Raw genomic sequence first — 282372 nt, 5'->3', positions numbered from 1 at the left:
TTTATATTTATTGGTAAGCTTTGCTTGTTTGAAGTCTTTAATGAGTAAGTTTAAATAAATCTATTTTCCCTTACCTGAAATATTTTTCTGAGCTATCTATACAGGCTGCATTAACTCCCATGTAGTAAGTGATAGTGGTATCATTTTGAGTAGATTTTTTTAAGATAAGGATCTAAAGTAGCAGTTTTACATTTTAATTAGTACCACCATAAGGAACACAGGTAAGTACTCCTGAGCTGACATGCACGAAGTAGGTAAAACATGTGGTAACATGACAGAATCAGATGAAGATAATCCTACAGACATGCAGTTATGCTAAAATTTGAATACAGGGTTCTGCACCCAGAAGGCTGCACAAATGGTGGTTGATTTACATATTATCTTAGTATTGCCTCCTTGGTATGCTAATGTCCAGGAAAACATTTCTTTAAACTCTTGCAAGCTAAGATCCTTTCCTACTCAAAAGAATCAAATAGATACTTTGGTATGAGATGTACTTGACTATGGTGAAACAGATCACCAGCCCAGGTGGGACGCATGAGACAAGTGCTCGGGCCTGGTGCACTGGGAAGACCCAGAGGAATTGGGTGGAGAGGGAGGTGGGAGGGGGGATCGGGATGGGGAATACGTGTAAATCTATGGCTGATACATATCAATGTATGACAAAACCCACTGAAATGTTGTGAAGTAATTAGCCTCCAACTAATAAAAAAAAAAAAGAGATGTACTTGAGAATGTCAATTCTTCCCTTATTCAGAGAGACTCAAATCCCACTGCTGGAGATTCCTAACATTATTTTCCAGGCGCATCAGGGTGTCTTGCAAATAATGGGCCAGGCTAGTAGCTAGTACCCTGGTCAGGTGAAAGGTATTTTCTGGTTCATAGACAGTGATCAGTGGGACTACCTTCTATGTTATATCCCCATGCCAGAGTCTTGACATAGATCATTTGCATCCTCACTTTACTTTTATGGATGAAAAGACTGAGGCTCAGCAAGCTGAAGAAAGGGGGGGGTTTAACCCATATCGGTCTGACCTCATGGCCTAACCCCCCTGCCCTGGATGCCTCCTGAGCTCAAGTCTCTCGTGTACGGGTGTGAACATACCATCAGCCCCGATCTTCCCATCTCCGTCATTGTCTGCAGCTGCCATCAAGGACTTGGTTTCTGACTCGGTCAGTTCTCTAGCACCACTCTCAAACTTCTGGAGGAAAAACCTACAGGATAGTAAAGAGTGAGGGTAGTGTTTTTAAAACGCACATACATTTCTGTGTTCACCTCTTTCTTTTTCTCTTGAAGCAAAACATCTGTTCCCAGCAACCACAATAATCAGTCGAGATCTTAGCAAGCAAAAGTTTCCTTCATTGTTGAGACTAGTGGACCTTTTGTTTAAAAAAATTTTTTTCAGAAGTTTGCTGTAAGTTGGTTTGCCAAGGAATACCCCTAAGACTAAAGACTTTTTGTCCCCAAGGTCTTTGGTGCCCGTATTTAGTGTTCTGTGAGTCAGCGTGGCTGACTGACTCATGTTCTGCTCTTTCATGAGAATCTACTGAGTGACCAGCATCAGAGCTGGTCATTGAAAGATACTGGGGACACTGGCCTCCACTGCACCCCAGCCCCACCTAACAATGCTGGGGTGCTGGTTGGGCTTAGGACAAAGCTCACTTCAGCTCTTCTTCATCCAGGTACCCACTCTGGTCGTTGTCTATGAAACGAAAAACATCCTTCACCTGACTGGCCGACATCTTAGCGAGGCCCGATGTCTGGAAGAATTTTTGGGGTTCAAAGGTATCTGGATCTGAAAAACAGAGAATAGGTTATTCTGATGATCAGTGGTTTGTATTCTGTCTCTGGACCAGGATGTTAGAACTACTTTACATGATATCATTGAGCTACAGGGATGCTCTGTTTAAAAAAAAAAACTTTTTTTTTAAAGGCCAAGTAGGGCTGTTACTGGGTCTGGATTCTGAGGCAGCCAAGACCATACGCCTTCACACTCTCATCTCCTTCCCCCCCCCCCCCGCAGATCTCCCTCTCCACTTGACTTTGTCCATCTCCCCTTCTCCGGCCTCCCCTCCTCTGTGCCTCCCGGTGCCCTTTATTCAGGCTGTGTATCCAAGATGGCAGCCCCACTGGTCTAACTGGTGAGATAAATACAGTCATAGGATTCAAACAGGCTATGGGGATCCACTGATTCCTTTTTTTTCTTTTTCTTCATGTTTAATAAGATTCTTTCACCTTACAGAAAGTGATTCTACGCTCAGATCTCCTATTTCTATCATGAGGTTATCTAGTTAATAAGTTCTTCCTTTGATTCCCATGCACTTTCAGCCAATTTGCGCTTTAATTTTTGTAGCTTTTCAGGAGCTATCAATGTGTGCAAGAAACCCACCGCTGCCTCGCTTCCCCTTTACCTTGGCACTCTTGCAGGGCTGCTGCAATGTCGTCAGCGCTGAGGACATCTGTGATGCTCATTTTCCACCTGTTCTCACGGAATAATCGAGATGTGGTAAATGCCTAGCAGAAACATGCACCCCCTCAGGCCCACAGAAACTGCACATTTGTTGAGAAATTTTAAAATGTAATAAGCGTATGATCAGCTAAGACATAATGTCCAAATAACAACCAAATACTGAAAAGATTCCAGCCCCCTTCGTCTCAGTGTCCTCTCTTGAAAATACACCAAAGGTGAAATTAAAAAATACAAACTGAAGAAAGATCTGATGCTGCTTTCTTGTAAAAAAAAAAGAATTCTATTTATATCATTGACCGCTTACACAGACATCTACAAGCCATTCAGAAGTAGACCATGTTACAAATGCAATGGCATTTTAATACACCAGCCAGAGAAATGCAGCGTTACAAGTTTCACTTACAGAAGGACAGAGCTTGGGTTGCTTGCAGACCCTCTATGGAAGGGATGTCCCGAAGGATGGGAATCAGAGACATCAAAAAGCCGTTAACCAGAGATCAGAATCCACCCATGTATCAACTCCACGGGAAAAGAATCTGAGCACTGCATGCACCAGCCTAAAATGAATGCACAGTGGGAAAGAAGAGTCTGGGATCTGGGTGGTCCACCAGCTACTCACCGTTTTAGATTTTCCTCCAAGAAGAATCAGGGAAAAGAACTGAAGGAGCCAAAAAACAGACACACTTTTGCTACCTCACTGACGTACTTTATATAGGATTGAAAAAGCGATAGGAAGAACCTCTTAGATTTCCTTTTCAAGGATCAGGTGGACATAGCTCAGATGTCTTGCTTTACTAATTAAACCTTTTTTTTTTCTATTTATATCTCGAAGGAATGTGGGTAGGAACAGCCAGTTTTCAAAACCAAACCTCAACGAGCCTTAACTAAGGTTTCAATTTTGCAAACCAACCCTGCTGGCCAAGCGTCAAGACACCGGAGGCCTGGTAAAGGGGAGACAGTGGTTGAAGCGAGGCAAACACATCTGAGGGGGCTCTGTCAATTGAAAAGGGCTCCCCCCACAGATGTTAGTGGCTGCCATTGGAGGCAGGTCTGTTGTCAGCCTTTGAAACTTTAGATGTGTGAGGCCGACCTCAGTCCAGGGCTGACAGACTCAGGGTCAGTGTCAGATGGGTACAAAGACTTGTCCCGCCAAGGGGATAGCACTGGTTAGATGACTTTATAAAAAAAGTCTTGACTTTGGTATTTCTCAGCTGTACTTTTTTTGGATTGACGTATAGTTGATTTATAATGTTAATTTCTGCTGTGCAGCAAAGTGATTCAGTTATACCTGTATAATACATTCTTTTCTGATATCCTTTTCCATTATGGATATTAAATATGTGCTATACAGTAAGACCTTGTTTTTATCTATTCTGTATATAAAAGCTTACATCTCCTAACCCCAACCTCCCGCTGCATCCTTCCTCCAGCTCCTTCATCCTTGGCAACTACCAGTGTGTTCTCTATGAGCGTGATTCTGTTTCCGTTTCACAGATAGGCTCGTTTGTGTCACATTTTGTTAAAGATATTAATTCATCTTTTAGGCTGTGCCGTGTCTTCCTTGCTGGGAGCGGTTTTTCTCTGGTCGCAGTGATGAGCAGGGTCTGCTCTGGGTGGCGGTACACGGGCTTCTCATCCCGGCGGCTTCTCTCGCTGCAGGGCGCAGGTCTAGCGCGCGGGCTTCAGCAGTCGCGGCACACAGGCTTAGCAGCCCCACAGCCTGTGGGATCTTCCTCGGCCAGGGATTGAACCCGTGTCCCCTGCTCTGGCAGGTGGACTCGTAACCACTGGGACACCCAGGAAGTCCTCAGTTGTCTCATGTTTTAGAGTCCAGGTATAAGCAAGATCATATGGCATTTGTCTTTCTCTTTCTGACTCCACTTAGTATGACAATGTCTAGGTGCATCCGTGTTGCTCTCAGCTGTATTTTAAATTGCACATACTAAAAAGGCAAAAAAAAAGAGGAAAATAACTACCCATTTCCAACCCCATAGCTAAAATTTGCAGAAAATATATGAGGCCAGGACTTGGGACCTCATAACTTGTTTTTGTTTTGTTTTTGGGGGGTTTTTGGTTTTCTGCAAACCTTTTATTGAGTCTGTATATGGCCATCACTGTGCTATTTTCTAAAAAAAAAAAATTATGGTAGAAAACATAGAACATAAAATTTACCATCTTAACCATTTTTAAGTGTACACATAGTAGCGTTAACTATGTGCACATGGTTGGACAACAGATCTCTAGACCTTTTTTTCTTTTTCTTTTTCTTTTTTGCTGTTCTGCAGCACTTGGGATCTTACTTCCCAGACCAGGGATCAAACCGAGCCCCCTGAAGTGGAAGCGAGGAGTCTTAGCCACTGGACTGCCAGGGACATCTCTCTAGAACTTTTTCATCCTACAAAACTGAACTATACCCACTGATTAAGAACTCCCTATGCTCCTTCCCTCAGCCCCTGGCGACCGCTATACTGCTTTCTGTCTCTAAGAGTTAGACCACGTTAGATGCTCCTTATAACTGGAATCGTGCAGTATTTGTCTTTCTGTGACTAGGCTCTTTCACTTAGCAAAATGCCTTCAAGTTTCATCCATGTGGTAGCATATGACATTTCCTTCTTTTTTGAAGGCTGAATTCAAGTGTTTTAAAAGTCAAAACCGATCCTATGTTGCAATCATAATTATTCAGTGTTTTTTTAGAGAAGGATATCAGGACTCTTACCTGGGTGTGCAAGCTGGACAATCATCTCCAGTTTCCTCCCAGATATATTCCCCTGATTCTATGCCTCTACTTTTGCTAGTGTTATCAATGAAAAGTTTCTCTCAGGAACACTTACAGCATTTTTTTTTTTTGCATTGTATAAGATTTTTGTTTTTTATTGAAAGATAGTTGATTGACAATGTTGCATTAGTTTCAGGTGTACCGCAAAGTGATTCATATTTATATGCGCATGCATATATTGTTTCTCATGTTCTTTTCCCTTACAGATTATTACAAAATATTGAGTAGGGTTCCCTGTGCTGCAACAGGTGCTTGTTGTTTACCTGTTTTATATATAGTAATCCCAAACTCCTAATTCACCCCTCCCCGCTTTTCTCCTCTGGTAACCACAACTGTATTTTTTTATGTCCCTATAGCATCTCTTAAATTACCAAACCTGAGGCAGCGCCATTTCTGACTTGCCCATATGATGTTGCCCCAAATGCCTAGCACAGTGCCTGATCTAGTTAGGTGCTTGGAAATTGTATGATGAATAGATATATAAAAACAGCAAAAAGAACCTAAAAACAAGATTACCAGACAGCATCCACTTGCCCCAGTCTAAAAAAAAAAAACACAAACCACACACAGTTTCTGAAAATAAGTCTTAAGAAATTAGGTTGCTGACATTAAGTTGCCATAGAAACTGGCTGAGTTCTTTCTTCCTGTGGAAGGGTTTACAACTGTCCATAGAGAGAAAGACATTTTAAAAAATCTGCTCATTTAAATAAAAACAGCATATAGGTTAAACCAAGACACTTTAGATATTCATGCTGTTTTTCTGATAGAACCTAAAGATAAACAGATACCCAGTAAATGATGTCTGAATCAAGAATGTAACCAGGACTCTGACGTGAATTCCACTACGTGCAATCTGGGGATCAAATGTTGATTCACACAGAAGGACAAAGACTGTATGATTTCACTACTCTGCGGTGCCTCAGTTGGTGCTCAGCTGTGTCCGACTCTGCGACCATGTGGACTGTAACCTGCCAGGCTCCTCTGTCCATGGGATTCTACAGGCAAGAGTACTGGAGTGGTTTACCATTCCCTTCTACAGGGAATCTTCCTTACCCAGCAATTGAATATGCATCTCTTGCATCTCCTGCATTGGCAGGTAGATTCTTTACCACTAGTGCCACTTGGGAGTAGTCAGAATCCTGGAGACAGAAAATAGAAGGGAAACCACCAGGAGAGGGGAAAGGGGAAGTAGTGTTTAATGGGGACAGAGATTCAGTTTGGGAAGCTGAAAACATTCTGGAGATGGATGGTGGTTGGTGGTTGTAAAACAGCGTGGATGTACTTAAAACCACAGAACTGTACACTTAAAATAGTTAAAATGGTAAAGTTTATGTTATGTATATTTTGCCACAATAAAAATAGTTGATTCAGTAGTCTTCCTTATTTTGGTCACCAATTCCCATGAAAGAGAAGAAAGAAGCATTGGAAACAGACCTTAATTTGAGCCCAGATCTGTCCTTTATTAGCCATGTGACTCTGGACCCCAGTTTACCCTTTTGGGAAGTAGGAGTAATGCATATACCTGCTCCATCAACTTCTCAGAGTTCTTCCAAGGATTGCGGGGCCAAGCGCAGGTCTGCAAGTGTCCAGAGGAGTCTCAGTGTCCCCTGGTGAATCCCACCCCGTCCTGCAGCTGCAAGAGTATTTCATTTGTGTATCCGTTCCACTCGATTGGTAGGGACTTCCCAGAATGGAGGGAATGGATGCTGGGATCGACTAGCCCTGTCTGCAGTGGTAGGACCGGCAGCAGGGAGCAGAGTACTCGATGACTCCGTCCAGGCTGTGTGTTTGGGCTTTGCTTCTGCCACAGGCCCCGGACTGTCAGATCACACCTCTCTCTCAGATATGTGATGCCGTCCCCAGCCCCCGATTTCAATCCAAATCCCTGGTGGGGCTCTTAATCCCACAGACTTCCCCTGCTCTGAGCCCACACACCTGCTGATTTTGCAGCTCTGTAACGTTGTCTTTCCAGCCACACCGGCCTGACCCAGGTGTCATCACCGCCTATGCCCAACCCCAGCTGTCTCGCTGGTGACTAACTTCTCGGAAGTGTCTGAGGCCTTCTGTCCAGTGTCTGTGTCGCTGTAGATAGAAGCACAATTGACCTACTTCCATCCTCTCTCACTGGATGTCACCTCCTAACATTTCTCAGCTTCATCTTCTCTCCACGCCCCACTGTCACCACCCTCATCCTAGCCTCCATCATTTCCTTGGGGAACGGCTGCAGAGGACTCCTCACAGGCCAGCCCTCGTCCGCTTGGGCTTCCCTCCCAGCCTCGCTCAATGGATCTTTCCAAAAACCCAGCAGTGTTAGTTCCCTAGGGCTGCCCTAACAGACCGTGTGGCTTTAAAATCTGTTGTCTCAAGTTCTGGAGTCCAGAAGCCCAAACCACCGTGGCAGCAGAGCCCTGCTTCCCTTGAAGGCTCTGACGGAGGATCCCTGCCTGCCTCTTCCAGCCTCTGGTGTTTGCAGACAGTCCTCCGCACTCCTTGGCTCGCAGCTGCACCACTCGGGTCTCGGCCTCCGTCATCCCCTGGCTGTCTTCCCCCTTGTGTCCTCTTCTTACAGGGACACCAGTTGTCATAGATCAAATGCCCGCCTGACTGTAGTATGACCGCATCTTAGCTAATTACACACCTGCAGTGACCTTTTTTTCTAAATAAGTCACTGTATGAGGTATGCAGGTTAGGACTTCTGCATATTTTTTAGGGGGACACGATTCAACGTAAAAAAAGCATATGGCTCCCCTCTGCCCCTTCCCCCTGGCCTCTTTCACCAAACTACAGGCCCTTCTCTGGATTCCACTTGCTCTTGGAATAAAGACAAAAGTCCTCCCACCGCCTTGAAGACCCTTCCAGATCCGTTCCCTGCAGACTTCTCCAGCCTCATCTCACACTATCTCCCACATCAGACCCTCAAGTTACCCACCCTTCCACCAGCCATGGCCTTGTTTTACTCTTTTCTTTGCCTGAAACACTCTTCTCTTTCCTCTTGCCTTTAGGTGTCTCATACACACAGCCTTTACGGCCCTGCTCGAGCCTCACTTCTTCCAGGAAGCCATCCCAGACTCGCAGAGTAGGTCAGACCCGACTTCACAGGCCGTTGAACAACCGTGCTTCTTTCTCACTGTCCTTCTCTCAGCAGCAAAATCACAGCTGCTGGTCCTACTTGCTGTGGTTGCTTGAGTCTTGTCTCTTGCCCTCTGGGAAGTAAGATGCACTCGAGGAGGGTCAGAGTCTATGTTTGCTCAAGTCTGTTTCCCCATGTGGATATAAACAAAATGAGCACAGGATGTTCAGAGCATCCTGCAGCAAGGGAGGCACCATCTCTTGTGTTTGGCATAGCCCCAAAGGCAGGCAGAGGAGCAGGAAGGTTTGATAGTGGAAAAAGAGGAAGACTCAGGTATGCTCTGATAGGAGGCTGGCAGCCAGGAGCAGCCGGAGCCTGGCTGATAGAAACTGGACATCTTACGTGAGCCTGTCGGGAGCTTATTTGGCTTTCTCTGCTTGGTCCTAAGTTGGAAGCAAGGGCCAGAGTGAAGTAAGCTGTCAGTTATTAATCCAGTCTCCACTGTTTTGGGCCAGTTGTTACAGGCTTTTGTTTGGCTTCCTGGGTTACTTGCTGGTGATAGTGGTCTGATTTGCCACAAGTCTCACTTACAGGCTGACTTCCACTGGATGGTTACTGCAGATGGTGGGTCAGAGTTCTGAGTGCTTTTCTCATATGTGCTCTGCCCATTAAACTGTGAATCTAAGACTGAGCAAGGCCAAATACATAAATAATTTTTTTTAAAAGTAGCGTGCTGATGCAAAGAGGAGTCTGCATAAACAGACCTTTCTAAAAGAACCCTTATCGTCCATTAGTTCTCCATACATTTCCCAGTCACTTCCCCATGATCTATTACCCCAAGAAGCCTAAACCCCCTTTCCTTTGTCTAATCACTTCTCCAGAATTCAACATTCTTTGTTAAAATGGTATGTAATCCCCCAAGCTTAATTGCTTCTTTGAGTATCACTTCTTTCCTGTGAACTCCCATGCAGGTAAAATAAAGTTTTACCTTTTCTCCTGTTAACCTGTCTTTCGTCAGTTTAATTCACAGGTCCCATGAACTGAACCTAAGAAACTGGAGGAAAACATTTTTCCCCTCCATGACAGCCCCATTAATCGCATCACTTTGTGTATTGTTTCTTGAGAATGCTTACCATGGTCTGAATTTCTTTGGTGTATTTCTTTGTTTTCTTGGAATCTCCTGAGAAGTAGGGGCTGTGTGTGTGTCTGGTTCATCTTCAGCCCTCAGGGCCTGGCACTTACTAGCACCAGGGGCTCTAAGTGGAGAACAGAGGACCTGGCCTCATCTGGGTACCTGACTAGCTGTAAGGTGGGCCAGCTGGGAATCTGAAGTCTTAAGTTAAACAAAATCCAGAGACTTCCCTGGTGGTCCAGTGGCTAAGACTCTGTGCTCCCAGTGCAGAGGTCCTGGGTTCAATCCCTGGTCAGAGAACTAGATCCCACATGATGCAAATACCTCTGGGTCACCAGGGAAGCCCACCCACCTGTTCCCCTTGATAATTCACTTAAGATCCAGGGTTAGTATGGTCTGGACCTGTTTCCGTAGGGAGAATTTCTTTCTTTCTTTTTTAAATTGAAGTATAGTTGATTTACAGTGTTGTGTTAATTTCTGCTATATAGCAAAGTGATTCAGTTATACATATATGGATTCTTTTTAAAAAATGTTTTTTCCTTTATGGTTTATCATAGGATATAGAATATAATTCCCTGTGCTATATACAGTAAGACCTTTTTGTTTATCCACTCTATATATAATAGCTTACATCTGCTACCCCCAAACTCACAGTCCGTCCTTCCCCCACCCCTTCCCCCTTGGCAACCACAAATCTGTTCTCTAGGTTCAGGGTTCTGCTTCTGTTTCATAGATAAGTTAATCTGTGTCATATTTGAGGTTTCACATATAAGTGATATCATATGGTATTTGTCTTTCTCTCTCTGACTTACTTCCCTTAGTATGATAATCTCTAGTGGTATCCATGTTGTTTCCAATGGCATGGCTTGTTCTTTTTCATGACTGAGTAGTATTCCATTGTGGCTTTCCAGGTGGCTCAGTGGTAAAAAAAAAAACCACCTGTCAGTGCAGGAGATGCAGGTTCGATCCCTGGATTGGGAAGATCCCTGGAGAAGAAAATGGCAATCTGCTCCAATATTCCTGCCTGGGAAATCCCATGGACAGAGGAGCCTGAAGGGCTACTGTTCATGGGGTCACAAAAGAGTCAGATATGAGTGAGCAACTAAACAACAACAATTGTTCCACTGTATATGTGTACTTGGGGGATTTCTAAGGGCAAGACAGGATATAGTACTTTGAGACATGATCACATTAGGATAGCTTGACTTAGCATAACAAGTATCTGCACTACTGTTAGGATTGTTAGCCCTTAAGTGATACCTGGCAAGACTGTGGCACTTTGAGTAAATGAATGAACAAGTCACTAGCCTGGCTTGTGTGTGTGTGTGCGCGTGCGTGTGTGTGTGTGAAGGTTAAATACAGATAAAGAAGAAGAGGAGAAAGGAGAGGAGAAGAGAGGGTCACCCAGGCCCTCCTGTCATTTGAGCCCGGGTGACGTGTAACTGAGCATCCGGTTGCCTAGCTAACAGCTCAGGCCCCAGGGAAAAGCTTCTTCACGTCTCTTGCTCTGTGTCCTCAGAACAAGACAGCTGTGCCCGCAGATACGGAGTCTGTGTCACTCCTGATCCCAGAAACTGGGGGAGAGGGAGGCTTTGAGAGGCAGGAATCTTAGGAAAGAAACAAAAGACAAAATTAATAAAGTTGTCAAGTCGTCTTTCAGGTACATTGACTATGATGGGTTCTCATATAACAAAGTATTGTTTCCTGGTAGTGCTGAATGTCTTGTTTTTTTCCTTCTCTTGGGGTTTTAATCTGTAGTTCCAGAGGTGTTTACAAAGGAGCTTGCCATTTAAAACAATTCCACATGATGACTAAGGAAAATTTGCAGTATTAAACAACTCATACTATTTTTGATTTGTGTCCGTATAGGTCTAGATGTAACATGAGAGAAGTGTGATACCAATTTTTTACATTGACAGCTAGTTAGACATTGGATACTAGAATTGTGAACTATTTCCTGTTTAGAAGAATTTAGTAAGGTTTAATGAAATTCTGTGACTATTTTAAAACATTAAACACTTTGATTTTATTTAAATCATTTTGATTAAAATTTTGGTTTTTGTTAACGATAGTGTGTATTTTACCATTTATTTGTAGCTGACTTTGAATGCTTCAGAAGAAAACAATTTTGTGAAAACATACACAAATAATTTTGATTTTCAAATGTTTTACCTTTATTATGTGTTTCTTATGAAAATATATTCAAACATCATACTTTGAATATCAGTTCAGTTCAGTCTCTCAGTCGTGTCCGACTCTTTGCGACCCCATGAATCGCAGCACGCCAGGCCTGCCTGTCCATCACCAACTCCTGGAGTTTACCCAAACTCATGTCCAACGAGTCGGTGATGATCTCATCCTCTGTCGTCCCCTTCTCCTCCTGCCCTCAATCCCTCCCAGCATCAGGGTCTTTTCCAGTGAGCCAACTCTTCGCATGAGGTGGCCAAAGTATTGGAGTTTCAGCTTCAGCATCAGTCCTTCCAATGATCTCCTTTAGGATGGACTGGTTGGACCTCCTTGCAGTCCAAGTGACTCTCAAGAGTCTTCTCCAACACCACAGTTCAAAAGCATCAATTCTTCGGCGCTCAGCTTTCATCACAGTCCAACTCTCATGTCCATACATGACCATTGGAAAAACCATAGCCTTGACGAGACGGACCTTTGTTGGCAAAGTAATGTCTCTGCTTTTTAATACGCTATCTAGGTTGATCATAACTTTCCAAGGAGTAAGCGTCTTTTAATTTCATGGCTGGAATCACCATCTGCAGTGATTTTGGAGCCCAAAAAAATAAAGTCTGACACTGTTTCCACTGTTTCCCCATCTATTTGCCATGAAGTGATGGGACCAGATGCCATGATCTTAGTTTTCTGGATGTTAAGCTTTAAGCCAACTTTTTCACTCTCCTCTTTCACTTTCATCAAGGGGTTCTTTAGTTCCTCTTCACTTTCTGCCATAAGGGTGGTGTCATCTGCATATCTGAGGTTATTGATATTTCTCCTGGCAATCCTGATTCCAGCTTGTGCTTCTTCCAGCCCAGCATTACTCATGATGTACTCTGCATATAAGTTAAATAAGCAGGGTGACATACTTCCTTTCCTATTGGAACCAGTCTGTTGTTCTATGTCCAGTTTTGACTGTTGCTTCCTGACCTGCATACAGGTTTCTCAAGAGGCAGGTCAGGTGGTCTGGTATTCCCATCTCTTTCAGAATTTTCCACAGTTTATTGTGATCCACACAGTCAAAGGCTTTGGCATAGTCAATTGCATTTAAATTTTTAGTCCCTGAGCTTATTATTGACAGTAGAATATTGTGTGAAAATATTATTATAAAATTACAAAGTGTTTGCTAAAAAGAAAGGAAGAAAAACAAACTTTGTGGGTTTAAAATATAACAACTTATGAATTGCGTATGTCATTGTTTTGTTATTTATCCAAACACTATTGGGGCTTCCCAAGTGGCTCAGTGATAAAGAATCTACTTGCCAGTGCAGGAGATGCGGGCTTGACTCCTGGGTCGGGAACGTCCCGTGGAGAAGGAAATATGAACCCACTCCAGTATTCTTGCCTGGGAAATCTCATGGACAGAGGAGCCTGGTGGGCTACAGTCCATGGGGTCACAAAGCGTCGGACACGACTGAGCAACTAAACCGCAACATTGTTGACCCAGCAATACTGACGAGTAAAATAATATAAGCTAGTCATTTTTCATACTTTGCCTATTTTGCTCTTGCAAAAAGCCATACACAGCCTATCCACTTAAAATGTGTGCTAAACCCTTGTGTATCTCACAGCTGAGAATGTTCCCAAAGGTCAGGTATTCATGTTTCCTCACAGATGAGGAAACTGAGCTGAATTTCAGAGAATGTGCCAGCCCTTATCTTCCTACTGAAATCTCCCTGGCTCCCTGCTCTTTCCAAACTGACTGGACTACCTGCTGCTTTTGTAAGACACTGAGAGCAGAGTCGCAGTGAGATGATCATCGTTCAGAAGGGTCTGTCCTGGCTGCAGTCAATGGAGAGGCTGCTGTGAGGATGTGTAGAGATCTCTGCAGGTACTTCCCTCGTGGTCCAGGGGTTGAGAAGCTGCCTTCCAATGAAGGGGATGCAGGTTTGATCCCTGGTCAAAGACCAAGATCTCACTTGCCATGAAACAACAAAGCCCGCGTGCCCCAGTTAGAGAGTTCACGTGCGATGCTGAGCTTGAGAGCCCAGGGGCAGCAAGACAAGCCCGCATGTCACAGCGAAGGCCCGGCATAGCCGGGTAAACGAGTAAATGAAAAAGTTTTTTTTTCAAAAAGAGAACTCTGCAAATGTCAGTCTCCTCTGCCAAAAATGTTAAGAACAAACAAGAAGCCACAGCTATGGTTCAGTTGCTATGAAAAGGCATTTGTCTTCACCACTGGACTGCCAGGGAAGTCCCAGGAATTTTTTTTAAGATGCCAGATGCCAGTGGCCTTGCAGAAAGTGCAGGTTTGGGAGAGGGTTCCCACTTGTGAGAACATTGATGTTTCCTGGGTTTTAGTTCCTCTTACCTCTGGGTTCTTCCTCCAGCTTTCTGTTAGGACTGTATCCCGTGTTTGGAACATTGGATCCACCGCTCCAGGCTTCAGTAATGATCCAACTGGCATTCTGGGTGCCCTTAGACCCCTTGTTGCCTTCAGGGCCCCCTGTACCGCTCCCCCCAGCCTTCTCACTGGCTCTCAGAGGACAGTATAGGCCACAGCATTTTTCACCCAAATATTGCAGGAGAGAACAATTCCTCCTCTCTGCCTGCCCGTCTCATGCCTTAAATAGTCCCGAAGATGACAGCACTTCTTATGTCTTTCTTCTTCTTCTTTGAGAGTTGCTTTAATGACTCAGTGGAATGGATGGCAAACATCAATTATAGTTTATTTGCACATTAACCTTTGCCTGGTTTCCTCGGGCTTTGAGGACCATTGCAGGAAGAAAATGCTGCCGTTGAGGTGTGCTCCCATCTTGCCGGTCCACCTGTAGCTTCGGAGTCCGTGGACTGCACCCCCATCTTGAACAGCCTGCGATGACCGCCATGGCATCCTCCCCTGTGCGTCTCCTTAACGCTCGCCTTCCGACCCCGCTCGTATCACTTCTGACCGCAGACGTGTGTGCTGGGTTTTCTCCACCGTGAGCAGTTCTCTGCGCCACCAGCTGGGTGGGCTGCAATTTAACTCAATTCTGACACTGTCCGCCTGGAGTCTAGGCTGTCACCTGTGCTTCTGACTGACCAGCGGTAAGTCAGAGGTTCCCATGACCCCCTCTTGGGTTGGATTGATTTGCTAGAGCAGCTCAGAAGGCTCGGGAAAAGAGTTTTCTTACTATCTGCCGGTTTATTATAAACGGATATGATCAAGGGCACAGATGAACATCCCGAGGGGAGAGATGCGTAGGACAAGGTAGATGGGAAGTTGCCCAGAGCTTCGTGCCCCCTGCAGGCAAGCCGCTCCCCCGGCATCTTTGCATGTTCACCAGCTGAGGCTCCCCCAGCTCCACACTTTGGGGACTTTATGGAGGCTTCCTCATGTAGGCAGGGTCAATCATTAACTCGATTTCCAGCTCTTCTCCCCTCTCTGGAGGATGTGGGGTGGGGGTGAAGCTCCAAGTTTCTAATCCTGGCTTGGTCTTTCTGTTGACCAGCCCTTGTCCAGGAGCCCACCTTGTTATTACAAAAGAGATTCCTGTCACCTGGAAAATTCTTTTTTTTTTTTTAACCCGGAAAATTCTAAGGCACTGATGAGCTGGTGTTAAAGACCAAACATTAGCAACAAAGGATGCTCCCAGTGCTCTTATCACTTAGGAAATTACAGCTGTCCAGGAGCGCTGTGCCAGGAACCAGGGATAGGGAGCAACATGTATATATTTCCCTTGTCTCACACACACAGTGAGACCTCTGGGACTCTGTGATGTGCACACTCCTGTTTATTATTTCTATGTTAGTTAATAAGTCAACCAGCTGATCTTTTATTACTTGTGCTAGTGTAAATTTTACATCATAAAAATTTATAGCATAGAGGACAGACCACCAGTATTTTGATAACCTATATTGTAAGTTCTGTGACACAAGGCATCTCTTTTCTGTCTTAATACAGGCAGTTTATAAGGAATCTATGTAGATTGCATTTGAATGACTTGAATATCCTTTAGTTCCACTTTGACTTGACACAAAGAAGCACTAGTAGGTCTCAAGTATTGCCCGTTTTAGAAGCCTGAAGTCCCTAAGAGGAAACCCAATATCAAAAATTTGAAGCAAATTACCCTATGTGGAAGGAATCTAAAGAAAACAAACACCAGGTAGTTTGACTAGAGCATTATCAGAGCAACATGTTGAATTTTAATAAATTTTTTTGATGTGCCGTTTCAATTTTCAATAGCAAATCTATTTATGTACAGGGGGTCCTATTTTAAAAGTTTATTGTGTAAGCAGCCTGGCTAGCTCAGTCAGTAGAGCATGAGACTCTTAAAGAGTTTATTATGTAAATGTATAAGAAAAGTGATGTTCTAAGTGCTTGGGTGACTTTCCCGAGGTCAGACAGCTGCGAAAGTCAGGGTGAGGGTGTCCTACATCTTCTGCTCTTTTATCTGTTCAAGGTCATGTCTAGATAAGAACCTGAGGGGGCCCAGAGGCTCTAGAACAATCTCCTAGATTTGGACCCAGCCCTATGTCTGTGGTCTGCAGAACCTCTGATGGCAATGCTCTATGACATGAGATGACAGTTGTTATGACAAAGACAGTTTCCTTGAAGTTTCTCTTCGTGGATGGTTTTCCTGGGAATCTGATTCTTGGGGGGATGTCTGTTCAGTTCAAGGAGCTCCCCCTGCCCTAACATCTGCATGTTGGCAAAGAGCAGACAGATGAGAAGAGGGTGCCCTGGAGTAAGAGCTGTGCCCTCTCTCCTTATGCTGGGTTTCATGCGATTTCTGCTTAATTAACTCACTTAGTCTCCATTAAATGTTACCTCCAGCCCATCGGTAAGTTGAGATGGAGATGCTCACATTTCTCGTTCATGAAAAAATCAGCCATCTAAATAAAGCATTTTGTTTCTTTTCTCCTCTAAGATTTCATATGTGCCTGAGCAGTTTGGGGATCTCCTGATATTTTTTGCCCTTGGTAAAAAAGTGATACATTGATGAAATAAATCACAGGGTTCATCAGATTGCAAAAACTTCAGGGATAAGTTTTTACTGAAAAATCCCCAGAAACTTCTTGGCAAGAAGTCCTTGAACATGGGAGGCGGGGGCGGGCTCTGGGGACAGCCCTGCTGCAGACATGGGCTGTGTCGTAGCAGGTGGTGGTGGCTGTGATGGTTGTCACTGTGTTTTATAGGGTGGGAGGGAGGACGGGCCTTGGAAAGCCCGGTGCTTCAGTGGAGGAAGCTGGAGTGGAAAAGCTGGGTCCTGGAGTAGTTTTAGGACACTGCCAACCTGTTTTCCAAAGAATTTTAAATTCAGGAGAGAAAGCGTGTTGAAAAAAGCTGAAAGAACCCGAGAGATGTTAATGTGAACTCCGGTTCACACGGAGAAAGCGACTCCAGCAGCGAAGGGAGTTCCAGTCCCTCCATATCCTCGCCAACACTTGGTACGGCTGGTTTTTGTTTTTGTTTTAATTAAGACATTTTCATTGGTTTGCAGTGGCACCTTGGGGTTTTAATCGTCATTCTCCTAATGACTCTGATGCTCAGCATCTCTTCATGTCACTATGCTACGGTTATGCTCTGCTGTTAGGTTGAAACCTAATCCCATGTGATGATATTGGGAGGCGATTAGGTCATGAGGGTGGAGCCCTCATGAGTTTGATTAGTGCCCTTGTCAGAGAGACCCCTGGGAGCTCCCTTGCCCACTTCCGCCAGCTGAGGACACAGCTGGAAGGTGTCGGCTGTGAATCAGGAAGAGAGTTCTCACCAGACACCAAATCCGTCAGCACCTTGATCTTGGACTTCCCAGCCCTCATTTCCTTTGTTTAGGCCCCCCAGTCTGCAGTATTCTGTTCTAGCTGCCCAAATTAAAAGTAAGACAGTTTATTTGCCATCTGTATTGAGAATGACTGGCACATCTCATTCTATTGTGCTTACATATATTGCACATTTTACAAATTTAATGTTTGTGGCAGTCCTGAGTCGAGCAAGTCTATAGTGCTATTTTTTTTTCCCAACAGCATTTGCTCACATCGTGTCTCTGTGTCACATTTTGGTAATTCTTGTAATTTCCAAATTTTCTCATTGTTATTATATTTGTTATAGTGATCTGCGATCTTTGATGTCACCACTGTTACAACTTGCTGAAGGCTCAGATAATGGTTAGCCCTTTTTAGCAATAAAATATTTTAAAATTAATGTATGGACTTTTTTTTTTAAAGACGTAATGGTATTGCCCACTTAATAGGCTATGTATCGTGCAAACATACCGTTTATATGCCCTGGGAAACCGAATAGTCATAATGACTGGCTTTATTGCAAGATGTGCTTTATCTCGGTGATTTGGAACCAAACCTGCAATATTTCAGAGGTATTCCTGTAGTTTTAAAGACAGGATCAATAACAGCATATTTGTAGGCTGATGAGAAAGATTTCTTAGGTAATGAAAAATCCATGACTGAGGGGAGGGCAGAGTGAGTGGAGTGATGTCCTTGAGTGGGCAGGAGGGGGTGGCGTCCTTGAGTGGGCAGTAGGGGATGGGGTCCTTGAGTGGGCAGTAGGGGATGGGGTCCTTGAGTCTACTTGGAGGAGCTGACTTGAGTAGGACAGGGCTAGAGCATCTTATGCATAGAAGAAAAAGCAGAGTATGTGAGTTGCAGGTGCCGGTAATGACATATGGAATTGAGGAAGGGCAAAAAGCTCTCTCTTTTTAAAAAAAATTATTTTAGTTGCTCTGGATCGTAGTTTTGGCTCATGGGATCTTTGTCGAGGCATGGCAGCTTCTTAGTTTCCAAGTGTGGGGTCTAGTTTCCCCACCAGGGATCGAACCCAGGCCCCCTGCACTGGAAGCATGGTGTCTGACCCACTGGACCACCAGGGAAGTCCCCTAAAGCTCTCTTCTGACGATTTCTACTTTCTCAGTGAAGAAGCAAGTTCACCTGCTGGGGATGAAGATGTGTTGGGGTTTGAGGATTAAAAGAGTGTACTGGGGAAATAAGAGAGAGAGAAAGGACTAGAGATGTAGAGTGTGGTTTCCTGGCAGGAATTTTTACTTGATGAGACATTTCAGACTTCAATGAGCTGCAAAACATAGCAGGTAGTGCCTGTAGTTTGACACCTCTGGATCTGACCTGGGATTCCCATTAACCAAATTTGGTGTCATCATGACCCAGCCACCTGATCTAGTCACCTTGAGCCTCTCTGTAAGTGCGTACAGTCTTTTTTGGCCAGTGTCAGCATAACTGAGCAGTATGATTCGCCAGTGCCTGAATTATTCATGCTTTTGACCTATTCTAATGAGAACTTCACCCAAAAGGCTAAATTATTAAGCAGCTGGGTGCGATCTTAAAGGATGCTGTCTAGAAAACCGGGACACAATGAACTTTCTTGCTGGTTTTGCTTCTTACGGGAGTTGAGCCTTTACTAATGAGGCACAGTTAACTCCCCGAGTGAAAGATGGTGATGCCAAGCGGCATTAATGTCCCAGACACAGAGGAGAAAAGAGACGCCTGACTAATTAGAGGAGGAGAGATCCCTGACCTGGCCTGAAAGTCAGCGTTTTTTAGAGCATCACAAAGGCAGTGGATGAGGACCACACCATTCCCTTAGCTTGCAAGGCTGAGGCAATTTTTTTTTTTTTTTAAAGAAACATGAATCACTTCTAGCAACAGAAAAAAATGAATAAATTCTGGAAATAAGACATATTCAGCAGTGTCCTAGGGGATCCGTGAGGACTGTTTAGTGCTTGGGCAACACACCTGTGCATTTAGAGAAAGTGAGTTTAACTCTGCGTTTAAGTAAATAGATAATGCCAACACTGAAATCCTTAGTTCTTGAACCATTTCTGGAAAACAAAGAATGCACACATCTAGGTGTGACACAGATGTGCCAATTTTTAAATAATGGTGTGGTTGTCTGGGTTTCCCAGGTGGCACTAGTGGAAAGGCACCCGCCTGCCAGCGCAGGTGAGTTAAGCAACATGGGTTCGATCCCTGGGTCGGGAAGATGCCCCTGGAGGAGGCCCTGGCAACCCACTCCAGTGTGCGTGTGCAGATGGTGCTCAGCTGAGGACTCAAGCGGGCTCCTTTGCAAATCTCCTGAGCTGGCTTTCTGACCACCCTCTCCTCCCTGGCACTCTGCCCTTCCCAAACTCTCAACTCAGAGAGACTTGCAGGCTCTGCCCAGGCCCCCAGTCCTCGAAGAGCAGCCTGCGGACTCCCTGCCTCATCGCCTCCTCTGGCAGGGGTCGCTGTCCCGCGCTGCCTGCCAGCCGGGGTCTAACAGCTGCTCGGTTCTATGTTTTGTCCAGTTTTGTAGGTGCTTAAGGTAGGGAGGGTCATTCAGTCCCTACTGTTCCATCTTGGCCAGAAGTAGAAGAGATCTCCACAGTTTTTTAAAAATTGTAAGCTACTAGGAGAATTTTTGGTTAAAGATTATGTAAGGTATTAAGGTTTTTGATTAAAAAGTATGTACAGGGGGACTTCCCTGGCAGTCCAGTGCTTCCAACGCAGGGGGCATGGGTTCGATCCCTGGTCAGGGAACTAAGATCCCACATGCTGCAGGGCAGGCCAAAAAATAAATAGATAAGTAAATAAAATGACCTATTAAAAAATAAGTACACAGTTTAAAGAATTGTGAGTGTGCACCAGGGTATTTATTTCCAGTAGAACTCCAAGTTCTCCAGCGAAGTGAAAGTCGTTCAGTCGTGTCCAACTCTTTGCGATCCCATGGACTATACATTCCATGGAATTCTCCAGGCCAGAATACTGGAGTGGGTAGCCTTTCCATTCTCCAGGGGATCCTCCCAACCCAGGGATTGAACTGGGGTCTCCTGCATTGCAGGCGGATTCTTTACCAACTGAGCTATCAGGGAAGCCCCTCCTTTGTAATTCTGTTTGTGGTGTAAATTTTGCAGCTGCCTGTAGATGTCACCAGAGAAAGGCAAGGCAGAGGGCACAAAAATCCTGGAGATAAAACCAGAGCATCACTAGCAGAGGGTACAAAATGACTGGAAGAGGGTTATATTTTAAATCAAGAAAATCAATCCACAAAACCAAAATATGTTAACATGGATATAGTGAAAGCCTTCTGAAAACAAATATTATCATAAGCAACCCAATTAAACATTGCCCAAGTAGAAAGCAAACAAGGAAAGATTTGGTTGTATGTTCAGGGTGGTTGTTTTTGTTCAGTCGCTCAGTCATGTCCGACTCTTTGCGACCCCATGGGCTGCAGCACGCCAGTCTTCCCTGTCCTTCACCATTTCCCAGAGCTTGCTCAAACTCATGTCCATTGAGTTAGTGATGCCATCCAACCATCCCATCCTCTGTCGTCCCCTTCTCCTCCTGCTTTCAATCTTTCCCAGCATCAGGGTCTTCAGACCAGCTTAATCAAGTTCAGATTTGGTAAAATTCTTCCTTTTAAAAGCTTGGGTTTGGGCTGGAGCTTAAGCATGTGTCATGGAGTCATTTGTGTCTATTCTTGTGGGTGGGATATCATTCATTTAGTGCAATTTTGTTGTTCAAGATGCTGAAGATAGGGAAGCCTGGTTGTCCAGTGATTGAGACTCTTTGCTTCCACCGCAGTGGGCATGGGTTCGATCCCTGTTTGGGGAACTAAGATCCCACATGCCACAAAGTTAGGCCAAAAGAAAACCCCCCAAAACAAACAAACACTCTGAAGACAGAGTGTCAATCAAGCACAAGAACCCCACTGCCATGAAGCTAACCTTCCAGGGAAGGGGGACAATAAACAAACAAGAAAATAAACACTAATGTGCAAATAAGATGTGGAGCATCTCATTATTACTGCCTAACAAACCCATATTCTCACGTTGCTATATACCCATCACTAGGGAAACAGTTTGGAGGTTTATTAACATCTGCCTGAATCTCTTTTTGGCAAAGCATTTAGACATCTTTCTTGTTTCAGCAAATGAGTTGCTTTGCAATCTCCAGCAGACCATCTCCAGCAGAGGGAGACTTGGTGATGGCTGGGGCCCTGTTGGGGCTGGGGGGCTGCGGTTCCCACCCCCCACTCCAGCACATTCTGGGACTGGCACATGCACGTGAAAGACGTGCCAGGCAACCCTCAGAAGAGCTGGGATCCAGTTCAGAGGCTGCGTGATCTCAGACGAGCCCTGTCTGCTCTCTGAGTCTGTTTCTACAACTGTAATGGTCATAAATAAGAGCTGGACCATAAGGAGGGCTGAGCGCCGAAGGAATAATTGATGCTTCTGAACTGTGGTGCTGGAGAAGACTCTTGAGAGTCCTGCAGATTGCAGGGAGATCAAACCAGTCAATCCTAAAGGAAATCAAACCTGAATATTAATTAGAAGGACTAATGCTGAAGCTGAAGCTCCAATACTTTGGCCACCTGATGCGAAGAACTGACTCGTTGGAAAAGACCCTGATGCTGGGAAAGATTGAGGGCAAGAGAAGAAGGGGGTGACAGAGGATGAGATGGCTGGATGGCATCACTGACTCAGTAGACGTGAGTTTGAGCAAGCTCTGGGATAGAGTGGACAGAGGAGCCTGGCGTGCTGCAGTTCATGGTTGCACAGTCTGACGTGACTTAGCGACTGAACAACAACAAACGGTCACAGTGAGACCTGCCCCTCAGTGCAGCCCGAGGTGTTTATAAGGAACCTGCAGAATGAGGTGCCCGAGGCGTTTCTGTGCACGGTGTACATCTCCATATTTATTTATCTATTGTCTTGGGCAGGTCGGCTACCCTCTCCAAACCTCAGTCTTCTCAGCTTTTAAAGGAGGCTGTAAAAAGTCTTTCCATACGTTCTAGTTCTGTTCACCCTTTCGTCTCTAGTTAACAGTACTGTGTTGTTGTTCACTTGCAGATTTGTTCAGAGGGTAGATCTCATGTTAAGTGTCTTTAGCACAATAGTTTTTAAAGTGTTTTCATCCAGGAAGCACAATAAAGACACACAACCAATGGTGTCTGACAGACCAATGGGTGCTTGCAGAACCCCAGACCCTCCTGGTTCCTCCTGACGAGAACTGTTAGGCAAAACAGGTGTTGGGCTAGAGTATCTCTAAGCAGCAAATTATTTTGTCTGCCTTGAGCTTTCCCAGGCAGGACTTCAGGGCTCTGGGGCAGCTGGATCATTCCAGAGACACCAGGCAACTGTTTGCTCAAACCCCTTGGTATGGGGTGCAGCACTTTTCCAGTCCTGTGGTGAAAGTGCTGCCCTCAATATGCCAGCAAATTTGGAATATGCGGCAGTGGCCACAGGACTGGAAAAGGTCAGTTTTCATTCCAGTCTCAAGGAAAGGCAATGCCAAAGAATGCTCAAACTACCGCACAATTGCACTCATCTCACATGCTAGTAAAGTGATGCTCAAAATTCTCCAAGCCAGGCTTCAACAGTATGTGAACTGTGAACTTCCAGATGTTCAAGCTGGTTTTAGAAAAGGCAGAGGAACCAGAAAAATTGCCAACATCTATTGGATCATTGAAAAAGCAAGAGAGTTCCAGAAAAACATCTATTTCTGCTTTATTGACTATGCCAAAGCCTTTGTGTGGATCACCACAAACTGTGGAAAATTCTTAAAAAGATGGGAATACCAGACCACCTGACTAGCCTCTTGAGAAATCTGTATGCAGATCAGGAAGCAACAGTTAGGACTGGACATGGAACAACAGGCTGGTTCCAAATAGGAAAAGGAGTACATCAAGGCTGTATATTGCCACCCTGCTTATTTAATTTATATGCAGAGTATGTCATGAGAAATGCTGGGCTGGATGAAGCACAAGCTGGAATCAAGATTGCCGGGAGAAATATCAATAACCTCAGATATGCAGATGACACCACCCTTACGGTAGAAAGCGAAGAACTAAAGAGTCTCTTCATGAAACTGAAAGAGAAGAGTGAAAAAGTTAGGTTAAAGCTCAACATTCAGAAAACTAAGATCATGGCATCCGGTCCCATCACTTCATGGCAAATAGATGGGGTAACAGTGGAAACAGTGTCAGACTTTATTTTTTTGGGCTCCAAAATCACTGCAGAGGGTGACTGCAGCCGTGAAATTAAAAGATGTTTACTCCTTGGGAGAAAAGTTATGACCAACCTAGACACCATATTAAAAAGCAGAGACATTACTTTGCCAACAAAGGTCCATCTAGTCAAAGCTATGGTTTTTCCAGTGGTCATGTATGGATGTGAGAGTTGGACTATAAAGAAAGCTGAGCACTGAAGAATTGATGCTTTGAAACTGTGGTGTTGGAGAAGACTCTTGAGAGTCCCTTAGACTGCAAGGAGATCAAACCAGTCAATCCTAAAGGAAATCAGCCCTGAATATTCATTGAAAGGACTAATGCTGAAGCTGAAACTCCAGTACTCTGGCCACCTGATGCAGAGAACTGACTCATTGTAAAAGACCCTGATGCTGGCAAAGACTGAAGGCAGGAGGAGAAGGGGATGACAGAGGATGAGATGGTTGGATGGCATCACCGACTCGATGGACATGAGTTTGAGTAAACTCCGGGAGTTGGTGATGGACAGGGAGGCCTGGCGTGCTGCAGTCCATGGGTTCGCAAAGAGTCGGACACGACTGAGCAACTGAACTGAACTGAAGTTGGTATGGGGACTGGGGGACGAGGTATATAAGTGTTTGTGTCAGAAGTTTGCAGTTCTTGGATGCCTAGAGGAGAAGAGGGCTCAGAGGAGCATGACTAAAGTTCAGCCAAGGAGCGTCTTTGTCAGGATCCGGGGGCAGATGTGGCCCTCTCTTCAGGAGGGGCCGGAGAGCTGAGCCATCGGGTCGTGTGTGATGGAGCCCCAACAAAAGCCCTGGACTCCGGAGCTCGGGTGAGCCTCGCTGACTGTGTGATGGCACCCGTGTGACTCCTTCGGAGGGACCAGCAGAATCTCTGCACGTGGAACCCCCCTGGACCTGTCCGTGTGGCGGTTCCCTGGGCTGACTTTCTCCTGCATCCTTGATATAAACCACAGCTTGCGGTGAGTTCTGTGAATCCTTCCAGCAAATCACCAGACTCAGAGTGGTTTGAGGGACTCACAAACTGTTAACAGCAGTTGGTATCAGAAGTGGACACGTCCTCTGGAGGACTGTTCCCTTACTTCGTAGTTGGGTAACTCTCATAGTTGGAGTCCAGTCCTCGTGTCTCGATGGTCAGGTGCCCCATCTTGGCACGGTGTGCAGTGGGGCTGGGAGCACGGTCATTGCTGGGAGGTCCTGAAACTCGGGTCTGGTGACCACCTGACCACTCTGGACACGCACAGTGCTTCACGGTTTGAGGCATAGCTGCTGACCACCAGCCATGACTGGTGTCTGCTGATCCTTTCTGGGCTTCTTGCAGAAGGGACTGGGGAGTCATCCATCCTGCCCATCTCTGTCTTACCCACACTGGCTTCTCCTGAGGCCACCGCTTCTGTGATATCCACAGAGAAAATTCCAGATGCTCCAGGTCTGGACCACTCTGTGGGGTCAGAGACCCTTCTCTTCATATGGGGCTGCTCTGTCTCCAGGCAGTTTTTCCAGCTGAGCATCCTTGCTCCTCAACCTGAAATTCTTCTCCATTTTACACTTTTCGCTACTTTTTATTTACTTCTCCCACCAAATCTTATTTCCAATGCATAAGTCTGAATTAAAACCCCAATTTGGGGCTAAATATCATCGTTTTGGGAACCAGCTCATGCTAAATAGGGGTTCGTGAAAATAGAATGTGGGATTACAAGTAGCAGATTCACATAAATTTTTTAAAAATATCGCAGGGTCTTCCCTTCACGTGATGTCTTTGATCCACAGTCTTGACGATGTAGGCAAGTGGGCACAATGTCATCAATCTGTTAAAAAATCAAATGACATCATCCGAATTGCCAGATTTGATGAACATCCTGCGTGTTCTTTTATTTTCCCTTTAAAAAATTAACTTCCACAAGGAGAGTAAGGTATTTGCTTTTCTGTAATATACACATCGCTGTAATATACATTGAACACATATTCAGATGTCTCAGAATCATCCAGAAAAAAAAAATATTGACGCGATAACACAAGATTCAGCAGGCACACGAGGAAGTCTGTGGTTTCGGATCCAGGGAAAGAGAGTGAGCCGACCCTGAGGAAACACGCATCGGCGCGGCTGTGAGCACACTGCTGATTCCCAGTGCAGACAGTCATCAGTCTTGTTTACGCAGCCGCCATCTGTGAACTGCGAACCACTCGTAAAATGCTGCATCTGGTTGCAAATATGAATTATTAGTATCTGAGGTGAGTGGTGGTGATTAGCCACACCAGTAGTACACACATACACACATGCTTCTGAAAACAGGCTTCAGCAGAGTCCACCTTGAGTCCCAGAGAAGCCTCCACCAAGCCGGATAGCAGAAATGGCTCGGAGAGAGAGGGATGCCATAAAGGGTTTCCTAGGGACTCGATTCAGACCAAGGTCATGAAGAACCTACTTCATGGAACGTCCTACATGGGAATTCTGTGCAAGGAATTTGTTGTAAATCTGGCTGAGAAGGAACATGTTGAAGGCAAGAATATGAAAGACTGTAGTCCAAGCAGACAAGACCAAAAATATATTTTTTTAGAGACTGTGCAGAGAATTCTTGGATCAAGCCATCAACTCAGTGGCTGATTATAAGACAAACTGCGAGGAGTCTAATTCCTTTCAGCACAAAGGCACCTGGCACCCTGTTGCCCTGTGGAACTTCCAACCACAGTTCTCTAGGCTCAGAGGAGACCTCAAGCCCTAGGTCCACTCCTGGCCAAAAGGGCCTGGCTGCTCTCTGGAGAGCCAGGATGGAGGGGGAGGTGGTAAATGTGGAGAGGCTGTTCAGTTGGGGGTGACACTGGCTAGGGTTGACCACCAAGCCAGAGGAGAGGCCCCCCCCACCCCTGCCAAGCCTGAACTTCCCTGAGCCCCGAGCCTGCAGTGACGAGGTGGGTTCCTGCTCTGCTCTGGGTCGAGGAATGAGAGGGGTCTGCCCCCACCAGCCTCACCCGGAACAGGGCCCAGCAGCAGAATTCTCCCCTTCTGTGTATGTCGTGAGGCACGGGAGGCGCAGGGAGCACGAGAGGGAGAGTATCGGATCCTTGCTCCGTCGGGGGGGTATACAGGTCAGTGGCATTGAGTATATTCACATTGCAGCCCGTCCCTGACCTCCACAGAGTTTCATCTTTCTAAACTGAAACTCTGGCCCCACTAAACACGAACTCCCCACCCCCCGCCCCCAGCCTCTGGCACCCAGCATGCTATTCTCTGTCTAGGTGAATTCAGCAACTCTAGGGACCTCATCTCAGTGGAATCATACAGTGTTTGTCCTTCTGCGACTATCTCTTTTGGGATCCTTTCCTCACGGCTCATCCATGTTGCAGCTGGCGTTAGAACTTTCCTCCTTTTTAAGGCTGAATACTCTTCCCTCGTATGGATGGACCACCATTCATCCATCGATGGAAACTTCTTGTTCCTGTCCTTTTGGCTCTTGAAAATAATACTGCTATGACCAAGGGTGAGCAAAGATCTAGTCCTGCTTTCAGTTCTTTGGCACATATCCCCAGAAGTGGAATGGCTGGATCTGCTGCTGCTTTTTTTTTTTTTTTAATTAAAAAAAAATCATTTACTTATTTTAAATTATTTTTGGCTGCTCTGGGTCCTTGTCGAGGCACACAGGGCTCTTTGTTGCTCGCAGGCTTTCTCTAGTTGTGGCAAGTGGAGGCGACTCACTCGTTGGGATTTTCGTGGGCTTCTCGTTGTGGGGGCTTCTGGGTGGAACGCGGGCTCTAGGCACCCGAGCTGCAGTTGTGGTGGTGCACCAGCTTCGTTGCTCTGCAGCTAAGGGATCTTAGTTGAGATCTTCAAGCACCAGGAACTGAATCCCCTGTGCCCCGCTTTATAAGGCGGACTCCCAACCACTGGACCACCAAGGAAGCCCTGCCTAAGGTTTTTAAAGTGGGTCAGCCCTGGGTGGGGTAGCCAGGTCGCCTCTGCTCTAAATCCGCACAGCTATGGGAAAAAAGTTGACTTGATTCTCAGCCGTGGAAAGGAATAGTGATCACAGCAGTAATCACAGGGCTGTCGCGAGAGGTATTTAAAACCACGTGTTTTGTGCGTTGGCGGCTGCGCGGTGCCCACCCAGCTGTCTGTCGGTTTCACCGCGAAGGCTCAGGGAACTTGGGGAGCCTGCTCCACCATGTCCACCAGGGGTCGCTGTTGCCCGCGGGGCTGCGTCCTGGCCGCACCGCGCGACCTCTAGCCTCCCGCCTCCATCAACTCCCACCGTTTGGCTCCTAACTCCCTCCTCTCACCCACCCAGTTCCTTTGGACCCTACGGTTCATGGGCTTCCTATATCACTGTTTTAACCCGGGAACAAGAAGTCCCCAGTGATCCAAGCCAGGTCATCTTTTCTGATTACCCGGGCCGCTTCCTCCCGGTGGGGGGGTTCCTTCTGCAGGAATCTCAGGCCATTGCCTCCGCAGATTTATCTGGGCTGAATGATCTCCCCCTGCAGGTAATTACCATGTTTCTCATTTCCCTCTGGAGGGCTTTTATCAGAGTTAAGTGAGGCTATGTGTGGGAAAGTACCTCATAAACGTTTGGGAGGCTGTCCTGAGTCTCAGGCGTGGGCCCTGAGGAGTCCTTCCTGGTTGCAACCGCCTTTGGGAGTAATTGCGGGACCTGAGCAGGAATGGAGCCTGTGTGTACCCACAGGGTCTGGGCAGACGTGGCCCCTGGGAGAGAGGCCCTGGGCACCGTGACCAACTCTAAGGCCGGTAGCCACCCCTGAACCCCAGCCTTTTGATCACTTACCTGAATGTGGGCTCAGTGTGGCCAGAGATTCTGATTTTTCGAGAGAATCTGAAAATATAGGGCCCTTTTCCCCCCAAGTGAAATCTCCAACATTTTCAACATTGGCCGTTAGGGACAGTTTTTTTTCCAACTCTGTGTGGGTCAGCCAAAACACTCTGCAGGCTGGTCCGGTCCGCGGGCACCGCGGTGCAGCCTGTGATGGGGTCGTGTTGGAGACGTGGTCAGGGGCTGATGGTAAATACCGTTGACGACCTTGGGGATGACCTGGGTTTTTAGCTGCCCACATGTTCTCTGGTGCTCACCTCCTCGGGGACAGACCAGGACTCCCGGCTTCTCCTGTGGGGAGGTGGGAGGAGGTGACCTTTGGGTGTCTCCCCTGGATCCAAGCTGAGCCAGTAACCTAGAGGTTTAAAAAGCCCCCTTTCATGCCCCACTTGGCTGAGCTGCGCTGCATCACTGCTTCTCCCTCAAGACTTCTTGCCGAGGGAGCGAGAGGCACTTGATAGCCCACTTACAGCATCGCTCCAGGCTCTTACAGACAAGGAGTGTCATAGTCCCCTCTGCTGCAAGGGTGGCATTTCTGGGTGCACACACGCGGAGGGTGCTCTCAAATGACCCGAGAGACTGCTAATTGCACACTGATGGTTCAACCACCCCTTGACAGGTCCACCTCACAGAGCCGATGGACAGTGTGGCTGGTCCTCGGAACGGAGGGGCCCCATCGACAGGACTCAGAGGCAGGGGCTGGGAGGAAAGAGTGCCCTTGTGGGTGGGGTTGGAAATTCCCGATGTTCCGCTCTTCACGCCCGCCCAGAGAGTGTGATCGCAGCTGCGGAGTCCAAAATAGATGTGCTTGGCAGAGGGCCTCGCAAGGTGCTGAAATGGGATTGCGCATGTCAGGCTGCTATGGATGTGCAATAAGCAGCCAGACACCCTGCCATTCCCACCCCCACCACGTGCGTCCAGGAGAGCGGACTTCCAGTGGATCCCCGTTTGCCTTCACTTCGGACCCCAAGCCAGCAGCTGGGTCAAGCAGTCCCGAGGAGGTGACCCCATTTCCCTAAATTGGGAAATGCTGCCCAAAGCTCCCCCAGGCACATTTATCCTTCACTTCCTCCCCCAGGCTTCACTTCCGTGGAGTGAATGAGATCAGGTTTTAATAAGGATGATACTGCCAAGGGCAAAATAATTCTGGTTCTTTCTCTGTAGCTCCAAAGAGCTAACTACACACGACACACAGACACAGACACAGACACACACACACACACACACACCCCACACCTTTTAAATCACTGCAGTTGAATTTTAGAAACAGAATTGCCCAGAACAAATGAAGGCTGTCTCAGCAACATTTTCCATTGTTCAGAAATGTTGTATCCAATGGATGGAGACTCACGCCCCTTGCTTGTGCATGTTGGTGTTATACACCCATTTTACAGATAAAGAAACAAAGTCTCTGAGGGATTAAGTAACTTGCCCCAGAGTCTCAGAACTAGCTCTACAGGGTCCCAAGCCTTGTGTTTGGAGGCAGTATTGCTTGGGGAGCTTAATTCTCAACCCTCCTGTGCCCACCTCCATGGACCTGGCTCAGGTGTGCAAATGAAAGGGTCTTTCTGCAGGTTGCATCTGCTTATTAGTCCTTCCTTTTCCCTACTTTAAAAAATGTATTTTTCTGGATATTAAGGAAATATAGGCACATCAGGGTGAGATTATACAATAACTGATAAAGTTTATTCCATTTATATCCCATTCAGCTACTCTAATTTCCCCAGCTATTTGCTTTAATTGTGGTGTATAAATTCTGATGGATTTCTTTCATATACACACCACCAAGATCAAGACAGGGGACATTTCCATCACCCCGGAAAGTTCCTTGGGGGCCACCTTCCAGTCTTTTAAACAATCATTTTGGCAGTTTAAGCACCAACCCTTTATTCTAATGATAACTTTGCAATCGATAGATTCTTACCGAGTGAGAACTGAGATTCCGACGTCGTTGCGTCTCAGACAGAGGTCTGTGCGGCCTTAAGAGTCTGTAAATACATTCTCCTAGCCAAGACTCTTCCTCTGAGAAAGGGTCAAAAGTTACTCCGGATTGGGGGACCCAGGGTCTAGGTCTTCTCTCCCAACACACACAACCCACCACCCCACTGCAGGGCTTCTCACAGGATCATCCTTTACAGTGGCAGCTGTCCTGTGCACGGAGGATGTTTAACAGCATCCCTGGCCTCTATCCACCCGGCGCCCGTAGCAACCCTTCCCTCCGAGTTGTGACAACTACAGACATCTCCAGGTGGGGAGACATCACCCCTGGTTAAGAGTCACAGCCCTGCTTACAGGCTTAGGTCTGGAGAAATTAAAGATCTTGAAATATGTTAGACTGGGGCTTCTAGAAAAATAATGACAATGTTAATAACAAATGAGGGTCACGTTGGCAAATTCTAACCTAAGTGCTTTTCTCCAGTGAAGCTGCTCTTGTCCTGCCTCCCTGGCATCATCGGGGCTCTTACTGGTTAAGCCCTCCTGGTCAAAGAAGGCTTTGTGATTAAAGCTGCCAGATTCTGAAAAAAACTACAGAGACCCTTAAGGGTTATTTTTTCTTTAACTTGAGATGTGGCCCAACTTTAAATCAGTGCCCTCAGCCCCTATCTGCTGTTCCCGTGAAAAGTCCTTGTAGACAGGTAACGGGTGTGTGTATTGAGGTGAAATTCACACAACGTAATGTTAGTCATTTAAAAGTGAACAGTTCAGTGGAAGCAAGCATACTCACAATGTCGTACATCCACCGCTCTATTTCCAGGACATTTTCACCACCCCTAAAAAGGAAACCCCACACCAATAAGCTGTTGCTCCTCACTCTCCCACTTCTTCCCCCCCTGACAACCGCCAATCTATTTTCTCTTTATAGATTTGCCTGTTCTTAATATAGAATATACGTGGAGTTTTAGAATATTTGTCCTTTTGTGTCTGGCTTATTTCACTGAGCATAATGTTTTCAAGCTTCATCTATGTTGTAGCAGGTGTCAGGACTCCATCCCTTTTCAGGGTCAAGTAATATTCCATGGCACGTCCATTCATCCGGGCGAGGGGGGCACATTTAGTTATTTCTGCCTTCAAGTTATTGTAAATAATGCTGCTCTAACCGTACTAGTGGTTGTGAAGGGATTTGGTGTTTTTATAGAATGTATTTGGGCTTCCCAGGTGGTGCTAGTGGTAAAGAACTTGCCTGCCAAAGCAGGAGACATAAAAGACTTGGGTTCCATCCCTGGGTAGGGAAGATCCCCTGGAGGAGGGCGTGGCAACCCACTCTAGTATTCATGCCTGAAAGATCCCATGGATGGAGGAGCCTGGCAGTCCATGGCTCATAGGGTCACATGACTAAAGTCACTTGGCCCGCACACAGGTATTTGGTGTATAATCATTATGGAAAGTGAAAGTGAAAGCGTTAGTCTCTTGGTCCTGTGCAATTCTGTAGTCTCTCGGTCGTGTCCGACTCTTTGCAACCCCATGGACTATCGCCCATCAGGCTCCTCTGTCCACGGAATTCTCAAGGCAAGAATACTGGAGTGGGCAGCCATGCCCTTCTCCAGGGGATCCTCCCAATTCAGGGATCGAACCTGGGTCTCCTTAATTCAGGCAGATTCTATACCGTCTGAGGCACTCATATCAAATATCCTTTCTAGAGGAGCCAAGATATCCACGTCTAGAAGTAGTCATCAGAAATAGACTTTTTTATTTATAGACTATAGGTATGCTTGGTTGCTAATGGCAACTGAAGCAATACTTCAGATTTACAGACCTGGCCACAGATAGCAACAAAACAGTGTCATTTCCTTCCCCAGAATATAAACTTTCTCTGATTCACAAAGAGGCCTCAATGAAAGATGTCGAAAATTAATAGCAATAATATCCAGAAGTTATTGAGCGGTTAACCACATGTCAGATTGTGGGCTCTATTGTATGAAACAGCTTCTATTTTTATCTCTGTCTCACACACGAACTCCCTAAGGCTGAACGGCTATTAAGTGGGAAGTAAATGGCTGTTTGGTGTCCTGGGGTTCGTGAGTGGCCAAGCAGAGACTGAGGCTGGGCAGACTGAGCCCCGGACCTGTGCACTCACCTGTGACCCTGTGCCGTCATGGAGGTCATCCGCTGCCTTTGAATTCCAGATGCTGCAGGAGGACTTGTGGTCTCCGGGCCGGCAGCAGAGTCTGGAAGCCCTGCGATGGCCCTGGCAAAACCAGGCCCCCCGAGCCTCCGTTTCCTCACCTGAAAGCAAGAGGGCTGGACTGAGTGCTTAAGGCCCAGCTGCTCTGATACCCCAGGACTCCCCTCTTGGGGAAGAGAGCAGACCCCTCACCTTTGCCTGTGGAAAACAGCCTCCATGGCCTTTGGGAAGACAGTATCGGTCATCGGCATGGCTGGGCCAAGAAATAACCAGCAAGAGGGAGTCTCCTTGTTTTGTCCCCAGTCTGCCCCTGTTAACACTTGAAATCAAATTCAGGCCTGAGAGTTTGGAGTCTGGGGATGAGGGAGGTGTCCTCAGAAAAGAACCCCACATTTGGGGCCTGGCCCGGTGGGTGGGGACAGGACATGCCCTCCTGCCCCCCAGCCCCGGGGCTGACTGGCACTACCCGCCTGCCGGCGGGACCCCACAGACGCTGAGTCCGCCCAGCACCAAGCCTGGATCCAGATCTGCTGGTCGGCAGATGCCCTCTGTTTAATCAAGAAAAGTGGATCTCTGGACCCTGCAGCCACCACGCTGAGCTAATGCTTTGGAAAGAGGTGTAGGGTTTGCAGCCATGGAGGACGGTAAGGGGAGCCTTTCTGCTTTGTCATTATGACTCTTCCCTGAGGAAGCCAGAAATAGCCATGGTGGGGATGGGGTTCTGCCTGGGAAAGGTTCCCCCTCAGAGAGCAGGTGTCAGTGCGGCCTTTCTGTGGAACTCAAAAGCCCTTATCTAATTAACGGGTCAGAGAACCTATAAATCTCTTTTATGACTGGCCAAGGCAAGTCCTCTATCGTGAACTAACCCATCCCCCTGGGAGCAGGATGACGCAGGCAGGAATCAATAAAAATAGATGCCCAGGATGCGGGTGGGGTCCTGGATGAGTCCCAGCCCCTCTCTGGAGCTACTTCAGGCCAGCTGATATGTGATGTTTCAAATTTTCACATGGAGAGGGTATTATGTGTAAGCCGTGTATTTCTTGGGTAATTAAATCTTAATTTTTAAATCTTAAATTTTAAAAGACCACTCAATTGGAAACCGCCATGGTTTTTCTCTTACAGAACTTAGGAACATCCTGATCTGCATATACTTATTTTGCTCTCAAATTGAGGTCTGCTTTCCCTGTTTTGTTTTGTTTCTTTGTTCTTTGTTTCTCCCTGGTTTGTTTCTTCTTTTGTTATGTCCTTGAAATTACCTTAGGCATTGGTTTACTTTGAGGGGAGGGGGAGTCTGTCTCCACTTGTTAAAATGTAACAGTAATTAAAAAAATATAACAGTAATAACATCATATAGAGCTTATTCTGGTGCCAGACACTATTTAAAGTGCCTTGTATGTAAATTAATTCATTTAAACGTTACAACAGACCCTAGGAGAGTATCTTTTAATATCCCCATCTTATAGATGAGGACACTGAGGTCAGCGAGTTGAAAAGGTTTGCTCAAGTTTGCTGACTCTAGGATCTGGCTCTTAACCGTCAGCTGTGCCATCGCTGGGACCAGCTTGCTGGTCCTAAGGGCAAAGTTCGTGGCTGAGGGATCTTTCAGGGCGAATTTGCTGACGGCCCCATAGCACGTGGTACTGAGGGGGAAACTGTGGTCCACAGGTGCTGCTCCTGTCAGTTCATCCCTAGGGTCTGGCCTGAAAGAGGCTGCTGAGCCCACCAAGAAAAGGCCCCTCAGAGATGCTCAGCACCTGCCCGCCCCCAGCCTCAGCTCTCCAATTAGCCCCCACCCTCCAGGGACTTGACAGCAGAAATCACTCCCCCCATGTGTCTGGCAGCACAAACTTGGCCTCCAGGCTCCTCCTGGAGAAAGGTGGAGAGATTCTGCAGGCTCACCTTTGGGCGCTGCTGGATGGGGCGCTCTGGGTGACCAGGAAGCAGTGCCGCCTCCTGCAGGGTTTCCCACTGTCACGCACCCTCAGCTGAGCCGGCGCAGAGACCCCAGGCCTGGCATCCAGAGGGGCCCCGTGGCAGCTGGACCCGCCAAGTCATCACCTCTTGCTGTTTTTATCTTGAGGGAATGCACCTGATATTTGCAAACAAACCAGGAAAAGTGTCTAAATCTGGGGAAGGTGCTTGGCCAGATCGGATTTCTCATGATTTAAGCAGAAAGTTTAAACTTCTCCTTAAGCCCAGAGCCAAGGACAAAGGACAAAGTGCTGGGCTGTGCCCCAGGAGGCAGGCTGAGCCAAGAGACGAGCGGGCAGCAGGGTGAGCGGAGAGGCTCTGAAATGTGCTAACTTGCCTCCGCTGCAAGCAGACAGCCGGTGCCGGGACGGGACGGGCCCGCCTGCCAGCGTCGGCAGGACAAACAGGTCCTGTGCCGGCAGCTCAGGTTTTGTTTTGGGAGCAAAGGAACAGAAACACTGTAGACTCGGATGCTGAAAAGAGGAGCGAGAGTGGGATTCCCTGGGTTGTTCCCTCCCTGTCAGTGGAGGGGGTCTCGTCTCCTGGGCTCTTGGGGACCCTCACTGATGTTGGCGCCAAAGCTGCTGACTGACCCTCAGGGGGTTGGCAGATCTCCAGATTTTTCTCCCAAACTGATGAAAGGAAATCTTGTGCTTAATTTTTTTTTTTTTTTGAAGTTCAGTAGTGTTTCTGTATTTTAATTAAAATTTTTTCTTCATTGTGTTAAAATACGCATGCCATAAAATTGACCCTCCTAACCATTTTCACGTGTACCGTTCAGTTGCATGAAGTTCATTCACACGGTCGTGCAGTCATCACTACCATCCACTCCCATAACACTTGTACTATTACATCTGAGACTATCCCTGTTAAACACTAATTCCCTTCCCTCCCCTGCCGCCACCCTGCAACCATCATTCCACTTCCTGTCTCCATGAATTTGACGACTGCAGGTACCTCATCTTAAGTGGAATCACACAGAATTTGTCCTTTTGTGACTGGTTTCTTTCACTCTACATAATGTCCTCAAAGTTCATCCATGTTGTAGCAGGTGTAGCAGAATTCCTTGACCCAGGGATCGAACCTGTGTCTTTGCATCTCCTGGGTTGGAGGGGGGTTCTTTACCAGCCGAACCATTGGGGAAGCCCCAGCAGTTTTGGGGCTTCCCAGGTGGCTCAATGGTAGAGAATCTGTCTGCCAATGCAAGAGCTGCAGGAGGCATGGATTTGATCCCTGGATCTAGAAGATCCCCTGGAGGAGGGAATGGCAACCCACTCCAGTATTCTTGCTGGAAAATCCCATGGACAGAGGAGCCTGGAGGGCTACAGTCCACGGGGTTGGGAAGAGTTGGACAGCACACACACACTACTGCCATACTAGATGGCTCAGAGTTAGACCCTCAAAGCAAGCCTGTAAATATTGGTGTTATTCACCTGTTTTACAGATAAAGAAACAAAGTCTCTGAGGAATTAAGTCACTTGCCCCGGGGTCACTGAATATATTCCACTGTTACAGCATCTTACTTATTCATTCATCTGTCGACGAACACTCGGGTTGCTTTCCCATTTTAGCTGTTGTGAATAATGCTGCTATGAACATGGGTGGGAAAACTCTCTTCAGACCCTGCTTTCAGTTCTTTTGCATGTATACCCAGAAATGAAATTGCTGGATCATATGGTAATTCTATTTTTAGTTTTTTTTTTGCGGAAACATCCTCCTGTTTTCCACAGCAGCTTCATCACTTTACATTCCCAACACAGGGCACCAGGGTTCTGATTTTCCCACATACTCATCAACCTTTGTCACTGTCTTTTTTTTTTTTTTAATGTAGTAGACTTCTTCTGGGTGTGAAGTGGTATCTCATTGAGGTTTTTATTTGCATTTTTCTAATGATTAGACATATTAAACTTCTTTTCCTGTTGACCATTTGTATATCTTCTTTGGAAAAATGTTGACTTGAATCCTTTGCGCATTATTAATCATATCGTTATATGAAGGTCCTTGGGTCGGGAAGATCCCCTGGAGGAGGGCATGGCAACTCACTCCAGTATTCTTGCCTGGAGAGTCCCCCTGGACAGAGGAGCCTGGCCGGCTGCAGTCCATGGGGTCGCAAAGAGTCGGACACGACTGAGCGACTGCACATGGCACAACCATATTGTTTGGGGGATGGTTGAATTGTAGGAGTCCTTTATACGTGTTGGATATGAACCCCTATCAGACATAAGCCTTGCATCTAATATTCCCCTGCTTTCCATGGGTTGCTTTTTAACTCTGTTGACAGTGTCCTTAGGTGCACACAGGTTTTAAATTCGGAGGTATTCCAATTCATCTATTTTTTCCCTCTCTGCCTGTGGTGGTTTTGCTTAACGTTTAAAAAGCCATTTTCTGGAAAAAAAAAAAAAAGACATTTTCTTGGAAACCCCCATGGTTTTTCTCCTACTGTTCTTAGAAATGTCCTGACATGCATATCATTGTGTTTTTCTAGTAAGGTCTTCCTTCCAAGTGATTTGCACGGGTTCCTGGGAGATGGTGTCTGCATCCTGGCTGTCTGCACCCCCCCCCCCCCACCCCGCCAGGTGCCCACATCGATCTGGAAATAATCGCCCATTGACTCACAGTTTGGGGTTAAGCCCCCCTTGGAGAAAGGCAGGCTGTTCCTGGGGCCATGGCTCTCAGACCTCTTTTAGGCAGAGAGCCCTGGGCAGTGGGCTTCCCCAGGGCTGGGCCTGGTCTCAGCCCTGAGACCAGCCGAGGGGAGAGGTTCGGACCCAGTATCACCCCGCCCAGAGGCTCCTGTGCTTCCTCGAGGTCCCCCGAGGGCCAGGCCTGGTGACGTGGCCCAGGAGGAAGGCGGCACTGCCCACGTGGAGAGAGTGCTCCGGAGAGGTCCTCTGGGCCCCTGTCTGCTGGCTCTCGCCCCGGCCTCCCCGGCCTCCACGTGCGTGTCCCCTCAGGAGGCCTGGGAATGGCTCCTTCAGTCGGTCTTTTCCATTCTGGCGCTGAGTCATTCTCTGTCGTAGACAATCTATTTTGGATGGCCTTTTTTTTTGGGGGGTCTGCTGGCTTCATGCATGTGGGTCTCCTGTGGGCTCCACGTCAGAGATGCTTCATCCGCTGGCTGATTCTCGCAAACAGAGCCAGCCACGTGGGGCGAGCTGTTCTCAGGCACAGATGGCGCCGACGGGGGCCGGAGTGGGGAGGCAGGAGGTTGGCTCTGGTTCTCCACCTGGACCAGCCTTGGGGACGAGGCTGTCCTTCGAAATCAGAAGGAGAGGATCGCAAAGCTGCTTTGACAGCCACCCTCCCAGAGCCCTGGATCTCGTGAACACGCCCCACAGGTGCTTTCCATTCCCTGAGCTGAGGTCTGGCAGTTTGTAGACTGACATCTTTTAAATTCAGATGTCTACACATGGACACCCTCTACCGCATGTACGTTGGGACCACTTAGTGATGCCGATAAATGGCCCACTGATCTGGGTGGCGGGGTCTCAGGGGCACAGGAGGGTTCTCTCTCTGGGTCTGGTGCTGAGCAGCTGGGGAGGGGGTGGAGGTGGGGGTGAGGTGGGGGCAGGAGGGCGGGAGAGTCAGAGGGCCCAGGGGCTCTGCTCTAGTCCTCCACGGCCATCCCCCAGGGCCCATGGCGCTCCTGGGCGACTCTGCGGTCCCGTGACTGCCCTGCACTCTGCAGTAACTATTTCAGACTCCTCCTTCTCTCCTCCAACCTCAGATCCCTACCCCTTACCTCCTCCCCACACCCCCTCAGCCAGTGGCCTCACCTCCCACTTCATAAAGCTTAGATCTGATAAGGGGTTGTTAGCCAACATATATAAAGTTATACACATTTGATATTAACTGCCTCTGTGTGGAACCCGCCTGGACTCTGCTGCGTGAGTCTCTGCTCTTCGCTGACTGTAATATATATCCTTTTGCTGTAATAAACCATAACCGTGAGTGCAGTGGCTTCGCTGAGTTCTCTGAGTCCTTCTGGGAAATTATGGAACTTGAGGCGGGCTCTGGTCCCCCTGAACTTGCACTTATCCTTGCCTAAGTTTGGTGGCATCCTATATGGCTCATGTAGGCGGCGGTGTCACACAGTGTCTGCTCCCTTCTGGGGGTCCTCCTGGGGTCCCCTAATAGCTCGGGTCCTTCCCCAGCCTTGGCCCTTTGCGCACCTGCTTTAGCTCCTGGGGTTCTTGGAGACCGTCTGAGACGTGGTCAGCATGCGCCCTCTCATGCTGGTTTGAGACTCAAGGACAAAGTCTTTTTTTTTTTTTTTTGAAATTTATTTATTTATCTATTTTTGGCTGCACTGGCTCTTCATTGCTGACCGCGGGCTTTCTCTCGTTGCAGTGAGTGGGAGCTGCTCTCTATGTGGGCTCAGTAGCTGTGGCGCATGGACTTAGTTGCTCTGCGACATGTGGGACCTTCCAGGATCAGGGATCAAACCCATGTCCTCTGCGCCATTGGCAGGTGGATTCTTAACCATTGGAAGAAGCCCAAGGACGAAATCTTGATGCAGGAAAGTGCTCAGCTGGCCAGGCCACTCCTTAAAGGGTGAGAGATTAAAAACAGGCCACCCGTCCAAAAGTAGGAGAAGGGCAAAATAAATGATGGTACATAGACCAGATGGGATGTTAAAAACTCTTAAAAATAACTGCCACGGGGGCTGCAGCCGTGTATGCAGAATGTCCACAACATTAAAGTAAAACAGGCAGGATCCAGAAGTGTCTCCGTGCTGACTCCAACTGGGTAAAGATGTACCCGCAGGCGACCGAAGCCTGGACAGAAGGCCCCCAAGTGTAGATGCTGGAGTGGAGGATTTTTGTTTGTTTTTCCCTTTGGTGACAATGCAGCTGATGCAGCTTGCGAGGGAGAGTGCGGAAGGAGCCTCAGAGGGAGGGAGACAGGAGGTTCACCTCCTGCCACTGCTCTGAAGAGCTGCTTTTCCGAGGCACTCTGCACGCAAGGGTGCTGGGCTCCTTCGCGGGGGTTATACTGCCATGTTCCTGGGTCCAGGCTGCCATCTGCACCTGCCTTTCCCCGAAGCGTAAAATGGGTCCCACCTAATTTCAAGGGGAGTGGATTTTCTTTGGTGGTTGTTGGTGATGGTTTTTATTAAGGTAAAATATATCTAACAATATTTACCATCTTAGCCGTTTGTTAAGAGGACAGTTCAAGGCATTAAAGGCATTCACATGGCTGTGCAGCCATCACTGCCGATGTCTCCGGAACTTTTCCATCTTCCTAAATGGAAACTCTGCTTCCATTGAACAGCAACCCCCCATCATCCCTTCCTCCACCCCCTGGCAACTTCCTTCCTGCTTTCTGTCTCTTGAATGTGACTGTTCGAGAAACCTCATGTCCATGGAATCATATTAACACATCATTTGCCCTTTTGTGACTGGCCTGTTTCACTGAGCCCAAGGTCCTCAAGGCTCATCCATATTACAGCAGGTGTCAGAATTTTCTTCCTTTTGAGGCTGGGACTTCCCTAGCCATCCAATGGTTAGGACTCCACACTTCCTCTGCAGGAGGTGTGGGTTTGATTCCTGATTAGGGAACTGAGATATCACATGCAAGTGGCCAAAAAAAAGAAAGAAACAATTTTTTAAAAAAGGGAATTCCCTGGTGATCCAGTGGTTAGGACTCCATGCTTTCACTACTGAGGGCCTGGGTTCAATCTCTGGTTGGGGAACCAAGGTCCTGCAAGTTGAGCAGGAAAAAGAAGAGGAAGAATTGTCTTCCTTTGAGGCTGAATAACACCCCATGGCACGGATGGGCCCCGTTCTGCTTACCCCTTATTCTAGCCTTGAGCCTCCCTGAACTCCTGCACCTCATGGGTCTCAGCACCAGGAATGTCATTAAGCACGTGGGGTGACAAACCATCGTCGATGTGTTTACTTCAGGCATCTGCCCTGTTCACAGACCTGTTCCATTGTTCCATCTGACTCCAGCCAACAAACACAAGTACAAAGAGGAAACTACTCAGAATTTCAAGAGTGAGAGCAAAGCATGAAGCTGAATGTGGGGCTCCTCTGCGTCTGGGGTCCTGCCAGCTGCACGCGTCACTCGCCCAGGAAGCTGGTGCTGTCCTGCTGACTCTGCTGGCAGATTACGAACACAGTGAGGAAGGAGACGGGCTGGGAGGAAGGCGACAAGCAGAGGTGACAAGAAGTGTGGTCAGGGGCATTCATTCTGACGACCCTGTGGGCACTTGGAGAAAGCTGGTGGTACCCCGGGCGGCAGCCTGTCCTGCTCCCCACAGGTCTGTTCAAAAGGAGAAGATGCAAGATGTATTTTCAAATGTCCACCTAGGGATGCAGTTCAGAGGTCAGTCACAGTTAGCAATGAGCCACCTGTCACCTCCCAGAGGAGGAGGCAAGAAGGCATCAAACTGAAAATAAGGAAAGGGTAACAACACTAAGTCCTGACGCAGACATGGGGAAATGGGAACTCGCACCCTGCTGGTGGAAGTAGAGACTGCCTCACTCACTCACAATCAACAAGCCCTAGTGACTGGAGGCTGCCCATCCCTCACCACCCAGGACTTGTGTTTCTAGACATATTCCAGAGAGAATGTCTTGCATGGGCCACTGGGCACAGAGTGCAAGGATGCTCACTACAGAACTGTTTGTAATAGCCCCCAAATTGGAAGTAACAGAAATGACCATACTTAAGCAAAGCAAAAGTGGATGTGTTAAAATCAAGGACTTCCAGGCGGTTAAAATGAACACCTATCAAGAATAAATCTCAACATGCTGGGTGAAAAAGCAGATTGAAGACTGTTTAGTGTGAAAAGGTACATTTGGAAACACAAAAGACAATGCTATCCATTGTTCATGAATACTGCTGAGGTCGATCAAGCAGAAAAGCCAGGACAGGAAGGATACAGGTGACTTCAGGATAGGGCTGGCCTCCAAGCAGAGGAACATGAACTCCAGGAGGGAGGCAAAGGGGATTTCTTAAAAGTCGGAAACGATAACACATACTTATTCTGGGTGGGGGGTGCATGAGTGTTCGTTTCACTCCATGTAGTTGTCTGTATGTTTGAATAGTTCCATAATTAGTGATAAGAAGAAAAAAAGCAGCCCTAAAAATGTTTCCCTTTTTGTTTTTCACTCCTCCTCAGTCCCTGCCTTTTAAAAGACAGGGAATCCGAGGCCTGGGGGTGGGGCGACAGAACTGGGGGCGATGGGTGGGGATTTTAACAGGAGGGTGGCAGACAGTTGAGACTAGGCCGCTTCCTTCGCGCGGATCCAGTGTGGCTCCGCTCCCGCCCGGCTGTATCCATGGCAACCAGGGTCCTGCCGCGGCTTGGACCAGTCGGCGAGTCGGGCTCCCGCGCGCCACCTGGCGGCCCTTCTGGCGGCGCCCCCTGTGAGGGGTCCTCAGGTGTGAGTCAGAGGGGCCGCACTGAGGGCCTTTCCTTGAATACAGAGAGCAGCGTCCCTGTCGCCCCAGGTCCCTTGCCCTTAGGGCAGTGGCAGTGCATTTCAGAAATTGCTTTCAGGAGACTTCCACTACAGCCATTCACCATGAAGGGCTTTCCAGGCGTCTTCTGGGGCCCAGTGCTGCTCAGGGCATTTTTGGGTGTGTCTTTTCATGGGGATCCCCAGGGCCCATGGTTACAGGTTCCTAGGAGACCCCGAGAGAGGAAAAGTCTTTAGGACATGCCTGTGTGGACTTTTATATGGCACATGACTCTTCTTTTATATGGGTTTTATAAATTTGTTTTTCTTTAAATTTGTACAAAGTGTGGCAAGTCATCTCACCACCTACCCGTAACCAAGGGTGACATTTGAACCTTTATCCTCCCAGTTTCCCTCTGTTCCATTCATTTTTGAGGGGTCGGTTTCTTACAAAATTGAAAGTTCACAGCTGTCAAGAGAATTTTCGCCAGGGCTATGGAGATGGGGACACCTGGGTAACAAGGCCAGCTCCTTTGCTTAACTGCCACCTCAGGCAAAGGAATGAATTTCTCTATACCTCAGTCTTCTAACCTGTAAACTGGGAATATTAGCTGCGCCTATCTCATAGGGTCATTGGGGAAATTTCAATAACATAATGCATATGAAACACAGCACGGTGCTGAATACATAGTAAGCAGTGGAACCTCAGTCATCACCAAAATTACAGCGAAGTGTAGCATGGTATAATTGTAATATTTTGCTATCCACTTTTTTTCATTTAATACAGCATGACCATGTCCCTTAGTTTTTTCCTTTCCATGTAGGCCAAAATGTATTTTCTGTTATCTCATACCCTCTGTCCTTAAATATTATTTAAGAATGTGATTCTTAACCATCACATTGTATTTAAACATGTAGATATATCCAATAACTTTTTTTTTTGGCCTTGCCACCTGCCTTGTGGGATCTTAGTTCCCCAACCAGGGATCAGACCCATGCCCTCTGCAGTGGATGTGTGGAGTCCCAACCACTGGACCTCCAGGGAAATTCCTCCCATAACTTATTTAATCTCTTCTCAAGTAGATCCTGACTTTTCCTTTTTTACAAACAATGCCACAGAGTATGTTCCTTATTAGTTGCTTCCTTTATTGATAATTCGTTCCCTTTTATGCTCAGAAAGACCTTCCCCTCCCCAGGATCAGATAAACATTTTCTACTAAATGTCTTGTTTCTTTATGGCTTTGATTTAAACTCTTTAATCCATCTGGAATGTATTTGGATACCATAAAGTGGGAGCTAAGAAGTCTAATTTTATTCTCATTCACAATAACCTAACCAATTGTCCCAGCATCATTAATCAAAGCAGCCAACTCTTCCACATTAATTTGTGAGACCACCTTTAGATTCTGCTAAACTTAGTAGATTCTAAACTCATTTCCATGCTGGCTCTCTCTTGGGCTCATTGCTCTGGCTCCCACACACGTGGGCTGGATGATCACGGCTCTGTTGGTCACAGGGCATCACTTTGTTGAGTCCCATGGACTCCAATTCACAGAGCTAGCCACACGTGACAAACAGGAGTAGCCAAGCCTCGGGCCCTTCTCCAGGCTGCATTGACCACCTTCACTACCTTTTCCCCACTATCAACAATCCTATATTCCTGTTAAGCCCAGAACTCAGCTCCTCCATGTCCAGCCGCATCCCTCCACGGTCATATCCATACTTAGAAACGTCCCAGCACTTATGTATTCAGCCTCCTCATGCGCAACAGATTGTGTTTTCCGAAGATGGCCTCACCAATGTATTTATCCATCCTACGTGCTCTTCTTACAAAACTTGACTGACTTGCCTCCCCCTGAGAAGTGGAGTCAGTGTGCCCTCCCTGGGAGTCTGGTCCCAGCAGCTGCCTGGTTCAGTGGAAAAGGCAGAGTGAGGCTGTGTGACTTCTGGGACAAGGTCATAGAAAGGATACAGCTTCTCCATCATCTTTCTCTTCCTTTCTCTCTCCCCCTCTCTCCCTCCCCCCTCCTCTCTTTCTCCCTTTCTCTCAGCACTTGCCTTCAGAATCCACTCACTAGTTTTGCAGGAAGCCCAGGCCTCCTGAAGAGGCCATGTGTAGGTGTTCCAGTCCACAGCCCCACTCCCCTAAGAATCCAGCGGCCCCAGACAGTATCAGTGGCCTGACATGTGAGTGGATGAGATGATTTTGGTACCTGGCCTTCCAGAATTCCAGCTCAGGACCCAAATATTAAAAAGCAAAGACAATGCAAAGAACGGAGGTTGGGGAATTACTGATTAATAGGGGCAAAGTTTCTGTCTGGGATAATGAAAAAGTTCTAGAAATACTGGTGATGGTTGTAGAAACACTGTGAATGTACTTAAGGCCACTGAACTGTATTACTTACGATGGTCAAAATGATAAGTTTAAAAAAATGATAAGTTTTATGTTATTTATATTTTGCCACAATAAAAGTAGACACCATACTTATATCAACGGTGTGAAACTGGGTAAGTTATGTGATCTCTCTGGATCTCAGTTTCCCGAACCATAAACATGGGCATAACAGAAGTTATTTCAAGGATTTGTTGTGAGGATTTAACAAGATAAATGCATAATAAATCATGAGCAAAGGCTTGGCGCGTCTTTAGGGCTCAAGAAATATTGACTCATTCACTGCTCATGACAGCTCTATAAAGTAGGTGTGTAGTAACAGTCTTACACTCTCCATCTCACCAATGGAAAAAGTGAACCATGGGGAGATCAGGCAGACCTGCCCAGGAGTACACAGGTAGTGAAGGGTTGGCCACATCCACAGACCAGGCAGCTTAAACAACACAAGTTAATCTTCTCACAGTTCTGGGGGGGGAAGAAGTCCAAGATGAAGTGTCGACAGGGTGGGTTTCTTCCCAGGCTCCTTGGCTTAGAGACGGCCGTCTCCTCCCGTGTCTTCACCTGGTCTTCCCTCGGTGCTCCTCTGTCTTCTAATTATAAGGACATGAGTCATAAGAGTTTGGGACCCACCCATATGACCTCATTTAATTGAATCACCTCTTTAGAGGCCCCGTCTCCAACTCCAGTCGCGTTCTAAAGTCCCGAGGCTTGAGACTTCAGCCCATGAATTTGGAGGAGACTCTAGCATTCTTGCCTGTGGAATCCCACGGACAGAGGCGCCTCGCAGGGCTACAGTCCATGAGGTCCCAAAAGACTCGGACACCTCTGAGTGACTAAACAACAACAGTTGAGCCCAGAGCAGTCCCCTTCCTGTTGTCTTGGGGTTCTCATTCTGAACAAAGTAGAAGGGTAGGGACCTGGGCACCAGCATCTCCTGTTTCTAGGGCCCCGTGTTGAGACCAGGCGCCGTTGGGATGGTGCACTCGGGGAGAACAGTCTGTTTCAGGCGAGGTGAGGCCGACCTGCCTCCACAGCTGCCCTCATCGCCTTGGCAGGGCTAGAAAGTGCTAGAACTGTGCTGAGTGACGATCTTTCAGACAGGTTCAGGCCAGCAGCGTTCAGCTCCACACAAAGACCCGGGAGAAGGGAAAGAGTATCTGTTAGCTAAGTGGAAAAGAACAGACCTTCAATTAATGACTCCCTGGGGGGCTGCGGGGGTGAGGACTGCTAGGGAGGTGGCTAGACAGTAAAAATTTCCATCCTCAGTGGCTGTGAAATCCGCCAGGGTGTCCTAGCAGAGGAAAGACAGATGCCAAGTAAAAATAAACAAGCAAGATGATTTCAGACAATGACAGGGGTGGCCGTGAAGAGAGCGAAGCCGTGTGATGGAATCAGGGGGTGGCGGGAGGTTCCCCGTTTCCGTAGGATGGTCTGGAGGGCCTGTGAGAACAGGTGGCCTTTGAGCAGAGGCCCGAAAGAGGAGGCCTGAGTGGAGGAAAGGCCTGGATCTGAGTTTCTCTGCCTTGGCACTGTGGACATCGGGGCAGGATAACTCTTGGCCATGGGGGCGTCCTGTGCCCCGTGGGGTGATGGGGAGCCCCCACCTCCGGCCTCCACTCCCCCCTAACCAAGTCAAGGAAGCCAGAAATGTCGCTAGACATAGTCAAATACCCCCTGGGAGGCAAAATCACCCCTGTGGAGATCCACCGACCCGGAGGAAGGGTGTTCAGGAAGAGGGAACAATCAACACGAAGGTTCCCGAGGTGGGAACACACTCAGTTGGTTTTCTGGGAACAGAACTTTCCAGAAGTGGAAGTTTTCAAGGCAGTGACAGTTCAGGGGTGGAGTCCAGGGAGGGAGAGATGACTAGAGAGGCAGGCAGGGGCCTGATGCTGTGGGGCGGGGACCTCCGCAATCCCCCCAGGGCGAGGACGGGGAGCAGGTCAGAGGGCAAGCGTGTGAGTGTCCTGGCTCTGCTGCAATAGAGCACATGAACTTGGTGGCTAAGGCAATGGAAATACATTCTCTTACTCTGGAGTGCGTATGTACGCGCGCTGTCGCTTCCGTCATGTCCGACTCTCTGCGACAACACGGACTGGAGCCCGCCAGGCTCCTCTGTCCATGGGATTCTCCAGGCAGGAATGCTGGAGTGGGTTGCCATTTCCTCCTCCAGGGGATCTTCCCGACCCAGGGATTGAACCCAGGCCTCCTGCATTGCAGGCGGATTCGTTACCATCCAAGCCGCCAGGGATTGGCAGGCAGCTTCTTTACCGCCAGCGCCACCTGGGAAGCTGTATTCTGGAGGCCCAGAGTCCGACATCGAGGTGTCAGCGGGGCCAGGCCCCAGGCCTTCCTTAGCTGCGTTGTCATGTGACCTGCTTCGCTGGGGTGTCTGTGTCCTGACCGGTCAGTGGAGATAGGATCCACCCTCAACCCCGCGTGATTTCTGCCGGAGACGCCTAAGTGACGACACCCACAGAGACCCTGTGTCCAAGTCACGGTCTAACCTGAGGCTCCAGGTGGATGTGAATTTGGGGGGAACACTACTGAACCCACCCCAGCAGGCGAAGAGGAGGCAGAGGGGGCTGCTTCTGTCCCCCCAGGCAAGAAGTGGTGGGGCCTGGGCTGGGGGCACCAGGGAGACACAGCGCCTCGGTCAGACGGGGCTGCACCCACAGCGGACCCGCTGGCCGAGCCGTGTTGGGCTCCCAGGCCGGGCCTTGCCCCCAGCGTCTCCCCCATCACAGGGCGGATCCAGGCCACCCCAGCCTGGTGCTGTTTGGAGCTCCCCTGCTCTCTCTCCTGCAGCACTGCGGGTCCTCCTGGGCTCAGAAGTTTCTGAGAAAGCACCACTTACCCCTGGCTCCGGCCTTCCCCTTGAAGCGCTCACGTGAGCATTCTTCAGGAATGAGGTTAGGCGCCGTGATCTCCGAGATCTCCGAGCCCAGGGCTACACAGAAGAATGTTGCTGGTTTCGGGGCCTGCCCTCGGCAGCGCCGGGCTGGGCTTGTTTTTCAGGTTTAGGCCAATGGAGTGTTTTTGTTTTCTACAGAAACGAAACCCAGGGCGCTGGGTCTCATCCTACTGGGAGACATGGGGCATCCTGGCAAATGGGCCCAGGTGTTCTGGTCGTGTCCCCCCCCACCCCCCGCCCCGCACCTGGAGCCCCTGCCCTCCTGGGGGTTGGGCAGGACCCATCCAGGAAGGAATGCTCCACCTAGGGAAACCCAGCTCCCACTCCAGGGCCCCCCTGTGGAGGTGGGGAGTGGGGGCCGAGGGCGGGGAGGGGGGGAGTCTCAGGGTGAAAGCGAGGCATTGAGAGATGAGGGGCAGGGCGCAGAGGCGAACGGGCAGGGGCGGGAGGAGGTACGGTCCCTGGACTGGGGGTATACGCGCAGCTCAGCCCACAAATCGGAGCAGCCCCCAGGATTTGCCCGAGGCAAGCGGAAAGCCCAGGGCTCCGCCCGCATAGAGCTGCCACTCAGAGCCCGAATCCTGGATGCAGACAAAATTGACAGTAACTGACCTGCTCCCCCTGCCCCCCACCCCCCACCACCTCACCCTTCCATGGCACTCACTGCTCATGGGGACACAGGAGCGTTACTGCCCGCACCTTCCACTGAAACTCAGCACGCAAACCGGCAACAGGCAGACCTCAGGTGACAGGAGACCTCTGACCACCAGCCCTGCAGCCCCCAGCGCCAGCCAGTGGGGACTCAGCCGAGAACGGCCCCGTCCTGACTGTGTGTGCCCGCTTCTAACTTAGGACGGAGCGGGGCCACCACACAGCTGCCCTGGTGTCACACGGGATGGCCAGCTGCTCACCCCCCGGCCGACAGCCTCTGGTCAGGGCAGACCTGCAGCCTCTCCCTGCTCCCGCCGGGGAGAAGGAGGCGGCGTCTCCGGCATCTCGTGGTTGGTACCTCTTCCATGAGGCCCACGAAGTTTTTGTTTTTTCCTTTCTTGCCTTCTCTTTTTATGAAGTTGAAATTCATGTAACATGAAACTATTTTAAAGTGACCGATTTACAGTGTTGTGCAAATACCACCTCAGTCTAGTTTCAAAACATTTTCATGGCCCCCGAAGGCCCACCCATGCTCTCCCCCTAGCCCCTGGGGCTTGGTGGGCCAAGTTTACATGATGCTGACCAGATTATTTTTATTGATTTGGCTGGGCCAGGTCTCTGTCTCTGCATGCAGGATCTAGTTCCCTGACCAGGGATCGAACCCTGGCCCCCCTGCATTGGGAGTATGGAGTCTTAGCCACTGGACCACTAGGCAAGTCCCCTGCTCAGATTATTTTTAACACTCCCCTTCTCTATAAGACAAAATTGTTTTCAGTAATAATTATGAAAAGATGATTATTTTCTAGATTTGTTCCTTGATTTTCAAGCCATCAACAGTTTAGGAAAGAATTCATTTCTGTTTTTGAAAATGTGATCCCAAATCAGTAAACTATTTCACACGTGAACTAAATGTTAACACTTAATAAAAACATCACGCCTTGCAGTTCACACTTTGTTTCACGGTTCTAAACCGAAATGCAAATCCCCAAGTGGTCACATGAGAGGACAGAACTGAAGAAACTCAAGTTCTGGGCCTGGTCTTTATAATCTCTGTCCCTGGAAGATGAAGAACAACCACAGGGGTGAGAGACACAAACGGTACCAAAAGCCGGCTCTGACAGCTCTGCACCGTTCCAAAGTGGCCTGCGCCTGGTGGGGCCGGCTGCCTAACCGTGAGCTCTGCGTTAACCTCCATGGAGAATGCAGTGCTTGTAAATAAAGGTGTGGAGGACATCCCTGGTGGCCCAGTGGCTAAGACTCCGAGCTCCCAGCGCAGGGGGCCTGGGTTTGAATCCTGGTCAGGAAACTAGATCCCACAGGCTACAACTAAGAGTTCTCATGCAGAAACAAAGTTCGAAGATCCTGAGTGCCACAACTAAGACCCAACCTAGCCAAATAAATAAAAAAAAAATCTTTTTAAAAAAGTGAAATAAAGATATGCAAATTTGAATTTACATCTGTGTTTTTAAAACCCAACAGTAACTGCAGCAAACTGAATAAAAAGTAAACCAACCATAATCCTTTTTCTTCCCAAAGAGGAGTATTTTATCACTGACATTATTGAGAGTTGTTGGCACAAGGTGATCATAAAAATCAGATGAACATTGGATCAAGCTTATTATTATTAAATCCTCAGCAGATAATGCCCTTCCTCCTTGCCTGCTGTTGGGGTGGGTGGTCTGCTCCCCTGGCACCACTTTAGTTTCCCATTGGCTGGGGGCTCCCGGGAGAAAGATTGAAACAGCTTTCCAGTCCCTCCGTGGACATGGGGGCGGGGAGCCCACAGCCCTGGTAGTGGTTCATTGTCTCCGTGTATATCAAGGAGAGCCTACACTTTGCAAAAGAAAGGGAAGAGACAGAAGAAATCAACACTGAAACAGGCAGGGATCACCTCTGAATATATATACAGACCTGAATATACATACAGACCTGAGTATACATACAGATGCTGAAGCTGAAGCTCCAATACTTTGGCCACCTGATGGGAAGAGCCAACTCATTAGAAAAGACCCTGATGCTGGGAAAGATTGAAGGCAGGAGGAGAAGGGGACGAGAGAGGATGAGAGTTGGATGGCATCACTGACTCAATGGACATGAATTTGAGTGAGCTCTGGGAGCTGGTGAAGGACAGGGAATCCTGGTGTACTGCAGTCCATGGGGTTGCAGAGTCAGACACGCCTGAGCGACTGAATGACAAATACATACAGACCAACAATGGCCACACCATACAACAAGACAGAACTCTGACCCCCAGCCTCTGCAACACCCAGCCCAGAGCCATCAGGACTTGATCACCAGCTGCTGGTTTCTCGTGTTCACTCAGCGTATTGCGGTGTTCATTTTATGATGTGTGTGGGTCAAATCATCACGTCGAATACCTTAACCTTAGTGCGCTGTGTCAATTGTATCTCAGTAAAACTGGAAGGAAAAAGCACTTTGGGTGACTGAATGCATCGTGGTATCCTGGATTGGCCCCAGGAACAGAAAAAAGGACATCCGTGGGACAGTTGGTGAAATGTGAATAACGCCTGCGTTCTAGAAGCCAAGCTGATGCTGCATGGCCCCAAGGCCCTGCTGTTAGCCACATTCCTAGGCTGCCTGGTGTGGCCCAAGGCCTCCAGGTGAGTGAAGACACTCTTATCATCAGCACAGACATCCCACGGATTACAGGTCACTGCCAGGATCCAAGCGCAAAGGCCAGGCCTCTTTGTGGACAGTCCTTTACTGCCTATGAACTATTTAGCATAAAGCTGACTTTGGAGGCTTTGAAATCACCACTGCCTTTCAGCAAAGCCAAGAAGGGGCCAGGGAGGCAGGTCTGAAAGCCCCAATTGAATTCTCCAGAAACACTGGGGGACCCTGTTCATGGTCCTCCCATCAGCCTTCCTTGAACTTGCCCATCAGTTAGCTCCCTGGGCGTCTGGGAACCTTTCCAAGCAAGAATGTTTGGAAGGAGTGGGACTTCCCTGACAGTTCAGTGGTTAAGGCTCCATGTTGCCAATGCGGGGGGCATGAGTTTCATCCCTGGGTCACCGAAGCAGATCCCACGTGTGAAAGTGTCACTCAGTCGTGTCCGACTCTTTGCGATCCTGTGGATGGTAGCTCGCCAGGCTCCTCTGTCTGTGGAATTTTCGAGGCAAGGATACTGGAGTGGGTAGCCATCTCCTTCTCCAGGGGATCTTTCTACCTCACATCGTGGGGGGGACTGTACCCCCCAATGCCATTCACACCTGAGCCCTTGCATCGTCTCTGCAGCTCAGCCCATGTCCAGGCCAGGGCCAGCTCCCCACTGGAGGAACGTGCAGCCTCCCAGCTGATCCCCGCCTCCCTCCTCCCTGCTCATCCCCACTCCTCCCCCAGCTCTGTAAGATGTTGGTCAGACTGTGTTATCTGTTTCTCCATTCCCAACCTTCAGTGGAGGTTTGACGATATTAAGGAATAGTTTATTTTTGGTGATGGTGGTATTGTGGATAGTTTTTAAAATCAGACATGTTTACCTTGGTGAAACATTTGCCAGGTGAAACATTGGCAAATGAAAAAGGTAGGGTGTCTGGAATTTGCCAAGTAACAAGGGCAAGGGGCAGGAGGAGATGAGACGGGGCTGGGCTTGAGTTGAAGGTTCGCTAAAGCTGGTGACAAGTATGTGTGCTGGGGGGAGGGGATGGGGAGCTGTCCTTACACTTCATCATCTACGTTTGTATGTTTGACATGCCCCCAGCCAGAAGTTGAGTGAAAAACACCCTTGGGGGTCCCTCACAGTGAACTGGACAGAGTCCAAGCCCTGGACCCATCGTCCCCTCACCCCGTGGCCTGGCCTCTGCTCTCCCCACCCCCAGCCCCTCTGGGCACTAGCACACACCCCGCACCACGCCGCACACTGGCTCTAACCCTCGCCCCTGGTCTTCCCCCGTACAGAGAGCCCTGCTCTGTCCTCAGGTCACTCCAGAAGTCCGCTCTCCCCCCACCACCCCGTGTAGGACCCCCAGGCTGGCCGGGTGCCCCTGGGGCTCTCTGTGTATTTACAGCCCCAATCACGTCATATTTCTGACACCATTTCCTTATTGCTTGCATGCATTCATTCATTCTAGCAGTCAGTCAATCAGTCTCTATCCAGCATTTTTAGTGCGCATTGAATCCAGCTGTTGGTGATACGGTGGGAACCGTTTCAGTTTAACCCGGCCCGAGACCTGCCTCATTACCACCCAGGTGATGGAGTAGAAGGGCTGAGATGGGGAACGATCAATCCACCTGGAACTCCGACCCCAGCTCATAGAACCTGAACAGCAGGAAAAAGAGGCAATGTTGGGCGTTGCATGTCTGAGTAAACGAGCTCAGAGGTTCAAAGTGTCCCAGCGTCCTTTCAGACGGGCCAGAGACCACATGCTGGGCCTCACGGTGACTTGAGGGAAAGTCTCCTCTTTAAGAGTCTCAACAGGCTCCGCTGTTCCCCCCTCAGTGCCGCTCTGGCTGAGAGGTAGGACCCCCAGGCGGCAGCCAGTCTTAACAACAATAAAGAATTCTGCAGACACCGCATCGAGCCCTGGTGTTAAGGGACAGAAACCTTTGACTGCTGCCTGTCTCGGAGGCTCTACAACCCTAGACCTGTTTTTAAGATTTAGCAAAGTATATATATATTTTTGCACTGGGAGCAGCATGTGGAATCTTAGTTTTCTGACTGAGGATTGAACTTGTGCACCCTGCAGTGGATACACAGAATCTTAATCACTGGAAGGCTAGGGAAGTCCCAGACTTATCTTTTTTAAAGGAGGAACTCAAGTGAATTTCAAGGAAAGAAATACCGGCACATCATTAAATCCCACAATCTCTCTGAATGTTCTTTTAATCTTCCTTGAGGGCCTTGGGTTTGTACACAGTTGTAATCTGTAGGTACAGATATTTTGGGTTGCTTTCTCTTCTTCTTTTTCTTAGTCTGGTGTTTACTGCAGAGACTCCGTGTAGCGTGATGATTTAGCTTAAAGACCTTGTAACTAGCTGCCTGGGTATGAATCCCAGCTTGCTGTGTGCCTCTGGGCAAGTTCCTTAATCTCTCTGCCTCCATTTGCTTGTCTGTAAAATCAAGTTGGTGACAGTACCTCCCTCATTGGGTTGATGGCATGATTAAATTAGTTAATATGTGTGTGCACGGGGCTGGGTTGTGGCTAACGCAAGTGGGCAGCTGCCCAAGCCAGAAACTCAGAGCCACTCGCATGCCTCCCCTCCTCCCACATGCAACTGATGACCACGTTCTTTTTTTTAATATTTTATTTATTTGGCTACGCCAGATCGTAGTTGAGGCCCACGGGATCTTTGATCTTAGCTGTGGCATGTGGGATCTAGTTCCCTAACCAGGCCCCCTGCATTGGGAGCATGCAGTCTTAGCCAGTGGACCACCAGGGAAGTCCTGATGACTGTGTTCTGTGAGTTACATCTCGGGAGGCTTTCTCCAGTCCTCTCCTTTCTCTTCATCTCTACCCTCGCCACCTAGCCTATCACTTCCTGCTTGAATGATGCAAGTGTTCTCTCCTGAGTGGTCTGCCCTCTTCACTCCATCCTGGTAACTTTTCAAGATAGTGATTTTGTTTCCCTTAGATAAATGCCCAGCCGGGGGATTGCTGGATCATATGGAAGTTCTCTTTTTAACTTTTTCAGGACCCCCCCATACTCCTCTCCATAGTGGCTGCAGCAATTTACATCCCTGTCAACAGAGCACAAGTTTCCCTTTTCTCAACACTTGTCTCTTGCCGTTTTGATGACAGCCCTCCTAACAGGTGTAAGACAATAGCTCATTGTGGCTTTGCTTTGCATTTTCCTGGTGATCAGTGATACTGAGCACCTTTTCATGTACCTGTTGGCCACCTGTATGTTGTCTTTGAAAAAAAAATGTTCTGTTCCTCTGCCAATTTTTAATTGGATTATTTGTTTGATTTTGCTGTTGAGTCGTATGAGTTCTTTATATATTTGGGGCATAAACCATTTTATCAGATATACAACTTGCAAATATTTTCTCTCATTCTGAAGGGTGCCTTTTCATTTTGTTGATGGTTTTGTTTTCTGTGCGGAAGTGTTTTGGTTTGATGTAGGTCAGTGTTCTTTATAATTTCTCCCAATATTTGTCCACCCTCCTCTCCCCTTGCATATTCAGTCCCCACTCCCGCATGTCTCGGAGATGAACCTTTTCTCAGAAATGCCGAAAAATACGTGTGGGAAATGTTTCAAGAGATGGCCCTGGTACATTCGGTGAGCTGTCAGAATTATCTGCCTTTTGGAAAGATGTGTCACTCAAAAGATGCTGCCACTAAGACAGAACGGAATTCTGTGGAGCTGTGTCTGTGCTGTCCGGTAGGTAGCCTTTAGCCACAGGTGGCTGTTCACATTTAAATGTGACATTCAGTTCCTTTGTATGGTGATGTGGATTCCTTGAGGAGAGAGGCTGCATCTCACCTATTTTATTTTTTACATCCTGCTGCATCTATTATAAAGGCTGGCACAGATTAGCCATTTGATGTTATTTTTAATTTAAAAAACTCACATCTGTGCCAGGATTCCTGCCACAAAGTCTGAGAGGGCTTACGAAAGGAAATTGTGCAGCCAGATCATCACAACTCAGGAGGATGGAATCAGCGCCAATGAAATGGGGTGGGAAAGTGACAGCTAGGGGCCAAAGTCAAAGAGCAGTCAAAGGCTGACATAGTTGCTGTACACGATTCTCTTACTTGGCTCAGAGCTTCCTGGAGGTCAAAGTGAGAAGGGGAACACCATCAGTCATATGCTGACTGTCAGAGATGCCAGACATCTCCCCTCTATTGCATCAGATCTACTCTCTACCCTTCTCTGGGACATTCTCTGCCCTGGGAAGTAGAGCCACGTAGACTACACCAGCAGGTTCACTCCACCAGAGCTCTGGCACAAGATCAGAGGTGAGAGGAGAGTGAGGTAGGGCAGTCATCTCCCCCTCATCCTTCAAGGTCAAGTTGCCTTGAGTTGGCTGTCATCTCAAGTGAAGCTCATCCTTCCGTCCCTTGCTTTCTCCCTTCCTGGGTTCTGGTAACCCCCTCTTCCCTACTCCTTCCAGCAAGGGGTGATAACAACTCAACTGTTGTCTTCCACACCTTTGTAAACAGCTCCGTTGTAAATAAATTCTCCTAAAATGATTCTATTCTGAGGGTGCCATCTGGACGCTGAGGGACCTTGGCTGATAGAATATGCATTTCTCGGGGAAGCAAGCTTTTTTGGCCCTAAGTTTGAAAATAAATGTCTCATGTGGAATGTGATGTAGGAGACAGGGCATGAGGGTGGGTGGGTGGTGGTGAACCATGTCCCCTGAGCAAAGGCAAAATTGACAATGAATTTCAATGGACTGCTTCCTTCACAAGAGCCAGGAGCATCTCATTCATTCATTCAACAAGTAATTCTTGAGCACCTACAACATGCTAGGTACTGCTCTGGATGCTGGGAATTACACTCGAGGACAAGAGGCAACCCTGTGAAGACAGCTATGTGAGGGGCAGAGGTCCTGCGTCCTCGTATGTGACCTTGGGAGGGGTGGCTCTCAAACATCAGCGTCCAACCCCCCCGGAAGGCTGCTTAGGCACAGATCACACCCCCACCCCCAGTTTCTGTTGCTGGAGGTCCAGGCTGGGGCCTGAGAAGGTGCCTTTCCATCATGTTCCCAGGTGATGTCGATGTCTCTGGTCTGGGTACCACACTGACTTCTGACACCCAGATCTGAAAGGTGGCACATAGAAGGCCTCTCAGGATGGACATGTTCTTTTTCTTTTTAACATAAAATTTTTTGACTTGGCTGTGCTGAGTCTTAGTTGTGGCACACAGGATCTTCCGTCTTGGTTGCATCACGTGGGATCTTTAGTTGCAGCATGCGAACTCTTAGTTGTGGTATGTGGGATCTAGTTCCCTGACCAGGGATGGAACCCGGGACCCCCTGCATTGGGAGTGTGGGGTCTTAGCCACTGGACCACCAGGGAAGTCCTGGGATGAGCATATTCTTCATGCCCTCTATCAGCGAGGCATCTTCGCCTTGTCTTTTGTAGGCCACTTGCTAAAATTCCCTACTTAGTTGACTAGGGATTAGTCGTAAGAAACCAGGGGGATGTGTGTTTATGAAAACAGTGGCACTAATTCTCGGACTCTGGCTGGCATGGGAGTGCTGAAGGGTAAGGCCTAAACCTTCTAAGTGTTTGGAGACCCTCTACTGTGTCTCTTCACTCTGGTGGAGGCTGCCAGCTGTCCTCTGTATCTGCTGGTCCTTAATTCCCCGGTAAATGAAAGCCTTAAGTCTTAGCTGGTCACACAGCTACCTAGAAAAAAAGCCTACATTCCCCAGCTTCCTTGCAGCTAGGTATGGCCATGTGTCTAAGTTCTGACCAATGAATTTTGTTTTTAATTGAAATATAATTCGTGTATCATAAAATTCACACTTTTTAAAAAGGGAATTTCAGTGGTTTTCAGTGTCATTCACAAAGTTGTGCAGCCATTACCGCTATCAAATTCCAGAATGGCTAATGAGTTTTAAGTTTCCAAGAACCTTCCTTGAAAGATACTTTTTGCCCCTTCTTTGTCCTTACTTCCAGTTTGCAATCTGGAATGTGAATACGATGGCTGGAGGTCCGATTGCCACCTTGGACCATGAGGGTAGGACCAGACCCTAGGGATGGCAGAGTGGGACAAAAAGTATCCAGGACATCTGAGGCCTTTGTGCTGCCAAGACGGTTTGATCAGACTTTTAAATGAGAAAGGAATAAACCTTTGTCTTATTTAAAGCTCTCTTATTTGGGGGGGGGGGGGGTCACCCATATTCACAGCTGAACCTAATTTCTAACTGATAACCAGTAATCTGATGAATCAGCCTGGGTTCTTAGTTGTAACCACAGAGACTAATTCTAGCTGGTTTGAGCAGAACATGGATAAAGGGCATTCACAGAATCTCCAGGAAGGCTGGAGAATCTGGCTTGGAGTTTCCACCACCAGGAACAAGCCCCAAGCACACTTCAGAGCCAGTTTAGATTGGACACCCCCTTTAGAAGCAAGCAGCAACCCCTTTGCTTCCCCCCCATTTGGCACTAGATGTAGTTACAGACACCCCACTTCAAAGTGGATGTGCTGGCTACCCGCTTCTCTTTCTAGCCTCTGACTAGGCACCTGTGCATCCGATTGGTAGAATGCAGTCACGTGGCAGGACCCTAGCTTCACAGGAGGCTGGGAAATGCTCGGCAGCCTCTGCCTGCTGGCGCTGGGAGCCAGAAAGAATTATAAGAGGCCATGACACCCATCTCTGGCATTCCCCCACAGTGGTCGCCAAACCACAATCTCAGATAGCTTCTTGCTGCATGGAGCCTCTGGTTTATGTCTGTGTGGAGGGGAATCTCTGATGGACAGAGGCGCGTCTCCAGGGTTTAATCAGCTGCGCCTTTTAATGCTTTACATTGCCTGTCCCTCGGGACGTCACTGAACTCGTGTGGTTCCTTGTGAAGTTCACCTCCATCCCAAGCAGAAGCGTGTGCACGTGTGGCGAGCTGCTCAAAGGAATCAGGGAGCCCCGATCCAGCAGAAAATCCCCCTCTAGAGCTCCTGCTCTGGAGTTCTGGCCTTCTCTTCTTTATCCTCGAAAGGAGAAGAGCTCGGGCTTCACGACCGGCACAGAGGAACTGCCTCACGATGAGACCTGAACTCAGCGCAGATTCTTCATCCACAGAGAGCGCTGGGCTCCATGCCCCTTCCAGCTCTGCCCAATGTTCTGGGGCTCAGTGGCCCTGCGGTTCCTAAACCTCTGGGGTCCTTCCAGGATGCAAGTGTTGTTGACACCAAGGACCGGGAGCCAGAGGACTTCCCAAATGGCCTCATCTCCATTTCTTATTAATATTAAATAAAATGCCTGCTTGCTCTGCAGTTCCATTTCTGGGTGTATGTAAACCCCCAAAGAATTGATAGCAGGGACATATTTGCCATCCATGTCCTTAAGTAGCGTTATTCACAGCAGCTGAAGGGTGGAAACCACCTGTGTGTCCGTCAACAGATGGATGGATAAACACCGTGTGATCTGTCCTTACAATGGAGTATTATTCCACCTTAAAAAGGAAGGAAATTTTGGCACCTGCTACAACATGGGCCAACCTAGAAGACGTGTGCTCAGTGAAATAAACCAGTCAAAAAAGGACAAATATTATGTGATTCCACTTATATGAGGCACTTAGAGTCAGATTCATCGAGACAGAAGGCAGAATGGTGGGTGCCAGGTGGGGACTGGGGAGTGATTGTTTAATGGGGGTGCATTTCGATTTGGAAAGATAAAAAGGTTCTGAAGATGGATCGTGATGATGGCGCACAACGCCGTGAATGCCCTTGATGCCACCGACCTGCTCACCGAAAAATAAAGCAGCATGTTCTGTGTTTTTTTATATTTTACCATAATCATCATTTGAAAACGTCTGCTTGCTGAGAGCCCAGGGTCTTCAAAGACTCTCTTGGCTGGATCTATGTTAGCAGGACTAAAGCCAAGTAACCAACTGCCAAAACATCATCTCTCTCGGTCCACTGCTAATCGTAATCAATACAGAGAAGACTAACCAGCCAACCCTGCCCTGTTCTCGCATAAAGGAGGCAGCCCGTGTGGATGGCCTGGAGCCCCGACCCCCTGAGTCCTCACACTTGACTCATGGAGAGGTGCCGATCTCTGCTGTGATGTTTCAAAATCTGCACAGGATGTCTCGTCCTTCCCCACAGAAGCCAGCTAGTGGCTCCAGCCTCTCTCTGCATAGACACAGACACCCAGATTTGAATAAAGACACGACAAATACAATTCCGTCTCCGCGGCTCTAAACCATGCTCAGAAACAATGCAACAGGGCCAAAGTGAAAAGCTCCCCGCCACCACCAGACAACAGCAACCTCTCAAGTCAGATGTAAAGAGAATACGGGGAATGTGGCCAACCACCCCACCAAAAATAAAACACTCCACTGCCCTCAGCCGATTCAATTATCTCTCTAAAAAAAGGGCTTTTTTTTTTTTTTTTTTTTTTTAACACCTCGCAGCAGGCAGCAGATTTGGAGAGTTGGTGAGGATAACAGCTCATAATCAAGCGAGCGGAGCCCAAGGTGTACCATAAAACACGGACTGGCTAGGCCAGGAGCAGCGGCACCCTTGCACCATGAATACAAATGTTTAGAAATGGATGCTATTGTCCTAGGGCCACCTGGAAGATCTTCCATGACAGAAAGCCAGTTTTAAAAATTCTTCACGATTCTCTACTCGGGAGGCGATGCTGGTGACCAGGTCTCTGTCCCTGACTGGATGTTGCTGAGTGAGTCGAGTCTGTGAAAATCCCTTGGCTTAAAAACAAAAATAAACACACATAGAAAGCAAAGCTTCCCCTTTTCCCCTATGAAATACTTCAGGCTCATTACAGAAAAGTAAGAAAGTACCAAAAAAAAAAAAAGAAGGAAAGAAAGAAATGAATAAATTAAGGAAGGCAGGAAAAAAATGAAGAAGCATCCATAGTTCTGCACTTAGAGATAACCATGTTAGTATCCTAGTGTTTTGGTGACTTCCTCCCAGGCCTTATGAATATGAATGATTTGCATATGAATATGAACATGGTTCTACGCTGCCTCCTCTGACTTAATATGGCAACACAGCATTTCTGCTCGTTAACGTGGTCACTCCAGTCTGATCGCATCTACCTGATCCCTCTTCTTGCGTTTTAAGGCCTTCTGGCCTCTGGCCTCTGTCTCCTGCCTCGCACTTCCCTTTCTCATACACGACCTCACTGCGACTGTGCTTTTCTGGTTTTTATGCCTCCCCGTTCGCGTCTCTGCACTCAGGGCCTGTGCAAGGCCGTGAGACCCTTCTGGGTACCAAACAGCCCACCCTGTTAGACCCTGGTTCCCTGGCCAGGCCTCTCATCAGCCAGGGCAACCTCTGGGAACAGGGCCCCCTCCCCGCCTCCTCCAGCTCTCTCACCAGCCTGGATATAAATGGCTCAGGAGGCCTCGCGTCTTTTCCTTGCAATGCTTTCTGTTTTATTTTATTATTCATTTGTTTTCTTTGGCTGTGCTGGGTCTTCGTCGTTGCCTGGGCTCTTCTCTATTGCGGGGAGCTGGGGCTCCGTTCTAGTTTCACCGGCTTCTCAGTGCAGTGGCTTCTCTTGTTGCGGAACTTGGGCTCTTGAGGCGAAAGGGCTTCAGGAGTTGTGGCACATGGACTTAGCTGCCGCGAGGCATGTGGGATCTTCCTGGTTCAGGGATCGAACCCACGTCTTCTGCATTGGCAGGCAGATGATTCCTTACCCCTGAGCCACCAGGGAAGTCCCTGAAATGCTTTCTTGAAGGGTAAAGGAGTTCGTGCTTGGTTTTCTGCCCGGAATCGTTAGCTTACGTGGCTCCCATTCCTTACCCATCTTGATAAGAAGAAAGTCCCCGGTGCTTGTTCTGAAAGGAATCTGGGGTGTGGCTGAGGACGACCCACATAAACGCAGAGCGGGCAGAGGAGGACAAAGGTCAGTTTCGGGGGTGGCTGGAGGTGTTCACACACTCACGCCCGACATTCCCAGGTGCCAGAAATCTCCGTCTCCAGCTGAAGGGCTGCTGGAGGCGGTTCGTCTTCTCAGGTCCTAGGACAGATCTGCTGTCAGTCCCTGACGCTGGGGCCCCCTCTGCCCTGTCCTTCCTGGGGTCCCGCCAGGCCCTCTGGACTGAGACGAGCCTTACCTGTTCACCGGCGGCAGCCTTGCTGTCCCCGAGGAAAGGTGAACAGCTGGGACAAGGCCATTCTCCCCCAAGAAGAGACCAGGAGTGAGGAGGGAGACTGTGGCCCTGGACCCAAGTGAAGTTCGTGGAGGAAGGTCAGCCTCCCTGTGAGCCCTTCCTGCTGCTGTTCCAAAGCCGCTCAAGAACTTCCCCGGTGCTCCAGTCGTTAAGAATCCACCTTCCAATGCAGGGGAGACGGGTTTGATCCCTGGTTGGGAGGTTAAGATCCCACGAGCTGCGAGGCAGCTAAGCCCTCGAGCTGCTACTACTGTCCTCAACTAGAGAAGCCTGCGCTGCCTCCAAGACCCAGAACAGCCAGAAACAAACAGCTCCGCCCCCAAAAACATCCCACGGTCTCTTCATCCTCAGGGAAAACTAAGATGCCCCACTCTCTGAACCTGCAAAATGGGCACGGCTCCAGTCCTTCGGGACGCAGTGAAGTAACGCACAGGATGTGTCCATGTGTCACCCGGGACACAGCTCGTGACGGAGCATCCTCAGCGGTGTCTGGTTTGTCTGACCCTGGAATCGGAGAGAGGGACACACACTCACCCTCGAGGAAGAGCCGTGGTTCATGGTTACAACGGGTGTGTAGCAGCAAAAAGGCTGTTTCCAATCAAGCCTGGCAATTTTAAAAACGGCCACAGCTCCCTGTGATAAATTCACTGAACATCAGAGAAGGAACCACACCTGTCGGAGGATGTTGGAACTGCCCTAAACAGCCTCAGGCACGAGCAGGTGGGGCATAGGGAGGTGCAGGTCACCTGGGCCGCCCTGACTTGGGCCCTGGCAGGCAGCTGGGGCAGAGCCCAGGGCGCCCCTCCATGAACCGAGGCTTCCTGCTGGGCGAGGAACCCCAAAGAGCCCCAGGATCAGGCACCAGCAGCAAACAGTGGCCTGTGGTCTATCTGGGTGACTTCAGCCCCAGTTTTGGCCAGTTTGGTTCTGGGAGAGTTGATTCCGTACTTGTCGTTGTCTTTGGGGTCCCATGAAGGCTTTGTTTCCCCAGCCTTTAGGGTCAGACAAAAAAAATTAGGAAAGTTCCCCTTCCACTGCCCCCTCTCTGGAACACCCCGGGGACCCTGGACGGGACTGGGTGACATTACCGGAAACTAGGAGTCCCTCTGCCTCGAAGCGTCCACGCCTCGCCTCGTGAAATCCCCTTCTGGCCCACTGCCGAAGGAGGATGATGCTCACCAGCTGATGGGTCCGGGCGAGGCCCCAGCCAACCTGCCCAGCCACCCGGGGCGCACGTGCCAGCCCCGCCCTGGTGAAACTCCTCTGCACAGGCCGGCCTGGCGGGGCTGACGCACGTGGTCACCCCTGTCTGTCAGCCTCTGTTTTACCGGCTTGGGGCACGGGACGCTGAGCCAGGCGGGGTCTCCCAAAGCAGCCTGGTGCTCCTTGTCCTAGGACACTAACTCCTGACAGCAAAGGCCTTTTCTTTGTGTTCAGTCCGGTGCCTGGAACCCGGCCCAATGCATCACAGCCACCTCCTACGTTTGTTGACATCACCGGTGAGTGATGGGTGAGGAGCAGACATGAAGAGAGCACACGCCCTGCCCGAGAGAAGCCCTCAGTCCACAGACACGGGGAGGAATCTGAAGAGGCGTGTGGACCGCAGATGCAAGTTGCATCAACAGCAAGAAGGAAGGGCCTTCTAGGTGGAGGGAACACCTCCAAGGTGAGAGGCTCCATGTGAGTGGAAGAGAGGCAAGGAGGGCTGCTGGCCTGTCCAGTGGGAGGCCTTGGGTGGACAGGCGCTGCTGATGCTTTTAGGAAGAGTAGTGATGCTGCGGGAGGTGGACGGGGGCAGAAGGGAGGGGTGCAGAGGGACGCGGCGACCCCGTGGGCGGTGGTGGTCAGATGAGAGCGGAGTGTAGGTGACAGAGATGCAGGGTGTATGCTCAGTCACATCCGACTCCTTGAGACTCCATGGACTGTTGCCCGCCAGGCTGCTGTGTCCATGGGATTCTCCAGGCAAGAATACTGGAGCAACTAGCCATTTCCTCCTCCCGGGGATCTTCTCGATCCAGGGCTCGAACCTGCATTTCTTGTGTCTCCTGCATTTACTGGTGGATTCTTGGCCACTGTGCCACCTGGGAAGCCCAGAGAGAAGCAGAAGGCGTCACAGTAAAACCCTGTATCTGGCTGAACGAGGGTAAGAGGATTCAACCTGCACCAGATTTTCCGGAGAAGCTTCTGGGGTCGGGGGTGGGGTGGGTGCCCATCTAGCCCCGCCTCTAGATCAGCCTACAGACTGTGAGGTGGTACACCGGCTGGACACTCGGGCATCAGCCCGCCTGGGTCCCAACACGCCACTAACCCACAGCCACTCAACAGTGGTGGCCGGAGATCCACTGGTGACAGGTGCATTCCAGCAGTGAGGATGCAGCGGATAACTCCACAGAGAGGGGTCACCTCACAGGACTTCTGTTTCAATGGAGGCTGACCAGCAATGCGCCAATGAGCTCAGAGAGTGAAAACGCCTCTGCGGAATGATGGCATGGAGTCCAGGGGTCAGACAGTGACAGGGACAGGTCACCACGGGAGGCAGCAAGCCGAGATGTCCCAGCATGTTCTCTCACCACCAAGTGCAAGGACCAACTGTAGCTGATGCCCGATGAATTCCTGAGGGTCTGATCCAAGAGCAGTCCCGCGGCGCTGGCTGGACCCACAATGAGGAGCCGCCAGGGATCCTGGCAGAAGCTCGCAGAAGTAGCGGACACTTGGTTTCAAGGATCCTCTGATGCTCTGAGAGGCTGCACAGGGCCCAGAGGTGGCGGGAGAGCAGTGGACAGTCACCGAAGAGCCGGGCTTGGGCCCGGGACACAAGTAGCCATCAAGGGGGCCGGGCAGGAGGGATGCGTGAGCCAGGATGACGCAGCTGCTGACACCACCTTGGACCTGGAACCGTGCGCTGCGTCCTGGCTGCTGGGGCCCCAGATGGCCCACCTGGTCCCTAGACCTCATGGTGGCAGGTGACCTCCCGACTGCCAAGATTCCTATCAGTTGCTTTCTCAATATGGGTAGGAATTAGCTGCTCGGCAGACCAAAGAGAGAAGAAACCCAACCATTCATCGCTGGAGGAGTTTCTGTCTTTCGCAATGGACAAGTTTACTTTATTGAACAACTACTGCCTACAGGGTACTATTTATTTTCCCCACCCCTACTTCAGCCCCCACCAGAAAGCAGCCCCTAAGAGGGCCTGGGGGGCGCACATAGGGCAATTTGGCACACAGCCCTATTCACAAAAGGTCTTCAGTGTACGCTTTTGACGTTACTCAGTTTTTTAAAAAAATATATGTATTTGGCTTCGCCGGGTCTTTGTGGCAGCGTGCATGATCTTTTTTAGTTGCAGCACATGGGGTCTTTGATCTTCGTTGTGGCAGGCGGAATATTTAGTTGCGGCATGTGGGATCTAGTTCCCTGACCGGGAATCGAACCCCAGGCCCCCTGCGTTGGAAAGGTGGAGTGTTAGTCTTGGACCACCAGGGAAATCCCTGACATTATTCAGTTTTTTGATTTTGAAACTCAGCAAGGACTCTGGAGCCAGGCTGCCTGAGTTTGGATCTGCCACTTACTAGCTGCGTGACCGTCACTGAGGTGCTGTTTCCTTGTCTGTAAAAAGGGACTGTCAGTAGCTTACACTAGTCACAAGAAGCCACATATTGAATGATCCCATTTATAGGAAATGCCCAGAGTAGGTAAATCCATAGAGATAAAGGGCCTCCCAGAGAGCTCAGTGGTGAAGAATCCGCCTGCCAATGCAGGAGACACAGGAGACGGGTTTGATCTCTGGGTCGGGAAGATCCCCTGGAGGAGGAAATGGCAACCCACTCCAGTATTCTGGCCTGGAAGATCCCATGGACAGAGGAGTCCGGAGGGCCACAGCCCACGGGGTCACCAAGAATCAGACACGACTGAGCAGGCATGCTCGGCTCAGCACGGCACAGTCTAACGTGGTGGAAGGGCTGGGAGCTCCGCTGCACGAAGTCACTCAGAGACTCAGGATCCGTCTGTCTAACGTCTTCGTCCTTCTCTGGTGCCTTGGAGTCCTCTCATGGGTCCACTTCAGCCAGCCAGATTCTGAGCAGGCAGATATACAGACAAAAAGCAGATGCCTGGTTTCCAAGGACTAGGAGGAGGGACGCAAATGGGGAGTGACAGCAAATGTGTACAGAATTTCTTTTAGGGATGATGACAATATTCTAAAATTAGATAAAGTTTAAAGAGTTATTACTTGCACAATGCTTAGAGCAGAACCTGACACACAGAAAGTGATTCATAAGTCACTTTTTTTTTTTCCCCATAAGTCACTATTAAGTAAAACTCACTTCCACAAGAAGGCATTCACCCTGTTGAGCTTGGGGAAGCTATGCTTATAACGTGATTTTAAAGTGATATCCCCTTCTTGAACCTCACTGTCTGTTGAGTACTTTTTGTAAATCCTGTAACTTATCTTGTGGATAGCATCATTCATTCATTCATTTTACCATATTGGTGCCCTTCCCCCCTCCATAAATGGGTGGTGACTCTAGGCTCTGAATGGCCATCACTTCCGGTGAGCTGTCCCTGACTCAGCTGTAGACAAAGGATCTAAAAGGCAACAAAAGGTGAGACTGTCACACAAAGGCATTCAGAAGGAGAGTTGGGGATGAGGTGTGTGGCCTTTATTTCAGTGGTATAGGACTAGGAAGAGATGACTTCTAAGTTGTGTGGTCTCTTTATTTGCTCAGAGCTGAATTAAAGTAATGCAACCACAGAAAGGATTCAGGTCAGCAAGGAGCAGTCATAGGGACCTTATGGAGGGTGCCCGATGGCAAGACCAATAGTGCACATAACAAGTGGTTCTGTAGGGGGGAGAGAGCTCTGACTGGTACTGTTTGCCAATTTCCATGGTGTAAATACTCAAGCTATAGGCATGATAGCACAGGAGTTAGAGTTGGCAAGAGGACTTATATACCATTTCTACTGGACAGCTATGATAGATATAAATAACCCCAAAGCATAGATAACAGTAAATGTAGTAACATAATTGACTGTTTAGAATTTGGGACTTTTGCTTTTAATAACAACTTTGAGATATAATTCACAAACCACCAAATTCACTCCTTTAAAATGGATTTTAGTATATTCACAGAGTTGTGCAAAGATCACCATTATTTAATTTCAGAATATTTCAAACAGCCCCCAAAGAAACCCCATACCTATTAGCAGTCAATCCTCATTTCTTGCCTTGGCCTTAGACAACCACACACCTAATTTCTATCTCTTTGGATCTGCTTAACCTGAATACCTTATAAAAATAGAATCATAAAATATATAAACTTTTGTGACTGGCTCTTTTCACTAAGCATATGTTTTCAAGGTTCCTCTATGTTGTAACATGTATCAGTACTTCACTCCTTTTTATTGCTGTATAATATTCCACTACAAGGATATAACATTTTGTCGATTCATTCATCAGTTGATGGACATTTGTGTAGTTTCCATCTTTTAGTTATTATAAATAATGCTGCTATGAGTGTCAGTGGACAAGGTTTGATGTGGACATATGTCTTCATTTATAGTAGGTATATATCTAGGAGTAGATTTTTTGGGTCATGTGGTGACTGTATGTTTAATATTTTGAGGACCTGTCAGATTATTTTCCAAATCGGCTGTACCATTTTACATTCCCATCAGCAAAGAACAGGGGTTCAATTCCTAAACATTCTCACCAACACTGATGATTTTCTGTCTTTTAATATACCACTGACAGAACCCTCTGGATTCATGCATTCGATCCAGCTCAGCCCTGAAAACATTTAGGGTACCTGCTGAATGCCAGATCCCCAGAGATGCATGCTTATCCAGTACTAAACAAAATCTATATCCCTGTGACTCCAGCCCTCAGCCTGAGCTTGCTGGCAGGACAGACAATGCCTGTGTAGTGATGGCCTGGCTTAAAAGAGAAACTGGAAAAGCCTGAGCACAGGGGAGAACAGCCACAGGAATCCTGAAAGATGTGGCTTCTCATTTTAGGGATCTAATCCCAGGTTGTTCCAAAGGCTGTTTTGTGATTCCTAGAGGAAATGAAACAAAGCAAACAGGTTCTCATTTGCTTTGCAAATTCTCTAACTGGAAGTCTTCAAGACCTCAAGAGAAGTACTGGGCAAAGGTGTGAGCAGTGAGGTAGTTTGTCGGGTAAAGCTTTCCATTAGACACCGTCCAAGGAATGTGTACCTTAACCCCTCTTCTGTGAAGTGGAAAGGAGAAACGTTTTCTAAAAAACTTTTGGGCCACTTGAGTAATAACGAAACCTGCTTTGGGATTGTGATCTGACGTGTTGTGGTTGGAGCGCACTTTAATTATGATTAACAACCACGAGGATTACGAGGGCTTTGGCTGGGCCGGCACTGCTGTGGACACATCCAGGGACTCCTCCTGGGACACAGGAGGAGCATTCCCCGGCTCCCGGAAACTTGAAGTCCAGAGCTTCCTTGATCCCAGTAGAAAGTAGAAGCACAACAGGTGACTGTGTCTCTTTTCTCGACCTTTGCCTTCCTTTCCTTTTGCACACAGAGATCAGCAGACAGCCATGGATGCTTTAACCCAGCACTTCCACATTCCAGCTATTTGTTTACTTAGGTGTTTATTGTCTTGCCTTATATGTCCAACAAATACTCCCTGGGCATGGTCTGTGTGTCCTGAAGGGATCAGCACCGCAGAGAGCTGGCATTCGAGATGGACTTGAGGAGTCCAGAGAACTGGGGAGGCCCCCTGCCGCCAGCTGGTAGTGCCCCATCTGATAAGATTCAAGTCAGTCCCTCTCATGCACACACTGGACTATGAGTGCGCTCTCCGGAAGAGCCCAGCATTTCCCCAACTTCCAAGCTTCTGCTCATTGTTACTTCTACCTGGAAAATATTTTTTCTCTCGCCTCTCTGCAGTAGGATGGTCTCTCCTCAACTACTGGCTGGGCCTTTTCTCTTGGTGGGGAGAGGCGGGCACCCAGGCCAGGCGCTACTCCTGTAGAGAATCTCTCCTGGAGCCAGGCCTCCCGTTGGTGCCAGGCACCCACAGCTGACACATGCACCGTTCCTGTCCTCAGGGAGCTTACAGTCACAGGAACAATACAGCCTGGCAGCCAGGATAGCAGTGGGGCCAGGGCCACGGGTGCACTAGGAGATGACAGTCATTTCTCCTGGGGTTGGGAGAGGCCTCCTTGGATGACTGTATTCTTCAGGTGAGTCTCCACCATGGAAAGGGAGTGTGCCAAGTGGCAAAGAAAGGACAGGAAGGGCACCGTTGTCAAGGGGAACAGCTTGAGCTCAGGAGCCGAATTAGCGGGCGCGAGGGGAGACAGTATTCTATTCTTGTCAAACTGAAATAGAAAAGCCCAAAGCTCCTCGGTGGCTGAATAGGTCAACCTAAGAAGAGTCTAAAACGCCTATTACAAGTAAAAAAGGCTGAAGACAAAAGGGGCCTATTTTTACGCGTTTTTAAAATACTGAGAAAAAAATTCAGGACGGATTCTGGATGCTTTTCATCGTCTTCTTATACTTACCTTTTTTCCAAAAAAAAAAAAAAAAAAATTGCTGGCATCACCTGCTGCCCATGCACGCCTGTGTCTGCAGGAGGCGCACCGGCGGCCACCGTCCCTCCGCCAGGGCGGTGGGCGGGGCCTTCCGAGCCGGTGTGGAACTGACGACTGGCGGGACGGGCTGTCTATCACGGCGTCCCGCCCCTCCCGCCCTACGTCACATGACGCAGCCCATCATGGCGGTGGGAGCGCGGCCGCCGGGGCCCGCGGCTCCGCAGAGGGGTTGCCGTTGCTGCTGCTGAGAGGCGGCGGCGCGGGCAGGCGGGAGGGCGGGAAGGATGGTGTTTCCGAGGTCGGAGCGGTGGGCGCGGACCAGGAGCCGGGCTGAGGTGTGGCCGAAGCGACGCGTGCCCGAGAGCAGCCGGCGCGGGTGCCGCTGAGGCAGCGGAGGGAGGCAGGACCTACCGAGGGACAGACCGACGGACAGGAGGGAAGGCGACCGGAGAGCCGGCCCCCGGGGCCGCGCGGCGGGCGAGATGCCGGGGCCCCCGCCGCCGCCGCTGCTGCTGCTCCTGCTCCTGGCCGTGGGCCGCGCCGGGGCCGCGCCACTTCCGCAAACAGGTGCAGGTGAGCGGGCCCCGGGCGGGGACCCGGCGGCGGGGGGCGGCCGGGGTGGAGGCGGCGGGCCTGCCCGGGGCGGCAGGCCTGGTGGAGCCCGTGCTGAGGGAGGTTCTGCCGCAGGGGCGTGAGGTGGGGGCGGGCTGCCTCTTCAGGGCCGAAGCGGGGGCGAGGCTCTGCGGATGGGGCCCGGGGGGGGGGGGGGGGGGAAAGGCTGCGAGCCGGGCGGCAGCCCCCATCCCCTCCCCGGCGTAGGCTGCGGTCCCGGCTCTGGACCTGTTGCCCGAAGGTCCTCAGCCTACATCGCTTCCCGGCAGTTCTGCTTCCTTCCCCAGATGTCACCTGCCTCCTGTGCTTTTTTCCCCCCTCACATCTTATAATAAGAACCGTTTCTTAAGCCTTAATCGTACTTTTTAATGCAAATGACTTTGGAGAGCTGCGCAGAGTTTGTCTTCTCTCCCTGCAACTCTTTCCGAAGTTGTCAATTGATTTCAAAACGCTGTGCTTTTTATTCGAATTGGATCTCTGGGGATGAGAAGGAAGCAGCTCTATAAATGTCTTTATTTTAGGAAGCCAGTGATTAGAGTAGCAGCCTTTGAATAACTATTGACAAAATGGCCCAGGGGGTGATTGAAGTTTCTATTTTAGCTATGTCAGTGTGTGATTTTATTTTTCTCCCATCGTTTTCGTTTGTGGTTTATTTTCCCCGATAAAGCTTCAATCCAGGAAAGCATCTCAAGTTGGATAATTTTTTTTTTAAGGAAAAAAATAGGCTAATTTGATGTTACCTGCTGCTGCTGATCTTTGAATTGAGAGGAGACTGAAATTTCACAGAATCATGGAATTTTAGAGATGGAAGAGGCCTTAAAGAAAATTTAGTACAATTTTTATCGTTTTGCAGTTGAAGATAGTGAGGCCCTGGGGGTCCAATGATCTACCCAAGGTGACACAGCTAAATTGTAGGTGGAGCCACAAGTAAAACCCAGGTCTTAGATTCCCCTAGTTGTGTGATTTTTCTGCTTTACCGTATCAAGTCTCTTGGCTGTTTAGGATACTCTTGAGGTGAAGAGTTATTTTAGAATGATGTTAATTGGGTACAGAATGTGGAAGGTACTGTCTCTAGTAAAGACATATTTTTCAAGCATATCTACAGTGGAAGCTAAATATAATTGTTTCCAGAGACACACCAGGTTATGTCATTGAGTGCCCTTTAGTGGGGTATTAACTGTTATCATTGTAACATGTAGTGTATCACTAAATTTCTGCCATTGCCTTAAATCAAATATTTGTGAGGTGAATGTTTTCTGATCTGATAAGAAGAGTGAACATTATGAGGAGTGTGTAGGCAGCCCAGGTAAGAGTCCCAGAAAGTACCTGGGAAGTACCTCCCTATAGTCTAATACAGGGAGGAATGTCAGTGTTGATATTGAAAGATATTGATGGTGAAATGGAAAGTTAGCAGCAGAGTAGGATAGTGGATAAAGAATATGCAAGCAGAAGGGATTCAGGAAGTGTCCAGATGACTTTGCACTTCATTGAATTTGTACATATTTTGGAAAACAGATTCTATGTAGGAACCTTTGGAAATGTGTCTGCCTATAAATCTCTTAACATGTATTTTATTCCGTTCTTTTAAAATTTTATGGAGGTATGAGTCAAAAAATTGACGTTTTTGTTGGAGTGAGACAAAGCAATCAGGAAAATTAATCCATAAATAGAAATATCAAATCTTGGCATTAAAAAAGACATAAAGAGCTATTTGGTGACATAGAGCAGCTCCTGTAGATTTTCCCTTCGTGTTTGTTGCTTGGATGGCATTATGGCGAGACTTGCGACATGTGGATGACAAGTACCTGCCGGGGTTAAATTATTGGGAAGGACGCACAATCTCACATAGATCTGAGAGTCTGTATTTCCGTTCAAAAGAGATTTTTAATAGTGGTAATGGAGATGGATTGTTGACCAAGATGTATTAGATCAAGAGAAAGAAAGAAACCTTTGAGCTAGTCCTGATAAGTGAGCTCGATGATCAAGAAAGAGGAAGCCCTCTGGAACATACATGGGAGATAAAAGAACAGTTAAACATTGAAAACAGTAACTCTCAAGCTTTTGATTAACTGGGGCCTGTACTCCTTACACAGGGAAGTCTGGCCACTTTCAGATTCCGAGTAGATTCGTTGCGTTGGGTCTTTGCCCCCTTGGTCTTAATGCTGCTTGAAGTTCTAACTAGTTAATAGTGTCTTGGAGAAAGCATGGCTTATCAACAATAGGTTGGAAAAAATACTTGAAATTTAGCCTTTGCCATGGGGAAATGAGATGGTTAACTAAAATTTGGCTTTTAAATTAAAATTCATTTATCCAAAGATTTCTTTGTCATCCAAAATTGTTTCTAGATTCTGAAGTTGAAAAAAGATCATTTACCTGTCAGTCACGGGTGAGCTTTATGAATATGCAGATTGCCTTTGCCATCAGGTATGAAGGCATTTCTTGGTTGAATTTGGGGGGTACAGTGGATCTCTTTATCACTTACGTCCCTTATGTCCTCCCTGGGGTGGGGGCTCCTTTTCTGAGAATCTATTTCTGCAAGGACTGGTCCTCACTTAGGAACCTTTCATAAAGAGAGGAAGTCCACTGTTGTTTACACACACACACTTCAGTGCGGGGGGGGGGGGGGGGGGCTCCTTTTCTGAGAATATGTATTTCTGCAAGAGCTGGTCCTCACTTAGGAAGCTTACGTAAAGAGAGAAAGTCCACTGTTTTTTACACACACTCTTCAGTTAGCAAATGTTTTTTACACACACACGCGCACTTCAGTTACCAAACTAAGATTACAGTTAAGTCATTCCTAGCTTTCTTCTCTTGGAGAGTACTTAGGTGCCTTTTGCAAGACTCTGAATTCACATCATAAAGAAAGATCGGGTACACGTGAGGCATTCTTCTGAGTCCATCGCTCGTTATTAATATCAGGATAGTGGTGAGACTGGGACACCCACTTGCATTGTTCTGTGGCATGTTAGGTCACAGAACACAGAGGAAGCTTTTAGCAGCTCTAGATACAGGACCTCATGGAAGTCTGTGAACCCGGTGGGACTCAGTTATTGATTAAACATTAGCTCGTGAAACCTGGGCTTTTATTTTAAACAAACAAGCTTGTGTCTTGAATAAGATTTCTGAAGTAAAGGAAGTGCTCTCTAAAGTGTGAGTTTTTGTTTAACAGCTTCTGAGAAATAAAAATTATTTTCAACAGGTTTTTTCTTCAGATTCTTGTCAGGCTACATGACTGTGAAGCTTGAGATCTGATTTAGGCTGGAAACGCTGTTAATTGCTTTCAATTGGTGATACCTTGGGGTTAAATAAGTGCTCTTATTTGCCTAGTAATAGGAAATAGGGCCAGCAACTTTGTAGTATCAGCATTGACGTTATCACATCTCTGCAGTTTTGCTAACTGTTGATGCAGTTCTTTTGAAATTTAGAGAGTCCTTGGGCCCTCTGTGTCTCCTGTGGGCATAGACAGAGATAGCGGCTGTATAGATAATAATTTTTAAAAAACCACCCTGTAATGTAAACGTCACGTAGGGGATGGCCAAGGTTCTGAAATGGTTAAACAGACAAGTCCTCAAAAAAGTCCTTACACGCGGGCATGTAAAAAGAATCCCAACTTCTCAGCCCAGTTGGGAGTAAAATTCATGTACCCATCACAGGAGGAGCAGGTCCTGCAACCAGAACTTGGCCTTTGGAGTTGGTCTGGGTGTGAGACCTCCCTCTGCTGCTTCAGTAGCTTTTAAGACCTTGGCCCGTCACTTGGCCTTTCTGAGCTTCTTAGACTCACTCAGCTTTTAGAAAGGGACGGTGATGATATTTACCTAAGGGGTTGCTGTCACGTGCTAGCCACGTCTGTTACAGGTCAGACCCTTGACAACGTAGATTTCTTTGTAGATTCGGTGGGTCGTCATAGAGTTGACTAATGGTAGGTGCTATTGTCAAAGAAGGAACTCAGCATGGGAGCCGCTTAAACATGGAGTGCCTGAAACTTACAGATGTTAAGAAAAAAAAAAAGTCTCTGTTTCTCAAAATAACAAGTTGTGATGGGTGAAGATGAGACCCTTTAGAGAGAAATCTGGCTTACCGAAGTATGAGTGTTGTTGCTTCTTGAAATTCACAGCCTTGGGGAGTTATGCTAGAAATTTTTAAGATGATCTGGATCAGCATGCTTTTATATAATAAACCTGTTTTTGAATGTCAAGATGACTAAAGCTCTTGGATGTGAACGACTGCTGGTTTTAACTTACTTAAAGGAACCACAGGCTATCTAAGTTGGTTTGATCCCAAACAAAAATTGTACACTCGCAGAAGGCATCCGTGAAGGCAGCAGGTTCAGCTGGGCTGTGCTCGGACCAGCCCAGGGCTGAAGTTTCCCCTTAGAAAATGTCATTCGGAGAGATGAACGTGACAGACTTGCTTTCTCTCTCACTCACTCACTCTTAAAATCATGTGTTTTTGCAGGCTTCTAGTGTTGCTTCACTCTGAAATTTTTATGTATTACTCAGACACGGGGAAAGGGATATTATAGAAAGGAGAAGCTGGACAAGCGTTCCTGGTTGAAAACAGACTGCTGTATCTGAGGTGGTTTTTAGACTCAAATCTCTATTTTTCTGTGATTCCTGATATGAAGACGCTGTAAGAACCCTGAGGAAATGCGGTGAAAGCTGTGTCGGGGCAAAATATTGGAGTGAAGTATTTTTAAATTGTAGCGAATGACTAATTTGGAACCATGCCTTGGCATTACAGTTATTTGCCACAGAGAGAACAGGCATATCAGAAAAATAACCTCGATCTTTCACAAGAAGGTTCTGTGCAGAGGTTAGCTCAGTGCAGAGATTGCGAATTTCACTTGACTTTATTGTGATTCAAGTGGGGAAACATGAGAACAGCTGATGCCAGACGTCTCAGGTGCCTGAACCCACAGCCCAGCGCGTGCTTTTCCTCCTCTGAAAGCCCCTGCCGTTTCTCCCCTGGCTGCGGAAGAGCGGTTTGCCCCCCTTCTGCCTCCCTGGGGCTTCAGCCGGCTGGTGGTAAACCTTCCATTTTGTTTTTGGCAGCTTGGCACATTTTGCATTTTACTGTGTTTGTTTTAAAAGGCTGGAGTTACCATCAGATCAGATCCCAGATGCTGGGGTGGGGCTGGGGTAGCCCCCAGCCCCCGCTTGGGCAGCGTTGGGCAGGCAGGTCATTGCAGCTGGGTTTCTGCTGCCCTGGCCTCTGCTCACCCTGCTCCATCACACTTTTTTTTTTTTGCTGCACCAAGAGGCCTGTGGGATCTTAGTTCCTTGGCCAGGAGTGGAACCTGGGCCCTCTGCAGTGGAACGGACAGTCTTAACCTCTGGACTGCCAGGGAATTCCCCTCAAGGCACTTTCTTACCGGCTAAATTGATCTGCTCAGAGTTTGCAGAATATGCTGTTGTGATTCCCATCTTCTGCTTCACATTCTGTTCGCAGTTGCCTGAGTCTTACCCTTGTGTGTCTTAGGTGCTGTCATCTCTTTGTCTTGTCTTTTCTTTTAAACCTCTCTACAACCCCAGTTTCCCTACTAAGACCTTTTTCTTTGCCCGGGCTTAGTGATTGCTGGGCTTCCCTGGTGGCTCAGATGGTAAAGAACCCGCCTATAATGCAGGAGACCTGGCTGTGATTCCTGCGTCGGGAAGATCCCCTGGAGAAGGGAATGGCCACCCACTGCAGTGTTCTTGCCTGGAGAAGTCCTTGGACAGAGGAGTCTGGAGGGCTACAATCCATGGGGTCACAAAGAGTTGGACACGACTGAGCGACCAACACTTTAGTGTTTGCTACCCCTAATGAACTCCTAGGGTGTCCCCTTGTGGGGCAAGAGGTTCCAGGGGATGCAGGATGAAAACATGGGAACTGTTTTTTTTTTGACATTGGAACTTTTAAATTTATTTTCATTTCATCCTTAAAATATGTTGACTTTCTGAAGGTATAGAATACATTGGTACATTTGTATGATTTTGTAAACAAATTTACAAGAAATGGAAGAAATACAGAGAAAACTTACTGGTGAGCTGTGTCATCAAAAAAGGTTTTGGGTTTGTGTTACAAGCCTACCATGTGCATTTACCAAATACCACCTTTTTAAAAAAAAATTATATATTGGAGTGTAGTTGATTTACAATGTTATGTAGTTTCAGGTGTATAGCAAAGTGATTCAGTTATAGATATAGCTAGTCTTTTTCAAACTCTTTTCCCACTTAGCTTATTACAGTATATTGAGGAGGGTTCCCTGTGTTCCACAGTAGGTCCTTGTTCATTATCTGTTTTAAATATGTGTGAATGTGTTAATCCCAAATTCCTAATTTATCTCTCCCCCTGCCTTTCCTGGTGGCTCAAACGGTAGAGAATGCCTGCAATGCAAGAGACCAGAGTTCGATCCCTGGGTCAGGAAGATCGCCTGGAGGAGGAAATGGCAACCCACTCCAGTATCTTTGCCGGGAGAATTCCATGGACAGAGGAGCCTGGCCAGGCTACAGACCATGAGGTTGCAAAGAGTCAGACACGACTTTGAGTGACTGATACTGCCTTTTCCTACCACCTGTTTTAACTCCTGTCTCTTCGTCTGGATTGCAAGCCTTAGTATTGCTCATGTTTGCGTGGTATCCCACATTTAGTTGAAGTTTGTGGGTGATGCTGAAGTTTGATGAAGGTGGTGCTGGAGAACTGAGTTCCCCAGACCAGTACTCGAATGTCCATGCGTTGAGAGGGTGTCAGCTTAGAGCCTCTCATTCTCCTGCAAACTTTATCTTCAGCCAGCCCCGTCCCTCACCCGGAAGGAGGCCGTTTATAGTTGTTTTATTTTTAGTTGTAAATGTTTTCTTTTAGAACAATTCTAGATTTACAGGAAAGTTGCAAAGATGGTACAAAGAGTCCCTGTGTATCCTTTGTCCAGTTTTCCCTTTTGACACTTGTAACAACCAGGAACCGGTTCTAATGCATGATTATTAATCAGTGCCCAGACTTTATCAGGGTTCTTTCCTGTTTCCTCACGTCCTTTTTCTTGTTTCAGGGTCCCACGTGTGTCTGGCCGTCACATCTGCTGGGGCCCCTCCGGTCTGCTCCCTGTGTTGGTGATCTTGGCATTGTGAGGAGTACTGGTCGGGTGTTTTGTAGAGTTATCCCCCAGCTGGTGCGTGTTTGATGTTTTTCTCGGGATGAGGCTGGGATGCCGTGTTTGTGTGGGAGGAATCCCACGGAGTGACAGTGCCGTTCTCATCACGTCATGTCAGGGGTGTGTGCTCTCAGGACGACCGGGCCCTGGTCCCTTGGCTGAGGTGCTGTTTGTCAGCTGCCGCTTCTGCCAGTCACACACCCCCTTCTCTGTACCGCGCGTGTGCCCGGCCCCCACGAATAACCCGCCACCTCCTTGAGGGAGAAGTGTCTATAGAAGTTACCCAGGATTCTGTGTAGGAGATTTAACTGTTCTTCCCCGTGTGTTTCCTTATTCAATTATTTATATCAGTATGCACATGAGGATATTGATTTTTGCACTTTGGGTTATAATTCAATACTGTTATTTATTTTGCTGCTTAAATGGGCCACTGGGAGCTCTTTCAGTTGGCTCCTATGTCCTGCAGACACATATCCATCTTTTTTTTTCCCCAAGCACTTCCTTGTTTTCTGGCGCTGTGAGAAGCTGTGGGCTCCCCTGCTCCAGTCCATGTCTCCCAGGGCTTCCTTTTATTGGAGGGTGATATTAGAAACTGGGATCTGGGCCCCAGGTTTGCCCACCGCTGCTGCTGCGATGTTTATAACGGGGTTTTGATCCTCTGCTTCCTGTACCTAACGCCAGGTGCTGGGAAGAGAGCAGGCGAGGGATTTGGCGGGACCAAGGGCCTCTTAGGGAGGGACGGACGACTGGGACGGACGCTGTGCGTGTTGGACCCTATCACTTGGCCACCTTTTAACTTTTTCTTAACACCATCGTAAATACTACACATTCCGTGCTTGTGGTATAATGGTACTGGCAAGAAGTTATTTTTATTTTTAGAGCAAATATTGTTGGAAGCTTTTATTTACTCTCTCCAAGAGCAGCCTCATCTAGAAGAAGATGAGGGAAACCTGTTAAGCTTAAGGCTACAGTTAGAATTACTTCAGGGAGTCTTATCAGCTTTGGAAATTGCTGAACGGAATTACAGGCAACTCCTTTAATTGGTGAAAGTTCAGATGAAATGTCCAGTGGCAAGTCACTTGAAGAGCACAGAGGGCTGGAGCCTTGCTTTGATCTTTTTACAGAGCTTTTGGTTTCTTTTCATTTTTTTATTATGGAAAATTTCAAACATACACAGAAGTAGAATAATGAATATAACAAACCCTCATGTGCCTGTCACCGAGCATCAGCAGCTTTAAATTTATAATGTTGTTCACTTGTGCCTTTTTCACCTGCTTGGCGGCCCCCATTGGTTCAATATCAGTCCCGGCCACAGTATCAGTTCAGCTGAAAATGTTTCAGGAAAAAGTAAAGCTGTTTTTATAAAAGAGAATCACTTACATCAAGATCAGCTGGGTGCTTGTAGAAATGCAGATTTGGGGGGCCTCCAAACACACCAGCTGAATTGGAATTCTGGAGGTTGGCCCAGAAATCTGCATTTGTAATACTTTTCTGGTGATTTCTCCAACCCCACAACACGAAATGCTTGATCGTGCTGCATGCGCGTCCAGTCGTGAAGTCGTGTCCGACTCGCTGCGATCCCCTGTAATGTGGCCCGCCAGGCTCCTCCTCTCTGCATGGGGTTCCCCAGGCAAGAGCAGCGGAGTGGATGGCCCTTCCTTCCTCCAGGGGATCTTCCCACCAGGGATGGGGCCCACGTCTCCTGGGTGTCCTGATGTGGCAGGCAGGTTCCTTCTCGCTGAGGCCCTGGGAAGCCTGTCTTCCACTGGACACGAGATGATGTCAGTTATTTAATAGGAGCCTGTTGACTTGGGGCGCTTGTGAGACTCAAGGAAGGAAGAACAATTTAAAATTAAAAAAAATAAAACTAAAATAGTAATGTCAACGCCTAAGATCTGAAGCGATCTCTGCTCCTGATCACCGTACGTGAATATTGTTCTGAAGAATCTTCCTGTGAGGAGTTATGTGTGCTATAACCACAAAGGAATGTAAAAACTTCAGGGCAGAATACACACCACCTACCACCTCAAAGGCCTTTTTTTGTTTTCCCACCCCCCTGTAACTTTAACCCTTTCTCTGGGAGGCAGTGTAAATAATAACCTCTTTACATTTTATAAATACTCTGTATAAGTAATCAGGAAAAGAGCTGTGAGCTGGTGGCCTGACAATCAGCTGCCAGTGCTGTAGCCGAGTGCCTCGTGGTGCGGATGGGCCTGCCCCGGCCTGCCGGGTCCCAGCCCAGCAGGGAGACTCGAGCAGGTGGAACTCAGGACGCTCCCTGCTCCCAGGTGACAGGTGTGCTCGCCGTGTGACAGCCCCTGATTCTTGACCTGTAGGACGGCAGTGCAGTATGATAACCATGTCGTTAACATTTTGCTATATAAAAAAGTTAGTTTTTCTCAGCTGGTTTCTTTTGGAATAGCCTCATATTTGTAGCCCATTTTATATTTTTCAACAGGTAGCCTTTTTTTAAGCTTGTAGATGTATTTTAATATATTTGCTGTGAGTGTATTGATATGTACAATATATGATGAGCTAAAGAAAGCAAACTCTCTCTCAGAATGCTTCAGTGTGACAGCTGTGTAATGAGTTGGGTTTGATTAAGAACATCATTGACCCACACACTAGTTCAGATAATTCTGGACTTTTTTTTTTTTTTTTTGGCAACATGTATGCCTTACATAGGAGAAAAGAATTTCATTTTAAGCATCTAGGCTAGTGAATTTTGAGAGAGAAGTTGCTCTTATCCAAAAGTGAAACCACTGTGATGTCATTTTTAAAAACTCATAGTTTTTTTTTTTCCTCTTTGAGGTCCATGTTCAAAGTCCATCCTGATAATGTCTTTTTTTCCCCTTTTGCTACACTGGACAAGCGGCTTGCTTAACGTGCTGTAACTGCAGCCTTTAATTATGGTGAGTGAATCTCTAAGCCATTCTGGACTTAGAAGCCAGAGGTGGATGAGCTTGCAGTTATTCTGCACATTTAAAATATCTCCTCTGACCAACCAGTAATTGTAAAATTCTGTAGCTTCAGCTTCTTACTGTAGAACCGAAGGCTGTGATCTACTGGTTACCTCTCAGATTAGCCTCTGCATTTAAAGCATCTTTCACGCTGCAGATTCTTCCTCGGAACCCTCCATAAATTCAACCTGTGCTCCTTTCAGAAGGAAAAAAAATTCCTTTGCCCAGGGCTGCCTGGCAGCGTGCCTCCTTGGAGAAAGGTTCAGTGTCAGCAGCAAGTGTTACTTTCCAAGGATGTAGCTTGCCGGTTCTGGGCCCAGAGCCCCCCCGCGCCCCCTCCCCCCGACTCTGACTTCAGACCGTCATTAAAACGCAGCGCACCCGGATGCTGATTGTTGGTGAGGCACTGAAAAATAACACACGTAACGAAAATAGTGCCCTGGGAACACTCCCCCAGAGGCCTGCTGCCGGGGCACACGCCAGGAGTCTGTAGTTCTACTTGGTTTGCTTTTAAAAAAAAGAAATTAACTTCAATCAAAGATCTGATAACCAGTTCTCACCGGTTCTCACTCGCTGTTCAAGTGAGACACTTGGTGGGCTAGTCCAATTTTGGACTTTTTTTTTTTTTTAAATTGGAGGCTGATTACTTTACAATATTGTGGTGGTTTTTGCCATACATTCACATGAATCAGCCTTGGGTGTACATGAGTTCCCCATCCTGACCCTCCCTCCCCATCCCATCTCTCAGGGTCATCCCAGTGCACCAGCCCTGAGCACCCTGCCTCACGCGTGGAATAAAATCTTTGTGCGAGAACTTCAGAGCAGAAAGGCCAGTTCACAGGGGAGGGAGGTGGGGCCCGGGGAAGGGAAGCAGTGGGTCCAACGCAGTGGAGCTGTCACAGCCGGACTCCGCTGTGGGCTGAGGGGACCTGACGCCCGGCCCACCCGGTCCTCAGGCTCTCTGTCTGGTTCTTACAGGACACTTTGATTAGAGTGATGCGGTTGCATGGCTGCTCCCAGTTATTTTTCCTCTGGATATTTATTTACGTTTTTTTATCTGAAGGTCCTGGGTGAAATTCAAAGGTACCTATTGTTTAGTTGATCCTTGAAATGGTAAAGATAATTCCTTACCGAGTTAGAAAACTGACATGCTGACTTCCATAATAAGGCTCAGAAAAGCACATTCATATTTAATTTTTTTTTATTTTTGAGAACAACTACTGCCGCCTCTGAGTTGCAGTGTTTAATTAAAGGTGATAAAAAATATTTCTCACTTGAAAGAAATGTTAATCATAAACTTGTAAATATTCACTTGTGAACACAAAAAGTACTTCAAGTGCTGTGATTAAATCAGTGCTATTGTGGAGGCTTGGACCCTGTCAGGAGCCTGCTGGAGGCTGTGGATCCCAAGAAGAGTGCTGGTGAGCAGGTGGCTTGCGTACACAGTGAAGAGTCTCGGGCAGGGGTCAGGAAATGTGCCTGGTGTCCTGGACACACTCTCCTCAGCTCTGTGAGACCAGCGCCTTGATGGGCGCCCTCAGCCCTGTGCCTCCTCGGCTGTGCTTCCTCCCCGGGCTCAGGCAGTGCAGCAGCTTCTGGTTTCCCTCCTGGACCCTCTCCTGGTTTACTTATAATAGATGACTGTTTAACGTGTATGTTTGTCTGCATCATAGCTTTATTCTACTTTTGAATAACTTTGTTAGTATAAGTTGTTTTATTCATTAGTTCAGTTCAGTCCCTCAGTCGTGTCTGACTCTTTGCGACCCCATGGACCGCAGCACGCCAGGCCTCCCCGTCCGTCGACAAGTCCCGGAGCTTGCTCAAACTTATGTCCATTAAGTCGGTGATGCCATCCAACCATCTCATCCTCTGTCGTCCCCTTTTCCTCCCACCTTCAAACTTTCCCAGCTTCAGGGTCTTTTGAAATGAGTCAGCTCTTATCATCAGGTGGCCAAAGTATTGGAGTTTCAGCTTCAGCATTAGTCCTTCCAGTGAATATTCAAGACTGATTTCCTTTAGGATGGACTGGTTCAAATCTCCTTGCAGTCCAAGGGACTCAGGAGTAGTTTAAAAAAAACAAAGAAGCAAACCATTCTTTCGGTTCTTTTGCTACTGATCACCATTTTTCTTTCCAAGTCACTTTTTAAATGCCGTCCTCCTCTGCATTCTGTGCAGCTTGTGCCCGTGTCTCCATCTGCCTCCACAGCGTCGTCTTTCCTGTTTGACCCTGTTTCTTCATCCCATTCCTTAAATTTTGTCCCCCTGCCCCAGCCCCTCTGTTTTCTGTTTTCTTCCCCCTGTGCTCTCTCTTTGTATAAGTTAATGCATGTGGATGCTTTTTAAAGCGAAAGTGTTCCAGGGCTTATGATGAAAATAGCCCAGTGAGCCCCTGTCCTGTCCTGTCCTTCCTCATCCCCGCTCTCTGCTCCCCCGCATCTTGCTGAAGAACAAGCTTACACTACTGTTCCTTGGTTTAAGTAGATACTGAGTTTCTACCGTGGAAGAAGAGAATGTGTGTACTCATACACTCTCCCCCTTCTCAGCATCGTTATTTACACTTCTTGGTTAAGTCAGCACTCAGCGTTCATGTTTTTATGACTACAGATTATTCGCAGCTGGCCCTGTCGCGTTTCTGATGATTAAACTTCTCCGACATCTTTTGTGTTTCCTGGACATTGTTGTCATTTCCTGAGTTTTTTGTGAATGTGTCATTCGTGTGTCCCACCCTCCTCAGCAGGAGTTGACTCTCCTCTCGGCAGCTTTGGCCGGGCCGGGCCCAGGCGGTGGCTCTGCTGCCAGGCCCGTGGCCCCTGATTTCCTGCCTGCGTGTCCTTGGTTTCCCTCTTGGGATGGCAGCTTTGGGGACTTCCTCTCTCCGTTCCGGAAAGTGGCAAGGCGACGCCGTGGTGTGAGTCTTTGCCATTCCCCCCACCCAGACAGGTGCTCTGTGGGTCTCTTGAATCTGGAGAGTGGTGTAGTTCGAGAAGAATCTCATCACACATTTTTAAAAAATTCCTTTTCTTTTCTTTCTGGGACTTCTCCTAGTTCAGTGTTGAGCTCCTTGGAATGAGTCTCGACGCTCCTTTTTGTTCATGTTTCATCTCTTTGTGCTACTCTGTGGCTCTTTGTTTTTTTTTCTATTACATTTTATTTCCAGGAGTTTTTCCTCCCCATCCCCTTCTAAACAGCATCTTCTCATGAGTGTGGTATCTTTTCTTTTTTCTGAGGATATTAATTATAGTTTTGTAATAGTTTTTTTTTTTAACCCTTGTACCATCTGCCTCCTTCAAATCCCTTTTTCTCTCTTTGGGTCTGTCACTTGCTTTGACCTTTTTTCAGGATGGTTTTCTCAGACGTCATATCATCTTTGAGAGCCTGCCCGTGTGGAAGAGCGAGGGGCCCTGATGGGAGGTCCTCCACGACCCTTCCCCTCACACTCTGTCGCCCCTGCCCCCACGTCCTGGGCGTCCCCGCCCCACTGCCCTGGAGTGCGGTGTGCCTCCCGCGCCCCGCCCTCCCCCCCCCCCCCCCCCCCCCCCCCCCCGTGCCCCGGGCGTCACCCCCTGGGAGCTCTGTGACCTGGGAGAAGCAGCTCTGCCTCTCCGAGGCTCAGCTTCTTCTCTTTAGAGTGGGGCTTCAGGTAGACCCCGCGAAGGGTTGTTGTGGGGCTGGGTGAGGTTAAACAGTGCCTGGAACATAGTAAGCACTGCTAAGTGTTAGCTGTTTTCCTAACCACCGGGGGCTGAACCACCACCATCTCTCGTGTGAATTCCCTAATATCAGAATGTGTTCCCTGATTACGTGACAATCTCGCCTGCTTTATTTTTCCACATTGCTCATCCCCATCCCAGGTACTGTATACTTTTTATCTTGCTTGTGGCCCATCTCCCTGCACGAGAGCATACGCCGTGAGTGCAGGGGCTCTCTTCTCCCCACTTCCGTGCTTCTGCAGCCTGCAGCAGTGTCTGTCCTGCAGGGGATGCTTGGTGAACACTTGCTGAATGAGCCAACACCTTGGGGGTTGGGGCCGCTTCCTGATGGGTGAACTTCACAGTTGGTGATGGAATAGCCGTTTCCATGAGAGACGCTGTCCTCAGGACTCCTCTAATTATGTGTAGGTCTGTTGTCTTGGACTGGACACCTGAGTGTCTGGAAACACCTAGTTGTATTGGGTTAAATTGTGATTAGATTTATTTTTCTGTATAATATAAAGACAAAATCAGTGGGCATTATCAGATAGGAAATCCTCAGTACTCTTCCCTTGATGCTCTGCAGAACCTTGTCCAGTGGTGTGAGCAGTTTCTGGCTTAGTTATGAAGGTAGCACTTCATTTTGGAGAATTTTGAACATTTGTGAAAGTAGAAGAGTACAATGAATTTTCTGTACCCGTGTCCCAGTCCATCCGTCCCTTTGGCCGGTCCAGCAGCATCCAGACACCATCTGCTTCCTCTCTGAAGGGAGAAGTTTTAAGCACACTTTGCCTGAAAATGTGTTTTAACTATATTGGCAAGAATTTAAGTTAGACCTTAGGAAGTCAGAAAGGTTCTAAGACCATTGGCTCCATCAAGGTGTTGTAGGAAATTTTAGAGAAACAGATGGGCACATTTTTCTCAGATGTTAAGGGTCAGCCCTGCCTGGGAAGTAAGGAGCATCTAGGTCATTTCTCATTTCCTTTTTGGCCTTCTTGTGCAGAAAGTGTATTAGCTAAGTGTTGTGAACACAGTACTGCAGTGGGAAGGTGCATGGAGAGACGGAACGTCCTTTCCCCTTGACATTAGTGGTGCACTGAAGGGACGAGGCCCTGGGATGCGGGCTCTGCATTTCTGCTTCTCGGACCAGTGCTGCCTGGTGGTGAGCTGGTGTCCTGGGCCGCAGGGAGGTCCTGACTCAGAGTGTTACAAACATCTGACACCGTGGATGACTCCGCACGTCAACTATGCCGTCAACATAACTAAGATCCTGGTTCGTAAAGTGTGGTTCCTGCTGCCATTTTCCTGTGGTGTGGGGCCTCGGCAGCCTGGCCGGAGTCCCCGAAACCTGGCATTCCCTTGACCAAACCATGCCACCGTGCCATCGTAGCTCTTACGTGGCAGCCTCTGCCCTGGTCAGTGTTTTTAAAATTGGAGTGAAACGAGCCTCTGATAACAGATTTTATTGGAAATGGCCGAGAGAAACAGCAGCTTCATCTGAAATGATCTCATTCGCAGGTACTCAAAGCGCACCACCTCTCTGCAGGTGAGAGAACAGGGGGCCGGGCGGGCCTTGGAAATGGGTTTTGAACAAGGAGCGCACCTCACTAGTGAATACGCGGCGCGGTGTGTCCTTCTGGGCTGTTGATGTCCTGGCTTCGGGGTCTCTGTGGAACCTCTGGTCCATCTGCTTCATGTCAGCACGCTATTACTGTTCTGTGTGGTGGGTATATTTAGTGCTGGGCTTCACTTTCCCTTCCTCATATGAGAGGTCATCGGGGAGAATCTAGAGTGTTGAATGTTGTTATAAATAGGTGTATCGTTAGATTGAGAGGCCAGGAAAACCTTTAGTGACTGAAGATTCCATGTACAGGAAACCGTTAACGATAGATGGGTCTGTAATCTTGAGGCATTAAACAAAAATGTGTGATTTGCTCTGGTGGTCTGAATGTTTTTCCTCAAGTAGTATGATGATAATTCATTCGACTTGTCTCCAGGGAGGAGAGCTACTTGTCAGGATGTTGGAAAGGGAAGATGGACTGGATGTCAGGACCGGTTTGGAAGACTGCCGGTCCTTCGTTCCCCTGAGTTCTGCCTGGTCAGTCCGGTGGGCACCAGCTTTAATTGTCAAGTGGATACCTGAGTGTCTCACGCGTGTCTCCTGAGGGCGAGGGTGGAGAGCAGAAGGGTGATGCGTGTGTCTGACACGCACTCTAAGGGCCGTTTTCACACCACGGCGTCCTGGGAAGCCAGCGAGGAAGGGGGAAGGCAGCGGATACTTATCTCTGGTGCCAACACGGAGGGGTCCCCTGCCAGAGGGGACGGTGTTCCTAAATTTACCCGTTTATGGTGTTAGGGGCCAAACTGAGCCCCCTCCAACTTGGGAAGGTGACTGACTATCGGAGGACCAGGCCTTTGAAGAAGTGACTGTGTTAGAAACGAGGCTGTTAGCTGCTAACACAGTGTGCCTGGGCTCCTCCCACGAAGAGGAAATCTGAACACAAAGACCCATCGGGACGCTTGCTCCCAGGAAGGGCCGTGCGAGGACCCGGCGAGCAGACGGCCGTGGTCTGTAGGCCATGGGGGAGCTCAGGAGGAGGCAGCGCCGCCGACCCTGGGGCTTGGGCTTCCAGCCTGCAGGGTGTGTGGTGGTCGAGTTTTGTCGTGGAAGCTGCCTGGCCGTGGTGGTCCGTTACAGGGGCCCGGGCAGAGCTGGCGTCACATCTTCGAAGGCGGCCGTTAAGGTTCCCGTTACCAGTGTCAGTGGAGGCCCCGGGGGCTCCTTGTGTGCGGGGCCGTCCCTGTGTCCGGCGCCCCCAGGGCCCGTGCCGGAGAGGGCGTCTGAGCCCCCCGCTGTCGCTGGGCGGGACCGCTCTGGCGGCCTCGCGGGAGAGGAGACGTGCGGAGAGCGGGTCCTGTGGGACAGATACTCGTCATCACAGGAGAAGGTTGGTTCAGGAAACCCAGCTTTTAAGAAAACATGGAAGAATTTTGCGGCTAAACTCGCGTTGCAGAATGGACAGGTGAAGAGTGTGGGGGGAGTTGTGTGTGAGCTGAGGAGGGAGTGGGAAACTGACGGGGGAGCGGGGGGCGCCCCAGGCGGTGGACTGAGACTGTGGTGATGGGGAGAAAGAGCACAGGTCACTGAAGGAATGCTCCTTTTTGGTCCTGTTTGTTTGCCCCTGGAAGTCTGAATTTTTCCTGCTCACTGGTAGGTTTCTGATGAATTTCAGGGCGGAGGGGAGAAGGTGAACTTGAAGGCTGATGTGACAGAGGGTCCATCTGAAAGGACTGGGAGCATCGTTGCTCCGGGTGGAGAGCCTGGCCGGGGTCTGGAGGTCCCTGGAGGTCCAGGGACCCTGCAAGCCTCGTGAAGGATCTTGGACTTTAGGCCGATGACCCGGGGAACCCCTCTGCTGAGATGGGTGAGAACACAGAGCACCCCCCGGCGTCCTCCCTGGAGGCGCCCTCTCTGGTCCCCTGGTGACCTCGTGTGACACTGTCCTGACCTGTTCTCTTTCTGGTTTTTTTTCTTTTTTTGTTTTCATTTAAACATACGGCCTGCAGATGGGTTAAACCGAACACCCGTCCCGAATTCATGCACGGAAGCCCTAACCTCTGATAACTCAGAGTGTGACCTGATTTGCAGATGGGGTCTTACAGAGGTGACGAGGTGAAGATGAGGTTGTGAGGAGGGCTGTGATTCGGCATGACCGTGTCCTTGCTTGCAGGGGACATTTGGACACAGAGATAGGCGCCGGGGGAAGGCCATGTGAAGATGCTGGGGAGCCACAGGCCGCGTCCCACAGCCGCGCGGAACCAGCCCTGCCCACCCTTCATCTGGGACTTGCAGCCTCCAGAGCTGTCTGTGCCAGTTCACCCTCCGTGACAGCGTTTCTAAAAAACTTAACACATGCATTGTAAATAGGCATTTATTTAATAAATGAAAAACTTCAAACATACATAAGACCAGACAGGGCCTGCAGTGAGTTCCCATGTACGTACCTTTCACCCAGCTTGAATCCGCTGGAGGCCAGCTTGCTTCATGCTACCCCCATCACTTTCTCTACCCTCATACTATCTTGAAGCGAATTTCAGACATAGCTCAGTAGGTCACTATCTGTGAGAGGTTAAGACGACTCTTAAAAACAGAAGCAGTGTCAGTTTTTTCCTCAGAGAACTGAATCATGCTTCTCGAGTATGGTCACTTGTCAGTGCCCAGATTTCCAGCTGTCTCTGTTGTCAATTTTTTTTACGGTTTTGAATCGTGTTTCAGTAACACCTATACACTGCACTTGGTTGGTATGTCTTTCTTAAACTCTCTTCTAGTTCCTTTTTTATCTTTCTTTCTCTCTCCTTGTAATTCATCAGGTTTTTCTCCTTGAGTGTTTTTCATAGCCTGAATTTTGCTGGTTATGTTCTTGTTAGGCAATTCAATACATTCCAACATTCTCTTTATTTCCTGTTAATTGGTATTTAGACCTAGAGGCTTGGTCAGATACAAGTTTGATATTTTGTTACTGTTGGATTGTAGTGGGTGATGGTGTGTTTTTCCATCTGGAGGCACATACTGTTAGATTGTCTGTCTTTTTGCATCATTATTGTTCAGTCGCTAAGTTGTGTCCAGCTGTTCACGATCCTATGGATTGCAGCACACCAGGCTTCCCTGTCCTTCACTGTCTTCCTGTCTTCACTGTTTGCTCAGATTCATGTTCATTGAGTCAGTGATGCCATCCAACCACCTCATCCTCTGTCACCCCCTTCTCCTGCCCTCGATCTTTCCAGCATCAGGGTCTTTTCCAATGAGTCAGCTCTTCGCATCAGGTGGCCAGAGTATTGGAGCTTCAGCATCAGTCCTTCAAATGAATAGTCAGTGTTGATTTCCTTTAGGATTGACTGGTTTGATCACCTTGCAGTCCAAGGGACTCTCAAGAGTCTTCTCCAGCACAGTTCAAAAGCATTAATTTTTCAGCGCTCAGCCTTCTTTATGGTCCAACTCTCACATCTGTACATGACTACTGGAAAAACCATAGCTTTGACTATATGGACCTTTGTCAACAAAGTGATGTCTCTGCTTTTTAATATGCTGTCTAGGTTTGTCATAGCTTTCCTTCCAAGGAGCAAGCGTCTTTTAATTTCGTGTCTGCAGTCACCATCCACATTGCTTTTGGAGCCCAAGAAAATAAAGTCTCTCACTGTTTCCATTGTTTCCCCATCTATTTGCCATGAAGTGATAGGACCAGAGGCCATGATCTTCGTTTTCTGAATGTTGAGATTTAAGCCAACTTTTTCACTCTTCTCTTTCACTTTCATCAAGAGGCTCTTAGTTCCTCTTCGCTTTCTGCCATAAAGCTGCTGTCATCTGCGTATCTGAGTTTATTGATATTTCTCCCAGCAATCTTGATTCCAGCTTGTGCGAATGTTGGCAGGTCCCTAAGTAGCTTTGGGATAGGGACTGGTGGCTAGAGGAAGGAACCGTGTGATTAGAGAATTTGAAGCTTCAGTCTCACCCTTTATGACTTGAGCCACTGAGCAACCAAATAGTAAATAGGAGGCAGTTTTCTTTGTGAAAGCATATCAGCTGGTAACCAAGGAGAGAGTGACAAAACGAGAAGGTCAGCATGTCACCGTCCCCTGTGGGTCTTGACACTGATCATCGTTTCTTTTTTATCTGTGAACCTTGAAAATTTTTAATTTAATTTGAAAATGGATTCACAGGTGAATCTTCAGTTGATTATGCATATATTCAAGTTCTGATCGGGGTTCTAGGCAGGGCTTTAAAATGGTGGAATTAATGATTGCGTGGCACGCCTCACTTACTCTGAGTCATTGCTGAGAAATCATGCTCCCCAGATTACCTGTCTGTAAAACATGATACGCACCTAACCTCCTCGAGTCTCTGAAGTTCCCTAACTTACTAAATCAAGTGCTGGGTAGATGTCTATTAAAACGGTTTGGGAACTAAAATAAAAACTTATACTGGCTGCACCTTTGAGATGCTGTGTTTTTGCATTGGAGTCTTGGGGAGGCGTACGAAGCACCCCAAACCTCTCATTATCCTTGTTCCCAGTTTGTAATCAGCCAGGCAGCCTCAATGTGTGGAGGAGACACTCCTGTCATTATTGATGTTTTCCCTTAGGCAGTGATCGGTTTGACTTACACGTTTCTGAATGCTACAGCCTGAGAATGTCAAAGGAAAGCTGTCTTTCTTCACAGCTGCTTAACTTGCAACCAGGAACCTTGCAGGGGCCCGGGTTGCAGTCTGACCGTGGGGGCCACGGGGCTTTCCTTGCAGTTCCTCACGTCTAGAGACTGCTTCCTCTCTGTGGTTTGTGCAGACCCAGCTCACCTTGCCGCCCACGGGAGGCTGGTTTGTTTTCTTCATTTTATACAAGTTCTTTTTTGTATGGAAGTTTTCTTTGTTGATATACAGAGCTTTTTTTCTCTCTTTTTAAATCACAATACTTTGGGTCAGTCAGAAGAAAAATGCAGTCAACGAAGTAGTTTTTAGAAGTGGTAAAATTGTAAAAATTTCTGCTCGAGGCTATCTAGAAAATTTTTTAGGTTAGTGATTTAGCATCCTCTCAGTGGGCCTGGCTGACACTGAGGTGAAGTAGGCTTGTGTACATTGAAGAAATCTGAGTCCAGCAGAGCAGAGGCCCCTGCAGTGTCTTTTTAAAAAAATTTTATTTGCTTTTAATTGGAGGATAATTGCTTTACAATCTTGTGTTGGTTCTGCCACGTGTCAGCATGAATCAGCCCTAGGTCTGTGTGCGTCCCCTCTGTCTTGAGCCTCCCTCCCACCTCCCACCCCGTCCCACCCGTCTAGGTCGTCACAGAGCCCAGGGAGGATTTGAGCGCTCTCCCTGCGGAGTCAGAACAGAAATAAATACATTTTCATGGACGGGCAAAACTCAGCATGACTGTTTATTTTTAACATGGGTATGACTTCTCATGTCTACCTGATGACTCAGACGAGATAGTTTTATGAATCAGATCATTGAGCTGGCCCTCCGGCAGTTTTGATCAAATGTTATATGATAGGTGGTAATGATAAAAAGGATGAAACGAGGGGGAAAAGTTGTTTACTGTTCACTCCGTGGAGTTTGGAGGGGAGCCCCAAAATTGTGAACTGCCCTGATTACAGTGCGAGGCTTCCCTCTGAAGCACTTAGGCTAGGCTGTTTTTGAATGTTATAAACAACGAGACAGAATGATGTGATGTTGAGGGAATCGGGGCGGAGGAGAGGGCTTGAGTCCAGCGCCCTGGACTGTCTGGCCTGGCCACCCTCTCATCTCGTGTTCTTGGGCACGTCGGTGTCCTTGTTCCTGACATGGAGCTGGTATCCTGATGGTCGAGTGAAAATAGTGCTTATCATCTGTGAAATCTCAGATGTGACCAATTATGACATTCCCTTAATTCTCTGCCATTAAGAAAGAAGAGACGCTGCCAATGAAAACCGCTTCCTCTCAAGTGTAAAATACCCCTAACATGTGGTGCGGTGGGCAAACCGCGTCTTAAAGGTGAGTGAGATACAGCGTATATGAAAGTGCTTTGCCACGTAAGCCTCAGGAGTGGTCTTTGACCTTATCGTACGAACGAGTCAGGGCAGTGAAACGGTTCTGAGAACCAACATCAGTGGGCGGCACAGGCCAGGCTGCGTCTTGGTTCCTAGGAGGTCGGCCCTCCGGCTCGGGCTTCTCGCTTAGCTTAGTTTCCCAGATGGACGTCAGTGTCCCTAGTTGGTGAATTCTGCGGTCTTCCTTGTTCATGTGTGGATTTCCCTCTGTGTGCAGTTTTGTTGGTCTAGAACTTGCAGCTTCCCTTGGTTGCTGCTGCTGCTAAGTCACTTTAGTCGTGTCCGACTCTGTGTAACCCCACAGACGGCAGCCCACCAGGCTCCCCCATCCCTGGGATTCTCCAGGCAAGAACACTGGAGTGGGTTGCCATTTCCTTCTCCAATGCATGAAAGTGAAAAGTGAAAGTGAAGTCACTCAGTCATGTCCGATTCTTAGCGACCCCATAGACTGCAGCCTACCAGGCTCCTCCGTCCATGGGATTTTCCAGGCAAGAGTACTGGAGTGGGGTGCCAGTGCCTTCTCCAACACTTGGTTAACCGTGTTGTTTTTAGGAAGGAAGGCTGCAACGGAGTCCAAACCCCCTTGTAACACAGCAGGTTTCACAACGCTCTCTCTTTTGTTGTTGGAAGGGAATTGAGTCCTGCATCGACGTGCAGGCCTCGGTGCTCTTCAGTGAAGTCGTGTTATGTTCGAGAATGCGTTTCACTCACAGAGGAGTGTGCTCGATGTTTGTTTTCTTCTCCCGTGCTGCTGTCTCATTTAAGGAGACACTTCACTTGTCTCCAGGCTTCCTCCTCGGTGCCTTTGAACACATAATTAGCCGCAGGTGGAAAAGTTTGTTTCTGACTTTCCCCTGGCAATCATTTCACAGTATATATGTATATCAGATTATCATGTTGTACGCCTTAAACTTACACCGTGCTATATGTTATATCTCAAAGTGGGAGAAAAAGAAAGAGAAGTATGTTTCTTTGTAAAACACCAGTAGGTGAGACTGAACAATTTGCTGTTACAAAAACACAAAGGTTCAGAGTAAGCCTACCTGAATAAGATGATGTCTAGATAACTGAGTCTTTGCTGAAAGTGAGCTATCAGAGTCTTTGTGCTCCCGACAGGGGTTGCAGGCTTCTTATCAGTGGCTCACATGGAGTGTCTATTGCAGATTCTTTTTGAAACAGCCCTCTAAAGATGTGGAAGTTATTCTGAGTTGTCCCCTCACCCCCAAGCAAAAACCGGTCACAGGCTGTAGTCACAGGTGTGTCGTTTCCAGTTTCTCTATCATGACCGGGGCTCCCTAGAGAAGTGGCTGATTCTAAAGCCAGAAGGGGGAAAATATAAGGGGAACCTGGAGCCTCCTGTAGCTCCAGAGTGAGGAAGTGTTGGAGGAAAAAAAAAAAAAGAGGGGGGCATGTCCGAAGGACCCAGGCGTTAGCTTGAAAGAGCTCCCCACGGGGCCAAAGCTGGCACAATCTGAGCTGCAGAGTCATGAGAATAATGGAGTATCGCCCAAAGTATAGAATAGAGTAAATATCTGTGAGTTCATAACTTTATCAATGACTGAAAATGCAGGAATAGGGACAACTCTCCCTTACAGAAGAGTCCCAAGTAATACATGTTGAAGAACAAAGGCAAATAGAAAAATCACCAGTAGAGCATCACAGTGTATGTGTTTCCAGAGACCCAGTGTGTGGGCGGAGCCTCAGAGCGCGTCCCCCTGGTTATCAGTGACTGTAGTCATTTTAACCTACCCCTGCACATCAGTAACACTGCTCCCTCCAGAAGTACAGCTAAATTCCCCTCCCTGGGCGTGTGCCCTGGACTCTGTGACCGGCTTCTGAAGAGAGGAGTGTGCAAAGGGAAAAGGAGACTGTTAACTTTACTGGTCTTCCTGGCGGAGACCACCTGGGCCCTGGGACCCGGCTTCACATAGCCAGTAGTGAGTTGTGCCAACATCACGTGCCCCAGATACGATGTCACGCGAAGGATGTTTCACCCGGCCGTATTCTAGATTCTTCCCACATACTTGTAACCTCAGCCCAGTTCTGAGAAAACATCAGGCAACCCCAGTTGAGGGATAGTCTGCAAAGTCACTGACCAGTACTCTTCAGAAGCGTCACAGTTGTGAAGCACAGACAGAGACATCAGAGGTTGGATGAGATTAGGGCCATGATGAGTAAATGGAACATCGGTGGCCCTGGTTGAATCCTGGCAAAGAAAAGGGGCGTTGATGGAAAAGCTGGTAAAGTCCAGGTACAGTCGGGGCTTCAGCTGGTGGTGTCGTACATGTGTTGGTGTCTTAGCTCTGATAAACGTGCTGCGTAAGATGCTCAGGCTGGTGGAAGCTGGGGGAAGAGTGTACGGGCACGCTCTGCCTTGTCTCTGCAACTGCTGTAAATCTAAAATTGTTTCGAAATCAGAAGTTTAAAAAGAAAAAAAGACTCTCAACTTCTTATCCTAGGTTGGTCATCAGCTGTATCTTGAGCATTTGAGAATTATTTTATTAACTCTTGGTCCCATTTATATATGGCAGAAAATATATTGATTCGCTTATTAAAGTCGATTTTGGAATGCCTATGTTAACATTGTTTATTTCTCTTTCCAGGGGAGGCACCTGTTGCAGAAATTTCCACGTCTTTTGTGATCCTCTCTGTGGGCAGCTTAATGATATTAATAGTGTTAATTGCAAACTGTGTATCCTGCTGTAAGGACCCAGAAATAGACTTTAAGGTGAGCACAGATGGGAGGAACTTTTAAAGTCATCCTCTGGTACGTTTATCAACAGAATGGCTGTATATCATGGTCCCTGGGGAACAGGGGTGGCAATTTTTTTTTTTTCCCCCCTGAAGGGGCCAGATAGTAACCATTAAAGTGAAATAAAGAGCTGTTGTAAATAGTAACTACTGTGGGGCACGCGGTCTCTGTCAAGGCTGCTTAGCCTCACCTCTGTCGTTGTGGCCACGTGAGCCCCAGACAGCATGGAAGCAAGTGGTCCCCACTGTGTGTCGGTGAAGCTTCACGTACACAGTGCAGTAGGCTGTCTGTGTCTGGGCCCCCGGCCGCAGCTGCCAGCTTGGCCTCGGAGCCTCACGGACAGGAACCACTTGCCTGTCTTAATGGAAGTTTTGCTGAGTGAGGAATAAGGAACGGTGATTCAGTTCACTTGCTGTAAAGCCTGTAGGGAGAAGCAGGCTGGTTTTGATTCTTTTTCTAAACTTGCGAGTGCTGGTGAATTTGTGGTTGTTGAGTGACAGAAGCCAGGGGATCCCCCAGTGCCTTTTGTTTGTCAGGAGCAGCATCTGGTAATAAAGCTGGCCCGGGTGGGAGGTGAGGGGTGGGGTGTGTGTGTGATAACATAGAGGGGCTGGCCTGGTAGCTTCTGGGCGGAGTCTGCTGGAAACCACCTGGGGTGTCCTCTCTAGAACCTGCAGCTGGCATGCTTTAGGGCTCAGTGAAGACTTATTTAAAAGGAGTCCATGAAACAAGGGGGGGAAAGAAGGGGGTGTGTGCAGAGAAAATGGTCCTGCAGGTAGAGCTTTAGTGCCTGATGACAGTCGTGGGGCTGTCCCACAAGCCCTGAGGACTGAGGTTCAAGTCGGGGGGAGCCTTTTCTGTGGACACGTGGCCTCATTTCTCCAGCTTCACACCTGCTTCTGTTGTGTGTCCCCTCTGCCTTGGGTCTGGTGGCAGCTCTGAGAACGGAAGACCTGCTGTCCCTTTGGCTGGACGCCAGTGTTAACACATGTTAGGGGGAGAGGGGGGCTGAAGGGGGCTGGAGGAAGACTCCCTAGCACGGGTCATTGTCTCTAGAAGACTCCCCGCCCAGAGGACATGAGCCCTGAGGCCCTGGAATCGGTGCAGACCCTTCTGGGGGGCCCTGGTGACTGCACTGCCTGGGGGCGCAGCGGTGGGCAGACTCACAGTCTCGCTGATGGGCCGTGCAGACACCTGGCCCTCTGGGGACAGACGTAAAGGCCGACCAGTGTTTCTGAAACCAGTCTCACGTCACAAGACCTCACTCTTGCCTTGAATCGTTCTTATCCCCCTGACACTCAGTGTGGGCCCAGGGCGTCCGTGACGACGCAGACTCAGGGAGCGTGTGTGTTTCTCAGGCCTCCCCAGGTGACTGCTGCAGCCGCTCAGGGCCCACACTGCTCAGAAGAGCCTCACCAGCTCAGACTGTGTGACGGGAGGAGGAGTCACCGTCCGGCACTCGTGGTCTTCCTTTGGCCTTAGAGGGGTGTGGCGTTCCAGAACTGAATGGCCCCTGGGAAGTCATTTCCCGACCAGGAGGCTTAGCCTGGTCAAGTCAGTGGCCTGCGGGAGCGCGTCCAGGCAGTGGAGGGCGTAACTGAGAGTGACCCCGTCTCCCCCACGGCCCCGTCGTTGTCGCTGTTAGGCTGTGTTACCTTTCTCAGTCTTTAGAATTCCTACTGCCTAATGGGATATCACGCGCTGCCCAGGTTAGGAGTGACGGATGGAGTTGTTTTTTAAACGAGAACCTTGAAGAATGTCCGAAGGGGAAACCAGACGGAGCTCTTCTGTTTTGGGGTAACCTCACAGATTGTAGTGTCCTCCTCTCTCCTCCCCAGCAGATAGCGATAGTGTCCTGATGCGTTTGGCAACACCTGTGACGTGTATGAAAATACAAAATGCTACCTCAGCAACATCCATCCTTACACCCGGCAGCTTCTCCCATGCACGGGGTGGGGTCGAGGGAGGTGGTAGAAAAGAGTTTGGTCACATAGAGGGCTGGAAAACAGTCCCGTCCGGCTTCTGTCATGGCGCCTGGTGGGGTAATGCTCATTAGTCATCTCAGTGACCTTGACAGTCGTCTGTATCCATGTTAAAGTAACACAGGCACCAAGACAGGCCCAGCTCGCTGAATGATGATACAGGAGTCAGGATAGCTCTGCTGGACAGGGACACTTAAAAGGGTTCCGCAGCCCGGTTGGTGCAGCCTCCGTTTTAAAGTTGCCATCTTTAGAAAGCCAGATGTTCTTAATGTTTATTGCACTTATGTGCTGCAGAGTTTAATACTGACCTTCATGGTTCAGATCCTGATGGTTTTTCTACCTCCTTTAGTACGTTTATGCATTGTTACTCTTGCCAGAGAAATAGAACTCACTTAAAAATATCTTTTCTGAGTCTTTTAACTGTCTTTATTTTGATTTAAATCACAAGACACCAGAAATACATATACAATTCAAAAATAAATGTTTTAATTCAGTATGCAAAGAGATCTGTGAAAGTGAATAATAATAGTAAAAAGAATGCCTTAAACTGGCCCAGGTTCAATCCCTGGGTTGGGAAGATCCCTTGGAGAAGAATATGGCAAACCTACTCCAGTGTTCTTGTCCAGGAAATTCCACGAACAGAGAAGCCTGGCTAGCCCCAGTCCATGGGGTCATAAAGAGTTGGACATGGCTGGTGACTAACACTTTCACTTTCATAGTAACTTAAAAATAAAATTTTGAGCCTGTAAATTTTAAGTTCTAGGTGTCATTTTAGAAAACTTTGCATTTAACTTCAAGTTGATCGGTTTAAAAGTTACATACGATAATTGATTTTCAGATCTTATTCTGTTTAGGGTCACAGAACACAGTTACATATGTTTTTTACTTGAAGACAATATGAATTGGGAAAAAAAATTATGGCAGGGTGTTCCCAATGAGTGAATAAATGTTCATGCCTTACATGTTAGCAGATGTTTTTGGCACTTGCTCTCAAGCGGATTTATATTAGATACAGCATCGCTCTTCCTTCATTTTAGGAATTTGAAGATAATTTCGACGATGAGATCGATTTTACACCACCAGCAGAAGACACTCCCTCTGTCCAGTCTCCAGCAGAAGTTTTCACACTTTCAGTACCAACGGTCTCACTACCAGCTCCATCACAGTTCCAGCCTTCTGTAGGTAAGGCCTTCCATCCTGATGTCATGTTTCCATGAATAACTTCTGAGTTCTGAGAAAGGAAGCCTTGCTACTAATCATAAAATGATTGGACTGCGTGTCTCCTCCACTTGCTGATTTCTCTGCCTTCTGCTCTGTGGTGAAGCACCACTCTGGCGGTCAGACTTAAGTTCATTGATGTTTCCATTTGTTTCTTTCTTCCTCCTCCTCAGACTGGATAATCTCATTTGACCTGCCTTCAAGTTTACTGATTATCCAAAATCTGTTGTTGAACCCTTCTTGTGATTTTTTTTTTCCCCCAGTTCTTGCACTTTCAGCTCTAAAACTCTGGCTCCTTTTAATCATTTCTCTCACTTTATTGATCTTCTTTCAGTTTCCTGTGGTTCTTTGCCTGTGGTTTCCTTTAGCCCTTTCAGCGTATTTAAAACGCGTGATTTAGGCTCTTGTCCAGTAAGGCCAGTGTCTGTTTTCTCAGGGACACTTTCATTTAAATTTCCTTTGTACCAGTTCATGTACCATTATTTATTGTTCTCTACTTGTTTTGCAATTTTCTGTTGAAAACTGGATATTTTGAATAACATGATATTAAAAAAAAAAAAGAACAAGGAGCAGATGCCGTCTGGGTCCTGACAGCCTGACTCTGTGCCAGGGCAGGTGCCCAGCCTGGCCGCTGACAGCTCTGCCTCAGCCTTCAGTTCCTCAGAGGTGACGCCTCTGTTCTTGGGTCTCTTCTGAGCGGATGTCCTTCCCTGAGGATGCACATGGCTCCTAGGTTACCCCATATGTGTAATAATAGCTTTTTAAAAAGAGCTCCTTTCCCCCCACCCCAGATTTCACTGAGCTTTTCCGCTGAAGCTTCAGCCTGTTTATTATTGCCTCGGTTGTTGATTTCTGCCCCGGGTGGCAGCGCCTTGTCCACCTGGCTTTTGTTGTTTTGAGGCACATGAAGCCTCCACATCCTGATAGAGCCCAGTTCAGTGGAAGAAGGGGCACCCCTGCAGCAGGCCTTCCTTTCGGGAAGCCCCGGTCAGGTCAAGAGAGACACAGTTCCTGGGGAAGGAGGCCACTCTGCTCCCTCTGGGACCAGCACCCACTCTGGCACATGGGTTGTTTTTAAGATGTTTTTAAGAGGGAGGTGGGATGTGGGTGAATGAAAGGCCACAAAGAAATTCTCCCTTTTTCAGTGGCCTTTCTCCTAGTTCCCTTTGATTGCTCTAAACCTTCACCGTCTTCCAGAGTTCTGATGAGGTTGAGTTTGTGACAAGACTTTCAGTGTTTCCAGAGAGGAGCAGTCTAGAGATCCCTACTCCCCACCTCACCCCCAACCCCCGTAAAAGTAAAGACAGCAAAGGCCAGTGAGCGGTGGTGACTGGCGGTTACAGTAGGGCTGTTGATCAGAGTGTTTGGTGCCGGAGCTCAGAGTCAGACAGTATTCACAAATACTGTCAGTTTTAAAACTTTCTTTTTTTATAATTTTGTTTATTGATGTTTTGGCTCTGAGGGCCTTTGTTGCTGGGCGTGGGCTATTCTCTCGTTGCCGCGAGCAGGGCCTGCTCTCTGGTTGCAGCGCTGGGGCTTCTCGTTGCAGCGGCGTCTCTTGTTGCAGAGCACAGGCTCTGGGGTGTGCGGGCTTCAGCAGCTCTGCTGGGAGGGCTCAGCAGTTGCCGCTCCAGGGCTCTGGAGCACAGGCTCGATAGTTGTGGCTCATGGACTTAGTTGCTCCGCAGCATGTGGGATCTTTCCAGATCAGGGATTGAACCTGTGTCTCCTGCATTGGCAGGCAGACTCGTTACCGCTGAGCCATCAGAGAAGCCCTTAAGTATTTATTTCTATCTTTATTATCAGAAACATTAAGTTTATATTAGCACTTGTACTTTATAGGTTATATACTGATTATGTCTTCTCATTAAATACTTACCTTTACTTCTTAAATGTTCTTTTTCCTACAGAAGGTTTGAAGCCCCAAGTTGCCCGCCACAGTCTGAACTACATACAGGAAATTGGGAATGGCTGGTTTGGAAAGGTAAAGTCTGCTCACTTTCGTTTTTTCCCCTCTGTTACACTGTTAGAATGCAGAGGCGCCTAAGTCTTACTGTGCATGACATTGCACACCTCCCTACGCACTGTGGCGCCGATTGCATTTCTCCATGGGCCCCTGAAACCACGTGGGAGCGTGAGCGTCAGTGCTTCTGGGTGTGTGAGTTTCCCCAGGAAGGCCTTTTATTTCTTTATCAGAGCCTTTTCTAATTGTTGGCATAAGAGCGGTGAGAATGGAAAAGAGATGGGAATTTTAGAAGCTTTTCATCCTCCTCCAATTATTTGTTTCTCCTCCTTTCCCCACTTCCCCTTATGACACTTAAAGCACATTTTAATAGGTAGATAGCATGGTTATAATGAAAACCGTTGTGAAGAACTGTTCCGTTTCTCATCTTTGGTTTTAGGTGCTCCTTGGAGAGATCTACACAGGCACTAGCGTAGCAAGAGTAATCGTGAAGGAGTTAAAAGCAAGCGCAAGCCCAAAGGAACAAGACACTTTTTTGAAAAATGGAGAACCATACTAGTAAGTAAACCATAGCATATGTTTTTTAAATGTGGTCTGTTGAAGATCAGGTGTTTAAAACCAGTTTGAGATTTCTGGTTATAAAATACACAGTTTAAATAAGATCCAGAGTCTCACAGCACAAGACCCAATATGTCCAGGTTTCAATCGAAATCACTCATCTTTCCAAGAACCAAGAGAACTCAGCACAAGTAAGAAAAGGAAGCAGATGGTGGGAATGTAAATTAGTGCAGTCACTATGGAAAACAGTATGGAGATTCCTCAAAAAACTAAAAATAGAGCTACCATATGATCCAGCAATCTCACTCCTGGGCATATATCTGGACAAAGCTGTAATTCAGATAAAAGGTACAAGCACCCCAATATGTTCATAGCAGCACTGTGTGCGACAGCCAAGACACAGAAACAATCTGAGTGTTCATAGATGAATGGATAAAGGAGTATGTACAGTATATACAGTGAATACTACGCAGCCATAAACAAGAGTGAAATAATGCCATCTGCAGCAAGTCAGACAGAGAAAGACAAATAACCACATGATATCACTTACATGTGGAGTTTAAACTATGATAGAAATGAATGTATCTACAAAACACAAGGAGACTCTCAGACAGAATAGACGTGTGGTTGCCACGTGGGAGGGGGGCTGAGGGAAGGCTGGGTTGGGAGCTTGGGATTAGCAGATGCACGCTCTTGTATGGAGAATGGATAGCATCCAGGTCGCGCTGTTACAGCACAGGGACCTATGTTCAATATCCTGAGATAAATCATAATGGAAAAGAATATGAAAAAGCATTTATATCTGTAAGACGGAATCATTTTGACATATAGCAAAAATTAACACAACATCGAAAATCAACTATACTTCAATAAAATAAGTACACAGAAGACAACAAATACTAACACCAAGGTGAGAGAGATGTTTGGATTATCTGGCAAGGAGTTTAAAACAGCCATTGTAAAAATGCTTCAGTGAACAATTAAATTATAGTGCCCTTGAAACAAATGAAAACATGCAAAGCCTCAGCAAAGATATGGAGGACATCAAGAAGACCTGAATGGACACTTTAGAACTGAAAAAAATAGTAATCAAAATAAAATCTGAATAGATGAGTTCAGCAGCGGAATGGAGAGGACAAAGAAGGAGCATCAGTGAAGCTGAAGATAAATATCACCCAGTTCATGCAGCAAAAGAAAATAAGCTTAAAAAATGAAGAGTGCCCCAAGGACTCGGGGGACTTGAACAAAAGATCAGGATGTCCCAGATTGAAAGGAGATAGAAGGTGGCTAGAAAAGATGTTTGAAGAACTATTCACTGAAAATTATTCCACATTTTGCAAAGACAAACCTACAGATTCAAGACATGGAGAAAATCTCAAGCAGGATCAACCCAAAGAAATGTGTGCCAACACACATCATAGTCAGATGTCTGAAAACAACAGGCACAGTCTCAGGAGCAGGGAGAGGGAAGCTCCGTCTTACCTATGGGGCTGGGTTACCTTAGAAAAGGCGACTCTCAAATCAGAAATCTCAGTGCGTATGTCAAGGGACCAGAAAAAAAGAGCACAGTGAACTCAATGCAAGCAGGAGTAGATATTAAAGAAAAGAGCAGAAAACAAAAAGACAGTAGATAAAAATCAGTGAAACATAAAGCTGGCTCTTTGGAAAGACAATAAAATTGAAAAACCTCTAACAACACTTGACAGAGAACAGGAGAGAGAGATTCCTAATACCAGGAATGAAACAGACCCTACAGACATCAAGAGGATAGAATGGGACCAGCAGCTCTAGTATATATATTTGACAACTTAGATGAAATGCACCAGTCACTCAAAAAGCACAAACCACCACAGTTCACTCAATATGACATAGGTTATTTGAATAGATTTGTTAAAGAAATGGAGTTTGAAACCTAAAAACTCTCCAGAAGAATCTCTGGGGTTAGACAGTTTGTCCAGAGAATTCTTCAAAGTAGTTGAAGATGGTATAGTCACTGCAGGCTAGTGAGACACTTTGTTAAAAAACTAAACATACATGTAACCACCATATGTATTAGTCACAGTTCTCTGGAGAAACAGGACCAGTAGGATCTGTAGATAGAGAGATGGGCTGGCAGATAGATGGATGGATGAATAGGTAGGTGGGTAGGTAGATGGATAGGTAAATAGATGGATAGTTAGGTAGGTCGACAGATGAATGGATAGGTGGGTAGGTAGTTTATTTTAAGGAAATGGCTCATGCAGTTGCGGAGTCTGGCGAGTCTGCAGGTGGGGCCAGCAGGCTGGCGGCGCAGCAGCGCCACTGTCAGGTTCAGGTGTGGAGGCCGTCTGCTCACAGTTTTCCTTCTTCACTGGGGGAGGCTGGTCTTTGTGCTGTTAAGGTCTTCACCTGATTGGACGAGGCCCACCCACACTGTGGAGCATGATCTGCTTTTACTGAAAGTTAACTGATTTGATGATGGTCTCATCCCAAAACACCCTCACAGAAGTGGTCCAGAATAATGTTTGACCAAATATCTGTGGCACTATGGCCCAGCCAAGTTGACACAAAATTAACTATCACATCCTGTAATCAGTCTAGCTGTTGCACTCCTGGGCATTTATCTCAGAGAACTTATTTCCAGACAAAATCTCTTGCATGATTTTTTATAGCAGCTTTATTTATAATAGCCTCAAACTGGGAAAACTAAAATGCCATCCCTAGGTGACTGGTTTAGACAAACTGTGGTCCATCCAATCCGTGGAATTCTGCTTAGCAGTAAATGAGAAGGGACCCCCCCTGATGCAGGCAGCAACTTGGGTAATCCTAAAGGCATTATGTTGAGTGAAAAAATCAACCTCAGAAGGCCACACACTGTGTGATTTCATTTACATAATCTTCTCAAAATGAGACATGTGGGAAAGGAGACCAGATTAGTGGTTGCCAGGGCCGAGGGATGGTTGGTGGGGGTTGTCGGATGTGACCATGGAGGGTGGCACGGAGAGCTTCGTGGTGGGGGGCAGTTATGTATTTCCATTGTGTAGTGGTTGCATGAATCTGCACACTTGGCAACAGGGGCCAGGCGCACACAGACACTGCACCCTAGCGTCAGTGCCCTCGTTTCAGGATGGCATTGTGTTTGTCTCAGGTGTCACCAGGAAGGAAAACTGGGTGAAGGGAGCCTGGGACCTCTTTGTACTGTCTTTGCAACTTACTCTTATTTCATTATTGTCTTCAAAATAAAGATTAAAAAAAAAACAACAACATTTTGGCATATCTTTTTTTTTTAAAGCTTTGTTTTAGACAACATATTTTTCAAAAATGTTTGCATGTACAATGATTTATAAAAGCAGTATATAAAATAGATAGCCTAAGAAGTAACTGAGTTACTTAACATGTGGATTGAAATGCTTATTGAATATAGTCCGCCTTTTAAATGCTGCTTCAAAATGATTGCTATAAACTTAAACTGCCAGAGTTAAAAGGTTCTGATGATAGAAGTTGTTTTAATTTGTGAAAATGTTCACCTGCTTGCCTTTGAATTATTTAATCAATACATAGCTTAGAATGCATCTGTTAAATATAATCTTCTGGTGCACTTTTCAGTTGATCATATTTAAATCATTAAGAATGTTCAATTTGGGGTTACTGTTTGAACAGTTTTACTGGCCTGCTCCCTCATGAACACTGCTGTGACTTTTATTTTTTACCAGTATCCTTCAGCATCCAAATGTCCTCCAGTGTGTCGGACAATGTGTAGAAGCAATCCCCTATCTTCTGGTGTTCGAGTTCTGTGACCTGGTAAGTTTCTAGTACAAGTTCAAGGTCACGTATTCAGAAGTTTTTACCAAAGTGTTTCTGGCAGATGGAAATGCTGGGTGAGGGATGGCCTTCACTTCTGTTCCAAAGAAGTATGATTAACAAGCTGTATATATTTGCTTTCAGTGGGTTATGTTGTAGTAAACTCTTCCCCACCCTCGCCCCTAGCCTGTGACCGAGCACAGTGGTCCTCGTTGGCTTGGGGTCAGCTGCAGCTCTCTTCCCGGCTGCATTCATCTCCGCTCCAGGGTCAGTGTTTCATTTCATCGCAGCTGCTGCGGGAAATGTGTATTACAGTATGTCTGTGTGGATCTTTTGGGTCAAGTTTATGAGGCTGTTCACATGTCCTGTTTCCTCCTCATTTGTGGAGAGGGGGCAAGAACAGAGGGAACCTGGGTCAGTTTTCTGTTAGGTATTGAGAGGCATGTTAAAATCTTCTGATTATGTATTTTCCTTATTTTTTCCTTATGGTTCTAGTTATTCTGTTTCGTACATTTTGATACCTACTGTGTCAGGGATACAAATTTAGAATAGATACAACTTCCGGTAATTTGAAACTTTTGTTATTATGAAGGGACTCTCTTTAAGATTAAAAGCATTACTGAGGATAAAGTCTTTTTAACAATATTGATATAGCCATGCCAGCTTTCTTTTGGTTAGAATTTGCCTGATTTAGTTCTGCCAATCCTCTGGTTGACATCTCTTGTAAATAGCTTATTGTTAGAATTTTATTAATCTGTCAGTCTTGGTTACTTAAAGTGGAACAAGTTGTCCATTTGTATTTATTCTACCAGCTGTGATGTTTAGAATGTTACCTGCCTATTTTGTATTGTTTTTCCTACCTGTTTCAACTTTTATTATTTACAGTATTTCTAGCCTTGGTTTGGATTCTTGAATTTTTTTGTTTCAGTTTTCCCCATCTCCTGTTGTAGATACTGTTTCTAATTTAGTGTATGGTTACACCAGAAGTTGCAACATCCACCTTTAGGGTAACAAAGTTTAAAATTAATGGACTTAACTCTCCTCAGGAGACACCTCCTAGAGCTCTCTCTTTGTGTAAGGAAGCCAGAGTTAATTTCACTTCTCTCTGTGCCATCCCCACGGTTTCTCCTGTGGTGGAGGCTGCTTCCTGATGGAACACTTGCTGCAGAAAGGCAGTTCCCTGCTCTCACGGGACCCAAAGAGAAAACTGGTCATTGTCCTCTGGGTCTCCTGCCGAGAGGGAACAAACATGTGACAATTGCCATTTAGCCGGATTATTTCATAGAGGTGTGAGAACAAAGGGGAAGGAGTTCCCAGTTGTGTTTCTGATGGTTTTATTGCACAGTTGATGCTGGTTGTCTCAGTATTATCAGAGGTACAGTATGCATGATCCTTGGTTATTATTAAATAGAATATGAGAATAATCCTTTTAGCCTAGCTCTGAGTGACTACTATGACAGGTGACCCAGCCTGTGGAGAAGGAAGACCAAAGAAGTATTTTCATGTGATGAGACAGGTCCACTTGTCAAAGTTCTGCTTTTGTGAGACATTTAATGGTGTCTTTTTTTGGTCCCTAATTGGCTCCTGATACTGATTACAAACAGCAATGGGAGCACTCTTTGTGAGCAAGCATCAGAGAAATAAGTGGGAGTCACCATCTTCCTGAAATGGCACATTTGCAGGCTAATCGAGGTGGTTTATAAAAGCAGCCCATGTGCTTTGGCATTTTCTTATTCTTCACCCTGTCTGCATTCCTGAAAGTTTTACTGGGCGGTGTTGTTGTTTTTCCTGGAATAGTAAAAGCTTGATGTTTCCTTCTGAATGGGTTCAGGTGATGAGTTTAGTTTCACGTCTAGGTACATATTCAAATAGTTGAGCACAAAGTCTCATTTTCATGCTCGTGTTCATAGCACCATTATTCACAGGAGCCACGAGGCAGAAGCAGCCCAGGGATCCCTCAGTGGATGAACAGATAAGGAAAATTGGGTCTGTCCATGAACTGGAATATTACTCAGTCTTAGAAAGGAAGGAAATTTTGACATCTACTGCCATGTGAATGAACCTTGAGGACATTATGCTCAGTGAAATAACCTAGGTCACAATAACACAAATAGTGTAGGAATCCACTTGCATGAGGTTCCCAGAGCGGTCCTTCCGGGGTGAAGGTGGTAGGTTGGGTGCCAGGGGCAGGGGGAGTTGGTGTTTAGCAGGGAGCAGAGTCTGAGTTTGGGAAGATGAAGAGGGTCCTGAGGGCGGATGGGGGTGAGGGCTGCACGACAGTGTGGATGGACTTAATGCGTGCAAGTGGACACTTAGAAGTGGTTGGGAGGTAGCCTTACGTTAGGTGGTTTTTATCACACACAGAAGACATTGGTGATTACTGACTGTTAGGTCAGGGGCTCTACCAGCGTTACCTACGCCCAGCGGAGGCTGGTGTGCCCATGGAAAGTCTGTCGGTTGGCATCAGAATGACCAGTCTCGTGTTAAGGTAAGGCCGTTAACCTAGGGAGCCCCCCACCATGCCCCTGGTGAGGTCACATCTGCCTCTGAGGGCGGTTTCCTGCTCATCACCTCTGGACCCTAGTACATGTGGGAGAGACCAGCTCCCCAGCAGCAGGGCTGGGCCTCGCCGGGGGCGCGGTCAGGGTCAGGGTCTCGGGCTCAGTGTGCTCAGGGGCTGGTGACAGAAATGCTCAGCTCATGTCAGCCCGGCTTCCCCTGAACCCTGCTCCCAGCCTGGGTGCCCCAGGACCCCCCCAGAAAGAGGCCAGCCTGAGCAGAGGCACGTCATCTGAGGCAGAAGCACCCTCTGGCCAGGGTCCAGAGGACAAAGGCTGCCGGCCCAGGCTTGGGAACGAGTCGCCGCGGCCGCCGTGATAGGGGCCACTGTCCTCACAGGTTCTTAGCAGGTCAGGAGCTGGCACAGGCACGTTGGCCTCTTGCGTCATCACCAGGCAGAGAGCATGCTCAGAGATACCATCTCTTGAAGAGAAAGGAGAGTATGTTTTCATACGTACTTAAGTCATTCTTTGCGAGATGGAATTACTGGTCTCTTTTTGAAAAACACTTTATCTTAGAATTTTTATGAAAGCAAATAAAAAACTGCAGGGTTTGGTAGCTGGCCCGCAGTCACCGGTGTGTCCTGCCGAGAGTGCAGTGCTCGTGGGCGGAGAGCTCAGCGCAGAGCGCCGTGTGGAACGCGTGGCCGCGGGGGCTCTGGCGCGCCCCGTGTGTGTCTCTGGGCGGGCGATGAGACTGTTTGGGGTCAGGATCACTCAGCTAAAGTGTGTGAGCACCGTTGGGAACTGAGGGCTGTGCCCCGCACTGTGGGGAGCACAGCGAGTCACCCCCAATCCTGCCTTTTTCACCCGTGGGGCCAGGCGGGCCTGCCTGCACATGCTCGGCCTGCCACCTGCTTGTGTGTCTCCCTGCAAAGGCCCTAACCTCATGAAGTCTCAGTGTAGGCATCTGTAAAATGGGGATGATCCTGCCTCTCCTGTGGACTGCCTGACCATAAGCTGGTGAATGTGAATCGCTGGGCACGTACTAAGTGCTCAGGAAATGGTAGTTACATTTTTTCATTTTTCTTATTTTCTTAAGTTGATCGTAATTTAAGGATTTGGTGGTTCTGTGTAGCACTTCTAACTAGGCTCACTGGGGTAGGCTTCACAAAGAAGGTGGTGTTTGGTTTGAATGTGGACAGGTGGGTGGATGGACTTTGCTCAGCAAGAAAGGGTCTCAGGGACCCGTGAGCCAGGCAGGGGAGCTTGATGGTGTGCACGTGTGGGCTTGGGGGCGCCTGGGGACTGGTGGGCGAGAGCACCACGATCGGGGAGGCAGGTTGGCGTCTGCTGGGAGGGATCGGCTGGAAGGGAGTTGAGCAGAGACCAACCACTGGGAGGTCAGACTGCAGGCCAGGGTGACAGAGGAAGCAGGTTCCGCTCCACTCCGTCTTGTTTCGGATGAGGGTCAGCAGTTCTGCCTCCGTCCCCAGACTCTGAAGTGGAGATGTAGAGGTGAGAGTCTTTCCTTTGCCAGGGAGCGTTCTTGGTGTCTGTGTAGACCTCATGCCCCTCTGTGGCTGGCTGCCTCCAGCAGCTCAGGAGAGGCTCCGGGGCTGATGGAAGCATGGCCCCTGCCTGCACGGGCGTGGGGGGAGGAGACGGGGCCCTGACGGTGCCGGGCCTCCTGCTGGGCACCGAGTCTTCCGAGGAGGTGGCCGCAGCATCATTTTACAGATGAGAAGACCAGCTGCAAGGGAGGACCCAGGGCTCTGCCGGCCACACCCAGGACCATGCTTTCTCCTCGCCTCCTCCTCGTCTGAGTCACATGATTGCCGTGGAGAAGTGGGGATTTTAACTAATGGCTTAATTTTATTCTACATGCTTTTGTATCAGGTGGGGTTAACGCCTGCACATTTGTGCTCCGCCAGTGGGAAGCCTCCCTGAATTCACCTCTTGTACAGAAGTGCCACGTCTTGTTCATGAATGAACTTGTGAAGTAAGCCCGTGTGCGGGGATCCTTCTAGACACGGAGATGAGTGATGTGCCCCGTGCCTCAGGAGCGCAAGGAGAAGAGAGAGGGCATGGGCTTACGGCGGAGCAGAGGGGGCACGTGGATAGTGTCCCCAACTCCAAGCCCGCAGAGGGGACACGTGCCGAACAACAACACGGTGTGATCAGGCTTGGCGGTGGGGCGATGTGGGTGGCTGGTGGGGGGCGCTGCGTTCCCAGGGCCCAGCCAGCAGCCCAGCCAGCAGCACCGCACCCCCCCCCCCCCCCGCCCCCAGCACATGACTGCTGCCCTGGGCCCCGTGGCCCAGGCTCTCTCTAACTGTAGGTTCATGACTTGGTGATGGGTGGTGGTGGGCATCTCAGGCCAGAGCTGACTCCAGAATGAGAACTCTAGTTTTGGCTGGATGCCCTGGGAAAACAGAGATGTCAGTTCCTGAGATGGAGCAGATCTCGGAGCTTTGCACTATGTGCGTCGGATTGGAGGTGCCTCTGGGGCATCCCGGGAAGGGTGTCGAGTGAGCAGCTGACAGATGAGCCTGGGGCTCGGGGGTGGGGGATCTGAGCCAGAAAGGTGTGTGAGAGATGATGTTCAGTGCCCGTGGAGTGATATGCGCACCCAGGAATGAGTGTTGCGGTGAGGAGGGACGAGGACCATGGACAGAGCCCTGGGCGTGCCGGTCCCTGCTGACCAGAGAGAGGGAGAAGGTTCCACACAGGGGCCTGGAAAGGAGTGACCGGTGAGCTTGGAAGAAGGAGCCTGGTGGGGAAGGAGGGAGCGGGGCCCTCACTGGGTTCTGCTGGTGACCGCTGACCTTGCGTACGGCAGAGGCGGTGGGGGATAGCTGATGGGAGCAGCTGGAGCCCAGCCTGTTGTGGGGTGAGGGTTTCCGGGGGTGGGGGCAGGCCAGCCGGCAGGCCCAAAGCCCTGTGTCCATAAGAGGGAGGTGGGGTGGGTGCAGGAGCTGGGTATGGAGGGGCGGGTGCTGATTCTTTGAGCAGAGACAGGATGGGCTCGGGGAGGGGAATTCGTGAGGAGAGGAGGTGCTGTGCGGGTGTGGGCATGGACAGGTGAGGTGAGTGCCTGCGACCGCAGGAGGCCCAGCCCGCGTGAGGAGTGAGAACCCTCGGGCTGGCGGTTCCCGGGGCCTCCCGCCTGGCGCAGAGATTCATTTCCTCAGCACATGCTGAGCACGTGGCTGTCGGTCAAATTTTTGTTTAAAAACATAAAGTTTTCTCCCATATCCTTCTGTCAAACGTATGAGCAATTGTAATTTCTAATCTATTTGCTTGTTGGGTTTTTACGCTGTTGGAGTGAATTCCTGGTTCTCCGTGTCTGGCGGACAGCTGGACAGAGCACTCAGGGCAGCCAGTGTTGGGGTGTAAGAGGGCCCTCCCGAGGATGCATCCGAAGGTCCGCGTGCCTCAGTGCGGAAGGCCGCCGCTCTGGTGTCTGGGCTCAGTACCAGCGCTTTGCTGCCACCTAGCGTCCTACGGTTTCCTTGAGTTTTTTGGAGCAGGGCATTAGGGAGGATGTGAGAAATATTTAAAACTTGGATAAAAGGAACTTTGTTAGAGTACATGGCTGTTCTCAGTGCTCTTTTTAAGTCATAGACCAAAGTAATGACCCCAGTCTACTCACTAAGCGTCATTAAAACGTAACCCAGATACCTAAATTTTTACAGCTTTATCTGTTTTGGATAGAATGGATCAATTTTTGGTAGTTTTAGAAATGTCTTTGCTATAGTTGAATCTTAAGCTGATTTTTCTTTTGCGTGGTGGTGCCAGGAGAGCGCTGGGGTTCTTTCTAGAACATAGAAGTAGCCCTGGGCCCCTCCCAGCCCATCACAGGTCTCGTCCATGAGAAGCTGATCTGGCTCCTCAGGAACTGCTGACGTTCACTCCACAGGTTAGGGACGTGTTTGCCTGGGCCGTGCTCACCCTCCCGCCTCCCCCCCACCCCAGTGCAGATGCAGAGAGACTGAGTTTTTGCCAAGCTGGAAACCTTCAGAGCTGAAGCAAAATCTCCTTCTGTTTATTATACTTTATCTCCGGGTCAGATTTGGGGAGTGGCCTATTGTGGAGAGAAGACAACTTAAGAACAGTGAGTGGTAAGGAATATACTTTAGGTAACCTTGAAAAACAGCTACACCCACTCTGCTGTTCCTGCCTTCATGGCCAAAATCACTTGGGAAGTGTTTGCTGTTTGCCAGCAGCTCCTGTTTGCTTTGAGAATTGGCCAGACGCAGAACAGCATAGTCCTAGTTTTGTGTGAGGGTAGTTTTTTCCTTAGATGGACATTGAAGGAAGGGGGTTAGACAGATGCCTTTTAAGTTGTCGTTTCACTGGTAAGGTGAATAAACTTCAGCTCTCTGTTCTCATGTTTCATTTCCGTGTGGACTACCTTATGAAAATCCCATGAGCCTGTAGGCCCCATGCTTTCTGCTGGAGTTTTTCTGGGTTAATTTAATTGTCACCCAACACGGGGTTTATTCCCACCTCTTCTGCACTGGACAGAGCCTAGCCTGGGTGAAGGTGGGTTGGGGTGGTGAGGAGAATGTATTTTTAAAGGGGACAAAAGGTGTCTCGTCGGGAGCAGCTTGTAGCTGTGCAGGGGTGCAGAAGGGGAGAGGCAATGTGTGCACAGTGGTGGGGGTGAGCACCCGCCCTGGCCCGGGGCGGCAGCCCCCATGGCGGAGCAGCTCGCTGAGTGGGGGGAATTCTAGAAAGCTGTGTGGTTGACTTTCGCTGACTTGACGTTCATTCTTATAAAATAACTGATTTGATCTGCATACTAATTGGATTCACTCACCAAATAGGAGTTTCTTGGCAAGTAAACAGAAGAGTGGAAGTGCACTTGTTTGTTAGCTCTGTGACCTTGGGCAAAGTTCTCACCCTCCCTCAGCCTCGTCCGGAAAGTGGTTCAAACTGTGAGAGTTACTTGCGGTAACAGGTGCAGAAACTCCCAGCACAGTGGTCGGCTCTTGCTTGAAAGCTCAGATGGTGACAGTCATTGATACCAGCATTCTTGTTCCTGTTGTCCAGTCGCCACGTTGTGTCCGACTCTTTGCAGCCCCATGGACTGCAGCACGCCAGGCCCCCCGTCCCTCACCGTCTACCAGAGCTTGCCCACGTTCGTGTCCGTTGAATCGGTGATGCCCTCCAACCGCCTCATCCTCTGTCACCTCTTCTCCTTCTGCCTTCAGTCTTTCCCAGCCATGAGAACGCCATGATACCAATATTATCATTCACACAAAGGTCGTTGAAACTGCGAATGAAAACAAATTTAGGTTCTTGGTGTGGACTTAGACATTACCTTAGAATGCACTTAGTATTGAGTGTGGACAAATGCTAGTAGAGGAATACTGTGTTTTAAAGTTTAGTTTGGGAGGTTTGATCAGTTTGCTGTCTTCAGTAGCAGTCGTTAGAAAGGTATTAGATTCTTTTAATTGGTCAAGGAATTTTCTTCCTCAAGCATCTTTTTTGACTCACATGTAAAGAAAACTGAAAGCTTTTGACTTGCTTTTTCTAAATTTTATTAACTGATTATATAAAGCTTTACCTTGGAATTACATCACATCAATAAATACTTAATCATGTGGTAAGCAGAACATGGAAGATTGCCTCAAAGGTGTATTTCCCCAAAGAGTTACATGGTAAATCCCCCAGGACATACCACCCTTAGAGTCAGGAAACAAAAACCAAGAAAGGTTTGTGTGTGTTATGGGGGAAGGCGGGGGTGAGGGGTTCCTTCGAGAGTACCTGGGACATTGAAACACCTGTGTGACGGGGTCTAAGTGTGAATTTGTTCAATTTCCTGTCCTTTGAACAGACTTAATTATAGTCACATCATGAATATTTTGGAAGTGGCCCTAATGTTCTTTTTCACAGGGGCTGTGGGGGAGCTGGCAAAGAATTGAAGCAGTTACTGGCACTCGAAAATGCTTTTTCTTCCTCTCCCATCCATTTTTCTTTCCTTCCCTGCTTCTCTGTTGTTCCTGAGAGCTTTTGTGATGTGACGTCCCCTGGAATCCTTGAAGACGGTGTTACTCTCCATCTCGTCTCCCGGTGACCTGGGCATTTCTGTACTTGGCACTAAATGTAAATTGTGTGTCATTGTAAAAGTATCTTTTTTTGTTGTTGTTATTTTTTAGCTGCTGTTATCCATGTGTTTCTATGACAAAGGTAAACTAATATTGAATTTAGAATGATCCTAAAAGAAGAAGGACATTTTCTCGAGCTTTGAAGTATTTGGTTGGAATTGCTTTTTTAGTCATTTTAAATGTGTTCGGTAGGATTCTTCATTAAACTCAAATCTGAGTAATTTCCAAGAAGTCATGTCAGTATCTCTGTCAGCTGAGATGCCCGTCTGTCCCCCCGGTCCTCTCTGGAAACTGACCTGGGCTGGTTCCCGCAGGGCGACCTGAAGGCTTACCTGCGTGGCGGCGAGCCGGAGCCGGCGCGGGGGGACGCCCAGACCATGCTGCTGCAGAGGCTGGCGTGCGAGATCGCGGCGGCGCTGGCGGCCATGCACAAGCGGCACTTCCTGCACAGGTGGGTCCCTCCGCGCGCGCCTCCCCAACCCCGAACGTGGCACTGGCGCTGCTGGAAGCCCAAGGAGGACCGGCGGTGGGGGTGAACCTTCGATTTATAAACAAGCCGTCCCCTCCTGCCTAGGGTCAGAATAAGGGCCGACCTGGGCTCCAGGGAACAGTGCCTCAATACAGCCTAAGACCTAGAGGTTATTGCCAGAATCTCAAAGCATGCGAGAGGGTGTGATGCTCAGAGTTGAGGGAGCAGTTCTGATCTGCCTTCCGGACCCCTGCCCTGGCGTCCCCCTCACATCAGCCTCAGGCTCCACCTCTACCTGCTCGGCGTCATTGTCACCGTGTGGCCCTCTCCCGTCCTAGAGGCGGGAAGAGGAGGGCTCTGAGGGTCTGACGTCATCTTCTGATAGAAGGTCCCAGTGTTGGTCTCTGGTCGGCACTCCGAGAAGCCGCCCTAGCTGGACCGGGGATGCTGAGTTGTGTGTGAGCAGCTGTGGGGTCGGGGTAACGCGTCTTTCCAGACCTTTCTGGTCCCACTTGAACAGCCACAGCTCTTCAGAGCGCGTCGTATTTTGTTCCGATCATCCACATAATTGTTTTAATTAGGACAGCAAAGGGCTTTGAGTCCTGAGATGATGATTCTTTAAACTCAGAAGGAGACTCCTGCTTGTTCTCCTCCAGCCTTTTCAGCTCTGATTTGTGTCTGAAATGTTTTCTCAGGTCTCTGGACAAATTGGGGAGAGAGAGAGAGTGTGTGTGTGTGCGCGTGTGTGCGCATGCATGCTCAGTCATGTCTGACTCTTGGCGTGCTCAGTTTGTGTGCGTGTGCACATGGGTGTGTGTGTGTATGCACGTGTGCATGCATGCATGTGTGCGCAGTCGTGTTCAACTCTTTGCACCGCCCCCTGCCAGGCTCCTCCATCCGAATACTGAAGTGGGTTGCCATTTCCTCATCCAAGGGATTTTCTTGACCTAGGGATCGAACCCACATCTCCTGAGTCTCCTGCATTGTCAGGCGGGTTCTTTACCACTGAGCTGTCTCTAGTTGACTTTAATTAAATCATTTTACTCTTAACAATCCAAAGACCTGAAAAGGAACACCTGTGTGTACTGACATGGAGACACAGGTTGCACAGGTTGTGTATTTTATATATACACATATATATATAATGTATTTAAAATATGATGCCATTAAAAAAAGAAAATGCTTATATCTGTGGGGGTTTGTGTGAGTCTGTGTGTGTATGTGTGTGAACAGATATGGAAAAATTATACCTATCAGATTCTCAACATTACTTCAGGGTGGGAAGAAGGAAAATTAACACTCTTCTTACGTATCTATCTTGTTTGACTTGCACAGTGAGCAGATCATTCTGATAAGGTGCTTTATAGAGACTCAAAAAATTATGAATTTCTTCAGGCCCAAGGCAGAAACCCTTACACAAAATGTCAAAATATACAGATCTATTTGTTTTATAATGGAAAAATCTTATATTTTGTTTTTTTCCCTTGTAACAGATTAATACCCAGCATATTTGTATTGTTACTCTTTTATAAAACACAAGTAATTATTACCTAAATACTTGGTGTAGGAAGTTTTAGATTTTGGAGAATAGAGCATTTTCAGAGAAGATCACATCAGAATCAGCAACATAAAATTGTCAAAGACAACTGGAAATTGTTTCAAGCCCAAGTTGGTTTCTATGATTACATTTTAAAAATTGGCAGAGATGTCAGAGTAAATGTTACCTTCCTGTGAGTTTCTTGTGTGTGTGTGTGTGTGTGTGTGTGTTTCTTTAGGTTAAAGTTTTACTTACTTTAGGATCTTGTTTCAGACAAATAAATATGATAAATTAACTCACATGATTTGGATGTAATTCAGGTACATAAACTCAAGGTAAAGAAAATTCCTGAAACCATCGACAACGGTTTCATTTTCTTTTAAAAAGTAGCCGTATTTTATGTAGTTTTGTGTGCTTTGTTTTTGTGTTGGTAGCACACTGTAGCAGCGTTTTTTAAAATTGAAGTAGAGTTGATTTACAGTATTGTGCTCCAAGTGTATAGCAGAGTGACTCAGTTATATGTATGCTTTTCAGATTATTTGTCATTCTAGGTTGTTATAAGATACTGAGTGCACAACAGCATAGTTTTAAGTTGGACTTTAGAATATTTATTTGCTGACTCAAAGTCGAACTTTCTTTGTTGGTTGGAAATAGAACTTCCCACGCATCCAGCTGGAAGCTGGTCTAGCAGGGCACCCCCGGTTAATTTTTACTTTTACTTATTGTCTAAGAGGAGACTTCAGCCTGGGTCTTGGGTAGTCTGCGTTTCTGCAGCCAGACACGCGACGTCCGCGAAGGCCACGTAAACAGCGGGAGCTGCCAGCGTGCCGCGCTCCGCACCTTCCTGACCTGCTGGCCGAGCACCTAGGACTCCCTGTGCCCGGCCTGTCAGTCCTCCTGGAGGAGCAGGAAGGAGCCGCCAGGCCACTGCGATGAGTGGGAGCACGGCCTCCAGCGGGCGGTGTGGGCGTGGCCCCTGCAGCTGGAGGCCCAGGTGACCGTGGCCTTAAGGTTCGCCCAGGTAACACCGTGCGCGAGGGACCTCCCGAGGGACGGCCCTGGCGGCCCAGTGGGCAGGACTCGGCCTCCCACTGCAGGGGTGCAGGTGCGATTCCCAGCCGGGAACCGAGGATCCCACGTGCCGTGTGGTGTGGCCAAAACAGCACACAAGACCTCTTTAGGATTTTCCCAGTTTAAAGTTAAAAGTTACTATCTGCTGAGAAACACCGAGGTCATTAAGTACTCCAGCCCTCAGAGCATGGGTGTCCCAGTGTTACAGGAGCCCGGCATCCTTAGAACGCAGTTTATGGGGACGGTGTGTGTGAGAGGGCTAGGGAGGACCGGCCACAGGCCTGGGCTGTAGACCTTGTCTGTACTGTGATGTCGGGGAAGAGAAGCGTGATGCAGGCTGACCTGATGAGCAGGGACGAAGCTGTCCAGACGCTGAATGAGCCCAGTTGCCTCTTTGTGCTGCGTCTGAACCCTCTGGCCTTGCTCCTCGCAGCTGCAGCCACCTTCCAGTGGGTGGAAGTCTCTTCACAGCCCACGTGGGGATTAGTTTTTACACTGTGGTGGCTGCTGGCGGCAGGTGCTGTGAGCTGAAGCTGTTAAGTGGCCTCTCCTTCCTTAATCCTCTGAGCCTGTTTCTTCCCTGAAACAGGGTAATCTTGCCCTGAAGTGCTTTTCTCAGGATTACATAAGATAATGTGGGCCGTGCTTGCTCTTTTGATCAGGAATTCAGGTTCCTGGGAGAGCCTTGGTGGGTAGTATGTTAATTAAATAGAGGACAGAGTGGTTTTGAAAACGGCTGCAGCCCTGCTGAGCTGTTTCCACAAGAACGATCTCCTGGAAGTGGGCGAGCTCTCACGCCACTGGGAGCTGTATTCCTTGTGAATCAGGGCAGGAAGCTGTTTAGAGCATGTCCCCTGTGTACCCGCCGCTCTGCTTACCTGGCGGGGTCCCTGCAGCCACTGCCTAGGGCGGCAGAGCTCAAGCTCTGAGGGCCAGGTCAGTTGGCAGCTTTGCCACTAGACCTGTTTTTCAACTTGAAGGAAGAATATACTGGGTATGTTTGTATTTCCTGACCCAAACTGGCCATTGACGTCAAGAGTTACCTCTGCTGTTAAAAAGTTACACCTTTACATTTTCCTGTTCTTTAGCTTGGTACGTTATTGGGCCTCGGAGAGTATTTATGTGTTACTACTTTTGAATTGAATTTTATAATTTTGAATTTGGACAACAATTTGATGTTTTCAATGTTTCAATGTTTAAAATCTGTATTCTTATAAAAATCTTACGAGGTAACCCTTACAGGTTAGCGCACACCCTCTCTTTTGTTTGTTGTTGTTGCCAAGGAGAACTGAGGCTCTGGTGTGCTGACTGACTTGCCACAGTCACACAGTTAGGAGTGGTGGAGCCAAGACTCAGTCGCCGGTCTCTGACTTTGTCCAGTGCTTTTGCACTGTCCTCCGGTGACCAGGATGTTTTGGGGCGGAGTAGAGGGCGAGTTTAGAGGAAATTCCCTTGGTCACAGCATCATTTTCCTCCTCAGTACCCTTGGTGTTGTGGTAACAAGAGGCGTTTCCTCCTCTCTCTCTGAGACCATCAGTCAAATTGTAGGAGAGTTTCACAGTGACGTGTACAGAAAACCCCAGGCCCTTTGCACATATCTTTTCATCTTTTACCTGCTTTTCGTGTCTGTAGACCTGCAGGGACCACATGTGAGGAGAAAGGTGTGGAGGGAGGCCGCCCTGGTGTGGCTCGAGTGGGCGGAGTGCAAGGTGCCAGGGGCCGCCCTGCAGGTGCCCTCCCTGCCCCCTCCTCGGCTGCCACCCTGCCTCAGATGACCTGCACACTCCCGGGCAGGGGCCCTGCACCCAGATCTTCATTCTGGTCCCAGGACAGAGGTGTTGGAAAGGTTGAGGAGTGTCTGTCTGCAGGGGCCTTAGCAGTGCTGGCCAGCGGTGCCCGGAGCCTCTGGGGCAGGACCCGCGGTGCCACGCGTGTGCCGCTTGCAGTCCAGAGGGCCAGGTGGCCTGGAGCCCCGCATTCTGCTGCCCACACATGGCTGCCCGCCCTTCCTTCCGTCATTTCCAAAACCCGGGGGCCACCTCTCTCCTTGAGATCGGAGGTTTCTACGGCACACCTTGTTCTACCATGCTTTGCAGATACCGCGGGTTTGTTGGGCTCCCTCCCCCAAACACACACAGGTCAGAAGTCTGCAGCAGCCCTCGTCAAGCAGGTCTGGAGGCGCCTCTCTCCAGCGCGCGTGCTCGCTGCCCGTCCGTGCCACGTCGGGCTCTCACAGTATTTCACACCTTGTCATCGTCGTCTGTTACAATGATCTGTGATCAGCGATCTTCAGTGTTGCTATTGTAATTATTTTGACATTTTTTTAAGGGATAAAGTATTTTTAATTAAGGTTTATACGTAGCGTTTGTGTGTTGGTATGTTTTTGGACACGTAATAGACTACAGTGTAATGTAAACACCACTTTTCTCTGCATTGGGAAACCTGAACGTGCATGGACTCGCTTTATCATGAGAGGCGCTTTGTTGAGGTGGTCTGGGACACTGATCCCCCCGTGTGCTTGCATTTTGTCTGTAACATTAGAGGTGTCCTGAGTTTTTCCCCAGACATTCCAGAGGCCTGGTGGAGCGCCGTGAAAACACTGCTTGTAATCATAATGTAGAGAGGGATTGAACACATCTGACTGAACACAGTCTAACCAATTGAACTGATTGAACACAATCTAACTAATTGAACTGATTGAACACAATCTAACTAATTGAATACATCTAACTGCTTTCTTATCTTGGACTTAAAACTTTCATCGCTTAAAAAATGCCAAAAAATTACAGTAGTAACACTGAAGGTCACTGATCACAGATCGTCATAACAAACATGACAGTGACAAGGTGTGAAATACTGTGAGAGCCACCTCGATGTGACAGAGTCAGGAACGTTTACTGAGATCAACGTGAGATCATCGTGTTTATTGAGGACCAGTCGCATGTACGGCAGTGCGCTCTGACTGGCAGTGGGTTGTTGTTGATGGTTATTGATGGTGAGAGAAATACTGACCCTGGCAGAGTCGCTTCAGTTCCTTGCGCCTCAGTTTCCTTTTCTGTAAACGGGGAACATAATGGTACCCACCTGGGAGGCCTGTTGGGAAGATGAAATGAGTTAATACGTATCAGGCGCTTGGAGAAACACCTGTGTGTAAAGGGCTTTCTAAACATGAGCCCTGATGGTATGATGGGGTCAGTGGTGGTGTGCACCAGGCCGTCACTGGGTTCCGTCAGCATTAGCTCTTGTGTCCTTATCCACGTCATTGTTCTATTTCAGACACATGAGCTTTGGAAATTAAAATCACTGAAAATAAGAATTTGATAAAGTTTTTGATTTTTGGCCAAAGACAAACGTTTTAAATTTTTGGACTGTGGAAATTCAGTTTCTGAGAACTTTTATTTAGGATTTAAAACTGTAAGTTAGGTATTCAATTCTATTTTAGTTCAGTGGCTTTTTCATTCATATGCCAATTGATAATTAATAAAATTCCAAGGGTTAAAGCTGAAATCCAAAAAATGTAACCTGCTTTCTCTATGGGAAGTTTTTTTAGAAAAAGTTTTTTACTTTTCAAGTTAGGTAGTTTTTAAAACTAATTTGTTCTTAAATAAACTGAGTAAATCGTTTTAAGTCAGTCTTGAAAATATGCTCTTTGCCTCCCTCTTGGAGAGAAGTAGAGTTTGGAGTTAGAGAAGAGTGAATTGGAGGGGGCTAAATCACTTATAATGCTTGCATATCTTTGAAAAAGGAGTTAAAACAAACATTTTTAATAATGTAGATTATTTTAGCATGCTTGAAGTTGTAACTTTATTCTTTACTTGCAGTTAAGAGACTACTACTAGATTATTGCTTAGGTAATGTAAGCTATTTAAAATAAATTCAGACAAATTAGCCAGTTTAGAATTCTTCCTTGGTAACTCTAAAAATACCAGGAAATGAGCCGTAAGTCTGGTATCAATGCAGAACAAGGTACAAATATGTTTAGAATTTAACCTGTTAGCAGTCAGAGTGATTTACAAAAAAAAAAAAAAATCTGATCATCTCCATTCTTTAAGTAATTAGGAATATGGCATTGCCTTTTTCTCTGAAAAAGGATTTTAAAACATGAATTATTCATCAGGGGACTCAATACACTTACCACCCTGATTTCCCAAGAAAGCCTTTTTCCACGGCAGTTCCATGTCATGTCATCCTGGGTGTTGATTCTCCTTGTTCTCATGTTCACTTCACTCTTTCTGTTTTCAGTGACTTAGCCCTGCGAAACTGCTTTCTTACCTCGGACTTAAATGTGAAAGTGGGTGATTATGGAATAGGATTCAGCAGGTACAAGGTAAGCCAGAGGTTTAAGGGTTTTCTCCCTGATCTAATTTAATGCTCATGAAGTGGTCATATCACAGAATGCCATGCCTGTTTGGAAAGGGAGGGTAAATAATTATTGCTACCATATAATAAGATATGCACATCATATATAAATATTTCTCCATACATGTTTGATAAAATTTCAGCTCAGATCAGTAAGCTTGGGATTTGAGTTTTTCAACTCTGTCATAAATATATCCCCCAAAGAAAATAAATGAAGTACCTGGGAAATTTTTGTGTGTGTTTGCTTAGCCCAGCTGAGTAAGGTGGCTTACTGTGGGGTTAAAAAAAAAAAATTCATGCAAATGTAAGTCTGTTCTTAGTCTATGTAGTAGCTCTGGTATCTTGAGCACTGGCTGTATACCACCCAGGCACTGTGAAGTACTTGCCCACATGATCTCATGTCATCCTGACCACGAAGGGAAGGCCGGTGCATCTTCCTGATCTTACGGGTCAGGAAGAAGGCTCAGCATGTTTGCTGCTTGCTCAGAGTCACAGAGCTGGTAGCTGGTTGAACGTTGACTCAGCCAGCCTGTCCAGTTCGAAAGCCTGCGCTCTTACTCATTAACCACCCTGTTCTTCTGCTCAGGGATACAGCCCAGCATAGTTTACAAGATATTTTGCTCAGAGTCTGCGTTCTGTAACATCAGACATGGCGTACCTTCCTTTTCCAGGAAGGGTGACTGAGCAGGTTCAGAGACCAGCTCATGAGGCCCAGGAGGCTGATTCAGAGAAACCCTCAACCCACCCTCTGCCCGGAAACTCTGTCTCTGTGTCCATTTCTTTTTCTGACTTGTGTTTTTGGGTAGAGTATGTGTTTTCTGAGAATGACCTGGGATTAAGTTACTGAGCTCACATAGAGGTGTTAGAGAATTCAAAATTCTGTGTGATTTCTTACAAAACAGGAGGATTATATTGAGACGGATGATAAAAAACTTTTCCCTCTTCGGTGGACTGCTCCAGAGTTAGTAACCAGCTTTCAAGACAGACTGCTAACTGCAGATCAAACCAAATATAGTAATATCTGGTATGTATCAGTTTACCATTCGATTAGGCTTTTGTTACTAACAAAGTCCTAACTTCTTTCTTCTCAAGTACTTTCTTACGGGAAAGTATAATTGAATAAGACGTAGGAATACCAGTGACTGATGGTGTGAAAGACAGTTTATTGACATCATAGTAATGATTCCAGTTTTTGCAATGATGCAATAACTTCTACCCATTCAACAGTAATAATCTCCATAAAAGCAGGAACCAAAGCTATTTTCTTTGCCTACTATAGGACCTTGTTTATAGTAGATGTTTAATAAATATTAATTGAGTGAATGAAAAAACTGAAAGAGGTTTGGACCATTACATAGTACTGAGATATAGCTCAGTTTAATGGAAGTTGAAAAAAAATGTATGTAAGAAGTCTTTGACTAACAGTTTCTGTTATAGCTTTCTTAATTTATATCTACTTTTTTTTTGGGTGCTGTTGTCCTGCTTTTTCTTTTTTTTTTGCTTCTTACCTTCTTATGGATTGTTTTTTCTTTTCCTCGTAGTTTGGAAGCTGTGTACTCTATTGCTATGATTGTATTGGCTACTGTAGAAATAACATGTATACTTAACTTAGTCTAACAGTAGTTCTTACTTTGGCCCCTTTCTGAGAAATACAGGGACCCCAGGGTATTTTAACATGCTTTTACATCACACACACACATGCAATTATGTTCATCATTGTGAGGTATCATATTTTTTCTCTTAACACCACAAGATGTTGTTATTTTTCTTAACATCAGTGTTTGTTTAGGTTTATCCAACATAATCAGATCACTTTGCTTTTCTTTTTTTTTTCCCCCCAAATCTCAGACCTTCTGTCGGGGCTGAGTCCCCTTCTGTCTGAAGTATGTCCTTCAGAATTCCCTGTAGTGTAGTCTCACTGGTAACAGATTCTCAGGTCTTTTTCTGTAGGTCTGCGCATACCTCTGTTTTGTCCTCATTCTTGAAGTGTATTTTTTTACTTGATGACAGTTATTTTCTCTCCGTGTATTGAAGATCTCACTCCACTGTCTTCTGGCTTCCATTGTTGCTCTTGAGAAGTCAGCTGTAAGTCTCCCTAAGCTCTTTAAAGGTAACTTTTAAACTCTTCTCTCTTTCTTTGGTTTTCTGTAGTTTCACTGTGATAAGTATGAGTGTGGACTTTTTTGTTTTTCTGCTTGGCTTTTCATATCTTAGGTGGGTGTTCTCAGCCCTTACCCTCCCAATAACTGCCTCAGCCCCATTTTTCCTTCTTTTGGAAGTCTGATTGGACATGCGTCACAACCTCTTGCTTTGTCTTTTGTCTCTTATTCTCTCCTTTATGTGTTTCATCCCTTCAGCTCCCTTTCAGATCTGTGCTCTAGTAGCCAATTCTTGGTCTTGTTAAAATTCCTCTTCAGCTGTGTCTATTCCTCTGTTAAATCTCTCTACCGAATTTTATAGTTCAGTTAATTGGCTTTACTGTTTTAGGAGGTCTATTTGATTTTTTAAAAAACTGGCCCAGAGTTTTTTAAAATTTGGTTATGATCTACATCAGATAATTCCCAAATGTGAAGTCTTTGTGGATTTGACCTTCCTGGTTCTTGATGGTGCCTTGTTTCCTTGGGGCCTTCTTCTGGTGAGGATCCTGGAAGCCTGGACTTGAGAACATTCCTTCAGAGAGGGTGCATGCGTGCTTTTGTGAGGCTTCTGGGTGTCCTGGCTGGTCAGGGACGACAGCAGCCTGGGGCTTTCTGTATTTAGCCTGAGGTCTTGGGGGCACTTAGACGGTATGAGCTTGGGCTGTGAATCCCAGTAAGGCCGGCTCTGTGACCAGCTTCTTTGGGACCGTCCACCACCCCACTCCCCCTGCAGGCACACACACACCTGTGTACTCAACACACATATTCACACACACTCACAGTCACACACGTGCACTCACTCACAGGGCCTCAGTGCCAAGCCAGCTTGCCCCCCAGGCTTCTGAGGGGTGGGTTTATTCCCACTGTGATGAGGAGGTCTCTGCGAGGCCCCTTGTTGGGCAGGGCCAGGGCTTGGCCTGTCCACCATCAAGCCTTGTTCACCAAAGACACAGACGCCCAGGCTCCGTGCCCCAGCAGGGGCCACGGTCGGACGCGGTGTGGCGCTCTCCTTTGTTCTCTAAGCTCCAGATTTTGTCCAGTGAGTTCCCTGCTAGCTTACCTGTCGTTTGATGTGTTTCATAAGAAGTTGCTTTTCACTCATGATCCGTGCTGTCACTGCTCTCAGCTGGGTGACTGACCTGAAGACTTCGCCCGTGTTCCCAGAGGCAGCGCCGCCCCTTGGATCTGAGGGGGTGAGGAGTGTCTGGCGGCAGGACTGGCAGTGGTGTCAGCTTCTGCCCGAGGCAGGGGCCACGCTGCCCTGTGCCGGGGACGAGCCTGAGGCTCTTGGCCCCGTGAGTTTGGTGGAAGAGGGGAGAAGAGCTACGGGACATTTTTCCTCCCAGAAGACAGCAGGCCACTGGTCTTTAGAGAGACCGGGAATGATGGGCAGTGGCTGATACCGATTTTCCTGAGGAGACTGGGCAGAAAGACGAGGGAATAGGGAGCTGCAGGGGGGCCTTGGGGAGGGGGACACGTCTCGTCTTCCTCACTGGTCTGCGTGAGGAGACGCACGAGGGATGCTGGAGAAAGGTGTTAGGAGTCGGGGGCTGAGACAGCCCAGGCCTCATGTTCTCTGAAGAGCAGGGGAGGGGCTGAGGAGAGGGCTGGTTCAGGAACAGGCCTTATGAGGGGAGAGAAAGGGCATCAGGGATCTGGAGAAACTGAGGCGGGCAGAGGTACATGCCCAGGGTCAAACCAGACGTGGTGCCCATAGCACTCACTGTGTCCCAGTCAGAGGCTGCCTTTGTGGTCTTTAGCATTTCATGCAAACTTTTTATTTTCCTTAATCGAATAAGTTGTTAATTCCCTAAAGTCGCTGACAGTGTCTTAAACTTCTTTTTTAATCCAAGACAGCCCTCTGCTCCTAGCAGTTCTGTGCTAGGGGCACATCTCCCTTCTTGAACTGGACTAGAGATTCGGGTTCTTTTATTTCCTTGATAGAAATGCCCTCTCCACTTAGATACTGAATATGTTGATTTACTCACTGATTTGTGAGATGAGCATAAAGAGAATTTAACTCATAAGTTAACTCATAAGTACTGTGCAGTGTCAAATAATAGATTGATGTATTCAAATACAGGTTGTTATTCTGGTAGGTATCGGTCATCTTCATGCGAACCATCGACAGCTAAACCTGACAGGAGTCACAGTCACATGGGTTCTCTTTAAGCATGCAGCCACACCTGCATCTGCCAACCAAGTCCTCAGGGATGGGTGCTCAGTACCAGCGTCTGGGTGACACAGGTGATCTGCCAGGTCTAGGAGCCACTGCAGAAGACAGACTGTAACACAGGACCGAAGGGGAAGTGGTGGGAGGAACGTGGAGACCACGTGGAGCGTGGAGACCATGTAGAGGAAGCATCCACCCCGCCCCCGCCCCCCCCTCCAGCAAAGGCCGTTTCCGAGGGGATGGCACCGGGCGGGCACCGCACGGGCAGGCGGGGCAGGTACCGAGAAGGGGGTCCCTGCCTGTGGTGATGGCACCCGCAGGTGGTGAGTGACCCAGGCAGGCGGCCTCTTCCGCCGAGCAGTGAAGAGTCATCCTTCCTAATAGCAGAAAGCTCTGAATACTAAGAACAACTACGATAGGAAACACACAGGTCAACAGGAAAGACCTGTTCATATTGGAAGTTCCACTGCTTACTACTGTTGTGAATGGGATTTTTTTCCCCCCACCAGAACCCTCAGAAGTCCATGTGTTTACTCTGTATCTAGCCATGTTGCTGAACCCTTTCAAGGCCATTGTGATGATCTTTATAATTCCTTGAGTTTTAAAGTTGACAGTCATTTGAATGCCTCCCTGTGATTACTCCCTCTAGCTCCATCTCATTTTACTCCTAAAATAACATTCTGTTAGTCAGTCTGAGGAGGTGTTCTTGTTGTGGTCCGCATCTTAATAGAAGTGCTTGCTTTTTAAATCATGTTGAAGAGCTATCTTGAATAACCTCTTCCTCAGACCCTTGTGCTTGAAATGACTGATGACTGTACATGTAAAAATGTGGGTGTTAAAAATTCAGTATCTGAAGAAAGAAAGATGTGCTTTTTTATTCCCCTGCAGGTCCCTGGGTGTGACGCTGTGGGAGCTCTTTGAGAATGCTGCTCAGCCTTATTCCAGCCTCTCCAACTTAGATGTGCTCAACCAGGTCATTCGAGAGAGAGACACAAAACTCCCAAAGCCCCAGCTGGAGCAGCCCTACTCCGACAGATGGTGGGTAACTTCATGTCACATTCTCTCAGGAGGTGAAGAAATTCTGTCTCCACAGGTCTTAGTTATATATTCCCTGATTTTCAACAATAAATGTTATGAAAAGCAACCATTTATATACTATTCATGACTGATTTTGGAACTAACGTCCGGTTTTTGAGATGTAATGCTGTTTTTTTTTGTTTTTGATGTAGAACCAGCAGGAATTTATGTCTTACATGTGATAAGAAACCTGTTACGTCCGAGTTAATTCTAAGAATCAGTTTATGGGTGTGTGCTCTTGTGGAGTTGTTTTTGAATGAGGCTGTTTGTGTGATACCCCGGCGTGTGTGACCAGACAGGTAGCATAGACGTGATGGAGTTTGAATTGGCACCTGAGGCAGTTTGCATAATGTGTGTTGACATTTGCAAAACAAATTCACTTCTTCAGAGTCTCCAGACCCGTTCTTCACTCGGTTTCCAGTTAGAGCTGGGCTCACCCGTGCCGAGGCCCCTGTCCGCGTCACCCTGTGCTCGGCGGGCGTTGCCTCTGCACCTTGGTGCCCTTCTGTGTGGGCGCTGCTCAGCCCCTCACCCGACTTGCTAGAACTAACTCACCCAGAATAACTGAATGTTTATGCCGTAAATTTAATACCGTGACATTGTCATCCTGTCTTCCCTTCCACTCACGGCCGCAGTTTAAGGCGTTGGCCTTACTCAGCCAACCCTTTGAAGACCAGCCCCTGACTGCCACCTGCGCGGGGCTTCTGTCTCTGCTCTTGCCCTCCGCCCTCAGCTCCTCTGGTGGCCTGAGGGAAGCTGTGCTGCAGAAGGTTGCGCTGTTCCTTTCTGTCGGGGGAGTCATTGGAGAGTAGTCGCCATGGCGTGTGTCTGCGTGAGTCCTCGCAGAATAGAGGGAGTAAGTCTCACACGTCAGACACGTGCGTCCTTGACTAAGCAGGAGGCCGATGGCGGTCGTGTTCAGAGGAGAGCATTTTAGGGCTGCTTGTAAATTTAGTGGCTGAGCGCCTGGAAAACGCCAGAAGAACAAATGACAAGGCTAGAAGAATTGCAGTGACGCTGCATGGTGTCCTGAGGACGCAGAAAATCAGTGGCCAGATTGTCTCTCTCTCCACTTCCTCTTTCCCCCAGAGCTCACCGTGAACCAGACTCCTGCTGGTGGCCAGCAAAGTGATTCAAGTGTCGGGGCTTCTGGGGTGTTGAGCTGGCCTAGGGCGTCCTTGTGAGGTCATTGCTTGTTTTGAAACAATCTGTCATCTGTCCACTAATCTCCTGTCCGTCTTGCTCAGGTATGAAGTCTTGCAGTTCTGCTGGCTGTCACCAGACAAGCGGCCAGCGGCGGAGGACGTGCACAGGCTGCTCACCTACCTGCGGATGCAGAGCCAGAGGGACCCGGAAGTGGACTTTGAGCAGCAGTGGAACGCGCTCAAGCCCAATGCAAACAGCAGAGATGCTGCAAGTAACGCCGCCTTCCCCATCCTCGACCACTTCACCAGGGACCGGCTTGGCCGAGAGATGGAGGAGGTCCTCACCGTGACCGAGACTAGCCAAGGCCTGAGCTTCGAGTACGTCTGGGAGGCTGCCAAGCACGACCATTTCGACGAGCGCAGCCGAGGCCCCCCGGATGAAGCCTTGTCCTACACCAGCATCTTCTTCCCCACGGAAGCGTTCGAGAGCTCGCTTGCAGACCCCGGTCCTGGCAAGCAGAATGATAGTGGCCAGGACGTCCCCCTGCGGGCCCCCGGGGTGGTGCCCGTTTTCGACGCCCACAACCTTTCTGTCGGAAGCGACTACTACATCCAGTTAGAAGAAAAAAGCCGTAGCAACTTGGACCTAGATTACCCGCCCACTCTGCTCACGACGGAGATGGATAATCCTGAGAGGCTTGGGGACAGCGCGTCCCAGTGTCTGACGCTCAGGAGCCTGGAGCTTGAGGAGTCCAGTACGGAGGAGGATTTCTTCCAGAACAGTGCAGACCCCAAAGATGTCAGCAGACCCGAGGAGGCGCACAGCACCAAGGGTCCCGAGAGCCCTTTCAACAGTTTATTTAATGACCTTGACAAGTCAGAGGCTCTGCCCAGTCACCAAAAAATATTTGACTTGATGGAACTAAATGGAGTCCAAGCTGACTTTAAGCCGCCCACCCTGAGTTCAAATTTGGATGACCCTAAAGAGTCAGTAATTGCATGCCACTTGGAGAAGGAACAGCCCCGTAAGCTTTTTGACTGCGAGCCTCTTTACTCCACAGACAAGCTCGTACACCAAGATGGTTTTGATCAGCTGGACATTGAAGAGTTGTCAGAAAATTTTTTGTTTCTTCAAGAGAAGAACTTACTGAAAGACTCCTTGTCCAGCAAAGCGCATGTAAATGATCTGCAGACAGAACTCAGAAATGCTGGCTTTCCTGAATACATGTTAGAAACTCCCAGTAGAAAGTCTGTAAAGGCTGAGCCTAAGTTTGCTGAAAATAAACCAGACTCTTCGCTGCAGGAGAGCGTCAGCGTGCAGGGCAGGGAGTCAGGCGCAGCACCCAAGGGTGGCTCTGGGGTGGCAGCCTCGCCACGCTCCCCACAGCCGCAGGTACCTCCTACCTCGCTTGAAACCCAGGGGCCGCCTCACGAAGTCCCCCCGGGTGTAGCCCTGAAGCAGGGTGAAGACAGGCCCATGTGTCCAGAGGGCGGTGTCCGTGAAGACGGCGCCTGCCGAGAGGTAAACGCAGATTCCACGCCCGCCCCACCGGACACCCCCGCCCCCACCGGGGGCGACGGGTCCCCGGCCCTGACTCAGCAGGGGGAGGGGGCCGTGAGCCTGACCCAAAGCGACCCCAGCCTGGTCCAGGACACCTCCGCCAGCAAGGTGAGTATAGGGAACGGCCTTCCAGAATTGAGGCAGAACTTAAAACACCAGCTGCCTTTGGAAGAGCACAGCCCTCGAGGCCTGCGGGAGAGAGCCTGGGAGGCTGTGGAGGCGCTGGGGCAGTTGGGTCGTAAAGATGCTGCTGCAGAGGAGGGCGGCTTGGTGTCCGCCCTCTCCTCAGACTCAGCCAGTCAGGACAGCCTCCTGGAGGACAGCTTGTCGGCGCCCGTGCCCACCTCCGAGCCGTCCGTGGAGACCCCGGACTCCCTGGATTCGGTGGACGTCCACGAGGCTTTACTGGGCTCCTTAGGTGCTCACACGCCACAGAAACTCCTGACCCCTGACAAGCCAGCGGACAGCGGCTACGAGACAGAGAACCTGGAGTCGCCTGAGTGGACGCTGCACCCGGCCCCCGAGGGTGCCCCGGCGCCTGACACGGCCTCGGCGCGTGAGGGCACTCCCGACAGGCTGCCTCCCAAGCCCCTCATCGTCATCTCAGATGCCGCTGACGGCCACAGAGGCGCGGAGGCGACCTCACAGACCGCCGCGCCTGCATCCCAGGGCTCGCACCGAGACTCCGCGTACTTCTCGGACAACGACTCTGAGCCCGACAGGAGGTCGGAGGGGGCCCTGGGCACCTCGGTGTCGGCCCTAGGAGCCGACCAGCCCCTGCCCGAGAGTGTCCCGCCGCAGAGTCCCGGCCCCCTGGACAGCTGCCTGGACGCCAGCAGCAGCCCGCCTGACCCCAGCTGTCCTGATCTGCAGAACTCCCGTCACCTGGAATCCAGAGAAGCCGCAGAACCAGCTCCCACACACACACTTCCCCCTGACGACGAGGCTGGCAGCCCCTCGAGTCTGCAGAACTCGGAGCTCAGCAGCGGGGATGACCTCGAGGCCCCCGAGGAGCCCCCCTGCACGCTGACTTCCACTGGCACCAACACCGATGAACTCCTGGCGTTGACCCACGCCCCTCTCCGCTGCGGCGGCCCCGTGGCCCCGACAGCCGAGAAGCCCTTGTGCGGCCACTCCGAGGGCCCCAAGCTGAAGGAGCCGGACGTGGAGGGAAAGTACCTGGGGAAGCTCGGCGTGTCGGGGATGCTGGACCTCGCCGAGGATGGGATGGATGCCGACGAGGAGGATGAGAACAGCGAAGACTCGGACGAGGACCTGCGGGCCTTCACCCTGCACAGTCTGAGCTCCGAGTCCGAGGACGAGGCCGAGCACCCGGTGCCCGTCGTCCTCAGCCGTGAGGACGGCCGCTGCCTGCGGAGCCTGCTGAAGCCCGCGGACCCGCCGCCCGGCTGGAGGAGGGAGAGGAAGGCGGTGACCTTTTTTGATGACGTCACAGTCTATCTCTTTGACCAGGTATCTGTTCCCTGTCCCCTCTGGGTTGACACGTTGGAGATTCCAGCATGTGTCGGGGAAACGAGTGTGCTCGGGTTTTCTGACTGCCGTTCTGAGGACACCAATTGTTTTGTGATTTTCTCAGTAAAGGGAATTTGGGGGTGGTTACCATGTCAGTTTCAAGAACACGCAGAAGCGAGGTTTGCACTGGGAACTCCTATCGCGTGAAGGGGGCTGTGGGCTCCTCCCGGGTGTCCTGGCAGAGCCCTGCTGAATCACTCGTCCTTTCCCAAGCAGACGCGTGTCCGCGGGCGGTTGGCAGCGATGCCCAGCGCCCCGGGCCGTCTGGAACCTTCTGAGGCTCGCACGTAGCCCTGGGGACACCGACAGGCAGTGCCTGTGGAGCAGGGCCGGGCTGGCGAGACAGCGGGGCGGGCTGGGAGGGGCCTCCTGGTCCCCGGCTTTGTGTTTGTCAAAGGCTGTTCAAATTCACGCGTCCCTTCCTTCATCTCCTCAGCGCACCTGAACCGTGCCTTTCACAGGTCTGATGACCTGTAGGTGGAATAGAAAGAGTTAATGAACTTTGTGTTGTGAGCAGTGTGGGCAGGCGCTGGGGAAGATGTCTGGGGCTCTCTGGAGCATTGAAGTGGGCCCCGCCCCTGTGGAAGCCGCCACCTGGGCTACGGAAGGGCTGCACTTGTGTGGGGACTTGGTGGGGAGGGGGTGTTGTTCTGATAGGTTCAGAAGCCAGCAGGATTGCCTAAGAGCCAGACTCACGGCATGAGAACAAAGGCACGGAAATCAAGTGTACAGCATGCTTAACAGATGTGAGATTTGTCACGGTGAAAGTGGGAACGTGGGCGAAGTCCCGAACAAAGTCCTGAAAATCTTACTAGATGTGAGGTTTGTCACAGTGAAAGTGGGAACGTGGGCGAAGTCCCGAACAAAGTCCTGAAAAGCTCCTGCAGTGGCCGGTGGGTCCCATGCAGCTTCCGTGGAGTCATAGCAACCTGTGGCTTCAGACTGCTGGCCGGCAGGTTCCCTCCTGCTTCTGCTGTCCAGCTTCATGAGCCTGTTTTGAAGTGGTTTGGTTTTTAAGTGGTTTAAGTTCCTAAGCTCCAGAGTTTTCACTGAGCATCATGGGTTTTGGCAGCTCTGCCTTGGTTATTTCACCGTTGGTTCAGCAGGTGCTTGGTGAACGCTTACTCAACTTTCTTGTGAAGTCACAGCCCAGCAAGTGAGTGTCTGGGTGCCGCCCTTCCCAAGCAGGGTCTCCTTAGCTTCACTATGCAGCAGGGGTCTCCCCATGTTTCTCACAGGCCCTTCCATGAGCCTGGTGGGCATGTTTGACCCTCTGTTCTTGCACTGCGCACCGCCCCCCCCCGCCCCCGCTGCCCCGCACTCACAGTGTTCTCACGGCCATCACAGTGGGTGGTGATGCTTACTTGCAGGTAAGGTGACGTACGGTCACACCATTCAGCCTGTCACAGGACAGGTGAGCTCTGAGCTCAGTCCCATGTGTCCCAGCACTGGTCACTATGGCGACAGGGCCTGGCCCGACAGTGTGGGAGGTGGTGTCACAGCCCAGAGCCCATAGAGTCTGTGAGGTCCTGGGGCAGACGGGGAACTGAGGGTCTGTGTGCTGCGTTTCTTTAGCTCATTTGGTTTACAAGGACATGTTCCTTCAAAAAAAAAAATGCAGTGAGCATAAGGAAAAATACTTTCAATTTAAAGAAAAGAAAAACACTCAAGAAAACCAACTTCTCAGTAATTGCTACCACTTCACTTACATACACACACCAGAAATTACGTGGTGAAAAGCATTCAAGAAAACAAAACTTGTCTGTAATTCCTACCACTTCTCACACACACACAAAAGTAAGCGCTCTCCGTAACTGCCCCCTCCAGAATAGAACTCTTCCATCCCCACAAAATCCCCGCCACATCCCTCTCCTGGCAACCACTGACCTGCTTTTGTCACTGGAGTTCTGTCTTTTCTAGAATCGTGTATAAGTGGCAGGGGTGTTGTTTAGTCATAAAGTCAGGTCCAACTCTTTTATAGCATAGAGTGTAGCCCACCAGGCTCCTCTGTCGACGGGATTTCCCGGCAAGAATCCTGGAGTGGGTGGCCAGTTCCTTCTCCAGGGGATCTTCCCGACCCAGAGATGGAACCCATGTCGTGTGTGCTGGGAGGCGGGTTCGTTACGGCTGAGCCGCTGGGGAAGGCCAAGTGGCGGGATTAGACCGTGTGTGACCTTGTGTGTCCAGAGCCTCACTCTGTAAAGCGTCAGGGAGTCCTCCCGCTCTATACTCATCCCTGAGGAGCGTTCCTTTGTGTGGGTGTTATGTTTTGTTCGTTAATCTGCTGGCCAGTATTTACACCCAGTTATTTTTATTATCATTTTTTAATTGTTTATTTTTTTTAATTGTTTTTAATCTTTTTAAAAGTTAAACAGTAAAATGGCCCCTTTTGTGTGTGTGTACAATGCTGTAAACGTTAGCATTCATGTCACCCTCCGCAGAACCATGACAGACACAGCTCCCTCAGCGCAGAGAACACCCTCTATCATTTTACATTCCACCAGCAGCGTGTGTGACACGGCATGTAACCTTTGGAGGCTGACTGTTTTCACTCAAGAGTGTAATTCCTCTGAGAGCTGTAGAAGTTGTTGCTTGTTGCAGTAGTCCCTTCCTTTTAGACACATTCCATCTTGTAGACATATGATTGTTTTAACCATTTACCCGCTGAAGCACATTTTGGTGTTTCCGCTTTGGGGCTGTCACAGATAATGCTGCTTTGAACAACTGTTTGTAGGTTTTTGTGTGGACACAACTTTTAATTTTTCTGAAAAGGCCCATGACTGTGATTGTTGGGTTGTATGATAAGTGTGTGTGTTTAGGCGCCTTTTTTTTTTTAATTGAAATATAATGAGGGACAGGGAAGCCTGGTGTGCTGCAGTCCATGGGGTTGCAAAGAGTTGACCAACGACTTAGTGACTGAGCAGTAACAACAGTTGATTTATAGTGTATGTTTAGTTTTTAAAGAAAATGACAAACTGTCTTCCAGAGTGGCTGTATCATTCTGCATTCCAGACAGCATATGTGAGACCTAGTTTCTCCTGTTTTGTTTGTTTTGTTTTGGCTGCACCATGCGGCTTGTGGGATCTTAGTACCCCAAGCAAGGAACGAATGCAGGCCCGTGGCGGTGAAAGCACCGCGTCTCAACCACTATACTGCCAGGGAAGTCCCCATTATTTTTTATTTTAGCTTTTCCAACAGATGTGAAATAATACTTCATCATGGTCTTAAACTGGATTTCCCTGTTGGATCGGGATGTTGCCTGTCTGTTCATGTGCTTCTTTGCTATCCGTATGTCTTATTCAGTGAAGTGCCCCTTTTGCCCATTTTCTAGGTGAATTCTCTGTGTTCTTTGAGTTTTGGAAGTTCTTTATAAGTTCTAGATAAGAGTCCTTTGTCAGATATATGGCTTGGAAATACTTCTCCCAATCTATGGCTTATCTTTCACAGAGCAAGGTTTTTAAATTTTGATGGATTCCAGTTTATAATTTTTTTTTTTTCCGTTTATGGACCATGCTTTACGTGTCATGTCTAAGTTCTTCACCAAACCCTAACTCCTGAATATTTTCTCTAAAAGTTTTATACAGTTTTGCATTTTTCATTTAGATCTGTTACACGTTTTGAGATAGTTTTTGTATAACGTTTAGGTTGGGGTTCATTGTTTTGCCTCTGGATGGATGTCCAGTTGTTCTAGCACCATCTGTTGAAAAGATTATTCTCTATCCATTGAATTGCTTTTGCACCTTCATCAAAAGTTAAATGGCCATATTTTTAATGGATCTGTTTCTGGACTTTCTGCTCTCTTCCATTGATCTGTATATCTTCCCTTTTACCAAAATTTTGGTTTCCATTTGCTCCTTGCCAGTATACAGAAATGTGGTTGATTGTTATATGTTGACTTTCTATCCTGCTGTACTGATTTATCAGTTCTAGGAATTTTGTTTTCAAATTCCTTGTGGTTTTCTACACAATCAAGCGTGTTACCTGCAAATAGGGACAGGTTTGTTTATTCTTTTCCAAACTGTATCTCTTTCATTTCTTTTTCTTACCTTATTACACTAGTTAGGACTTCCAAGACAGTGTTCAATAGAGCGGTTACATAACACTGATTGATTTTTCAATATTTAATGAGCCTTGCATTCCTGGAAAGTAAAGCCCACTTGGTTGTAATGTTCTTGCTACATGTTGCTGGATTTGCTTTGCTGGTATATTGTTGAGGATTTCATGAGGTCTGCATATTGGCCTGTAATTTTGGGGGGTGTTTGACTACTTGGCTGACTTTTACTCTTGCTCTGCCTTTGGTTTGGTGTCAAGGTAATGCTGGTCTCATAAAGCGAGTTGGAAAGTCATAGTCGATTGAATAACACAGGTTTGAATGGTGTGGGTCCACTTATATGTGGGTTTTTTCACTAAACACCTACCAAATACTACACGATCCAAGATTGGTTGAATCTGTGAATGTGGAACCTTGGATATCAAGGGGCAACGGTACAGTTCCAGGGGGATCCTCAGCTGCGCAGGAATCAGGGCCCTCGCCCCGTGGGCATCAGTCAGGGGTCAGCTGCATCACCTCCTCTTCTGGGAAGAGATTGTGTGGATTTATTGATCTCTCTCTGAAGAACTGCTTTTGGTTTCATGGACTGTTTTCCTTTGTTTTCTTTTTAATTTTATCAATTTCTATTTTATCTTTTATTTCTTCTGCTTGCTTTGGATTTATTTTGCTCTTTTTCTAGACTCTTAAAGTATAAGCAAGGGATTTGAGACCTTTTTTTCATTCTACTATTAATATTTAATGCAATAAGTTGCATTTTTCATTCAGTTCAAAATATTTTCTGATTTTCCTTGAGACTTTCCCTTTGACCCAAGGATTACTTATTTAAAAAAAAAAAATACTGTTTAATTTCCAAGGGTTGGAGGTTTTGGTTTTTTTTTTTTAACCTTTCTGTTACTGATTTCTGGTGTAATCTGTTTTGGTCAGAGAATGTGTTTTGTAGGGTTTCAATTCCTTCATATGTGTTGTTTTGTTTGTAGAGCCAGAATATGGTCTATCTTGGTAAATGTTTGGTCCATGTGCACCTGAAAATGTGTATTTCACTTCTTGGTGGGTGGATTGTTCTATAAATGTCACATGCACTTGGTTCATTTCTTCTGTACTGTTGCTGATTTTTCTACTTGCTCTATGCCTGAGTGAGAAGTGTTCATTGAAGTCTTTGGCTGTATAAACAGATTTGTCTGTCTGTGTTTTCATTTCTGTCCATTTTTGCTTTGTCTGTTTCGTAGTTCTCTTGTTAGCTGCGTACACATTTACAGTTATTACATCTTCTTGGTGAATTGACCGTTTGTGTCATTCTGTAATGTCATTCTTTATTCCTTTGTCTGATATTCATAAAGCGGCTCCAGCTTTCTTTTGACTAGTAATTATGTGCTGTCGCTTTTTTCCATCTTTATACACATCTGCATCCTTGTAGTTAAACTCAGCAGTTTCTTCTGGATAGCACACAGTTAGGTGGTTTTTAAAATCTGTTCTGAAATTTTTTGTCTTTCTGTTCATTGTTTAGTCACTAAGTCATGTCAACTCTTCTGTGACCCCATGGACTGTAGCCTGACACGCTGCACTGTCCAGATTTCCCAGGCGAGAATACTGGAGTGGGTTACCATTTCCTTCTCCCTTTTGTGTTTTAATTGGTATTTTTAGGCCACTTACATTTAATAGAGTTATTCAAGTTTGGATATAGGTGCACCACTTTATTCAGTGTTTCTGTTTGTTCCACTAGTTCTTAATTATTTTCTTCCTCTTTTTGCTTTCCTTTTGGTAATTTGAACAGTTTTTAGTCTTATCTTTTATTTATTTTATTTTTTACTATATATCTTCTTTTCGTATAGTTTTTGGAGTATTCTTGGGGTTACAATGTACATACTTCCCACAGCCTCCTTAGAATCAGTGTTTTACCATTTCAAGTGGAATGTAGGAACCTCTGTGCTCTCTAGGTCCTTCATCCTCTCCTAGACCTTTTCTTCAAGTTGTCCGATGTGTCACATGTTTACTCATTGAACACCCCATCACACAGTGCTCTATGCTTTACTTCCAGTCATCAAACATATTTTAAGAAACTGAAGAGGATACTCTGGTTTCTCTTCAGATCGTATAAATCTTTCGCCTTTTACTAAAGAAACTGAAGAGGAATAGGATTATATTCACTCAGGTAGTTATCACTGTTCTTTTTCCATTTCTTATGTTCCAGGTTCCTTTCTGTTATCATTTCCCTTCTGTTTGCTTGGCTTTTTTTTTTTTTTTTTAAACAAATTCTCCTGGTGTTTCTTCATCTGAGAGTCTCTGTATTTCACACTCGTTTCTTAAGGATGTTTTTCCTGAGCATGGACTTCTCAGGCCACAGTGCTTTACTTTCAGCATTGTTTCTGACTGCCTGTTCCTGACTGCCCTCAGGAGTCCGTCTGTGTCTTTCAGTATGATTATTGGTTTCTGGATTACAGGCATAGATTTCTTTGTTTCATTTTAAGTTTGTAGAGCTTTCTGAACCCATAGTTTTGTATCTTTCAGCAGGTTTCAGAAGTTTCCAGGCATTATTTCTCACATATACTTACATATTTTATTCCACACTCTGTCTCTGCTTCTGGGACTCCAGTGTTATGCCTTTTGGTCTCTAGGATATAGGGGCTTCCCTGATGGCTCAGTGGTAAAGAACCCACCTGCCAATGCAGGAAATGCGGGTTCCATCCCTGGGTTGGGAATATCCCCTGGAGGAGGAAATTGTAAACCCACTCCAGTATTCTTGCCTGGGAAACCCCATGGACAGAGGAGCCTGGCAGGCTACAGGCCATGGGGTCGCAAAAGAGTTGGACACAACTTAGTGACCGAATAACTAGTCTGTAGGCCCTGAGGCTCCACCCCTGGCTTCCCCTCCAGTCTCTGCTCTCGCTGTTCAGGTGGGACCGTTTCTGATGATGTATGTCACGTGCACGTATCCTGTCCTCTCTCGCCTCCATCCTGCTGTTGAGTCCAGCCAGTGAGGTTTTAAATTCTGATTGTTGTATTTTCCTATTCCACAATGTGCGTTTTGTTGTTTTTATCCCCTCTTTTTGCTGAGACATGCCCATCTGTCTCCGGCGTGCTCTCCCTCACTGCGTGGGAGCGTGTGTGACGGTCTTCTGCAGGTGGCTCTCGTGTCTGAGGACGGCTTGGCTGAGGATGGCTTGGCGCTGGTATCTGCTGGTTGTCCTTTCTCCTGTGAATCCAGGTTTTCCTTATTTGTTTGCTGAGTGATTCTAGATTGTACCTTTGTTTTTTTATTTTCCGATTCTTTGTCTTGTTTATGGATTCTATGGAGAATGTAGATGTTTTGGTCTTAGAAGGCATTGACCCAGTTGGGTTCAAGTCGCAAGTTCCACCCAGCCTCCCCGGGCCTGGGGTCTCCTTTCAGAGCCTTTGCTGTGCTGTGTGAGCCTGTCCTGGGCATTTGCTGCCCCTTTGGCCAGACTGGGCCTTGGCAGTGGTCCCCCTGCAGTTCCTTCCCAAAGCCTGGTGAGCTGTTTGGGGTCAGGCCTGCCCCGCGCAGTGGGGCTGAGCCGGCGGCTCCCCATGGAGCCCTTGGGCCGTCCGGCGTCGTGGGCCTCCTCTGTCGTCCTCCTGCCAGAGGGCTGGGGTGTGGGTTACCACACTGCCCTGTGAGGCTGGGGGACCGGAGGATAGAGGGAAAAGGCGGTGGGGGTGGGGTTCCCCCGCTCCTCCAACTGGAGACAAGCTCACCGCTCCGGGGTAGCTGGCAGTGGGAGCGAGAACCGGGGAAAGAGAAAAGTCTGGAATTTCCTCTCCTCTTTTCTAAGCATCACAAGACCCCCTTCTGCGTCTAGAGCCAGAACCCAAGTGTTGGAGCGGGGGTGGGGGTGGCGGGCGGGCGGGCTGTGTGCACCACCGGCTTGGTGTCCTCACTCCAGCGTCCTACCCGCTGCCATCTCTTCCTCGGCCTCCGGGAGCCACTTGACGTGTCTGCGGGGGTTCAGAGCCTGTCCAGCGGGAGAGAAGGGGTGTGGGCTCCCCGCCCCAGGGTGGGAGGCACGGGTCACAGCTGCCCAGCCCGCCCCCGCTGATGGGACTTGTGTTGGGCTTTTCAGGAAACCCCGACCAAAGAGCTGGGCCACTGCGGGGGAGCCGCACGCAGCCCCGAGCCGAGCAGCCCTGCGCCAGCGGCGGGCTCCCCGCACCTGAGCCGGGGCCTGAACTCTGAGAGCTCCACCGACGAAGAAGGTACCACACTCGGGGGCAAGCTCAGAACGCAGCTAAAGATCCGCGGGGTGTGAACTGTTCTGAGGATGACCCCACATACCCCTTTCAGGGACCGCCCCCCTCACCCGGGGAGGGGGGGGGGGGCCGGGGCACAGGCCTGCGCGTGCGCACAGGGTGGTCTGTAGGCCCCGCCCCGTGCTGGAGCGGCGAGGAGAGGAGGGTGAGTTCCGGCTTACTTCCAGGCGGAGGCTTCGAGTGGGACGACGACTTCTCCCCAGACCCTTTCCTGTCAAGGACGACGAGTCACCTCCTCAGCTCCAAGCCGGCCCTTCAGAACTCCAAGTACTTCTCCCCGCCGCCGCCCCGCAGCGCGGAGCCCAGCTGGCCGCACGCGGCCCCCTACTCCAGGTTCTCCATCACGCCCGCCAGCATCGCCAGCTTCTCGCTCACGCACCTCACGGACTCGGACATGGAGCAGGGAGGTGAGGAGGCCGTGGTGCGGGAGCGCGGGGCGGGGGGCGCAGCTGAGCGGCTGTTCCCGAGAGCGTCGTGCAGATCCCTCTGAAGGGCTCACAGCTCGGTGCTCCGGGGCCTGTCGGCCTCCTCCTGCTGTCTCTGCCCCGCTGGGCCGGGGGACCAAGGCTGCTCCCCCTTTTCTTCTCCTTTTCCCTTTCTTGCTGTCAGCTCCCATCTTCCCTCCTCCCCCCCCCCCCACCCCCCACCCCTAGAGAGAAGGGCTCTGAAGAACACTTGGCCGTGATATTGGCCTTAAGCCCGAATTCTCTGGGGCCCTTCCCCGGGAATGTTGATTTTACCATTAAGTCCTGGTCTTCGCGTGACACCAGGAGGCCCAGGAGGCTCGGGGAGGGGCAGGGGGAATGGGCAGGGCCCGTGAAGTGGTCGCTGGACATATGGAGCCTTTTCTCCCCCACGGCTAGATCGGAAGATAATGGTTAGTAGGTGCACTTTCTGATGTGACGTTTGCAGATCAAACAATATCTCTGAAACATAAAGAGCGCTTGTTTGTGTTTGTCCCGGGCCTCGCTGTGCTGATTAGATAGCGGCCGTCACCCCCTCTCTGCTGGGGCAGATGTGCAGGGCCCTGAGCTCTGACACATAGCCGCGTGTGAGTGTGCACACGTGTCAGCCGGAGCGCTTGCAGGTGCCGCAGGCGGCTGGGCAGGTGGCCGAGAGCTGCCCTTCTGGCTTCAGTTCCTCTTTCTGCAGCGAAGATCAGACGCCATCCATGCTATTTTTACCTTTGACGATCCGTTTAAAAACCCAGCTTTGCTTGCTCTCTCCTAGGAAGCAGCGAAGACGGAGAGAAAGACTAGGCGATGCCGAGGCCTCGCGGGCCCAGGCTGCTCTGGTGGCGGTGTCCCCGGCCGGGAGGAGGCGCGGGTGCCCAGCCAGTCTTTCTGCGCCGGCTGCCGCCCAGGCCTCCCCTGCCCACCGGAAGGGCCGGCGTGGGGGCTGTGGGCTCCAGGCGGTTTCCGGTTCCCACGTGGAGTGTCCTCCGCGTCCACACCTGTGTGTCCCATCCGTGTGCAGGGCCCTGCAGACCACGAGGGGAATTGGCACCAGTGAGCCATATTTATTGTTTTTAAAAAAATCACTAATTGCTTTCTGTAATTGCACTGTGGATAAATGTCCTAAGAGTCCCTGATACTGTACAGAATCTTAAATTATTTGAGGAAAATAAGGCAGGTCAAGCTGGTGCTATCCACTAGTTTGATTTTTTTTTTTCTTCTGTTTTATAGTTTGTTTGCTCTGCATGGTACTCGTAAAGCTTAAGTATTTTGAGTGTTATGTTGTCTTTAGAAATTGTTGGAATTGTACATATGGTACTCTTTCGTAAATGATAAATGATTCTGAATGTTAGTGTTTTATGTTCTTATAGGAAATACTTTTGATGAGTCGAAAAGACTGCTCTGTTTCGTTGATTGAATGAAACACATCTGTCTGTTCTCTATAAGGTGGTCTGTCCCTGTTGCAGATGAGGCTTCTCCGAGGAGCTGACGGGTCTTGCAGCCCCTCTGTGTGATTCTCCCACTCGCCCCTCCCCCGACTTTCAGAAAACCTTCTTGGTACAAATCGACGAGTGGTTCCCAGAGCTGGTTGCAGTTGGCACGTCCAGGCCCCCACGCTCTCCCCGGGGCTACACAGCCCCCTCCCAGCTAGGGCCCCAGGCCCTGTGCTGGGTTCTAAGCAGCGCGGGTGGCGGTGGCCTGGGGCCCTTGTGCTCACGCCCGCCTTCAGGCGCACAGACGCTGCTCCGCCGAGGACCGTCTGGGCTCCTCCTGCCTGTGCACTCGAGTGTTGGCTGCTCACAGCCCTCAGAGCCAGTCCGGATCCCGTCTCGCCCGGGTGAGGCTGGTGTCTGGAACCATGGGTACTCACTACACCCCTCGACCGTGAGTGGGGACACGGGACACCGGAGAGCCGCCACAGGCAGCACGTCCTCCCTGTGGGGGCCTGGGGCAGCCCGAGTGGCCGTCATCCCGGGCTCACCTGCACTGGCCCCTCCCTTCTGCATTAAGCCCCCGTTCTCCGCTTGCTTTGAAAGGACCGAGCCCGTCCGGCGCAGTGTCGTGATGTAGGCTGCAGCCCAGTGTTCGTGATAAAAAGCGGACCTCACCCTGCCGTCCTTGAGTTCTGCTTTGCTCTCAGCATGGCAGCTGGCGTGGACGGTGGAGCCCTGGAGCATGGGCCCCGCACGCCGGCTGCTCCCCTGGGGTCTTCCGTGCTGACGTGCTTTCCTGCTGTTAGCAGGACGCTGGGACGACCCTCCAGGCCTCGGGCCGGGGGGCGGGACATCGGGCCTGATGCAGGTGTGTTCGCTGGCAAGAGTTTCTGTAGTACATTGTGATCTCTGTTATCAAGTTGGGCTTGCTCCGTTTTTATACAAGCAATAACTTTCCAGAGCAGGCCAACTCCGGGTGGCAGGAGCGCCCCTCCCCTCCCCCGCGTGAGCCCGCTGCACTGCCAGGCTGGACCCGGGAACGCGCGTGTCGAAAATACAGTTACCAGGGCATTAGGAGGTGATTTTGCCAAAACTGTTGTAACTCTCAATTTCTTGCTATGGAGACTTCCTGTGTGTTCTGAATTTTTACATCTACCGATCTTGGTTGAAAGAAAATGAGACACAATTATACTAGTTTTGTGTTTTGTTGTTTTTAAATTATAGGTTTAAGGAGTTCAGCTCTAATGACTAAAAATCAAGCAGATCCATAGTATATATAGTCTTATACAGTCAGCCCAGGGTAAATTTATTGATTCTTTGGGGCTGTACATTTTTCACTACGATTAAGGAGATTTTAACAACGTAATTCCCATTTTAATTTAATGTCTGTATCACTCATAAATTGCCAAAAACATTTTATATGGGGGGGTGGGGGCGGGGGTTGGAATAGTAGGTCTTAGTGTGGTGTTGCATGGTTGGGAAGATTTTATATTTATAATAAACACGTGAGTTAACATGTTCTTTTGAAAATCTCAAGCAATACACAGGAAATGATGTACAGGAAATTATGTAGATTAAAAATTTCAGCCCGTTTTTGAAAGGTCAGCACACGCTTTGTCGTTTGATTCAGTTTCGTTTCACTCAGTTGGTTATCAGTAGTGGGTTTCTAAACCAATCTTGTTCTCAGTTACGCAGTGAAATAACATCGGTGGAATTCTCTAGATGATGTCAGTGAGGTTCATCATACCTGGTTCACAACGGTATTTCCTGGCTTCCTTTGGGATCTGTCTTACTTTGGTGGAGTTCACCTATCCTACCATAATCCCTCCTTCATCGCCTTCCTAGCTAGGAGTTAACTTGTGTTATCCAGTGACTCAGTCACAAGCCAGAAAGAGAAGAGTAGGAAAAGTGCTCCCCTCCCCCCAAATCCTCCTGAAACTTGGGCTGTATGTCTGGATGAGAACCCATTCATCTTAAGGCTGAAGAAGCTCCAGGAAGCTGAATGGAGAACAGAACCCATCTGTTCTATTTTTAAATGTGCAGGCGATTGTTTCTATGAAAATGGATTTATCTCAGAAAAGTTTTTTTCTCTGTCTTGCTGCCATAAAACACCTTTCAAAACCTCTTCCTTTTATCACCACCTCCCATGGGGTGTCTGGGGTTAATGACTTACTGCATGTTTGTCCTGAGGGCCTGGGAGCAAGGGAGGCAGCTCCTGGTTTTCTGAAAGTTCCAGAAGTGAACCAAGTGTGAGGCTGCAGATGGGGGGGCTTCAGAGGATTAGCCTTCTGAGAGGTAGCCTTAAAACAAGAGTGGGTGCACACAGTTACTTCCGATTTAAACCCTCAGAGACAATGTTCCTAAGTTGGGGGTGGGGGGCGGGTTTGGCTCAAGTTTTGGCTCTGGAAAAGGAAAGCTCTCTTTAGTTATATAAGTGAGTTCTCAAAAGAGGTGTTGATAGTATTGAATCACCAACAACCTGTTATGTGAATGGCTGGAACACGGTTAAGTTCAGGCTAGCACAGGCACAGACATGGCAATCACAGCCTGCTGTGAGTAGCCACTGCTATATCCCAGCCGCCAACGACCCCGGGACTGTCCCACCTCCTCCGAGGTTTCACTGTTGTGCTTAGACTCGGTTGTAAGAGGTTCACGGCAATATAACAAGTTAATGAACTTGGCGTTTAAATTGTGTACATTTTTAAATTGTAAGATTTTTACTGTATATTGATGCATAGTGTGATTCAAATAAATTGCTTGTAATTTAAAAACTATTTAATATTCAAAATAAATATAGTTATATATTTATAAACTCTGTTGCCACACCGATTCTGTGTGTTCGACTGTGTGAGGCCCGAGGTGGGTGGCCTGGCGCTGCCCTGGAGGATGCCGGGAGCCTGAAGCCCTGGGTCCTGCTGCCCTAAGTCCCTAGAGACTGTATGCCCTCTGCTGTGCCAGGCCTAAACCTGGCCCCTTCCAGCCTCCCAAGAACAAGGATTTGTATAGTCACCGGGGGACTGGCGGGTAGTGTTTGCATCGCTGTAAAGTGCATCTGTAATTCAAAGTGTTTGCACTTATGAATGAACTTCAGAAGCATTTTAATTTCAGAGAGCCAGCCTCTATGGAGCTCTAATAAGCCCAGGGGCTAATCAGCTCAAAACCAGCCTTTCTGTGCCCTGAGTGTCTCCTCCTTAATGGCCTGGTCCGAGCTGCCACCAGCAGGGAAGTCAGCCTCCTTGTACCAAAACGGGGGGTCTGGCCCTGGTTCAGGTTACACCAACTGCGGGTGTGGCTCTCGGGGTGGGGTGGGGTGGGGTGGGGTAGATGGAAGAGACCTGTGAACCCCCATTCGGAGAGCCCAAGAGGGGCAGCGAGAGACCGTGTCCCCGAAGTGTGGAGACAGCGCCGACCCCCGGCCGGCAGGGCCCGAGTCCGGGAGGGGGTGGTAGCCCGCGCCCGTGCGCCACCGTGGGTACCACCTGCGCTCTGCGAGCTTCCCTTCAGCCCCCAGGAACCCCTGACCAGTTGCTGCCGGTAACACCTTTTAGTGCGCCAGTCAGAGGTGAGGAAGCTGAGGCCAGGGGCGAGTAAGCAGAGCAGGTAGGTGGCAGATCGTTTTGAGCTCAAGCGGCCGCGCCCCCGGAGACCTGCAAAGGAAAACCTCTGACCGGTGATCCGCCCACGGGGCGGCGGAGCAGGTGCCCCGGGACAGCCTCCGCCCCCTCGCACCTGGGCCGGCGCCGCGGGCCTGGCGAGGGGCGGGTCCGCAGCCCCGGGTGCCGCGGGGGTCCTTCCGAAACGCGGGGTGAGGGCGCGGGGGCTGTGGCCAGCTGGGGACCCTCGCATTACTGCCAAACGGCTGCTCCACGAGTCTGACTTTGGCTCACAGCCCCACGGCCGGGAGCTCCCCCTCCGGGCCGGCGGGCTCGCGGCGAGGCCTCGGGCTCCCATCCGACCCGCGGGCCGGGCTGCGGGGGCCAGAGCTCCTCGGGGCCGGGCCGGGCCGGGAGGCGGCCACGGGTCCCCCGCCCGCAGGTGCGCCCCCGCCCCCTCAGCCGGGCGGGACTCGCGAACTCCGGCCCCGCCCCGCGCCCGCCCCGCGGGCTCATTTACATGCGGCCGCGCCCCGCCCGAGGCGCCTAAAGCGACGTGTCCTTGTCCCCCGTGGGCAGCCCCAGCGCGTGCGGCCGCGGATCCCCAGGTAACGGGGGGGTGGGGGTGCGGGTGGGGCGGCGGGGAGAGGGCCCTGGGGCAGGACCCGGGGTGGCGACTGGCGGGGAAAACCTGGGTCGGGAGTCCGGGTCTGCAGCCCCCCTCCGGGGCCGCGGCCGTCCATCCCCGCGGTGGGCCTGGGGACTGCTGTGGGCTCTGGCCACTGCCCACTGCTGACCTCCCGACAGCCGCCCAGGTCCACAGCCCTTCTGGCACTAGTGTCCCTGCGTGTGTGACGTCTTGGGGGCAGGACGGCCAGCATGGTGGCCGAGTAACTGCCTGGCCATCCGGGCAAGCCGGAGGCAGCTTAGCTTCTGGCGGAGGGGCCGCACCTCTGAGTGGTCTCAGCAGAGTGCCAACTGGCCACCTAAGCTCAGGAGGCCCTCAGGCGACAGTGAGGGGCATGGGGCCAGAGAAAGGCCCAGGGGCAAAGCATGCCACCCACCAGATCCGGGAAACGTCTGAGGGGTCAGTGTGAGGTCCAGCGGGGCCGCGGGGGTGGGGGTGGGGTCAGCTCAGCACCACGAGGTGAATGGGAAGGACTCAGGGGTCACTGTGCAATGAGTGGTCGGTCAGCTGCCGTTGGGGACAGCTGCCCTGAGTGTCCCCTGGCCTGCTGAGTGAGTGCGGGGTGGCCTGTGTTCTGGATTTCAGCTCCAAAGGCCCACCCCCTCTGAGAGCCACCACCTGCAGGACAACGAGTCTGGAGCCATGAAGACCAAGAGCCGGCCACCCCGGCGCCGGGCACCTCCGCAAGACCCTGAAGCCACCCCAGCAGAGCGGACGCCTGACAGGCCACCGCCGGGCTCGGGGGGACCGGACGCGGCCAAGGCTCTGCGGAGCCGGACGGCGCGGGCGCAGGGGGCGCGGGCGGAGGGCGGGCGCCGGCGGCCGGTGCCGGGGGGCCGGCGGGAAAGCAGCGTACAGCGGCGGCTAGAGAGCAATGAGCGGGAGCGACAGCGCATGCACAAGCTGAACAACGCCTTCCAAGCGCTGCGCGAGGTCATCCCACACGTGCGCGCCGACAAGAAGCTCTCCAAGATCGAGACCCTCACACTGGCCAAGAACTACATCAAGTCGCTGACCGCCACCATCCTGACCATGTCCAGCGGCCGCCTCCCGGGCCTGGACGGGCCGGGCCCCAAGCTCTACCAGCACTATCAACAGCAGCAGCAGGCGTCTGGGGGTGCACTTGGGGTGCCCGAGGCCCCGCCCGAGGGCCACCTGCAGAAATACTCCACCCAGATCCACAGCTTCCGCGAGGGCTCCTAGCACACTGCCCGGGCCTGGGCCCTCCACGCCGGGGGCTCAGGGTCCCGGATGCTCAGTGCCTCCCCTGGCCCGCGCCGGCCCCCTGGGGACAAGGCCGGGTGAATCGTGGCCTGGTCGAGGCCGCGGCTTCTGGCCATCAGGAGGCCCGAAGTTCCTCCAGGTCCTGGGACCTGCTTTTTCATCGCATAGGCAGGAGCCGCCGGCCTTGGTCCCTGAGCCCTCGTTACTCCTGCTCTCTCCCGAGGCGAGGGGAGATTCCATGTAGAGGGTGGCTTGGGTAAGTTCCCCAGTTAACTGCTGAGACCCGGGGCCCAGGGAGGGGTTTCCCCTGACCCACACCGCAGCCTCCTCGTTCTGGGTAAACTGAGGCATGGGGCAAACAAAGCGCACGACCTGGAGGAGAGTGGGGCTGAGCGGGGGTGCTCGGAACCTCCAGTTCAGCATCTGTCAGGTGGAAGCCCTTCAGGTTCTTTCCCGCTGATTCTGAAGGGATCTTGTCCAGTGAGAGGGCTGGGGGGTTCTCTACTCCCTCCTCCCGGGTGGGGGCTCCTGACTATGGAGGGTCTGCGGCCAGCGGGGTGCTGAGACAGGACCGGGTGGGTGGGTGGGCGAGACAGAGGTTGCTCGGGCCTGGTTTCCTGGAGCGGTCGGGGGTCTCCCCCTGCAGGCAGAGGGTCTGTCCCCCCTGCCTCCCTCTGGGTCCCCTCCAGGTCTGCCTCGCGTTGTTGAATCTATGGTCCTGTCTGTGGCAGACAGGGGTCTGGGCGGACGGTGGTCTGACAGACGTCAGGATGTTCCTGGGTCCTGGCTGCGCTCAGGGGCCCGTGCAGGGTGGCAGGGGCTCCCCTCCCCCACCGGGTGCTCCTCAAAGGCAGGACTGGGCAGCCTGGCAGGTCTCGGCCGCCTCGGGCCACGCTTCCTCCTGGGGTGTTCCTGCCCCGCCAGCCCTCATGGGCTGGGTGACTCTGCTCTCAGCCCTGGCAGCTTGTCTCCCCTGTCCGGTTGCCCAGGGCCAGCCTGGGGAGGGGACGGGGCGGCCCTCAGGCAGGCGCCCCAGGCACAGGGGCTGCAGAGAGGCTGGAGCTGGCTTGGCCCCGGGGGGGCCGGGTCCCCCATGCCTGGAGCTGTCCTAGAGCTCCCGGGGGCCAGGCCCCTCATGGGCACTGTGGGTGGGGGCTGAGCCCAGCTGGGGGCGGGGCTGCCACAGCCCAAGACCCCTCCCCGATGGACAGGCTCAGTCTCCCAGCCTTGACCATCTGGGCCCCAGCCACTTCACGTCCTACCCGTCTTGGCATCAGCCCCGGCTGCATCAAGGGCAGCAGGTGGCACCCCTGGAAACAGCCATTAGGGGCTTCAGTCCCAACTTTCCAGGTCACCCACCAGCCGGACACCGCCCCTCCCCCGCCGCCAGGCCCCAGGGCCAGGCCCTCTGGAAGGGCCACCGGAGCAGGCCTGGTCTGGTCCCGGCCCCTTGCCCCAGCCAATCTTCAGCATGGGTGAGGACGGACCCCAGGTGCACCTGGCTTGTCCCCCAGGGGAGGCCACTCAGGAAGGTCAGTGGTCAGGGGTCCACCCAGTAGGCGCTGACGTCGAGGGCAACTCCGAGCTGGGGACAGATGGGGCTTCTGCGCCCCTGCTGTGGGTGGCGGGGCCGCCTGGAACATGGGACAGGGAGACCCGCAAGCCTGGCAGCTCTTTTCCGGCTGAGCCGAGGCCAGGGCAGGCTCAGCTGGTCCCTGAACTTGCTGAATGAGACAAAGGCTGAGCCGAAAGCACGGGGTGGGGGCAGCCCAGCAGAGGCTCCATCCAGGAGGGCACGCCTGCTGCCTGGGGGTCTGTGGGTCACCACCTTGCAGGAGAGCCTTTGTGAGTCTGTCTGTCCCAGACTGGCACCTGCTTCCCAGAGGGTCACCGGGGCCCACGTGCCCTGTCGTCTCCTCCGAGGCCGGAGCGCACCTGCCTGCCCCGTGGCCATGTCACGAAGGGGCCCAGAAGGTCCCGGTCCAGATTCGGACTGTTGAACATGGGGAGGGGGTTGGCCAAGCCTGCTGCCGGGTCTGCTCCGTCGACCCTCGTCTTGGACTCCAAGCCCAGGCTGAACCTGTGAGGATGCCCAGCCCGGCCCGGCCTTCCCAGGCTGTGTGTTTCCTGAAGTCGGAGGCTCACGCACCCTGAGCCTGGGGCCGGCACCGGTGGCCACAGACCCGCAGGCAGACCAGACCTGTGTGAGCTCGGGGGCGGGGAGAAACCGGAACTGCGGCTTGCCTGTGGGGAAGACCCACCTGGAACTGAACGGCCAGTGCCCCCGCTGTAATTATGGTGAAAATGTTTCTTAAATGACTCCAGTTTGCTTTCATTTTTTCTTAACGGCCTCTTCAGGTACTAATGAAGCCAAAATAAAAGGTCCAATGGGGCGATTGGTGCTTTTTGCCCTATGCTTGAGTGGGTGGGGAGCTGTTTTAATCATAGTGGTAGCAGTAAAAAAAAAAATAATTATCATGTCCTTGATACTCTGGTGTTAAGTTTTTATTGAATAAAGCATCCAAGGAATCGAGATGGTTCAGTGATGCTGAGCTGGGTTGGGGGTGGGGGAAACGGGCGCCCTGGAGAAGGGGGTGGGTGAAACCAGCAATTCACAGCAGAGCAACAGGCGCCACTGTAGAAGCCGTAATGCCCACTTGGAGAGATTTTGACGACTTGAGTGTAAACAGACAAGAGGGCACCAACCCTTCACGAGCTTTCCCTGGGTGCTGCCCCTGACTCCCGCCTCCTGGTCCCAATTTCAGGCGACCCGGCAGAGGCCGCCAGCTTTCCTCCAGTGCCCCCCGCGGAGGGGACCCCAAGGGACACCTCCTCAGAGTCAGCTTCTGGGTAGCAAACAGGAGGCAAAACAGCGCACCGCCGAGCCCCTCCGGTGGGCCTACCAGGGCAGCCGGCGGAGTCGGCTCATCGGGGTCTCAAAACCAGCAGAGACGGGATGTGGGTCTGCACGAGTCAAATCACCTGGTTGTGGGAGGCTGACTTGAGGCTTCAAGTGTGCCCCTTTTCTGATAAAAAGCAGCTGTACGCTGGGAGTGGGGTCGCTTGGGGGCAGGGGTGCCTCCCTAGGACTCGGCTCAGGCCTGCCACCTCCAGGCTCCTCTTGCTGGCCCTCTACCCACCCCACCCTCTGCAACAGGATCTGCCGTGAGAGGAGCCCCCCCAGCCCCCAACCACATCTGGGGAAGGGCTGACCTTGCAACTGGACAGTGGGCCGGCCGTCCTCTGTCCACCCTGGGAAGACGACACCCCTCCCCAGCATTTATTTCCAACCCCTTCCTTAACTTAGGAAATGAAGTCCTATTTGCGAGCCCTGTTCTGAGAATTGATCGGGCCCAGGAAGGACCATCCTGAGCCCTGCTGCCCTTTTTCCTGGGGGAGGAGGAGGGTCCTGATGCCATTTGGGGCCACCCAGGGCCGAGGGGGCTCACTGGGCCCTCTTCCCTGGGGCAGTGTTCCTGGAAGGCTCCAGGCTCCCGCCCCAAGAGGCAGGAGGCAGAGGGGTGGGGGGCAGGCAGTTGAGGCCGTGGCAATGGGGGCCCACCACACACCCCACGTTCTCCCCACGGCCGGGGATGCGCAGCGTCCACAGAGCTTCACATTTCTGGGCTGTTTCAGGGCCCCCGAGGTGGCCGTGACCTCAGGCCAGGTTCTGCACAGAGTCTGGAGTCTGGGCCTGGCGACGCCACCCCCAGATCCATGTTTCAGGGTGCTCTGCCTGAGCATGGCTCCGACTGGAAGGCTCACATCAGCGTTGGTCCTCGGCACCCGGAGCCACAGCTGCTCCCAGTGAGGGGAGGCGGCCTCAGCAGCAGACGGGGCTGGGGGTCTCCCATGGGGCAACGGCCACGCTCGGGGGCTGCCCATTCTGCTTGCTGGCCGGCTTCGGGGATGAACTCCCGGGGGCCCTGGTGGCACTGGCCCGGATGGAGAGGTGATCCCAGCCCCCCTGGGAGAAGAGAACCGACTCACCCGGGGCCACGAGAGAGGGGGTCAAAGGGCAGAGACCTTCCCTCCAGGTGGCCAGACCCTCGGGCTCTGCCCAGGGCACCCCCCACCTGACCCCTGGGGGCCCGGAGTCCCCGGCTAGCACAGCCACCCAATGCCTGCTCACCCCGATGCCGTAGTCCCAGCCCTGCCCCTTGGGCTCCAGGGACTGCACGCCCGTGCGGCGACACACAGTTCCCCGGCTCAGGCTGTGGCTCCCCTGGACTTTGTCAGCGATGACCCAGACCTGGAACAGAGACCTGCTGAAGCCCACTCCCTCCCCCTCCTCGCGGCATGGGGTCCATGGGGACAGCAGCAGGGGAGACCAGAGCAGGAACCAGACCCCCCCAGTCCCCGCCCCCAGGGGGAGCATCCACCCTCCATCCGTTTCCCCAGACCTGGTCCAGGGGCCCCACAGACACATGGCGCACGTTGTTGGACACGTGCTCCCAGCTGTCGCCCTGCGGGTGGCTGGGTGTGACCCCCTGGCGGTACCACAGGTTCCCTAGGAGAGACACGCCAGAGACGTGAGACCCCGAGCGTCCTGACTCACTGCAGGGTCTGCACGGCCAGGAGGTCTGACCGAGAGACGGACGGGCAGGGTCTCCCTCTCCATCTGCCCACAGCCTGGGCCAGCCCTGCCCTCCCAGGCCTGCCTGCACCCCGCTACATCATCATCGTGCTGGACCGGGCTGGCACACTCGTCCTGTGTCCACGCATGAGAACCTGAGGACAAGGAGTTCTTTAAACAACACAGTAACTCGGCCTGGGATGAGAGCCTCGGGTTCCAGCTCCTCGCCTTGTTCAGCTGACAGCGACAGGCCAGGAAAGGGCGCAGGCGGAGCCGCTCGGAGGTGGCCTGGGGTGGGGGCAGGGGTGGCCCAGGCCGGGCAGGTGACCTCCGAGTCCCAGGCCCGGGTGGCACCATCTAGAAGATGCTCCTGGGCCGTGGCGCCGTGTTCTCTGCCCGAGACGCAGGCAGGCCTGAGCACCTGGGGTGGGGGCTGGTGCTCCCCACCCTGCATGACTCCGGGGGAAGGGGGGCCTGTGGGAAGGCCGACCTCAGACTGGCAGCTCTCATGGGGCTCAGGAAGGTCTTGTGCTGGGGCCTTGGTGGGCAAGGGTCTGGTCTCATCTCATTGGGGTGCTCAGGGAACCCCCCTCCCCAGGTGACCCCTGGCGATCAGAAGCCACTTGCCATTTTCGTCCAAGGCGAACACTGAGGTATGCCCCGCGGACACCTGCTTCAACCTCTGTTTGGGAGGAGGCGGGATGTGGTACCAGCAGTCGCCTGCGGTGGGAGATGGGTTGGGATGGGGCCTGGAAGCGGCACATCTGGCCGCCTCTGCAGCTCTCAGGGTCGAGCGCGTGCAGCCGACCCCAGTCCCCAGACCAGGCGGACCACACCGGTGACAGAGCCCTGTGGGAGCTGACCTGGGTCCGGCTGTCCCTTCAATGCCCTGGCCTGCCCGGGCCTTCCCCAGGCTGCGGCAGCCTCTGATCGGCTGCTGGCCCTAACAGGGACGGGGACGCGGCCGGGCTTGGGGTGGAAGCCCAGCCACGGGCTGCTGTGCGCACCCACTGCCCCAGGCGGAGGGCAGAGATGCACCAGCCGCCACACACCCATCAATCCCTGTGCCGGACACTGTCCAGATGTCTAGCCAACAACAAGCCTGCACGGCCTTCGCTCCTGGAGGACAGTCAAGGTGGACACTGTGGATGGGCCACGGGGGGCGCCCAGGCAGGCCCCCTGAGGGGCAGGAGGCCGGGGGTGGTGAAGGACAGCCCCGTCACCGGTGACCACCCCTGGGTCACCCCAGCAGAGGGGGCGTGGACGCTGGGGGTAGCCCAGCCTGGCCCCATGCCGGGTCCACAGGCAGCACTCGGTAAATGCTTGTCAAATTAAACGGAGACCCGTCAACCGACTTCCCCCGGAAGCGGAAGTAGCCGTAGCCGCCCCCTGGCGCCCATCACAACATGGCGGCGGCGGCGGGCGCAGAGGGTCCGCCTGAGGCGAGGGCTCTCACCATTGGGCCTGGAGGGGGACACGGAGCTGCGGTAGAAGGCGGAGCCGTCCCTCGCCACGGCCCACACCTGGTAGCAGGCGCCGATGGAGACGGAGGTGAAGGGCTGGTCGGTGCCCACGTGCATCCAGCAGAAGCCCTGAGGTGAAGGAGCGACGCTCAGTGCTGCCCCGGTCCGGCCTGTCGCCCGCCCGGCCCCGGGGCGGACAGTTCCTCACGCCAACCTCGACCTCAGCTCCAAGTGCCCGCAGGCGTGGAGACCCCCTCGGGCCACGTGCGGTGTCCGCCGGGCCCAGGGACCGTCCTGGTCAGGCCCAGGGAGGCCGGAGCCCAGCCCGACTCCACGGCGGAGCCATGTCTCGGTGAGAATCCGCCCGAGCCCCGAGGGGGCAGCGGGCTGGGCAGGCCCTGGGTTCCCCCACGGGGTGCCCACCTCGGGGTTGAGCTCGGACACACCCAGACGGCACAGCACGTCCCCCTTGTCACTGACGGCCCAGAGTGCAATGTTCGGCCCGCTCCCCTGGGCGCTGGGACTCTCGGGGATGATGGACACGTCCCTGAGGGCCACTGAGGTCACCTCGAGCCAGGGCCCGCTGGTCACCAGCTTGCACTTTCTGAGCGGCAGACAGAACAAAGCCCTGGTCACCCTGGTGGTGCTGGGAGCCCCAGGGCCACCCGCTCTGGACAGAAGGGAGCAGCCAGGCCCCTGACCCCGACAGGAGCCGCTGGGCACCACCCTCCTGTGCTATCTGCCCCTGCCCTGCCCCCACTCCAAGCCAGGGCCCCCCCCAACCCCCCAGGATCCTGCGGGCCCTGCCAATGACATTTCTCTTATTTGTTCTTGAAAACAAACCCTTCAGAAACAGCCCTGGGAGCCCGGGGGCACTTCCTGGGCTGACATTTATTTTGATCCTGTTTTCTCCTCCCCAGTTGTAAATTTCCCCTTTCTTCCCCTCTTCCAGCAGGGAGGGGCGCGGCCACACCCCCCAGTTACCTGCCTTCTCACCTGGCCCAGCACCTTCTCCTGACGAAATCCTTCATGGTTTTGTACTTGTGGTACGAGCTGCAAGAGGAAAAAGCTGAAGTCAGCACCATTCTGTGGAATTTTCTGGAAAGCGACGCTGCACATGCATTCCTTCTCCCAGGCCCTCAGTGTGAGCTAAGCAGGGGCAGCAGGTAATATAGGACACCATCCTCCTGCTTCAGTGGCCTCTAGCCCCACCCAGGCCTCCCTCGGGAGGGGGTCTTCCTGGGGTCAGGGTCTCCCTGGGGCTGGGACCTCAGTGAGGCCTAGACATGGCAGCCACCTGCGGTGGCCGGGGTGGGGGGCGGTGTGGGGGACAGTGGTTTCTAGCTAAGGGGCCTCTGAGCCCTCCCCATCCCAGGCCTCATATTGCTCTTCTGTGAGCAGTCAAGTTCAGGGCTTGAGGTCAAAGGGAAGGCTCAGATCAGGATAAACCTCCTCCCCATCAGATGTCATCTGCTCAGAAGCCTCGGCACAGGCTCTGGCTCGGTCTTTCTCGGCTCCGTCCTCCATCTGAACATGACTCGTGTACCGTGAAGGGCCTGCGCCACTGGGCAGGGTGGAGGGGCTTCGACTGACTTTGCCAGGCCTGACGTGTGGGGCCCCAGCCCCCCTGAGGGCCCCTCCCCAAGGAGAGAAAGAGACACTCACGCGGGGAAGTCACTGGCGTACTGCCACCCCTCTGGGTCCGTGCCGCCAGGGACGCTGAAATCCACGAACCAGTCAGAAACCTGGAGGAACAGGTGGGTCGGTGTGGGCAGACCCCCTACTGCAACCTCTGCCCCACCCCCAGCCCGGGGCTCACCCAGGTCCACTGCAGGGACGGGGGCTTCGTGCTGGCCTTGGTGCACTCCTGCAGGCCCGTGGCGTCACTCCACATGTACCGATCAGTGGGCAGACCCCTGCGGGGGACACCAGGGGTGAGGTGACGCCAGAGAGAGGGGAACACAGCACCGCCACCACCCACCGCCCAGGTGCCTGCATCTCCTGCAGGGAGGGGTGGGGTGGGCAGAAACAGAAGGAGCTCCAGACACCAGACAGCCAGACCACCCACCTGGGGCCTGTGGACCCCACCCTCCTTCTTTTGCGTTGTGTGTGGTCGTGTCCTGTGGGCATGACCTTATTTGGAAAGGGGGTCTCTGCAGAGGGCGTGGCTGAGATGAGACAGTTACTGAGTGGGCTCTACTCCACTATGACAGCGTCCTTACGAAAGGGGAGATTGGGACCCAAGCTTCCCAAATCAGGAAGCTGATGTGAAGACCGGGAGAAGGCCATGTAATGACTAAGTGATGCCGCCACCAGCCAAGGGAGTGCCTGAGGCCCCTGGAGCCAGGAGGGAGACTTGAACAGATCCTCTCCATGGCCCTCATGGGGAAGAGACCTGCTGACACCTGACTCAGGCTCCGAGGCCTCTGGAACCTAGAGGATGGACGTCTGCTGTTTGAGCTGTTGGCCCGTGGTGTTTTGTTACAGCAACACTGCCTGACGGACACTCCCAGCACACACAGTACAGGGTGGTCTCCCCGGGTGGCTCTGAGCCGGGGCAGCCCAAGGACCAAGCGGGGAGTGAGGAGGAAGGGCAGAGGCAGGCAGGTCAGCACCCTGTGTGGACCCTACACACAGCTGAGGCAAAGGTTTCCAGAACACATGCAGGCAGTGTGTATAAGCTGCCTTAGAAGAGCTCAAACCCTGATTTCCTGAGATGAACAGACAAGACACAAATATTTACACATGAGGAAATCCTTGAAACTGTCCGTACGAAAGGTCACAAATGGTCTACACATCCACGACTGAGGAGAGGTTAGATAAGCCTGTCCACCCTCAGGGATTGAGTGGAGGCTGTCACCCACCATCTCTACGTGCCTGACTGTACCCCTTGCTGCCCCCGCTACCAGCAAATGCAGGCATACAGGGACGGGCAGAAGGAGAACTCTGAAATGCTGAAAGTGGTGGCTATCTGGTTGGTGGGATTAGAGTTTTTATTCTTCGTGTTACTTCATATTTCTTTTCATCAGTTTGAAAAAACAAGAAATAAAAAGGTCTGTGCCAGTTATTTTAGTATCAAAAATATGAACCACATAAAAATAGCATTTTTAAGACCATATAAAAATATAAAAATACCATTTTTAAGATATCAAGACCCTCATCTCGTAGAAAATCACAAAATGTTATTAAAAAGAAATTAAAAATCTACATAGGACTTCCTTGGTGATCCAGTGGTTAAGAATCCTCCTGCCAATGCAGAGGACAGGGGTTTGAACCCTGCTGTGGGAAGATTCCACATGCCATGGGGCAAATGAATCCACTTAACCACAACTACTGAAGCCCATGTGCCTATAGCCTGGGCTCTGCAACAAGAGAAGCTAGCGCAGTGAGAAGACCGCACCGCAATGAAGAGTAGCCCTGCTCACCAAAGCTAGAGATAGCCTGAGCACGGCAATCAGGATCCAAGCACAGCCAATAAATAAATAAAATTTAAAGATCTACGTAAATGAACACCTGAGTTAGAACAAAGGTGGCTGTTGTGATGCAAAGGAGAGGGATAGTCTTGTCAATACACGGTGTGGGTCACTGGATAGTAAAAGACGAACAACACTTGATGCCTACCTCACTACATACCAACTAGTTCGGGTGAGGGGGTTCTAGACCTAAGTGGATAAGACAGAGGAGTAAAGCTTCTAGAACAGGCTGGACCAATCATGTCCCAGGGGCCTAATCACAACTGTCAGCACAGCCTACAAGATAAGGGTGGTTTTTACATTTTAAATGGTTGGGGAAAAAAGGACAATGCTTTCATGACAAGTGAAAATTCTATGCAATTCAAATTTGTGTCCAGATGTAACATCTCACTGGGACAGTGATGCTCATTTGTTTCTGTGACTGCTTTCAAGAGACAGCTGCAGAGCGAGCTGTTGTGACACACACCCTAAGGCCCGCCACACTTCAGCTATTTACTGTCTGGTCCTTTATAGAAAGTCTGCTGACTGCAGTTCCAGAGATAGGAGGATGTATTTATTCCCTTAGGGTTAATGAGATTTCTTAAGAGGGTTTTTGTATGGCTCCATTTTTACATAAAAAAAAGATCATTGGACTACATTTAATAATTAAAAGTTCCTGCTTATAGGGTGAATATGTAACAAAGGGCTCACACCTTCATATATAAAAGAGCACTGGCAAATCGATAAAAAGATCAACAAAAGCGCAGGACAAGGACTCGAAGGGGCATTTTGCAAAGGAGAAAGTATCCAAGTGCCACGTATGTGACAGGCCCTTTGCCCATTTAGCTGCCAGGAAACAGCAACTGGAAACAGGAGACACTACTTCATGGTCACCAAAATGGCTGCAACACAGAAACAGCAAAAATGTGGGGGCATGCCCACTTCAGAGAACTGGCAGTTCCAACATCAACTGGGTGGACGGCAACACCACTAGGCCCCCACAGGGTAAGGGACACTGTTCGCAGCAAAACCACCTCACCTCAGGCCGCAGCCACACCGGGCTTCTGACTGACTGACTACAAACAAGGGCTCCCACTACCTCAGATTCGATAATCTGCTAGAATGACTCACAGAACTCAGGAAAGCTCTCTCCTTATGAGAGAACTCTTGTAGTTTTATTATACGGGGGCCAGTGGAAAGAAGAGACCCACAGGGCAAAGTCTTTCCGGGAGGCTCCCCAACGCTGAACTTAGATAAGGCTGCTCTGGCCGCTGGAACTCACGCAACGGCTTTAAGGGCTAAGAAACATCACAACTCGTTTACTTTTTAAAACAAGCAAAAGAACATATCCCAGGAAGAGTATGAGAAACATGTTTCTATGTTGAGGAAATAAGAAGAGGCATACGATCTAGCTTTTCTAGTGTCTCCACTTCTGTCCCAGACACAGTGCCACTCTCTTGTCCCAAAGCCTCACATCTGAGGAATTAAAATAATTTCGGTGAAGGCTGCAGTGTTCTCAGTAGCTTCCATTAAGCAAAACTTTTAAAAAAAGTTAAATTACTCCCCTCTTCCCCCTAAAAAACACCAGATGGGATGGGGAGGGGGTGGCAGTGTTTTATTTCTTGACCCTGGTAGTGATTACATTGGTGTTTGATTTCTGATAAGTCAGTAATACACAGGCTTCCCAGATGGCACTAGTGGTAAAAACCCACCCTCCTGCCAATGCAGGAGTAGATGTGAGTTCAGTCCCTGGGTCAGGATGATCCTTTGGAGGAGGGCACGGCAACCCACTCCAGTATTCCTGTCTGGAGAATCCTATTGACAGAGGAGCCTGGTGGGCTACAGTCCATGGGGTTGCAGAGTCAGACACGACTGAAGCGACTCAGAACGCACATACACAGTGATATACATGGACATATCTACGTTATGTCTACATGTACTTCGATAGACACATCTCGCCACATGTATGTATATGCACATTTCATGAACTTGATATATGTTATGCTCTCCATAAGTGAGTTTTTAAGATATATGTTATACTTAAAGATTCATGGGGGAAAAAATCCTGTAGGCAGTTGGATCCAGCTAGTTCCACGTTGGGGGCTGGACGCCAGCTCTCCCACTACTTGGGATGCGGCTGTCCAACTGGGGCCTGCTTCTGCAGGCGCCCATGTGGCCTACCTGCTGGTGTAGCCCGTGACGGGGTTCCAGCGCTGGTTCTCGTAGACGCGGACGCACTTCACGTCCCACTGTGTGAAGACGTTGCTGGTGCTGCTGGCCAGGCCTGGGGCGAGAGGAGGTGGTCAGACCTAAGCCACACCTGCTGCCCGCCCACCCGGCCCGGTGAGAGCAGGCGGGCGGGCAGCCCGGGAGGGCTTGGTGGGCCGGCTGGGTGTCTCTCCTCCTAGGGGGCAGATCACCTGCCCCTCTTCTACTGGGTACACCTCTTACCCCTTCCATCTCACTTACCTGGCACCCGGTGGGTGTGAGGGCCCCTCAACTCCTTACTAAGGTGCCTCGGACCCATCACATGACCTTCACGAACCCCATGTTCTCATTTGTAAGGTGGGGACCAAGGGAATTCCTGCCTCACAAACGGATGCCATTAAGCCTGTGCAGACGTGTGTTCCAGCGGTCTCTGGACCACACTTCCACAGGGTTAACTGCCCTCACTGTGGGGTGTGTGGGCCAGGGCGTGAAATGTCCCGTTTCAGGGTTTGCTTCTGCCTTCGTTTATCTGTAGGAGACACAGGGGCCCTGCCTCTGGGATGCAGGGAGCCCATGGGGGTTCAGCAATCTCTCACCCACTAAGGCACTACCCCCCCTAAAGAGGGACTGGAATTAGGCCTGGGAATCAAGAGACTGTGGTTCCCGCAGCTGTCCTTCTGAAACCTGCACGGTCTCCGGCTCAGCCATGGGTGCCCAGGAAGGCTCGTCAGAGGCCAGGCCTTTGTGGGCTCATGCCGTGTGCTTTGGCCCTGGGACTTGGAGGTTGGCAGAGATGAAGGTCACCCGTCAGCCGAGCGCCAGCACGGGGGCAGGGAAGCCAGCCGGGGATTAGAGCAGGGTGGGCCTGGGGGAGCAGGGCCCTCCTTCACCTTGGAAGCAGCCTCCGCCGTAGCCGCCCGTGTAGACCCAGGCCGTGTGGTCGTAGCCGATGCCCCACACCACGCCCCGGCTGTTGGCTTCCACCACCCGCAGGTGGCCGCCTATCTGCCGCCAGAACCTGCAGTGTGAGGAGGGAGGAGGGCGCGTCCAGCAGGTCTCTCCAGCCTCGTCCCCTTCCCCCGCAGCCTTCCAGGGCTCCTGTTTGACTCAGCTTTGGTCTCCAGTGACAAACTCGACTGAGGACGAGGGAACCTGCCCGGCTTCCCTGGGGGAATTAACCAGCTAAGGGGGCCCAGAGCGGGCGCAGGAGCCGGTCAGGCCTGCGGTGGGCAGGGCCTTCAGGAGTCCCTGTCCGCGAAGCTGTGTGGATAACGGGGACGGTTGTGGGGAGTTGAAGTCAGCACCCCGAGTTCCTGCTCCCCGGGTCGGGGCGGGTCATGGTAGAGCAGGGTGAGCCACCACGTGGGCTGGCATGGTCTCCCGGATGCGGGGTGTGCGGCTACCGGGGTTGCCCTCCTGAGGGCGGAGGCCCTGCACTGTCACCAGAGGCTCGTCTGGGCCCCGGGCACACACGGCCACCAGAAGTGGAGAAGCAGAGGGCGAGCGGACGTCCCCTCTCCCTCCTGTGTGGGGCCCCGGCCTCACCCACGTGCCCCGGGTCCTCATGGGCTCTGGGTGACTGGGGAGCAGCAGCAGGACAGTCGGAGCCCTGCGTCCTCAGGACTCTGCTCACGCTGCCCCCCCGGGGGGCCTCACTCCACCTTGTGGTTTTAAATGCCACCTGTGGGCCACGCCTGCCTCACCCCCAGCCCCGCCAGGTTCCTGGGGCCCCCTTGGGGTCCTCGCACAGGCCGGGCCAGCGGGAACCCAGATCTGGGGCCGGACCAGCCCCCAGCTCCCAGCCCTCAGCCCAGTCGGGCGCAGCTGACTCACATCTGGTCGCAGGGCAGCCGGCGCTCGGGGGCCTCGAGGTCCGGGCCAGGCTCGCTCACGAAGATGTCTCCCTTGCAGGTGACAGACCAGATGGCCTGCGGGGAGGGGCGGCCGTGCAGTCTCCGGCTTTCGCAGCAGGACAGGTTGAGCAGGGTGAGCTGGCGAGGGGGGAGGCGGGTCAGCAAGGCTGGGCTGGCTCCAAGACGGTGGCCCCCGCCCCCACCCAAGGGACCCCCACCCACTCACCCAGTCGCTCATGTCCTGCTCGGTGGCGGCGGCCAGGCGCACGGGCCACCTCTGCCGCGTCCTCTCGGGGGTGTAAAGGGCAAAGGAGTGCTTGGCCTCGTTGAACACGGGGACCAGCGCCGTCACCTCGTTGAGGAACACGTGGATGTACTGCATGCAGAAGGCGGGGGTCAGTGGGACCCTGGGTGGAGGCCCGGCACCGTGGGGGGAGCCGAGTCAGAAGGCCTTGGGGGCCGAGGACGGTGGGGCTCAGTGCAGGTGGGAGGCACAGTCACTGTGGGGGGCTCGCTCCTGAGCAGAAACCTGAGTGACCTTGTTGATATTTAGAACTGGATTGATTTGGTTCAAACTGCAGCCCTGGTGGGAGGTTGACTCTGCCTCCAGAACCTGCTTCCTCATCTGGAACTCGAGGGCCGGCACACACCTGCCCCCACTGCCTGGGATGCGGCCACCAGATCCCTTCCCTGGAAGCCCCTCCCCTAAACACAGCACCGCCACCCCCACCTCCCTCCTCCCCTAGACAACCCACCCACCTCCCCGCCCCTCCACGACGCCCCGCCCACCTTTTTCTCCTCGTGAACCACATAGTAGATGAAGAGGATGCTGTCCTGGGCCCCGTCGTTGCCGGTGAGCTGCTCCAGGGCCACGTGGACGTCCACCCACTTGTGGGGTTTCCAGTCACACCACCACTGCAGGGCCCCGGTCTTCACCCACACAGACTGGGGCAGAGCCCGAGCACAGTGGGATGGAGTCAGAGGCGGGCCCCGGGGGCCCCCACACTCCAGCCCGGACCCGGGCCACCCTGGTCCCTTCGTTGCCTCCGGGGTCGCTCCACTCAGCCCTCCCGGCCCCCCCCCCCACCACTTCACCCTAAGGACAAAAGTGACACCATCAGACACCCACCAGGGGCCAGGCCCCAAGCCAGGGAGTTCTGTGAGTCTCGGGATCAGCACCGCTACCCCCTGAACAGGGTGGGGAAACTGAGGCCCGGGCAGTTCTGTGCCCAACCGCGTCACAGAGGAGTCAGCTGCAAGGCGGGGACCCACACCAGCCAAGACGGGGCCAGGTCCTCTGTGCCCGGAGCACAGTGGGGCCCGCACACGACTCTCCTCGGGGCGGGTGTACAGCAGGCGCTCAGCGAATGCCTGCTGGAGGAGGTGCCCCGGGCGCCGCGCACCTGCTCCACTGCCTGCTCGTAGTGCTGGAAGCTCTCCAGCTCCCGCTTGGTCCTTTCCGTGAGCTGCTGGAAGATCTGCTTCCGCCAGGCAGCGGTCTGGGCGGGAGTGATGGACAGCGAGAGCGTCTGCGCCGAGGGGGACAGGCCTGCCGGCCAGTCACAGCCTCAGGGCCGGGCTGCAGGCCAGCATCAGCCCTTTCTTTCCGGAAGGCTAGCATCTCTGTGAGATGTCCTGTGAGCCCTCCCTGCCATCGTTCACCCTGGTAGGGAAGCAGGCGTCCCCCCAGGTCAGCCCGGGATGGCCACCCCTGCTGGGACGGGAGGGGAAGGGCGCCAGGCCGATGCCCTTCCTTCTGACCACCTGACTCGTCGTGGAAGGCTCCAGAAAGACGGGCTGAGCACGGTGGGGGCGCCAGGCTTGCTCCAGATCCCCTGGGCCCCCTCTGCGGCGCTGGGCGGCCGCGCTTACCTGACTGGGCGGTGAACCACTTGAGCGTGGTGTGGGCCTCCACGGCGCAGCCTCCGCCCGACACCCAGGCCCACAGCGCGTGGCAGTCGGCGCTTTCGGGCTCCTCCAGGCCCAGCGGGAGGAGCGTCAGCGAGGACAGGTCGGTGGCCTCTGGAAAGTTGGCAGTTGCGTGGCTGGGCCCTTTCTTGGACTCCTTCCCACGCAGCCTGGCCGGGCTGGAGGCAGGGCCGGGGACCTCCCAGGAGGCGTCGGTGTCGCCAGGACCACAGGACTCTGCACTGCTCCTCACTTCGTTGCCAAAGAAGCAGCCAGCGCTGGAAGGAAGGGGGCAGACCTGTGACTCCCTTGGACACAGAATGTGTGACTCCTTGGGCAAATCAGAGCCTCTCTGCCATAGACACCAGTACCTGCCTCCCAGGGAGCGGGAACCCTGGGAACTTGAAAAGGTCTCTGCGTCACACCCAGACCAACCAAATCAATGTATCTTGGGTGGCGATCTGGCAGCATTATGGCTTTTTTATTGTAAAAACATGGGATGTAAAATGTACCATTTAAAATTGTGAAATGCAGTGGCATTAAGTACATTTGCAGTGTTGTGCAACCACAACCAACTTCCAGAACCTTCTCATCACCCCGAATGGAAACTGTACCCATTAAGGAGTCACTCTCCACTCTCCTCTCTTCCCCCTAGCCTCCTGGCAACCAGTAGTTCGCTCAGTCTCCACGGACTCGCCTATTCCGGACACTTCATACAAATGGCATGGTCAGGCTGTGACCTTTCGTGACTGTCTGCTTTCAACTTAGTGTAATGATGGCAAGGGTCATCCCTGCTGTAGCGGGTGTCAGCTCTTCATCCCTTTTTATTGTTAGATAATATTCACTGGATGTATACACTGTTTTATTTATCCATTCTTCCACTGGCAGACATTTGAGTTGCTTCCATGTTTTGTCTATTGTGAGCATAAGGGGTGTATTAGTTGCTCGGTTGTGTCCAACGTTTTGCAACCCCCATGGGCTCTAGCCCACCAGGCTCCTCTGTCCATGGGATTCTCCAGATGAGAATACTGGAGTGGGTTGTCATTTCCTTCTCCAGGGGATTTTCCTGACCTGGGGATCAAACCTGCGTCTCTGCGTCTCCTGCATTGGCAGGCGAATTCTTTACCATTAGCAACACCTGGGAAGCCCATCAGTGTTGCTATAAATATTCGTGAACAAATTTTTGTTTAAACATCTGTTTTCAGTTCTTCTGGGCATCTGTCTAGGACTGAAATCACTGGGTCCTATGGTAACTGTCTTTACCTTCTTGAAGAGCTGCCACACTGTTTTCCAAAGTGGCCGCATCATTTACACCCCCAGCAGTGCAGGGCAGGAGGTTTCTGGTTTCTCCACATCCTGTCAACACTGTTTCTGTCTCTGTTTTCCAGCTGTTCTGGTGGGTGTGAAGTGGTATCCAACGTGTTTGTCTTTTTAATGTGGTTTTGTTTGCATTTCCCTCATGCCTCATGACGCGGAGCATCTTTTCCTCTGCCTCTGGGCCACTCATGTACGTACTATCCAGAAGTATCTATTCAAGTCTTTTTCCTCCCTACTTTAAAAAAAAAAAAAATTTATTTATTTGGTTGCCTTGGGTCTTAGTTGTGGCACATGGGACTGTTGATCATTGTGGCATGCAAACTCTGTTTTTAAGAAAATACTTATGTATTTGGCCGCGCTGGGTATTAGCTGCGGCCCACGAGATCTTCGTTTTGGGATCTCTGCTTGTGTCTCATTGACTCGCTACTTGTGGGATCCTAGTTCCTCAACCAAGGACTGAACCCACGTCCCGTGCGTTGCAGGGCAGACCCTTTACTGCAGGGGCACCAGGGAAGTCCCTCCCGGGCCCTTTTCAGTTGTTTTATCTGTTGTTGAGTTGCAGGAGCCCTTTATATGTTTTAGACAGTAGGTCTTGTCGTATATATGATTTCCAATATTTTCTCCCATCCTTTTGATTTTTTCATTTTCTTGAAGTGTCCTTAGAGGCACAAAATTTTCTTAAATGTTGATGAACTCTGACTTCTCTACATTCCCTTTAGTTTCTCGTGCTTTGGGTGTCATATCTAAGAAGCCATTGCCAAACCCAAGGTCACGAAGATCTGGCATCAGTGGTGTTGGAAGTTCTCAGCTGATTCCAACGTGCTGCCTCCTTCGAGAACTACTGGCTGAAGCTGAAACCAGCAGGTAAATGTGAGCAAACCCTGCCTGGCTGGCATCCCGACCCCTCTAGGCTGATGGTGCAGCTGAGTGCTGAGCGCCAGGCTGAGGGAGCGGAGGGTGAAGACCAGCGTCTGAGGGGGGCCCGAGCTGCAGACAGGATCGTGGGCCATGGCCGGGAGGGTGAGTGCGGGCAGCCCCCCGCCACAGAACAGAGGCGGCCCCGGCTGAGGCGCAGGGTCACCTGCCAGCGTTCCCCTGGCCAGTGGGCAGGGCTGGGCCTCGTCCCCCTCTCTGACCCCAGCGAGACCAGGGACCTTGCGAGAAAAGCAGAACCTCAAAAAGGAAGCTCTGAGGGCCGGGCCTGAGGATCCCAGGGAGTTAGGCCTCCAGGAGTTCTGGTCTCAGTCCGGGGCCTCGCCTCCAGCTTGAGACCCTGCACCTTCCTTCCCACTCTCCTCGGACACAGGGTCTGAGCAGCCCTGGAAAGGAAGCCTTTCCTCTCCCAGATCCTGAGGCTTCGAGACCAAAGGCCAGCCCCGCTCAGGCTGGCCCCAAGCCCCATGTGGACGGACGCCCTGGCCTCCCAGAGCTGCGCCTTCCCACCTCCCGCGCTCGGCTCTTGCCCTCGGGCCCAGCAGGATCCTGGCCCAGGAGAGGAGGCCCCACGGCCGTGGCGCTCGTGGGTCGGGCCTGGTTCTCTCCCGCCGGGGACGAGGCGGGCCAGCCTCCTCTGACTCCGTCCGCCCACCCGGCCGGCCCCGCCAAGCCCACCGCCCGTCACCTGAGGAGGCTGATGGAGCTGCCCGAGAGCGAGCGGTCGCCCTCCCGGCCGGCGACAATGGCCTTCCACATCTTCCCGCTGAGCTCGCTCTGGGTGACGCCCTGACGGAAGTACAGGGCCCGGTCCACGCAGCCGATGCCCCAGACCTGCGCGGAGAGGTACTGCTGGGCGGGCGGCGTGGAGCTCCCATCCTTCTGGGGGGCGGCGGGACCGTGTGGGGCGAGCACCCCGGGCGTCGGCTGGGGTGTGCCTGGGAAGGGGCTGGGGGCCATTGCTGAGTACAGGACTGGGATGCGGGAAGCGGAGCCCAGAGGGGCCGGGGCGGGTGCGTCTCCAAGTCCAGGAGGAGCAGGGAGCTCAGCCTGGCTCCACGACCTCAAGCCGACTCAGGGCTTTGGGGCACCAGGGTCCACAGAGGTGCCAGTGCCGGTGGGTGCTGTGTGGGGACGGACGCCCACCCGTGTCCCCATCCTCCGTGTGACATTTTGTGGGAAGGAAGCTGCTCCCCAAGTGAACCCAGAGGATGCTCCTGGTCTTTCTGAAGAGGCGAAATAACCTTGATTCCAATCTCATTTTTAGGGGGAAGATGGCTGGGCAAGCCTCCTGCCCTCTGTCTTTGGGCGCTGAGGAAGGTGGGTGTGTGGGCACCTGAGGGACCCAGAAGAGGGGCCCTGGCTTTGGGGGTGCCCTAAGGCAGAGCCGTGGCCCCAGGAGGCCTTGCTGTGGGGGTCGGGGCGTCTCTCTTACTTGGTCATGGCTCATGACCTCTGTGGTCACGCCTGTGGGCACCAGCGAGCATCCACCTCGCCCCCGCCCATGGGTGCCCAGCCCACCAGGGCAAGTGAGGAGGGTGAGTGGGCACAGGAAGGGCCACCGCCCCCGCACCCCGGAAGTGCTTTTAGAGCAATGGGAAAGGTGTCCCCTTCACCCTTGAGCCTTGTAAGCAGCCAAACCTCTCTGTCTATGAGGAGGAGGCTACCCTGCAGGAGCCATGCTCATGATGCTTAATGAGACGCTGCTGCTAGAGTTGGAAAATGTTTTGCCCTTTACCTGTGCGCAGATATTTCTCAGCATGCCTCCCAGTCTCCAGGGTGAACGCTCCCGCCCAGATCTGTGCTTGTGGCCACTGCTCTGGGGCTCAGCTGGAAGCGGCCTCCCGGCTGCCCTCGTGGGCCTGCAGCGTGTGCCCGCCCTAGACCCCTCCCCTAGCAGCCTCACGGGCAGGCCCGGTGGAAAGGGACGGTGGGGAGCAAGGGGGCACCCGCTCCGAGGCCGCCCCCGCTGACCTCGGCTCAGAACCACACACACCTGGTCATTGAGGCCCACGTTCACCATCATCATTTCTCCAAACATCTCGATCCAGCTGGTGCCACAGGGGTTGTGAGAGTTGATGCCTCTTCGGAACCAAACCTGGGAAAATAAAAAATAAACACACCTCCTTGGAGGGCCACTGAAATGCAAGGTTTTTTTTTAAGTCTCAGGAAGACCAAATGAGTAATTTGGTCCTCTGGTCCAGGCCACAGATGAGCACAGCACGCCATTCAGAAAGGATGCCCTCGGGCGTCGCCGGCGGCTCAGCGGTGAGGAATCCCCCTGCCAGTGCACGGGACACAGATGTGACCCCGGATCCAGGAGGATCCCACCTGCTGCGGAGCAACTAGGCCCACGTGCCACAACCACCGAGCCTGTCTCTCGAGCCCAGGAGCCACCCCTGCTGAGGCCCGTGGGCTCCAGGGCCCAGGCTCTGCAACGGGCAGTGAGAGGCCCCCGCACCAGGGCTGGAGGGCGACCCGCGCTCCCTGCAACTGGAGAAAGGCCCGAACAACAGCTGAGACCCAACACAGAAAAACAAATAAAGAATTCTTTTAAAAAAGGAAGAAAGGACGCCCTGGATGTGGGATTAGAGATCGTGGAAGCAACAAGAAAAGAGATTGTGAAAGCAACTCAAAGTAAGCTTATTTCACTGGATTTGCCTCCGATGAAGTAAAAATGAGTACGTCTGGACAGGACGGGGAATCGGTCAGTTAGCTGAGAGTTTGCTTCTGATATTTGGGATGCTATGGCCTGTTGAGAGATAGTCATTCTGTGCTTGGTACAGGGGTGCAGGCAAGGCACGGGTGGGGTCACCAAAGAGCTGAGATCGTCAGTGACAACAGCAGAAAAATTCACAGGGCTCAGCTGATGCCAGATGTGTTCTAAAGAGTATAATTTTATTTGTTTATTTTTTATTAGTTCATTTTTTAACTGTTGGCAGTGCTGGGTCTGTTTCCGTGTGGGCTTTTCTCTAGTCGTGGTGAGCAGGGCCTGTCTCTAGTTGCGGTACAAGGCCTTCTCATGCGGTGCCTTCTCTTGTGTGGGGCACGGGCTCTGGAGCTCGAGGGCTCAATAGTTGTGGCCCACGAGCTTAGCTGTTCTGCATCATGTGGGATCTTCCCGGATCAGGGATCGAACCCATGTCTCCTGAATGGCAGGAGAATTCTTTACCACCAGGCCACTAGCGAAGCCCTGAAGAGTTAAGACCACATTCACAAGGACAAAAACCCACACAACCCTCAACATTAAACCGAGCCCTCGGACCCTGCCTCAGGGACCCTGTCTTACCTTCCGGTCCTTAGTGACGGCCCAGACCACGCAGACTCCCGTGGAGACATGCAGGATCCCGTTTTCAGATGTGGGAGGCTCCACTGTGGACCAGGAACTTCCTACCCGGCCCCAGGAGGAAGTGCAGGCAGCCCCCATCACTGGGAGCTCGGGTTGGGGGTGGGGGGTTGAAGCCGGGCGCCCCCTGCCCGCCTCTCCCAGCCCAGCGCGCAGAGCCGCCCACCTTTGGGGTTGTTCCTGTTGATTCCTTCCCGAACCAAGGCCTGGCCCTCCCAGAGCGTCACCCACAGCAGGTCGTGGGGCCCACAGCTGATCTGAACCGCCTCCCCGGGCGTGTCTACCAGGGACCACGACGAGCCTTCGGGGTTGTGGTGGCTGACATTCTCTCTGTACCACACCTGGGAGGCAACGGATACCAGCAGGGTCAGGCCAGGGCTCCATGCCGGGGTTGGCTTCCAGAGCTCGGCTGTATCTGCACCAGCCTGTGCACAGCCCAGGTGTGGGGGTCTCCAGAGGACCAGGGGTCTCTAGGGGACCACCCAGATCTCCCTCACCTTGCCCCCGCTGCCATCCAGAGCCTTGAGCCAGATTAGATGTCTCCTGCCTATGCTAGAATATGCAACACTGACACGTGGATTTTGGCAGTCCCAGGGGACAGACCTCCTTTGTCACCTGCTTGACTTGCGGTAACTCCAGCCCTGGCCTGGGTATCCTGCGCCCCCTAGTGGCCAAATGCTCTCACCACACCTGTCTCTAAGAGAAGCAGGGGGCTGGATGGCTAGAAAAGAAAACCCTTAAGCCTCCTTTTTAGGAATGTCTAAAGCTACAAGGAGATCAAACCAGTCAATCCTAAAGGAAACCAATCCTGAATATTCATTAGAAAGACTGATGCTGAAGCTCCAATACTTGGCCACCTAATGCGAAGAGCTGACTCATTGGAAAAAGACCCTGATGCTGGGAAAGATTGAGGGCAGGAGAAGGGGACGAGAGAGGACAAGATGGTTGGATGGCATCACTGACTCAGAGGACATGAGCTTGAGCAAGCTCCAGGAGATGGTGAAGGACAGGGAAGCCTGGTGTGCAGTAGTCCATGGGGTCGCAAAGAGTCAGACACAACTGAGAGATTGAACAACAACAAAAAGTTCTTTGGGCTTCCCTGGTGGCTCAGATGGTATAAGAATATGCCTGCAATGCAGGAGACCTGGGTTCAATCCCTGGGTCAGGAAGATCCTCTGGAGAAGGAACTGGCAACGCCTGGTGGGCTACAGTCCATGGGGTCACAAAAGAGTCAGCTACAACTAGCAACTAACACTTCACTTCAAAATGTTCTTTGCAAGGACTGATGCTGAAGCTCCAATACTTTAGCCACCTGATGAAAAGAGCTGACTCACTGGGAAAGACCCTGATGCAGGAAAGGTTGATGGCCAAAAGAGAAGGGGGCAACAGAGGATGAGATGGTTGGATGCCATCACTGACTCAGTGGACACGGATTTGAACAAACTCTGGACAGGGAAGCCTGGTGTGCTGCAGTTCACAGGGTCCAAAGAGTCAGACAGGACTTAGCAACTGAGTAACAACAGCAAAATGCTGTTTCTGTCCTTAATCGGATGACAGGGAGCATAATCAGATATTTAAGATGGAACCACCTGGTTCTGTTGTCTAAATTATGTGGCTCGTTTCATCTGGAGGGGACAGCATATCTCTGTGGTCCAGGAGGGCTGAGGTCCAAGGCCTTCCAACCCTGTCACCTCACCTTTTTTAAAAAAAATTCTTTATAGTGAGATTTATTACTCATTAATTTTATTTATAAACTTTAAATTCTATGCTATCTCTGCAGAGTAACATTTTTGAAATATATAACATCTCACTCATGATAATGAATAAAACCTTTCCAGTGATTTAGTATAAACAGTATTTTCCAACGGAAAAAAGGGACCCTGGAGTGGATAGGTTCTAACTCTCTCACCATTGCCCACATGCATTCTGGGTAATGTGCCCTATTTGCTGGGTGCTTCTTCAGACAGCTTATCCAGTGACTAAACCAGTGGCTGGATCCACGGCCCCGCACGCTGCAGAACCAGTCCCAGGCAGCCCCGCTCCTGCTGCCTGCTGGTTTTGACCCGACTGTCTGCCCAGCTTCTCCCAAAGCCCAGGTCCTGGTTCCACCTTTAATGGACCGCAGGAGTGCCACAGGAGTGCTGGCTCGTACCCGGCACGGCTCGCAAACCCATTCTTCCCTCTCTGCATCCAGGTGGCCCCTCAGTGGTGCTCCGTCCAGCCCAGCTCCCCAGCACCCCGCAGTGTGGCTCAGAGAGCACCACCACGGGTGGGCTCAGCCTGGAGGCGAGCCTGACAGACACCCGCTGGGACTGCCCTGAGCCGTCCAGAGGTCTGTGATCGGTCTGTGTTCAGAGTGCCAAGGAGCCACAGCGTGAGACCGCCCGCACCCAGGACCGTCGGCGTCGCTGTCACTGCTGCTGTCGGGTGGGTGTCATTTCTTTCAGTCACATTTCTTAGATCACAGGCTCCCCAGAGAAGGCTCTCCTCTCCTGTCTGAACATCCCCCCCATCCACCCATCTATCCACCCATCCATTCACCTAGTAATCCACCATCCATTCACCTATCTAGCAACCCATCTGCTCATCCACCCATCCACGCATTCATCCACCTAACTATCCATCCACTTACACACACACCCCCACCTATCCACACCCCTACCCATCCATCCACTTATCTACCCATCCTCCCCACCCACCCTTAATGTACCGGAGACTCTGCTGTGTGGGAGGCTCCACAGGTCAGTGGGAAGGGAGCCGAGTCTCTCTCTGAGGAGCCAAGCCTGATGCGACCAGCCCAGGGTGGGCACCGACCAAGGCTCCAGGTGCCCGGGGGGGACAGGCCAAGACCAGGCATGCGCGGGAGCTCAGAGGCTTCTGGGAGGACGAGGACCCAGGGGGTCCCAAGGACAGCAGGGTCGCAGGAGGGGGTGCTGTGGGGACCCCAGCGACATGCCACCTGCTCAGGCAGCCCCCGCTGCTGGGACGGGACGTGAGGAGGAGGGCCCGGGGAGAGCCCGGCTTTGTCCACCCTGGGAGGCTGGCAGGGGCAGCCTCTCCCGCACCAGCTCTGGGGGCGGCCTTTGTCCGCCGCCTCCTTACCTTGCCCTGCAGGGTCACAGCCCACACGGACAGGCGGCCCACGGGCTCGTCTGTGACCTCCCACCCGCCCACAGAGAGGTCGCTGAAGGGGTCGGGCAGCTGCTGGGGGTCGTCCTCTGAAGGGATCTGAAACAAGGATGTGGGAGGCAGGAGCCGTCAGTGCCCGTGGGTGCCTGGACTGGGGGCGGCGCTGGTCCGCTCCTGTGAGCCCCCACCCCAGCTGCCCCGCCAGCCCTCAGCACGCTGCCTTCTGTCCTCTAGCCCGGCCCCGCTGACCCCACAGGGTGGGCAGCATCGGGCGGAGGACCCCCTCTGCCGTGTCCTCCCCCCACTGGCCCCAGGCTGGGTTGCTGGCCCCGAGGGCTCATGTCAGCCCCCGCTTCACTCTGACTCCATCCGCCACGGAGAAGGAGCTGACCCCAGAACACGGCCATGGGGTGGGGGCTCCCGTGACCCTGGCTATCACCCTGCTGCCTGACTGCTCCCACCCCGGGGCCAGGCAGGCAGGCCGGCGGCCCCACCTTGTGGCAAGGGCCCTGCAGGGAGGTTGGCTGAGGGTCTGAGGCCTTCCTCTCATTCAAGGCCCCCGAGCACCCCAGTCTAGGCCTCACGTCCCTTGGTTGGTTTTTCTGGGTCACTGGAAAAATATAAGGGCCTGAGTGGCTCCCGCACGGGGTGGGGTGGAGGGCGGGGAGGAAGATGTACCCAGATCAAGTCTCAGTCCGGGACAGGGCAGTCCAGAGACCAGGGCAACGCCCTGCTGTGCTGTCCTGGGCCACAGTCTGGCCCGGTTCCCGGAGCGGCCACTTCCCAAAGGAAGGGACATAGGGTCACAGCATTCAGCACCAAAGGGAGTCAGAGGCCAGGCCCCAGGCTGGGCACACGGGTCCATGCGACCTTCCCCACCGCGGGCCTGCGGTCTACCTGCCCCCTGGTCCCGCGGGTCCCCAGACCTTGGCCCAGGTGTCCTGAGACTTGTATCTCCTGTACCGGATCCACCGCCGGCGCCGCACGCAAGAATTCCACTTCTTGTCCCTTGTGTAGGTGGCAGGGAAGTCGATGGCATACGTCCACCCCTGAAACATCAAGGTGGGGGTGGGGGGGCCTCTGGAAGTTTCCCAGGGAAGGACAGGAAAGAGCAGGGAAGGGGGAGCAGGACGGAAGAGGGGCGGGGAGGCAGCACGTGGCCTGAAGCGTCAACCCGTGGGCCCCGTCCAGCAAGCAGGGAGCATGCAGGGCCCAGGCTGAGGTCTGACACCACTGGGCACTGGGGACAGCACTTGGGGGGATGGGGGAGCCCCGCTGGCAAGACCCGAGTTCACCTACCCCTTTCTCGGTGGGTTCCCCTCCAAAATTCTCATCCACGTACCAGTCCGACTCCCACTCCCAATGCGGCGAGGGCAGCGCCACCCCATCCAGCGGCCGGTGCTGGAGCCCACTCACATCGCTGCATGGCCAGCGGTCGCTCGGCAGGAGCGCCTCGCAGAAGCCGCCCACGGGGTTCCAGCGCTGGGGGCCAGAGGCAGAGACAGGCCTGAGGCCTGTGTGGCAAGGGCCTCTCTGGGGTCAGCGGGGCCCTCACCTCCTCTCCAGGACAGGAAGTGAGCAGAGGGCCACCAGAACCGCACCCCAAAGGGCAGGGACCTGCCGCCCCGGGCGGCGGGGGGCACAGCCGTGCTGACCTCCCAGAACCCGTCCCTGTGCAGACCCGGCCGCGGCCTGGGTAAGGCCTGGCCGTGGCCTGGCTGCTGCGGCATGGCTGCTGCAGCCTGATCTCAGCAGAGTGAAGGAAACAGGCGGGAACTGGCCAAGCGTCGGGTGCGGGGCTGTCTCCCGGCCACCCCGCCACCCCTCGGACCTACCTGATTCTCATAGGCCTCCTCCTGGCAGCGGATAGGGACGTCGCTGGCACCCACAAGCACATACACCTGGTGGTCACAGGCGATGCCCCAGCAGCAGTCCCTGGCTGCGCTGACCCGCTTGAACTCCAGCTGGGCGTCCCTGCACGGCTCCCAGTGCTGCCCGGCCGTGGACAGCGTGAACACCCTCCCAAACAGGTCGACTGCCCATAGCACTGAGCTGGGCATGGCTGCGGGGGCTGAGGGGAGACAGAGGCAGGAGGGCAAGGTCAGCGGGCACGGCCGCTCCAGGACCCGGCCCTGGGGACCGCCTGGCCGGGCAGGGAGCCCTGGGTGACGATCTCTCACTGCAGGGGGCTGAGCACCCTCCCCAACCCCAGCAAAGTGGGGGCAGAGCTCAGCTTCAGTCCAGGTTCCTTTCTCTTCTTTGCCTTTTCTCCCTCTCACGATAAGGATTTTTTTTTCCCTCCAAATATACAAAAGGGTCAAGAGAAAAAAAAATGTACCATCCAAGTACCTACTGTCCCCAATTTAATGAATAATAATTCATTATTATTATTATTGTTTTTTAACAGTATAATATTATTATTATATGTTATAACATTATTGATAATATTATTGAGAATTATATTCGGTCATAGTTTGGATCTTTCTTGTCTAAAGAACAAATGACAGGCTGCAGATCTAATGAATCCTTGAGAGGCCTTCCCAGAGGCCCCACCCTCTGGTGCACAGGGACCCCCTCACGCGTCCTCCGGGTTTGGTAAGGGCGTTCGCACGGGCCTGGCACCCCAGCCAGAGTCCTGTGTGGTCCTGTAGGAGCCACTGAGCGGGTGGCAGGGATGGGAGGGGCCTGTGTTCACCAGCCGTAGGTGACCACCTCCCTCTGACCCTCTCCTCCTGCCATTCTCCACTGCTGTTCCTCCTTCTCTCCTCTCCTCTTCCCTTCTGCTTTGTGGAGGGTGTGCAGGCTCACGCCTGTGCTCTGCCACTGATGCGCGCAGAGCCCCGTGGGGCTCCTGGGCACAAGGCCTTTCTGTGTCCTCCATGTCTTTGACTACAGAGGATGGCCTTCATTCAGCCTCCATGACCTTCCCTGAGTTCCAAGGGGCAGATTCAAGCAGTTGGTAATTAGGGAAGGAGGGCCTACAAGACCAGGGAGAGAGTCCAGAGCAGCCTTGGGGCAAGGTCCTGGTTCCCCATCACACACCACAGGACCTTTAAGCTACCTTGCAGACGCTGAAACCCCCTGCAGGTGGGAGAAGTTAATGATTAACCATAGTATGCTGCCCACAAGCATGTAGACCCCAGGCCATTGGACCCAAAGGTTGATAATGCTGAAGGTTGATGGTGGTGGGGCTGAACTCACCACCAACCCATCAGAAGAATGTCCATGAGCTTACCACACCCTCTTTGGACAATTACTGTAAAACTTGTCACTACATTCCCCATGTCGGGACACATGTATTTGAGGGCATTTAGCCTGCTGTGGTTATCTTTGCCTGGCAAAGCAGTAAAGCTATCCTTTTTCACTTCACCCAAAACTCTGTTGTCGTTGTTCAGTTGCTAAGTTGTGTCTGACTCTGTGCGACCCCTGGACTGCAGCATGCCAGGATCCTGTCCTCCACTCTTGCCCAGAGTTTGCGCAAATTTATGTCCATTGACTTAGACATGAACCTCTCTAACCATCTTATCCTCTGCCACCCTCTTCTCCTTTTGCCTTCAGTCTTTCCCAGCATCAGGGTCTGTCTCCAAGATCCAGTGTGGCACTGGTGTGCAGAGAAGCTGAACTTTCAGAATCACCACTGACTGCCTCCCCCCGCCCCTCAACCGTGGGGCTGACGGGGCTGCTGCTCCCTGGGGTGTGACTCCTGGAGCCTTGGCAAGGCCACGTGGCCAGACCTAAGGCAGCAAGACAGAACAGCTGGATGGGGGCAGCTGGGGGAGTCACAGTGAGTGCCTGATGGAGCAGCCCCCACACCCAAGGCTGAGCAGTGCCTCCTCATTTCCTCTGCATCTCCCAGTGCTCTGCACAAAGTGAGTGTTTATTCAAAGTTACAGAAAATCACTGCCACCTACATTCACTGATTCCCTGAGCTAAGATGGAAATACGGTTCCAGGGAAGCCAAATGTCACAAATACTTCAGGTTAAAAGTAAGGTCCTAGGTCATGCTTCCCTGATGGCTCAGTGGTAAAGAATCTGCCTGCCAATGCAGGAGACATAGGTTTGATCCCTGGGTTGGGAATATCCCTTTGAGAAGGAAATGGCAGCCCAGTCCAGTATTCTTGCCTGGGAAACCCCATGGACGGAGGAGCCTGGTGGGCTCCCAGAGTCAGACACGACTTAGCGACTACACAACACCACAACAACAAAGCTTCTAATAGGTGGATAGGTATGCGATAAGGCAAGTATGTTAAGCTGTCAACAGTAGAATCTAGGTGGAAGGTGAGTTATGTGGGTGATTATTGTATAGTTCTTTCAATTTGACTATGTTTGACAATCCTCTTCATAAGTTGTTGGGGAAAAGTAAGAGTTTTACATAGGGGAAGGAGGTATGTCAGTTCCCATGGTGATTTTTTTTTAATTAAAAAAATGTTTTATTTATTACTAGGCTATGCCGGGTCTTAACTGCAGCACATGGGATCTTTAGTTGTAGCATGTGGGATGTGGGAGCATGGAGTCTTAGCCTTTGGGCCACCAGGGGAGTCCCCCATGGTGACATTTTAATGTAAACCCAGTCTTCAAAGACATTTCTTGGCTCACTGTACAAGTAACCCGTGAGGTCAAGCTCAGACTGCATCTTGAGCTCAATGAATGATGATGTTGAACTTAGATACACTTTCCTTCAGAGAAATGACTAAGTGGTCATTTCCAAACAGACATAATTGAGCCTTCTGGGCAGCTAACAGAAGACTCACCTGGGGGTGATGTCTGTAAACTCCATCTGGAGTGGAAAGTCCTGGTGCCCATCACTTCCCAGCTAAAGATGACAGGAGGTAGCCATCCCTGGTTAGTCCCACCTCCTTGGCCAGGATGTGGTCTCAATTTCTCATAAGCCAGTTTCTGGCTGTGAGGTGATGGGGTAACACGTCTAGGGACATTGGGTCACTGGGTCAGAGGACTCTTGAATGGTAGGTTGAAGCGTTGAGTGCCACGGTGCTGGGATTTCTTTGTTTTGTAGAAGTGAAGAGGTAGAGGCAACATCTCCCAAGAAAGTGACCTCCGATTCACCAAGAAATTCTGCACGATGATTTCCAGTTGGTGCCTCAGTCATTCTACTCAGAAGACTTGCTGGCCACCCTCAGAACCATCTGCCTCTCTGTGCAGTTAATTAACAGATTCCTTCAGAGAAGTGGAGGTACCCAAGGGAAGGTGGGGGTGGAGACAGTAGGCTGGGGTGTGGTAGAGGAAGGGACAGAGTCCCAAAGGAGAGCCTGAAGCATTTACTTCCCAGTCGACTTAGGACTGCTTCCTGCAAGGTTTTCTGCTGTGGGTTTTTTTTTTTTTTTTCTTTTTATCACACCCTGTCACACCCATCCCCTGTACAAACAGAGAAAACCCCTTGCTACTAAAGCAGCTCACTGCCTGACAATTGTGAGGGCTGCTGGGAGGCGATGTCAGGGTCAAAGAGGTGGGAGAAAACAGAAGGACATGCCAGGTAGTTGAGCCCTTCCTGAGGAACTGGGTCCATCCTCTCCCACATTTGGCAGCTCAGAAAATAGAAACTCCCTTGCCCCCCGCCGGCTCTCGGATCTGGGCGGTCAGCTTGATTTCATTCTCGTTCCCAGCGGCTGGGCGACAGGTGGGCCCCTTGCGGGGCCACTAGTAGCATCTCAGCGCCGGTCCCTGACCATCTGCCTGAGCTAATCCCAGGACAAGCAGCTTTGCTCTCATAACTGCCCACAGGAGGGGAAGACGGGCTCCTAGTAGCTCGATCCTCTACACCCGCCAGTCACTTCCCAAGTCACTCCAGGGCAGATGCTGGTTGGGGTGTCAGGTTGCGGGGGGGCGGGCCGGGGGCGGTGCCCCCGCGGTGCAGCAAAGAGCACCAGCACAGCCCCTTCCCCATTCCGCGCGCGTGGGACAAACGCAGTTGCTGCCTCAGCCGCCCCAACCTCTGCAGGAGGGACCGAGGCGCCCATCCCACCTCCCGGCCGCCTCTGCACTCACCTGCGGGAGAGGGGCACCGCGCTGGCGGGGTCGCAGCGATTGCTCCAAGGCGGCTGGAGAGCGGCCCGGCCCTCCCCCGAGGCGGAGGAGCCCGTGGGCAGGAAGCGGCATCCAGACACGCGCCCATTGGTCAGCCTTGCAGTGACGCAAAAGACCGCAGGCCCGCTATTGGCTGCGGCCTACTGTGTCATCACCCGGCCTCGGGGCCTCGGCGGGGTCGCGTGCCCGCCTACTTCCGGGGTCTGACTGAAGTGCTGCGAAGCCTCGGTAGTGCCGCGGTGGTTCCGCGCGCTTCCCGCGCTCCCGGGGCCGAAGGGGCCGCAGACGGCCCACAGTCCCCCGGGACCTGGTCGGTCGCCTCCTGAGGCCGCCCGCCGCCCCCAGGGGCTACCCACTGGAGCGGGCGGTGTGTTCTCAGGGCCGCAGGCGAGGAGCCGGGCAGGGTCGCGAGGCGCCTGGGTGCACAGCCCTGCGGGGACTGGAGGAGCGGGCCGGAGGGTGATGGCGCGAGCCGGCTTGTGGGCACTTGGGCTCAGGCATCGAAACAGGTGTCCAGGTGGTTCCACCTGATCGAAACGTCGCCTTCCCTACACATAAAGCTTCTTGGGAGAAATCCCAGGACAGGTGATTTTGTGAGTACATCATGGTGTGGTAGCAATAACAAGTCACCATTTTGTTCAGGTTCTGTGTTGCCGGTGTTTAACTACCCTCGAAGACCTACTTCGAGGTAGCTTTATGTAGTAATGCCAACATGTGAGTGCTCCATGGGTGCCTCACATGTGCTGTATGTGGTGTAAGTGTAAGTGCTATATGTGGACCTTCTCAATTCATCTCTCCAACAACCCAGAGAGGTAGGAGATGATATTTTTCCCAAAGTTGGGCTGGAGAAAGAAAAAGGAAACCAAAAAAGGAGATGCAATTGAGGAAAGGCCAGGCACAGCCAGACACAGAGGCTAAAGCAGTAGCAATTGGACCTTGCTTCTCTCCCTTCCTCTCTGGTTCTTGCTCCTTTCTGGGTACCCACAGGGGAAGCCCCCCATGGATTGGCTCCAGAGGGAGAAAAAGCTGAAGCCTCTGGTTCACCCTGGATGGCTCTGCGGAGTCTTGTGTGTGATGAGGGAATGGCATGTGTGGACTGACTGAGCCTGGAGAAGTGGGTTGTTTTGGATGATATGCTTGTGTCCTCCCAGGATTCATAATTGAAACTGTAATCCCTGAAGGTACAACATTTAGAGACAGGACCTTTGAGAGGATTAAGTCATGAAGGTGGAGCCCTCTTGAGGAGACTAGAAGACCTCACAGCCCTGCCTCTTGTAATGCTATAGCAAAGAGGGTGGCTGTCCTCAAGTCAGGAAGCAGGCTGTTCCCTGATACAGTATGTACTAGTGCCTTGATCTTGGACTCTCAGCCTCCAGAATGGTGAGAAATATTTGTTTAACTGGTTGTTTAACTACCCAGTGACTGACTGACTGACTGTGGTATTTTTCTTGTAGCAACCTGAGCTGAGACCCATAGCATAAAGGCCCAGCCAGACAGAGATGGTGGTTCCTCAGAGGAGAATTGGAGTACTGTTAGCAGGAGCATGAATGGCCACTGGTCTGCTGAAACATTAGTCTCAAAGTAGAAAGAACTAGATCCTGTTCTGCATGTGACACTTTGTAGCCGTTTCCTCTCTCTGGCCTTGGGTTCTGCTTTAGAACAGGCCATTGACTTAGGAGCTCTCCAAGGTCCTTGCAGTGCTATGTGCTGTGACAGAGTTCCATGCGAGTTTTCCTGGATTCAGGGTCTGACAAGTGGATCTTCTGGGGACCCACGTTTCTCCCCCACCCCACCCCACTCCCCAGTCCTTCCAGCCTTTGCAGAGCAGACCTTTCAGTTATTGTCAGGAGGTCTGCATTTTTCTGTCCTCACCACAACCGATCATCCTCATTCTTGTTTCTGCTTTTTAAAATCTCAACTTTCATTTCCTGTTTCTTCTCCATCCTAACTTTGTCACTTCTCTCCCCGGGGTTCAGATTCCAGGTCCATCGCTTGCTGTGTGAGTCACTCAGCTCCTGTGTCCTTATCTACAAAGTGGGAATAACATCACCATCTGCACCTTTGCGTGGTGCAGAGGATGAAGTGAGGAAGTGCGTGTAGATCGCTTACAGCAGTGCCTGGCCCCAGTGAGGACTCATGCATTCCTAGTGTTAGTATCATCTCTGTGTAATTGGGCTGGTGAACTTGGCCATTTGCATCTCTGCTTTGTGAGAGTTCCAGAAACACTTTAGACTAAACAACCCTGGATCCAGCACCCTTCCAGATGATTGGTAGAGGGCTCCTTTCAGGATGATGGACATTACTGTGTATATTCTGCTGTTTGGGGCAGAGAGGCATGGCTGGACTGATGCTAGGATGGGCTGACTGGATGTCTCCAGTGGAGCTGAGGTTCTTCCCGATGGCTTCCCCCACCTGGCTTCCCCTTCCGTGGTAGCCTCAGCTCCCCTGAACCTTTAAGCTTGAGCCTTGGTAGAGCTCCATATGTGGGCCCTCCCCTGCTCCATCAGACCCCTAGGCTTCCTCCACGCAGATCCCACTGTCCCACACGTCCTCCCCACCTTCCTCCTTCCACTGTCCATTCTCATCCCACCTTAAGTCTCAGATCAAAGGTCAGATCTTACCAAGGGAAAGTAGACCTGAGTCTACACCCTAGTACTTTGCACATTCTCCATTCTAGCCCCTCATGTGTCATATTACAATAGTTTGTCTTCCTATCTGTTTCCCTGACCACACTATGAGATCTCCGAGGGAGTGCCTCTCTTACTCATATTGGAATTTCCAGGGCTTTATGATTGCTCAGCGCACAACAGGTACTTGATTTTTATTAAAGGAATGAATATCCCTCCCTCAGTCCCCCAGATAAAGGGTAAATTCATACATTGAGAAATGTTGGAAAGGCCTGAACAAAAAGGGCAGAGATTAGCAGAACTGACTCCCACACATCTCACCTCATCGCTGCATTTCAGCACCCCCATCAGCAATGTGTCATCCTCTCATGACACAGTAGGCTGTCTATCGTGAGCTAAGCTGAGGTGCTCAAGTTGTTCTTAAACTCTGCAATGGCACATCTCTTTGTTAGCCACTGATGTTTCCTTTCTCTATAGAAATTTTTTTTTCACTGGGAGTAAACGCTTTCCCACAAGTGGTACACAGTCTTTTCATTTTATCTCTGCTTACAGCCGCTCCTTGCTCTGTAAAGCCAGTCAGTCAAATGTTGGCCATGAAACTGATGCTCCTGGGGCGGGACCCTGGGCAGTCTCGCTCCTCGGCTTGACGACCCCTTCTCACCACTCAGGCTGCCCGGCCCCCAGGGTGGCCACGCCATATAGCTCCTTTCTTCGCACTCTGCTGATGAAATGAATTTCAACACTTTCGTTTTTCACCTGATACTTAAGAGATGAAGCAGCTAAAAATGTGGTATTTCCCCCATCTCTGGCAGAGAAAAACTTGCAGAAACACTGTGTAGAAAAGTACAGCTTAGACTTCACGTGCATGCCCAGATTCACCTATCCAAGGTCAGGCAACCGTGCCTTCACGTGAAGAGGGGATGTTTTGTATCCAAGAGAAAACCTACACAACCTCTGACAGGCAAACAGCGAGCTAAACAATGTCACTGGAGCCAGTGACAGTCACTGTCGGCTGCCTGACCCCAACCCAGTTATGCAAAGTCATGTAAGCACGGCCGAGTCAAACGTTCTCTTGACAAACACTTTAGGAGTGCTCACTGTGTGTCAGGCCCTATTGCGGGTTCATATTGGTCAAGAGACCTCTTCATGTGGATGAAACGTCCAATTAGGGAGAGAGAAATATGTGAGAAGGCAGGAAAGGCCTTCTGTAACCTGTAGGGGTTTATTTGAATTGGGTGTAAGCTAAGTCGCTTCAGTCGGGTCCAACTGTTAGTGACCCCATGGACTGCAGCCTACCAGGCTCCTCCGTCCACAGGATTTTCCAGGCAAGAGTACTGGAGTGGGGTGCCAGTGCCTTCTCCGTGAGTGTATAAAGCCAGCTAATCAGTGGTTAAGGAGGATAAACTGATGAGGTCAGTGGTAAAGTTCAAGGGTCAGGAGTGGACCAAGAAGCCCAGGTTAAGCTTAACATAAGCTACACTCCAACAAACAAAATAAAGCTTGCACTCATGAGACTTCCCTGGTGGTCTGGCGGCTAAGACTCCCACCAGTGCAGGGGGCCTGGTCCAGTCCCTGGTCAGGGATCTCGATCCCGTATGCCGCAACTGAGACCCAGCACAGCCAGATAAACTAACTTGCACTCTTACCTTCAAGTCCCTGATATTTATATACCTGTCGGAATACGGGTCTGTCTATTTATCTGTTCTCCACCAGAAGCCTTCCAGGCAGGGCCCACCTTCCACTTGCCTTATGCTTTACTCTATACCCACCGCCAGGCGATGCCTCCTGATCAGGAACAGTTTGAGGAGCTTCTCATGGCACTAAGTGAAGTGAAATGAAGTCGTTCAGTCGTCTCTGACTTTGCGACCCCATGGACTGTAGCCTGCCAGGCTCCTCCGTCCATGGGATTTTCCAGGCATGAATACTGGAGTGGGTTGCCATTTCCTTCTCCAGGGGATCTTCCCGACCCAGGGATCGAACCTGGGTCTCCCACATTGCAGGCAGACTCCTTACCCTCTGAGCTACCAGAGGAATCAAATGGTGCTAAAGTCTCACAGAATATTCAAAACCAGATGATGATCTGTGTTAGACCTGCATAAAAAAGGAATGTTCTGCATATTTGACTCCAGGAATATAATTTGTCCAGCACACCAATTGTACCTAAAATGTGCTTCATTGTCAAGACATTTACAGCCATTTATAGACAAGGTTTTTTACTAAGCTACTCCAGAGTGGTGTTTCCCATCCCAGACCCCATCAGCAACCTCTCCAGCATAGAAGTGGAACCCTGCCCACAGCCAGCATCACAGGTATCATCTGCCCTGGAAGAAAAGCTTAAGGAAATTCTACAGGTACTTTTGAGAGTAAAAGCGATGCTCACTGGAAGAGATGCTAAGACGAGAGGCACACACCGAGGCGTAAGGCCACGCTAATCACAGGGCTAGGTGTGCGAGACCAAACAAAGCATCATGAAGACAGCATAAGAGAGCATCCTGACAATCTTGAGATAAGGGAGGGTTTCAACAAAAGAGATGCAAAAAGCACCAACCTTAAAGGAAAAAATTAATACACTCAATTATTTTGTTATTTAGTCACTAAGTTGTGTCCAACTCTTTGTGATCCCGTGGACTGCAGCACGCCAGGCTCTCCTGTCCTTCAGTGTCTCCTGGAGTTTGCTCAAATTCATGTCCATTGAGTCAGTGATGCCATCCAACCATCTCATCCTCTGTCACCCCCTTCTCCTCCTGCCCTCCATCTTTCCCAGCATCAGGGTCTTTTCCAGTGAGTCAGCTTTTCACATCAGGTGGCCAAAAGATTGGCGCTTCAACCTCAACCATCAGTTCTTCCAATGAATATTCAGGGTTGATTTCCTTTAGGATTGACTGGTTTGATCTCCTTGCGGTCCAAGGGACTCTCAAGCGTCTTCTGTACAAGAGTCTTTGAAAGCATTTATTATGGAAGCAACCTAGATGTCCATTGGCAGACAGATGGATAAGAGAGCTGTGGTACAAATACACAATGGAATATTACTCAGCTATTAAAAAGAATGCATTTGAATCAGTTCTAATGAGGTGGATGAAACTGGAGCCTATTATACAGAGCAGAGTAAGTCAGAAAGAAAAACACCAATACAGTATATTAATGCATATATGTGGAATTTAGAAAGATGGTAACGATGACCCTATATGCGAGACAGCAAAAGAGACACAGATGTAAAGAACAGACTTTTGGACTCTGTGGGAGAAGCCAAGGGTGGGATGATTTGAGAGAATAGCATTGAAACATGTATATCATATGTGAAATAGATCGCCAGTCCGGGTTCGATGCATGAGACAGGGTGCTCCCTCACTGGGATGACCCTGAGGGATGGGATGGGAGGGAGGTGGGAGGGAGGGTCAGGATGGGGAACTCATGTATACCCATGGCTGATTCATGTGAATGTATAGCAAAAACCACCACAATATTGTAAAGTAATTAGCCTCCAATTAAAATTTTAAAAAAAGTAAAAATAATTTTAAAAAAAGAAAGCATTTATTCTCTTCAATTACTTTATTTTTTGATGATTTTTTAGTTGGAGTATCGTTTATTTACAATGTTGTGTTTCTGCTGTGCAACAGAGTGGATCAGCTGTGCGTATACACACACCCACTCTTTTTTAGGTTCTTTCCGCACATAGGACATTGAAGAGTATTGAGTAGAATTCCTCGTGCTATACAGTAGGTTCTTATTAGTTCTGTTTTACACATAGTAGTGTATATGTCAGTCCCAGTCTCCCAGGTTGTCCCTCCCCCTTGAACTACTTTAAAATCAAAAACTTCTCTTGATCATTAAGAGGGTGAAAAGGCAAGCCACCTTGAGATCGACAGGTACACGCTGCTATATTTAAAACAGATAACCAACAAGGTCCTACTGGATAGCACAGAGAACTCTGCTCAAGTTATGTAGCAGCCTGGAGGGGAGGGGCGTTTGGGGGAGAATGGATACATGTAGGGCTGAGTCCCTTTGCTGCTCACCTGAAACTATGGCAACACTGTTAATCAGGTATCCTCCAATACAAAATAAAAAGTTCCAAAATGTTTAAATAAATAAAATATTAAAAAAACAAACAAACCCCCAAATGGCAAACCAGGGAGCAGGAGAAGATATTTGCAACACCTGTTGCCAACAAAGGGCCAGGATCTAGATTATCCAAAGAACGCCTGTCAATCAGTATGAACAAGACAAACACTTAAAAAAAAACAACAAAGGACTCGAATCAAATTTTAAGAAATAAAAAAGGGGGAAACTACAGATGGTCAGTAAATGTAGGGAAAAGTGCTCAACCTCAGCAAGCAGAGACATGCAGATAAAACCCACAATGGACACCCACCAGGAAGGCCGCATGGACTTGTAGGCTGATGCTATCACTGGGGAAATTGGTCTGACATCATCACTTATCTCTGATGCCAAAGCTAGGACTGGCCTGGGGACAGTATTGCCTTAGATCATACACACAGCAGGAGCGGGTGCAAGAGCGTTCTCAGTAGCCTTGTCTGTCATGGCCCGAGTGTCCATCACCGGTAGAATGGATACATAAATGTGGTCTGTTTATTTATATGTGTTACTATTGGTAACAAGAAAAACAGAATGGAGGACAACAATGCAACAACATGGATGAATCTTGAACATGTGCCAAGTGAAAAAGCCAAACCCTCAAAGAGGCTCATATGATCCTTTTATAGGTGAAATTCAAAAATAGGCAAGAACTTAATTATAACATTGAAGGATGTACGTTTAATGGTCAAAGTATAAAGACAGTGAGTACCGTATAATGTTACCATAGCAACCAGGATGTAGATGCCTTTGGTGGCACCAAAGGGGCATACTGAGGCTTTGGGATTGTTGCCAACATTCTAGTTCTTGACCCATGTGGTGGTTACATGTTTTGCTTGAAAATAATTCACATTTAATCTTCTATATTTTTCTCTGCGTTTTATATTTTACAATTTAAAAAGGTTTTTTTCTTCCTTTCTTTTTTTTTTTTTTTTGAAAAGGACGTATAGTAAAAGTGGCTGTCCTAGTTTTGCATGAGTGGGATGACTTACCAGTCACAGCACCACAGGATTTTCTTTCCTTTTGGCCTCAACTCGCAGCTTGTGGAATCAGACCCGTGTCCTGTGCACTGGGGAGGTGGATTCTTATCCACTGGACCACGAGGGACGTCCCCCACACATGAGTTTTAAAAAGGCCATAGCTGGAACCGTCCAGAAGAAAGACCAGACCAGGTGAGCTGGGAATCTGAGGCAGAGAGAGAATTCTGGGATGATAGTGACACCAATGATGAAGATGATGATAAGCTTGAGTTAAAAGTCATTTCCAGAAAAGTAAGGGCGAAAAACATCTTTTCAAGATAATAATTTATCCCAAATGTGGCTTGACAATAAGTACATGAAACCAAGTTAATAAATATTATAGACAGGTATTTCATTGTCATCCTCAAAAAACTGAGCCCAAGTGAATCCCAGCTTCTCTTAGGGAAAGAGGAGGGTCCTCCGTGTTCACACAGCCCCAGAGCCCCACCTACAGCATCCTTGGGTTCCTGGAAGGAGAGTAATTTGCCCATTTTCACACAGCCACTCAGGATTCTTGGGTCGCAAACCAAACCATGAAAGGGAAGCCCTGGTGATGGGTTTTGTTTAGCTTGTGGAATTGACACAGGGCTGCCAAACCAGGTTCAAAAACAGGCAGGAGCCAAGGGCCCCTGAGAGCCCTGGTGGCCATCTGATCAGGAGGCGTGTAGCAAGGCTTTCGGGGCATTAAGATTTCTCTGATGGGGCAGCAGTTTAGTGGAGGCCAGAATACAGTGAAGGTGTGAGGACGCGGGGGAGGGAAGTGGACAAAGGGAACGTCAAGTGCAAAGGCCCGGAAGCAGGGACTTTGGCCAGCTGACTGGAGCCCAGGTGCAGGAGGCCCAGGGGGAGGTGGCCTCTGGGGCCATGGCGAACCCGTGAGCTCATACTGATGCTCTGCAGGGACCCGGGACTGTGAAGGGTGCACAAGGGTGGTGGTTGCACAGAAGTGGAGTACTGTGTGTGCATGCTAAGTCACTTCAGTCATGTCAGACTCTCTGCGACCCTGTGGACTGTAGCCCACCAGTCTCCTCTGGCCATGGGGATTCTTCAGGCAAGAACACTATACAGGAGTGAGTTGCCATGCCCTCCTCCAGCGGATCTTCCCCACTCAGGGATCGAACCCAGGTCTCTCACGTCTCCTGCGTTGGCAGGCGGGTTCTTTACCACTAGTGCCACCTGGGCAACTGGGGGAGTAATACACTGTGTTTAGGTTTCACTGATTTCATTGTCTACTCAGGGTGGCCCCTGAGGTCTCTGCCTCTCCCCCCATAAAACTCCTTCCCTGGAATGGGGGCTGACAAGTAACAACCTTTTAGCTGGCAGAATAATGCAAAGAGAAAGGGATTTTGCAGGTGTAATTACGATACCAAATCAGTCGAGTCTGAGTTATTCAGAATGAAGATTATCTTGGGTGATCTTGGCTCATTTATATAAAAGCCCTTTGCAGAGGGACCTCACTCTTTGAGGCGAGAAACTCTCTCTCCTGATGGCCTTGCAGAAGCAAACAGCCAGGCTGTGAGCAGCCCCCAGGGGAGCGCGGGCAGCCTCTAGATCCAAGGGCGTCCAGCAGTCACGAAGCCGGCACCCTCAGTCAGCAGCTTCCAAGAAGTGAATCCTGCCGGCAGTTTGCATGGACCGACAGCAGATCCTTCTCACTCAGACCTCCAGGTAAGGTTGCAGCCCAGTCGACTGCAAACTTGTGAGCCCCCCGAGCAGATGGCCAGTGAAGCCAAGCCCAGACTCCTGATGCAGAGAAACTGTGAGATCACTGATGGGCGCTGTGTTCAGCTTCTAAGTCTGTGGTCTTCTGTTGTGTAGCACAGAAAACTAATCCAGTGGGCAGCTGCTAACATATAGGTGTGTTGTTCCTCCTCCCATTACAAAGTGACGCTGCATACTGGCCCCCCAGAAAGCAGGAAGTGTCACTCAAGAAGCAGGAGGGGTCTGCCCTAGCACCCACACAGAGCAGCCAGGGAAGGGGGAGCTCAGCAGGGTGCTCCCGGGCCATGCAGCCGTCTCCCCAGGTGCCCAGGAGAACTCAACCCTTCATTTCTTTAGGCAGCCTTGTTAATTTTCATACAATACAAATAGAACAAACATAACTCTTTAATAACACTAACAGGTCAAGTCACTAATTCATAATGACAGGACCGTGTTAGTCAAACATAAAAACCCAGAGATGGGGTACTTCCCTGGTGGTCCAGTGGTTAAGAATCTACCTTGCAATGCAGGGGACGCAGGTTCAATCCCTGGTCAGGGAACTAAGATCCCCTATGCCATGGGGCAGCTTGGCAACTGAGACCTGATACAGCCAGATAAGTTTAAAAAAGAAAAACAAAACACCCAGAGATGGATTATGTATTGGCCCAAGAATTTCGCTTGGCTTTTTCCATAAGAAGTTACAGAATACCATCAAGCAAGACTTTATAGATGGCATTGTTTTAGAGGAAATACAAGCTGGCAAAGAACTGAAAGCTATGTGAAGGGTTTGAGCTTTCAATTCTGATCGATGCAGCAAATGACATTTACTTACAAACAGCAACTTTAATCTGATGGCCTTGGGAAGAGCAGTCTAAATCCGGCCCCATCCAGGAATTCCTCCATCTATAACCAAAATGCCTTAACCCAGCTGATGAGAGATGGTGTTCTTCTCCTCTGGGGCCTTCACTCCTGGAAAAGTATCAAAATAAATATAACTGTAACCTGAAAAAGATATTTGAAAAAAAGAGGGAATAATGAAGATGTTAGTTTAATTCATGATGTTGCTACTTGGGGTAAGAGATTGGCTTGGTAATCATTGCATTGATATATGCTTTATTCATTGTCTGAGGTGTTTGCAATATTCAAAAGAATCTTAACCATGCCATACTTAAAACTGCAGGTTACATTGTATAAGAGAACTACTTTAATGTGTTTGTAATTGTTATTTAGATGTGCCAAAAAAGAGAGATTTGTAAAATCTGGTTCACTGAACATGAACTGAGTTAAACAGAGTCCACAGCGCATGGACACTCCTGGGAAATCATCAGCAAGGGAAAGGGAACTGCAGTCTGATCTGAGGGGGGACTTGGCCTTTGAACGAGCAGGGACAGATATACTGGTCAGACAGAGGACAGAGATCATGGGATCTTGAAGGAGAAGCAAAGATCTCCAAGGAGAAAAAGCAAATTGCACAACAAAACAGAAAGGTGAGCCCATGTGGGGGAAAAGTCAACCCTTCTCAATTACACATATGCCTGTTTTTGTTTAGTCGCTAAGTCTTATCCAACTCCATGGTCTGCAGCCCACCAGACTCCTCCATCCATGGGATTCTCCAGGCAAGAATACTAGGGTGGTTGGCCATTTCCTTCTCCAGGGGATCTTCCCGACCCAGGGATCGAACACACACCTCCTGAGCCTCCTGCATTGCAGGCAGAGTCTTTACCACCGAGCCACCTGGGAAGCCTCGCATATACATGTAACAAGAGCGATTACAATTCCCACCTTAAACCATTCACCACAACGTGTGGGTTGGGGGCGGGGAGGGCAGTCGGGTCTCGCCTGCAGTCAGCTCTCCTGCGCAGGGTCCCCGGGCCGCCCCTGGGCTCCGAGGCCGCCCCACACTCCGCTGACAGTCGCTCACTCAGGTGGCGTGTGTTGTCTCCTCTCATAGAGATCCGATGAAGTGCCTCATCTTACTTGAGAGTCCCTTGGCCTGCAAGGAGATCCAACCAGTCCATACTAAATTAGGAGATCAGTCTTGAACATTCACTGGAAGGACTGATGCTGAAGATGAGGCTCTAACACTTTGGCCACTTGATGCAAAGAACTGACTCATTGGAAAAGACCCTGATGCTGGGGAAGATTGAAGACGGGAGGAGAAGGGAACGACAGAGGATGAGATGGATGGCATCACCGACTCGATGGACATGAGTTTGAGCAAGCTCTGGGAGTTGGTGATGGACAGGGAAGCCTGGCGTGCTGCAGTCCGTGGGGTCACAAAGAGTCAGACACGACTGAGAGACTGAACTGACTGACTGACCTTGTTTTACAGGTGAGGAAACTGAGTCAGAAGTGGGCTCCTTCTTAGTGGGCCAGGACCCGCAGCCCCGAGATGGAAGAGTAGGCTGTGTCCCCTTTAAAAGAGAGACCACACCATTACCCCTGCAGCAGGCTACAGGCCCGGGTTCCTCCAGGTAGGAAGACGGAAGGAGGCCTGTTATAGGGAAGGGCGCCTCTCCTAAATGAGAGGTGAGGGTTACCTAGTGGGAGGCACCAAAGACCCAGTCCTATGCTTCGGCATCCAGCTCAGCTGATTGTAATCGTGTGAATTGCAGGGAAAGCCCAGTCTTGGAAGTGGGTTCCTCGGGCTGGGCGGCCTGTGGGGAGTCCCGGGAACCCGCCACACGGCGCCACACCTGTTAGCACTTTTCACGGCAGCAGCTGAAAGTACTGACAGTCATGATCACGGGACACGCCTCTGGGCTCCTCTCGCCAGCTCCACGCACAGACCCCAGCGCCCTGCTCCTGGTGGAGCTGCAGAACCCCATGTCCTTTCCTTGGGTCTCCGTGGAAACCGAAGAAGGAACTTGTCCTCGGAAGCAAAGCAGGAGCGGCGGGCCCATTCGCGGGGCCTGCTTCCTGGAGCCTCAGCGCTCTGCTTGCTGACAGTCCTCCCCCGCGGGTCCCCACCGCCCTGGAGGACGTGGGCGAGCGCCTGGCGGGCCTTTGTCGCGGTGCCTGCCGCCGTTGGTCCTCCCCTGGCCGGCTCTCCGGGCCCTGCGGCTTGGGTTCCTGCTGCTGCTTAGTCGCCGAGACTCCTCTGCGACCCCGTGGACCGTAGCCCGCCAGGCTCCTCAGTCCATGGGATTTGCCAGGCAAGAGTACTGGAGCGGGTTGCTGGGTCCTTCTCCGGGGGATCTTCCTGACGCGGGGGTCGAACCCACGTCTCCTGCGTGGGCAGGCACAGCCCCCGGAGAAGCCCCCCCACTCATTTTTGTGTTAGTCGCTTAGTCGTGTCTGACTCTTTGCGACCCTGTGGACCGTAGCCTGCCAGGCTCCTCTGTCCATGGAGCTCTCCAGGCAAGAATACCACTCGTAAGTCGTGGTTTTTATCAAGGACCCCCTGAACAGTGGTATGAAACGGGCTCCTCTCCACCCGCCCCAGCTGCCAGAGGTGGAATCCAGACTGTGGCTTCTTCCCCGCGGTGGCGACTGCAGGCTCAGAACCTGAGAACCTTGGATTGTGAGGCCGCATTCTGTGCCCCCAGGGGCCGGCCCGGCCCCACTCCTCCAGGCCTTCTGCCCACGATGGCCCCGCCTCCGGGGCCTTCTGCGTCCCTCATTCATGTCACCCGCTGCCTCCCACTCTCTTCTGGAGCCTAAGGGCGCTCTTCCCGGCTCCATCCGTGGGCTCCCTCCTCCCGCCCAGGGGCCTCTCGCTGAAGCCAGCCATGTCCACCGTGCAGGCGGCAGGTAGGAGCGGGGAGGGCGGGCCTGGCCAGGAGGGGATGGAGGCGGTGGGGGAGAGGGTCCCCTCTCCTTCCTGAGGACCCCTGCCCGTTTTACAAAGCCAGGGCTGCGTGGTTTCTTCTGCTTCTCTCTGCGGTTGCAGGAAAACCAAGTTGAAGGGCTCGCTGACAGAATAATGACCGAGAGAGTGGGGATTGAGGCCCTCCCAGGCCCTGCAGGGCCCTGAGCGATCAGGCGCCGGGGGGCGGCCCACAGAGGCCCCCTCCTGACCCCAGGCCGTGCCCTCTCCTCTCGGCGTGAGTGGTCATTCGCTTGCCCCCAACCAGAGAGATGCCCAGGTGTCCCCAAACTCACTGCTCTGGTAAAGGGTCCCAAGTCCACGCGGTGGCGGATTTCAGAGAGAAATCCTTTCTGTCAGTCTGAGTACCTTTCACTGACATCTGGCAGAGGCTGGAAATTCTCCCCTGAAACATGCTCTGTCGTCACAGAAGACAGAGCGGGTCCCAAAGAGCAGGCATCGTCTTAACAAGCGTCTCCCTACGATCTGGACACTGGCTTTTTAAGACTTTTTCAATGCGGACCATTTTTACATCTTTATTGAGTCTGTTGCAATACTGCTTCTGTTTTTGTTTTGTTTTTTTTTAGCCATGAGGCATGTGGTATCTTAGCTCTGGACTAGGGATCAAACCTACATCCCTTGCGTTAGAAGGTCAAGTCTTAACCATCGGACCACCAGGGAAGTCCCTGGGTCCTTTGATTTTGTAAAACCGGGAATGGCCTTCAGGAATGATCCAGCCTGAGGGGTACACCTCATGGTCTCTGGGCCAGAGCTCAGTCTGGAGCAGAGGGACCTAGGTGTGAACCCTCACCTGGGCAGGCGACCTTGAGCTCCGTTAAGACGTTCATGGAACATCCAACAGGTTCCAGGCACTGGAGATGCAGAAATAAGACACGAGGGGCTCAGTGGACCTGACTCAGTGGGGAGATGAACTCTCTCCCCCAGGTTAGGGTGGTACCCAAGTGTCACAGCCCTGATACGAAGTGGGGGTCCCTGCAGTGTCCACGCATACTCAGAGTGGGACACACGTGGACTTCACCCTTGAAATGGCGATTCTGTCGTGGAAGGTGATGAGGTGAACCTACCCCCAGGAGAGGGGACACTGTTATAGTCCTGAGGGATGTTGAGTGTCTCTGTGTAAGGAAGCCGGGCTTCCAGAAGCAAAATGACTTGTCAAGTCACACGGGGAGCGTGTGGGACAGGCAGAGCACGCTTCCTCCCACAGCGTCCAAACGAGCTGAGGTTTCCCTGGGCTCTTCCTACCTCCCGTCAGGAAGTCCCGGAGAAGCACCCTGCTCTGTTCCTCTGAACGTGGCAGTGATGAAAGGCATTCGATTCACCTTGCGTGTGGTCGCCACCAACGTGCGGACTTCGTGTTTTAGCCCGTGCTTGGTCTAGACATGTCAGTGACATCTTTTGATACTGCAGGGCTGTTCAGAGGTTTTGAGTACAGCTGCTTGGTAACTTACTTAGCCAGAAACTTGCCATTTACTCTTGACTCTGTTCTTGTGAGAATTACTAGGAAATTCTGACTTCAAGAGATGATTTCTGTGTTCCACTGCACAAGTAAATGTGTTCTACCCGGCAGGATTATGCAGTGAGGAGCACCTCTGAGAGAACGAAGGGTGTGAAGGTGTTTTAGATCTTATTTTTGGCTGCAGCGGGTCTTCGTTGCTGTGAGTGGGCTTTCTCTAGTTGCGGCGTGCGGGCTTCCCACTGTGGTGACTTCTCTTCGTGGGGAACGCAGGCTCTACCGCTTGCAGGCTCAGTAGTTGTGGTTCGAAGGCTTAGTTGCCCCATGGCACATGGGATCTTCATTCCTGGACTAGGGATCGAACCCATGTTTCCGCATTGGCAGGCGGATTCTTAACCACTGATCTACCAAGGCAGTCCAGTATGGATTTAAATATAGTAATTGGGGTTTGGTTCACCACAAAAAAGTGAGTCACAATTCTTTTTGTTTCCCCAGTGCATATAAAAGTTATGCTTACAACACCCTGTAGTCTGTTAATAGCACTATGTCTAAAAAACTTACATACCTTAATTTATTAATTTTTTTTATTGAAGGTTAATTGCTTGACAGAATTTTGTTTTCTGTCAACCCTCAACATGAATCGGCCATAGGTATACATGTATCCCCTCCCTTTTGAACCTCCCTCCCCATCCCTTAATTTAAAGATACTTTATTGATAAAAAATACTAACCATCATCTAAGCCTTTAGTGATCGCAGCTGTGACATCAAAGATTACTGATCACAGGTCACCATCACAAATGTAATAATGAACCAACTTGAAATATTGGGACAGTTACCAAAATGTAAAACAGAGACAGGAAGTGAGCATGTGTTGTAAAACTGGCTCTGACAGACTTGCCATGGGCTTCACTTTCTTTAATGAAAAAAAAAAAAGCAGTATCTGCAAAGTGCAAAGTGCACTGGAGGTCTGCCTATGCTTTCAGTAAGACTCACCACGTGACTTGCACAAAATTATTGCCTGTGTGGTATAAAAACATCTGTGCTTAATTTATAAAATATTTAGAAAGATTTGTCTAGTAGAACTCTAAGGCTTGCCACAGGCTTACCATCAAACTGAAAACTCAGTGTTTATCTAAGAGAAACATTTAGCAAATATTTGGTAAGGGCTTTCTCTGAGCCAGGCAGTCTGTAATCAGTTACAGTCTTGGATTTTGAAATGATATTTGCTTCCTTCTTTTTTTTTTTTTTTTTTGCCACAATCCCAACCATGTGAGATTGTAGCTTCTTGAATGTGTGAGCAGCCCATGTGATGGGTTGTCAGCACTTCTCAAAGCCTGCCAGAAAGGGCACCAACCTGCTTTTGGTTTCCTCTGACTACAGCTGAGGACAGTTCTTGGTGACTGTCAAGGTCTGCAGGGAGGACAGTGTCAGCTTCCCTACCCGCCCCCCGAAACCCCCCCCACCCCCAGCCAGGGGACAGCGCGTCCACTGCACAACCACATCCCCTGCTGAGGGCTCCCAGCAAAAACATGCACACGTACCAGTTAAAACCATATTCTCACTTCTGTGGAACTGGCAATGCTAAAATATATATTTTTTGGGGTTAATGTACTCATGATATAAAACTGGATTAGGAGCAGAATTTCAGCGATCTGAAAAATATGCCCAGGAGGGAGGTATTTTTTTTTTCCTATTTTTAAAAATGTTTGACTTTGCTGGGTCTTCCCTGCGGCATGGGCTTCTCTCTAGCTGCGGCCCTCTGGCAGCACACAGGCTGCTCATGGCCGTGGTTCTGCTGCTGCGGAAGCGTGGGCTCTAAGGCCTGCAGGCTTCCGCGTCACGGATTCTGGGCTCCAGAGCACAAGCTCAGTTGTTGTGGCACACGGGCATGTGGGATCTTCCCGGAACAGGGATCGAACCTGCATCTCCTGCACTGGCAGGCAGATTTTTTACTGCTGTGCCACCAGGGGAGCCTGAGGAGGTGTGTTTCTGTTAAAAGGAGCGCCCTGTGGCTGGCTTCTCTGGTGCATCTGGCATGGAGGTGCGGTTCCTTAGGGTCACAAGTCCACATCTGGGGTCCAGAGACCCGCCTTCTGTGGCTTGGGGACCAGGGAAAGGCCCCGCCACCTCTCTCTGCCCGGGCTTCCTCGTTAAGCGGTTGGGGGATGCCGGTGCCTACTTCTCGGGATGGCCCCGGGATGAGCTGAGGTAGGAGGTGGCTTGGAGGTGAGGTTACTCCCAGAAGCGCGTCTTGCTTCCTGTTTCACACAGAGGCCTTCGGAAGAAAGCATCCCCTCCGCCCACCTGCCACCTGCATAGGCACCCATGTGTCCAGGATCCCGCCAGGGACCTCATCCCTTTTCTCCTCCCCACCACCAGCCTTTCCTCCCACTCCCCCTCAGCATCTGATTGTTCCCAGCAACTTACGAACCTGCTGTTACTTCCCCTTCCATTCAAACACCCGAAAGCTAGCAACACACAAGAGCTGGTCCTTCTGGGCTCCTCGTGGGTGGACTCTCCCACCTCCTTCCAGATCTGCGCACCTTGCGGCCTGGCTCGTCTTGAATACCAGTGTAACACGCCCCCCCCCTGCTCATTCTGCTCACCCAACCCCCCACCCCCCATTAGAGCATCAGCTCCGTGAGGTGGGGGGTCACTAGTGTTGTTGCCTCCTGGGGCAGAGTGTCTGCTCCAGAACATTTGAGGGTGAGTGGCCACTGAGATGGTCTCAGGTCTTTACTCGAAGAGCAGAGCTGCTCAGATGTGCATGCCTTCCTTTGGTCAGCGTGTCTTCATGGTATGTGAGTTTCAAGTGTTGCTGGGCTCCTTCACCTCCTTACCTGTCCACCTTCGGGGCTCCCTTGTTTTTTTTGGATACCTTTAAAATATATATTTATCTGGCTGTGCCAGGTCTTAGTTGCAGCATGTGGGATCTAGTTTCCTGATGCGGGATTGAACCTGGGCCCCCTGCATTGGGAGTGCAGTGTCTTCTCTGCTGGCTTCTCTCAATCCACATCCAGGCCCTGGCACCACCTGAGCCAGAAACCTGAGCATCCGGAGTCTCCCGTATCCACTCTGGAAGCTGCCAGGTCTTAACAGGCTGTCCACCTCTCTCACACCTTGACTCTCCTCCCGTCTCCCCAGCTGTCCCTTCCTCACTGACTCCCCAGCCTCCTTTCACTCCACCACCGCCAGTCATTTTCCTAACAGTAAACCTGATGCTCCTGCTGCCCCTTTTCGGCTCCCAGCAGTTGGGCCTCCCCCTGGGGCTCTGGCCAGGTCAGGCGACTTGGTGTCTCAGCAGGTAGTGGCTGCTGCTCTCTGGATCCCAGTTCACTCTTCCAGGCATGCTCGCCCCCAGGCTTTCCTTGCAGGTGAGGCAGCCAGGGCCCCTGGGCACCTCTAAATGACCGCTCAAGCCTCACTGCACTGCCTTTGTGAGCTTACTGTCTGGCTGTTTCTCTTCTGCGTCCCTGACCAGTTATCTTTCTCCCTTGCCATCTGTGCTGGGATGGGGAGGCAGAGCTGGGAGAGCAGGTCACCCCTGGCTCAGCCAGGAGTGATGGGGAGAGGGGCCTGCTTGTTGGGAAACCCCACGTTCTCTCATTCACAGATATGGGTTTCCAAGCTCCAGCGGAGTCACCGCTGGGGGTAGAAATCTGTTACAGGAAGAGAAGGGAGCCAAAGGCTATGGTTCTGTGGAGTTTGATCTGTAAACAGAGACATTGGAAGAAAGGAAAATGAACCCTGAAATTGGAGGGACATCTGCCAACTTAGCTGGAGTCTGATAGGAAAGGCTTCCGGGGGGGGGGCAGGGGAAGGATGCCCCCCATCTTGTGTCCACAGCTGACCAGTATTACGGGGCCTGCCTGGAGCCCACTTTTTCTCTCTTCTTGGCGAGGCTTGGGGTTGACCCTCAGTTTTCCCTGGGGCATGGCAGGGGCTGTTGGTTTCCCTGCTGTCACCCTATGTCTGGTTACAGCTCAAACTCCTGGGAAGGCATGGCCTCCCTAGACCTCTGCTGGCCGGAAGTCCCTGGCCACTCAAGTCCAGCCTCCAATCTGGACTGGGCACCCCCACCCCATGCCAGCCAGGCCCCCATCTGGCCCCCTTGTCCCTCTCCACAGGCTTGTTGGGAGGACCGCAGTTGAGCAGTACTGGGATAAGACAGGTGTGGATAGGGTCCCAGGAGCTACACTCCTGATAAAGAATCACGATACTGTCTTATGAAAAGTTAAAAATGAGGTGGGGTCTGAGAGTTGTCCCTGAGCTAGATCAAGGTGCCGGTCAGGTGAGAAAGGCTTCGAAACCCCAAATGCTGCAGAAGGCGGGGAATGGGTGCGGGGGGCCGGGGGGGGGGGGGGCACGGTGTGGCCACAGCGCGCACGTCTGTCAAATTCAAGTTGAGTACCAAACTATTAAGCGCTGGTGTGCGACAGGCCCAGTGCTTCCGTGAGGTCGTGCGGCCGCGCGGCCTTGGCGGTCCCGTTTAGGTCCCTCCTCTCCTCTGAGCTGTCTCCGGACTGTGGACCGGGGGTCACTACTTCCCGGGTTGCTGGGAAGGCTGTGAACCCAGGAAGAGCAGGGGGCAGCGTCCGCCGTCCCCAACAGGGCAGTATCTGTGATCAGAGGCCACAACCCCATACATGACCGGCCTTGTCAAAAGAAAACCGAGGCGCTGGGCGCGAGCAGGCCCGGCTCGCCGCAGCTTCCACTGACCCTGAGCGCTGCCCGACCCCGACCCGAGTTGCTCCGGAGGCTGAGTCCCCGGCCCTCCGCCCCTGACGGCGACGACCAGGGGGCGGCCCGGAGACCCGAGTCGCCGGGCCCGTCCTCCGGGACGGGTGGGTTCGGGTCACCGGACGCCTGGCGGGCCTGGGGTCTCCGTTCTCCGAGATCAGGATCTGGCGCTGGGAGGGCGCTGCCGACAGGCCTTATAAGGTCATGGCGCTGGCGCGGCGCCTCTGGGAGTCGTGCGTGTGCGTGTGTCGGGGGGTCTCCTCGGGGTGTGAGGCCCGAGGCCGCGGACGTGGAGTGGGGGCGCCCAGCGGGGAGGCGCGCGGGGTGTTCGTCGACAAGGCGGCCGAAGAGAGCGCGGCCCCTTTAAGCGCCGCCGGCCCCGTCCCCTGCGTCTCTTCCCGCCCCCTCGCCCCTGGGGGACGCCCAGCGAGGGGTGCGCGGGGTCTCGGTAGACGAGCGGCCCGCGGGGCGGCCGAGGGAGGGCGCGGCCCCTTTAAACGCCGCCGGCCCCGCCCCCCGCGCCTCCCCCCGCCCCCGCGGGAGCCGCGCCACGTGACCCGGGTCTTGTGACCGGCGGGGGAGGCGCGGGGGGAAGCCCGCGGCGCCCGCCTCCAGGGGCCCAGCCCCGCCGCTGCCGCCGCCGCCCGCGAGCCGCGGGTCCTGCCGCCGGGCTTCCGCACGTCCGAGTGAGCCGCAGCCGGGGGCGAGTCCGAGCGGGAGCGGGAGCCAAGCCGGGCGCGGGGGGCGCCGCCCGCCATGGACCACAAGCCCCTGCTGCAGGAGCGGCCGCCCGCCTACAACCTGGAGGCCGGCCAGGGCGAGTTCGCGTGCGCCCCGCACGGCTACGGCGCCATCGCCGCCGCCCCGCCGCCGCCCTACCCCTACCTCGTCACAGGTGCGCTGGGGCCGGGCCCGGGGCGCGGGCCGGGGGCCCGGGAGCGAACTTCGGGCGGAGTTCCGCCGCGACCTTTAACCCCGAAACCAACTTTTCTCCGGACGTGGTGGCGGCGGGGGGCGCGGTCGAGGGGAGACCCCGGGGTCCGGCGCGCGCAGGGGGTCGGGGACGGCGCCGCCCCGGGAAGAGGAAGTCGGGCCCCCGAATCTGGGCACCGCCCGAGCGCCCTGAGCCCACCTGCGGGGTCGCTCGCGCCCGGTTCGCCCTTCCTAGGAGGCACATCCATCTCTCTGCAGGTTTAACTTTATTAAGGAGACGCTGTCCACAAGTTAACGCTTAATTAAAGCTCATAGTGGGTACTTAGTGGACGCAGCTGTCGTACTGATTTTGAAAAGGATGCATTTGGGGGGGAGGGGGAGGGCAGGAGAAGTGGACCTCAGACCCTCTTTCCTCCCTGCCGTCTTCTCATGTGTCTTCCTGCCCACAGGGATACCCACCCACCACCCCAGGGTCTACAACATCCACAGTCGGAATGTCACCCGGTACCCTGCCAATTCCATCGTCGTGGTCGGAGGCTGCCCAGTCTGCAGGTATGTCCCAGGCCTGGGGGCTCCAGAAGCCACTAAGGACACGCTCAGAGCCTCATAAAGGCAGGATCTGGGGGAGACATGGTCAGTCTCCGGCGAAGCTGCTGACCTGCGCCGTGGGAGAGCGCGCGCCCGGTGGTCCTTGGGTCCATACAGGGTTCATGTGGCAGAGGGGGCTGGGTGTGCGTCCCCCTCCCCCCGTTGCTGTGCTTTTGGGGCCATTGAGCACCATGGGGATGGGATGCAGAAATGTCAGCAGTTGGACTGACCGCCTGCTGTCCCTGGTTCTGGGACTTGCAAGTTGGCTCAGCAGTTGCTTCTGGAAGGTGGCCAGAGGTTCCCTTTTCCCCGGGAAGGGTCCTGTTTGGAGAGATGGGCAGGAGGGCCCAGACTCAGGTGACCAGTGTCTTGGAGGAGCTGGAGGGCTGGGGGTGACGGGCAAGGGCCGCTCCATCCACATCCGGCTGGCAGCTGCACAAGGACAGGGACGCGGAGGTTCTTTGTTTGGGTGGGAGCAGTGTTTCATGTTCTCAAAGTCCAGCCGCCAGCATCTTTTGTTTTTATAGGGTCTGAGATGTAGCTAGTAGATGCTTGTCCTGAGGGTTCAAATTCTCTGCCCTTTGGTGGATTCCAGTGCATGGGTGGTTCAGAAAGTCAGGGCAGACTTGGCCAGAACCGGCTTTTCCGTCTGCCAGGGGGCAGCCTGTGGGGGTGAGGGTGCGGAAGTTGGAGTTGGTGAGATGGAATTGAGAAACTCTGGTTTCCTTAGTTTCAAAAGTGTATCAGGCAGGCCCTGAGCAGCGTCCAAGGGAAGTTAATAGTTTGAGTCTTGGGCATCAGCCGTGTGGGGAGGACTGGAGGGCCGAGGAAGAAGGACGTGGGGGCAGAACCGGACCCCCCGGAGCCAGCCACGTGCTTGCTGAGGGGGTGGTGGGCAGTGGAGAGCCCTCTGGGCTGCGGTGGCCGGGGGACCCCAAATGGCAGACTTGAAAGAGGTGTGTCTTCTGACACAGCTGGTGACAGGCTGGCCTTTGGAGAACGTGAAGGGGGAAGGGAGACAACTGGCCGCCTCCAGAGCCGCTCCCTGCCCCGGGCACCCGTGGGCGGCAGAGCCGATCGGTTGGAGGCACGTGGATGGGCTTGGAGCGGGGAGGCGTGGCCCGGGAGGCTGGTCACATGCCGTGGGGCAGGGCAAGGGTCAAGGCTGGTCCTGGGCGAGAGGGCCATCGGGGGAAGTGGCACAGCGGGGTGGGGAGAGGGAACCGCCACGCTTGGCTTCCAGACGGGTCCTGGGCGCCCAGGTCCGTGGGCGCGGCTCAGCTGGGCGACTCCAGGGGCTTGTTTTGGGCATGAGCGGTCTCGAGCCATCTCCTGGTCAAAGGAGGGTGTCAGGCTGGCAGCCGCGGAGTCTGAGGAAGGCCCCCGGAGCGGAGCCCTCCAGCTGGGGTTTCGGCGTCCCGGTGCGGGGCCCAGCTGAGCCGGGCTCCCGTCCTGGCTGTGCCGGTGGGCCCAGGCCCCATCTGGGCAGGGGGACGCTGGTGGATGCTCTGCCGTCTGGCTGGCCCTGGATGGAGGAGAGGAGACCAGCAGCGGGTCCTGGGGGCCGAGATCCCCGGGCTCCTCAGGACGGAGCGATTCCCCCGGGGTGGGAGCCCGGCTCCCGCCCTCAGCCCCGTCCCTCTGCTCTTCTGGGGAGGGGTGTGGGCTCGGCGCTGGCGAAGGCTGGGGGCGGTGGGGGGGCCCTGCATCCGGAACAGGCTTCCTTCCTTGGGTTGGGGTCGCAGTCCTCCCGGCCTCTGGGCGGTGGGCGCAGCGAGAGGGGAGCACGTGTGCTGAAGACAAGTTTCAGGGCCCCGATCGGGCCTTACCCCCTCGCAGCCTCTGAGGTTCGTCCTCTGTGGCCCTGATGTCGCTGGAGGGCAGAGGGCAGCAGCTGGGCTTCTCTGTGGGCGGGGCCCAGGTGTGTCCAAGGAGCCTCTCAGCTGTCTGGGGAGTGGGTACCTCCAGGAGGCTGGGGAGGGTCCCCTGGGGACTGGCTGGCCTGCCTGGCGGCGGCAGCGGATCGAGAAACAGACAGCTTGTCCTGTGACCAAGCTTCCTTCCTTACCAGCCGGCCCGTCTGCCCGCCCAGCCCGTCTGCCCTGGGAGCCTGGCAGCCATCTGCAGGAGTCACACGTCCGTGATTCCCAGAGTGAGGCCAGTGCCACTGGGCCCTCTGCCACCATCGGAGCCCCCGTGGGTAGCCTGACCCTGTCTTCCCTTTTTAGCAGCAGCAAATGGGCGCGCGCGCTCCACCCCTGGCCGCTGTGGGCCGGGCACTGCCTGGCCCAGGCCTCGGCCCTGTCTGAGGCGGTCCTGCCCCGTTGCGGGGCCTATCCCAGGACGCGGGATGGGGAGGTGGGGCTGCAGGGGGCGGGCCTGTGCAGAGGGCCCTGGCTTGGTGTGGAGGCCGGAGGTGCGTCCAGGCCCAGGGTCCTGCTGGGCGCCGCCGGGTGTTGGTCCTGGGGTGACCAGGGGGATGCGGGGGCTCCGGGGTGGCCGGGGTCTTGGAAGCCGAGACGGGCGTGCAGGGGTCAGATGCTGTCCTCAGGCCAGGGCAGCGAGGGGGCCGGTGCCCCAGCCTCCCTTGCCTAGGGGGCATCCCCGGTCTGAGCCCAGCCCTGACCGCAGCGGGCAGGGTGCGCAGAGCTTCTGGGGCATCTAGCCCCATCCTGGGACATCCATCCTGGACTGAGCCTGGTGTCCCCTGATCCTCTGCGGGCCTCGGGCCTCGTGGGTCCCCCGTCCCCCTCCGGAGGCCCTGAGACCCACCCTCGGGGGAGGCCTGCTTGGAGTGGGGCCCTAGAACCCCGGGTGGGGCATGTGTGTCCTGAGGGGACGAGACGTGACCTGGTCTCTGAAGGGGGCTGCCAGTGCTTTGGGGCGCCCTGCCGTGTCCCCACCTGGCTACGGGCTCACGGCTCCTGGAGGAGGCGGAGTCCTCTGGCCCCTGCCCAGGAAGCTGGTCTGGTGCTGCTCCTGCCGCTGGGGCGCGGAGGGCGGGGGGCGCAGAGGGCGGAGGGCGGGGGGCGCGGAGGGCGGGGCCCTGGCCGGGTCTGGGCTGCTCGCAGCCCCACCAGGTTCTGGTCCAGCTTCCTGGGGAGGGGGCCCCACCTGGCCGAGCGCCCAGCTTCTCCGTGAGGTCAGAGGCAGCGAGATGCGTTTGTTTAGAGTTAGCTCCCTGATTTCTCCAGCTTCCGTATCTTCCTCACCCCCGTTGCAGAGGAACATGGACGGGGCCTTGCTCAGTTGGGGTTCAGAGCCAGTTGGTAAAGAGCTGAGCTGATGGGGGCTCCTGAGGGGCTTGGAGAAGGAGCGGCCAGGTTGCTCAGGAGGGGCTGGCAGGATGGGCGGGGGGCCCACAGGGACTGGGTGGTTTGTACTCTGGGCTTCTTGCCGCGTCGGGGTCGGCCTAGAGACCAGCCTGAGTTTTTCAGTGTAAAAGATTCTGGGTTTTTAAAAACAGTAAATCACAGCCACCCTGCTTTTGCGGCCCAGGCAGGCAGCACGCATCGTCAGAAGCGACCGTTTCTGCAGCAGGACGCACACGTTCCCGTGGAGTGGACACGTTAGGACTGTAAACGGCCGCATGGTAGTTGAGGTCACGGTGGCTGCCGGTTGAGTTTGTTACCAACTTTGTTAAAAAGTCCCGCTTTCAGAGCCCTTGGTGTTTGAGGCTGTAGCTCAGAGGTGTGGGCCCAGGGCACAGGTGAGGGTCGGAGGCCCCTGGTCCCTGGGGCCGTGGGGCCGGGTCAGGTCTGGTTGTGAGCCTCGCCTCTCTTCCTGCCCGAGGGGAGCGGCTCGACTCCTCCCGAGACCCGGGGTGGCCTGGCCGCCCTCTGCGGGGGGTGAGGCGGCTCATGCCATCAAACCCGGACTCCCACCAAGGGCCTGGGAAGGGTTGCCGCCCTGCTCCGGCTGGAGAGAGGGAAAGATCTGCACAGAAAAAGCCGCGGTCGGCGGGCTGAGGCGCGCGGGGTGGGCTGTCGGGCCTCGTGGGCTGGGGCGCGGTGTCTGCCCTCGGGCCGCCGAGGGCCCCACGAGAGCCCGCCCCTGTGTGGTGTAGACCGGGTCTGGGTCTGGGTGGGCAGTTAGGGGGGTGGGGCTGCTGCCGTTTGACCCCAGAGGCCAGGAGACGTGCCAGGGGGCTGCCCGTGTGGACGCGGCACCAGGCTGCGGGCCAGCCCTGCCCCTGCGCCAGGGGAGGTGGACGCCGCGAGGCTCCTCCAGCCTGGGTGCCCCTCAGCGCGCCCTCCCGACGAATCCTGGAGCCCCTGGGGGATGCATGGGGTTCTAGGCTGTGCCTCTTAGCAGTCTGGGCCTTCGGTGAGACGGCAGGGCGGCCAGCCTGGGTGGGGCTCGGGGAGTGTCTGTGGGTGACCCGGGGGGGAGCAGGCCTCTCCTGAAAGGTCTCAGCTGGTGTGGCTGACCCAGCCGGGAGGCCTGGGGCCCTTGTCCCCTGCTTCTCCCTTGGATGTTCTGACCGAGGGCTGTGCCCTGGGGTTTGGCCCCACGTAGAGAAGGTGGGGTAGGTGCCCCCTGGCCCCCCTCCAGTGGCCTGAGGGGCGTGGCCACCCACCGGCGCGTCCCATGCCAAGTGGGGCCCTGGCGGTGGCAGCGCCCCCCACTCCCTGCAGCCCCGTGCTTCCTCCGCGGGGGTCCTGCCTCCTGGGCTGCGGGCCTGGAGCCGGGCAGGTGCGGTCTGGGCGGGCCGGGGCTCAGAGGTGTGGTGACAGCCTAGCGCAGCCCCTTGGGGCAGGCCTGGCCTGCGGGCGGCTTTGCTGCCCAGCTTCTCGGACCTTTCCTGAACTCAGCTAGGGCCTCCAGGGGAGGGCCGAGAACCTCAGGGGTTCCCCGAGAACCCCCGTTTGACTTTCCGCAGTGTCACAGGGCTGCTGGGGCTTCAGGAAGATGGGGAGGGCGTGGGGTGGGGTGGGTCCCGGTTCTCCCGCAGCTCCGGGGTGGGAGGGAAGCGGTTCTGGGGCTGGGGGCTGGCGTCGGGGGTCTCACTTCAGCCGTGAGGGCGTGTGGCAGCTCCTCTACCCGCCTCAGGGGCCTTGGAAAAGGATTCTGGCCCTGGGCGGTGACCTCTTGGGGATGTGGTTGGGGGCTGGCCCCTCGCGGTTCGGGAGGTCTTAGACTGGGCATGTCGAGGGTTAATGTGACTTTTTCCAGGGAGGAGCTTTGAGATCAAACCTCCCAAGGTAAGTGACATGGTGTGAACCTGGGTGATCTCAGCCTTTCACTGAAACCTGCTGCCCCCTCCTCCCACCAGTAAAAACCCCACAGAATCCAAACTATCACTATTCTTGGAATTTTCCTCTAGGGAATGGAAAAATAAGTGTAAAACTTTCCAACTGTGGGAAAAAATACTGTAAAGTGACTTGGGTCTCGTGTTCTTGGCCATGTAAGTGTCTACAGGAACCGGCCGTGTTCTTGGCCATGTGAGTGTCTACAGGAACCGGCCGTGTTCTTGGCCATGTGAGTGTCTACAGGAACCGGCTGTGTTCTTGGCCATGTAAGTGTCTACAGGAACCGGTCTCTGCTGCCTGTTCTGAGCGCTGTGGCGCCGCCCTCTGCGCCTTTTCTCTGCAGCTGTCCCCGGCGTCCCCTCCACGAGCGGCGCCCGGCCCCGGAGGTGCCCAGGCCGCGGGCTTGGTTGCTGCAGAGGGTGGGGGCACCTCGGGGTGGCCTCAGGCCCGCGAGGGCCCTGACCCGCGTGCCCGCTCTGTCTCCGCAGGGTCGGGGTTCTGGAGGACTCGTTCACCTTCCTGGGCATCTTCTTGGCCATCGTCTTGTTCCCCTTTGGGTTCATCTGCTGTTTCGCCTTGAGGAAGCGAAGATGCCCCAACTGTGGAGCCAACTTCACTTAAAGGGAACACCACACCTGGCTTTCCCACACCCAGCTATCTTTTTCTAATGTAAATGTCGTGTACAATAGCTTTATTTGATGAAGCTTCAGGACTGTTTTGTAAAGTGAGGCGGGTGGACGGGGAGGGCGAGGGGCACGGGGTCGTAGTGAGGACACGGGCGGCTCTGCTCCCGGCTGAACGAAGCTTAATAAAGCGCTGCTTTTATTTTTCGCAGTCTTCAATTTGAGAAAGGTGAGAAATACTGTTTTAAATAAATGAGATCCATACCATTGTTTACCTGGTTTTGCTTCTTCAGTGTGTGCACGCTGTCACCAAGTTTTCTTACGGAAAACACACAGGCGCGCCTCTCTGGCCCTAACCCCCCCAACACCATGCAGTTCGGGCGACCTTCCCTTACACAGCTCCAAGAATGTGCCTGTTTTCCAAGTTTTTATTCTTAGAACGAAGCCTGATACCTTGACATTCGCAGAGCACGCACCCCATGCCCAGGATCCACGGCCCGGCCTCCGTCCTGTTGAGCAGGGCAGTGTGCGTGGCCTGGTGACCCCAGGACCCAAGACCCCTGCGCCGCAGCCTCACAGTCACACGACCCCCGGAGCGGGTGCGGGACCCCTGCCCCTTCCCCTGACTCGTGAGCCTCCAGAGCCTGCCCCCACGGTGGGAAGGAACCGGCCCCGGGACAGACCCGAGTGTCATCTTGGCTGGCGGACACGGCTGCTGCTGCAGGACAGCGGCCCCAGACCCGCCACCGAGGGGTCGCCCGCGTGGCCCACCAGCCGGGGGACAGGACCAGCCCCGGGAGCGCCACGCCCCACACTGTTTACCTGCCCTCAGTGGTTCTCGTGCTTAGAGAAGAAGGACATCACGGCAGAACCGAAAGCTGTCACCAGGAGTGAGACCCCCGCGCGGTGCCGGCCTGCGTGTGTTTTCGCCCCTCATCCCCTCCAGATGGCGCCGGCCCGCAGCAGAGACCGGCCCAGCGCCGCTCTGACTCCCTGCCGGGCCCAGCGCGGGGTGGGGCTGGGCTGAAATGCTCCCCCCGCCCGGCACCCAGGGGTCCTCCTGGCTTCATGCGGGCTGCTGGGCTTCTCCGTGCCCGACTGAAAAGGAGAGAAACTTGCACCCCGAGGGGGTTCAGAGTAAACGGTGCTGGAGGCGACTGGTCCCGCCCGTGGAGTCTCCCCAGGAAGGTGCCGGCCTGTGAGCCAGGACCCCGTGAGGCACGTGAGCCTGGCGGGTTTCCGTGGGTCATCCTAGTGAGGTCACTCAGCCCCAGGCTCAGTCCCTCTGAGAACTACTCAAGTACTAAGACCCCGGCTATGACAGGGCCAGGCGGATCTCAGGGCTCTAGAGCTGTCTTAAGTCACGAGAACCTGTGGGATCCTTCATCTTGGCTAGGGCTATAGTAAACAAATTTTGAAGTTAAATAAGTGTTATACAATATCCTCATAATTTATACTGCTTAAGATTATTTGCATGCTAGGATGCAAATTTACATAGTATCTTCTTCATAATGCTATTTAAGAGCACATGCCTTATAAAACTGTGATCTCATTTGCATTTGGGTGCAGAAAGCCAGTCACAAAAGCATCCACTATCCCTTACTCTGGCTATTAAAAAAAAAAAATCAGAACATTAAACAAAAAGTGATACAATAAGGATTGGAACCAAATTTACTATTTTCTAACAGAATAGGGAAAAACTTGTAAATGATTGAGTTGTAACTAAACTGATTTATCTTAAAGAAATGTGTAAACCCAACTATGTTAACTTAGAAAATGTGTTGATTTGCTCAAGTGGAATACACACAGAATCAGACGCTCTCTGGTGAAGTTTTACAACCAGATGGCGCTTGTCACACACAAACCTATCGTTTCCCAAGCGAGAGCCCAGCGGGGAACCAGGAGAACGTTGGGGCCGCCTTCTCATCGGATGATGGGCGCTGAGCGGTCATTCGTCACCGTCGGGCGGAGTTTCACAGTAGCAAAGGGGTTCTCTCCACTGCAGGGGGCGGGGCAGGAAAAATGTTGGCAGAAATACGCCAAGACGGGTTTGATTTGAAAACAGCCAGTGACCACCCTTGTTCTGTAACATACACTTCTATAAATTTCAGGCGTTTTCTGAACATTATAAAGTTCCGTTCTGGGATGATTCTCTCCCCACTGCCTGTTGTAAGCACTGATTGTTTTGGACTCGGAGGGGACTGATCCCAAGGCCTCGGGCCTGTGGGGTCCTCTGGGGCTGGGGGCTGGGCACTGGATGGGCTTGCTTCTGCCTTGATCCAGAGGGAGGGCCCGTCCTGGAAGGCTGTCCTACCACGACCCTCCCCCGCACCCGAGGCAGGACCACGGAGAGGAGGGCGCCCCTCTGTTGGCGGGGGTACTTCCCTGGCGGTCAGTGGTTAGGACTCAGCGCTATCACTGCCAAGGGGCCCAAGGTCAGTCCCTGGTCTGGAACTAAGGTTCAGTGAGCCCAGGCCTCCAGGGATGAGCTGGAGGGAGAGGCCCTTGGGGAGGAAGTTAACTTACCTGAGGAAAGGAGGCTTTGCAAACCCATTTGCATTGTTCTGTGGGAAAGAGAAAGAGGACGTTTATGGAAGGCTCCAGAAATCGGGAAGTTTGCAGTAAGACCTGAGGGTACGGACATCTGAAGCCCACGGCTGCTGAAAGTGCAGAGAGCTCCGGACAGTCTCCATTCACTGGGGAGGAGACATTAAATTCCCCCGGAGGAATCGGGGCGAGAATGGGAGAAGCTGGGGAGCCTGGCGCTGGCCCTCACGAGCACGGGCGCGTCCAGCAGGAGGGCGCGGGGGCGCTGCTGCTCGCCTGGTCTGTCCAGGTGAGGACTGGCGGTCGCGAGTGGCTTCCGGGAGCCTGGTCCTCACGGATGCTGTGAGGAGCATTAAGTCAGAAGGAAACTTGTTGGGTTTCGGTGCCCACAGACTGCTGCCAACTGCCAGAGACCTGAGCTTGTAGGGAGTCCCGCCGGCGCGGGGGTCGGGGCAGATGGAGCAGCACAGGCGCCGTCTCCACCTTGGGGAATCGCCCAGCCTCCGGCTCCCGGGGCTTGGGTCCGGCATGGCCAGGGGCCAGGTGAGGGCCTGTCCTCGCCCCCCCAGACCTCTGCTCCGGCTGCCGCACAGGCTCGCTGTCGGAGCTGGCCGCCCAGGAGGGGGCAGTGTCACGCCGTGTGACCAGCGCTCCCTGGGGACGCTCTGTGCCGCGCTGGACATACAGACCTTCGAGGCGGAGGGAGCCTGGGGGCCCAGGGCTGCTTCTGACCTGTGCCTGCGGGTCTGGGCCTCTGAAGACACCTTAGCCTGGACCCGGGGCCAGCCAGCTCATCCTGAGGGGGCACCCCGCCACCAGGGCAGTCAGCCTGGCATCCCGATTCCCTGTCTCCCCTTTGGGGAGGGGATGCCCAGAGCAGCTGCCTCGCTTGTCAGCACGACCCCAGGCCTGTCTCCACAGGGCTGTCCCCGCAGGGCGCGCCCAGCAGGCCTCGGCATAGGCTGTTCCTGTGTTACAGGGGGATGGAGGGCTTATTTGCGATTCTACAGACATTCCCCGATGTCTGTGTGCAGCCCCATGCGTGCTCAGGGCACCCAGCGGGGAGCCGAGTCCCGGCTGTGGCTCAGGGGTGGTAGGGGTGTCCTCCCACCCGGGAAGCCTTCTTCCTGCCGAGCAGGTAGCCGAAACCCCCTTCCTGCCTGTCCCCGGGGCAGGACACGCCCCCTCTCCCTCTTCTGTGCGCCCTCATCTTGGAGAGGGCCCCTGCTTGCTGAACGTCAGTGCCCCTGCTGCCCTCGAGGCAGAAACCTTGGAGCTGAACTGAACTGTGAACTGAGCCTCGAGAAACAGACGGTGAAGGACATGCATCCGAGTCCAGCCCTGGTGGGGAAGTGGTGAGAAGTAACAGCTCGTGCCACGAGGAAGGAGGGCAAAACGACTCTTTAAGAGGCCGCCTGAAGCCACCGGTGCTGGTGCGCGGCCCGTGCCCCCTTGAGCCCGCTCCGGTTGGTACAAGCAGCACAGACGGGGGGCACCAAGGCACTCGGCGGGTGCTGGCAGCACCCGGTCCTAACAGCAGGGCCGTCAGGTGGGGCATTCTCTGCCACAAAAATCACATCACATAAAAAGCAGCAATGCTTTCTTAGCTTAGTCTCCCAAGGCAATAGAAGTAAAAGCAAAAACAAAACAAACGGGACCTAATCCTACTTACATGCTTTTTGCACATCAACAAAGCGGAAAGACAACCTAAGGTCTGGGAGAAGGATTTTGCAAATGATTTTGTCAACAAAAGCTTGCCTTCTGAAATATACATATAGCTCATACAAGTGAAAGTGTTAACCGCTCAATTGTGTCCAACTCTTTGCGACCTTATGGACTAAAGGCTGCCAGGCTTCTGTCCATGGAATTTTCTGGGCAAGAATACTGGAGTGGGTAGCCATTTCCTTCTCCAGGGGATCTTCCTGATCAAGGGATCGAACCCAGGTCTCCTGCATTGCAGGTGGATTCTTTACTGTCTGAGCCACTTACCTGGCTAGCTTGTACAATGCAGTAACAAAAACAACCCAATCCAAAGGTGGACAGAAGACTTATCCAGAGAAGACACACATGGCCAACAGGCACATGAAAAGGTGCTCAACATCACTGATTACTGGGCTTCCCTGGTGGCTCAGAGGTTAAAGGCGTCTGCCTCCAATGCGGGAGACCAGGGTTCAATCCCTGGGTCGGGAAGATCCCCTGGAGAAGGAAATGGTAACCCACTCCAGTATTCTTGCCTGGAGAATCCCATGGATGGAGGAGCCTGGTGGGCTACAGTCCACGGGGTCGCAAGGAGTCAGACACGGCACCCTGACTACTAGGGAAATGCAAATCCAAGCTGCGAGGAGGTACAACCCTCCCGCCCACTAGAATAGTCATTGTTAAAATGCCTACCAATAACAAACGTTGGAGAGGGTGCGGGGAAAGGGGAGCCCGCCTACACTGCTGGTGGGGATGTAAAATGGTGCAGTCACTGTGGAGAATAGTGTGGAGGGTCCTTAAAAAACTGAAAACAGACTTGCCCTCTGATCCAGTAATTGCGCCCTTGGGCTTATGTCCAGATAAGAATGTAATTCAAAGAGCTGCATGCACCCCAGTGCCCTCAGCGGCCCTATTCAAGCAGCCAGGACACGGCAGCTGGGAGGCAGCCACCGGGGGTACCCTAGGCTTCCCGGTGTTCAAACAAAACTACGGGTAACTGATGGCGCTTGGTGGTTGTGTGTGTGCAAAATCTACACGTAATCGTGTCGAGCTGCTGTGCCAGCTTCCGTGGACCCCAACGTTTGGCTGAGATAGAACCTGGTTTTCTGCAGTGTTATCAGCTGCTGTAAACAGCTTAGGGAAGATGAATTACCAGCCCTGCCAGGCATGAGAACCTCTGAGATACGGAATCCCAGGGCTGAGGCTCCGGCCCTCGTGCTCCTGGACGGGCCTGTTGTGGGACCTGCTCCTTGACATCACCTTCCAGATTGGTTTCTACATGGAATCTCGTGCTCGTTGGGGTGAGCTCTACCTGGCTGTCCCATGTGGCGGCTGCTCACCGTGTGACTAGATTAAAATGGTTCTGGCACATTTCTGTCCGACCCGTCAACTCTCTGGGTGCTTTACTGATGCACAGGTGACTTGACCCTATGCCTCCTGTCTTTGCAAGAGGCCACCAGGACCCGGTCCCCAGGGGCTCTCCTGCGGGCAGCACCGGTTATCTGTCCGCCCCGCAGCTTGACTGCGGCTCTGACCCAGTACGGATGAGATGCAGGAGCTCCTCGCATAGACAGGACAGGGCGGGCAGAGGCGGTGGGGTCGAAGGCTGTGACGGAGGTGCACTTTCGTCTCCGGCAGTTTGCAGAGGACCGTGAAATATTACTTCCCAAGGTAAAGCAGTAGAGATGGAACAGCAGTCAGCCGTCACCCAGTCGCCGCCGCCCGCGAGGCCTTGGGTTTCTTCAGAGCTCTCCCTCCAGGACTCAGCTCACGTGCTCACCCCCAGGAAGCCACTTTGGATGCCCCACCCTGGAGCTGGAGCCCTCCCCGCCTCCTGCCCCTACACCTCTCCCACGGCCTCTTCATCACTGCTCCCTGGACTGGACTTCCGGGTTGGTCTGCTTCCCTGGAGCCTGGAGCAGGCCTGGACTGTAACCAGCTCGTCAATAAATGCTCCCCGGACGAGGCCAGTGTGACCTGCAGGCCTTCTTCACAAGCTGTGCCTTCAGGTGCCCGCTGACCGTGTCTACCAAAGGTTTCAGCTGGTCAGCGGAGTCTGATGCCGTGGCAATGTTCACTGCTAACGTTGCTGTGACCTCACTGTAGGTATCAACTCTATGCCTGTTCCCTTTTCATGGGAGGTTTCGCTTATCATGAAGGAAAGTGTTCATCAACACTCATTATTCTGACATCTGCAAAACCAGCAACAACTAATCACCATGGGAACTCACACAAGGAGGGCATTTTCATTAGATAGGTAGGGCTGTTAAATGTTCTTTCAAGAAATCAAAAATTAAAGGCCACTAATTATAATAAAATCAAAGACTGAAAAAGGCCTTCCGGCCTGCGAGACAGAAATAAGGGGGCCTGACCTGAGTTGCCAGGGCTGTGCTGGCCTCACAGAATGAGTTAGGAGTTCTCTCCTCTTCACTTTTAAGGACAGTTGGAGCAGGTCTGGCATTCCTTCTTCTTTGAATGTTTCATAGGATTCACCAGTGAAGCCATTGGGTTTCAGGCTTTGTTGGGAGACCTTGTTACTGACTTGAGGGTGACAGGACACGGTGGAGAGGGGGCTTCTGCCTGGGGGCTGCCAGGACCACATGGACGGGAGCCCAGGGGGTGAGCTTAGGCCCCACACCCGGTCCTGGCGGGAGGGCGACAGCTCCCACAAGGACCTGCTGGGGGGAGGCGGCCACAGGACACCCTGAGCCTTGGGAGAGAGATGTGCTTAAGGCTCTTCTGCTCAAGGAAGTGGAAGGAATAAAAAGGTGGGCGCAGTGTACAAGGCTCCCCAGCTGGTCCTCGTGCTTTTCAAGACAGCCTCCTGGTTCTGACAGTCTGTTATGGTCCAGCCAACAGGGAGGTTTAAAAATAAAGTTAGAGCTCATTTAAACTGCCAAATGCTTAATAATGAATATCACTGCAGACTGTGCTGACATCTAAAGCCAGGATTTTTTTTCACTATCCATTCAGTGTGGTGAGAACCACACCGATGCCGTCTTCATTGAGCTTCATCCACGTGGTAAAAAAACTGAAAGTTAAAACATGTTTTCTTCTGAATTCAGTGCTGTTAGCTAAAATGTGTTCTCATTTATAATTCCAGTGTTAGCTATGATTTTAGGGCAAGATTCTTTTACCTTAAAAGGCAGTATTGAGGCAGACCTCATTTTATTGCACTTGACTGTGCTTCACAGATACTGTTTTCTTTTCCTTACAAATGGAAGGTTTGTGGCAAGTCTGTTGGCATCATTTTTCCAATGGCATTGGCTCAATTCATGTCTCTGTGTCACATTTGCAACATTTCAGGCTTTTCATTATTATCATAGTCATCGTGACCACTGATTGGTGCTCTTTGGTGTCACTACTACGATTCACTGAAACTCAGCTAATTGGCATTTTTTATCAATAAAATATTTTAAAATTATTATTTATTTTTAGACACAATGCTATCACATGCCTAATAGACTACAGTGTATGTAAACATAACTCTTACATGCACTGGGAAACCAGAAAGTTCATGTGACTTGCTTTATCGAGATGGTCTGGAAACTAACCCATTGCACCTGAGGTCTGCTTGTGCAACCTTTATCAAGTCACAGAGCCGGGTGGTCATTATCATTAATGGTCATCATCACAGAAGGAAACCACCAGACTGGGCCACAGGTGGACTGGCCACCACCACAGATGAAATGCTCCCGCCACACAAAACCAGCCAACAAACCACAATGGCAGCAGATTCTGACCCCAGGCTGGAAACAAGGGAAAAAGGGGAACTCAATAAAGGACACCATGTGGATGTAACCAGCGAAATCCAGACTGGGGACACCCTCCAGGACTAGTAACCTGGGCTTCCTACAGAGAGATGACACGGAAAGAGTTGGGGAGATCTCTAGGTACAAAAAGACGAGTCATGAGACTCAGTCACCAGCGACGGTGTGGGGAGCTGACCCGGGTCCAGATTCGAACAACGATACTGTCAAGAAGTTTTTAATGAGACAATCAGAAATTTGAAGTGACCAGGTGATGATATTCAGAAGTTAATGTCAATTTTAAATGATAACGATAGTTGGTTTTGTGAGGAACAAAAGAGGACCTTTAATATATTTACAGATGAAATGATACGAAGTCTGGAATTGGCTTTGCTGATCTGAGACTATGTAAGGGAGAGATGAAACAGGATTTATAAATGAATTAATAACTGTTGATCTGGGGGACCAGATCAGTAGATTATTCTTTCCACTTTCATGTGTGTTTGAATTTTTCCATAAAAAAAAAATTGAAAATCAAATCCAGAAGAAGGCACTATAGACCAACAGGTCCCACACCTTGTATGCCTGGATCCTGAATTTTGTGACATGCAAATTTAAGTTGATTTTTTTTTTTTTCCAGCAAAAGGAACTTTTATGCTTTTAGAAGTGCCTTAAGATCATTTCCAAATAGTTTGAGTATTGTTTTAAAATATACCAGGCCCTTTAATGAAATAGCATTTCAGATCTGCCCTTTCAAGCAGCGTCTCCAATTTTGACATCTCTCACTAACAAAACGGGAAAGCTCCATATCCTTCTAAAAGTAATTTTTGGAGTTAGAAAGCTGGAGTGATTTGCAGCAATAATAGTGAAAGCAAGGAGTCATGCAGTGTGCTTATCTGGGAAAAGAAGTTCAGTTCAGTTCAGTCGCTCAGTCGTGTCCGACTCTTTGTGACCCCATGAACCGTAGCACGCCAGGCCTCCCTGTCCATCACCAACTCCTGGAGTCTACCCAAGTCTATGTCTATCGAGTCAGTGATGCCATACAGCCATCTCATCCTCCTTCATCCCCTTCTCCTCCTGCCCCCAATCCTTCTCAGCATTAGGGTCTTTACCAATGAGTCAGCATTTTGCACGAGGTGGCCAAAGTATTGGAGTTTCAGCTTCAACATCAGTCCTTCCAATGAACACCCAGGACTGATCTCCTTTAGGATGGACTGGTTGGATCTCCTTGCAGTCCAAGGGACTCTCAAGAGTCTTCTCCAACACCACAGTTCAAAGGCATCAATTCTTCGGCGCTCAGCTTTCTTCACTGTCCAACTCTCACATCCATACATGACTACTGGAAAAACCGTAGCCTTGACCGGATGGACGTTTGTTGCCAAAGTAATGTCTCTGCTTTTTAATATGCTGTCTAGGTTGGTCATAACTTTCCTTCCAAGGAGTAAGCGTCTTTTAATTTCATGGCTGCATCACCATCTGCAGTGATTTTGGAGCCCCCAAAATAAAGTCTGACACTGTTTCCACTGTTTCCCCATCTATTTCCCATGAAGTGATGGGACCAGATGCCATGATCTTAGTTTTCTGAATGTTAAGCTTTAAGCCAACTTTTTCACTTTCCTCCTTCACTTTCATCAAGAGGCTCTTTAGTTCTTCTTCACTTTCTGCCATAAGAGTGGTGTTGTCTGCATATCTGAGGTTATTGATATTTCTCCTGGCAATCCTGATTCCAGCTTGTGCTTCTTCCAGCCCAGCATTTCTCATGATGTACTCTGCATATAAGTTAAATAAGCAGGGTGACAATATACAGCCTTGACGTACCCCTTTTCCTATTTGGAACCAGTCTGTTGTTCCATGTCCAGTTCTAACTGTTGCTTCCTGACCTGCATACAGGTTTCTCAAGAGACAGGTCCACACGGATCACAGCCTTGTCTAACTCAATGAAACTAAGTCATGCCGTGTGGCGCCACCCAAGATGGACGGGTCATGGTGGAGAGGTCTGACAGAATGTGGTCCACTGGAGAAGGGAATGGCAAACCACCTCAGTATTCTTGCCTTGAGAACCCCATGAACAGTATGAAAAGGGAAGAGAAGAAGAGAAGCCAAAGACATTTCTGAATGAGATTCGAAAATGGCATTTCCGGGACCCAAACCCGCACTGCAGCCTGCGAGGAGGCAGGCGTGGTCCCCACTGTACCCGCGGCCGATCTTTCAGAGTCTCATTCCCTGTAACCGACTCCGCCCAGCACCACTCAGCTGAACAGAGGTCCCCAGTGGTGGGGACACCCCTGTGGGGGTGCGTGGCTCCTGCAATCACCACAGAAAGAACAAACCCATAACAAAGAAGAAGAAGAAACAGTCGAAGTGGCCCAGGCTTATTACAGCTTATTACAGCACCACTGGCTTGCGTGCCCTCGTCTCTGGAGCACGCTCAGGGGCAGGCTCACCGTCTCCCTCTGAGAAATACCCACAGCACAAATTTTCTTCTTTCAAACCTGCTCAGCGCCACTCCACCTGCCCCGTCCGAGGGCGACCTTTCCTTCAGCGCTGATAGCAGACAACACCCCCCCAAGTCTGCCCTCCCCGCTGGCACAGGGGACCCGTGTCCCTGCTCCTGGCAGGCCAGCCCCTTCCTTCTCAGTCACCCCCCTCTCCGCCTTCTCTGCTGTATAATCTATGTTGTGGGAAAAGAGGACAAGAATCCCCTCTAGACTGTGCTGAGTACACCCCGCCAGGAGCTGTAAACTTCTGGCTCCTCCCATCTGGGAGGCGCCTCCCTCGGTCCCTGTCTCAGTGGCCACACCCTCTTCAGGACAACGGCTCTGGCTGCGGAGGTGGGCAGCGCTCCCCAGGAATTGCCCCTGCCAGGATCCTGGCCCAGCGCTCTCAGCGGGGGCAGTGGGGGCACTGGGCCACCTCTGCCTTCTGGATGTTTCCACAGCTGTGGACATAGCCCACCTCATCACTGAGTCAGCGTCCCAGGAAAACTGACCCCTGACCTCCATGCAAGATGTTACCGCACCCCCTGTCGTCATGGCACCTGGCTCCATTCTCCCATGGAGCTCCCAGCTCTGACATATTTGTCTCTCTCTCACTGTCTGCTGCTTATCTTATCACTAGAGCCTAAGCTCCAGCAGAGCCAGAGCCGGACTGTTTATCTCTGGCTCCTCCAGAGCCCACTGGGCCTGGCTTGAAGACAGAGTCATCACTGGGATGGATGAAGTGACTCATGGCCTCTGTCCCAGTCCCAGGCTTAAGATCACAGATAACATGTGTACCGGGTAGTTCCTGAAGGTGTGGCGATTAGATCACTACTTCAGTCTTCCTCCAGGAAACAATATGAAAACTGAAGGAAGTGCAGAGAAAGGTGATTACAGGACGAAAGGACTGCAGACATGACCAAAGGCAAGGAAAGCTTGAAAGCGGGCACAGACTGGGAAACGATGGACCTCGTGTGTGCCAGCCATCATTTACAGATGAAATAAAAACAAGAGGAGGACAAAAGTTAAGGCGGCTGAAAGACTGCATGACAGAAAGAATCTGCAGGCCCTGGGAGCAAGCGCGCGCCCCGCCCAAGGGTCACCCCCTTCCTGCTTGGAGGGAAGGGGGCCCTGCACCCCAGAGCCTGCCCGTCAGGGTCGGGGCCCCTGGGGCCCTACTCACAGGAGGCGTGCTTTCTGGTTTGGGCGCTGGGGCTTTATGGTTAGAAGCCTTCAGGGAGATGTCTCCTTTCTCAGCAGTGGCTGCTCCCGTGGACAGACACTCCAGGTAGTCCGGCGGGGGGATGACGACGCTGCTCTTCTCTGCCAAGTTCGTTGTGCTCACGCTGCGGACGGGCACCAAGCTAGCGACAGGAACCGAGGCTGCAGGTTAGAGGAGGCCTGCCCCCGCACCCCAGACATCCCGCGTCTCCTCTGCCGGAACTACGTGGATTAGTGATCCACAACGGTGGGGCGGGACAGTGCAACACACACAGCACTGCACTGTTCCTTGATTGATTTTTAGTCGCTAAGTCGAGTTCCACTCTTTGTGACCCCATGGACTGTAACCCGCCAGGCTCCTCTGTTCAAGGGAGTTCCCAGGCAACAGTCCTGGAGTGCCAGTGTTTCTGCTGGCTTGCACATGCACACTCACAAGAGTCTTTAAAAGGCCTGACAAAGGGAGAGGAAAGCTAGCTCCGTTGGGGGCCGACTCCTGATCCAGTTCAAGAAGAAAACACAGCGACGGCACTGAGCGCTCCAAACTAAAAATCTCAGAACTTTAACACCCTAGAGATCCTCAGTCTCATTTCTTGGCCAATGGCAGCTGAGCTGTTCTGCAAGGGACAGAGACACACAGCTGGCCGTGAGCAAGGGTAACAACAAGGCCCTTGTCAGAGCAAGGGCCGGGGGTTGCTCTGACACGGCAGACACCGTGGCCGAAGCAGCTTGTGGTCAAGGTGATGCCATGCTCTGCTGGGACGTGTTTCTGAGGACCCATGGGACAGCCAACTAACCCACACACAGACCCTCCCATTTCACCTGGGAGAGACCTGCCCGAATTAGTCTTGCCTTGGCTCCATCACTTCTGGCTCCCTGTGCCCCTGTTTCCTCAATTTTCAACCAGGGCCTGACCTCACAAGGTTGTGTGAGAAAGAAATGACATGGTCAGCGCAAGCGGCCAGCTCCTGAGCGACAGTGACAGTCATCCCTGGGTGGGACACAGACGGGGGGGGTTGGCTCAGACGTGCTAAGTGAAGCCCCTGGATGTGACTGGAGCCACAGGAGCAGTCACAGTGGCCCAGGGGGCACGGGAAGGAAAAAGGACAAGGGCAAGTCCCGAGGACCCTGTGTCTGAGCAGAGGGCGGAGGAAAGGCCTGAGAGGGGACTGAAAACGGGCGGCTGGTGAGGGAAGGAGAGAAGAGGGCAGGGGGGGAGAACATTCCAGAGCACGTCTTCACCAGGGCAGAAAGGCCGGGCACGTGGCCTGGGACTTCACTGTGGCGGGCGCAGGACTGGGAGGGACCGTGGGCCAAGAAGGGGGGCATCTCTTCCCAGCAGAGGGTACAGCGCCAGGACAGGAAATCGGGAAGGAAACAGACACGGAGCGCCCCCCGCTCCCGCCAGCCCGGCTGTGGCGTCGTCGTGGGCTCTGCCGCTCGTCCAGATCCACCCCCACGCGCCTGGGAGCCGGGGGCCCAGCGAGCCCAGCTGGCCGAGCCACAGGCGGTCCTACCTTGGCACCGGCTCGCTCACGGCCTCCTCCTCGTTCTCCCCCAGCAGCTTTGTGTAGGATGACGGGAACCAGCCCCTCCTGCAGGCGGAGAGCAGGGAGAAGACGACCTCGCTGGGGTGCTGGCAGTGGACACGCGGACCCAGACACGCCTGGAACGGCTTGGGGACTGCTCGGGGCCGGGGGGCGACTGGGCCACTTGCATCACATCCCATTATAAGCCTCTTACATACACGTCATTTCTAGTTGGATTCCCTTTGCGTCTTTTGTTTTCATTTTGGTTTAAACTTAGTACGTGAATAATCTACACAGAAACTCAATTTAACCTTGTAGGAAGGCTTGTGCGCACAGTTGGAATGAGGACACTGGCATTTACAGTACTCATGTGCCAGATCTCATTGAGAGCGTCATCCGGAGAAATCTGAAGTCACATACAAACAAGTGCCTTTACTTTCAGAGGTGACTCTTATCTGTACGTCAAATTTATAGGACTTCCCTGGTGGTCCAGTGGCTAAGACTCCATGCTTCAGTGCAGGGGGCATTGGCTCAATTCCTGGCCATACAGTGTGGCCAAAATTTTTAAAAAACTTATCTCTATATGCACACACATACAGAAAACAGCTTGGGAACAACGTGGATAGACTAACGGCAGTTAACTAGGCTAGAACTGTCACTAAAGTGTGACCTTGCTGGGGTGGAGGCGCTCATCTGCCCTTAAGGATTGCCTTGACGGGAGCCCTCGGGGTGTGAATGGCCTGGCCCAGGACCCACATTTTGGTACTGTCGTGCTCCCCGTACAGCCAGCCGTCCTTCTCCTCAGAGATAAGCAGTGTGATGACGTCTCCCTGCGCGAAGCTGAGCAAGGTCTGGTTAGCGCCAGCCGTGTGCGGAAAGATGGTTTTCACTTTCTGCTTTTTCACCATGTTCAGTCCGGAGGCCATGGAAACAGATCGCGGCAAATTGGGGTCAAAGGAAGAACCTGTCGGAAGCAAGCAGGGCAGCGATGACTTTTCAAAGAAGGATGACTGGGCGAGCTCAAAGGCGCCAGCCCCAGAAACCTGGCCACCCCATGTCACCAGCACACTCATTCCACTGAAATGCCAACTGGTTCTATTCCCACACCTCCGCCTGTGGCTGGACAGACAGCAACAGACAGGGACAGCGCCTAAGCCTGGCCCGAGGCCTCTCGGAGGAGGAGCCCTGTGGCCAAAGGCCCTTCAGACCAAGAGGATGAAGCCTCGTGGCCCAGCCTCACCTGCATGGAGTCCCTTGGGACGGCCCACAGAGGCCAGGGCTCCACGCCAGCAGGCCCGTGCCTCTGCCCGCCCAGCTCGCCTGCCACAGCCTGCGGAAGTGCTGTCAGGCACCAGCTCAGACCAAACTGCCCAGGGCCTGTGCCACAAGAGAGGAGGACGCTGGGGACACACGCCCCGGCAGCCATGGCCGCTCACCGGCGAGTGGGGCAGGACATGCTGAGCACGCCCTCCGCGTACCGACCCCACCCTTGGTGCCAGAGCCGGAACCAGACGAGCTCGATGTGGGCGGCCCGCCTCCACAGCCATCGCTGCACTAGGTCAGGTCTCAGCTCAAACGCGGGCTGGTCTTTACCAGCCCACCCCAACACCCCGCAAAAAAAAATGGAATGGAAACATTTTTTTCCAGATACCTTTTTTTCCACTCAAATTTTGCTAGCCTATTATTTACTATAAAACAATGCAGAATCTCTGTCTGCATCGTCCTCAGAAATTCTTGACACTACAATGTAAACTCTGCTCTCTGCTTGACATGCCGTCTACTCTAATTATCAAGGTTACACCGAATCCAGTGATTTCCAACAAGAACCAAAGAATCATGTGAATGACCAGGTTGCACACAGTGCTGTATGCTTTCCCCTTATGTCATATACACAGAACTCATAGTCTTCAAAGGCGAGTGACTACAGTGTCATCTTTGCAGCTGACATTCAGAAAGTCTCATCTCCTTCCCAACAGCTGCACGCGCTGGGCAGCCTGTGGACTCTCGCTAGCAGTGCCCTGTGTGACTGCCACGACCTTCACCCCCAAGAGGCCTGTGAGACCCCCACACGCCCAGTGCCACCACAGTCTTGAGGTCCTGGACGCCAAAGACTCTGCAGGCAAGAGTGGAGCCTGGCTGAAGCCATCTGAAATGCCTGCAGACAAGACGTGTTCCTGATTTATTCAGAGCACATCAGCTGGGTTAAGAAACGTTAACAGTTGAAACTGAAGCCTTCAGAAAGCATGACGTGCTCTGTTAGAGATGATGAAAAACACTGAGTATAATTCAATCGAAGCCTATTGGTGAGACTAGGAACCATAACTTAGATATGTGAATTTCTATCATCTGTCTCATTGTTTCACCAAAAGAGGAGATTTTATTTCAGCTGCCAGTGAATATGGAACACAGCGTGAGGTTCTGTTATAATGCATGTATTGAAAATATAACACCTTTCAATAGTATGCTTACTCTATGGAAACATCTATCAGCATACAGAAGTCATATCTGTCGAAGCAACATGTCTTACAGTTTTAGAATCAACCTGGACCCCTGTCTGGAGGCGTGAGTTCCCCTGAGCCAGTGTGGAGCTGGTGCTACCACACACACAGGTATTTACTTCTAGCTCACGACGTGCATGCACGCTAAGTTGCTTTAGTCATGGCCGACTCTTTGTGACTCTATGGATATAGATCTCAAGGCACACTTAACTAAATATTTAAGAAATTTAAAGGTACTTTAAAGGAAATTCAACTAAACAGCTCACCTGTTAAATTATTTTTTCTTTCTGAGTTCTGTGTGACTGTGGCTGGGTTCTTAAACAGATCGATCAAAGGGCTGGTCAAGGCTCTGGCTGAAGGAGCTGCAGGGATCTTTGGTGGGTATTTAGAAAGGCTGTCACAATCTTGCCCAACCTGTGAAAAATTCCTTATTAGTTTAATCCAAGTATAACACAACAATGGCATTAGAGATCGATCCCCAGGGCTGTTTTGCATTACATGCTTTAAATTCCATTTTCTTCCCCAAATTCTCTTGTTTGCAGGGTAATGCCCCATTTTTAACTATTTTAAGAATACCCCCTTCTTTTGTCTGTCTATTTAATTATTCTGGCTGCACCACATCTTAGTTCCCTGACCAGGGATTGAACTCTCGCCCCTGCAGTGGAAGTGTGGAGTCTTAACCACTGGACAACCAGGGAAGTGCCCCCCGCCCCCTTTTAAAGCAGTTACTCCCTGTTTCCCCTAGCCCTTGAACAGCGCTCATCTATTTTCTGTCTCTGTGGATTTCGAGGCTCCCTTTTAAATGCTGCGTGGCTCGAGGCTTCTCCATTTAAAAGTATCTTTCCACAGAATTCTGAGTGCATTAGTCCATTACTTTTTGACACCTAGTTTTCTAAAAAGAAGTCTGGTTTCAGTGGGATTCTCTTTTCTTTGTAATAAATAATCCATTTTCCCCTCCCTGAAAGTTTTCAGAATCCTCTGTCGCTAACATTCCGCTGCCTGTTGAGGTCCTGGCCTTTGTGATCCAGCCAGGATCACCCTGCCTGCTGCATTACGGGCCAGACTGTCAAGGTCATCTCTGCAGGGACTGCCGCTGGCGCTGGGCGGGGGGAGAAGTGGCGGGCAACAGCGTGTGTCTGGGGACAGGCCCAGCCTCGGTATTTGCACTGCTGGAAGGGTGAAGTTGCAGTGAGGAAAGGTAGGCCCTGGAAGTGATACAGGTGGGCCCGTGATTTCCACTGACAAAGGTGGCCTTGCTCCGTTGTGCAAATCTGGCTGAAATCTTATTAGCATAGGTACGGCTGAAATCTTGAGGTGACGACCAGTTCTTACCACGCTGCTTCTCTCGACCATGGGTGAAGGCAGGGGGGTTCCGGACATTGGGGTGGAGACTGGGGTCTTAATTTCTTCGATCATGTTCATGATTTTCTCTGGCACTTTGGTGACATCACCACAGGTTTCTTGCCACCGAGGCAGTTTGGAATTGATCAGTTCTGCAGACTATAAATTCAAAAGAAACAAAACCAGAGACAAACAAACGTGTATTGTTAGAAGGATGAACACAAATGCTAACTACTACTCAGATTCCTGGCTGACCACCGGAAGTGTGGGAGCGAGGAGTTAAATTCAGTGAGTAGTTGAAGTATCTGTGAGGATCTGCTGTGTCTCATTTGCTGAGGAGCACGTAGGCTCCTGTTGTAAAGGATTTCCTACCTTCCTCAGTGTGGGTAGAGTTCAGGCTAATACAAGGATCGTCAACGGTTCGGAAGCTCAGAACTAAGATAGAAGGTGGAGCAATCTGTGTTAACCCCCGTGTTTATCAGGGGCCTGAGAACTGCCGATCCCTCTGTCTTCCCCCCACCCCTTCCACGAGAAGCGCCTTTGATGGAGCCAGAGGACCAGGAGTGGACTTCACCTCTGAGAGAGAGGCCTGGCGCACAGGAGGGGTGACAGGTCTGTCCTGAGAAGGTCCTCTACGGGACGGGGGGACCGGAGGCGGAGCGTGGTGGCTCTCTGGAGTCAGGGCAGTGCTGAGTGGCAGTCCTGACCGCAGGCCGGTGGGGCCCTTTGGGAGGCAGAGACGCAGGACAGGGCTGAGGCCGCCCGGCCCGAGGCGGAGGTGTCGTCCCACCTCCCTCAGCCCGCCTCTTCCTCCGACTGGACCCCGGGCTCCCGGGAGTCCTCATGAGAACCCCCCTTTCTAGGCGGCAATTTAGTTGGAAAAGGGAAGTAGAGCATCTTTTGTGAAACTATTTTCGTAACAACTGTACTGTTTTCATCTAGACTCTGTGTTCATCAGGCGTGGTCTGGGGGTGTCGATGTGAATCCTAAGCCCTGCCCCTCGCTCCACCCCATCCCCTGCCTGTGGCCTGGACACGCCAGGGGACCAACGGCTTTAGCTGCTATGTCCAAGGAGCCACTGAAACCGCTGGGACCAGGGAACGCACCAAAGCGGTTTTCAGAGACTTGAAGAGACTTCTGGTAGAGAAAGAAGGAAATTTGGCTTGCGTCACGCTGAAAGACATAACTGGGACTCAAGGTTAAGTGTGTGGAAGACTGTGTCAACTACTAGAGCTTTCTGGAAATAGACCAAGTTGCCCCATCGCTGGGGGAGGCGGGGTGTTGTCACAGAGAGCTTCAAGGTTGCTTCCGGCCCCCTCTGGCGGACACCCTCACCATGGAAACAATGCCGAAGCTACTACAGATACGCTGGGGACAAATGTCATCATCTAATGCATCATGTTTGTTTTTCTTTTCTGTAACAATTTGAGACCTTGGGTATTTAGATTTGGTAGCTAAATATTCCTTCAAGTTTACGGAATATGTAACCTATGATATATGCATGCATACAAGGCCAGGTTCCCCCAAAAGGAAGCGGCCCTGCATTCGAGCCTTTAGGATGCTCCTCGCGTGATGGCGTGTGCCCTGGATCGCTCCACCGTGAGCAGCAGTGAGTGTGCGGCCCAGTCACTGCCAGTTCTGGATGCGCACAGAAGCCCAACAGAGGCCACAGTTTTGTTAAAAAACAAAAACGAGGGAAGGAAATTTGGGACATAGTTTGTGATGATTCCTAGAAGCATAACCTCACAACTGCATGTGCTGAAGGAGGGTGACAAAGCTAGTTACGGGGCTGATGGGGTCAGGAACACACACACAACTTGAGGAGTGAAAAAGTGTGAAGAAGGATTCCCGTCCAGCTGTCCTGAGGCTGTGACAGGGTCTGTGGTCTAGGACAGGATTTCCAGCAACACCGTCTACATGGACCCCAGGAGAGCCTCTCAGACCACCCAGGTGGGGTGTACCTGGGGGCTGGTGGGACTCACCCGTGGTTCTGGTGAAGACACTGACGCTGAAGATGCATCAGGGAGAGTCTGAGAGAGGCTGGCTCATGGGTAAGAAAAGGGGGAAAAGTGCCATTTCTCAGCCATTGATTAAATATGAATGGGTGTTACTAAATTCAACATGATAAGCAAACATTTGACCATTTCATCTACATTTCTAAAAGTTTACTCATTCAAGTTGGTCAGAAATTATTTCCTTAGAATTCTTTCCTTGGCAAAATGAGCCCATTGCTTTACACTGGGGCACCTATGGAAGGCAAATCTTGTCAAGGGTATTTAAATGTCAGGAAAACATTTGCTGTTGCACCCACCTGTGTGTGGTAATGGTGTATCTGACTTGAAAAGCTGCAGTGTTTGTCGACTAGAAAGCAGAAGCGCCTTTTCTCTTCAAGCAGGGCTTCTTTGCAACCATCTGCAATAAATTTCTGGATTTCATTCTGGCGAGAAGTAATGGTTTCTACATACTAGGAAAATAAATAATAATTATACAAGTATGACATGAGGAACCAAACAGCTACCCAGCCTGACACTTATCTCCTGCCATCTTTACAGCTGCTTTATTTTGATAATGGAGTGAATGCTGAAGGCAGATAAACATTAGACAGAACAACAAAGCCCTAACCTGACCCGAGCAGATATCAACATTCTCATTAAGGTCCCTGATCCATGCCTGGAGAGAAGTTGCCAAAGGCCCTACATTCCACTTGGCAATTTGCATAAAATATTACTTTTACTCCAGGGACAGGATCATGTTTTATTGGAAAATAATGGGTTTTGGAACCAGAAAGTTCAAGATCAAATCACATTTCCAAGTGCCAACCATGTGAGTTAACCAAAGCCTCACTTTTCCCATCTGTAAAATGGGGACACAATGCTTATCACTCTCCCAAAGTCAGGAGACAACACCAGTGCTTTTGACTAATTATTCTTAACTCTGGGGAACTCTGCGGCCTTCAGTTCCCACCAAGTCAGTCAAAATGCTTATTTTTGACTTTCAGCAGCAGCACATCTGATGGATAAAGTATAGGCTGACTGAGATGAGCATGCCTCCCATTAACTGTATAAACCATCCACCCCAAAATAAAGTAACACAGTGCTGAAAAGTTCACCTCAGTCTCTTTGCTTTCATATTTGAATGGATTTCGTCCTCCTTGACTTTTCCTTCTTATCTTCTTCAATTCAGCTTGCGATTTTTCCAGAGAATCTAATCTATGCCTGTGTTCTGCTTGGTATCTTTTGAGAGTCGCCTGGAAGGTAAACGTTGCACCTGTTTTACTGAAGCACCAGGCAGGCGGCTGCTCTGGCTGTTTTAACGGGGTATTGTGGCCTTCACGCTCGCTGCCGCCACCGCCGCCGACTCAACCGTGGGCAAGTTCTCCTTAGGCTTAGCCATCAGGCGAGCACAGCCTCCCTGAAAACTAGGTTCCCCGCCCCAGGTGCCCTCCGCCCAGGACAGGTGAAGCAAAACCTGGTACTCACATTCATATATTTTACATCAAGCTCTGTCTTCTTCTCCAGCTCATAGATAATCTCCTTATGGAATTTTTTGAACTGTGAACACAAGTGAAAAATTGAGACCAGGTTTGAGACTTGAAGCAAAATAAAATAAGTATATTTATTTGGCAAATAGAAAAACCGTTCACATACATTTTCATCAAGACTGTCGTTGAGTTTCTTGTGGATGCTCGAAATCTCTATGAGAACATGGCCTGTGAACAAAATCAGGGATGTTAGGACGAAAAGCCACTGTGTGGTGTGTTGTAAAGATGTGAGGGGCAGTAAACTGGCGGATGAGGCCTAGTCCGCAGCTGCTCCCAGGGCAGGTGAGCACCCGGCCCCGCGGCACTGGGAACACTGGCTGTGGCCCAACAGCAGGGGTGGACACCCGACGGACACAGCTGACAACAGCACAACACTCCCCAAGACCCACCAGCTGTCTTCAAGCTCCCCTCGTCCTCCAGCTACTTACCCACCCCCTAAGCCGAATCCTACCTATCAGGTTTAACTGTTAAATTCTCTTACAAAAGATTATCTTGGTCATTATAGTAACTAATTATAGGAACAAATGACTCATTTTTTATCTAATCCCCTGGGTAATCTGATTATCTGTCAGGCATAAAAGATAAAGGTTATTTTCTTTTTCTTATATTAGTTCTCCTATCACTCTGGAAAATCTTAAAAAAAAAAAAAAAAAAAAAAATCTGGGAAACCGAAGCAGGGACCTTGTTCTATCTCCTGGGGCTACATATTCCAGGACAAAGGAGTTGTTGCTCCAAAAAGCAGCTAGATGCTCCAGGTGCATCTCTTGCGGTGTGTGGCAGAGCGCTGCCTCCCGGCTTCTAGAAGGGAACAAGAGCCTCCCTCTGCCGACGTCTCTACAAGAACCAAATGGGTTTGATATCCAAGAACTGGGAGCAACAGTGTCACCTGGACCACCACCAAGTCATACCAAACCACACAACGTGCCGGGGGGACCATCCTACAGTTCAGTGGGCAGGTGAAAAGGAACTCTTTGGGCAAAGCTGAATGGCTGTTGACAAGGGAGAATGAAGAGGATGACTACGGCAGACGTGGGGAAAGAGGGAAAGGCTGCGGACTGGACTCGGGCTTCGGAGAGCACCTCTGTGCAAAGGACTCTACCGTGCCCAGCTCTGGGGACACCTGAGGACATCTGACTCCAGGAGGGCCAGCCCAGGCTCTTCCCTCACCTTCAGACTCAGAAATTCAACCCATCCTGAACACGCCCACCTGCCAACCCCATCGGGCACCTCGTGTTCAGCACACCTCCCAGTGCACTCACCGTCTTCTCTAATCCCAGCTCCTGGCTGCCAGCCAGCCAGTCCTAGGGGCCGATGGCCTGCCTGTGTGCCACACTCACAGACAAAGACTCTCTCCCCGGGGCCGTCGCTTGGGCCAGCTTGGGGGTGGAACTGTGCCCTGACTCTTCCTGTTTCCTTGGGTGACAAATGTGCCAGCCCTCTGCTGCCCCGCAGAGGAGGCCCGTGGGGATGGCCCGCTCCAGCAGAGGTGGGGAGTCTCCCCAGACGCCCTGCCCCACACGTGTCAACCTGCCTGCTGGACCTCGGAGGAGCCGCCCTCCTCTTCTTAGCTCTCATTTCCCATGACTCCCAGCCCATTCTCTTCTGGATCTGCTTCCTCCCAGGTGCCAGGGGGCTCTCCAAATCTACATGTAAAGTGTCACTCCCACCCATGGTGTCCCAGGTAAACCAACTTCTCAGCCTGAAGCCCACCATGAACAGTGTTGCTGAAAATGACCACGGTGGGTGGTGGGGACAGAGACTCTCCTGGAAGGATATAACCGGGTTAATAGGTTAGAGGTACGGAAGCCCCTAGGCACCATGTGACTCCAGGAACTGCTGCTGGGTAAGCATGAGTGAAGGCCCCCGCCAGGGTATCAAGGCACCCACTGTACACCTTCAGTGATCCTGACTCCATTTATCCTGTGATTCAGTTCTAAAGCTCAACATGAAACAAATACACAAACCAGAGCTCTTCACAAAGGAAGCCTTTATCTGACCAAGAATATAATTACATTAATGTCATTTCATGTATTGAAATAATCTGAGGTGAAATATTAATAAACTTCACATCTATTTAAAACCCATAAATAACTCCCAGTTGGAGATAAATAATAAACAACAACAAAAACCAATTATTTGAAAATCAAGCACTCTATTCCAGGCAAATCAGATCTACTTAAAATAATTTTGCTTAAATCAGTCAGAGTGATTCAGGCTAGGAGGAAAGTGTTCACAATTTTTTTTTTCATGTTGTCAAGAACTTTATTTCTACAATCTTATATAACATCGACCTCCGAGATACGTGCTACCAAAAGTCTGGGCTTGTGAGAACACCAGCGCCGCTGAAGCGAGTGCTCTGGCCTGAACTGAGGGCCCCGGCTGCCCGTACCCTCTCCTGCCTGTGCCCCCTCCCCACTGCAGAGCCTGATGGAAGGGCCCAGTGAAACAGACCATTCACTCTGTGGGCAGGAAGGGAACACCTAACCTTACCCCTGCTAAGTCCCTCACTGTTGGTGGAATTTAAATGCCGACCTCAGAGCAGCAACTTCTGAGTCCTCAGGCATGAAAAGGATTAAAAAACATCTTTCCTGTGATTATGCAAGCTGCCCAAAGAGTATCTTGGAACAGAAAATGAAAACAGCCTTTATGTTCAATCTACGGATGTTTACTCTTAATAAAGCAAGTGTTACTTTATGTCTGAGATGTGGAATCACACACATTTTACTCAGCTCCGTAACCTACTTTTTCATAAATTACATTTGGGAAGAAAAAAATTGTTTTGAAAAAAGAAAAAGCAGTTGAGAAAGCATAGCCCAGAATTCAATGGAGCAGAGCTAAATAAATGCCCAAACAGGAATCTACGTGTCAATCCCAGGAACTACAGCACCGTATGTACGGGATCAATCATTTCCTTTTTTCCCTTTAAGGTTTTGAGTCAATATTTTGGGAAGAAACTCATAGTAAGTACAGTAATGTGACCCAGTCTGAATAAATTATATTCTTAAATGGCAGTATTAAAGAAATTGAAATATATACCTATTTTTCAAAGTCATGAAGTTGATACAACTAAAAAGTCAATGTCTACCATCAATTTTTCTCTCTAATTCATACAAATAATAGCTATTGGTGGTATCACTCTAATTCTAGGAGCCGTGAACAAATCTGTCTAAAATGTGGGTAACACTGTATGAAGATACACGTGTTTAGCCAATAGGCACTATGGACTTTAAAAGTTAAACAACAAAATTTTAAAAAGTATTACTTGTATGAACACAAGGTTTTCTTTCTTTTTTTTTAATAAAAAAAATTGTATTTACTTAGAAGCATTCAGAATGTCAACAAAACAGCTGCAACTTTTTTTCTTTTTCTTTTGCAATTACAGAGTGGTATTCAGTTAACAGAACAACAATTATTCATATAAGCTGCATCAGAGACAACTGAAGATGAAAAAACTACCATCCCCATATATAACTAATTTGTGCTGTGCACCAACAAGAACCTGCTTTAAATTTCCATGCCAATTTACAACCCCCATACTGTACCAGGCAAGGTTAGTGGCTATTGAAAATACCACCAGGACAGGGCTATCTAAAGACATATTCGGTAATGTGTTAACTATACAAAAAAAGACACTGTACAGTTTAAAAACAAATCTTACACAGCCTTACATTTCAATTTTTTTTCTTTAAAAGGAGTGAGTTGTGTACAGGGGGGTTAAATACTTTATAGACAAGAAAAAAAAAAAAAAACTGCGCTAGAACCAACTTATTCATCATCATCATCTTCTTCCTCCTCCTCATCCTCTTCATCTTCTTCCTCCTCCTCATCCTCTTCATCTTCCTCATCTTCCTCCTCTTCCTTCTTTTTCTTGCTTTTTTCGGCCTTAACAACTCCCTTTTTTGCTGCATCAGGCTTCCCTTTAGCTCGGTATGCAGCAATATCCTTTTCATACTTTTCCTTCAGCTTAGCAGCCTTCTTCTCATAAGGCTGCTTGTCATCCGCAGCAGTGTTATTCCACATCTCTCCCAGTTTCTTTGCAACATCACCAATGGACAGGCCAGGATGTTCGCCTTTGATTTTTGGACGATACTCAGAACAAAACAAGAAAAAGGCCGAAGGAGGCCTCTTGGGTGCACTGGGATCCTTGAACTTCTTTTTTGTTTCCCCTTTAGGAGGGATATAAGTTTTCATTTCTCTTTCATAACGGGCCTTGTCCGCCTTTGCCATGTCTTCAAATTTTCCTTTCTCTTTAGCAGACATGGTCTTCCACCTCTCTAAGCACTTCTTAGAAAACTCTGAGAAGTTGACTGAAGCATCTGGGTGCTTCTTCTTGTGCTCCTCCTGGCAAGTTTGCACAAAGAATGCATATGATGACATTTTGCCTCTCGGCTTCTTAGGATCTCCTTTGCCCGTGTTTAATTATTTATCCTCCGCGAGAAACAGAGTCGCCCAGTGCCCGTCCGGCTCTCACTTGCCCCGGCGCTGTCTCTATGGAGCTCAATGTACTGCAATGGCTGTGAGAGCGGGAGCCAGACGCAGCCTCCTCACTCTCTCCGCTCTGTAACATTCTGAACACAAGGTTTTCATCTGAAATGTGGATTAATCATGGCACTATTAATATATTTTCAACTAGATAATTATTCGTCAATTCATGGTGTAAGTTTAGAGGAGCCAGAGGGAAACTACTAGCAGACTTCGGGGACACAGAACACGTGGGCATAAATGTTCTTTCTCGCTTATATTTGATCATGGATACTCACAACGTCTGTTATTTCTGGAGAGTGCAGAGCAGTGACTGAGTCACATGCTATTTCCTCTATGTGACTTCGAGTGGAATCGGACAATAAAATGACAAGGTGGAAGCCAACCCACTATGGGCCTAAAGTTACACCATATGAATTAAAGGAAAAGTGATTAAAAAAAAAAGTTACTGTAAAAAGGCTATACTTTTCCTGAGAGTTTTCCAAATACCTAATGTGATGCAGAGGAAATATAATGAAAGTAAAAGCAAATTATACACAGGTGGGAGATGTTAAAAAAAACAACAGATATGCACTCAGGGTCGTTAGTACCAGCATCGGGTGACCCAACCTGCCAGCGTCTAAGAACATCTCTCAAAGGCTGTCTACCCCCGTCCCTGGATGCAGGTGGAGGGGCTCCTCACTCGTCAGTATTGAAATTGTGCAAATAAACCAGGTGCAGACAGGCACGATGCCAAAGAAGTGAGCGGGTGGCAACCAGCACACACGCTTCACAGGCTTGGGTGGGTGTGAGTCTGTCTTGAGCACTGAAGGGAAATGCTGGCTGGTAAGGTGTGCGTGCCCAGACAGAAGGAACAAGTGAGCCCCATAATGCATGATGTATGCCAACAGAACCCCCTCACTCCTCAACAAGCCATTTTCTGGGTGAGCACTTGTCTTCCCGAAATAAAATCCACATATGAGGCTGTCAACTTGTAGCTAGTCACCATGTTTTATTATCTTTTGCTCCTTATACAAATATGGCGTGTGTGCTTGGTTGTGTCTGACTCTTGACTGGAGTCTGCCAGGTTCCTCTGTCCATGGAATTTTCCAGGCAAGAATACTGGAGTGGGTTGCCATTTCCTCCTCCAGGGGATCTTCCTGACCCAGGGATCGAACCCGTGTCTCTTATGTCTCCTACATTGGCAGCAGATTCTTTAGCATTGGCACCACCTGGGAAGCCTTATACATTATAAATATATATGTATATATGTATTTTAAATGCTTTGGAAGAACTCTTAAGACTTACAGAATGAGAGAAATAGACACCAAACTCTTCTAAGCTCATCTCCTCTCTCACCAACCCCCCGCTTCATTGCCAGGGTCCCCAAAGGAAAGTTTTCAATCTCCCACCATCAAACAGAATACACTGCACTTTTCTCTGCCTCACAGCCTTTCACAATACTGTAGTTGAAGGGACTCCATCAGGATCATCCATTATGAGAACAGGCACACCTTGATTGCTGTTGGTTAGAACCAACCATAAGGGCACTTCTGGCTTCTGCTCCAACGCGTAAAAAGCTTCAAAGTTGTCACTCCCTTATTCACAACAAGAAACAAGCTAAACACACTGAAAAACAACTCTCAGATTCATCAGAGAATTAGAATGATGTGGAAAATCAGAGTTTACAGGGAGCAGAAACTGATGCTGGAGCCATGGTTGCCAGGAACGCAGGGAGGAATCGCTGGAGGCTCCGTGTGGAGAGTTAAAAACAACAGGGGCTCACTTCTCAGGAGTTTCATTTCTAGGACGCACCCCCACCACCAGGTTTTTATTGTAAGGAATGGAGAAAATTCCTCTGGGGCTTCTGGTGGTGGGGAGGGCAAAGTGTTTTGAAATTTGCCCAGAGTTACCCTGTTCTTGCTCTGTTCTGAGTAAGGAAGGCCAGCCCTCCAGGGAAACCCTTCCCTGAGCCCTATCTGATCTGGGGAAGGACAACTAGCTGCCTGCTGCCCCTCTTGCTTTCCTGTCTCAGGTAAGCAGAGGGGAAAAGAGCCTGAGAAACTCTCGGGAAGATCACAACCCACACACTGTGGCCACTAAAAACCAGTAACACACCACAAAACCACCAAAATGGAGATTTAAACATGGGATTATAAAGGATGCTCCTCCTCTCCAATACTTTACCACATCACCCATCAACAGGACTCCAGGATAATAACAGTGGGTTATAATTGACACTCCATGTAAGAGGATTTTCGAAAGCAACCCAAAGACAATGAGGGGGACAAAAATAATGGAGAAAGGGCAGTCCTTTCAGCAAAGGGTGCTAAACAACTAGATATCTACTTCCAGAGAAACGAAATCTAGAGCCTGACCTTACATTTTTCATAAAAAGCAACTCAAAATGGAGCACACACCTAAATGTAAAATACCAAACAATAAAACTTTAAGAAGATAAAGCCAGAGAAAATTCACATGACTTTGGTTTAGCACTGAGTTTTTAGCTATCAGGCCAAAAGCATGATCTGTGAAAGAAAAAACTGGCAAGCTGGACTTCATTAAAATCACAAACTTCTGGTCCGCAAAAAAAAAACTGTCAGTAGAATGAAAAGACAAGTTCACAGACTGGGAAGAAATGTCCGCAACACACATATCTGATAAAGAACTTGTATCCCAAATAATATAAAGACCACTCAAAGCACAAACATAAGAAAATAGCTCAATTAAAACGTAAGATGGCAAATAAGCATACGACAAGATGCTCCAAGTCATATGGGAACTTACAAATTAAAATAAGATACCAGCACACACCTATCAGAATGGCTGTAATCCAGATCACTGGTAACACCAAATGCCGTTGTGGAGCAAGAGGAACGCTCATTCACGATGGGCGGGAATGCAAAACTACTGTGGCTTCAAGACAGTTAGGCAGCTTCTCACCCAGGTAAACAGTTTTACTCAATTTATTCCAACTATTCTTATATTCAAATTATTCAAAACTAGTCTTATTCTAGTAATTGTACTCCTAGGTGTCTACTCAAATGCCTAGAAATATTACGTCTGTGGAAAAACCTGTATATGAATACCTAAAGCAGCTTTATTCATACTGCCAAAACCTGGAAACAACCCAACTCAGTGGGTAAACAAACTGGCACGTGTGTACAACTGAATATTCTTCAGGGATTAAAAAGAAACCAGCTGTTAAACCACAAAAAGATGGAGGAATTTTAAATATATGTTGCTTAGTGAAAGAAGCCAGTCTGAAAAGGCTGCCTGATATGCAATTCCAACTAAATGACATTCTGGAAAAGGCACAACTATAGAAACATTGATGGGAAAAAAAAAAGGATTAGTGACTGCCAAAGGTTGGTAGGGGTTCTCTTTATGTATTTGTCAAGCTCATAGAATCCCGATGTAGACTATGGTCCATCATTTGTGACAAAGGCACCACATCGGTGCAAGACATAAAAACAGAGGAAGCAGTGAGCAGGGGAGGGAGCAGCGTGACGACTCTGTGAGGTCTCGGCAGTTCTGTGTAAACCCAAAACCACTCTAAAAAATAGTCTATTAATTAAAAATAAATTCACGGCAGTCGTGTGGACTGCACTGTCGTCTGCAGTGATTAGGAACCAGTGGCTCCCTGGGAGGAACACACACGCAGCGTCTGAATGCTTCTGGCAGTTAACACGGAAGAGAAGTGGATCTCTCAATTCCGTTACCTGTGTGCTGCGCCCCTACCCAGGTGCCTGCCAGGAACACACAGGCCTTAAGAGTCTGGTCGTTAATGAATATACTGAATCAATGAATGGAAGGCTGACTGCAGTAAAGCATGGAAGTTCAGTGACGGCAAGAGAAGAAAACCAGTGAAAGCTGGACCCCTCAGAAGGTGGCATCTGTAGTGTTTGATTCTATTGCTATACCCATACTGGTTACAGAAATGCCTACAGGAAAAATGACTTTTGTGGAACCCACATGCCTGGGCCCTAACCTCTGGGCGCTGGGTGTTCATCTGCAGTCTCTGCAGAGCCGGCTGTCATCTGGGGCTGTTTCCACCCACAGGGCCTCCAGGAGCAAATTCCTGGCATCTTTTGTTTCTTATCACCAAGATTTAGTAACACTGAGGTCCAGTCTCAGAGGCTCCTGAGCCACAAACAAGATAATTAAAAAAAAAAAAAAAAAAAAGAAAACGAGACATTTTTGTTTATAAAATTTTCAGTTTGCCAAGCAAGAAGCTACAATCCCAGACTCTGGGTTCAGTGGTGGACACCTGGCAACCCGAGTTGTGAGGATTAAGTATCCTAACGAGGGAGACGTGCCAAGAGCAAGACACACACTAGACACTCAGTGTTTGACACCTTCCAGCTTCCTGACTTCCGGTAAAGACTGGGAGAGGGAGGGAGAAGCTGGTATAAACTACTTGTTTGGGAAGTGTGGCAGCAAAAGAAAAGTGGATGAAGGAGGTTGCTAGAAAAAGAAACATTAAAATATTTTTTCTTTTTTAAGAGACATTTTTCTGAATAAGGTCTGAAGAAAGAATAAATGGAAACTAATAAACCCCATAGGACTGACATGCTGAATTAATTTTAAGCTTATGTAAGAATGCTTTTAAAGATAAAATATTACTATTATCCTAACATAGAGAAGGCTGAGCACCAAAGAATTGATGCTTTTGTATTGTGGTGCTGGATAAGATTCTTCAGAATCCCTTGGACAGCAAGGAGATCAAACCAGTCAATCCTAAAGGAAATCAACTCTGACTATTCATTGGAAGAACTGATGCTGAAGCTCCAATACTTTGGCCACCTGATGCGAAGAGCCAACTCATTGGAAAAGACCCTTATTCCGGGGAAGACTGAAGGCAAAAGGAGAAGGGGACAACAGAGGATGAGCTGGTTGGATAGCATCACTGACTCAATGGACATGAATTGGAGCAAACTTGGGAGATAGTGAAAGATAGAGGAGCCTGATGTGCTGCAGCCCACGGGGCCGCAAAGAGTCGGACTCGACTTAGTGACTGAACAACAACAAATTATCCTACAAACAGGACTTGACTTTCAATGGGAATTATCACTAGAAACACTTCTGGATATTTTAGAATCAAGTCTTTCCAGATAGGTGCAGAGCAAATGCAATCCCACAAGATCAGAGATCTAGTCTTACAATACCTAAGGTAACACCTAGTAAAGATGTCCATTCAGATTTTAACCAAGTATTACCTTAAGTAGGGTGGAGATTTGAGGTTTAGGTGATAATTCTGTCATAAGATTGGTTCAGGAAGCAAATTGAACGTTCATTTTCTACTTCATTGTTGATTAACAATTAAATGAATTTAGCCTACCTGCTGTAAATAAGTGCTGTCAAGTTAAACAAAGTACAGGATTTGTAACGAAGATGTTAAAAGTTGGATGTTAATGCACTACTCTTATTTTAGCTAAAAGAACAATGTTAATTTATTCAAGTGTATATATCAGATAATTGATCAGTTTTGCATCCATATACAGATTACAAGCAGTTGTCTTCTTACATCTGAATGCAAAATACAGCATTAAAAGATTAGTTATATCACGTGAGGTATATTAACATTAATTATTCATTTTCCTTTTTCATCACTTAGTAGATTAAAGGTAAAAGACAACCATTTTGAGGCCAATAAAAATGAAAGCAAGCGCATTACTAATAATGAATGAAGCTGACAACCGGTTATTCTTACAGAGTCACTAATGAACTGTAGGTATTTTCATTTAAACGTTAAAAATGCTACACTTGAAAAATGTGAATTATTTAAAATAATTAAAACAGGGCCCCAAAACACAGCGATGAGGACAACACACAGAAAAGTAACTGAGAAACAGTTTCTATTCAGTATTAATGGGTAAAAAAAACCATCTTAAAAATTTTGAGTGAATTTTTTCAAAAGACTACAGTTGTTTTGTTTTAAAGCAACCAGTTCTAATTAGGCAAGTTTAAAAACACGAAATAAAACAAAGCTTCTGCTCCCAGTGGAAAGCCATTAATCTAAAACCACACATCCCAGGTACATGTTGGTTAGTTCTATTATGATGTGAATTTAAGGGAGATTCCAGAAAATCCAGAATCCATTTTATTATATCTCTTACTCCACAGGAACAACGGGAACACAGAATAAGAACAAACAGAATAACTCGGTGCTCTCACAGTTAAGTGTTCTTTACCTTTTCCTACTTCAGAGGGGAAGATGACATCTCTGATGCTCATAGACATGACCGCTCACAGGTGTCAGGTCCTTCCTGGGTGCCCAGTACGTGCAGGCTGCCTTACAGAAATGGCCTCACTTAGTCCTCACCACCTAAGAGTAGCTCTGAACCCACTGAACAGAGGCGGGAGCTCAGACTGAGGCCCTGGATGACTTTTCCCCAAATGACACAAGTTCTAAAGGCAGTGGGGCTGGAATCTGGACTCACGTCTGAGCCCGAGCCTGTGCTCTTGACCACCCTGCATCCTCACTCAAGCATGAGAAAGGACCTGGATTTTCCCACCGGGCCGGGCCCGAGGACAGAATGATGCCTGGCATGTGTGAAATCCAGGGAAAGGCAAGTCTCCCAGCATCTGCCGGGACGCTTTAATTACTAGGGCTGTTTTTTATTGGAACAGTTGCCTGGGAGGGTGGGGGCGGCGTATGGCTGGCATCACAGAGGCACTGGGGAGGGCGGGCCTGGCGGCCTGAAGCCATTTCAGCTCAACGTGTTGGTTGTGCAGGAAGTAAAGCTAAAGTGGCACGACTGCCTCCCAAGGCAACAGGTGACAACCGGCCTCCCACACCTGTTGTGGCCCAAACACACACTCAGGCCCCAGCTGCCAGTCAAACAGAGCGATCAGTGGCCAGCCTGCTTCCGGCACCTAAACTTTTGAAACAAAAAATGCTTTAGGAAAGGAGCCATCAAAAGATGATGATCCATCGCAAATGGCAGGGACCCCACAGCCTGCAGCCCAGCTCACACTGGAGAAGGGCGCTCTGGAAAGGGTCCCCACTGGCAAGTTCCTGGGGCTCCGAGGCTTTCTGTGGGGTGGGGAGGGCTGGTCCCTGCCTCCCTGGACCATCTGTGAGGTGGACATGTAAACAAACAGCCCCTGACAGAACCTGGCGAGACTCAGACGAGGACACAGAAGTGATGCACCTGACACGCTGTGATGCTCACAGCTGCTGGCTTCCTTCCAGCCGAGGGAGTCCACAGAGCACACTGTCAAGCATCAGTGACCCTGGGTGAGTAGACGGGCCTTTCCTGTCCACAGGGGCAGAGAACTACACGTGCACACAGGGAACTCCGGACTCACATTTCCGCTGGGCCTAGCAGGCATCCAACCCTGAGACCTCTGAAAGCCACCCTGACGCCCTCACCCCCACACCCCTGGCCCCACCCCTGGCGGCCAATGCCCAGTGCAGCCCAGCACTGCTGCTCACCTGCGCTGGTACCACAGCCTCCCGCCCCGTCTCCCTGGTCCCACCCTTCCACAATCTCTTCTTTGGGCAGAAGCCAGAGAGAGCCTTTTAAAGGCTAAGTCAAACCTTTTCATTCTGGGGATCAAAATCTCCAGAAGCTCCCCAACCCCACCTCAGGTTAAAAGACAACTTTCTTACCATGACCCACAAGGCCCAACGGGACTTGTCCCACCCCTGCAAGCCCCTCTCCAGCCCTCAGCCCCCCTCTCTCCAGCCTTAACTGCACCTCTACCGACCAGCTTCCAAATTGCGACCCAAGCTCACAAGGGCTCGGGAATGCTGCACTTCCAGCCTCCAAGGGACTACTCTCCCTAGACATCTGTCTGCCGCTCTCCCTCTAGCCCGCACCTCTTTGACCCCCTACCCAAATTGGCTACATCCCATCCCTCTTTTCCATCACTCATCGGCCCCTTACCTTGTTGCTGCTGCTGCTAAGTCACTTCAGTCGTGTCCGACTCTGTGCGACCCCATAGACGTCAGCCCACCAGGTTCCCCCGCCCCTGGGATTCTCCAGGCAAGAACACTGGAGTGGGTTGCCATTTCCTTCTCCAACGCATGAAAGTGAAAAGTGAAAGTGAAGTCACTCAGTTGTTTTCGACTCTTAGCGACCCCATGGACCGCAGCCCACCAGGCTCCTCCATCCTTGGGATTTTCCAGGCAAGAGTACTGGAGTGGGTTGCCATTGCCTTCTCCACTCACCTTATTACCGCCTGGCAAATCAGACCTGTTTACCACTCACTAGAACGCAAGTTCCCAAGAGCAGGGACCTTTTACCTGTTGATTTATCCCTAAGTGACCAGAACAATGTCTATCAAGTGATGCTCACTGAAGTGAACATACTGTTATTTAAATGAGGAAAGAAAAACTACGGCAATTCCTTGATTACTGAATACTGGGCTTTATGTACTTTTCAGAAAACCATAGAAGGGCTTTTTTTGTTGCTGTTGTTAAAGGACAATTTTTCATGAGAGTAAAGAAGAAACAAACCCTGTCCTCATCCCAATACTACCGTGCTCACCCTCAGAGCACAGGGGCTCTGCCTCGGTACCAACAGAGGAAAACAAATGAGTGAGACGGAGGCAGCCATCAGAATGATGATCACACGGATTACTTATGAATTCAAGGAAATACACGTGGAAGGTTCAATTAAAACAGCAGTGCCCCCTCAGAAATCACAGCAGCACTAGTCACAATAGCCAAGACATGGAAGCAACCTAGGTGTCCATCGACAGATGAATGGATAAAGAAGATGTCATGTATATACACATACACAATGGCATATTACTCAGCCATTAAAAATAATGAAACAACGCCTTTTGTAGCGATATGGATGGACATAGAGATCGTCATACTGAGTGGAGTAAGTCAAAGATAAACATCACGTGGTACCGCTTATATGTGGAATCTAAAAAAAAAAAAACATACTGATGAATTTATTTACAAAACAGAAACAGACTACAGCCACAGAAAACAAAGTTATGATTACCAAGGGGAGGGCAGGGAGAGGATAGATTAGGGTCTGGGGTTAGCAGATACAAACCATTGTACACAGAATAAACGAGGTCCTACTATACAGTGTAGGGAACTATATCCAATATCTTGTAATAAACTATAATGGAAAAGAATCTGAAAAGGAATATATATATAATATATAAACTGAATCACTTTGCCATACGCCACAAACACAACACTGTAAATCAACTATCCTTCGATTAAAAAAAAAAAGCAGTGCCCAAGATAGTTTATATAACCACAGATTTTAATTATGTTAAAACAGCTATTTTAAAATGATAAAGACTGAAACTGTTTCTTAAGTTCATTTTTCAGTAAAAGTATTAATTTTTTAAAAACTTGAAGTATATTTTCATAGTCATTATCAAATGGTTTCTAAACTTCCTAGAGGACTCATAAGTTGTTTTAAAATATTAATGCAAAATGGAAAGTTGGGCGAGATCAAGCAGAGAATAAGAGATAATATTAAAACATTCAGTCATATACATATGAAGAGAAAAAAAGAAACCTTACTTAGTATGTCACAAATTTCTATTGTTATAAAAATGGAAGCTGCTGACTATCAGCCATGGCTCTGAGTTATAAATACCTGAGTCATATATATGTGTGTGTCATCTTCACGACACTCAACAGTTACAGAAACAGACCTATTCTGGACATCAAGAGTCCAGTTTTTAGTTGTAAAGAGCATGCTGTTTAGTTTGCCTCTTTAGTCATCTCATAATTTTTAATCTTTGAACTTATGCTCCTAAAACATTAGTCAGGTTTTCATCATGAAAAAACCTTTTAGTCCTAATAATACTCTTGTTTCAATTTGAAATGACACATAGAAACACAGAACCTGTAGCCTATCACTCAAAATAATAACTCTAACCTATATATCCAAAATCTCCCATGATCCTTTCCACGAGCCCTGAATCCCAGGCAAGCTGAACTCTCCCGTGTCCTGTCCCTCTGCTCCCTCCAGCAGAATCCACCCCCTTCGGTCCCTGGGCTGTCCACAGGATTACAGCACCCCCTGACTCAGCACCTCCTCCACCCAAAGGTATGATCCCATGGGAGGGAATCCTGTAGCTTTGTACCTTTCACTCTTGCTCTTGGTCCTGTGTTAAAGCTGTGTGTGTGTGTGTGTGTGTGTGTGTGTGTATTTTCATAATCTCCCATACTAAGCTGGAGATATCCTGAAGGTGGGGATCAAGTTTACTAAGCTTGCAAACAGTCATGGTTTCAAGAAAGCCTAGAGAAACCTGATTCACAGAGTCAGAAGGGGGGAGCCCAACACCCTTATCTGATACACTCCTTTAGTCCATCAACAAACATTTCCAAGCTCATCCTGGAGCCTACTTCTCTCATCCTTGCCTCGCTGTGGGAGCAGAGGTGGCACATCTGCGGTAGCTGCTGTTCCCTGCCCTCTGGACTTTCCCTGGAGCAGACACTACTGGACTACCATCAGGATACCCCGCTTCAGAATCCTCCGAGGTGTTACTATAAGCACAGCTGTTCACAGCTCCTTAGCAGGTTTTTACAGAAGGACTTGTGCCAAGGCCATTTTCTACACTGAGCCAAATGCTGGCTTCCTGGGACTTCCCTGGTGGCCCAGTGGTTAAGACTCTGAGCTCCCAGTGCAGGTGGCCAGGGTTCCATCCCTGGTCAGGGAACAAGATCCCACATGCTGCAACTAAGACCCGGGGCAGCCAAATATACAGAAAATACCAAATGCTGGCTTCCTGGGACTTCCTTCCACTGGATTTCAGGAACAATGTGTGTACATCTTCTGTTGCACACCCAGGCTTCCAGGTTTTAAAGACTACTTTTGTAATTCATTTTCTGTGTAGAAATCCAATTTTGTGGGATCTGCTTTAAGGAGTACAAAGTTCCAAATTCAAAATTACCAACAGGGTTTTCAAAGATGTCATGAAACTGAGAGGCCTTAAAGCTGAGACTTGAAGTCTATGGGAAACCCTTCATTCACCAGGGAATCAACCAATTGGAATTTAAACCCAGCTTCACTACTAACTAGCCATGTGAAATTATTTAACCTAAGTTCTCATTTTCTTGTTTATAAAAAGTTGGAACCAATACCTCCCACCTCTGAGGACTGCTGTGAGAATTCAGTGAGACTTCTGAATTTTGTATTTCCATTAATGTCAACAAAATTCATAAAAAATTTTTTATATTGAGGTATAACTGACATATCCTACTGCATTAGTTTCAGGTGTACAACATGATGATGCAATGTCTGCATACACTGCAGAACGACCACCCCAAGAAGTCTAGCTATCCCCTGTTATCATACAGTGCTACCAAAAAATTTCGTGTATGTGATAAGAAGTTTTACTCTCTTGGCAACTTTCAAATATACATGATGATGTTATTGACTATAGTCATCTTGCTGTACATTACATCCCAATGACTCACTCATTTTACAACTCAAAGTGTGCGCCTCAAAATTCATTTACCATGTTATTCATTCTGAGTTGGGTGGGGCCAACTAAAACCCTTCACAGAGGGCTGGGAAATGTGCACAACTAGCGCCTCAAATTATTACAATGTCTATTATATTGTTTTTAGTGTGAATTAGTTAGGGTTGAAGACTTAACAGAAGTGGCATACTTATATTTTTTGGCAATAGAATACACATAACCTAAATTTACCAATAGTGACATTAAGTACATTCACAATGTCGTACAACCATCAATTACCCAGTTCAAAAACGTTTCACCACCTGAAAAGGAAACCCTGTGCCTATTAAGCAGTCACTCCCCACTGTCCCATCCCTCAACCCCCAGCAACTACCAATCTGCTTTTTCTCATAGGGACTTGCTGATTCAAATTTTTGAATGAGTGGAATCTTAAATATGTGGCCTTTTAATCTGGTTTCTGTCGCTTAGGATGTTTTCAAGTTCCATCCATGTTTTAGCATGCATCAAGACTTCATTCTTTTTTATGTGTGATTAACATTCCACAGTGTGGATACACAGTGTTTTGTTTATCGATTCATCAGCCGCTGGACGTTTGGGTGGTTTCCACCTTGTGCCTGCTGGGAATAATGTGAAGATTCTGTGTGGGCATACGTTTGTCTTGAGTAGACCTTTAAGGGGTGGAGTTGCTGGGTCTTAAGTTCCTGTTCTGAGGAACTGATAAACTCTTTTCCAATGCAGCTGCTCCATTTCACATTCCCCCCCACCAAAGTGCAAGAGTTCTTGTTTCTCTACCAACACATGCTGGCGTCTCTTTAATTACAGCCACTGTTGGGTGTGGAGTGGTACCTCACTGTGGTTATGATGTGCAGGTCCCTAATGGCTAATGATGTTGAGCATCTTTTCACGTGCTCCTTGGCATCCTTTTTTTTTTTTTTCAATTGAGGGATAGTTGATTTGCACTGGCCTCCTTACTTTTAATAATTCTGTTAAGTCATTCAGACCAGGAAAGAGTACCTGAGGAAGTGCATTTACTTCCAAGTGGCTGAAGACCAGAAACATTCAGAACCCCTCTTGGGCTCACAAGGAACCGACCACGACCCCCACAGCGCCCCCAGTGTGCTTGAGAACAGGTGTCTGGCAGGGTCAGGGCAGGACGCACCCACACCGCAATTCTGACCACTTCCGTCTCTGGCACATCCCTCTCCCTTGACCCCTGTGGTCCTCCCCTCAGCCAGTCACAGAGGCCTGGTGCCTCTGACCAAAGCCACCCTTCCTTGGCATAAACTCCCCTCTTTCTGTATTAGCATTTTGTGTTTTTGTTCAGTTCAGTTCAGTCGCTCAGTTGTGTCTGACTCTTTGCGACCCCATGAATCGCAGCACGCCAGGCCTCCCTGTCCATCACAAACTCCTGGAGTTTACGCAAACTCATGACCGTCGAGTTGGTGATGCCATCCAACCATCTCATCCTCTGTGGTCCCCTCCTCCTCCTGCCCCCAATCCCTCCCAGCATCAGGGTCTTTTCCAACGAGTCAACTCTTCGTGTGAGGTGTCCAAAGTATTGGAGTTTCAGCTTCAACATCAGTCCTTCCAATGAACACCCGGACTGATCTCCTTTAGGATGGACTGGTTGGATCTCCTTGCAGTCCAAGGGACTCTCAAGAGTCTTCTCCAACACCACAGTTCAAAAGCATCAATTTTTCAGCACTCAGCTTTCTTCACAGTCCAACTCTCACATACATACATGACCACTGGAAAAACCATAGCCTTGACTAGACGGACATTTGTTGGCAAAGTAATGTCTCTGCTTTTTAATATGCTATCTAGGTTGGTCATAACTTTCCTTCCAAGGAGTAAGTGTCTTTTAATTTCATGGCTGCAGTCACCCTCTGCAGTGATTCTGGAGCCCAAAAAAATAAAGTCTGACACTGTTTCCACTGTCTCTCCATCTATTTCCCATGAGATGATGGGACCAGAGGCCATGATCTTAGTTTTCTGAATGTTAAGCTTTAAGCCAACTTTTTCACTCTCCTCTTTCACTTTCATCAAGAGGCTTTTTAGTTCCTCTTCACTTTCTGCCATAAGGGTGGTGTCATCTGCATATCTGAGGTTATTGACATTTCTCCCGGCAATCTTGATTCCAGCTTGTGCTTCTTCCAGCCCAGCGTTTCTCATGATGTGCTCTGCAGAGAAGTTAAGCAAGCAGGGCTGCCTCCTGACTTCAGGCCCAGCACAGCACCATGAGTAGAGTAAGACACCTACGAGGGGCTGGGGGGGTGCAGGCGGCTCTCACGTAAGGGGTGGGGTTGTCACGAGGCAGCGCCCGGGCCCGCCCCACCTCACGGAGACAGGACAATGGCGGTGGCCCCCCAACCGGCTGCTCTTTGGCAGCATTTCCTTCTCCAGGGCATCTTTCTGATTCAGGGGTTGAACCCGCACCTCCTGCATTGAAGGTGGATTCTTTACTGCTGAGCCACCGGGGAAGCCCTTTCATACCTGTGAAAAGTGAAAGTGAAGTCGCTCAGTTGTGTCCAACTCTTTGAGACCCCATGGACTGTAGCCCACCAGGCTCTTCTGTCCATGGGATTTCCCAGGCAAGAGTACTGGAGTGGGCAGCCATTTCCTTCTCCTGAGGATCTTCCCAACCCAGGGATCAAACCTGGGTCTCCCACATTGCAGGCAGACACTTTACCCTCTGAGCCACCAGGGGAGTTTCATACCTGTAGTTCTTCCTAATTATGATACATCACTGCACATACGGTTACTTCAAAGCTGGGAGAAGGAATACCTTTCTTATAACCTCTCTGTAGAGAGGTACAATTTACAATACAGAACACCTTCTCATAGTTTTAGGAATTTATATATACTTATATCAATATGCCTGGGGGCTTCCCAGGTGGCTCAGCGTAAAGACCCCACCTGCGATACAGAAGACGCAGGTTCAATCCCTGGGTCGGGAAGATCCCCAGGAGGAGAGCATGGCATCCCACTCCAGTATTCTTGCCTGGAAAATCCCATGGACAGAGAAGCCTGGTAGGCTACAGTCCACAGGGTCACAAAGAGTTGGACAGGACTGAAGCGACTGAGCAAGCATGCATGTATACCAATATGCCTAGATGGTATATGGACTCCCTGTATGTGTTTATGTAGATGTTACAAACTGTACATTCATAATTTTTAAGCCTATCTTTCTCCATAGTTAGACCTTTTTTTTGCTCCAAAAGAGGTGCAATTGCCACTTGAAAATTGAAATGGTAAATCATTTACAAAGTTGGAATAAATGGTCATGGATTTTTCTGGGCTCCAAAATCACTGCAGATGGTGTTTGCAGCAATGAAATTAAAAGATGCTTACTCCTTGGAAGGAAAGTTATGACCATCCTAGACAGCATATTAAAAAACAGAGACATTACTTTGCCAACAAAGGTCCGTCTGGTGAAGGCTATGGTTTTTCCAGTGGTCATGTATGGATTTGAGAGTTGGACTATAAAGAAAGCTGAGTGCCAAAGAATTGATGCTTTTGAACCGTGGTGTTGGAGAAGACTCTTGAGAGTCCCTTGGACTGCAAGGAGATCCAACCAGTCCATCCTAAAGGAGATCAGTCCTGAGCGTTCATTGGAAGGACTGAAGTTGAAGCTGAAACTCCAGTACTTTGGCCACCTGATGTGAAGAGCTGACTCATTGGAAAAGACCCTGATGCTGGGAAAGATTGAGGGCAGGAGAAGGGGACGACAGAGGATGAGATGGTTGGATGGCATCACTGACTCGATGGACATGGGTTTGGGTGGACTCCGGGAGTTTGTGATGGACAGGGAGGCCTGGAGTGCTGCGGTTCATGGGGTTGCAGAGTCGGACACGACTGAGCAGCTGAACTGAACTGAATAAATGTTTGTAATATGATTTACAAAGCCTTGATTATATCTGATGAAAACACAAAATACAGACTCCTACATGAAGAATCAATTTCAGATTGTATAATGCTTTACTATTTTACACAACCTTTTATCTGAACTATAATGGACAGGATGATCTGACACCATAAAATTAATCACATCAGAAAAAGCTCATCTTTTCCACATGTAGGAAATTAAATCAGCATAATAGGCTGTACCACTGGCAGACTTCCTGGGCTCCAATTAACCTGCCATTAACCAGATGAGTGACTTCGGCAAGTTATCTAACTCTCTTCGAACACCAGTATCCTCATCTGTAAAATGAAAATAATAATAGCACCTGCTTTAGAGAATTATCATGGTGAGCAAAGGCGTTCATATGCATTTGGCAGGCACAAAGTTAAACAAATAAAATAAATTCCTTATTAACTCTTTCCTATTTTTGTGGGAAGGAGTTTAATCTCTTTAAAGTGAGCCTTACCCGAAACTAAAAGATAAATGGTTTTGCTCAATAACAACTGCTTTGGCTCAACTTAGCTTTCTCACTGTCTCTAGTATTAACTCTATTTTACCTAAATTTTAGGAATCTGTTTAAGATACTTCTCTGAAGAAATAACATTTCTTCTTCTTTTTTTTTTTAGAAATAACATTTCTTTAAAAATATTTCAGGTTGTTTTTTTTTTTCCCCTGCTCTTATTTTTAAGACCCAAGACTGTCAGTTTGGATTTTGAGTGTCAACAAAAGGGTAATAAACATTTTTTAAAACTGCATCTCAATAACAAAAGCAAACCTATGATTGTCTAGGTTCCCTGATGCTGAAGAGATAAAATCTTCTGTTTTGCACTCAATTTAGGAAATTGGCCTAAACAATTTAATAGATGTTTCAAAATAATGTAATAGCTGGCTGAATTGGAAAAAAGTAACATAGTCTAAATAGATGTAATGTTGAGGTCCTTACACCTCACAGGAAATCTGTCAGCTCCCCAAAGCAGAGTCCCCTGTTATTCCTTGAGAAATAAATGAGAACAAGCTTTATTTTTCTATGGTTTAAAGATGAAAAAACTGATTCAAAGTTTCTTTTGAATATTTTGCCAAAATATTTTCCCCTGACCATTTCTGTTTTCCCTTTCCAACGTTTTCCATATTTTCTAAGTTTTAAAAAATAAACGTGATTTGATTTAAAGACAAAACTGGAAGTTTTAGACAAACTTCAGTTTCCTCTTTTAAACAAGCACTGTTCCCAGAGTGGAACTGTGTACCTGTGATAAAGATTTATGTGCACAGTTCCAGGTACACACCCTGACAACCTGAGTCACATGAACATTATTCATATGACTTACTCTTTGACAAACACAGTGGATTAAAATATTTTACCTGCCAAATCCTGACTGCAGAGCTCTGGTCTTTGGCTTTGCGTTTGTTTGTTCGTTCCTCCCTCCTGACAGAGCAAGGCGGTTTTGCCCCTGAGCTGTTTGCCTGCTGTGGTTATTGGGACGGTGCTGTGATGTGTGTTAAACTCAAGCACTTAGTAACAGTCTGTAGGAATCCCAGAAAGTGCAGTCCTAAACCCAGGTGGTTAAGGAGCTGCTTTCTTTGGAGAGGAGGATATCAAACCCCTCACATGGTCGCTCAGTCTTGACTTAAGCAATGGGATGACCCTACAGGCCTTCCACTGTCAGATAAGGGCCTGCCAAGGTGCCAGGTCACAAACAGTTCAGGTCTCAGAGGCCGAACTCCTCTGCACCCTGACAGGAGCTGCAGACAACCATGAACAAGTGGGCACAGCCGGGTCCCACTAAAATGTCAGTTACCAATCGGTGCTGGCCAGACCCTTGGCTCTAGTTTGCTCAGTTAAGGTACAACTGATAAAAGGTGAGGCTTCAGTAAACTGAATTTGAAGGCAGTTTCAAAATATATGCTAATTCTTATTGGAATCTTCAAGTGATAGAGAGCATTTAGCACAAAAATGACTAAAATCTGGCATTTCTCTTGAATCATTAAAATATTTTTCTATCAGTGTAAATTAGAGTTGAGAAAAAGTAATGACACATTTTCTCAATATTTTCTGAAATAGGAGAACAGACTTTATTCATAAAGGACTTTAAGTTTCAAGAGAAAGCCATCAGGAATGACTTCCTTGGGAGGAGGATATATAACTGACCTATAGAAAATTAAAATCTGCTGTTTTTTCTTAAGTTTTAGACAATTAGAATAGCTTATACATATTAGATATTTAAAGTATTTTCTATAAAATCTGAGCCACTTCCCCACAAAATTGGCAGAATACCTTTGTATGAATATGATAGAAAATAAAGGAGCATTTCTATTGCTTTAAAGTTCTATTTAAAAGTTCTATTTCTATTGCTTTAAGTTCTAAATATTTTATAAGAGTTTTATCAAATGGCAAGTCCTATTATATCAACTTTTTATTTTCTAAGAAGTAAACATAATTTAAATCAGAGAAGCTCCACTATTACTTGGCATTTCTACTTTTCATTTCTTGGTGACTTTCAATGACAAAACTTTTATACCTCCATAGGTGACCCCAACATGCAAGAGAACAATGAGATGACAAAAAAACCCTTATAGAAAGACTCTCTCGTGAATGATAATCAAGAGGCACCACAAAACATCAGCAGAATTAGACCATCAAGAACCCCAAACTACATAGATAATAAAAAGGATCAAAACAGAAAACAAAACCTTTTTAAAAAGTTGATCGGCAAATGCAATAACTAAAAGACAAATAACCCAATTAAAAATGGGCAAAGATCTGAATAGACATTTCTCCAAAGAAGATATGTAATGGCCAGTAAGAATGTGAAAAGATGCTTGATATCATTAGCCACTAAGGAAATGTGAATCAAAATCCAAATGAGGTAGTATTTCATACTTCCTAGGATGGCTACAATAAACAAACAAACAAAAAGACAATAAATAACAAGTGTTGGCAAAGATGTAGAGAAACTGGGCCCCTCATACACGGTTGGTGGGACGTGTGTGCTCAGGTGCTTGGTCATGTCCGACTCCCTGGCCCCAGGGACTGAAGCTCTCCAGGCCCCGTCTGTTCATGTAAGTTCCCAGGCAGGAACACTGTAGTGGGCTGCTGTTTCCTACTCCAGTGGGTCTTCCTGACCCAGGGACTGAACCCCTATCTATAGTGTCTCCTGCATTGGCAGGCAGATTCTTTACCACTAGCGCTATCTGGGAAGACTGGTGAAATGTATAATGGTGTATTCCATTTGAAAAACAGTCTGGCACTTCCTCAGAGGGTTATATTTAGAGTTACGATATGAACTAGCAATTCCACTCCTAAGTGTATACCCAAGAGATGGAAAAATGTTGGTAAACACAAAATTTGTACACAAATGCTCATAGTAGCAGTATTTTTAGTAGCTAAGAGGTAGAAGAAACCCAAATGTCCATCAACTGATAAAATTAAATGTGGTAGATCTATACAATATCCCATTTATATGAAATGTTTAGCAAAACCATACCTATAATAGACAAAATATATTAATGGTTAAATATGGCTGGAGTTGGGGGTGAATGGGAAGTGACTACTAATGGGTATGGGATTTCTTTTTGGAGTGAGAAAAATATTCTGAAGTTGACTCTGAGGATAATTTAAAACTTTGTGAATATACTAAAAATCATTAAACTACATTACTTTAATGGGTGAACTGTACTATGTATTAATTAGATCTCAATAAAGCAATTATAAAAATATGATAAAATTAATTTGGATAGTAATGAGAAAGAATGAAATTGAAAACTCAACAGAATTGACTAGAAAAAATTTAAATGCCATATACAGTAGGCCTTTTAAAAACACCATAAATATCTAAAAATGTATGTATAAAAATGTGTAAGACTTCTATGAAAAAAACTACAAAACAGTGCTAACAGAAATTTTAAAAGTTCCAAGTCAATTTTCCATTTCCTTATACATTTATAACTGACAGTAAGAGAGTTTTTAGTGTTTCTGACAAACATTTTTTTTTTTTTTTGACAAACATTTTTAAAGGTCACAGGACAATCATAATTTCTCCCACTGATTAAGATGGCTTTGCATCTTTGTGGTCTTGCCTATACTTAAAATGAGTTAAATGTATTATTTCAGAAATTAGAAAAGAACGGTAGAGTAATCCCAAAGATGGTACAAGGAAGAAAATAAGGGTAAGAGTAGAGATTAATGAAATAGAAAATGAAGATACAATAGAGAGAATTGAAAAAAAATCTGTTCATATTCATGAACTGAATTGATTATCAAGGATAATCAAGGCAAAATGTGTATTCTTATGAACATATCACCCACTTCATGGAAGAGAACAAAGTCAATGAAAACAACTGGCACTGATTTTTGAGTTCTCAAACACTTGTGAACGTATGAAGTGACGAGAGAGGCATCTTTCTGGTCTAGGAGACTCTAGAACGCACTCTCTCCTTCCATCTCCCAGCCACCCAGAATGTGTCGGCGTCCGCTCCCTCGGTCCTGCCCCCACCCAGGAGGTGGCGTGTGGCCCGCGGAGGCGCAGGCTGACAGCAGCGCTGTAGCAACGCGAGCTTCACTGAGCCCCTCTCAGGCGATGGGCAGCCTCAGGGGAGAGTAAGATCGGGCCGGCCTCCCCGGCCTGGCCACAGGGCCGTTCCTGGGCGGCACCTACGCTGCCGACCACCCTCGCCCAGAGGTCACGACCTCCACAGCCCTCGCTGCCTTGCTTGGCTGCAGCGCACGTGGCTGCCCACGGAGGTTCTCTCACTCCCGTGCGGAAGCCGTGACCGCCAGGTTGACTCTTACAGTCTACCAGGCTCCCCGAGGAAACGCGGGCTGAGCGCCCGCCCTGCAAACCTGGGAGGTAACGTCCACTGACGGGACTTCCAAGGATGAGACGAGGCAACGCACGGAGGACCCAGCTCACAGCACGCATTTACCAAGACCTGAGTTTCTACACGAAGCACAGCAGTCCAAAAGTCAGGCAACAGGCATAAGAAGCCAAATGTTATGTCTGTAAGACTTCTGGTATTTCCATCTTCCTCGACCCCATGACACCTGGTGTTCCTGGGTGGGACCCTAGACCACTGAGCTCGAAACAGCACACGTGCCGCCCCTTCCCAGGCTTTGGCTGCTCTGACACCAATGATTCCCGGTCATCTCCTTCTGGAAAAGGTCCCCACCGTGCGGTTTCCATTTTCTTCCTCTTCAGCGACCTGACTGGCTGCCTCTTTCCTTTCCCTTGGCCTCAGGGAAGCATAGTCAAGTGCAGAGGTGAGGAGCCCGGGCACACACTTCCTCTCCGGGTCTTAACACCAATACCACAAGGTCAGAAACCAGACAAGAACATCTTCTTGAAAAACAAGAAAGACAACACAATCTACTTTAGGTCTTTCTCTCTTTCCTATGAATTGTCCTCTGCTCTTCCATACAGGAATTTAAATAGAAACAGGGTAGTATTTTAGTCTAAACTTTAACAAGATAAACTAAGTGAATCAAAAGCAGAACATGTCAGGCCTCCAAAAGCACCTCCAACAAGGACAGAACTTTCTCGTGGAATGGCTGTGAGTAGAAAATTAAGCATATGATACAGTGAATATAAGTGAAAAGGACAACTTGGAACAAAAATGAAACACATCGAGTAATTTCCATCCCCTCTGAATGAAACACATACACAGGAAAGCTTTCCTCATTGAAGCTGAAGTTGTAAGACTATGTTTGTAACAACACGGTTGCTGTGGAAACAGTTGATTCAACAGTATGAACTCACAGCTGAATCAAGTAAGGTGTGGAACAGAAGTCTTATTCAAACAGTGGCAAGAACCATAAAACATTAAAAAGGCACATTGAATGACGGTGAGTCAAAGCGCCATATGTTTTAACCTAAGGGTCAGGCATTTTTTTGCCCAATGCCTGACATAAATAGGATGCTTCTTTTTAATTAAGTTCTATTTTTGGAACCCTATAATCAGTCCAATCATCCCTCAAACATCCTAAGTTTTACTGCTTCTGTCTACATAACAGCATGTAATTTTTTTTTTTAACATTGTGTATTTTATTAAATTCATCCACTTTGGACGGAGTTACTAGAATTCAGATCTTGCCGGAGCATGCAGAAGTTATGGCACCAACAGAAGACAACTCAGGGTTTTGAAAATTTTCTGCAGGTAACCGATTCTATTACATATCGCAGTGCTGATTTATTCATCATTCAGCATCACTTCAGGCATCACATCACTTTTGGCTACAGGTTTCAAGACTATGAACTCTTTTAAGTACAAAAGTTGTCAGAGAATGTTAACAAGGGCCCAGAGCCACTGCCTTACCCAGCAGCCCAGCCTCCAACCCCAGAACCGTCACCACACCTTGAACTTGTTCCGTGGCTTTTATGGGTCAGTTAAGAGTTTTCCAAGCAATCTTGGAAAAACACCGTACCTAAAAAACCCTCAAGACACTCAGCACAGAAACGGCGTGCATTATGTGAACCTTAAACACATGCTCCTCTGCCCCTCCTCTGCCTCCCGGCCCACTTTTTAACTGGAGAGGGACGCACTTGTCTTTAAAAAGAAAGTACACACAGTGTTCCAATCCTTTCCAAATTCTGACACACACTGTCAAGTCTGAAATGTTACCCTTTATCAAGTAAGATGTGTTCAACAAGTTTTTTAAATGATGCTTCTGTGTGAGGCTCTGGAGATGGCAGTGAGCGGGCTCTGTACGGAGAAGCCTTGGCGCGCCCGGGTGTGGCTGCCCGCACCCTCCGCGAGTGCACAGGGGATCCATTCATACCAGCAAAACCGGAAAAATCACAACCCAGGGCGACTGGGGAAGCAGTGACGGCCAAGAGCAGAGCGTAAAGGAGCCGGACTCTGCGGGGTGACTCACAGGAAACGCTCAGCCAGCGGCGGGAGGCCCGGTGCTCACCCCTCCAGTTAGGAATCTAGGTCAAGGCTCCCGGGCTTCAGGCTTCAAGGGGGACCTGGGGCCCAAACCTCAGGGCAGAAGCTCAGTTCCCAGTGGCCTGCCCTCCTCTAAGCGCCCACCGCGGACAGACCATAGGGAGGCCATCGCCGCAGAGGTGAAGGACCCGAGGCCCCCTTCTACTCTGGATTTGTGCCACTTCCCTGAGTGCTCGTCTCAGGGTGTGCGGGACGGCAGCCCAGGAACCGCGGCTCAGTTAGGTGTGCAGGTGACGGACGGTCAGCTCACCCAGCTCTGTCGACACGGGGGACCCGGTGGCAATCTCCCCAATCTTGGCCACTCCATCGTAGTAGGCTCTTCCTGCCAGGATCATAGCTGGAGAGGGAAGGTGACACACAGAACCGTCACACCCAGAAAGGAGGAAGCAATACAGGTTTCCTTCCAAACATCTGAGTCCCTTGTGGCCAAGGTGAGTGTGGCTGAGAGGGCAGCGGTGGTGCTCGAGAGCTGTGCTGGAGTGGAGGTCCCCACCGCCGGACAGCACCCAGGGCATCCTTGCCTCTGACCAGCCCTGGGAACCTTCAGCCGCAGGGGCTGGAGGTCCAGAGCAGCTGCTCTCGACGCCAGTCCCAGAGCGGCTGTGTTCCTAACACAGGATCAAGACTGGAACATGTCCACTCCAGCCAGGCTGGTTACTTAACAGCAACACAAGCCTGCGAGCTGTTAGCTGGAGGGGCTTGTGTGGGGTGGCCTAGGCACCCGGACCTTTGAAGGCATTTTTACTTTTTTCTGTTGAAACAGATAATCTAAGGCACAAGCAACTACCATACTGTTGCCAGGAGAAAAGTGTATGAAATCTGAAATACATTATCATTTCAAAAAACACCACAATTACCTGAAAAATAACTGAATGCTCTGCTTTTCTTTCCCCTCCTTTCTGGCAGAGACAGGAAAACTTATTGCTATACAAGCTGGATCCTAATTATCTTAAAAAATCACATTTCTCCTTTAAAACAGATTCTGAAAACTACATTATAAGGTATAGAAATCTGCTTTTGATTTGGTTTATTTTTTCTTTCCTTTTTTTGAGGGGTGGGGTGGGCGGTGGTTGGAGAGCGTGTCAGAAGCAAGACGAATATGGGTTTGAATTCCACTGTTACTTCCAACTAACTAACATGACCTTGTTGGGCAAGTTAGTTTCTTTTCTGAAACAAAAGATGTTAATCTACAAATGCCCTAATAGTATGTGTATTGGACAAACTAGTCAAAGCTGCTAATACCAATTCCTTCTTTTACTTTACAGCAGGCTGGGTTTCAGGAGACTGACAGTATGCAGTAAGCAAGACTTTCAACAAGACCTAGGCTATTTAGTGTGACTTTGGAGAAAATATTTTATCTTGTTCAAAGGCTGGCTTCTTACACAGACCTCACTTTGCCTGGGAGCCTTGGAGATCACAGGATTTTGAAGATAAAAGAGCCCTAAGCAATCTCCTCTCACTGAGAAAAAAACCTGAGGCCACACCAGCCACTCTGACCCATTTTAGAGTGGGTATTGTTTTTCAAAGATGGATTTTAAAAGATATTTCAAGTTGAAAAAAGGCGGAAGAGGTCATAGAATTAATTGATCTATAAGTCTGGTTGAAGATACTGAAGGCCAAAAAAGTAGGAGTTTCATGACAGATGAAACTACTTTTGCAGGTCATGTAGAGTTAAAAAATTTAAAAAGTTACAGCTTTTACTACATGCATATACACATAAGTTTAGAAAATGTAATGGTCTACTATAGTATTATTTCATAAGACTGAGGATGGCAGAAAGCAAAGAACTAAAGAGCCTCTTGATGAAAGTGAAAGAGGAGAGTGAAAAAGTTGGCTTAAAACTCAACATTCAGAAAACTAAGATCATGGCATCCGGTCCCATCAGTTCATGGCAAATAGATGGGGAAACAGTGGAAACAGTGAGAGACTTTATTTTGCGGGGCTCCAAAATCACTGCAGATGGTGACTGCAGCCATGAAATTAAAAGTCGCTTGCTCCTTGGAAGAAAAGTTATGACCAACCGAGACAGCATATTAAAAAGCTGAGACATTACTTTGCCAACAAAGGTCCATCTAGTCAAAGCTATGATTTTTCCAGTAGTCATGTGTGGATGTGAGAGTTGGACTATAAAGAAAGCTGAGGGCCGAAGAATTGATGCTTTAGAGCTGTGGTGTTGAAGACTCTTGAGAATTCCTTGCACTGCAAGATCAAACCAGTCCATCCTAAAGGAAATCAGTCCTGAATATTCCTTGGAAGGACTGATGCAGAAGTTGAAACTCCAATACTTTGGCCACTTGATGCAAAGAACTGGCTCATTGGAAAACACCCTGATTCTAGGAAAGATTGAAGGCGGGAGGAGAAGGGGATGACAGAGGATGAGATGGTTGGATGGCATCACCGACTCAATGGACATGAGTTTGAGTAAACTCTGGGAGTTGGTGATGGACAGGGAAGTCTGGAGTGCTGCAGTCCATGGGGTCATGGGGAGTTGGACACGAATGAGCAACTGAATTGAACTGAGGATAACCATAAAGCATAATTATAAAAAAAAGAGCAACAACAAATAGCGTTTAGGTAGACTCTCCAAATCGTTACTTAAGATAATTCATCTACCAGACGGCATTAAGACACAGGGTGCTGATGTTACCACCCTGTTTCAGGGAGGAGAGCAGAGGAGAGACATTCTGGGCCAGACCCAAGGTCAGTGGAGAAACAGAGGCAGTGCATGCAACTCCAGCGGGCGTGTTCACGTCCTCGGTGCAAATCACGGTGCTTTTTGACTCTTTGGTCTCAGCTAGCACTGAAAAAGAGGTGACTCCACCTAAAAACAAGGCTTATAGCCAGTAAGCTGTCAAGTTAATATATGTAATATTTTCGTGGGAAAATTTAAAATTGTAAGGTACTGATAAGCTGAAAAGCAAATTAGCTGGAGAAGGGTAATACAGGATTACACCACACAAACAAAATTTTTGGTCTGCATCCACATATTACATTGAAATTTTTTCAATTTCAACAGTTTCAAATTTTTTCAGTTTTTCAGTTTCACTAACTGTTGACTTATGTTTAAAACTATTAAACCTTCTTAGTCTAGTAAAATATCCTGCTTTTATGATAAAGCTGTATTAATGTAAAAATTATTTATCCCGAAAAAAAGAATAAACTGGTATTTTCATAATTGAGTTCCCTCTTGTAAATATATTAGAGATTTTATACCGGCTACTGCTTTAAGGAATGAAGCTTATTAGTTCTCATTTAGTGGCTGACCAGCTATTTCATCAACCTAAAGTACACACTTCCACCAGAAAAATTTTCCTTAAAATATGATTTCACTAGGTTACAGTTCTGCTCAAAAAGCTTCAGTGGCCTCCCACTGCCCTGGGTGAGCCTGTCTCACTCCACAGAGTTCATCGTGGATTTTTACAATTGTGGCCTTCAATGAATCACACCTCCCAGAACTCCCAGCTGGTGGTGTTGTCTAGGACACAGAGGCGTGGTTTGGTCATGTGACTTGCTTTGGCCAACGGGGTACTAGCAGGCAGGTACTAGCAGGGTACTCTCACGGGGCTTGTACTCTTGGGACTACCAGCCAGGCCTGAGAGAGGAGGTGAGCCCAGCCCTGGCCGCAGCTGATTATGACTGCAATGCAGAGTCTCGGGCATACAGGCAACTGTACTGCCTTTACAGGACCATTGGAAATAGTGAACTATTTTCATCTGAAGCCATCAAACTCAGGGGCAGTGTGTTACACGGCAACAGGTAACCGATGCTGCATCCACATACACTAATAATGGGACCTCATTCCACCTTAAGTTTTCTGTTCCCCCACGCTCCGCACCCATGCGAGTGCGGACCCCGGGTCTTGGCTTGCAGGCTGTCTCTTCTGCCTGGAGCACTAGAAAGCAGCGGCTGCCGCTGCCACCGGTTATCCCGCTCAGCTCCCGCACGGCCTCCTGCCTGCTCTTCCCCTGACTTCCGGCTCAGACCCCCGTGACCGTGCTCATCAGCAGCAGTGCCTGGTCCTGATGCACGCGTGGCAGCCTTGACTGTACTACGGACTCTTGCCAAGGACTTGACACGTTTTATTGAAGTTTCTCAATGGCTTCAGCTAAAAACAGATGGCCTGCAGAAATTCTGGAAACACCTTATGAAGTGCAAAATAGGCCTCAGGAGGTATTAAAGTGATAAGAGGCCTCTGGGGAGAAGTCCTGTTAGCAGGAGGCTAAGCTGTGGGCTGTTCGCTGCGTCACTTTATAAATCTCTGCCTCAGAGAGGCAGCTCGTGCTAGAAAGGAAAAAAACAATTGCAGGTCAGACTGCTCTCCTTCATGGTGACGGATAAGGTGATGACTTTGTGTTTTTGTGACTAGGCGATCATCAGGGGAGAAAAAAGTGAAAGTGTTAGTCTCTGTCATGTTCAACGCTTTGTGACCCCATGGGCTGTAGCCTGCCAGGCTCTTCTGTCCATGGACTTCTCCAGGCAAAAATACCGGAGTGGGTGGCCATTCCCTTCTCTAGGGGATCGATCTACCTGACCCAGGGATCACACCGGGGTCTCTAGCATTACAGGTGGATTCTTTACCTTCTGAGCCACCAGGGAAGGCCCCCACCCCCTCATCAGGGGAGAGTCAGCTTGCAAAACAAAGCTCCAGCTTGTTAAAAGAGGGAGGGGGCACCCACAGAAGTCATCTACACTGCCGGGGGCGCGAGGGAGGAAAAGGCCAGGCCTGCTGCACTTCCTGGCACTGGACAGTGGCTGAGAGCGCCAAGGCCCAGAGGAAAGCCAACAAGCAGCTTATCGCTGCAGCGACTGCAACTGCAGGGCGCCCGTCGTCCAGCATCCCAGGTCTTGCCAGCACCTCCCCTCTCCTGGCACATGCCCAGGCTGAGGGTGTGAGGGTGCAGATTTATTTTCAAAACATCACCAGGGAGCAGCTGGAGGTGGGGGTATTGTGATGGACAGAAGCAAGACGGGGAGAAAAGACACAGAGCTTGACCTGAAGGCTTCTTCAAATCTCAAACTGTTGGAAACTAAACTTTCTACTTATGTTACATGCTGGGCCTAGTGAATCAGGGTAGATGGCGAAACTGGGATCTGAATGTTTGGCGGGTGGGTGACACGTGCTACATATGGAGAATGGTTCTGACCGTGTTAGAATTTGGTGATTATTTTCAAGGTGATCACTGATAACACCCGCCTTGGGGAGGGGATTGGGGAGGGGAATGCACGTGAAGGTGCATATCACCTTCCTCAAATGAAATCTGTTCAAACCAGCAACTGACTCTAGTTCACAGAGACACAAAAGCCAATGCTTGAGTCCATTTTAAATGAGAATCTAAGTTCAACTTTTAATTTAGATGTTTTTCCATTCAGGCTAAACATCTTATTTCTCACTATTACTAGCAAAAGTGATACATCGCCCCCATCCCCACCCAATGATACACTCAAAGATCAGAAATTCTTCTGTATAAAAAGGAGAGTAATTCCTATGCTTTACGATCCTAATACTTTAACTACCTTTTTAATATATTGGTTTACAAAAAATTTGGTTTATAAAGTAGTAAACATGTTTATATTTTAACGATATAAAAGAATAAGCAGTTTCAAAAAGCAAAATCTGATATTTAAGATATGTCACTTATAGTAGTCTATTATTCAATTCACTTATTTCAAATAAACTAATATCCTACCACTGCAAAGTTTCTGTAGATTAATTATAAACTGTACCAATTTAAAGATATTTTAGAAATTCAGTAGCAAGTATTTAAAAATAATTAAGTAAAATATTTAATAAGTGGCTTTTGTACATCCTCTATATTTATAAATTTAGAAAAGAGACACTTACCATTAACAGCTTTTTCGTAATTTTTCCCTAGGTTTATTAAATTTCGTAGCCCAGGATTGAACTGTTCCAAAACATTCTGAAAAACAAACAAAAAACCAAATTAAGAAAATAAGTGACTACTAGACCAAGTAACCTTCAGAGGTTGTCACTGCATAGCCGAGGACCCCCATGTGTGCCCAATGGCACCGTCCACGAAGTCATGGATGCCGATTTGAAAGCAGGAAAGACCACGTCCACCCTGACTGAGGGAACTGGTGCGGCCGCGTGCGCCTGGCCACGCCTGCCCTGGAGCTGCCTAGAGCTGACTGTAGACGGAGCCTGGAGCAGACGTGCAGCCCCCAGAGAGCACAGCCTGCAGGGGCTGTCAGCGCAGAAGCCAATGCTGCTTTTGGGTTGAGGTAAGTTAATGGCTGTCACACTAGTGATAGCAAACACGGGTGCATGACAGGAACTTAAGTACATGGACAGTGTTTTGGCTATCAATAAAGAAGATTTTTGGTCCATAAAGAAGGCTGAGTGCCAAAGAATTGATGCTTTCAAACTGTGGTGTTGGAGAAGACTCTTGAGAGTCCCCTGGACTGCAAGGAGATCCAACCAGTCCGTCCTAAAGGAGATCAAGCCTGAATAGTCATTGTAAGGACTGATGCTGAAGTTGAAGCTCCAATACTTTGCCCACCTCACCTGATGCGAAGAGCCAACTCACTGGAAAAGACCCTGATGCTGGGAAAGATTGAAGGCGGGAGGAGAACAGGGTGGCAGGTTGGTTGGATGGTTGGATAGGATCACTGACTCAATGGACAGGAATTTGGGCAACAGAACAGACATTTCTAAGAGATGTTTTTGCTCTGCCTAATTACTAGGAGAGGGATGGGTGTGGATGGCTCCAAGACACAGGACTGCCTGGAACTTTCTTTGTAGGGGGTCACTGGTCTTTTCTCCTGGTCATCAGTTCACTCAGTACGTATTTTTGGAGTGTGCACCAGGCCCTGTGCTCACAGCAGCAGAGGTGGAGATGTGGTTGCCCATTCTGGGCTTCATGATGCTCTGTCTCTGCAGATGTCACGAATTTCATTTTTAATAGCGTCATTTCTACATCAATAGAAGGTCATAAACAGAGAGAGAAGCACTATGACAGGTATAAGACAAGCAACTATTTAGAACATTGGTCTAAATGTAAAATGCTATCCTAAATCTGATGCTACAGACAAGAAATCATTCCTACAAGGCTCTGAATATATTTGGTGACTGAATATATTTGTCCCACGAACAAACAATAAGCTTCACAATATTAATCTTTCCAGGTAGACCAGTCAAATCTCTTTACTGACTGCCTCCACCAAAATGTGTACCTTGTTTGTAGAGGCCCAAGCAACAAAGAATAAAAAACCCACACAATTTGCAAAGGGCAGAGACATGACACATGTATTCTTTGGGATAAAGAGGTTCTCCATTACATGTTAGTAGGGGAGAAAGAACATAATAACTTTTATTTTATTATAACTGTTCTTTATTAAAGAACATTGTAACTTTTATTATTATTAAAAGTTTATTTATTAACTTTTATCTTATTAGATGCATTTTATTAGACACTGATAGAGGCTTATCATGGAAAATAATGCCTGCCTCAACCCTTCCCCACCCCTGGCCTTACTTCCATGTAACAGCTCCACTGAAAGTGCTCTTTCGTATTTACTGCCATAGTTTTGATTAATATTCTTGATTTCTTGACTTTGGACAATAACCACTGGCTTTCTGCTATGGTAAACAACTCTACCTTCCTTGTTCCCAGTCTTTCCTATATAACAGCAGTTTCCTGGCATATCAACAGTCAATGTTTATTATGACTTTGTAAATACTGGTCACTACAATGCAAGGGATGTACCAAGAATTATGCTTCCTTTTTTTTTTTTTTTCAATGTTGTTGTTGTTTAGTTGCTAAGTTATCTCTGACTCTTTGTGACCCCATGGACTGTAGCCTGCCAGGCTCCTCTGTCCATGGGATTTCTCAGGCAAGAATACTGGAGTGGGTTGCCATTTCCTTCGCCTATGCTTCCTTTCTTGATACACCTTTTTGTTTCTCCGGAGATTAACAAGTCTCATTCCAATGCCTCCTTAGATTTTTCCACGCATCTTCCTCACACTCCATGAGATCTAACAGAAGCCTATTGATATTTTTCAAGCCAAAGTTGTCAGTTGATCTTCAGTTTTTTTTTCTCTCCCAGAACTTCCCCAAGGACTCTCTGTCCTCTTGCTCGGCCTGGCCTGACCGTTTCCTGCCACGCTGTTGCCCTCACATTTCCCTTTTTGGTCCCCCATGTGACAGAGTCTCATTAGCTGGATTCCACATCTTCCTCTTTCTTCATTTATCCCTATTAGCTGGAGATCACTCTCTAAGAATGACCTAAGAAATGACAAAGGAGGTAGACGTGAGTCCCCATGTGCCTGAAATTATATTTACCTTGATGTTTGATTGGTATTTCGCTGGGCAGAGTATTTCAGGTTGAAAGTGATTTTCCCTCAGGATTTAAAAGATATTGCTCCTTATAAATTACTGTCTTTATTTTTTTTAATACTTTTATTTATTTTCAGCTGTGCTGGGTCTTTGTCGCTGCACAGGCTTTTCTCTAGTTGCAGCAAGCACAGGCTCTAGGGCGTGCCAGTAGCCGAGGCTCCAGCTCAGGAGCTGTGGCACACGAGCTTAGTTGCTCTGAGGCAAGGGGGAGCCTCCTGGATCCAGGGATCAAACCCGTGTCTCCTGCATTGGCAGGAGGACTCCTTACCACTGAGTCACCAGGGAAGCCTTCCACTGTCTTTAATGTCCAGTTTTGCTACTGAGAAGTCAGCTGTCATTTGTATATGACTTTTTTTTTTTATGAAATGCGGCAGGGGAAGGCACTTACTTCTGGAACCCTTCTCTTTATTCCTGTGTTCTGAAACTACACAGTGGTCTGTCTCAGTGTGGGTATTTTTAAATTTATTTACTGGCACTCAAGCAGACCCTATCCATAGAGAAAATTACATCCTTCAGGTCTGAAAATGTTCCCATTTGATTCTCTTCATTCTCTGGAACTCTGAGAAGGATTTTATATAACCTGGATTTATTTTCTAATCATCTTACCCTTTCCCTCTGACTCTTCGTTTTTTGTTGTCTCTGACAGATAGCCTCAACTTTACTTTCCAACTCTTCTGTTTTTAAAACTTTTGATATATTTTTGGGCTCTTTCAAGTTTTTTGATTATTCCTTTTAAAAGGCATCCTGTTCTTGCTTTATGGATGTGGTGTCATCTCTTATCTGAATAAACTGCAATTTGAGGGGTATTATGTGCCAGTCCCCCACTGTTTGGTATCTAACTGCCTTTCACGTTGGAGGCATTCCTCAAATGGCTGGCGATCCTTGACTATCAGTTTGTGTTTAGGAGTCAAGCCCTAAAACACTGGCTGGAAGTGTGTGCATGTGCATACAGGGTGGTTATTGACTAGGCGGCTTCATTCGAAACAGCTGGACAGCAGGTCAGCTGTAAAGAAACTGGCCAAGAGACAGTAACCAAGGGCCACTGGGTCTCTCCAGAGAAACGTCTAACTTCCTGTCCCTGGGGGGAAGGGGCAGTCACCAGGGAGTCTGCTCCCCCAGGTCTGGGAGGCGGCTGGGTATCCCACAGATCACTGTGCTGGTTTCTTCCTGAGTGTCAGTCCCTCAGCTGCTGTTTCCAAGTCGAAAGCATCTGAGTCAACACATCCTGAGACTGAAGCTTGGCTGCCAGGCAGAGGGAGCAGCTGTGACAGTGGTGGCTGGGGCAGGTAACGGGACCTGGAGGTGAACCACTGTATAACTCCTATCCTAGGCCTGCATGTCCCTCCTTCTGTGGGGCCTATTCCCCAGCCTTGGGGGGCTCTCTGGGGTGAAGGGCTCAGTTCTCTTCGGTACTCCTCTGTGCAGGTTCTTTCAGTCCATGTAAGGCAGTTATTGCACCTCCGTCCATTTCTATCACCCCAAATTTCTTTAGGCTTTTGGTCAACAGATATTTCCTTTTTCAGGTCTCTACATTATGGTTCCTTTGCCATCATTTTAATGTATTCTTGGAAGAGAAGAACAACATATGAGGTCAATGGGCCATGCTTAACTGGAAGTCCACTCAGCCTGTCTTGCTGGAGCCAGTCAGCTGAGCCTCATTCACAGCCAGGAGCCATGAAGCCCCAGCGCCGAGGCTGACCTCTCACCAGTCCCCCAGCTAGCCGGTCAGTCTTATTATCTGATCACGGGGACCTGTCACCATAGCTGCTATTTCTATCATCTTTCCTCAATTCTTTTAAGTTTTCAATTTTGAAATAGCTTAAGGCACACAACTAGTTGTAAAAACTGTATAAAAGCTCCCATGTATGCTTCCGCCAATGGGAACTTAGATGGTCAAAGTACATCATCTAAACCAGGAAGCCAACATTGGTACAATACAGTTAAACTACAGATCTTATTTGGATTTACCAGTTGTTATACCTCTAATTTGCAGGGTGTGTGCCTTGTTTTTATGAAATTTTATCACACGTATAGATTTGTATAACCGTCACCACAATTATGATACAGAACTCTCCCAGTAACACAAAGGTCTCCAGGATGCTACCCCTTTATAGCCCAACCACCCTAACCCCTGGCAACCGCTGATCTCAATCGTCATAATTTTGTCACTGTGAGGATGTAACATAGGTGGAGTTGTACAGTATGTGGCCTTTAGAGACTGATTTTTCCACTCAGCACAATGTCCTTAAGAACCACCCAAATTGCTGGGTGTATCAACAGCTTATTCCTTTCTTTTCCATTAGTGGTCCACGGTATGGATGTATCATAATCTATCCATTTCACCGTCGACCATTTGGGCTGTTTTCAGTTTTTGGCAATTACAAATAAACCTGATATGGACAATCATGCACAGACTTTTGTGTGAACATGAGTGTTCCTATCTCTAGAATAAACACCTGGTAGTTCAATTTCTGCGTCATACAGTAGGTGGATGTTTAACTTAAGAAACTGCCAAGCTGTTTTCCAGAGTTGGCTGTACTGTTTTACATTCCCATGGGCAATGTATGATATTTCGTATTTTTAAAATGTAATAACTTCATTAGAAAATGGTTGCTTTCCAATAAAAAGATAAAACTATTTTAAAACATAATTTAAAATTCTTACAATAATCTTACATGCCTGAGTCTAGATGGTAATATGTACAAGGATACCAATACAGAGCAACCTGCCTTCTAGCAGACAAGCAGTCACAAAAAGAAGCTAAGCTCCGTGTTCTTTCCTAAGATTATTCTTAGTTCAGCTTTACTCAAATAATGGGAAAACAGAATTTGATTTCTTGATAGAATTCTCAGACTATTTACATATAACTCCTCTCTTAAAATTTCAAAAACAATGAATTCATGAGAACTTCCAAAATTAATACCAAGCATAAACCACTATCCAAATGATTCAACTGGAAAAAAAGTTCAACTAAGACAAGAGACCACCATTGACTTCAGAGAAAACAAAACAAGAATTTTTAAGCTTGGAAGATCAACATATACTTCAATTCTTTATTTTAGGTTTTGCGACAGAAATGGTTCCCCTGGAAATTCTGGCCTCTTTGAATAGTGGAAAATCTACTTCACTGGCTGTTGGCCATTAATCTAGCTATTTTAGCTGAAGTACATGTATTTTTAAACTCAGGAACAGAAAAGCAGTGTGGCTGTCATATTTCACAATCTGCGAAATTTCAATCATAGCAATGGATGTCCTGGTGAATTGGACAGGTCCTAAATTTTGAGGGGGAGGGCAGTAGTTGGGTCAAAGGCCATGCTGTGTCAAGGCTTGCCAAGACCTGAATTGTTTATAGAGCCTCAAATTTAGAATCAAGAGCAGTAATGAACAAATCCATTTTAAGTTTGGCACTAAGAATAAAAGGTTTAAGATTTCAAGTATAAAAACAAAATACATTATAAAAGGCATTATTGGGCCAAGAATCACTATTTTGCTACCATCAATAACAAAAGCCTAGGAAGTATTCCAACAGTTACTGCTCAGCGAGAGGGGTAATGTGTCAAACCAGTCTGAACCAAAATGAGTTTCCTTTCCATTCAGGGAAGAACATGGATCTTCTAGGCTAAAAAAGATGACTGGCAACAACTCTGTTGTACCTGTGCTGCACCTCATAGTGAAGAGGGTTGGTCCTGTCACAAGAGCTCTGGGCCCTAGGGAATTCGTCCTTAGCTAGTCCCCAGACCGCTGAGGAAGAGGCCACTGAAAACCTATAGGCACATCCCACCAGATTTCTAGTTGCTCTGTTCACTAGTTTCTAGTTGCTCATACAATTTCTCTGCCTCATATATAGTTACAGATCATAATTTTGAAAAGTATTACACAATCTTATGATGGTTTTAACTTTCTCACCATTTAGATTTTTCTTTCATTATTAAAAATTATTACCTTTACCAGTATGAAACTATAGGATATTTATAAGGCATAAATACAAATATGACTAGACAGTTAAACTGGGCTGACCTTAAATTCCTAAGCAGCAGTTTCTCTTTCCGTTTCTTTTGTCAATTCTCTATAAGACCAAGGACAAATTATTTGATATTTCAGCTGTTTGTTTTAACTTTTCTCAGTTGAAACGTGTGGATTATAGTTACACTAGAATAAGCTTTAAAAGTTATTTAAGAATCTCTAATATGGGGTTTTTTATAACTTGATTCAGGTACTGTATGTATCTTTGAAATTTTTTATATTTTATTTTAAACAATCTCATGTGAATTAATCTAGCAATGTCACAAATCTTAAACAAGGCACCCTTTAATTTCATCTGACAAGAATACTTGTTCATAAGGGCTAACTATAGTTTCCAGTAGTCATGTATGGATGTGAGAGATGGACCATAAAGAAGGCTGAGCACTGAAGAATTGATGCTTTTGAACTCTGGTGTTGGAGAAGGCTCTTGAGAGTCCCTTGGACTGCAAGGAGATCAAACCAATCAATCCTAAAGGAAATCAGTCCTGAATATTCATTGGAAGGACTGATGCTGAAGCTAAAGCTCCAATACTTTGGCCACCTGATGTGAAGAACTGACTCATTAGAAAAGATGCTGATCCTGGGGATGATTGAAGGCAGGAGGAGGGGATGACAGAGGATGAGATGGTTGGATGGCATTACCAACTCAATGGGTTTGAGCAAGCTCAAGGAGATGGTGAAGGACAGGGAAGCCTGACGTGCTGCAGTCCATGGAGTCACAAAGAGTCAGACACGGCTGAGTGACTGAACAACAACAAGGGCTAACTGAGATTACTTCTAGATAGAAGTCATTTGTATTAATAGAAAATCTCACCTCCTTCTTCCAGGTGTTGCTGGAAGCTGCAGTTTCTAGACTGACATCATCAGTATGTGATTACGTCCCCTGCCTTTAGAGAAAGCTGCTGTTGTTTAGTTGCTAAGTTGTCCAACTCTTTTGTGACCCAATGGACTACAGCCTCCAGGCTCTTCTGTCCATGGGATTTCCCAGGCAACAATACTTGCATAGGCTGCCATTTCCTCCTCCAGGGGCTCTTTCTGACCCAGGGATCAAACCCGCACCTCCTGCGTTGGCAGGTGGGTTCTTTACCACTGAGCCACCTGGGGAGCCCTTAGGAAAAGTAATGGTGAGTAAATTTGGCAAAAGGGCAGATGCCTGTGGGCTAATGATGGTCTGAAGAGCCATGTGTTCATGCCTATCTTGAATGGGGAGCAGAAGCCAAGAAAATTAGACAACTGAGATGTTTTTGTTTGAAATATTAAGTTAGGGCAAAAGTACTCATATTTGAAGATATAAATACACAAAAATGCTCCCCACCAGTTGAATGTGAACAGTCTGTATGATCTGTCTAGGCTACCCACTATCAACTTGTATTACAGATCAATTCGTATCATCTGAGCGCCGAAGAATTGATGCTTTCGAATTGTGGTGCTTGAGAAGACTCTAGAGAGTCTCTTGGACAGCAAGATCAAATTAGTCAATCCTAAAGAAAATCAACCCTGAATCTTCACTGGAAGGACTGTTGCTGAAGCTGAAGCTTCAATACATTGGCCACCTGATGTGAAGAGCTGACTCATTGGAAAAGACCTCGGTACTGGGAAAAACTGAAGGCAGGAGGGGGCTGGCAGAGGATGAGATGGTTAGGTAGTATTACAGACTCAATGGATATGAACTTGAGCAAACTCCAGGAGATGGTGAAGGACAGGGAAGCCTGGTGTGCTGCAGTCCACGGGGTTGCAGAGTCAGACGCAACTTAGCGACTGAACAACAACAAAGAATTTGTAACATGCCATCCCAGTAGCAATGAACATGACGGGTGGGGGAACATGGCATAAAAAATACTATGGCCTTGAATCCTCAGGCAGATCACATCTATCCTTGCTGAGCCCCAGTCTCCTCCTCTGTAAGATGGCAAAAACTCATTTTTACCTCATGAGGGGTATGAAGATCCCATGAAATAACTACTAACATTTATGGAACACTTACTGTGTGCTCTTCAGGACACCTGACTCTGAGTGCACTGAATCGACTATAGTAATCAATGTTGCAAGACAGGAGCTCAGGAGTTTTAGTCAGCCTTCAGAGGGATGAGCACTCCCATCTACACAGACATCTCCAGGCACCTCTGCTTCCTCTCAGTAATGTGGAAACAAGTGACCTGGGCTCTCCTGCCTCAAAGCGTCACGTCAGGGTGAGAGACACCGTGAGCACAAAGGCCTCCAGAAGCAGGCAGCACCAAGAAAACTGGAGGTGTAATTATTATCTGCTCTATCCAGTTGGAAACTCTATTCCTTTTTTCTTTCTGAGATGCATTTTGATGCTCCAGAGTCTATGTTTCAGGCTTTAGGCCTGGCACCTCACTTGGGTTCTCTCTTCAGACCCTAACAATGCAACAGTTATCATCCCCATTTTAGAGGTGAGACATGAAACTTTGAGATGTGAAATATAAAAACCTCCCCGAAGGTCCCACAGGTAGAGTTAGCCCCGGGCACTAACCTTTGCACTCACCCCTCAGGCCTCCAGGTAAGTTCCTTGAGGATTATGCAATAAAGTGAGATAGAAATGCTTTTATGACAGAGATCACTATTTTAGGGTAAGAAATTATGCAAGTTTCTACAATATTTTCTTTGGGGAAGGTTTCTTGTAATCTTACCCCTGATTTGTAGCTGTTGTTTAGTCGCTATGTCCTGTCCGACTCTTTGCAACCTCACGGACTGCAGCCCACCAGGCTCCCCTGTCCATGGGCTTCCCCAGGCAAGAATACTGGATGAGTTGTTATTTCCTTCTCCAAGGGATCTTCCCGACCAGGGATCGAACCCACATCTCCTGCATTGGTAGGCAGATTCTTTTACTGCTGAGCCACCAGGGAAGCTCCTCTTGATGTTAGAGGAGTATAATTAACCTAATAGTTACACAATATGGACAAGTTCTACCCAGGCAAACAAATATTTCTGACTTTCTCCTTTTCTTTCCTTTAAAAAAAGGGAAGGAGTGGGGAAGAAAAAGATTCTCCAACTACCTGTAGTCCTTCCGGGAATTAATAATGGTAACACTGCCATGTTGATTTCCTTTGTTGAAAAGGAATTAAAACGTTACAGAACTACATGGTAAAACCAAAAGGTGTTTTAGCCACCCCATCCAAGTCTCATATGTTTTTTTCCTCCCCACAGGGAACCACTAATTGACTAGAAACTTTCTAACTCATTTTATACACACAAATATTTAGTCAGGATTGGTAATTTTGCTTGAGCATTTAAATAAATAGTATCATATAATAAATTTTACTGTCACATCTTACTTTTTAAAAAATTCAATGTTAAACTTCAGAGACCTGTTGACCTTGATATGTGTTAACTGAGTTTATTCCTATTTAACTTCTTTCTGTATCCCTTTGTGATGGCTGATTTTGTGTGTCTGCTACTGTACCTAGTTAGTCGACTGAATACTAATTTAGGTGTTGCTGTGTAGGACTTCTGAAGATGTGGTTAACCACCAGTAGCCTTTAGGAGAGTATCCTCCATAATCTGCGTGGGATTAACTCAATCCATTGCAAGGCATTAAGAATAAAACTGAGGTTTCCCTGAGGAAGAAGACATTCTGCTCATGGACTTTCAGCCTGCCGGCTTACCCTATAATTTCAGACTTTCCAGTCCCCCACAACCACATAAGCCAATTTTTTTACTTCCTCGTCTAAGTAACATTTAGAGGGCTTACAAGTTACTGCTAATACCAACTGTTTGCCAAGAAGCTGTCCATGTCTCTTTGTGCACACAGGGAAGAATTTACCTAGAAACAGAATCACTGGGGCACAGAGTACATGATAGATTTTTCATTTTTGTTTGATATTGTCAAACACTTTCTCCAAAGTGGCTGCAACAATCTGTGCTCCTACAACCACCGTACTACTTTGCCATGATCACCAACACTTGGTGTTATCATACTTTTTTGCCTGATAGGTGAAAAGTACTGTTTAAGTACCATAAACTGTTTCCCTTGTCAGCATTAAAAAAAGACCCAAGACTGAACTATCTACGCAGGGGAAGAGAAATAAAGGTAGTTCCCTGGTGGCTCAGCTGGTAAAGAATCCTCCTGCAATGCAGGAGACCTGGGTTTGATCCCTGGGTTGGGAAGATCCCCTGGAGAATGGAATGGCAACCCACTCTAGTATTCTTGCCTGGAGAATTCCATAGACAGAGGAGCCTGGTGGCCTACAGTCCATGGGGTCGCAGAGTCAGACATGACCAAGCATAGAGAACACATAGAGGGCCCGAGTCTCCCACGGAGGAAAGTCAGCAGTGACTTCTGTCCATCTCACCACAGGGTAGGACCAGGCACCGAGAGCGTGGCTATGGCCCGCGATCAAGGGCGGCCGCCGCCCCTCTCCACCCCCAGCGCTGTGCTCCAGACACAGTGGCCTCTGGGCTGTGCTCTCAACGGGCCAAGGCGAGGACCCTGCTCTCCTGCCTGCAGGTTTTCCTCCTGGACACCCGGCCGCCTGGGTCTGAGACGCTTCCTCGACCCTCCTCCTCTCTCCAGGTCTGTTTCTTGCTTCTCCTTCCTCAAAAGGCTTGTCTCTACCTTACAGGATACTACCTGTGTACTCTGTCTCACTAGTAAAAACTAAGGAAATGAATTAAGGTCAAGGATCACTGCACTTCCAGCACCAAGAGCAGTGATGCTGCCCAAGCTGTACTCGCAGTGGCAGTTCTTGAATTCTTTTAGAATCATGTAAGAGCTGTGTGTGCTCCTGGATGAATCGGCTGCATGACGTACCTTCAGCTCATCTGATGAGCACACAGACTCAATGACTAGGCGGGTTGATTAGCCACGGCCAGGATTCCCAGAGTGAGGTAATGCACTGCTCGTGGCTTCATTAGCTCAACCTGAGGCTCATGGAAGCTGCAAGACTCTGCCCTTTACCTACTAAGTCATAACAGGCTTTGCTGTTGTTTAGTCAGTAAGTCTTATCTGACTGGAGTCCGCCAGGCTTCTGTCCATGGGATTCTCCAGGCAAGAATACTGGAGTGGGTTGCCATTTCCTTCTCCAGGAGATCTTCCTAATCCAGGGATTGAACCCATGTCTCCCGCATTGATTGGTAGGTAGATTCTTTATCACTGAGCCACCAGGGAAGCCCCATAACAGGCTTACAGAGCCTATAAATGCCATTCTTTCCTCGTGAATTTTGCTTCCCAAGTCTATGTTTCTCCAAGCTGACATTTAAATTACTTTTTAAATAGTTAGGTGATAATATAGTTCTTAAAAAAATACCTTGCTGGCAACAATTCAAATGTCCATTAACTGGTGAACAGGTGAAGAAACAGGATACATCCATATATGGAATAAAAATGCCATAAAAAATGAGTAAAGTACAACATGGACAAATTCCATTATGCAAAAGTGAAAGAAGCTGGCCACAACAGACTACCTATTATTGTATGATCCCATTTCTACGAAATATCTAGAAAAGACAAAGAAAATATATTAGTGATTGCCCGGGGCTGGGGTTGAGAATGAGAAATGACAGCAAATGGGCATAAAGGACCTTTGTGGGATGATGGAAATGTTATAAAATTGGCTTGTGGTAATGGCTGCACAATTCTGTAAATTTACTAAAAAATTATTGAATTGTACATTTAAAATGAGTGAATTTTATAGTTTATAAGTTACACCTCAATAAAGATGTTTAAAAACAAACAAACAAATAGCAACAACAAAAATCCTTGACAGCTCTTCTCAACATCCCAGGCTGCTAAGGGTGTATGTGCATGCTTAATCGCTCGGTTGTGATCGATTCTCTGTGAGCCCATGGACTGTAGCCTGCTTAGCTCTCTGTCCATGGAATTTTTCAGGCAAGAATACTGGAGTGGGTTGCTATTTCCTCCTCTGGAGGATCTTTCCTGACCCAGGGATTGAACTCACATCTCCTTCGTCTCCTATACCGGCCGGCGGATTCTTTACCACTGAGCCATCTGGGAAGACTTTTGTCCTTACACCTGGGAAGACTGTAGCCTTCATCAAGGCTACAGAGCTGTGATTTCTGACTAGCCTGCTGCCCACTGAAAAGTCGGATGTGCTGAGACACAGGCCATCCCCTGTCTTCTGTGAACACTGGTCCAGGACCAGATGGAACGATGCTCCTGGTCTGAAGAGCACTTAAGCCCATGTAGCTTTAGCAGCAACCTCTGCCGGTCAATCAATCCGATCCATTAGTAGAAAAAGAAAACCCAGCCATTTGGAGACGAATCTCCTGCTGGATTAGCGGTTGTCTCTCCAGCTACAATTGAGGAATGAGTTTGGCAAAGCTTCTCTAGGCAAAAAAATCCTTATTGTGTTCCTCTCGAAGGATAGTTTCCTTGGAGAGGACCCCCGCAACCTCGCTTCAGAAACTTTGACTTAAACATTGTTTTGCCTCCCTTTCTTTATCCATAACCAGGCTTTGGCTTATAGATAATTATTTCTACCAAGCGGGTCCTTCATTCAGAGGGCAAAAGGCATGCTAGAAATGATGCCATGAGGTGCCAAGGGTCCCCGGCTCCGCCCCCGCCACATGACCTCTGCCCAAGAAGCCACTGGGCCAGTGGTTAGTAAAGCACAGGGCCAGCTCTCTGGGCTTAGCCTCTCCTAGAACATTCTGAGAGAGTTCTGAGAACCTGGTAGGTCCTAAGCTCCTTAAGAACCAATCAAGTGAAGAGAAGCAGAGTGACCTGAACCAGAAAGGTATGTACTGCTACTTCTTAAGATCCGTTAACTAGAAGCAGTCACATCTCCGGGATCTTTTATTTCATTGTTTAAAGACACAGAGTTCTGTAACAAAACTCCACCTTCCCTACTCATTTAGGCCACCAAAACTGCTCTGAAGCCAAGCACAATTAAGCAGAATAAAAAGGTCCCAACACACTGGGGTGAGAAAGAAGTGTGTTCTGTAACTCTTCAAATCTTTTGGACGAAATTATCAAACCTGTCAAGAAAATGATGTCCCGGGGCTATCCCACCCAGTAAACTACTGCACTAGGTTTCAATGGTTGTTCTTTTAAGAAAATTGTGGAGGAAGAATCATGTTATAGGCAATCGGTGTTCACGATCCTCTGGTAACATAATCTGGGAAAAAACCCAACAGCCTGAACCCTATAACACTAGAAAGTTTCATTTTACTTTAAACACCAGACAAAAGTTTCACATCTGTCTGTGAGTGGAATCATCTGAAACCACTTTTCCTTGTGGTTTTAAGCGTAGATGATTATACTGGGTCCAAGGTCCAGCCAGTACTGTGACTCCACACAGTTGCATGAATTTCAGGGCAGCACCGAGAGCAAGCAATCCCAGCTTGCCAACTGCCAGTGTTATCAGACGTGGAAGCAATGCCTGGCCCATACTGGCTTCCATTAGTAAGGGGATCCAGGGACGCTGCCCCAGAATTTAAGCAACTTTTGGACCTTTAACTTCAAAGGAAGTAATACCTGAGCGTCGGAAGTTAAAAAAGAATCACTTCTTGAAATTCCAGCTATGATAATACTAGTACCCATTTTTGCTTGGTTCCTAGAGGTCCATGTTCTTATTTGAAAGAAGGGAAATAATCCTTACTATAGCCACAGTGCCAGGACAACTACTGCATAACTTTCAATCAGAATCTGGAGATCGCCTTCTTTTCTAGTATTCGTGTGTATGTGTGTGTGGGGAGATCAATCTATCACGGCAATGATAGATAGATACTAGATAATGTGGACTTATGGATCACTTCACTTTGCCTGGGAAATCCCACTGACAGAGGGGCCTGACAGGCTACAGTCCATGGGGTTGCAAAGAGTTGGACATAGTTGAACGACTGACACACTTTCGGGGGCTTCCCAAGTGGTGCTAGTGGTAATGAACCTGCCTGCCAATGCAGGAGACATAGGAGACGGGGGTTTGATCTCTGGGTCGGAAAGATCCCCTGGAGGAGGAAATGGCAACACACTCTAGTATTCTTGCCTGAGCACCCCATGGATAGAGGAGCAGTGGGCTACAAACAGTTCATGGGGTCACAAAGAGCTGGACAGAACTGAAGCGACTTAACACATACACACCTTTGTCAAGTCCTCATGTCTGGGCCTTTGAAACAACAAGAGCCTTGTTCAGTCCTTATGACTCACATATAGTGAGCCTGGCCCTATGCTCGACACACAGGACCCACAGGGGACTGAGGGAAGAGCTCCCTGAGGCCTTGAAAATGCAGAGTCTAAGGGAAACGGGTATGAAAAAATACCCAGGCAATCTAGATTGACATGGTGAAAATAAGAAATGCAAATATCTTTAATATAACTTATATCATTTAGAAGTATATGACTTTACCACAGATAGATGGTATCTATTAAGGAAACAGTGACTGATTAGATACTAGGTTTAAAATAGCTGTCAACAGACACATACTTTAAAGGCTGTAGGGTGTGCTAGACCATTTGGTTAAGTGTTCCCGTCTGCCCAGTTATTAATTTTAAAAGGTGTGTCATGGAGTTAAAAGCAATGAAACTACAGGAAGAATGTCTTGTGTACTGAGTTGTGTTTGTTTAGAAAGTCCCCAAGTATTGATACGTAACGAGCAACAGGAACTTTACCAGATCAAAGTCCGGTTGACTCTTGAACAATAAGAGGGTTAGGGGCACCTGTTCTCGCCACGGTTGAAAATGTGAGTACAGTCGGCCCTCCATATCCACAGATTCCATCAATACAGCAATACTGATTTTACTACTGAGAAAAATCCAAGTATAAGTGAACCTGGGAAAATTAAAACCCGTGTTGTTCAACGGTCAGCAGTAAATTACTGATTTCAAATATCCAGCGATATTCCTTTTTTACCTTTACTAGTTCTTTCCAAACACCACTCTTACATAATACCTAGAACAATTCTAATGAACGTCCCTCAATCAGAGCCCATGAGACGGGTCATTCTGCTTTGCATTAAAATCCAAGCCCTTGCAATCAGAAATATAGCTCAAAAACTCAAAATAATGTAAAAACAGCTTGTTTGTTTTAAATATAGTTCTGATGCTGGTGAGGGGAATCAAACCTTCCAAAGCTTTGGCTATGTTTTGTTTCTCACCGACTTCTCTCATACAGCCAGCTTTCCAAAGACTGCTTACAAACACCTAAGAAACTCCTCTTGAACTTGACTTGCTCATACATCCCTCTTTTCCTCCTTTCTCCCAGCACTAGGACAAAGTAAACAAAGTCTGAAGAACAGAACTGGTAAACGCAGGACACCTCCAGTACTGCAAGTGCAGAAGGAGAAGGAAGCGGAATTGATGATCCCGGGCAGGCTGAGGTGCAAGGGAAAGGCACTGCTGTCCTGTCATAAACTATCAACTCGAGAACAGCACAGGCTGTTTCTTCTCCAGGGTGGTTCCCATGGGTGACCTCTGTGCTTGGCACAGCCTGGTGCACAAGAAGAGAGTTGCTGAAGGAATGAATGTAGGTGGGAAGCTGGCGCATCCCTAACAGTTGCTTGGAACATGGTGGCTGTGATTGTCAGTGCAACTGCAGTTCCACCCACCACGGAGCAGGTGAGGGTTTCGTTACAATGGTGTGATAAGCACACAGCTTCTGTGTTTACCCAACAAATATTTTTAAGCTCTTACTGGGCCATCAGCACGATGAGAGATTTCAAAAAATCCTCAAGGAGTGCACAGCTTATTGACTAAGAGAAAAATTTGTGCCAATAATATTGACACTATTCTTTTATCCACTTATGTGTGGGTCACTCTGCTTGAGGATAAGCAGTAAACAAGACAGATGAAAACCAACACATGGAGGGTGGTTGTGGTCTAGCAAACAAAAACACCACTGCTAGCAGCTAACACACTGTCCTGACAACTTTTGTATCCACATAATCTACACAACCATCGTATGAGGTGGGTGAGAACTGAAGGCAAGGTCAAATGGAGGAATACATCATCAAGTACATACAGGAATCTGGGGTAACACAAAGGATGGGTCGGCTCGCTGAAGAAGTCGTCAGTCTTGGGAGCACGAAAGTGGGACTGAATGTCATGTAAGAACAAGTTTTTTGTATGTTTAAAGTGTCTATGCACTTAGAAATAGATTGTACCATCAGACATAGTTGTGTCTGGCACTCCAAGTGTAAGATGAAGCCAAAGAAAAAATAAACCATTTGGTCCATTAAAACCATTAAAGTTTTAATTGTTTTTTTAATGGCAGCACTTAATTATAAAGAATTGTCATTGTGATTTTCCTGATTTTCTTTCGTCCTTTGAACTTCTGTGGCCAGAAAGGGATTGGTTAGCTTAGGCCTCAGGCATCTGAATCCAACAGGTGACCAGGGTGGTCTCTGGTCCTCCTCTCCCCAGAGACCGGGGCTTCCCTCCCTGTAACTCAGGAGGGGCCGCTCCGTCCAGCAGGTGAAAAGGAAGCACCCAGGGGTGGCTTGTAGCTGGACTCATTAGCTGAGATCAGTCCTGACCTCCTGCCCCAGTCTTTCCACGTCTATGACAGGCAGTGTGTTATCATCTGAACTTCCGTCCCTTCTGACATTGGCAGGTTGGAGTCCCGCTTTTGTACCTTTTCTCACTGGCACATGTCTTCTTCCTGCATGTGCCCTGTTCACGGATACAGCTGCACCTTGAAGGGGGTCAGCGGCCTGCTTGCAGCATCAGGCATGAGAGTTTGTAAAGACAGTTGTAAGAACTGGAATTTGGTGCTCAGTGTTGCTGAATCGTTCTGCTGCATTCACATTTTCAGGTTTTAGTAAAAGGTAAACATGTGCCCCCCATAGGGAAAAACTAAGAGAAAATGGTAAGATTTTAAATTAGGTTTACCCCTAGAAAGTCAGTTTACAAAACAGAGGAAGTGACACATTTTAGGTTAGTTTTTAAAATTTCTTATCCATTAATATGGAATAGATTTATCAATTTCTAGGGTTTTTTTTTTTAGCTTAAATATTATAAACATAATCCGCCACATAAAATATAAACCAGAAGGCAGAGTGTAAGACAGACATAAAAGCCCCTCGTCCTCTCCCCTAGAGTTAACCACAACTATCCTTTCCTATTTTAGTGAAGGAATTGCTACTGTTTAGGGACTTTTAACCTCCAAAGTACCACACAAATAAAACCATTTTAAGCAACAAACCCAAGGGCACCCTCACTCACCAGCTGTTCTTTCTCAGCACATAGCTCTGGAAGGCCATGAGCAATCCCTTATGTCTCCGATGGGTGTTTTTTTTTTTTTTTAAAAGTTTGCTCCCTGGATTGGGAACACATTCTCGTGATATTTTTCATCTATTTTCGAATGAGAGAGAAACCAGCAACATTTCATCTCATTTCCACAAGTCTCACCTTTATCCACAAAGATTTGAGTTATAACAGAACACAGTTATAACAGAACACAGTCCTTAAAATAATGATAAACCAGAAAGACAGACTCAATGTCTGGAAAACGTAAAGAGAATGATAAAATCAAGGCTGAGGAAAGTAAGAACAAAAGTATATGGGCCTCAAGGGCTGCAGAGCTGTAATTACTGCAGACACATCAAGTACAAAGTTTATAGGGGAAATTACACCCATGACTGCCAGACATGAAATCTCGGGTGTTTTCCAGGCCAATGTCCACAAACTACCCTGTTATAGGTTTTATACATGTTTTACTATTTTTTTTAAAACTCTCTATGGGATATATACATATCATATGTATATATGTGTGTGTGTGTGTGTGTGTGTATGTGTGTGTGTGTATAAAGGAAGCCATTTTAAAACATCTACTTAATTGGTTGAGGTTCAGGAAAGGTCCATGCTCACTCAATCAGATTACAGCATGGCCTGGGGTGTGTTTTCTGGAGGGCATTTTGCAATGTATAGCAAATATGTTGACTACCCCTTGCAGGGGATTTAGCTTAAGGAAAAGATCCCAGATCTGTGCAAGTTTCACCTACAATGGTGTTCACAGCAGTACTTTAATAGCAAGGTATTGGCAACGACCTAACGTCCAAGAAGAGGTGGGTGGATGAATAAATTCTGAGGAAGAATGGAGAGTCACCGAAATGATGAAGCACACAATACTGACTGACATGGAAAGATGTACTGAAAAATATCTGAAAGAGTGACAATAAGAGTTAATAGTGTGGGATTCTGGGTAACTTTTACTTTCAGTGTAAATATTCACAGAAATTTTGGAAATTCTCTGGTATCAGCAAAATATGTTTTTTTTCCTATATGTTCTATATTATTTCTACATATATCTATATAAAAATATCAGTTTTCAAGAGCCTCTAAGATTAAAACCAACACACACAAATAAATAAAACATGGATAACTGTGGGAAATGCAGAGATGTATAATCTGGGGGACTTGTTCTCAAGCATGAACAATCTAAGTGTGGAGAAGACCCAAATTAAAAATAACATTTCCTTTAGAAAAAAATACTAGTCTTGAAGCCTCTTGATTTAACTGTAACTCACTGAAATGCTTTTAAAAACTAGTCTATTGTGCCTGTAACAGTAAAGTATGTTTTTAAGAAAAGTCACACAGAAAGGAAAAGTTCAGTTCAGTCGCTCAGACATGTCCAACTCTTTGTGACCCCATGAACCGCAGCACGCCAGGCCTCCTAGTTCATCACCAACTCCCGGAGTTTACCCAAACTCATGTCCATCGAGTCGGTGATGCCATCCAACCATCTCATCCTCTGTGGTCCCCTTCTCCTCCTGCCCTCAATCTTTCCCAGCATCAGGGTCTTTTCCAATGAGTCAGCTCTTCGCATCAGGTGGCCAAAGTATTGGAGTTTCAGCTTCAACATCAGTCCTTCCAATGAACACTCAGGACTGATCTCCTTTAGGATGGACTGGTTGGATCTCCTTGCAGTCCAAGGGACTCTCAAGAGTCTTCTCCAACACCACAGTTCAAAAGCATCAATTCTTCTGCACTTAGCTTTCTTCACCATCCAACTCTCACATCCATACATGACCACTGGAAAAACCATAGCTTTGACTAGATGGACCTCTTTGTTGACAAAGTAATGTCTCTGCTTTTTAATGTGCTGTCTAGGTTGGTCATAACTCTCCTTAATACTCAGTTAACTAGAAAGTTCAAATAACTCTGATTCTACACCTCCCAGCAGTCTAGTTCATTTAATTATGGTTCATCTGTGCCCCACAAACTTCTTACACAAGGAAACCTTTTTTTTTTGGGTATATGAGAATTTATTACTATCGTGCTTTCATCATAAAAATTTATGATCTTGGTTTTTCCTTCTTGCCTTTGTATAAAGCCAAAAGTGAGACGTTGGCTACTTTGACAACCTTAAAGAGGATTCTAGAAATGTCACCAACATGATCTTTGTGACCAAAGCTAGCAACCAGAACTTCATAATTTTCCTCAATAAAATCCAAGCAACCATCATTGGGTACAAAAGCAGTGATTTTTCTTTGGGCCATTCTTGATTAGCTGAACCCTGACATCTTCTTGAGGGAAGAATTTGGCTGTTTGGCTTCAACTCCTCCTTTTTCGAGCACAATTCCCTTGGCAGGAGAAGTGCCCCCAAAAGGGCTGGCCTTCAGGGCTGGGCCGGAATGGGCTTTCTTGTACTGTTTATCATGCCACTTACGGCCTCGTCGGTGACCATGGAGCTTGCTGGCAGTATGAAGACTGCAACACTTGTCCATCTTGCTGGCGCCATGGGCCTGAGCCCACAAGAAAACCTTTTGATGTGTTCAGCTATGAGAGTCTGAGAGTCCAATAAACTGAAATTTATCTTTTACTCTACTGAACACCACCACTGATGCCTCTCTCAGGCATCTGATCCCTAGGTCTCTATTCTGTCTTTGAATCTGTCTTCGAATCCCCCAGGTAGATGGCATTCCTGCTGCGGTTACAAGAACTCCAACCAGCAAGCCTGGGGCAAACTTTCGCCTTGAATTAATTTTTTTACTTTTGCATATACCCATCAGAACGACCAAAATGAAAAGGAAGGAAAATATCCACTGTTGATGAGGTTGTAGAGCAACCAACCGGAACTCTCACACACTTCTGGTGGGAATGTAAACGGATGCAACCACTTTGGCAGACAGCTTAGCAGTTTCTGCCAAAGCTGAATAAATATTTAAATACCTGATAATCCGGGAACTCCACTCCTCTGTGTACACACACGAGAGAAATGAGGGCCTATGCCCACCAGACTCGTACTATTCATAATATCCTTGAGTTGTCTGAAAACAATCCAAACGCCCCTCAAAGAAGAACAGACCGTGATACAGTCACACCTTGTAATACTACACAGTGAAAGAAAAACGAATGGCAACTACTGCTGTGATATGGATGGGTGGATCCAAAAAACATATCGGGTGAAAGAAGGCAGACAAGATAAGCCAAACTAGCCCGTGCTGCTCTAAGTTAGGAGAGTAGCTATCTTGGAGTGGGTACAACGCCTGGAGGGGGCATGAGAGGGGCTTCGGGGGCTGGCCAGGGTCTACTTCTGGATGCTGAATACACATGTGGGTTCAGTTTGTGACAATTTAGTGAGCTATAAAGGCCTAAGCAAGCCTTTCAGTATGTAGATTAAAGTTTAATAAAAAGTTTTAGGAATAGAATGGATAAACAACAAGGTCCTACTGCATAGCATAGGGGACTATGTTCAATACCCTGTGAACCATAATGGAAAAGGATCGTAAGATGTACATATATATATAACTGAATCACTGCTATACAGAAGAAATGAACACACTGTAAATCTTTAACTGTACTTCAGTAAAAATAAAAAGTTTTAGAAATAAAAATAAATAAATAAAAATGTATTTGCAAATGTTAACAGGTAAGTTCAATGGATATTTGTGTTGCTTTTATAATGAGTTTTACATTTGAACTGCAGAATAAATAGCTGTGTAGAATTCTGAGGGGAAAAAACAATCCAAACGGTTGCAACTGCACACACACTAGTTTTCCCTGCAGGTCTGCCTGCAGTTCATTATGACAGAAGTGCAAGGTAAGAACTAATGCCCAAGCCTGGAATAATGTCACACATGTAGTCAGAGGCAACCTGGAACTTGTGAATGGTGTCACAAGTCTGAGTGGCCCCAGCCTTGTTAATAAAGGATGCTGCTCTGTCCGCATAGTAATGTTATCATAGTTCTAAAACCTCTTTCCAATCAAGAAAAGATGTTATGACAGGAAAAGACACTCATTGTTTAGCTTTGTGTTTACAGACAAGATGTTATAACACTGGGCTGTGCAGTTTAATATTTGATACCTGGCAACCCTTTCTGCTGCTACCTGACACCTGATTCTTACAATTCCCTTTTTTAGTCATCATGGAGCCCAAATTATCTGAGCTTCTTCAGATGCTATTTTATCTTCAGCATACCTGAAGAAAGCAGTGTTATGGGAACAGATGAAGATATCAAGTAGCCAACACAGCAACAGCAATAAATATAAACAGCGACCAAAAGCTTCCAAAAAAAAAAGTGAAAGTGTTAGTTGCTCAGCCGTGTCTGACTTCGCGACCCCATGGACTGTAGCCCACCAGGCTCTGGCCCATGGAATTCTCCAGACAAGAATACTGGAGTGGGTAGCCATTTCCTTCTCCAGGGGATCTTCCCGACCCAGGGACTGAACCTGGGTCTCCTGAATTGAAGGCAGATTCTTTACTGTCTGAGCCACCAGCTTCAAAACCTAGACCTATATGCCACAGCCCACACTGGAAGCCAACCAGGCAGGACTTCCACTGAAACATCCCCACTTAAACCCAAGCTGAGAAAATAAACCACCATTATACAAGCAAAACTGAGCATGCAGGTGTAGACTGCTTGCTTTACCCAATGAAAGAACGAAAGTCCCTCATTTTCTTACTTGAAGGTTTGTTTACAACATGCTAATGATGATGAGTTAGCAATAACAAACTTTGGGTGACACCTTAGGCACCAAAGTATGAAAATGTAATTGGTTTGCGCGTTTGTTGGCTACTACAAACTAAACTCCGATACCAAGGAACGGGGATGGAGGCTGGCAGGGGAACTGGCCTGTGGGCACTGACTTCCAGCCTCACTTTCTCAACAGTAAACAAACAGGCCCACCTTGAGGGCTGATGTGTAATTAGAATGAAACAAATGCTCTATGAAAAGTGTCAAGGGAGGGACAGGGGAGCCTGGCACAGGACAGGAGCTTACTAAATTAATTAAACATTCATTTATTCAATAAGTATATGCACCTATTAGGTGCCAGGAACTGTGTGCTAGGTGCTCAGAACCAAACAAAGCTTCTTTCGTTTGGGAGATCACATTTGAGTTGGAGTAGAGATAAACATACATGATAAATAATAAACATACATGTAAATAATAGACATACATGATAAATAAATATATATTATATGCCAAGGGTTTCCCTGGTAGCTCAGTGGTAAAGAATCTGTCTGCCAATGCAGAAGACTCGGGTTTGATCCCTGGAGAAGGAAATGGCTACCCACTCTAGTATTCTTGCCTGGGAAATGCCGTGGACAGAGGAGCCTGGTGGGCTATGGTCCATGGGGTCACAAAAGAGTCAGACAAGTCTTAGTGACTGAACAACAATATATGCTAAGGTAGTGAGCACTACAGGTGTGTGAGTGTGGAGGGGGTTGGGAGACGGATAGGGCTGTCTTCAACTTTAAAGCTGTCTGAATGGGACACCTGAGGAGGTGACATTTAAACAAAGACCTCTGTGTCCCTTCCCCCAACACTGCTGCTTCAGCAAGATTAATGCAGGGATGACATCACATCCAGCCGTCCTTAACTTCCTCAGACCAACAGGTCTAACTTCCAGCAAGGTTGTGGTTACTTCTGTGTGTGTGTGGTTACTTTTAATTAAGGGTTTTTTTTTTTTTTTTTTAAACTTCTTCTTCCTTGTACCACTAAAGCATGCACTCATCAGAAAACCCATGCAAAATCACAAGCAAGCTGCTGAGGGAAATTATGGGTGTTGTATAGGCTGAAGTGTGGGGAGGGATCTTTGGCTTAATTCTAATTAGCAACAGTGACACTACCTGACATTTTGGGGCTTACTATCATGCCATTTGCTTGTGAAGTCATAAAACACACATCCTCCTGGGATTTAGTATAGCTCTCTGGTAACCATTTGTCTAAGTACACATTGAAAAAAACTCAGCAAATGTTAAAATAAATATTTAAAGATATTTGATACTGCATACAGAGGGTCACACTACTTCATAATCCCCCCTTTTCTCTAAAGAATTTATTCCTTTATTTCAAAGTTAGAGAAATTTGAGTAGTAAAAAATACCAAAACCCATACGAGTCATAAAATCTCATTTGCAGGAGGCTTTTTTGTAAATGCACCTGGTTAGGCTGCATTTCTATTAGTAAAACATTCTAACTTGCCAGTTAACATCAAGGAGATCTCTTTTCCAGGTTCATCCACGCTGCTGGGAGACTCTTACCATATTAAACTTAAATTGTTTTCAGGTTTGGTTTTGAGGGGGTTGGGGGGAGGAAGAACCGAAAGAGGAGGTGGTAAAAAGATGCTGGGCTTTCAATCAGATCTGTGAAATTTCACTGTGCATTTCTATCATAGTCAAAGCATGAGCTAGTGGCATTCACTTTATAGATTATATATAAACTTGCTGTCTGGGGCTGTAAATTATTATCCCACCATTCTAACCTAAACCTGACCCTAAAACATTAACGAGGAAATGGTGATTAAAGTCAGTCAATAAACATCTGTGAGCTTTTAGTATGTTTTAAGACACCTGGGAATGGAAAGCAATAAGGTACAGGTCTCTGACTGTCAGGGTATCACAGCCTTTCAAAATACAAAAATGATTTACAATGTTTTATGGAGAAGGAAATGGCAACCCATTTCAGTATTCTTGCCTCGGGAATCCTATGGACAGAGGAGCCTGGTAGGTTACAGTCCATGGGGTCACAAAGAGTTGAACAAAACTTAGCGACTAAACAACAGTGTCGATAAACACACATAACCCAGACCATGAAATCCACACCTTTTCCCTCCTGCCTCAGTTCTTTGGGTAATGCAAAATTGATATCTGTGAGATTGTAATTCACTTGAGCACAGCCCCTTCGCTGAGTCACCACTAAAAGTGACAGTGAGGAAGAACTGGGAGAAAAAGCAGAGAAGAGTGACTTCAGGATTAGATGCCTGAGTCATATCTCATCTCAGATTGGAAAGATATACCAGCCTGTGTCTTGGAGGCACAGGGGCAGGGTCACAATTCCACTCAAATTTGCAATGATCTCCATTTCTCAATAACATACAGTTTTACTGTCTTTTATTGACAGTCATCAGAGTAGCCACAACTCCCAAGTTGAAGAGTAACAATGTTATATTAACACAGTCAACAGCCCACACATTCCTACCCCCACCATCTTCAGGATCACCTAAACAATCTCAACAGAAAGGTAAAACCTTAACATTCAAATTTCTGGGATTTCTAAAAACTGCCCTCTTCTAAGGAAACATGAATAAGGACCAGATTTTGGTCACAGTTACTTACTGAGCTTACTGAGAATGCTATGACAACTGTATCTACTGTGTTTAGTGTGAATGCAATACAGTCCACATGTGACAGGATTTGTGTATTCAGATAAAGGGAACCAGTCTTTTGAACAAAGGATTATGAACCTATTTTCATGCTTTTATTCTTACCCAACAAAAGTCAATAAACTTCTCTGATTTCAGGAATTCACTCAGACCTTGCAAATCTAGAAACTAAATTTTAGAGTTAAAAAAAAAAAAAAAAGTAATCTATAGAAATGACCCGACTGTGGGTCTTAAAAACGACTACAAATGCATTTGGAGAACTTGGGTTCCATAAGCCTAAACCGAATTAAAACAAAAGTTGTTTTGTGTTCTATTAATAGCAGATGATTAAACACATATCTTATTTCAAACTGGAATTCATTTATACGTACTTAAACCTACTAAACTGGCCACTAATCCTAAATCTATGTTTCTGGAAACATTCTCTCGTAATAAGTGCAAGTTAAGAGAATGACCATCAACGTATTGCTTAAGGTTGGGTCAACTTTATTCAAACCTCGGACGTTCTTAGACTCCCATTAACCTCCCCCAAATAATCAATATCTGAAAGCCAAATTGAACGTAAAGCTACGTGAGGCAGGGTCTCGGAGGGAGCGAGTCTCAAACCTTCCCAGTGAAGTCCTGGGGCCGGGGGCGCCCCCCGCAGGCCCCAGAGCCGAGTCCCGCTCACCTGGCGCTGGCTAATTACCTGGGAGTTTCCCCCCTTCATTCTCGGAGGAAACCCGAGCTCGGCTCTCCGAGAACTCAGGCGCCGCAGCCGCGCCGGCGAGGCCACAGACCCCAAAGGGAAGGTGCGGGAGGACGCGCCCCAGGGGCGACACAGGACCCTCCCGCCCCGAAGACGTTTGGTTGTGAAACGTGTAATTTACCGGGCGTCTCCTGCGCCGGGAGGGAGAGGAGGGGACCGGGTAAAGAACGGAGGGGGAGGGGAGGACTGTCCCGCGTAAAGTCCCCTCCTCACCTCCAAGGTGAAGAATCCGACCGTCCCCCCGGGCGAGGACTGCCGGCCGCCGGCGGGGCGTCCCCACTTCCCCGGCCTCGAACCCCGAACCCCGGCTCCCCCAGGGCTCCGGACCTCTCCCCGCACCCCCAGCCTCGAACCCTGGCGCCCCAGTCTTCCGCCCTCAAACCCGGATGCCCCCACGGTCCCAGCCTCTTCGCCCCCCGAACCCCGGGCCACCCACTCCCCAGTCCCCGCATCTCCCGCCTTCGAACCCCAGCGCCCCCTGGGTCCCGGGCCCGCTTACCCGGTAGGTGCTCTCGGTGAGCCGGTTCACCTCCTCCGGCCCCCGCGACATGGCTGCAGCCGCCGGGCGGGCGAACGCGGGAGGACGCGGCCGGGCCTCGTGGCCGCCCGACCCTGGGCGGCTGTGGAGCGCCGGGGCGCGGCTGAGGGGCCCTCAAGCGTCGGCTGCCTCCACAGCCGTCGGCCGGGAAGTGCAAGTCGCTCGACCCGGCGGCCAAAACGTCAAAACTTGAAGCGCGGCCTCCGGCGAGGAGCTGAGAAGACTCGGCGGGAGCGGGCAGGGCGGGCCCCGCGGCCCCACCTGAGGCGGGCGGGGTGGGCGGGGCGGCCGGGCGGGCGGGGCGACCCCACCTGAGGCGGCCTGGGCGGTGGGGAGGAGGCGGGCCGAGCCGTGGTGGGCGGGGCGGTGAGACCCGTGTGGGCGGGGCGGTGAGGCCCGTGTGGGCGGGGCGGAGGCGGGCCGGGCCAAGTGGGCGGGGCGTCTCCACCTGAGGCGCTGGAACGCTGGGACCCCGACCGCTTGAGGGGTTCGTGGCGGGCTCGCGACGCTGTTCTGCTTTCAGCCCGCACCGTAGGCGGTCACACCTCTGTGGTCCTAGAGCGACAGGGGCCCTGACGCCCACGTTCTCCTCGGGTGCTGTGTCGCCCAGTTGTACTCATTTTCCTTCTTGACCTCTTCCTGCACTCCCGAATCGCCGACTTCAGAGATCTGAGGGGCCTCAGGATAAAGGCTCCCATAGGTGGGGGAAAGGGTCACGCCTTTGCAACCCTTTTTGGAAGTTCCTGATAATGTGGGGGGCGAAAAATCAATAAATGCCACGGTCTGGTTACAGAAATGGCAGTACGTTTTCAAACTTTGATTTAAGAAGGATTTTTAATTCAATGCAATATAACTGTGCTAGTCACAAGATCGTTACAAGATTTAGAAGCCCATAGTGAATGCAGGTATAATGGAGGTAATGCTCTTCCTTAGGGTGGCTGCTGAATCTCCCTGTCTATCTCCACCCCAACCCCAGCCTGAGGACTCAGAACAGGCTTCTCCCAGCCTGAAACACTGCTTGGTATCTGAGATACTCACCCAGCCAGAGCAGGAGATCTTATTCTGTATCTAAAAAACTTCTCAGTCAGTTCAGTCACTCAGTCGTGTCCGACTCTTTGTGATCCCATGAACTGCAGCACGCCAGGCCTCCCTGGCCATCACCAACTCCCGGAGTCCACCCAAACCCATGTCCATCGAGTCGATGATGCCATCCAGCCATCTCATCCTCTGTCATCCCCTTCTCCTCCTGCCCTCAGTCTTTCCCAGCATCAGGGTCTTTCCCAATGAGATAGAAAAAACTTCTACCTGGGTGCAATTTCATCTTTTATGGGCTATTATGAGACTTCTAAACTGCTTCTGTTATAAAATTCACTGGGAAATGTACACAAAGCACGGTGTTGGCCTAGATGGGAATATGAAAGCATGAGATGCAGCTAGACTTAGGACAGAATCAACCACTTGGATTCCGGGACAAGGTTATCGCGTTTTGCAAGCTATAAAGTGTACTGTGGTTGAGAACCGAAAGGTCACGGATCCTTGTGTTTTGGAGCTCTTAGGTTTCCGGCAGTGGAAGCAGCTACCTGTCCTTAACAGATTTCTAGCATCTGATTCATAAGATTTGCCTGGTGGGTCTTATTTGCCATATTGAGTGAACTGATGACCTTACCATGATCAGCTTTGCGTACTAGGCTCTTCAAGGATGTCTGTCAGCTTTCATTTAAACTTGAAAATCGCTTCCTTAACTTTGCAGGTCGGTCACCTTTTGTGTTAGAACCTCCCTCCAGGCCTTCTGATGAATGGGATCATTTCACCCTCTGCTACAAGGCAGTCAACCGGGGAGCCAGAAAGAGAGCAGAGGCTTAACCTTTAACACCCCACAGCTCAGCCAGGAAGAGACAGTAATTAACAAACCACCTTAAAACCAGCACATCTCAGTTGGTCCAGTCTGTT

At 49.6% G+C, this 282372-nt stretch overlaps 8 protein-coding genes and 4 long non-coding RNA genes across 21 annotated transcripts in view; 7 read left to right on the top strand and 5 right to left on the bottom strand.

Moving 5' to 3' along the window:
• Positions 1-2540, bottom strand: part of LOC133063866 (oncomodulin) — a 3074-nt gene extending 534 nt beyond the window's left edge. The window contains exons 1-3 of the mRNA XM_061153761.1: positions 2413-2540; positions 1664-1796; positions 1106-1215 (exon numbers count right to left, since the gene is read on the bottom strand). Of these exons, the coding sequence (XP_061009744.1) occupies positions 1106-1215; positions 1664-1796; positions 2413-2473 (304 nt within the window). The 5' untranslated portion in view covers positions 2474-2540. The remainder of the gene's footprint in view (positions 1-1105; positions 1216-1663; positions 1797-2412) is intronic.
• A 56381-nt stretch (positions 2541-58921) lies between these two features.
• LOC133063871 (uncharacterized) lies at positions 58922-62234 on the bottom strand. Its single transcript, XR_009694526.1, has 4 exons — positions 61754-62234; positions 61046-61169; positions 60609-60825; positions 58922-60511 (listed from the first exon to the last, which is right to left on the bottom strand). It is a non-coding gene; the product is annotated as an uncharacterized LOC133063871 (long non-coding RNA).
• LOC133063877 (uncharacterized) lies at positions 61203-65817 on the top strand. Its single transcript, XR_009694534.1, has 3 exons — positions 61203-61385; positions 62103-62331; positions 62602-65817. It is a non-coding gene; the product is annotated as an uncharacterized LOC133063877 (long non-coding RNA).
• Positions 65818-68417: 2600 nt separating this feature from the next.
• On the top strand, positions 68418-141141 carry LMTK2 (lemur tyrosine kinase 2). Of its 2 annotated transcripts, none has more exons than XM_061153691.1 (14): positions 68418-68796; positions 92799-92923; positions 95967-96111; positions 98058-98131; positions 98550-98668; positions 102361-102448; positions 111377-111513; positions 118382-118466; positions 119401-119522; positions 123698-123847; positions 125134-128065; positions 136253-136385; positions 136607-136846; positions 137670-141141. In XM_061153691.1, exons 1-14 carry the CDS (start codon positions 68712-68714, stop codon positions 137696-137698), a joined length of 4464 nt encoding a protein of 1487 aa, XP_061009674.1. In that variant the 5' UTR covers positions 68418-68711; the 3' UTR covers positions 137699-141141. The 2 variants fall into 2 exon arrangements, with proteins under 2 accessions (XP_061009674.1, XP_061009673.1); XM_061153690.1 differs by having other exon boundaries at positions 68418-68802.
• Positions 74418-79809, top strand: LOC133063875 (uncharacterized). The gene is made up of 3 exons (XR_009694531.1): positions 74418-75985; positions 76649-79325; positions 79676-79809. It is a non-coding gene; the product is annotated as an uncharacterized LOC133063875 (long non-coding RNA).
• On the top strand, positions 79925-88090 carry LOC133063859 (uncharacterized). The gene is made up of 6 exons (XM_061153753.1): positions 79925-80579; positions 82904-83889; positions 84135-84162; positions 84614-84714; positions 85250-85639; positions 85850-88090. Exons 2-6 carry the CDS (start codon positions 83734-83736, stop codon positions 85988-85990), a joined length of 816 nt encoding a protein of 271 aa, XP_061009736.1. The 5' UTR covers positions 79925-80579; positions 82904-83733; the 3' UTR covers positions 85991-88090.
• A 1313-nt stretch (positions 141142-142454) lies between the features above and the next one.
• Positions 142455-146228, top strand: BHLHA15 (basic helix-loop-helix family member a15). The gene is made up of 2 exons (XM_061153758.1): positions 142455-142528; positions 143194-146228. Exon 2 carries the CDS (start codon positions 143251-143253, stop codon positions 143809-143811), a length of 561 nt encoding a protein of 186 aa, XP_061009741.1. The 5' UTR covers positions 142455-142528; positions 143194-143250; the 3' UTR covers positions 143812-146228.
• Positions 146229-146322: 94 nt separating this feature from the next.
• Positions 146323-174123, bottom strand: TECPR1 (tectonin beta-propeller repeat containing 1). 7 transcript variants are annotated; one of them, XR_009694507.1, is made up of 25 exons: positions 169853-169993; positions 169360-169499; positions 168944-169066; positions 167599-168116; positions 165055-165229; positions 164832-164932; positions 163539-163640; positions 162231-162376; positions 159257-159570; positions 158788-158933; positions 158174-158329; positions 157611-157760; positions 157365-157522; positions 156422-156549; positions 155505-155607; positions 151691-151787; positions 151537-151616; positions 150868-150924; positions 150295-150475; positions 149865-150000; positions 149036-149128; positions 148236-148342; positions 147965-148084; positions 147402-147799; positions 146323-146796 (listed from the first exon to the last, which is right to left on the bottom strand). XR_009694507.1 is itself a non-coding variant. In XM_061153697.1 (25 exons), exons 2-25 carry the CDS (start codon positions 170075-170077, stop codon positions 147656-147658), a joined length of 3351 nt encoding a protein of 1116 aa, XP_061009680.1. In that variant the 5' UTR covers positions 170078-170088; positions 174021-174123; the 3' UTR covers positions 146323-147655. The 7 variants fall into 7 exon arrangements, 4 of the variants coding, with proteins under 4 accessions (XP_061009680.1, XP_061009679.1, XP_061009681.1 ...); XM_061153697.1 differs by adding an exon at positions 174021-174123 and having other exon boundaries at positions 146323-147799; positions 167991-168116; positions 169317-169499; positions 169853-170088; XR_009694508.1 differs by lacking the exon at positions 146323-146796 and adding an exon at positions 148494-148563 and having other exon boundaries at positions 147660-147799.
• A 173-nt stretch (positions 174124-174296) lies between these two features.
• On the top strand, positions 174297-186107 carry LOC133063873 (uncharacterized). 3 transcript variants are annotated; one of them, XR_009694529.1, is made up of 5 exons: positions 174297-174652; positions 181720-181950; positions 183296-183465; positions 184729-184985; positions 185450-186107. It is a non-coding gene; the product is annotated as an uncharacterized LOC133063873 (long non-coding RNA). The 3 variants fall into 3 exon arrangements; XR_009694527.1 differs by lacking the exon at positions 184729-184985; XR_009694528.1 differs by lacking the exon at positions 184729-184985 and having other exon boundaries at positions 183235-183465.
• An 8022-nt stretch (positions 186108-194129) lies between these two features.
• BRI3 (brain protein I3) lies at positions 194130-201189 on the top strand. The gene is made up of 3 exons (XM_061153760.1): positions 194130-194416; positions 194904-195006; positions 200783-201189. The coding sequence occupies exons 1-3, from the start codon at positions 194278-194280 to the stop codon at positions 200913-200915; spliced, it is 375 nt and encodes a 124-aa protein (XP_061009743.1). The 5' UTR covers positions 194130-194277; the 3' UTR covers positions 200916-201189.
• A 1385-nt stretch (positions 201190-202574) lies between these two features.
• On the bottom strand, positions 202575-280618 carry BAIAP2L1 (BAR/IMD domain containing adaptor protein 2 like 1). The gene is made up of 14 exons (XM_061153741.1): positions 280384-280618; positions 254077-254152; positions 248485-248571; positions 221622-221683; positions 221454-221525; positions 221084-221221; positions 220286-220438; positions 217966-218133; positions 216900-217047; positions 214892-215099; positions 214124-214201; positions 212572-212752; positions 203444-203481; positions 202575-202916 (listed from the first exon to the last, which is right to left on the bottom strand). The coding sequence occupies exons 1-14, from the start codon at positions 280432-280434 to the stop codon at positions 202841-202843; spliced, it is 1536 nt and encodes a 511-aa protein (XP_061009724.1). The 5' UTR covers positions 280435-280618; the 3' UTR covers positions 202575-202840.
• LOC133063867 (high mobility group protein B1-like) lies at positions 225180-225934 on the bottom strand (the record flags this gene model as incomplete). The annotated part of the gene is made up of 1 exon (XM_061153762.1): positions 225180-225934. A coding segment is annotated over one exon (654 nt), but the record flags the coding sequence as incomplete, so codon positions are not given.
• Positions 280619-282372: the final 1754 nt, after the last annotated feature.

This window comes from Dama dama, chromosome 10 (assembly GCF_033118175.1).
Source record: "Dama dama isolate Ldn47 chromosome 10, ASM3311817v1, whole genome shotgun sequence".
Classification (NCBI taxonomy): Eukaryota; Metazoa; Chordata; class Mammalia; order Artiodactyla; family Cervidae; genus Dama; species Dama dama.
The sequence above is the reverse complement of the archived record's forward strand: the minus strand, read 5'-3'. Positions and strand labels throughout refer to the sequence as shown.

Excerpts from the sequence above, each read along its gene's own strand:
- LOC133063859 (XM_061153753.1), top strand. The coding sequence starts at position 83,734 with ATGCGGGCTCTGCATTTCTGCTTCTCGGACCAGTGCTGCCTGGTGGTG. Across the intron at positions 83,890-84,134 it reads TCAACATAACTAAGATCCTG|GTACTCAAAGCGCACCACCT; the intron begins GTTCGTAAAGTG and ends TCTCATTCGCAG. Across the intron at positions 85,640-85,849 it reads TCGCGTTGCAGAATGGACAG|GGCGGAGGGGAGAAGGTGAA; the intron begins GTGAAGAGTGTG and ends GATGAATTTCAG.
- BRI3 (XM_061153760.1), top strand. The coding sequence starts at position 194,278 with ATGGACCACAAGCCCCTGCTGCAGGAGCGGCCGCCCGCCTACAACCTG. Across the intron at positions 194,417-194,903 it reads CTACCCCTACCTCGTCACAG|GGATACCCACCCACCACCCC; the intron begins GTGCGCTGGGGC and ends TCCTGCCCACAG. Across the intron at positions 195,007-200,782 it reads GGAGGCTGCCCAGTCTGCAG|GGTCGGGGTTCTGGAGGACT; the intron begins GTATGTCCCAGG and ends CTGTCTCCGCAG.
- BHLHA15 (XM_061153758.1), top strand. The coding sequence starts at position 143,251 with ATGAAGACCAAGAGCCGGCCACCCCGGCGCCGGGCACCTCCGCAAGAC.
- TECPR1 (XM_061153696.1), bottom strand. The coding sequence starts at position 169,405 with ATGGGGTGGCGCTGCCCTCGCCGCATTGGGAGTGGGAGTCGGACTG. Across the intron at positions 150,925-151,536 it reads TACGCCAGTGACTTCCCCGC|CTCGTACCACAAGTACAAAA; the intron begins GTGAGTGTCTCT and ends TTCCTCTTGCAG. Across the intron at positions 150,476-150,867 it reads AGGAGAAGGTGCTGGGCCAG|AAAGTGCAAGCTGGTGACCA; the intron begins GTGAGAAGGCAG and ends TCTGCCGCTCAG.
- BAIAP2L1 (XM_061153741.1), bottom strand. The coding sequence starts at position 280,434 with ATGTCGCGGGGGCCGGAGGAGGTGAACCGGCTCACCGAGAGCACCTAC. Across the intron at positions 218,134-220,285 it reads TACACCATTACCACACACAG|TCTGCAGAACTGATCAATTC; the intron begins GTGGGTGCAACA and ends TTGAATTTATAG. Across the intron at positions 214,202-214,891 it reads GAGCACGACAGTACCAAAAT|GAGGGGCTGGTTCCCGTCAT; the intron begins GTGGGTCCTGGG and ends CTCCGCCTGCAG.
- LMTK2 (XM_061153690.1), top strand. The coding sequence starts at position 68,712 with ATGCCGGGGCCCCCGCCGCCGCCGCTGCTGCTGCTCCTGCTCCTGGCC. Across the intron at positions 96,112-98,057 it reads ACAGTTCCAGCCTTCTGTAG|AAGGTTTGAAGCCCCAAGTT; the intron begins GTAAGGCCTTCC and ends TTTTTCCTACAG. Across the intron at positions 98,132-98,549 it reads GGAATGGCTGGTTTGGAAAG|GTGCTCCTTGGAGAGATCTA; the intron begins GTAAAGTCTGCT and ends CTTTGGTTTTAG.